This window comes from Euwallacea fornicatus, chromosome 3 (genome assembly GCF_040115645.1).
Source record: "Euwallacea fornicatus isolate EFF26 chromosome 3, ASM4011564v1, whole genome shotgun sequence".
Lineage (NCBI taxonomy): Eukaryota > Metazoa > Arthropoda > Insecta > Coleoptera > Curculionidae > Euwallacea > Euwallacea fornicatus.
Window position 1 is genome coordinate 4,240,907 of NC_089543.1, and position 247,049 is coordinate 4,487,955.

At 36.5% G+C, this 247,049-nt stretch overlaps 10 protein-coding genes and 1 long non-coding RNA gene across 32 annotated transcripts; 7 read left to right on the forward strand and 4 right to left on the reverse strand.

Annotated features, from left to right (window-relative positions):
• Window positions 1–6,676: 6,676 nt before the first annotated feature.
• On the reverse strand, window positions 6,677–105,259 carry LOC136350332 (uncharacterized). 2 transcript variants are annotated; one of them, XR_010734134.1, is made up of 3 exons: window positions 105,199–105,259; window positions 7,157–7,316; window positions 6,677–7,098 (listed from the first exon to the last, which is right to left on the reverse strand). It is a non-coding gene; the product is annotated as an uncharacterized lncRNA (long non-coding RNA). The 2 variants fall into 2 exon arrangements; XR_010734135.1 differs by lacking the exon at window positions 105,199–105,259 and adding an exon at window positions 76,933–76,975.
• LOC136350322 (neurotrimin-like) lies at window positions 41,775–127,657 on the forward strand. Of its 4 annotated transcripts, none has more exons than XM_066301879.1 (11): window positions 41,775–41,910; window positions 86,294–86,359; window positions 95,038–95,138; window positions 99,298–99,505; window positions 101,128–101,283; window positions 106,487–106,615; window positions 108,151–108,300; window positions 119,330–119,479; window positions 119,537–119,602; window positions 119,874–119,936; window positions 123,677–127,657. In XM_066301879.1, exons 1-11 carry the CDS (start codon window positions 41,817–41,819, stop codon window positions 123,847–123,849), a joined length of 1,356 nt encoding a protein of 451 aa, XP_066157976.1. In that variant the 5' UTR covers window positions 41,775–41,816; the 3' UTR covers window positions 123,850–127,657. The 4 variants fall into 4 exon arrangements, with proteins under 4 accessions (XP_066157976.1, XP_066157977.1, XP_066157980.1 ...); XM_066301880.1 differs by having other exon boundaries at window positions 108,151–108,288; XM_066301881.1 differs by lacking the exon at window positions 41,775–41,910 and adding an exon at window positions 59,618–59,675.
• A 17,144-nt stretch (window positions 127,658–144,801) lies between these two features.
• LOC136350330 (CD63 antigen-like) lies at window positions 144,802–150,659 on the forward strand. The gene is made up of 5 exons (XM_066301896.1): window positions 144,802–145,077; window positions 147,239–147,427; window positions 147,490–147,663; window positions 148,573–148,764; window positions 149,187–150,659. Exons 1-5 carry the CDS (start codon window positions 145,018–145,020, stop codon window positions 149,259–149,261), a joined length of 690 nt encoding a protein of 229 aa, XP_066157993.1. The 5' UTR covers window positions 144,802–145,017; the 3' UTR covers window positions 149,262–150,659.
• Window positions 150,660–152,784: 2,125 nt separating this feature from the next.
• Window positions 152,785–157,328, forward strand: LOC136350329 (retinol-binding protein pinta-like). 4 transcript variants are annotated; one of them, XM_066301895.1, is made up of 9 exons: window positions 152,785–155,322; window positions 155,402–155,527; window positions 155,585–155,679; window positions 155,737–155,924; window positions 155,975–156,131; window positions 156,423–156,675; window positions 156,730–156,840; window positions 156,899–157,001; window positions 157,058–157,328. In XM_066301895.1, the coding sequence occupies exons 4-9, from the start codon at window positions 155,777–155,779 to the stop codon at window positions 157,204–157,206; spliced, it is 921 nt and encodes a 306-aa protein (XP_066157992.1). In that variant the 5' UTR covers window positions 152,785–155,322; window positions 155,402–155,527; window positions 155,585–155,679; window positions 155,737–155,776; the 3' UTR covers window positions 157,207–157,328. The 4 variants fall into 4 exon arrangements, with proteins under 4 accessions (XP_066157992.1, XP_066157991.1, XP_066157990.1 ...); XM_066301894.1 differs by having other exon boundaries at window positions 155,402–155,679; XM_066301893.1 differs by lacking the exons at window positions 155,402–155,527; window positions 155,585–155,679 and having other exon boundaries at window positions 155,064–155,322; window positions 155,727–155,924.
• Window positions 157,329–157,365: 37 nt separating this feature from the next.
• On the forward strand, window positions 157,366–163,337 carry LOC136350323 (beta-1,3-glucan-binding protein-like). The gene is made up of 9 exons (XM_066301884.1): window positions 157,366–157,502; window positions 157,561–159,471; window positions 160,789–161,016; window positions 161,074–161,249; window positions 161,306–161,427; window positions 161,490–161,641; window positions 161,870–162,100; window positions 162,155–162,243; window positions 162,298–163,337. The coding sequence occupies exons 2-9, from the start codon at window positions 159,351–159,353 to the stop codon at window positions 162,496–162,498; spliced, it is 1,320 nt and encodes a 439-aa protein (XP_066157981.1). The 5' UTR covers window positions 157,366–157,502; window positions 157,561–159,350; the 3' UTR covers window positions 162,499–163,337.
• A 128-nt stretch (window positions 163,338–163,465) lies between these two features.
• Window positions 163,466–168,791, forward strand: Gat (GABA transporter). Its single transcript, XM_066301856.1, has 10 exons — window positions 163,466–164,324; window positions 165,931–166,383; window positions 166,442–166,543; window positions 166,597–166,783; window positions 166,888–167,259; window positions 167,314–167,438; window positions 167,491–167,735; window positions 167,807–168,010; window positions 168,066–168,233; window positions 168,308–168,791. Exons 2-10 carry the CDS (start codon window positions 165,993–165,995, stop codon window positions 168,392–168,394), a joined length of 1,881 nt encoding a protein of 626 aa, XP_066157953.1. The 5' UTR covers window positions 163,466–164,324; window positions 165,931–165,992; the 3' UTR covers window positions 168,395–168,791.
• Window positions 168,792–169,045: 254 nt separating this feature from the next.
• nAChRalpha6 (nicotinic acetylcholine receptor alpha6) lies at window positions 169,046–194,809 on the reverse strand. 10 transcript variants are annotated; one of them, XM_066301866.1, is made up of 12 exons: window positions 190,787–190,914; window positions 190,289–190,714; window positions 182,419–182,558; window positions 182,059–182,103; window positions 181,122–181,231; window positions 180,313–180,493; window positions 178,481–178,556; window positions 177,959–178,153; window positions 177,643–177,729; window positions 177,240–177,326; window positions 172,409–172,518; window positions 169,046–171,444 (listed from the first exon to the last, which is right to left on the reverse strand). In XM_066301866.1, the coding sequence occupies exons 2-12, from the start codon at window positions 190,353–190,355 to the stop codon at window positions 170,956–170,958; spliced, it is 1,587 nt and encodes a 528-aa protein (XP_066157963.1). In that variant the 5' UTR covers window positions 190,356–190,714; window positions 190,787–190,914; the 3' UTR covers window positions 169,046–170,955. The 10 variants fall into 10 exon arrangements, with proteins under 10 accessions (XP_066157963.1, XP_066157962.1, XP_066157965.1 ...); XM_066301865.1 differs by having other exon boundaries at window positions 190,783–190,914; XM_066301868.1 differs by lacking the exons at window positions 190,289–190,714; window positions 190,787–190,914 and adding an exon at window positions 194,656–194,809.
• A 27-nt stretch (window positions 194,810–194,836) lies between these two features.
• Window positions 194,837–206,636, forward strand: CRMP (Collapsin Response Mediator Protein). 3 transcript variants are annotated; one of them, XM_066301859.1, is made up of 9 exons: window positions 194,837–194,971; window positions 202,368–202,647; window positions 202,700–202,864; window positions 202,914–203,164; window positions 203,506–203,738; window positions 205,540–205,876; window positions 205,936–206,151; window positions 206,198–206,324; window positions 206,387–206,636. In XM_066301859.1, the coding sequence occupies exons 2-9, from the start codon at window positions 202,575–202,577 to the stop codon at window positions 206,461–206,463; spliced, it is 1,479 nt and encodes a 492-aa protein (XP_066157956.1). In that variant the 5' UTR covers window positions 194,837–194,971; window positions 202,368–202,574; the 3' UTR covers window positions 206,464–206,636. The 3 variants fall into 3 exon arrangements, with proteins under 3 accessions (XP_066157956.1, XP_066157955.1, XP_066157954.1); XM_066301858.1 differs by lacking the exons at window positions 194,837–194,971; window positions 203,506–203,738 and adding exons at window positions 196,418–197,054; window positions 204,639–204,850; XM_066301857.1 differs by lacking the exon at window positions 194,837–194,971 and adding an exon at window positions 196,420–197,054.
• A 244-nt stretch (window positions 206,637–206,880) lies between these two features.
• On the reverse strand, window positions 206,881–212,741 carry LOC136350316 (fibulin-1-like). The gene is made up of 19 exons (XM_066301855.1): window positions 212,632–212,741; window positions 211,999–212,217; window positions 210,953–211,115; window positions 210,736–210,808; window positions 210,453–210,684; window positions 210,241–210,394; window positions 210,081–210,190; window positions 209,867–210,031; window positions 209,683–209,817; window positions 209,479–209,631; window positions 209,233–209,424; window positions 209,076–209,180; window positions 208,503–209,021; window positions 208,314–208,448; window positions 208,050–208,204; window positions 207,791–207,996; window positions 207,596–207,735; window positions 207,421–207,544; window positions 206,881–207,361 (listed from the first exon to the last, which is right to left on the reverse strand). The coding sequence occupies exons 2-19, from the start codon at window positions 212,045–212,047 to the stop codon at window positions 206,959–206,961; spliced, it is 3,213 nt and encodes a 1,070-aa protein (XP_066157952.1). The 5' UTR covers window positions 212,048–212,217; window positions 212,632–212,741; the 3' UTR covers window positions 206,881–206,958.
• A 1,310-nt stretch (window positions 212,742–214,051) lies between these two features.
• SK (small conductance calcium-activated potassium channel) lies at window positions 214,052–243,225 on the reverse strand. 3 transcript variants are annotated; one of them, XM_066301827.1, is made up of 15 exons: window positions 242,950–243,225; window positions 231,894–231,972; window positions 231,635–231,840; window positions 227,599–227,858; window positions 227,312–227,540; window positions 225,544–225,795; window positions 221,926–222,270; window positions 221,264–221,359; window positions 220,783–221,207; window positions 218,645–218,780; window positions 218,465–218,575; window positions 215,337–215,464; window positions 215,214–215,283; window positions 215,005–215,157; window positions 214,052–214,949 (listed from the first exon to the last, which is right to left on the reverse strand). In XM_066301827.1, the coding sequence occupies exons 4-15, from the start codon at window positions 227,829–227,831 to the stop codon at window positions 214,794–214,796; spliced, it is 2,334 nt and encodes a 777-aa protein (XP_066157924.1). In that variant the 5' UTR covers window positions 227,832–227,858; window positions 231,635–231,840; window positions 231,894–231,972; window positions 242,950–243,225; the 3' UTR covers window positions 214,052–214,793. The 3 variants fall into 3 exon arrangements, with proteins under 3 accessions (XP_066157924.1, XP_066157923.1, XP_066157925.1); XM_066301826.1 differs by lacking the exon at window positions 231,894–231,972 and having other exon boundaries at window positions 231,635–231,745; XM_066301828.1 differs by lacking the exons at window positions 225,544–225,795; window positions 231,894–231,972 and having other exon boundaries at window positions 231,635–231,745; window positions 242,950–243,223.
• On the forward strand, window positions 226,831–239,355 carry LOC136350305 (sodium- and chloride-dependent glycine transporter 1-like). Of its 2 annotated transcripts, none has more exons than XM_066301830.1 (10): window positions 226,831–227,142; window positions 232,006–232,156; window positions 232,705–232,983; window positions 233,983–234,181; window positions 234,231–234,547; window positions 234,918–235,254; window positions 235,548–235,699; window positions 238,047–238,192; window positions 238,252–238,407; window positions 239,227–239,355. In XM_066301830.1, exons 3-10 carry the CDS (start codon window positions 232,731–232,733, stop codon window positions 239,332–239,334), a joined length of 1,668 nt encoding a protein of 555 aa, XP_066157927.1. In that variant the 5' UTR covers window positions 226,831–227,142; window positions 232,006–232,156; window positions 232,705–232,730; the 3' UTR covers window positions 239,335–239,355. The 2 variants fall into 2 exon arrangements, with proteins under 2 accessions (XP_066157927.1, XP_066157926.1); XM_066301829.1 differs by lacking the exon at window positions 226,831–227,142 and adding an exon at window positions 231,246–231,343.
• Window positions 243,226–247,049: the final 3,824 nt, after the last annotated feature.

The window sequence follows — 247,049 nt, forward strand, 5'->3', positions numbered from 1 at the left end:
TTGTTTATTAATGAGAATTTGCAGAGTTCACTCATGAATATTCTATTAACACCTCAACTTCATATGTTAGAAAAGTAAATTCTAAACCACAAAATCACCTACTAACATGTATATTGTGGTTTTAAAGTGCTTGAAAATGTTAAAAATACATCAGTGAGCTTCGCACGATATTTCGGTATATAAACATTTTACGACACGCCAAACACTATCACATGCAAGGTAGCAAAGCGAGTGACACTAATGGCGGCCGCAATATAATGCAATTAAATGGTCTTAATGGATTTGCACTTACCATTTACTTTAGCTGGAAAGTTGTCTCTGTTAACTTACAGAAAGCCCCTGTAACACATTGCTGACGCTTCTTTTTGATTAGGTTTTTGTTTTTAGACAATGTGAAGTCGAACAGGGGCCCCGTGTTATACGGGGTGTCTCAAAAAAAACGGGCGAAGGTACACATTAGTTATTTATGAACGGATTTCGGTTAACTGAAAACTAAATAGAACTATATTTTTCGGATCACTAAGTAAGGTCAAAGTTGATTTTTTTCAACTCAATTTGTTCTGCCTCCGGTGTCAACTTCAAAATTTCAAATAGAATTCCACGGTTTTTTCCAGATTTTTTGATAGAATTTTTAAAAAATTTAATGATGTCTGACATGTTCATGGCAAAACAATTTTTTATTGAAAAAAAATTGAATTTAGACGTGAGCATGTTACATTAAACATGTTCAAGATTTTTCAAAGAACTCAATTACGTCATAATATACATATGTGGGGTTCTGGAAGGAACAAATTAAAAAGTACATTTTTCTATTATATCCTGTACACAGGGTGTCCCATTTAAAGCTGTGATTGAAGATTACTCAAAAACTGTACGTTGTGTGAAAAAAGTTTTAAATAAAAGCTTTCCAATAAACAGGGGTGCACATCATGAAGATAGCGAATTTAAGCCATAACATCGTTTTAAGGTCATTTCAAGGATTTTTTTTTTCAATTAGAAACCCAGAATTTTTCTACAGATCCTTGTAGACCTTAAAAAGAGGAATATTTTTTATTTCAACAATTTTTTTATTAGACGTTTTGCTACAAATTTTCTCCACACAATCTATCGTTTTTGAGCAATCTTTAATCACAGCTTTAAATGGGAAACCCTCTATGTGTCTTTTAAGTCACAAAGTACACAACTAAAAACAGTATTTGACGTGTTTCAACATTTTCATCAAAAATATTTCCTTCAATCTTCTATGTAAGTTAAACTATGCCTGGTTATCATAATTGTTAAACACTTAAATACTCCCGACAGGGTGTTCTTTTTTGTAATGGATGTATTGAGATCTTGGCAATTACAAGAAATCCAACAAAGGGTAAATTTAGGACATTTTAATCATCTTGTCGTGAGGCTTTTACCGCTCGCCGAATTAATTTTTCGCCTCGGAGTTTTGAAGTATTTTGGAAAAACTAATCTGATGCAGTTTCAGAAAACTGCTACATAACGTATTTATTTCCAACTGTTTAAAAAATCATTAGAAACAATTTTATCATGGTGAAAACGGGTATCGAATAAAAATTTATAACAGAGAATGGGAATTTTGGCAATATTACGCGGTGGATTCAGGACAGTTTAGGTTAAGCAATTTGAAGATATAACAGGGACTATTTTGCAGCATCTTTAAGTACATTAAATTAGGACAATTGAACGGTGAGACATTGACACCCACACAAGGAAGAGCACATAACGCAAAATAAATTATCTCTGACGATAACGTAAACAATTATCTATTAAAACGTAAAACAAACATCAACGTCGTGACGCTCGACGTCGCGACGTTGATGAAATATTTTATTTAGAGAAACATACTTTTTTCGGAGCTTCGAGGTTGGATAAATTTTTAATAAGTTTTATGCAAAGTTTTTTTTATATCTTCACTACCGACATTTTGATTTTTCCAAATAGCGCAAAAACCAGTTAAGGAAAAGTTAATTTGTCGAATGGCTGTGACTTTCAAACGAGATACGTAAAACTTTCTCATCTAATCTTTTTTAAAACTTCTTTAACTTACAAGATCCCAATTCCAACATATACAACAACAAAAATGTGTAAAAATGTGCTCGAAATCCACGCCATCTCAGTGCACAAATATCACAAGAATTAATTTCAAATTAAACTTCCGGTTGCAAAGCCCTAAACGATTAGAAGGGCAACCAGAAAAATCGGAAATTTAGATGTATTAGGGATGCCACAGCTATTTCTGAGGCTTCCAACTTTCCCAGGATTACGAATGTTTATATTTTTCTTGTGTACCGTTACGCCGAAACTTCTGCCGGTCAGTAATTTACCCTCGTAAATGCAGGATTTAAAGTATAACCCGTCTGCCTTCAGTCACACAAGCGTGATGCGGTTTTCCATCGCGCTATTATTTACCTCAAGGGATGTGATTTCAGTATTTATGACTTCAAACCCTCCCTAATATCATTTGGATAATTGAAATGTTTGTTCAGAATGGAACCACGTTCACTCAGTGAAGTCACGTCTTCTCTTGTGCAGATAGTTGTTGTATCAGTACATACCGTAAGTTCCTTTATCCTAATTAATATTTGGCAATATTGGGACATGTATTGGCACACAATCCCGCCACACGTTTGAGACTCACGGTATGGTTAAGCTTGGCAATGTGGCTCGTTTTTCCATACCTTAGCCCTGCGGACACTAACATTATCTATTAACATATAGGCATTGCGAAAGCTTTTGATCTCACCCAATTTCGTGTATGACCTTCTTTAATCCGAATTTTCTGTCAACTCATTCATTCGAACCTTTTCACTCTTACCAACCAGGCCTTTGATTTTGGAGCTATTATGGAATTATCTTTTTCCATGAAAACAAAATCCTGTGATATTTTAAAACACGAAATACATATTAGGCTTGTCAATGTATAAAGCAACTCACGTGGAGAGAAGGAATATAGTACAGTGAAAGTAGCGAATAACGACGCCGGTAAAGCTGCTACAACACCGCTTTTTTACGTTTCGGTTTCTTTTTGCGGAATTTCCAACTGAATGTTGATAGTGTCGACTTTATATTCCAATTGCTATAAATACACAAAAAATCAATTTCTTTGGGCCATTTACCAACACTAAGGAACTAAATCTGTGACAAAGAGGTTTGTTGGTTTAAGCTGCAGAATCTGAGTTTTTTATGCGCCGACATTTTTATTTATGTTTTTTGCCGTAAATGGCTCAAACAAGAGAGAGCAGAAATTATCGGATAAAGTATTTTGAACTGAATTATGACCGAGGACTATATAAATTAGAGGCTCTGTTCATAGTAAGTATTCAGTGTGTGTCATGGTAATTAGGCTGAGTTTTAAAAAATTATTGAAGAGCAAGAGAGGTTTCGTCCATTGAGAAGAGGGACACAATAATATCCAAATGTGAAACAGGTGAAAGCAACCATACCATTGCAAATTGGATGCACTTGCCCCATTCGACTGCTTCTGCAATTTGAAAAACCGAGAAAATACCAAGAATGCAGTTAATGACAGTTTGTTGCCATAGAAAAAACTTAAGTTATCCGATCGTACGGATATTGGTCAGGCATTATTTAAGTGGTTTAATAAGGAAAGGAGTAAAGGATCAATTATCATTGCCGAATATTGCAGGCAAAAGCGGAACAGTTTGCTAAAATAATGAATAAAGGCCCGAAATATAAATGCCCAGAAAGTTAGATTAAACGCTTCGGGCAGAGACATAATATTGCGTGCGAGAAAATGAGTAATGAAGCTACCAGTTTCCGTGGCCGAAAATTGCCTCAAAACTGTGTGGTCAGAAATTCGAAAAAATTACCACGATGACGAGATTTTTGACGGATATGAAACAGGTCTTTCCCACAAAATGATTACGAACAAAACATTGAAATTTAAAGGAGAGAAGTGCACAGGAAGGAAAATGTCCTACGAAAGAGTTGCTTTTTTATTTTGCTACCAAATGGCAGAATCAGAACAACGTAAATTGATTGTTATTGGAAAATTAAAAAAAGTCTGGATGACAACAAAGAGCGTGTTATTAATTTTTCTAATGCAATATCGATGATTTCTAAAGCCTGGAACGATATCACCCCAAACAATCAAGAATTGTTTCAGACATGCAGGTTTACAACTAGCCCCAGTAGCTGACGATTTTCAAGAAAAGGGCGATGTTTCCTTTGCTGAGGTGGCAAGTAGGATAAATAATGATTCTGAGAAAGTAGATGATGTGCCCGTTCCTATGATAAGAGAAAACTTCGAATTGTCACATGAATTATGGACTGATTTTTTAAACGTTGACTTTCACTGGGAAACAAATGGTGCTTTATCTAACAAACAAATTTGCAACGAAGTGCTCACTACTCAAGAAATTCAAGATGAAAGCGATGACGTGTCTGAGGGCGGTGAAGATTTTAAGCCGTTATCAATTCCAGATACCCTACAACTCTATAGTCCTACAAGCCCTACAACCCTGAACAGTTTCGCGCTGCACGGTTATTCCAGTGACACAGTTTCTGAACGAAATCAATTCCATAGAGACAAAAATTGAATTGATTCATTTTAACTTACGTTACAAAAAGCAAACAAAATTTACTGAATATTTGAATCAATAATGTGTTTTTACCATATATATACGTAAAAATAAGTAAGTTCAAAGTGAAATTACATAGGTTTCAATACTTGTGAGTTACGGCGTTTATTTTTTTAAATAAAATTTTTGTGTTTTTTCATGTTCCTTTGATGTAACGACAACCGGATGTAATGACCCTTTTACTCGTTCCTCTCGTCGTTGTTACACTCGACTCTCACTGTAATTAAATTTATTTAGAGTACTTGAACCCATCAGTTTAGGGCTCCTCTATGTATAAATGTAATGTACGCAGAAGTTGGCGTTATAATGATCAATAGGTAAATGAAATTGACGAATTGAGTGTTTTTAAGAGTGAACTCAGCAGGGCATCGTAATGCGAATTATTGGAATTTCTAATTAGATGGTAACAAAAAGCTTGATCGGTGGAGGTCAGGAGTAAATTGGCAGTGTTCAAGAAAAAACGAGTACCCTCAAAGGTCGGCCGTAGGAATCCCATCTAAGTTAAATCTTTCCTCGGCTTTCTTTATCATGAAGAAAACATCAATCAGGAACGGATTACAGTCCGACGGTTATTAAGAACGTTTGTATGGGACTTATAGGGTCAACTTCTTAGGTCCTATGTCAATGGCCAGGACCGGAATAAGCTTTCCCTACTTGATCTAGATTATCTGCCATTTAAATTTGGGCAGCTCGCATTATCTTTATGGTATCTTGAATTACCACAGGAAAAGAACATAAATTCTCACGTCCAAGACTTTTGTTCCGCGAAGAGATGAACTTCCTATTCCTCTTTTAGTCTATTTACTTTGCTAAACTGCCTTCTTCAATATTCTGTTTGTGCAGGCACACCCTTGTCTGCTTCAGCACGTCCAATTTAATGATTATTGTTCTTGGGAAATTCAGAAATAGAGAACACAAATCTAGAATAAAGCAAATTAATTCTGCTACGTAGGCCAGCACTCGTTGGTTCATCTCGTTTTCATAAGAAACGCCGCAATGGCTGAAAATATTTGATTAAGAAAAATATATTAATAAAGCCTCCGGTAAGCAAATATCGTGCTACGGTTATTATCTTTTATACAGAGGCGGGGAAGGAAAAGTGCGTTTATGACTGGCGAATTCGGTAAATTTCGAATGAGTAACTTTATTCAAAAATGCACACGCATTTGAAAAATCCCGTTTGTCACTGAATCATCATTGATATAATAGAGAGATTTTCGTTATCTCACGTCAGTTTTGACCCGTGAGGACCGCTCTAGTTTACCAATAATGATTTAAATGTCCAGTCATGTGACGCCACGAAATGTTAGATTTCTGATAATTAATACATAGCAATAACGGAAGAATTTTAAAGACTGCGTCACCACTGCGACCTGCTGTTTATTTTCCCTTATAAACCGTTATTAGATTTTCTATTGTACTCTTTCTCCTTTGACCCCAAATAAAGAAAATTCATTTACTTAAGGCATAAATTTTATTTGGGCAACCTCAATTTCAAACTGAATGATACCTGCAGTCTGTTGGAGTGGTAGAAAATCTAATTAAGTTAATTCCTTTAATTGGTAAAATTTAATACCTACATAAAACGTTGCCTTTAACTACCTAAATTATGTAGTTAAAAGTATATACCGAGTAACAACTGTTATTTTCAATAAACATTGAAACAATAAGGTAATATAGTGTTTCGCTATATTATTTTATTACTTACCTCAGCTGTATCGGAAGATATGACAATGGTAAAATAAATATAGACATATTTCTAGAGAAGAGTAAAATAAGATTGTGCTCGGATTTTCTTTCGCAATATGGGATTTGAGAGGAAGTGTTATTATACAGTGTCTCTAAGAAAGGTTTTATGTGGTGCTCCTGAAAGGAAATGCGTCGCTCTTGAAAGAGGATGATAATAAAAAGGGAACTATATTGTAGTTTAAAGGCTCGATTTAAAAAAAAAAACCTAATTTTAATGGAGGACAATTTTTAATGCCATAATTAAATATCGAATAGCTGTTATGTTTGCATCCACCACCTCAGAACCCCATGTACATAATAGAAAGTCAGGCACACCAGCTTAAGAAAAATATATATTACATTCTCGGTCAATATGATCCTTCTGCTATAGCTTAGGTATTATTGCCTCAAAGACCCGTTCAATGTCCACACAGTTAAGATAAGTCGAGTTATTATCGAACCCGAGCACACGGGCCCTTATCGCCACTTCCGAATTGAAAAGTACTCAAAATAGTTACACCTGAATGGCATGGTTTTTTTTTGTCTTGTGGAATCCCTCATGTTGATATATTTGCAGTGATAGTCCAAGGGCTCAGCACAAACATTATTGCCAGTTTAATAAGGCAGACAATTTTGGGAGAAAGCCCCTCAAATTACCCCAAAATTGGTCGGTTTTAGCCAGTAGCGGCTATAAATATGTAAAGTTTATGCCCAGCAACAAATTGCCCACAATTGTTCCAAGTTCCCTTCGTTGTGACTGCAATAAAGAGATTCGCTGTTTATATTTGTCAAACTTACCAAAAAATTTAACTTACACGGAATGCCAAGCAGGTTTCTTTGTCAATCGCCGTAGCTCTACATCAAACAACTAGTTTTTGCCACTTTGTGCACGCTCGAAATAGATATTTCCCAGATAATGGGAAAATTATGGAAGTCCTTGCAGTTTGGTATGAAATTAAGATGCAGTTTTTTCGCCTGAAATAGAAATATTATTTTTCTTAGTGTTTAATAATGTATAGGAATGAAAATGGAAGTCCTGAAGAAAACCAGCGTGGTTCAAAGCTGGCAGGGGTATCATCCTTCGGAGTAGTTGTTTTTGTTTTTTCCTTCTTATGTAGAAACACTTTCTACATACATACGTGAGTTGCTACAGACACGTTTGTTACCATCGTGGCGGAGGTTCCAAAAAAGATATTTTTTTTTGTAACGACTTCGAGAAATGCGTGAATAAGCAAAAATGTTTTTGGCAACATATAATCGAGTCGAATAATCGATCATAACCACTAATGAGGATTCGAGCACCAGCTGCAAGGAATATTTGTTCTACAATTGTTCGTTCCATTTAATTCTCTAATCATTGTCAAAAGCACATTGGCATATGCTACTGTGATATAAAAACTTGGTAAATTTTTCAGTTAAACTTCGGGGGCACTACAAAATCATTAAACTTTTCTTTGTAGGTTGTTAGGGCGGTCTGCGATATCTGTGCAAAGTTCCATGTCAATACGTTCAATTGTTGCAGAGTTACACGCGTTTTTGTCAATATAGAAAAGTTAGTTTTTCCATTTTTATTTTATCTCATTTTGTTGAGCAACAAATTTTCATTAAATTTTCTGTTCAGAATGAATATTCTCCCGTGGAAACTAGAAGAATATCACAGAAAGCCTTTGGTGATGTGGCTATATGGCAAAAGAATTTTTACAAGCGGTACAAAGACTTTCAAGAAGGAGGCTCAGACAGAAGAGCGCCCCGGACAAGCATCAAAACTACCGTAAGGGAATCAAAGATTTGGTACTTCACGATCGTCGGTTGACAATTAGAGAACTTGCCGATGCTGCGGGCATTTTATTTGGATCAACTCTTTTTACAAGATGTTTTGTGCCTCAAACGCGTCACATCTCGATTGGCGCCAAAAACGCTGAATTTTTTGGAAAAAAGCGTGTAGAGCTGATAAACAATGATTTTTGACTGTCAAAAATATCATTATGAGAAATGAGACTTGAATTTATTCATACGACCCGGAAGCAACCGACGAATCGAACGAATATCGTGCAAAATATAAAAACCATGACCGAAAAAACCGCCTCAAAGTCGCTCAAAAAAAGTTCAAACAACCTTCACAGTTTTCTTCGATTATCGCGGTGTTATGCATTACGAACTTCTCCCGCCAGGCGCAACTGTTAACAAGGAACATTATTTGAGCATTCTACATCGTTTGCGTGAGGATAATTGAAGGAGAAGCCAGATTTACGGACAAATCATCCTTGGTTTTTGAACCAAGATAATGCACCATCCAATACTGCTTTGATTCTTCGAGAATGTTTTGCCAAAAACTTCATCCATATCATTCCATGACCACCGCATTCGCCTGATTTAGCACTGTCGGACTTCTGGTTGTTCGACAAGCTCAAAAGACCTCTCCGGGGACACCGTGTCGACTCGATTGAGGAGATAAAAGCCAAATCGAAGAAAGTATTGAAGGCCATCCCGGGAAAAGACTTCTCTGACTGTTTCGAGGATTGGAAAAAACGATGACATAAGTGCATTCTGTCGGACGTGGAGTACGTTGCAGACGATGAAATTTATTTGAAAGAATAAATAGAGATTTTTCATTTAATAAATACATTCACTTTATATTTTTATCACAGTAGAGTGTGCTATATTCTAACGGCAAATTCTCTGCTTTTGATGTAGTTTTGGTGTCCTTTTACATAAAAAATAGATGTTTTCGTAGGTCGAATATATGTCAGCGTGCTGTCGATAATGGTGACAAAACTGAATGGAACGACGCTTTCATCGTTGCCGAGGAACCCTTATCAAAGAACCGTTTTATAATTTATGTGATGCAATGACGGAATAATTACACTGGTTTACACAGTATCTGTTGGTTGAAATGTTTGAACTCTTGCCAGTTACTGATATGTTCCATGCAAAAATACATGTAGAATTTTTTTTATCAGATCTTGTTTTCAATTTAAAAAGTAATTAAGGTTAAAGAAAGCAATAACAAGTTTTTAGTAAAAAAATATTTTATTAAAGTAGTATCAATTGTTAGCTTCTGAAAAGCTGCGTTTTAAAGTGTTTCTGTTATGTTTACAGCGTATCCCAAGAACCCTGGTAAAGTTCCTCATTGACACGTAAATCTTAATGCATACGTTCTCCTTGCTTTTCACTCAGATCACCTATGTAAGTTGTCAGGAAACTTGTCAAGGTGACTATGAAGAAAGAGAATTTTTATACTCATACTATATGCTATATATTTAATCGTAGCGGTAGATGTACTATTTGGTCGTAATTATCTGATTTCCTATTACTCAAAAAATTTTCCATCACTAAAACAAAAGCCTCCCAAGCATTTGATTCAATATCACTCATCGAATCTATGAATTTTCCATTATAATCTGAAGAAATTTTCGGCAAATGTATACGAAACAGCTCCCATTTCTATGAAGACTTTTGAGAAACTGTTTCATGATGCCCGGTTTGATATGAAATGGTGGCAGGATCAATTTGCTACGAGATACCAACGGATTGTGAATCACACTTTGTTTACCGGGTGTAATATATTCTCTCAAAGGCCAATTCCTTTTTACCCAATGATCATCTTTGGTTTTGCTATCCCAGAGACACATGAATCATCGGAACTGAGTGCATCCACTTTGCCGACCAAGAAGGATGTTAACAACTTTCATATCAACACAAGTAGGCCATTGATGTTCATGATACTTCAATTTTTCCGAAATTAATGGAACGTTCCAACGTTCTCCCTTCAATTTTGTGCTATGTGTAATAGGTGTCAAAGCGTATTTATTTCCGTTATGTAACAACGTGTATTTAAGGCTACGTTTTGGACTGTCAATAAACAAATGCCATTCGCTTGGTTCATATTGCATCAAACCCATTTTTATCAACAAACTTTTTATATGTAAACAGAATACAATTTTTTCATCTTGATCAAAACACAGCGTAAGTTTTTCTTTCGTTCTCGATAAAAAGTAATTTTTGTGTCTAGAGCAATTAAGTTTTTTTTCTTGTAACCATGATGCCAACGATTCCGATGATTGTTTAGAAAGATTTAGAGCACTTACAAGATCATCTAATTCATTTTGCGAAAGGGGTTGAGGTTTTACGTCTGAACTTTCAAAATCAATATCAGTTTCTGTTGATGCAGAATCTACGTTTTCTTGAATTGCGTGTTACATTTCTAGTAACTGGAACTGAAGGAATTGGCATTTCAACCGAATGTTGTATGGGACGCAGCACAGGTGTAGCATTTGGTTAGTGCCATTTAGTTCGATTTGTACTGTTCAAACCCTTTATATCCACACTACAAAAACGAAAATTGTCTCGATGATTTTTTGTTTTTTGCCAAATACTTGGGATTGCAAATTTACACACCCTCATTTATCCGCTTTTCCATAATCTCCAGCACTCAATACACGATTTACAAACACAATCAGGTGTCCCGAGTTTATCATTTTTATTCAGCGTCAAGCCAAAATATAGCAAATAGGTATTTTTCACGTACTCGGTGAAGGTTTTTCTAGAATTTTTAAACACATATTCACCACATATGTAACAGAAATGGCTTTTATTATTTAAACAACACCTTTTAGAACTACTCATAATTCAAAAACTTTGCTTATGGGGAGTGTAACACAGTGATTTTTTTTTGCTTAAAACCTGCTCGTTGTGAGTAAATAAATAAAAATAAGCAAAAAACAAATATTGAAGGAACTGGAGGTGTACAAAAAAAGGTAAAAAAATTTAAAGGGAGCATGTTATAAATAATTTTTATCAGCTACAAAATTTCCGGCAACAGAGAAAAAGTGAAATTTTGCAAATCGGTGTTACCCAATAATCGCCTGCGTACCATGCGGTACTACGGGGCTGGAAATATGTATTTATACGATGGGAACAACGCTCGTTTCTATACATCATTAGTTCCAAAATACGTAGTGTTCTGAGATTTTGACATTACTTAGTATTCTAAAGTAGAGCCTTCCCGAAAGAAAACGTGCTTCTATTTTGCCTGTCTAAACGTCCTCATTGCAGCGGGTTACATTTTCCTAAAGTGAATTTCGTCAGACACACTCTTTGCATTCTTCTGTTTGCGTATTTGTCGTAAATCTAAAGTAAATAAATCTAAGGGTCGCCGCTGATTTTGAGCGGGAGTCTTCAAGATTTATTTCTGTTGTTCGAGCTTGAAACAATCCAAAATAAATTTTACCGGATCATTGGGGGATTTCAATTTTTTAATACTTTACGTGCGGGCTTAAACCAGATAAACGACTCCTAGTTAGATTTATCTTTTCGACAGCTAGAGGCAAAAGGAAAACTTAGTTTCAGTTAGTTTCTTAACTCGCCAGTTGGAACTGAGCGAAGTTAATATTACCCTTTATGCCCCTTTTTTGAAACCCGATAAAAAGAAACCGAGGTATTGTTCCGGGAGATTTTAGCACTTTAATAGGAAACATCTTTTTTTTAGAACCTTCATATTAAGGAAATGAACTTTTGCACTCGCAGCGGGAGAACTAAGTCCGTATTTACAACCAAGCACTGTATTATCATTAGCACTGGAGTCGAGGGAGCAAGCCAAAAATTATTTAAGGGGTCTATAGTTGGTTCTTCTATTATTACCGTTTTGCTTAATACATTATGACCTTGGTGAAGGCAAAGTTTGAGTGCGAGTTTCTTAGCAACTCACATCCATTAAAAGACATAAAGTAATTAAATAGTTGCGACAATATAAATTCGGGGTAGATACAAAGCAAGCAAAACAAAGAAAGGCAATAATAAATATCTTCATGTACTCTGAACCATTTGTTTTCATTAGAATCCTATAACGTAAAGCAGGGCGACATTGGTGCATATTTAGTACGCTAACTGAGGCAATTGCAGTCGGAACTAAGGTTTTCCTTACTTTAATTACTTCTTGCACTGCGGGAACATTTTACGACGGCTGAACATAAATATTTTTTAATTTCAAGGATATAGTAAATGTGATAATTTGCAACTTAATTACCACTTAAATATAAATAGTTTAACTCGCATTTTAATCCCGTGGCGCCTTTTAGCGACTGAAAATCCCAGATTTATAGGGGACACTACGAGTATGGAGCTCCAGACTTGGATCCGTCTAAAAAGTGAAAAACCTAGTTTTATAGGCTTTCTGTCCAACAAGGCCTTTTTTGTTCACAACAGCTTTTCGTCAATTTTTCTTTGCGCCAGACTGAATGCCTGTAATAGCTCTATACGTTATTATATCGGATAAAGTCCTTTATAGTACAGATTGATGCGTTTCCTACGTTACGGAGGTTTTTTTAATAAAATAGGAAATTCCTCAACGCCACGTAAGCACCTCTAATAAAATGGCTGCACCAACCAGAACTGCTCGGAGCTATTGGGTAATAATTCTTCAACACTTTACCGAATGGAAAATAGGCATTTTTTGTGTGCATGTTCGGTCGTTGCATAAATTGATTTCTTAATCATTTACTTGGTTACTTTCAAACCGTAAAAAAAAAACAATATCGAAGGGCGATTTGTTGCCAAACTCGTACGATCCATTTCAGCCAGATATTAATTACATAAATCCTGTAAATCACAGAAAGTTATATACGAGTAGTTTACTCCCTGTTTCTGATCGAGGAAAAATGACGTCATCGGTCAGTGTCTGCGGTCAACCGCAATCTGGACCATGCTAAAGATGACTGAACGCTAAGATAATAGATGGATAGCGAACAACAAATAATCGACCATTATGAGCTAGGTGAAACATGACACGATGGAATTGTTACGAATTAGTGCAAGAGCGTGAAAGTTTAAAGACTGATCATTTTGTAATGCATTAAACTTCGTTAAGTTTCATTTTCTATCAACGATATTGAAGTCCTCGAAACTTGAACAACGCCAGTCAGAATCCTAAAATTCCTTCCTGGATCGGTATGAGGAGTGGGAAAATGGATGTTTAAAAAGTCCGTTATGAATTGTCTTAAAAGCAAAGATTCTGAACAATTTTATCGAGGAACGTAATCTTTAGAGCTAGAGATAGCTGTATACGATGTAGTCAAAATAGCCAAATAAAATAAATGCAGAAAGTGTACTCCAACTCCTAAATTTTTGACTTGAAAGCATGGGCTTGTAATAATTTATTTCGCGGTCTTTCCATTCTCTGAATGCCATGGTTATTACCCTTTACAACCAAACTTTGCAATGGCAAGGGCTCGTTTACAGCTCTGCTAGTTGGGTGAAAGTGCCGTAGTAATTTATCTTTAAGACACTAAATAGTTCTGTGTTTTGGGAGTGGTTTCACCTTCACTCTCAATTTCCGTCGAAAACGGCAGTTTTTCTTTAAGTCAATTTTTGAAATAACTATTTTTTAGTAACGCAGTACACCGCAACACTGACGAAGACTGGACGCCCTCTACGTTAATTCCCTGGCCGTTTGGTCGAGTCTGACTAAAGAAATTTTATATTAAAATTTTTTGAAACTTTCTCAGATAAGGGGGATGGCCAGTCTCAAATGGGCCATCCCGCATGAGCATGGTCAAATTGCAGCGAAGCTGTGAGAATTCACTCCTATGAAAATTCCATCTCGAAACTTTTGGCAAGGGTCGGAGTATTCCCAGCTAGAGTACCACGGAACTATCGCATACGCCTGGAATAATCCCTACGACGAACCCCACATTTCAATATTTGCTGCCGGAAAATAAATATACAGTAATCTTCCCTTTACATTTAAAAGTTCTAATACTGATCTAAAGAAGATCGAATCCATCTACAAAAAGATTTTGCTCCTTTGAACGAGACCCCATCCCATTAAACTAAGATTACATATCAGTTTTATGTTTTGCTCTGGAGCGGTTAAATTCCTCGAAATCCTTGAAAGCAATATTTGGGGCCATTTGCAATATTTCATATAGTAAAGTAAATAAGTAAAATTTAAAAAGACGTCTCAACCCAGCGCTGCGCTGCACCCTGATATGTTCATTAAATAGGTATTAAGGCTCCGCTTGTCAACGCCAGAGGGAAAAAGAAGTGGTTAAGCCGAGGATCCCTCTTGATGGTGATTCGTGGCCAAGTAAACGGTTGTTATTGTCTGAGCTCGGCGATATTTTCACAACCTTTTATTTTTTATTTCGTGGTATAAGGATTTATATAACATTCTCTTAGACAGTTCTGATTTTTGAAGACTTTATTTTAAGCACTTGAAACTAAAAACATACACAAATGCCGTTCAACGCGGCGAAGAACATTATCATCGAAAAGGAGCGTAAACCTTCTGATTCGATTTTTTCCGGCCTGCTATATTCGAGCACATTTTCAATAAAAGGGACGTATGTTATTTCAATGATTTACCGATTTGAAACATTGGCAGTCTCATATTCAATATAGAAGGGAAATTGTCACTTTATACGTGCTCCATTCGTGCAAAAATGGATATCGTAAAATTTTCACATTTATAATAGATGGCCAAAGTTTTTCTCAACTGTGATTTCCAGCATAATTCTTTGTCGTTAAAAGTGTATTAGAAAAATTCTCAGATGACGGTGAAGGGATTTAATATTTCACCTGGACGTGCCACTCCTTTTACTTAAACTCTTATTACCGGCTTTCTGTAGCGTTATATCACTACCGAGCTTAAATCAAATACCCGCGTGGTAAATGATAACGTCGCAACACATTTGTTAACGCTTAACAGGAAAATAAACAGAGAATCAAACAGAGCGTCCGGTAAACCACTTATGACATTGTTTAATGAGAGCATCAATGTTAGGTGGGGCTCCAACGTATGTGTAATACGGCATTGCCAATGTGGACGATCACCGCCATCGGTATTTACATGTGTTATATGGATCATTTACATTTGTGCACCCGCTTGTTACGGTCATTAACAAACTGAAACTTCACCCCAAAAATTTCCCAATGCTCGTTTTTTAATTCGATGTATTGTGTTTCAAGACTGAATAAATACTGCCCACATCATAGTGAGGATGATGCCAATAATTGTGATTTAATACCTAATGAACAGGTTTTCATTTAACCACTCTCCAACATTGGAGACTATAATGATAATGTAATTCTAAATAATTTATACCAACAACTTCTCATGGAATTTAAATGAAAAAGCTATTAAAGCGAATGGTTCTTTTTCATTAATTTGCCCTCGATATCAATCTGGAACGAATAATTAATAATAGCAAAGCACGAAAACAACTAGAGATTTAAACGTGACGCGGGGTAAATCGCTTATGACATTGTTTAATGATAACTTCGGTATCACACTGCTGCTTCACTAATGTGGATGGTAGCCCCCGTAGACTTTGACACATATCACAAAACGTTTACAGCTTATACTGATAAAGATAGGCACCTAAGGGTCATTAATACATTATATCCTGCACTCTATTGTTAAGCAAGGCGGGGATTATGATTATTATTGCTGAACTAGGTCAAGACTCAGTCAAACTGCAGATATTACAAGACTCATTTGTATAATATAACTAGTTGTCTCAAAATCATTTACTAGAAAAATCATGTCAATTATTTATTATGTTTTGACTGCTTTGTTTTATTCATTGTTTATCAATCATAAATTTACGACCTGCGGGATTTCCTATACCTATTGCGTTTACACAGGCCCTTAGAATTTATTGTTGCATTTATTTTAAAAAATAACACAGCAATTTTCTGGAATTTATGGAAATCAAAGGGCTGCGATATAAAATTTAGTTTTTTGTAATGGAACACTGTATATGATTAACTTATTGGATGAGCTTCGTGCTCATTTTAAAAATACCGGATCTTGTGACATTGCCTGCAATAATTCGCCTTAAGGATAATGTGAAGACGAACGAACTACCTCATATTAAACCTTTTGGGCCGCAAAAAACTTAATTGAATGAAAGTGATTAGAGATAAGGTCACGAAACTCCGTTCTCTTTTAATTCGCAGCAAGAACCCGATTTAATATTATAAAACAGCAACATGCAGAGTCCTTCAACATAAAACTCGATTTTTCTTGTTTTATATTGAATCATCTTCATCATAATCTTTTCCACAATATTTTCTGTTATTTCAATTATGGGTATTCAACAAGTGAGAGGCAAATCATTCCAATGCTTTACCGTTAAACCCATAATGCTTCAGCTTTCCAAGCAAGATATCGTGTTGCACACAGTTAAAAGACTTAGAGGGATCAAAGAATAAAGAAAGCGCTCTGCCTTCTTTATTCAGTTTGATTACAAGAATTTCATGAGAGGAAAAATTGCCTGATTGTACTTCTCTCCTTCCGAAAACCAAACTCTTCTGTGCTCGAGATACTGTACTTATCTATGAAATTCATATCTCTTTTTATTTCCATAATTTTTGACAAAAATCTGTAACTCATCGGCAAGTTTTAAGAAATGCAACTATTTGTCAAGGAAAAATTCCACCACCGTTGATAACGCCGCATTTGCCAGTTGCTTAAAATGTCTAATTTAACTAATGTCATATTTTTGTGGTTAGCTAGATCCCCAGGGTCGGGCTCCAGAAATAGACACCCTGTATACATTTTCTCGATCTCGATATCAAACGCCGGCGATATTCCTGAATGAAAGTCAAAAAAGCAGAATTTTTACTTAACGACTAGTTAAACATAAATTTTAAGTTGAAGCACGTAAACTCGCTTTTAATCGGCTTCGCTCCGCTTTTCGTTTTTTCTCATCTTTTTTTAAATATATTTTTTCTTCTTTTTATATCTAAAGAATTAACTTAAACGAAATGGGTGTTTAGTCGTAGCTAAAAAGCCCTGCAGGCTATTGTGATTCTTCCGGTTACGCATTAGTCAGACAACGGTAAGTTAATGGTAGGTTTGTATATTTTATAAGGTACTGCTTGCTTGTTAGGATGCCCTTTCCTTGATTATGGTAATATTTTTAATTTAATAAGATTAAACGAAAAAACCCATTATTATAGCTTCAAGTAAATGACCATAAAGTTTTTATTAATATTTAAAGTAACTCTGTTTTTCTTTAATTAACAGTTAACATACACCTAGTTTTCCGTCCACGTTTCGTAAATAGCTTAGAGCAATATATTTCAGCTCGTTACTATGCTAAGAGAGTGTTGCCATTTTATAGCACAATCAGCAGTGTAACTACAATGCAATAATCTCCTATTGTCCTCAGGGAAATATCGCATTTTCCCATTATAACGATTAATCCGATATATTTCTACGTCATTTGCGTTTCAACGCAAACTTTGAACCTTTTAACGGCTTTCTTAGTCAGACACTTTATAAATCAGAGTTGCTTAATCAAGTATGACAGAAGCCCTTTCTCGTACCGCATATTCTATCAAATCGTCAGGACTGACAGAAGCATTAATAAAACAGGTTCCCAAAGAGCTTTTTTCCTAATGTCTTAAGTAGACCTCTCGGTTAACATAACGCAAACCCTCGAATTTATGGGTGGTTCAATAGGACTTGTCAGGTCAGTTGGCTTTGTGAATCGTTTCCATTATAATCGTTGTCGCGTAACACCCTACCGAAGCTGAGTGTCCCGGTGAGCTGAGGGATTCTTGATTGATGATACTGTCTCCACCGTGTCGCTGGTTTCCTAATTCCGTGTTGCTTTATTCCAGATGATCCGGTTTTTTACTGATTTTTTTCCGATTCACGTTATGTTTTGCATCGTTTATAATTCGATGTAAATATGTCGTAAATATCTAGAATTGTTTAAATACAAATTATTAGAAAACTCCCCCCCTTCATCGATCTCTATTGTCAATAATGTGTATCGATAAAGTTTATATGAATTCTGGAAAAATTTTAAGATAAAATTAATATTAATATTAGTCTCTAAGGGATAAGATTCAAGATACATTCTCAAGATACAGAATACTAGAACAAAAATGATCTTTTTGAATAGTGCGCGCCTTTTAAGCGTAATTTTGTTTGCGGAAAACGTTAGACATAGAAATCTGAATTATTTACTTAGTTTTTTGTTTATCAGTAGAAAGCACCACCTAGTGTGAAATACCTGAATTTAAAAAGCTACTAGTTCTGGTAGCTCGCTGCATGTCAAACAGTATATATGTATATATCGATCATCAGATTTTCAAAATTTACTGTAAACGATTTTTCTGATTTTGTTCCTATGGAAACATCTGCATTGATTTTCAAGGCTTGTTTCGCATGCATTCTTTCCCTGTGCATTGCAGCTTTAGAGGTAAATTACGGAGTATATTTTGTTATTTTCACTTCAAACCCGTTTTTTTCCAGAACGGCTGCTTTTAGCGAGGAATACTAAGCGTACGTTTTATCAGTAAAAATGAACGGGGAATAAGTTTTTTAATTAAAAAATGACAGTAAGCTACAAAAAAGTTATCGCTATTTAAATTTAGGTATATTTCATAGTATGCGGCGCCCTATCCCAGCAAACAAAAAACTGGGTAAATATTTGAGTTTCCCATCAGTTACTGTCTCAGTATGCAAAAGTTTGTCAGAATGCCGCGATATTGCATGAAAATGCAATCAAAAAATGAAATTTATAAATATTTTAATTTGAACACCCTGTATCTCGAGAACTTTCCTTGATCACGTTATGAATTAGCGCCAATGTTCATATAACCTTTATTTTAAAATTCTTTGAAAAATCACTCCTTCAATCTTGCTTAAATACTTAATTAACACCCCGTACACACGAAACGCAATATTTGTACTCAAGTTATCATGCTTTAACAAATTAATAAATTCGAGCACAAACCGAAGTTTTTCACATGCAAATCAATGCAACGAAACACGAAATCCTAATAGCACTAATTGGCTCTCTATTCATTTTTTGAAATGAAAATCGCGAATTCTTTTTTTCAATTACCTTAGCTTTTGAGGGTTAATTAGGGAAAGTTTTAGGATAGAGTTTCCCTTCTAAAGAAATAAATAGGACGGTTGTGTTAACTAATTACTCTATTCCTCAACTGCACTATGCATCAAAGGGCTTTAATCTGAATAAACCAAGAAACGCCTGTCGTGTCCATGATAGTGAAAGATGCAACTTCAAACAAAAAGGGCACTTTGTGTTAATATGTGTTATTTATGCTCGGCGAAATTATATTTTTGTTTCATTTTTCTCAACAAAAGCTTTTATTGTTTTATTGCATCGCAAATTATTATATTTCTTTAAAGTTGATTAATATTGTACACAACTATTATTATTTATTGCAACATTTCATAATACAAAATAACAATACTAATCCAAACTTAACATAACGATAGTTCGAGTCAAAGTGCCAGTTGGGACAGGGTGCCCTCGGCGGTAAGGGCACGTAATATTGTGTACTATAATATCAAAAGTACAACCCATCTAATCGATCGTTAAATTTACCTTGAGAATACCAATTTTAATGACTTAATGCTACAAAAAATTAATTACCAACATCCTTGAAATCGAGAGTGTGTTTTCGAAGAAAAGAAGTAGGTTAAATGTTTAATTAATTACGTGCTTTGTTTGAAAGATTGACTAATCCCCACGAAATTTAGAAACATCGCAAAATATGCCCTCCTGTTTAAATTCAATTATCTGCATATTAATTCGAAATGGACTAAAAAACATCTCTTTTCTTTCGTTTATTGTTGATTTTATATATTATAAAAATGAAAAAAATTGGTATAGATTACCTAATTAAAGCAAAAATTGGCAACAAGTAACAGTAGAATGGTACAAGTTGGGATTGCCCGAACAAATCTACTCGAAGAGCAGGTCTCCATGACGAAGCTTCCGAGGTTCGTCCCTGAATTTGGGGAAATCTTTGGCTGCTTCCACAATAAGCTCAACCGACATATGTTCGTTGTTCTTTATTTTTTCCTTCTATCCTTTTCAGGCTCCACCCGCAGGTACATGGAATGTCTTTGAATATGTAAAGCTTCACCACTTTGTCCGTACACCTTTCTGATGAAGGCAATAAGTAGAAACATGTGGCGCAGACCTTCCCAAAAATCCTCTTTGCATTGCTATTTGAGCGTTCTATTCCTTTTGCTAACTTGCTGCTAACTTTCCTTGCATTATGCATTATGTTGTGTTGGCAAGTTGTTAACTAAACATACATACATTATACATCTATGGATTAACATGTACATACGCCTATTTGAATTAAATGAACCAGTATTGTAGGCTCTGTCTATAAATTATAGGAAGATTTTTAATACATTTCATTAAAAAGTTCTACAACCAACATACAAATTATTTCGAAAATAGTTTGTCGAGGAGTATATTATATTATAAGTTTCGAATGCCAAAGGGTATACTAACTAAATTTTCGATTTCAGAGGCAATTTTCTTACAGCATACATAACTTAAATCTAATTTTACTCATTCCAGTAACTTTATCTAAGGAAACTACGAACGATGGTATAAAACGGACCCCAGCAAAAGCAGATAATATTTTGTTAAGGCTCCAAATATACGAAATATATTATATGATACACGTCGCATATGTTTATATTGAGTCATACAGAAATATGATTACACGGTACTGCCAGTTACAATCAGAGAAAGCAACAATAGTAGTCTGATCATCCAAAGTCCACCTTGTTTCACTGAAGCCGTGGTGAGTAGTTGCATTTCTATCCCAGTACATTTCTAGTTCTCTAGTTCGCTAAAGGACAGTTGGATCATCTTATACTTTTAACTTTCTCGCAAGTATTGGCGGCAATAACTAGAGAATTTTATTTGGAGTGAAATTAAGTGACAATACGTTTCATTGGTGATAAACAGCAGAGACCGAAATGTATTTTACTCTTACCAAAAAAGCCTTAAAGCGCTCTTAAACAGGAATTAACAGTTTACACGAATCGTCGGATTCCTGGCGAAATGTTGACCTCAGCAGACCCGGAATCCCGAAGCTTTACTGCTTACAAATCTTTCTCTAAAGAACAGTCAGGCTGCCTTTCCGGCGCTGGTTAAAGCTTCAACGATTCAGATATTAAACAAAGAGATATCATGTTGCCCGTTTTATTGTAATGTGTGGCACGGACTTTAATATTTTAGATTTTCAAAATCAGAAACGCTTGGAGCCACTGGTTGTAAGGGAGCATGAAGTTAAGTTTCAACATTTCCCAAGTAAAGGGAAAGAGTATTTTATAATAAACGATTTGAGCGGAATATTTCGCCCAGCGAATGTCAAATTTTATGTTAAACCTGGTGCTTTAGCTAAAGCTGGTGTACCTACAATTTACATAGAATTATGTTCATGCAAGAATTAATTAGGGCTCTAGACAAATTTTAATAGATGAACTTTTCAAATTCATTTTGATACATGCAAATAAAAGTTTTAAAAAATGTGGTTCATCGACGTTGGTGCAATGTTACATTTTAGTTCAGTTTAGTACCTGCTGGATATAGAGCAGGACCACATTGGTTGGCCTCCCAGATCACCCGATGTAAACCCATTAGACTTTCTTTGGGGTCACTTGATCTCGGTAGGTAACAAAACGGTGGCCTATAATCAAGAACGACTAGAAACAGGATATTGGTCATGTGCGAGTCAGTTGTAAAAAAACCTAATAAATAACGGAGTTCCCCACTATCACCTTCTAAAATCTCGTCAGAATGTCGCGTTATTGTACAAAAATATAATTAAAAAACCAAATTAAAACTTCAATTTGATTATCGCGTATCTCGGGAATTTAGCCATTGTGGAATCATGTTAACCTGAACTTTTTATCTCAAGGTTCTTCACACATTCGTCGTTTAAGATTTGTCTTCATACTTTCTTAACAGGCTGCATGTTTATATGGTAACAGTATGCAAACTAACCTGGAATTAAGTACAACAGGTCTGATGAAATATTTATAAAATCCGAGAACTCCGTACACGGGGGTGAGTTGTTTTACTTTAATATAGTTCTCATTTTATATAAAACTTGCTCCAGTCGCTTCCGCTCGTACTAATGCGGACCATCCAACTGGTCTATAAAATTAAATTGAGTCTCTGATTAGGTTGTGAATCGACTAGTCACTATTCCATTAATTGAACCGCTGCAAATCCCTTCCCATCGACCTCACCCCCGATCATATGCCTGGAAATCGAATGTGTTAAATCCGCTCGAGCCATATATATTGGAAATATCAACCATTCACCTTGTGTAAAAGTAATAATTTTAAAAGCCGTAATAAAGACAAAATCCCTTGCCTTTAAAACTCCGAGGGACGTTAGCTCATACTTATTCGCAGTGAATTTTCTCCCAATATTTGATATCTTCCATGGGCCGTCAGCGGCAGCTGTGCAGTCACACTTCATAAGGCCGATCTGTTGCCTGAGCCGCGCCGTGCCGTGCATCTTGCTAATATCTTTAACGGAATACCGCTGTTGGGCCGCACACCTCCAGATGATCAACTTTCCCCATTCGCTTTCCAGTGGACGGAAAGCCAAATCTGCCCAGACCGAAACATTAGGACGAATTATGTAATTCTTCAATGCGGTAATGTTTCAATAGCGCGACGAATATTAGTATTATACAGGGCATGTCAAAAACAGTGACCCATATGAGCGTGCCGTGCTGGCGTATGAAAGAATACGGCGACTCAACTAGATTTCCTTGCACGAAAGTTGTTTGGTTTCACATTCTGCAGGGCGTCAATGTAATTTTTTAGTTCATCCTACGCACACCCAATAAAACGAAAACAAGCAACTGTTGAATTAGGTAAATGTAGCTAAATCGTCCTATTTTTTTGCCCTCCAGTACAAACACTCATTTGTACCGTTGTTCCTGGGACACCCTGTGTATTAAGTTGAAGCAGCGCGAGTAACCTGTGGTTCGATTCTGTGCTTTCTTTGGTGTACCAATTCCGTTATTCCCCATAATTTACATGTAAGGGTGTTTTGTTGGGCTATTTACAGGCACGGTAATGTGAGTTGAAGTCAACACAATTATTGTTAAATGAGTGAAAAACACTTTCTACCGACAGGTGAAGATTAATAATGGTGGAAAATGCGACACATTTACACGTGACAAATATCAATACACACAAAATAACTTCGGTGGATAATCTGATTTCAAACTCAGGACAAAACTTTTTGTACGAGAGTCGGTCCACTGCGAAACGGGCCATATTGGAATTATATATCACTTCCAGAAATAGTAAAGAAAGTCCTCTCGATCACTTCTGTTATAAGATAAAACATAAATCCGAGTGGACAGCTCATTTTTTAAAAGCCGAGGTATTGAAACGTATGTTACTAAGAACTGGCTTTCATTCCACAGGCATCTGTTAAATTTTTTGTAGGGTTCGCTTTTAAAACTGAGAGGTTGATGTATTGGGAAACAGCCCTTTTGGTTCATGTACTAAAATGCTTTCGATTGATATTAAGCTAATTAACCGAAATGTATTTTCATTATAGTCGCAAACGTAAACTAGTCCACAATTAGACTTTAAAGTACATATAAAGGGAGAAAATTACAGTTATAAATAAAACACTTTGACTTCCCAATAAAGTGTTTTAGTGCATTTAACTGACCCAATTATCCGGTTTCTTGGAATGATATGCTTTACAGTCTCAGCTTCTGCCATTTGTGTACTTTAATTTCCTTCATCAACATCGACCATGATTCACAATGAAATTAGTCATGAAATAAAGCGAATAAGGCGAATTAATAATGAAGTAACAGGATAATTATGATCTAAAATATTTAAATGGAGCGGTAAGAAATTTTGTTTTTTTTTTCGGAAGATAAATAAGTTATACGCTGTCAAGGCTATACTAAGTCCGCAAAATTTTAAAGAATATAAATGACGGGGAATTAATCTTCTCTTTAAGGAATTTAAGATTACAGAGACGCGACAAAATAGAAAAGCGTGTAATATATTTTCTTTTATGTATTTTAGCCAAGGGCGTATGAACCGTGTCTTAATTTTTCAACTTGGAGCAAGTTATAATTTTGCTTTAAAGGTGATATCTTCCATATTTTGTTTACAATCTCGACAACTTCAGAAAGAAGGCTAATATAAAGTGAGAGAGTTGTGTGATACTTAAAAATACATTATTTTTATTGAAGGGTAACTTTAAGGGGGTAGTCTAGTGCGACGGGCTAAAAAAATTACCTGCGCCTGCGGAACCGATATTTTTTGTCGATGTGAAAGAAGCTTAATAAATAGGTAAATACTTATTTGTAAACTACGAGCAAAAATTCTACTACCCTAAATCATATTTTCCAGGGAAAAAAAGTTTGCCTAATTATACATGTCGGATCATCATTAGGGAGATTTTCCATGATGATATAAAGTGTCTGTTTTCTTTTAATAGCAAAAAATAGAAAGGGCAAAACCAACGAATTCGCCACCACACGAGCGCTTCTCGTCTTTTCCAAATCTTATCTGCCTGTCCCTTCTTGATCTCGACTTTTTCCAGATCTCGCGAGTCCTTCAAATCCGAGGGATAAAGTACCTGCTAGTCCCTGTTTCCCAAGAAAAGCTCGTACACATGGCCTCTCGATTTCGCCCTTGGTGGTAGCAACCTCGTTCGGCAGCGCTTTGCCTTAAGATGGCCCTGTCAGCCTGCCCTTCGTCTTATTGTCAGCTCTTAATGTTACACGTTATAATTGAAGGAGTAATAAATCTCCGACATATGCAATATTTTTTGAAAAAGAAATTGTTGAAAACCAGCTTATTTTTAGACGGTCGCACTATACTTCCGCCTTAACCTTCTGCACAATTACGCGGTATGTTAGTAATACCAAAATCCCTGAGCGACCCTTTTCACTCCCCAATCCACCCTTTCTGCAGCCCGTCTTCTTTATTTTAGTAACACTCTATATATGAAATCATAAATCATTTGCGCCTTGCGTAATCTTTTGCGCCCTCGATGGAAATCTGAGAACAACGGTAATTTTCCATTATCGCTTTTCATTCTGTAGATTTCATAATTCTCGTTTAGCCGGAAATTATTTTTCAATTATATCAAAACAGTGAATTTTACAGTCAAATTAAGCCGGAGGGCTGTATACGCTAGATATGTGTATGGATACAAAATTGCTACATTATTGACGGAAGGCTTTATTCCACACAAGCAGCTTAAAATTTGCAATTTTGCTTTATTACTAATGTATACTAAACATCGTGTTAAAGATAACTAAGTTACTTTTCAAAAGCGACGTTTTTGTGTAAGTAGTGAACGTTTTAAGAGAGAAAACGTTTCCCGATGGTTTGCTTTACGCGCTGAGATAAATCAAGGTCCACTAATCACAGCATAAAATAAATAGCATGATTTTTCTTTCCCCGGGTCCAATACGCCTCAATTTACCCGACTTTATTTTATAGATCTAAGCTTAAATCGTGTGTCAATATAGCTTAGTTCAGTTTCTTGTTCTTATCGAAACAAGAAAGGATAAGACCGAACTATTCCGGCAGTCGAGAGAAATGGTCTGCAAATTCCGAAGGCATTTTCGGAATAATCTACGGTTCGATAGCAAATAACATCGTACTTTATAATCTGATTAACAAATTTCCTTGTTTTTGGGTTATCCCATTCGCATTGTTGCTTTTCCGCAATAAGCTAATTTCGTAGCAATATGCGAATCTAGCACACGCAACTCCAGATCAAATTGATCATTCAATCATTCTGTTAAATTCACTGAAAAATCATTTTTAAACGTATTAATGCCATAGGATTGATATTATTTTTGTGTCAAATGGAAATGCAATTTTTTTTTATACGAAAGCCGTGCCAGGCCATGTCACTGAACCATTTAACGCGGTATTTATGACAGGACACATTAATTAAGCTTTTATGACCGAGCCAAGCTGAACACATCATTAGATCTTGGTTTGCTCTATGTTTATTACCATTTTGGTGGGTAAGGGCCCTGAGGCAATAAAGAGGGTATGGAGGTTGAATTCAAACCGAAGCAGAAAATAATGCTATTGATCTGGTAACAAGCACTGGAGTTTATCGGCGTAATTTGGTCATCCTTCGCATTTATATGAATTATCGACGAAATATTTTTCTGTGCAATGAATAATTTTCATTGATAATTAACGACAGTCTCCCGGTTACCAATTAGAACGTCATGAAACAGAAAATACATTTTAACCCTGGCGGCTTTAAAAGATACAATTATTGCTAATCAGCCGCTATGTCGTCATCAGCCCCGTTGTTGTGGCAGTACCGCTTTTCTTTCCTTCAATCTCGGGCTACACTTGCGTGTGCGCAAGTCTGCGGTTATGCGCAGCATTATGTGAGTGTTTCGTACGCACTCATACCTGATGACGTCAATAAATAGAAAAAACGAGTCGCCGAGTTAGCGAATATCTCTTTTCCATTTCTACTTGAACATTTTCCACTAATGTTACTCAACATTAAACGATAAGAATTTGTAATTACTTTACTGCGTCTGATGTTAATACTACGTCACCTTATTAATATCGGAAATTATGAAATTAAACTTTGTAAAAATCAATGAAATTCTATCGTCTCATGCCGATAACGTAAATTTGTGTTATGCTAGCTTAACTAAAATTTAAAGTGCACGGGTAGAACTAAAATCATTTAATGTACCTCGAAAACATTTCTTTTAATTATATTTCATAACTTGGAAACAATAATCCGATATTCGTGCTTGAGGCGCTTATCTGTCCCAAAGAACACTTTTATTACGTATATTTGCTGAGAGCTTTTATGATGTCCCAGCTTGTTACTACAGTTGCTATCGAGCAGTTTAAGTTTCTCGAGTTAAGATAACCTTTTGTTAATGTTTACGAATGGCGAATGAAAAATTGAAAAAAAAAAAACTAATACTAAAATCTACTTTTTAGTTTAACGGAAAATGAGGAACGAAATGGGGATCTTTATGAAGAAGCGCCCCGTTTACGAAAGTTTGGGCTGAACAATACACTAGCAACGCAAGGCTCCGTTTTCTATCTCATGTACTTCGGAAAGTTGTCTATTTCACAGTTTCGCACATCTGCCAGCTTCCTACTCGAACCCCCTTTTCAGTATATCGATATATTTGTATGCTGAAGAGATGATCATATTACATTTCTTGTCGTCGTACATTCACATGTGACTAAAGAGGATTACTGCATTAAGAATATGTTCGTGGTCATAAAATATAATGGGGCCATTAAAGACATCTTATCAAGTTTTCGCAATGAGTTGCGAATTAAGTCGTGCAGATACTTTGATAGTTATTACCTAGCTCTTGCCTAATAGAAATTAATTGTTTGACCAACAAGCCAGTTATTAATTATTGCTAGGGTGAATTGTCATACCCACATTAAACTCGGATTATAGCCCTAGTGCATTAGGGACTCGTACTCCATTACCGAGAATAAGGGAATTTATGTGTGATATTCCTAGTGTATATTTAGCAATTAGGTAAATTAGGCACCTATAATTAGGTAATCATATTTCCCCCAATTTGATACGCACCAAATTTCTTAAAAAAGACTGTTCGGAATATTGTAAGTGGTTCATTTGAAATCCACAGTGGCACACAGAACGTTTAGAAAATTTCTGGATGCCGCCAGAGTAGAAAATTAAAAAAGGAACGTCTGAAATCGGGCGAGGAATGAAGCCATGGAAATAGCAATTTTGAGACCATGGTGCCATGAAGTTACCATTCCAGAAGTAGAGATGTAATTTATGGCGTTTGATCTGAAACATGGAGTAATAAAACACTTTCAATTTTCTTAATTATTTTTACTGATCGTTGAGAGAACTTTTGCGACTACTAGAAATCCTAAAGTAAGTCTATCATGCAGGTATTGATATTATTGCAAGTTGTAAGTATACGAAACGAAAGAATTTAGAGGAAAAATCAAGATTACTGGAAGGAGTCTGTGATTAAGAATGGTGGTTCACATAATCTTGTGAGGTATGATTCACAACTTACTGCAGTTGCTCCAAATGTCCACATTAATGAAATACTTGCACAATAATGGGAATAGGAACTGGAAAGGTGCCGAAAACAATATATACTTATTTCCCCTGATATAAGTTAACGGAGGAAAAATCCTTAAAAGAATCGTTTGTTCGAGATCCTATATACGGAAAAGATATGAATTTCCTGCGTTTTCACAATTGATAAATTGGAGAATAAATCTATCGAATTATTGGTCGTGTGTTTTCCACAAAATGAAAGTACCAGAGATTTATATCTTTGACCTGGATATAGAAGGGGCAGTGCCAAATATTGCTTTTTTGCTTTTAAAGGAGTTTAAACGGCCAATTCTTTCGATATCCCTTACAAAAGGAAGAAGATTTTGTAGTTATATAAGGATTCCAAAGGACCGGGATGACATATTTATGACCCTGTTATATAACGGATATTTGTAAAAGCGATTTTATATTATTGTATTCCGCAAATAGTGGATTTGAGTTTTACTTTTTATATAAAGCTTTGGTATTATTTTTATATAATCGTGAAACTGCTGAAACGTACCATATTATTAATTCTCGCAGGTAATTCACGAATGAAAATAAATTATTCTACATATCAAATTAATTTTCAGAATTAAATGCTATAACAATGGGTTATGTTGTGTATTTGCGCAGTTTTTAAAATTGCTGCTCATTGTTTTATTCGATAAAAAAATCAGTGGTGTTGCGGTTCGGAAAGAGACATTAGCCGTCAATATCCAGATCAAAGAAATAAATTTCTAGCGATTTTATCCAGGCAAACACATGGCCAATAATTTGAGGGATTTATTTTGCAATTTATCAATTGTAAAGGCTTTAGGGAACAAATATATTTTAGGATTTTTCAGGCGATTATTCCAATCCTTTCAGGCATTTTTGATTCTTCCAATTAGTTTCACTATTGCCGATGCGATTAGCAATAGCTATTAAGAAGGTATTGAACATGAACTCCAACTTAATCCAAGAAAAATATGTCTGAGGCTAATTTAAGGGACCCTAACGATCGTTTAATAAGTGCGAAGGTACTTAGGAGTTGTAAATTTCAGCTAATCTACTATTCCGAGACAATTTTCCTTTAGTGTCTTTCGTAAATTATTCCTATTCTGGAGGGAACGAAGCTGTTAAGTTTATTAGACTTCCGGCATTGTCGATTTCCTTTTATTGCGTGGTAGATAGTCTATTTCGGATAACGTTATTTGTTTATTGGCTTTTTAGCAAAATATTCGAAAAAGAAGTTTTGATATTAGCGGATGGAATTGGATAAATTTTCATTAACTGAATGTAAATGGGTATTGATGATTCAAAATTGAAAATAATATTCTAGACAACCTCTTCAAACTGAATACCTAACTGATATTTATATGAATAATAATTGTAAATTATTTCTATCAATTTAGAGTGGGATTTAACAAGTTTTTGCAGTCTTGCCAATTCAGTTAGTAGATAATGACTCTGGACTGGCAAATTGCAGTTGCGGTTAAATTAATAACAAATCGCTCTATTAATTTTAAGAGCACGCAATATTAACTTCCATTATAGTAAATCAGATTCGATACATGTTTTGATTCCGTTATGTTGTATATATCATTGACGGCACATTTATCAATTTTGAAAGTTATTTAGGTGGAAAATAACGTCCCGATAATTTAATTTTGCATTGATGATTAATAATGCGGCAGCAACACTAAAGCTACATCCATAACCTCTTAGCTCCGATGTAGCCCATCAACATTACTCCAGTTTATATGCATAAATCAGTATTTACAATTGAAAGGCACTTCTGAAATTGCTTCCGGTGTACTTAACTTTTTCGATGGCTCGTCAAGCAGGGTCATCAATAACCATCAATAACTCTAAGACAATCGGAATGCATCTCTATCACTTCTTTAAAGACAATTGAGTGAAAGAAGCTAATTAGCTTTGCTGGCGCAAAAAAGCATCTGCGGCAACGGAGACCAAAGCGGAAGAAAACGAAACGGTGCAGTCGTAATCGGAAAAAGGATTCACTCTATTGTGAAAATTGTATAATGGATTACAAAGCGCCATTTTGACCTCTCTGAAAACAAATAATAGAAAAGGGAGAAGGGTAGTTTATTTAAAAAAGTAGAAAATGACTAATGATTTACCGATAACTGTATGCGGGCCTAGTGACATCAATAGTTACTCACGGATACCGATGTAGGGTAAGTAAGTAAAAAAGTGTAACAAAAACATTTTTTTTTATTGAGCTTAAATAGCTCAAAAATCGATTTAATTCGTAGAGGAAATTTATTTCTATCCAAAAAGCTTAACTTACAACTTGGTTTTACTAGATTTTTTTCGGGCGACGGTTAAACCAACTGAATATTTGATGGCCAGTAATAATCAGGCCCCTTACGATAGCGTAACTTTCTAACAACTTGATCGGTTAGTTTTTTGTAATAATTGTTTTAATTGTTGTCGTAACTTAGAGAGCGACTATAATGGAAGATCCAGGTTCAGCTTAAAAGGCAAAGAAACAGATTCTCTTCCTCCGCATCAGAGAAGCGAAGAGCAGTGTGGGTTAGAATTTATGTGAGATATTTTAATAAACTTGCCTGAACTGAAGATGAACCATATATTAAGCGATTTAACAGCGCTTGGGTGAAAATTAGATGTATTCGAAGCTTCCGGTTCTGATAGTTAGGAACGGATTATGAAAAAATGTTAATTTACTGAAATACCGATTAAACCGATGACGTGGAGGTTACTTACAGCTTTGTTTATTTGGGCTCAAACGTCGAAGACAAGGAGTTACATGATGAAATGTACACAGTAGTGTTCATAGTAAGTTCACATGTTTAGTGAAAAACAAAATTTCGTGCTTTATTTAAGCACCTCGGCGAGGTGCGGATGGTGGTCTCTATGAGCTAGCTTGGAAAAAATATTTTTGACCGATTTGTGTTGCCCCAAAACCCTCTAGGAGCAGTTTAAAACCTGTAAATTAGAAACCGTAAAAAATTACAAAACTATAAAATTTGCTGAATGCCCTGTAGAACGAAAAAACGAAACTTTTGTATGGCTAAATTGCTCTATTTTCCCTACTCTCTGGCATCCTAAATTCATTTGTGCCATTGTTTCTAGGACGTCTTATAAGTTTGGTTTTTAATTTAAAGATCACATTCAATCTGCAAATACGTTCCAAAAATTTTGAAGATGAAATTTGGACAACCACATTTGTCTTCTGTCTGGATTGTGGGATATTGTTTATATTGATATTGATTAAAATTTAGAGCTAAACGGTGCCCGTGAGGACTGTTGAGGTGCTGGGGATATAGTTTCGGAACAACTGATATTAATTCTACCTATCGCGGTAAGGAATAGAGCGGAACATAACATGAGGTATTCCGAGGAATTTGTGGACATCGGGCGATTGCACCGTGGTTGAATCAATGTTTTGTTGTCGTGGTTATTGGCCAGTTCGTGAGTAATTTGTGAAGGATGCTCTAAATTGAGTTTTCATATTACACTATCAAATATTTTTGAAACTTCGACGTATTTGCCGACGGCAACGTGTGATTTGTACACTAAAAACCTTAACGAAAATTGTTTTGGAGTAATGTATAACGGGGCAAGGTGTTCAAATTATCCGGGCCTATTATGAAAATGGTCAATCAAGGAGAAGTGCACTCCATGCTTCGCTTAAATCGTTTGATGCGTAAATGGGTTCTTTTGAGAGGACAATTTGCAAGGTGGTCCAAAAATTGGAGCAAATCGCATAGATTGGCCAGAGCGATCATGTGATTTTTTTCTTTCTGGGCAGCTGAAGAGCGGAGTATACAAGAATAAACTGACCACCGTTGCAGAGCTGAAACGGGAGACCCGATGAAAAATAGCCGGCACAGAACCTGATTTGTGTCGCAGAGTAGTGGAAAAATTTCTCAAACGGATTGGGTCATGCCACATGAGCTGTGGCGGTTATTTGCACGATATCAACTTTCATACGTAATTGTAGTGAACCAACCTCGCAGAGCGACATTTTTTATACTGTTCGATATCTCCGCGTTCTCTTTAATACCGTTTTGTGGAAAACCAAATTGAATCCCCCTTAGCTCTAGGCAGGCATAGTGCACTCTGTTACCCCGCTTCCTTAATTCAGGCGCTTTTCAAGTAAAACTCGATCCTTCTTATCATCATAATAATCAGATGGAGCTAAACCGAGGAACAAACCTAAACTGTGACATTTGCTCTTACGATCCGGTTCACACATGTTCAAATTATTACATATGCCAGAAAGGATTTTTTTTTTCCCAGCGAAGTTAAAAGTTGACGTGTTTATCACCATGATGAGCAGAAGCGGCAACGTCAATACCGGACCCGCCCCCCTTTGCATTGCCGCTGCTCATGTTGCTTTGAATACGGAGTTTGAACTGAATCGAAATTAAGCTGTGGCGCAAAATCCGTATAAGATCTGCTGAGTTACACGTTCCTAGGTTCGTATACCTTTTTCACAAAAATCATCGAAGGAAACAATTCGAAAAGTAGATTTGCCGTAAAACAAATAAAACAGGTTGTATAAAAATCCAACGGAATCGATGAGACAAGGGCTGGAAGATTAAAGTCAACAGATTGAGTCTTTTGGGGAATTGGAGAGCGAAACGGAAATAACGATGCGTCGCAATGAATGCCTCACTATTTCACCGCTCGACCAAGATTTATTTTTCCCCGGCAGAGATTTTACACTAAGCGGGAAAAAATTACGTCAGGGAATTAAGCTCTTCTGAATATTTCCGATAACGGTGCCTTCCAGAGCCATTGTCGAGTCGTATTTATTTAAAATACGGCTGCTTTTGTCGGAAATACTATCAATTAACCATACGCTGATTTTAAAATTGCTACTGCCTCATTCAATTTAGCTCGATGGACAATAACACTCTCTCATTCAAATCGTGGTTTCGAGTATCAGAAAGTAAAAATACTGCAATCGCTTCGTTTTTGCCGTCCCGAATCGCATAAATAATGCACGCACCGTTGTAAAAACACGCTATGAAAAATTATTTTCGATATTGGGAAAACCTGTGAAAATGAGGTTTCGTAGATTAGAAACGAGCGCCATGCGTAATTGAAGTAAAATAAAGATTTAAAGGTAGTAAGGCAAAACAATGGCAAAATGAACATTTTTGGCACTGGACCCAGACTAGCAGAACGAAGCAACGACTCTGTGGGGGACGATTACGTCCACTTTCGAACAGGAAACCGTCAAGAATCGGCTCCTATGGGGACGACTGAGTTATTTTGACGCTGAAAACGGCAGGGAGAAAGAAAATTAAGAAAGAACTGCCGTCAAGATAATTTACTAATAGGTATTGAGCTAACTTGTTTAAGTTCGAAGCTCGTTAGGCCTAAAAAATCGGGGAAGTTCAGGTGTAAGGAATTGCCTAATTTCCTCTGAAATGTTTCTTAACGATTCTCTTCGACAAGTTATAAATTCCTAAGCTCGAGTAAGGAAATGTGGCATTATCATTGTTAACGTTTGGTTGGTATAATACGAGATGCCCACGCTGCACATACTTATGTATAATACTTTTTAAATCAAATATACAGGGTATCCCATTTGAAGCTATGATTGAAGATTTGTAAAAAACGGTACGTTATATGAAAAAAAGTTTCAAATAAAAGTTGTCCGGTAAAAAGGGGGACATGTTGTGAAGATAGTGATTTTAGCCAAAACGTCATTTTAAGGTCATTTCAAGGGCAACATTTTTTTTAATGGCAACCGCTTAATTTTTTACAGATCCTTATAGACCTTCAAAAAATCAATATCTTTTATTTGAACAATTTTTTATTAGACGTTTTGTTGCAGAGTTATTCTCGATTTTTGTTCGATTTTTGAGATGGCAGAAATAATTGCATTTTTTTTTCTAAAAAAATTTTACAATGCGTATCTTGTTTAAAACTCATAACAATTCTCCTTTGCTTGCCGAATTGCAGAAATTGGCTCGGTTTCCAAAATCAGTTCCACGGAGTCGTTGATGTAAAGAAATGTGGCCACGACGATATTTATTCAAAATTCTTTGGACACTTGTCTTTGATATTCGTTTATCAACAGCAATTTGACGACAACTTACGTGAGGATTGAAGGTAACTGCTGCAAGAACTGCCATTTGATTGCCTTCATGTGTTGCACTTCGGGAGTGATTACTTTTTTTTGTTTCCAACATTTTAGTTTCTTTAAAAATTTTAATGACACCGTTGAAAGTCGTCCAACAGAGAATTCTTTCGTCCTGAAATCTTCCAGCATAAAGTTCTACTGCCCGACTAAGATTTCTTCCAGTTTCTCCATAAATAAAAACTATTTTAAATTTTCCATCTAAAGTGTAGCGATCCATTAGAATTATTGGATTTTAAAATGAAAAGAATAATTTTTGAATAATTTAACACAAAACAATTAGATTGATTGTCGAAACAAGAATATCGATTTCCTGTAGATCTTATTGTAAGGCAGACTCTAACAAGAGGAAATTTAAGATTTTTTTTTTTTAATAGAAATATTTGTTTTTTTAATTAGATAGAAGGAGTGTTGTGAGTTCTACACAGAATATGCATTGCAAAACCTTTTTATAAAAACGAATGCAATAATTTCAACTATCTCAAAAACTGAACACAAATCAAGGATAACTCTGCAACAAAACGTCTAATACAAAAATCGTTTAAATAAAAGATATTCATCTTTTGAAGGTCTACTACAAGGATTTGTAAAAGAAATAAAGGGTTTCCATTTGAAAAAAGAAGTTGCCCTTGCAATTACTCTAAAACGACGTTTTGGCTAAAAGTCACTATCTTCATGACATGTTCTCTTTACCAGACATCTTTTATTTGAAATATTTTTCCAGACAACGTACCTTTTTCGAGTAATCTTCAATCATAGCTTTAAATGGGATATGGTGTATAAGGAAATTAATAATTCATTAATTTACCAGCGAAAATTTAGATGGCTCAATTTTAATTAGCGGAAGCAGCATTGGTGAAATCCGAAATCTCATTTGCAACCATCAATACATTTCATCACAATTTATTTATTAGAGTGTCATTTAGATGGGTAGGAAGAGGCAAAACTAATTAGTGCCTGCCGATACCAAAGATAATTCACTCTTATGCATGAAAATCGACGGGAAAAAATTCGAAATACGAATCCTCGAAAAGTGTCGGAAATACCTGCTTTTCTGACTGCTTTTTTGAGCATAGGTGCACTCTCAAAATCACGAATATGGGCCCTAAAGTATCGTCGAATGTAAAAAACTAAAGGGGTTAACCCTGACTGCGCCAGTTCAGACCGATTTTTTACGAAATATATTCTTCAAAGCACCTTAGTTATGACTTGCAGACGTTTACAAACGATATTAATAGCCTATTGTTATGAGAAATTGATCCAATTATCTATAAAAAAGAGTCGACCTAAATATCGATTTGATGTAAGTAGTTTGTAGGTTGATAAATGTTCTGTGTTAAATGTACATTCTTTCGAATGTATAGCAATTTCATAATTGATTTTTTGTTGACTATTGTTTGCAGAGTTTCCCCTTCAAATAAGCAGTGAAAGAAATGAATTTTTGTCACAGAGGAGCTACACAATATATGTACAGTCTAAAGAATAAAAAGTGCGAAAATATGTAAATGAATGAAAATGAAATTAGGGGAACATTTCACACTCCAACATTTTCCATTCGCAGTCATCTCTAAATTTAGGTGTAAAATATTTAGAGCATTTTTTAACGCGTGAGGGCTAAAATAATGTTTTTTCCAAGCGGTCTTAAAGTAGTCCAAAACATGCAAAGTGCTATTTTTATGCCTAGGAGCAAAAGAAGCATTATGAATTCTTCGCAGATGTTGTGCTGACGTGGGACTTCTACGAGCAGAATTTCAATTTTCTATTAAGTATCAGAAGCGAGTGATCTCCCAACACAGTTTTGATCACAAACAATATCTGTGCAACCAAAAATTCCATTACAAAACTCATGCAATGGCGATGGTATTAATAATTCTAATTCTCATTGATATACAGTGTGGCAAGTTTAACACGAACAAATTCGGTATCTACATGGCATTTGATTTTTAGTAAAATTGCTTTAATAACGTCAATTTTTATTTCACTCGATACACTTTTAGTAGTTTTCCGATGCTACAAATATCAAACTCTTAGCTAACGTGACAGTTACCATTAAAAGTTTAAATGGAAAGGGGGTCCAAGTGATACATCCTGTTAAAGATCTTTTCAACCTGATTTTATGTGACATAATACTTTTCGTCACAGAGCAAAGTAATAATAAAAACAAATTACTTTTATACTTATAAATGTTGTTTATTTACTTGTACTTTTTATACGAAATATTTCTGAAATACAAGAATAATCTGAGTATTTCTTCAGTAAAAAATTTCGCTCATTTCGTTTAATAGAGAAAGTACTCCACGTAAGTTATGAAATTACGAATAATGTCTTACTTGACTGAATTTGGAATAAAACGAGGTTGTTCAATTATTTAGACAAAAGGATCCTGATTTGCCACCTATTAATCAAGGGACGGAAACTAAAATAGAAAAAAAGTTGAAAGATTATGTTCATGTGAGAAATACCCCAAGGAACAGACCGCAAAAAATTGATGACGATACAGAAATTAACGCACTTTTGCCATTAAAAGAAAACACAATTACACCAGCCCGGTAGATAGCTCGTGAAAATTTAATTAATAAAATATCCATTTTTCAAAATATTGAAATATTCGAATATTGATCCTTACAAAAAGGCAAATATATTAAAAATTGCTCGAAAATGATAGAGATCAACGAACTGAATTTTGCGGAAGGATTGTGAATGCTGTTCTGCAATTAGAAATATCTATGAAATGAATTTTGTTTACTGGCGAGGCAAGTTTTACGTTAAATTGACATGTCAATAAATAAAATTGTCGATATTGGTTTGCAGTGAATTTTCATTGGACGAGAGAAGGTTGCACGCAGTACCTTGCAAAATCAAATTTTGGGGCGTGTATCATAGGAAATCGAATATTAGCATCGACATTTTTCGATGAAAATTAAAACGTCAACGATATTTACAATTTCTTGAAGACAGGACCTAAATTATCTCATTTGTTTCCTAATGAAGTAAATCCAGACATGCCGGACGAACGGATTTGGTTATAATAAGATGGACCACCACCACATTTTGCTTGGAACGTTCGCTAATACTTAGATGGAACTTTTCCAAATCGATAGATAGTAAAGAAGGCTCAATAGGATGGCCACGAAGACTGCCCGATCTCACCTCTCTCGATTTCTCGTCATGGAGATACGTGATAAATGATAGGTGTACAATACGAAATCACATGCTATCGAGAAACTCAAAAAATGTATAAGACAAGAAATTCGTCAAACCATTCCCAACACTTTAGAACATGTGAGAGATGAGTTTTATCACCGTTCAGGGCTTTGCCAAGAAGTCATCGGTGAGCATTTCCAACAGTTGTTAAGTTGAAGGGACTAATAATTCGACTGGTTAAAATTTTGTTTATTTTTAGTATTATTTTGCTCTATGATGAAAACTAATATGTCGGATAAAGTGGGGTTGAAAAGATCTTTAAAATGACGCACCCCTTCAACCCCCTTGTCATTTAAACTTTTAAGGGTAGCCATCACCCTAGGTAAGGGGCTGACAGTTCTCGCATCAGAATGCTACCACGAAGTGTATCGGGTAAAATGAAAGTGGACGTGTTTAAGCAATTTTGCTGAAAACCGAATGCCATGTAGATACCGAATTTATTCCAGTTAAAGTTACCACACTGTATGTAACATGTTAAAGAAAAAAAGTGTATGTTACTCGGGGTGAAAGGTCTTTGTTGTACTTTGCCCAGTCGCTCGGCTTCGCTTCGGCCTTCAATCTCTCGGATAAACACAAAAAGGCCCATTTTTATTTCTAGTAACATGATTTACTATCTCTTTGAACCTGCCTGCGGATGGCGTTAAAAAAAAGCATTTATCCTGACATGCTGTTTACAAGCAATTATATAATGCTAAAGAGTTATTTATTCAAATGTTGACTACCATGATACATAACTATAAATCTTAATACCCTGTTTAGCACCTTCCCCATAATCTGTCTCACCCTTGTTATATGAAATTTACGCATGTAAATCTGTCCTTTTGAATGTCGCACAAAACCGTAAGACCCGATAAATTAACATTATCATGCATTTGATTTATTATCCGTAGTCGATGTTTGATATTGAAATTTAGAGCGTTGTTTTCATTTTTTTCTTGATAGTTTGCAGGCATTCGGGGATACTTCAACAACTAGAAACAAAAGCCACTATGCCAAATTTATATCAGACATGCAATGCATATCGAAAAAATAAATTGCCTCGCCAGCCAACCAATTCCTCCGGTTAGAGATGTTTTATCTTTTGGGCTGGTGCGTGAATCCCATTTCCGACGATGCTTTACGTAAAAAAGCCATCCCATTTTCATATATTTGCCTTTTATTCGATGCATTCTTGGTGTATAGAAATTTGTCATGAGCTTAAAGCCCCCAGATGCCTAAATCAGATCTCGGAGGATCGCTTAATAAATTATTTATGAGCTGAAACAGATAGTTTAAAACTTAAATCGAAGATTGCGCCCTAATAGGCTAAACCAAGAGGGGTACGTTTAATTTGTTTGCTTTCTCGTTGTATTCGCGCAGGGAACAGATCCTTCTAAATTTATCTATAACGATTAATTCCCCTAAAATGATTTTGAGAACAACAACTGCAGAGGCAATTTAAAGTTAGTTGTTTTAAAGAAAGGTGTATCATACATCATCAGGTTTAGGGTGGCGTCAGTAATCTGATTGAGAATTATTATTTCCAAAAATAAATCCAAGCCATGTTTTTATTATAGAGAAATGATAAGAATATACAACGATATAGAAACATTCATTAACGCCCGAAAAACCGTAGGGATGAAAATTATAAAGCCTTTGAGTTAAGTAGGATTTGCGGCTTAGAGTTTCTTCTTCGTAATTTTAGAAGTTTTATACCTCAGACAGCGGGGATGCGGAAGTTTTTACTAAGTAGCTTCAAGGTTTCGAAAATATTATGAAGTTTAGTGCATGGTGGTAAAGAATATACACTTAATCATAGTATCATGGTACTATTTCTTTATAATGAAATGACTTTTTAAGTCTTAAATTCGTCCTAAATATTTATGACGGATGCTTTTAAAACATATTTACATACTTAATATACAGGGTGATTCAATTCTGGTCCAATGATGGGTTACTTTTGTTACATGCCAAACTCTTCGGGTTGGGGGGGTCGGATAAATTAACTTAAGTCGTGAAGATTGAGGGCAAACTAACATTTGAAAATGGCGTTTCCAAATTTCATTTTGTCGGAATTGGCTGATCCGAAATCACATGTTCGATAGGCATTCTTTCATTGCCTACACGCTGAAGTTCCTAATAAAGCTTTCCCCTTTAGTGTCTGAGGCTTTGACCTCAACATAAATTTCGTAAATACCCACCTGGATTTTATTATAATATAAAAAATTATTGTTCGTTGTTTATTGCATTATTCGTTGCCCTAACGATTCGAGGGTTTAGGAAATTAGGTAGTTATTGCTGTAAATAATGAAATGATTGAATACGTCTTAGCTTTAGGAATTGCTACATAGCTCAGGCGACTTGCCATGGCTTATTTACAACATAACAAGGGAAAGTAAACGCAGCGTTACTTCATATATATTTAGAGTACAGAACGTAATCTCCATGTTTTATTCGGGATATTCATTTCTCGCTCTTTTTCGCGGGTTATCTTATAAAAGTCGAAATTCCGGTAGGAAGTTGTACTTTTTACCAAGGGTCCTTAACTTTTTCCAGATCTTTTATAACACACTGGAAATTTCATTTCTTGGAACTCTTTTCTGGTATCAAATATATTACCACTGTTGAAAATGAGGCTTTAACTTAATATTTCACGTTTAATGAAAATCGAAATTTTAATGAGAATCAGTAAAGAGGATTCGACAATTTCAAAAGGTTTTTCAGACGGTTTGTAGCTTCACGGATTGGGGTTGTTAGACCAAAATAATCAATGAACACATTTTCTTGTCGCATGGATTTAAAGAAATAAGCTGACTGACTATTTTTCCAATCGCAATGGGTCTTTGTAAACTTGTATTCAATGTTCACAATAGACCGAATGCTTTTACTGATTACTACTGCACTGCTTCCGTTCATTGGCTCTGGTTTTAGTTGCCAATAGTTTTTCAAGAAGTCCGGCTAATTGAGGCTTTTCATTTGTGACAATGATTTAGATTTAGATGCAGCACAGAAAAGAGTTATCTAATGTTACTTGACTTTAATTTAAGACTTAACACCCACATGTTGGAGCACTAAGTTGCGAACGTCTTTCGTTGAATGTTTTTACTTATCTCCATGCATTTCATTGATTAATCCAAAAATATGGACATCTGTTAAATAGGCCAGCTACTTGTTATCAAGGCGGAGATTATTCGAAATCGGCCTGAGGATTTCTGGCTTTCACCGAATGCCAACGTGTTAGACGATCTCATCCTTTCTTATTCGAGTGAAGCGAACAAGAAACCGAGTGAAGTTGAATTACGACGGTTTGAAGATCGATGTATAAAATATCTCCTCTAAAGAATTATTGTTTTATGGTAAAGCAAAGTTAATTACACTATGGGGGTTTGATTGTCACTATCAGCAATGGCAGCAGGCGAAAATGGCAATACGGAGTTAATCACGCTTTTGCTTCGTTCCAGGTTATAAAAAGTTACTTCACAGCTAGGTCTTTTGAGGCTCAACTTCTAGAAATCTGCATTTAATCTCCGAGTGTCCATACTGGACATACCGCAGCAATATCGTACTTACCCAGTCTACAATCTCCCCGAAAGGTTGTAATCACCACTAGTCTAGCCTTTATGGTTGAGGAAAGATCATGACGTAAATATAAACGATCTGAAGTCATATCTCTATACTTTACTCCACCCTTTATCACTTTCCTCCTACTCATGTTGGAATGTGTATAGATAAATGTTTTGAGACGTGCGCGTTCGTACGTTGAAGTACACGGGCGACATTTTGAAAAATAACTGCGTCATTTTTTCTATAATTTTTCCCATATTCCTTGAGGATCGCCCTGCAAGGTGCTGCAGAGTCGATCTGCCATTTGAGGCTCATCCTATATATGTTGCTCTACAGTGTGGTCCCCTTAAAAGTCGGACACCACCTCATAGGGCTGTTCTTCGTCTAAGTGAGCCACACAGTATACGGTTAGAGTCCACAACTAAAAATATTAAAATTCAGAGCAAAACCCTTAAAATCCTAGTCTCACGGTTGGTCGGTTCCATAACTCACCACCAGCTAACAAGAACGATATTTTTTCATTGTTAAAACAAGAATCTATGGTTCTACCCAACAATATAACGTTTAGATCGGAAAAGCACGTGGTTTCAGTGATTCTGCGCTGCTTTGGTTGTATTGCGGAGTCCCGGATTTTCGTCAGAATATTCGTGCATGCCGGAAGGTTCGGCACGTGCAACTCCGGGGGTCCGGTTCGCTCTCGCGATGTTCCCCGATAAGTTCGTGATGTTGGGCAGCAAGTTTTTTCTGATTTTTGGACTTATGACTCTTAGTTGTGGTAGTTATATTGGTGTTCATGGTAAGTTTGAGCCGTACGAGTGCGATCTATTTTCGATTCCTTTAAAAAATGTTGTTGAAATATAAATATTTATTTATTATAGAACAAAGGCACAATGCTCTTAAAATGGAGGGGGAAAATTGAATTTCAAACACGTAGCTGCATTACATAATGCATTTGGTTAAAATCTCTCTGGGAAGAAAAATAACCAATGTGATACTGGTTACACACATGCATGAAAATATGTTATTGACCGATAAGAATTATATGTATATTAATAGCTCGTTTTAATGAACGTGCATAAAACAACGTAAAAACGTCTGATCGAATTTTATTTAACGTTTTCAGCACTAAACATTGTTCGGCGTGTATGAATTATTACGATGTTGAAAATGATAATCACGAGTCGAATAAGGGTTTCCCGTAATATCAAGGATGCAATATTTTCCCAACTTTAATTGCCTTTTCCAAGAAAGATATAAAAATATTTACCAAGATTGGGATTAAATGTTGGTGGCCCCGAAGAGTTTTGGTAAATACTCCTTGTAGCTTACAGCCATCACGGCTTATGAGGTCATTTTGCTATGTAGAAAAATGCATTTCACTTAGCATAGCTGTTGTAAAAATACGTATTTAAAATATGAACATAGCAAAGATATCGTCTGCGAGAAATAATACTAAATTAACAGTATATTTTTAATTCTTAAGTGTATGAGAATGTCGGCATGTAAATGTGTAATGTAGAAGATTGCATGTCGTAGGTAGATGCATATATTGCCAAACTGCTTTACGAGTCACCGTTCTCATATATATGTATTTCTTTCCAGGACTGAGCCAGGAAGTAGTATTTCTAGATGTATGTTTTATTTGAGTTTTCACACGTTTGAAGGATATTTTTAATTAGTTATGGAAAGAAATACATAAAAACCTTTATTTGTTGTTAACGCTGTCATGTGCAGGAAGTTGTACAAAAGACTGATAAGGAACATGAGAGCAGAAAAAGGCATCGTGCAGAAAAGGGTAGTTTAGATATACACTTTCATTCAACCTGTAGATTAGTTGTGCATGTATGGACAGTCTTTTCTTAATGGGGCAAACTTCACTCACAATTGAGTACTTAACACGTACGAACTTAATTTTTTACTTTTTTTTTTTTGAACAGTACTTTTTTGTGGCATCTGCAAGTCTGGTCTTAGTGTTCCAAAACATTGTCGAGTATCATTTGATATAGTTTCTAATGGCGTAATTGAGCTGTTTGTTGAAATAGTTTATGTGTTGCTCGTCTTAGAAGATGGTCTTAAACCTAAAATATCTAGCGCTGCATAGATGTTTGATTATTGGAATTATGAACTAATTAATTCCTGACGTGTTAATAATCTCACAAAATATGACCAGTGGTCATAGATGTGCCGCTCTTACATTGTGTTTGGGCAATTATATGCCTCAGACATTCAGTCTTACTCGTTGACACTTCACTTTGCAAGATTGTAATCTACAATTATGTTCAGCTTTCCACTTTCTGTGTCCAATTTGTTGTCGTGTTGCATAATTGCCAATACAATGACTCATTTGTTCTTATGTGGAACAAAGGACGCTTAAGTGGATGTTTCGCTGTAGGCAAACATTGAACTCTTCTCTGGACTTCTTGCTACAATAGGCTTTCATGGAATTTGGAGTTCATTCTTGTGTATTGTGACTACTGTTGTAAAATGAAATCATGTGAAAGCGAGTCAGTAACCAGCACACTTGTAAAAAAATTGTCCTTAGCCATTTGCTATTTGGGCCACAGAAAAGTTCACATAAGTGCGAAACTAATACAAAATTCGTATTGTCAGCAGTAAAAGGTCCTCGGTGTTGTTTGCCTGGGATACACTTCAACTTTCACTGTAGAAAATAATTTCGCATCTACTGACACATACGTTTTGATACAATATCTGTGTCACTTGCTGGGAATATACGGGGTGTTCGAATTTGAATTGTTTTAACAGAAAAATTCCTCGTAATATTTTTGTTTAGAATAATATTGGAGCGAAACAGAAACATTGTTTAGGCACTTTTTCGATGTGATTCCAGTGGCGCGCTTAGTTTTTTGCTAAAGCATACCGTTTTGTTAAAAACCGACATAATTTTCTTATTTTAAATGAAAATCACAGTCTAAAACTTGAAAAAAATTTCCACTTTAAACTATTTAATGCTAGTTTGAGCCACGTATGCTAATTCTTTCCGATCTAGTCGGGAAATGGGATTTTCCTGTCAAAACACTTGAAATCCGAACACCCTGTACAGTTCCTTTTTCGCTGCCACGCACATAATTTTAGTGAGTATGAGCGAAAAGTTATTAGGGGATTGAGAGATGCGAGAGAGACAGGCAATCGTCGTTGAGTCGCAAGCTGTACGCCTTTGTTTTTCAATTTATGCATTCTAAAAATACCATTTTTTTGTAGAGGTAAGACTGCATTAATTTTTATCATGGAATTTGTTCTCGAAGAATGCATTATTTTTTCAATTTGGATGTATGCGCATGATTTGTTTCTACTAAAATCACACGTAGAACTACACCCCTCACCGAATTAAAGCGTACTGCTTGCGAGTTAAACGACGCTAGCCGATTATTGACAATAGAAGGGGAACCGTAGTCTGTCTCCATCGCACTCATCAATCGCTTAATAGCCTCTTGCTTACACTCACTAAATCTACATAAGCATAGCAGCCAAAAAGCTACTGTATACCCAAAATGAGCACAGACTTCTAAAAGAGGCCAATACTTCGCCAGTCATGAAGTAGGTTGAAGAGTTGAAGTTCCGGAACAAATTCGATAAAAACTCCTTAAAATTTCTTTAAATGCGACGAACTTGTCCAAGCTTTGCCTTTCAACTTTCGTATCCTTTTAATCGAAACGGATATAGGTCGCTAGAGATATTGAAATCGTCGTTGAAACAGTGTTAACTCGAATATTTTCATTGTCATTCCATGATCTTTAAATAAATCTTCCATGGTTTGACTGCCATGTGTGTTATCGTCCGCTATGTATAGGGGCCTGGAAAGACCTTGAGTTTGACCATGTCAGTATTTTTATGAATCCTCAGCTTGCCTGTATAGTAGGGTTTTTATTGTATCTATTCGTTCCTATATTTTAGAGGTATTTTTCTTACATCTAGTTTCGCCCATACAGCGTCACAAATGAAACACTGCATTCATAGAACGAGTTTCTGTGTTTTTCTTAAATTTTTATCATCTTGAACTAACTTTTATAATAAAATAAGGACTCCTGCGCGGTACCTAATTCATTCGGCTACCTTCTCCTGCGTCAACATATTCAATGTCTTTAAGCTGGTTTGCTATAATTCCTGATAAAGCTCCATAGTCATGGTCTAACGGGGACATTCCCTTTTCCTCATTGTACAAAGTTTCACCAGAAGTCTTTTTGCTCGAATTTGTAAAACATGCTGAAAAGATCTATAAAAATGCATTACTAATTGCAAACTGCATTAAAACTGCGACATCGAGCTCTCATACCCCGGAGACCCTGCATCTCAGAGGAAGAACTCAAGTGCCATCCTGCGTATTGTAATAGACAATTACTTTTAATGCAATAAACCTAAATGAATATGGTATGTGTATATGAAAATTTGAAGGATATAACTCATAAGCAACTGGAGCTATAAGCAAAATTTTAAAGTATAAGTTAAGGTTTTACATACTGTGTTTCGTAAACTGTCTGTTCCGCTATATGAGGAAGTTAGCGAAATTGAAATATTTCTGCAGAAATATATCGGTGAAGTTGTGTCTAGTAACTAGGAGCTACCCGGTATACTGAAAAAAAAATCAACCTGAGCAAATTATTAAAATCGATTTTTGTTTGGATGTTATTCGCAGTTTGTGCAATAACAGTTTTTCCATAGATTACACTGTAGTAATATACGCCGTGTATTCTTATATATGTAAGCTACATCACTCTCACTACTCTGACAGTGAACAAGCTTACTACATTTTCCTTCAATGAAGTATATAACGATCCAATTATCCTTTCCGCTGCTAGACAAGGTGTCGAGGATGCTCTTTACATACCTTAATGCACTTGAATGGGGTGTGTGTCTATTGTGATTTTATTCGAAATATTTTAACAAAGGCTTATCACTCTATCCAGCAGAGTGCCGCATCCGGGGAACCTGTTGACAGGCATGAAAAGAACTTAGTCCACGCCTGGGCATTCTTTTCTAGTGAGCTGAAAGAAGGTGCTTTAAGAAAATTACCGTAGCAGTTGAAGCGTTTTGGAATGAAAAACCACACTGATTTTGTCTGTCCAAAGAGGGATATTTATGTCAGATACATCCGTTGTCCCGTTGGATACTAGAAAATCTACATAGATCGAACGAATCGAATCGTTTCAAATCAAGTTAAATTATTGACTTCGAATTTAAGAGATTAATCGTTTTACATCTTAAGTCACTTCAACTGAAATACAATTTTAATCCAATGCGGACATTTTCCTGAAAATTTACCGACGAATCGAAGAGAAACTGGTAATGTATGCAATAATCTGAATGTGAACTGCTCCACGTTAAAATAATGCTTCTTTTCATGCTGTCAGAATTTCGCTGTTAAACCTGGTGTATGAAACTCCTATAAAAAATATGAAGTTTTTATGATTTACACTCCTCAGATTTTGCAATAGCGCTTACATCAACTTTGCATTGCACTACTTGCCGTTTATGACCAGATGTACCTAGTGTCTCCTGGATATGAATGTCCATGATCGGGAGTATCGGAAATCTCATAAACGGTAATTGATCCAGATCATATAGATAAATGATCCAAAAAATTAATTAGGAAACCTATTTGGACCGTAAAATTTCTCCCTGGAACGCTCAACTGTTTTCCTATTTAACCAACTTTGTATATATAAGCGTTTGTGAGTCGCCATGCCTGACATCTTTATGTCCAACAATAAAGCGATAAAATAATGCAAATACAGTGTGTATTTGCATTATTTTGTCGGTTTAATGAAACATATTTTGAATTCAATTTAAAGTTTAATTAATAAATGTTGGTGATCAGTTAATTTCATCATCATCTGGACCCATTCTGAACAGTAAACACAATTTGGCATATAATGTGCAATGAATCAATATTTAGTTTGTATTTAATCAATTACCATTGATTTTTAATGTTGCATATACAGATGCGGTTCGTTATGTGGGCAAAAAATATTCCGGCAGCTTGTAAATTGTATATCTTGTAAACGCACCACCTAAACTTGAGTCTACCATGGTGTCTGTTTGGTATATTTGACCATAATCCATTGGAAATAGTTTCATGCTTCGTGTTTTAAAACATTAATTGAATTCTCCGACTAATATTTACAACTAACTCGGAACTATTAAACTATTTCGAGAGCGTTTTAAGGGATAAATTAGGCCGGAACTCAATAACCCCTTTCGAGCATTCGTATTTGGCGAGACTCAGGTAAATAATAACAGATATATTATAAATGACGTCCAAGGGATAATCTCCCACCTTTAATATCGATTTTGCATGTAAATGCAAATATATTTAATTCAATAGTCTAGTAATTTGCCTCGGGTGGTTTTAATAATGCAAAACAACAGATCGTTGAAACAGCGAAATCCTTTAGAAACCTGTTCGATCTGTCCTGGTTACTTAATCAGTTGGATAGGTTGCCGCTTAATGCACATGACCCTGTCATCTTAGCAGGCGTACCACAAACATCCTGAGAAGCTTTTAGCTGGATGCTGAACTGGGGCCCAATTACTGCAATTACGGTTCGTGAATCACGTCACCCTCTAATAAATCGGTCGTAGAAGGAGCCACCAACGACTTGGCTTTAGTTGTTTAAGTGCAGCCCAATTGCTGTTGTTGGAAACTTACGGCGGACCACCGAAATCGCTTGTTTTAGCAACTTAGGCTACACCACGTAACTAAAACATCACGTTCCCGGACCGGCATCATATGCTGTCATATCATATCCTATAGAAAATGGACTATATACGTACATGTCATATACAAATATAGTCCATTTTCTGGCATAGCCATTATTGGTTTTTCCATTTCTCCGGAATTGTGTTGTGGCGGTGGTGCAATGGCTGAGATGTGATGTGGTTGGTCTGTCTTCCGACGGTTTAGATTAGTTTTCAACATTGGGCATCCCAGGAAATTCTGCATTTGCATGTCGAAGGTCAAATGACCTGATCCAAGGTTGGCGGTAAAGCTCATGGCAGCGGACTTTCCACAATTCATCGCGAAGCATTATGCATTAGGGAATGCCTAACGATTTCATGCCTGCCTTGGCCCCTGTGTAAAGGATAGATCTTTTTCCAGATGGCTTACATATCTGGGCTACTTATCCCAACATCAATTTCTGATTTGTGCTTCGTAGCATACATAACTGCTGGTCGATCTTCCGCAGATATAAGGATAAAATATATATAGAAAGCGATCCGGTTGAAATATTATTCGTAAAAACTTCGACTATAAATATATTTCAGGAGCAAAAATGAAAGTGGAGAATTTTAAAAATATTGAATCTATTTTCGCTTGTAAGAAACGTTCATTTTTTGCTTGGAAATCTCCTGTTCCTCGATGTAGGTCTGTATATTAAAATGAATTCATTAAAAATGCCACCGCCATTACGGCTATTTATCGAATGAGCGTTCGCGAAGAACTTGTGTTTTCGCAATTCGAAAGTTTTTAGGGGTTTCCGTAGAAATGCAGCTTGTTACTACTAATCCAGCTATTTCTCTCTCTATTAATTAGTAATACTAATGGGTAATTAATCGCTTCTTTCGATCGCACCGCAATCACGACACTAAACTCACGAAAAGAGAAAATTTAAATAACCCAAACTCGTCCTGTGCCAAATTTTCCCTCGTATGCTTAAGCTTTAATTATATACGATGTTGGAGGAGTCGGCTAGAACCCGAATATTTAGTACCTTAAATAATACGTTCTGGTCAAAACCGAGAAACTCGTGAAAATATGCTCCTTTGCTGACTTCACTCTTTCTACAGATGTTTAAATCTGGCCCCATGATCAGTATCAAACGACCAATTCTAAAACGTTTCTGGACGTAGACAAGAACTTATTTTCCAAGGTAACATTCAGGTGTTATGAGACCTCGACGCTGTGGGCATCAGCAAATATTCTAAATGAGCATAATTAATTTAAACCCTCTGCACGTGACCGTTTAGCATGCATAAACCTGAAAGTCGACAATCCACATTACCCCTTACCAATTTGCGATCAAATTATGTTCCCTTGACAAATATAGATCGATTACCATCAAACTTAGTGGACTCGGTAATTTATGAGATGTTTGCCCCGAAGGCAGCGATGCTATTAAAATGACAGACGAACTGAGTATGATGCTTCATAAGTTCTGTTTGGGGAGAAATTAAGTGATCGTTAACTTGTTTAGTTAAGTTGAGGATGCATTAGGACTCGCAACTAACAACTTGATAATACGGCATAATAAATATTGAAAAAAAAAATGTTTTAAACTGTATTCCTGGGGACTTAAAATAAATGTGCAAAGTTTTAACATAACACAAAATTAAAAACAGTGATTTCTTCGAAAGTTTCTTGAGGTCTTTCGAATTACCGTATCTTTCTTGCAGAGGATGGATTAAACAACGTAGGTTATGTTCATAACTAAATAAATTGTAAAAGTTTAAAAGTGTTTATAAGCTCTTTTATGTTTGAGAAGTGGAAAAGTTGCGGTTACATGGTAAAAGCTTTTATAGTGAGATATTTCTGGTGTTTCTTGGATACGTTGAAGGCGTTGGATCCTGTGAAATTTACCCATTTAAAATAGTATGACTTCAAAAAATGGTATGAATATATTCACAATTAAGTTGCACTAGAATGAATAAAATCTGACAGATTGTCCAGCCACGACACGTTATTTCATATTTCCAATTATTATAATAACAAATTGTGCGCTCTAATATTTTGTTATTCGCCCGGTTAGCAAATTTACCCCATAAAATTATGTGAACACGTGTTTTATGCACTAAAATATGCACTTTAGTCGAACAGGCGATTGAATTTGCCAATTTATGTAAATTAAAGTAGTTGTGTAAACGTCAAATATTAATGGAATATTATGTGTATTTTTCTGTTTCATTTCATTATGAACGTTTTTATTATGCTGATGAAGCTGACTGCGGGCGAACCGCTTTGCATTAAGTTTTTTGTCCGTGAAATGGTTTAGGACCATTATCCTTTTTACTACTTTGTGATAAAGGCAATGGCATGTTGCAATCGTGAGGCTTAAATACATTAACGTATGGTACATTAGTATAAAAGGCAAATATAATTGTAGCTTCGGATTCCAGTTGGAGAGGCATGGGATAACTTTTGGGACTCGTTCACTGATTCAGCAAATATTCATCAAACATTTGACATGGGATCGATATTCGAATTGTAGAGAAATTATTCATTTATTTGGCGACCAGCAGTTGTGTCTTGCATTTCGCTTCTGTGGCCGTTAGCGATCATCGTAATTTTACTCACACAAAGTAAATTACCGTCGCGAAACTACTCTCTTGAATTTGGAACTTTTTAAAATAAATATATTTAAGTTCTATGATTTATACAGAATAAATTTAACGCGCTTTCGAGCTTTTTGGAATGAACCAACTAATTCAAATCTTTCTTGTTCCTGAAGCGCTAAATCAAAAATTGGCGAGGCGCCTCACCACCACCCCATGCATGCATAATTTTGATCCTCGCAATATTTCCAATCGTGCCGAATACCTGAATATAATATTTCAGTATTCGATAGTGTCTCTATGCAATTTACCGCAGAATGTAAGGTCATTTCCAGGTTTCTAGGAAGAACTGACCTGTAGTTCAATCGGCGAACTAGTTCGACCGCTGATATATTAGTTGCTGGGAAAGCGACGAACAGCTTGCTTTGAATCTCTCTACGTGCACTTTGCTTGAGAGCTAATGCAAACAGAAATGCAGGTGTATTTAGTATGTTTAGCATGTTATTTGACTATTACGCTGATCTTCTACACATCGACCGAATGAAGCTATGCGTAAATACATCTTTGGGTTTCACAGAAGATTTTTTCTTTCGAAAGTGTATTAGACCAGACGTATTGGTCATGTGAAAATGGGACGAAATGTTTCCTGCCTCGAAAATAAAACAATTTATAATTGGTGGTACGTATTATCATTTTATCTTTCTACATAATCTCACTGAAATTCCATGTACTTACCCCAACGATGCTTCAAGGCCTTTATGCCGTTTTTATAAGAAGGTTTGTTCAACTTTTCAAAATACGCATTTGGCATGGATATCATTTCAGCATCAGACCCGAATTTCTTACCAGCAAGATAAAAAAAAAATTGGAAGGAAACTGAAATCACAGGGAGCCAAATCTGGTAAATGTGGTGCATATGGCAGTAATTCAAAATCTAACTGTTCAATTTTATCCATCGTGGCGTGAGACTTGTGACATGGTGCGTTGATTTGATGAAACAGGATTTTCTTTTTGGCCAAACTGGGGTGTCTCTCCGGAATTCTTCTATGCAGTTCTGCTACGAGGTTTGAATAATATGCTCCGGTGATGGTTTCCTTCTTTGAAAGATAGTCGAAGAGAAGGATCCCTTTGGAATCTCCAACACATTTTTCATAGTGTTTCCAGTGGATAGAACAGTTTTAACCCTTTTTGGAACCAGTTCATACTTCGCTGTTCACTGTTGGGACTGCTCTTTGGCTTCCAGTGAACGATGATGAGTTCGTGTTTCATCCGTCGTAATGAAATGATGCATAACATCAGTCTGGTTCTTTCGAAACGTATTTGAACATCGGCGCAAAGCGTCTGCGCGACTCAATTTTTGGTCGGGAATCAACATTTTACAGGCAGCTTTCTCGTGCATAAAAATGCAGGCAGGATGTCGTGCGTCCACTCTTTAGATATTCCCACAGTGTCAGCAATTTCAAACGATTTTAATCTCAAGCCGTTTAAGAGATTTTGGTGCACTTGTCGGATGATTTCTTCAGTAGTAGCTGATTTTGGTCTTCCTGAACGTGCGGTTTCTTTCTTTGGTTCTGCCACACTTGAAGTTCCCACCCGACGAAATAATAACGGAAAATGATGGAGATAAATTGCTTAGTGTAGAATCAAACTGAGCTTTCATTTCTGTTGGCTTAAAACCTTGAATAAAGAAGAATTTTGTGCCGCACACACTTCCTTTTCTCCATTTTTTGGCAAGTACCAAATCTATGCGTGCGTATGAGGTGAAAACGTCAAAATCGATTCATATTTTATCATGAAATGACAAAGTTGAGCAAAAAAGTATGTCACTCGACGTACGGTTTGAATTATTAATGAAATCATGCTTCAGTCATTGTGAGGCCGGCAACTTTTCATCTTATCCTTGTATGTGTGGAGCAAATATAATCAATTAAGATAACAGAAACGAAAAGCATCCTGCCGTCAACACATCAACGTGTAATAAGTGCAAACCATCCTGCTTTCAACACATTAACGAATAATTTGGTGGGACTAAAACAGTACAAAGCGCCCTGCGTTCAACATATCAACATGCGAACTATCCCGTTTCCAACGCACTACTATGCCGTAATCAATGGATGTTTGGTTACAAATTTTAATTGCTTACACAGCTACTCGAAAATGAACATAATCAGGATTATTGGCATTTAATTTTCCTGGGGTTAAGAATCGTTTGACGGTTTTCCAGGCCACACCTTAAACGTATATTCAGCTACAATCCATCTCCTTCGGCCTTCCTTTGGGCTTCACATGTGAGATAGGACATTTGGAATTCGAATAGTTGATCCAGTTGAACGTTTTTCGTAATTTTTACATATCGAAGTACGACTTTTCTGTCCCATCCTCATCTTGATTCTGGTGGAGAATTGAGACTTTAAAATAAGTTAATGCCGAATGCTGCACGTTTGTGTCTTTGCTTGACTCTGCGAAAATTCTTGCAAGCTTCAGAAGAAAAGACACTTTAGACAAGATTAAAAAAAAAAAAAAAATTACGTTCGAAAACTGCAGGCTGTTAACCGGCCATTGGTGGAAAAGTCACTTTATGGTAAAAATCACGAGTACAATCCCTCCTTCGATGTATTTTACTTTTGAACGTCCACTCCTATGGTTGACGAATGAACTTCTAGAATGTTTCCGTGCTTTCCATGATCGGTTTGATTCATCTATAGGGTGTTCGCTCACATATACATTTACATCTGATACCATGAATTTCTGGCCGTCTAATGCATACGACACCATCAGCTAACCAGTTACACCGCAAATGACCTTAAGAGCTGTCAGAGCGTGCAACGCGACGGCAACTAAACTCGAGGCCAATTACTCCAATTTTAGCTCGTAAATCACTTTAGCCGTTCATAAATTAGACGCTGGAGAAGCCACCAACGACTTGACCTGAGTTTGTGCTTCTCCTACTTTATGTGCAGTTGAGCTCGTTGAAAACTTGAGGTAGACCGAAATGCTGATCTATTGGCGGATTTGCCAGGCCTAGTTTGCAGTTGCACGTAACTGCAATTAAATATGTACCTAATGCGAACGAAATGCGGTTATTAAACTGAAAACACTATACGAGGAGGACCGAGAATCCCGTATAAATTCGTTAAAAATTTAAGGAAATATTTTCATGAAAATGGCGGAATATGGCAAACATTGTTTTTAGTTGTGTATTTTTTGAGGTAACAGACATGCATACAGAGTAGGAGATGGATGTACTTTTTAATTTTTTTCTTATAGAATGTCATGTATAGGGTGTCCAAGCGAGAAGTCCCACCCCCCCTCCTCTAACTTTTTAATATACTGAAATAGGAAAAAAAATTCTAACAAAAAGTACTTAAAAATTAATGTACTTTTTCAAGATAGTCAGCATTTTTATACAGGACGTATTAGCAAATTCTTCGTGAAGAAGATCTTTAGCATATTAAAAGATACATTTCCAATACCTTAACGTTGCATTAAATAAATACGTTCTTCTTTGCTCAACATTTTTGAAAATACTGTCACAAAATGAACACTGGTCAATATCAAATAAAATGTTATGGATGTTAACGTAAATGCCACGTTTTTTTTTAATGTAAATAATGGTACTTCCATCTTGAAGCATTTTTATGTTTTTCCAATTTATTACCACCCTGTACATCTAATCGAAAATGTTTATATTGCAAGCTCATTTTCCCAACAAGCAGAACTTTTTCTAAAAAATGACTTTTTGTCGAAAAATGAATAATAATTTTTTCCTCCTGTGCACTCCATCCACGGACACACTGTATATGCCACACCTCAAATCTTATTATTTTTGAAATATTGACTAAAATTTACTTCCGTGCAGCATATTTCGACGGCGGTGTTCCACTAATATATCTAAATTAGCTTTGAAAACAATATGGCTGATGTGATCAGTAGTAGTCATGAGTTTTGTAATTGTTATGGATGGTCTCATAATTAAATTCAATAGTTTACTGCGTTGATAATCAATATTTTCTATGAAAAACAATATGTACTGAAGAAGACAGATGCCAAATTTTGTCAATTTACTTAAAATATGAGAAATATACTTCAAAAGGTATTTTTTATTTTTCTTGTTTTCTAATCCCAATATTTACTTTTCAGTCCAAAAGGAGTATAAGTAATATTAATAATTAAAACTGAAAATAAATTAAATTGAATAGAATGACAATAATGCAGAATGAACTTATTATTTTGTTTTTATAATTGTTGTATTATTTATTATATTTATTATTTTTTTCAGGTATTGTTCAAAGATCCTTTCACCGTGTTCAGCACATAATCGATATCTGTTTTCCAAATTTTGTGGGCATTTTGTTATTTATGTCACTTCGATTGATGTGATTTATTGTATTTGACACTCTTCTTTTCAGTGTAATTATAAGATTTGAGCCATCGCCTATATATATCGTTGAATTCGTAATAAAATCCTGAATTTAAATATGTAAAAAAAGTTATGCTTAATTGTTCAGAAAATGCAATATTGGGTTGGCACGCGCTTATAAAACATCCCGTAAAAAGCTGCTGATAATCTTCGAAACCTACATGAACTTTTAAGCACTTTTGTTAAAAACATTTTTTCTACTTCAATGAATTAAAAAATTAAAGGAGGGTGGGACTTTTCGCGTGGATACCCTGTATTTGTATTATGGCGTTTTGAGAAGTTCTGAACTTATCTCATGTAATATATCTATATACGATATAATACGTAATAATAGTAATAATACAATCGATGGATTGTATCAAGGAGGCAATTAGTGTGGTCTGGCACATCGCCTGACCTCGTCCATATGGATTTTTTATGGGCTTATCTAAAACTTAGGGTGTACTTAAACAATCCCAACAATATAAAAGAGTTAAAAAAATAAAATTACTCAAGAAACTCAACAAATACCTCCTCGAATTTTTATGTCCAGAGAAACAAACTATTGGCCATTTGGTCTTTAGCTTCTTGCAATAAGAACGCTTACATCTATACCTTAATAATCTCTCGTAAAGCGCAAAGCAATGTAACCAAACAGTGTGATCATTGATGTGGTAGCGGTTGTCAGTCTCATCGTGAGTATTGGTATTCTGCTTTGGCTTTAAATAATTTTTTTGCAGAATCTGATAGGAAGACTCAGTTTTTGCAGGTGGTTTAGAAGCAAATCATCAGTTATGTCTAGAGCAACGTCTGCGACTACAACCGAATGCGGCCCTAATTATCGACGATCTGTGACCCTCTATTCATATTGCTGTAATGGTGCAAAGGTGGGAAATACCACCATATGTAATATAAATATTTCATTTCAAAAGTAATGCAAAATTCGTGGCTTGAGTTACTCATGTTAACATGAAGCCGAACGAACAAATGCGAACAATTACCTTCGACACTTCATTGAAATTAGAGACTTCAAGTTTAACGGAACTTGATGCAAATGTAATTAAATATTACGTTACGATATAATTAATTCTGCCTCGTGGCGATAATTACCCTTATACTAAACAAGCTGGAGAATTTGTTTTAAATGCAAAACAATTTAACTGCCACAACACATTTATGCACATATACCTTAACAGGGCCATGTACAAGGCAGCAGATATTCGGGGATGATAAACGAGCGCTTTATGGAAATGACAAAATTGGCTTCTGCAATAAATTTCTCACATGTGCTTGCCAGAATTACTTTTTTATAGAGACCTATGATGAAAAATTCAGAGTAAAATGTTTTGTTGCAATGAAATATTTATCAAGGATGCATTGGGATTCATTTACGGTCACTTTCGCATTTTGCTGCTGTTTAGTAATTTTTCACCGCTGCCGTTCGTTCTCCACTCTTCGTTAAAATATTTCCATGAACAAAGCTCTGTCAACAAATGAGCAAATCAATAAGCGAGCGGCCAAAACAAACTTAAAAGACTAATTTTCATCTGCACCTCAATTAAAAATAATATGGGAATTTTTCTCGTAGCGTACGTACCTTAAGTGTAATTAGGTATATTTAAAAATTGGTCAGTGGAAACGGCTACCATTAAAATATTTAAAATTCCATTTTAAATTATGCCTCTTAACCTAGTTTGCCTAAATAAACAAAAATAATGCAGTTTTCAAATTGTGAAATGTAAAACAAGCGAGGTAAACACCATTCCTGGACATTAAATTAATTAGAAAGCCCCTAGTAGTATATGTGTTGGCAAGTTGAGGAAAATATGAATTTAATTATCAACTTTTTAAATAAATTTTTCAGCATTGGGGCAAAACGCAAAATTCAAAACATTGAATTCTCACCTTTAAGAGTTTCCAAAGTATTACAAATTACCGGCGAGGTGCAGCTCTTCACGCTAAAAGAATTAAACTGTAGTGGTTATTTCTGTTATAAGTTAGTAGTTAAAGTTTCCAGTATGTGCTTGGATATAAGTGCCTAAAAGGTGATGTTACACCCTGAGCGATTTAGAAGTTATAGTAAAAATATGAAATAAAGGACACGAATTTCGTTGTAGCACCTGAAGTACATACGCGATGCTCCATTAAAAATGTAGTCAGGATATTGGTTTACCTAGAAGACTAATGTTCGAACACTAAAGTCTATTACGACTTTATGCTTAATTCCAGTTCTGCGCTAGATTAATGTAGTCATATTTTCTGCGATTCTGTATTCTCCCATTTATCGTGCGCTAGCTCTTGACTCTACCCACAATCCTAGATTACGAAATTGTGCATACTAATAAGGCGATTTTTAACTTAATTTCATGAAAATAAAGACCGAAGTGAAAATACGTCTGAATGGGTACAATAAAGTTATTAACTGGAGGATAATTGGTATAATTGTTGCCCCAGATTGGGCTTTCCTTCCGGGCTTCCAGTTATTTGCGGCAGAGAATAATTACGCATAAAGGCCTCCAGTTAGAATTCGAACCGAAAATAGATATTACTTCTGTCACTTGAACTTGATCGAATGCAGGAAACACTGAAATGCAATCTAAGTTTTATTATTAAATACTTATTTAGTTTTTTAACTCAGACCCGACCAACTTCACCGAACCTCTGGAAAGTTACAAGATCCTCTAAGGACCTAAAAACCGATTTCATACTTCGTAAAGGATAGATTAGTTTCCCGTATTAATGAAGCAGAACCAGCGAATTCCGCTCTAAAAATAATAGAGCAATTTTCAAAGATCAGCCCCCATATCAGCATAATAAACCGTTTCGGAAACATTTCGAGGTCGGGCCATGGCTTTCTTGCGTTGCCCTCTGAAGCGAAAATTATTAACCCATTCGAAGTTAATCTTGGGTCGAAAATGGCCCATGCCAGAAAAGGATATTCCTATTATGAGTCTGTTACGGGTTATTCCTCCAAAAATTCACTCACAATAAAAAATTATTCCTTCGAGATATAACACTTCGATTTGCTATGAATAGTTTAGATTAGTTCAGCTCAATTCGTCATAATTTATGCATAGTACATTGTTTGTTGCTAATTAAATTAAAGATAAAGTGAATGATGTTAAATGCCTAGCTATAGAATAATTCAATAATTATAAGCTATTTATGTTGTGGCTTCTAAAATCTCCTCTTCCTGGTATTTTTCAATAGTTGATAAATATAAGGCGAATTAAGCATTCTCAGTCCAAATTGCCCGGACACACAAATTCACAAAAAAAGAAAATTTTCGGGTTCGGGAGCGAGGAAGTCCAGGACTAGGTCCAGGTTCCAGGGAATCAGAACTGAATTAATAATTCGATTAATATTTAATTTAAAACACTGATGTAGGCTGGTTTAAATTCATTATCTAGATCCCGATGAACTTAACTATATTAATTTAAAAGTTATTTTAAGTTAGCTAGTTTAGTGTTAGGATGTTTGCCTAAAGACTTTAACGAGTTGATGACAACAGGGAAGCATCCTATTAGGTAATCTGCGTAACAGAGATCGTTTATGCTTATGTGGAACGATGGGGTTTAAACGATTAAATTGCTAAGAAGAAAGGTAAAAGGGAAATAGTTGGTTTTGCCTTCGAAAATTTTCATCGTGAATGATAGCTTTATCGTGATAATCAGAAACAATAAGTCATCACACCCAGTAAAAGTATGAAACATGAAACCAGTCCAATTTTCCTTTAACGGTAATATGCATTGGTTTTTATTGGAAACCTTTTGTACCTTTTAGTATCATTAAAAAGCAGAAAGTCCACTAAAATAAAGCAGAATTCCCGGAATCCCTGTATACAGCGTGTTAATTAGAGATACAGACAATTGTAAGGGGCGAATCTTTCATTTCAATAAATTCAATAGCCACGTTTGCGAGATACCGGATTATCAAATTAAAATTTTAATTTCTTTTCTAGATTATATTTTGGAACAATAACGCGAAATTTTGATAAAATAGCCACATTTTAGTTGCAGCAAGTAAAATCGAAGGAGACCCCCCCCTCCCCCAATTATTACATGAAAGATTGCTGGTTAATTGAACATCACACATCTAACCGTGTGGCTAATTTTACAAGCTCAGCAAGTTTGTCCTTATTATATGCAATATGTGCAGGCTCTATTACCTAGGGATTTGTTGCTCAGAGCAAATTTTCACACTTAGTTACGTACTCAATTAGCACTAAACCCGGATTTTCTAAGTAATGTGCTTTTTACCGATGAAGCATCGTTTTCTCGTAACGCTATCAGTACATTTCTCTATAAAAGATATCTGAGCCGCAGAAAATTCACATCCTTTCATAGAAAATAATCATTAAGTACAATTTTCTATTGAAATGTCAGGTGGAATTTTCGGTGACCAACTTATTGGTGGCGTTTTGCATTTTTCCACAAAAACTCAATGACGCACGCCATCCAAGGTTTTTGGAGAGCGATATTCTCGAACATTTAGAAGATACTGAATGGAACACCAAACATGCAAATGTGGTTCATGCACGATCGTGCATCGGCGCTCTTTAAATTCTATCGACGACAACTACCCTAACCGTGGGATACGAGCAAGGGCGCACGCATGGCCTCTCAGAATACCTGATATGAATCCTTTGGATTATTTTCGCGAGTTCACTTGAAGCAAGGAGTTTGCGAAACGGTATTCCAAAATGAGTAGGCCCGAGAAACGAGATATTTGTCCTGTAATTTGCGTCGTTTGCCATTGTGGACGAACATGCAATCACGAGAAATGAGCGTTATGGTAAACCGAAAAATAAATTCTGTCCTTGACACATTAAACCGAATTTATGAGTGATATATTGGATTATTGTGATAACACAGCAGGTATGTATATATTATTTACTGGGCCACACAATGGGTGTAGTGTACTGCCTGAATGAAAGACGAGCGAGATACACACCAACACATTTGTCTCTGTAACAACTGGAACGAAACTATTCAAAGACAAATGATACACTTAAAAAAGTAACCACAATAAATAAATCCAGTCAGTAATCTGACAACTTTTGGTTACATTACAACCTCGATAATTTACTTTTCCAGTAAAACTCTCTACTGACAGGCACGCTTTGTCCTTGCCTCACTATTCCAAATCGAAAAAGTTGCTCGTGGGCTATTCTTCGAAAATCTGATACTTCAATGAAAAACATCTCCACATTAGAGATTAAGAATAAATCGTGCTGTGTTGTGTCAAGCACCAACAACGATTTTCCATCAAACCCACGGTGATAAGGGACTTGGAAATTTGCCCGCGTGATGGCCCAAATTAGCCAACGGTTAATAATTATCTCACAGTTCAAATATCACATAATCCCGGATTAAGAACAGACCAAATTTACAAACCACAAATGTTTTCGGTAATCACAAAAGGTCCGTAAATGTTTTAAACTTTCAGCCTTCGTTACACGCTTCACGTGAAATTAATCCAGCATTTAAGTAGAAACAAAGCATTAAAGTTTGCGTGAGAAGCGTTTTACAAAGGAAAACAGTTAAATTATCATTTCGGCGATAATGTCCCAGAAAAGTAAGGGCTGACCAACCAAATGGTCTAAAACTGACGGTGCGGCAATATCGGCAACTCTAATCTGTTTCGATGATTTACAGCCGTGAAATTAGGCAGGCTTCGTAAAATTATTGCCTCAAGTTTAGTGCAAGGGATGCATTTTTCGGGTTTTGAACTTCGCGCCCAACAATTTGTCCGCAAATTGAAAAACAGCGCAAAGTGCTTACGATAGGTATTTGGTTAAATGGACTTTGTTGGGACCTTTTGAGTGATTAATGTATTCGGAAAACATTTTGTAGATGGCCGGATCAGTAATTGAATCACTCCTAAAATAGAATGTTTAGTTTAATGCCACATCAATAATAGGGTTTTGTCAGCTGCGAGACTTGATTGATGCGGCTTGATAAGATTTTGGAGAAGTTTGATGAGAGAGGACTGGACGGAATGCACAGTACACTCTGTACAAGGTTACTGGTAATTCGACGCGTTTCTTTCGGGAGGGGGGGCATGAGGTAAGGAGTAAATTGAACCCGTGTATGCATATTTCAAAACTCACTAGATTTGAAAATTTTCATTTTTTTTTTTTTTTTTTTTTTTTTTTTCTTTTAAATTCGGGGTCTTAATGATTTCAGAGCGATCGTTCGACAAATCCTTTTAAGATTTTTTTTAGTTTCGCCACTCGATCACCCGCCTAACGCTACGATCTCTCGTATGGGGTGTAACGTGTCCGGAAACATTTGCATTGTGTGAAGATTCTCAGCAAAAACTTTCGCAAAATAATTTGCGAACATCAGCTACTTCAACTTCTTCTGCCCAGTTTTCAAAAAACTGTTCAAGGTCACACGACTTCAAACTGTTCCAAAAACTTCCTCATTTCGATAGTAATTTAGCGAGGTGTTAAATGTTCGAGAAACCTTTCGGGGTTCCAAAAAAATTGTCGAAATGCTCGAAGTGAACAATTTAACTTAAATTATTTTACTCGAGAATAATTTCCAAATTATTTAGCAGTAGGCTGTTGTTGACGTGGCTAAGGGATACATGCCTTGTATTTTAGTTTATTAGTTTCGGTTAAAATTTTGAATTAACTTTAGCAACATTAGATGAGATTTACTCGTTGTCTCATGCTCTACCACTTCCCCAAAGAAACACGTCGGATTATCAGCAGTCCTGTACACAGGGTCTGCCAGAAGCAACGGTCCAATTTGGTGTTGGAGGGTAAAAAGATGGATCGACTCGCTTAAACTTGTCTTATGCGAAAGTTGCTTGTTTTCGTTTTGCAGGATGTCCAATAATTTTTTAATTTCGTAAATTGGGAATAAGTGTCGTATTTTTCGATTTACTGGCTTGAAATTGCTCCTCAGGGGTTTTTCGGTGCGATAAATTCATGTAAAATACCTATTTGGGGTTAGCTGATAGGTGCTGCCACCTGGTCCTTACTCACGCATAAAGGATCCACCTAACTTTTTTATTAGTGCCGATAACTACAACATTTTACGATTTCTTGCACTCTCAAATATTTTTCATCCAAAGGGATTCTGTAAAAACTCGTAGCTTTAACGGCTTTCGAGATATTTGCAGTGGGCGCATTTTCATTCACTCGCCAGGCAAAATGTGAAAAGAATAAAATTTGTGTTTATTTAAGCGAAACCTTATAACCTGGTTGAGTTTAGAGTTTTACCTGCATCCTCGAAATTACAAAAAATTGAGTTTGGATTTGTATACCAGTAACTTCGAAAACATCCAATGGATTTAAATCGGGGCTCCGTGACGGCCACACTCACCATCCCTAACAATCCATTAAGCTGGAGGAACACTCTCCAAAACCACATTTAAGTCGTTTCACAAGAAACTCAAGTATCATTCCCCAATCAGTTTTGCTTGGAGTTTAGCTAGTCCTAAACTCGCACTTTCCAAAATCCCCCCGCCACGTATTAATTGAAAATTCATTTTGAAGGTGACGTTCGCTCATTAAACGGGGATTTTCTGTGTTGTTAGAATGGGTGCTCCTCCAATTAGACGTGCTACTCCTTGTAAAGGTTGCCTAATCGATGAACAATATTTTATTAAAGAGCGGTAGATCGCAGTGTCGCGCTTGAAGCAACGAATTTCAGAAATAAATTCAATACCCGCGCTTTCAGGACACTCTGTGTAAGTATTTAAATTTTCCCAGTTTAGAGGCCGCAAAGTATCCGTTTCTGTTGTTCTTACAATGCAAAAACGCAATTGCAGCGTTTTAAATAACAGGAAAATTCAGATACAAAAAAAGATTTTTTCCCATGTGAGTATTAGTATCCTGCAGTGTGCACTGCTACACATAATTTCATATTTTGAGATAAAACATGTTTTTTCACGTAGTGCCGCGACAAGTTTAACGATTGAAAAACATTTAGGAGACTAATTTGCTAAATTAAAAATTCCCTTAGTAGTAAACAGAACAGTTTTCCATGCTCTTATTGATCAAAACGGATATTGCAAAATAAAATTTTACCGACGAAACGATGTTTTGTTGACTTGTGGCTTCATAAACTTTCCGACAAATGGGGTGAAATATTAGCTGCTGTGTTTTCACGCCACAGAGCCGAAGAACTACACATAATACCTTATTTATATTAAAATGGCTTTTCTACTCGAGTACAACGCTCCATTTTCTTCATATTTAATACGGGCTTTAGTTCGGAGAAGTTAGTAATCTCACCCTCATTATTACCCTTATCTTTGTCTTTTGAGTTGCCTATGTTAAGGAAGGCTATAATAATTTGCAATTTCGGTGGGTAGCTGTAAAAGTGGAAATGTAACTGACAAAAATAAAAAAAAAAAGGGTGGATATACATAAAGCGGACTACCTACGTAAAAATTCTGAATAAATATCCTACAGTCCGAAATGTGATATAATAACGTGTTCACTTACTTAAAAAGGGACAGATGGTTGGACCTTTTTTGCAATCCTCTGAAGCGACAAAGTTTTGCACCTCTGGGGTCGTGCTATTGTGAAACATTTATTGCTCATATTTTTATTTTCTCTCCTTTCATTTTAACGCGAGCTATAAAACCTAATATAGGATACAGATTTTTATCGACGTGATTTAATAAATCCATAAATCGCGACGAAATGTTTTTATTAATATTTTTACTAAAGCTTCCCGAGCACGTGCAGAAAATTAGAAAAAGTACTCTAAATTTTGTTTGAAGATGCCCTCGATACGCATTAAGTCTTTGATTCAATTTTTCGAAGAGGCACTAAAATTAATGGCTGATTTCTGAAAGCAATAACAGAAGGGTAAGTCGGTCGGTTCCAGAAAGTGGATGCAATTTTACGATTCTCGTTTAGCATCGAATTTCAACTTATTGATTTGAGCTTCCAACGAATGAAAATTTAAATGTTAAATTTCGAATCGAGAAATTATGGTTTTTGTTGTGCCTGAGCCGACAATTAGAAAAAACCACATTCCAGCAATATATGTAAGTGCCACGAATATGGACGTACAGCATTTTATTTGCATTTTATGCAGTTTTGCATATTCCATGCAGCCATGTTATTAACTTTGGCGCTACTCTTTTTTCTGCGTTTAACAACCGATGTTGTATTGTTAATTTCCGTACGTATGATTTTTTACCCATATTAATTTGCTACTCCTTTGGAGTAATACTAATTGCATGATATAATAATTATAAAAATAAAACCAATCAAGATGAGTGCTTTAATAAATGCAGTGAAGGACCGCCAATGCGCATGCGCAGAACCACCTCTTTCATGTAGTAGTAAAGGTAATAATTACTAATTATAGAGCACACTGCCACAACCTCCTAGTCCGTTGCTTCAAGTTCGAAGTAAATTACTACCAACATCACTATAGGTTTGTTATTGAAGTCATTTCCCATTCCTGGTTGTCATATGTACTTGTTTGTCTTTAACATCTACTTCGTAATTGTGCTATTAATCAATTGCTTACCTTTGGCCGCTTCTAGCTAATAGACGCGTTATTATTAAATTTATTTTCATTAAATACTAGAGTTGCTGAGGTGTCGCAACAACTTTGTACTAATTCGAAATCAATTATTAGTCGATTTTGATTCTTTTCCCATTTTGATTTAATCAAACAGGAAAGTGTTTACGGGAACAATTGGAGATGTTAGGAAAGTGTTGACGGTATTTCTGCAAAATTTCGTCACCTTTTAAGTAAGAAGGAAGAGGGAAGCTGGGTAATCTGGAGGCATGTGCGTATACAAAAGAGGTATACACAAATCATGGAGCGTATTTACGCAGTATATCTACATGCAGATGTTGCCAGGAAAGCCAAACTTTTGCCATTCCTCCCATCAGATAGTTTCTTATCCACTCCCTTATTTGAAACTTTCTATGGTTGGTTCACCACTGCGGATATATGTACATGGCAATGCTACCGTGAAGATCCTGCATAAACTTCTAGTAAATGGAAACATTTTGGAAAATGGCTCAAAATGATAGAACTGCTGCCTGTCTGTGGCTTCCATTTCTCTTTCGTTTGCCATCCTTTTCAAGCGATACCCGCATGTACGCGTATTTTCGGATGTATAGTGCATGATGCGTGTTTATCAACTTTGTGCACACATACGCCTGGAAAAAAGCAGAAACACGTGTTGTAGGGTTGCCTAACATCCTCTTTGTCTTCCTGTGATGTTATTTTTTGCTCATAGTATTATACAGGGCGCCCGCTTAACGCCCCCTCGGGCTCCTACTCTGATCCACCCAGCCAGGAATGGCTTCGGACAGACGCAGAATAATGCGTGCGTACATACTTTCTATGCACACATGAAAAGACTCTTAGGTTCTACTGGAGTGTCACCACTTTAATGAGAAACATTTTTTTTTTGCTGAATTGTTTTCATTCCATGTCTAGGTGCCTTCAATAGAGTCACGATTTAACCCCTACTTTACCACGTGGCAACATCATGGTAGAATCGTGGCGAGCAGTAAACCACCACATTGTGTTGCTATATGCATGTGTTTTTCGACAATAGTGCGATCTTTATCTCTCTCTCTCTCTTTCGCAAATGAAAATCACACTCTTCATTCATCCCGACTCACAATAGCTCATTGTTGTAATCAATATTTACAACACGGCCTCGTTGTAAATAACCACCCTTTAGTGCCTCAATTTTATGTAGTATTTACTACAAATTAATTGTTTTGTGGCTATTCATTTATTCCTTTGCATAACGGGGGCACCACATAGCTGCGTTAAAATGGTCAATAGTCGGATCATGAAACCTTAATGTGATTCAAAAGCGAAATCCATTGTACAACGCAAAACTCGGTCGAGCTATCCATTAAATTAAGTGATTTTAAAATTTAGCCGGCCTACAGCTTATCAAGCAGAACTATGGTTACAGTGGATGAAAGGAATTACAGGCCATCAAAAATTTACAACGAGCTTGTGAATTATCTGGCTGGTTCGAACAATGCTATAAAAAACTCAGATGTTATGTATAATGGATATAAAAAATACATTGAAAACCTGAGTTCAGCGCATATCTCTCATGTCAGTTCTAAATCAATGCTCTGGTATGCTCGAGTTTGCATCATCAATTGATTGATTAAGACCAAACTGAAGAATTAAGTCTTTCTTGGTCTATTCCTGTTGCTGTTAAATTGAAAAATTACACTATATTTACCCGAGGTATCCCTGGAACCGTGGTGGTGCCCGAAGAAACCGGCAAGCTTCAGGTGATGTGTAGTGTTTCTGCGTGAGTCAATGAATCGAAGATGTGAAGTATGCGTGATGAGGTCCTCATATCTATTTAGCCGCAGCACGAGTACAGTCGAAAACTATAGACCAAAAAAAATTAAAAGACAAACAGGGAGAATGGAGATTCCCAATAGAAGATTAGGGAAAATCGAGGGTGAAATGAAATGAAATCACGCGAGCTACTGGCCTCTTGTTCCAAAGTATGGTTTCGTTAAATTCTCAGCCATTTACACATGTAGAAGCGTTGGATGGCCGGGTGGACGCCAACAGTGTATGTGGAAATATTCTGCCTATTTCAGAACATGGACATTCGTCCCGTCATAGCGTGTCTCTAATTTCGTGTCTTTATCCTGAATCGTTTTCGAAATATTTAAAAAATAAAAACGAGAAAAAAATTAATCACTCTTTATCTTAGAAGCGATACGATTTCGGACCTAACTTAATTCGATCTGAATATTTGTTTTAAGGAGGTCTATATCCCTTGAAAGTTTTTCCGTATGTTTATGAAACACCCTGTGTACAGGATGTACACAGGATGTTTCGTTAAAATTATTTTGATTTTTTTACTTGGGGTTGAAATGGTGGGTCGCTAATGGTGGGTCAAAAGAAAAAATCTTAAGAGCAATTATTTGTCTAGAATTGAACAAGGAATTCATTTTTCTTTTTAATTTTCAGAAAAGCCAGTAGCTTACCACTTTCTGAAAAAATATTCCCTGGGATGGGGGTAGGTACGCTACTGCAAAAATTAAACAAAAATTTTCCAAGTAAAACATATGCGTCGTTTATAATTGTTAACCTGCCTGAAATTTTGTTGAAGAATCTCTGGTCCTTTTTAAAGAAATTTAATATTTTCCATTTTTTAAATTAAATTTGAACTCCCTGCATCTGCCAAAGGAAACCTTATTGGACGTTGGTTTATACAACAAACTGGCATTATTTTCGGACCTTCAAGGCGCTATTAATGTTATGCGGGTTAAAACTGAAACACCCCGTATATCCTCAGATTGAATAGTTTTATTACATCTCTAATGCAATTCTGATAGTTCGAGGTAGTGCTACATGGATACTCTTTATTATAGTTAAAATTATTCTCCTGTTTATTGAAATGCCCACATGCTCCTGGGATGAGCATCCTGTTCCAAATGCTTTGCATACATTTACTACATGATATGTTTTTGCGAGTCAATACGTCAGCTCAATCATTTTTCTGGCTTATTTTGTTTTTAAATCAATGCGCAAACAAGCTGAATTGAATGCAGTGGATATTTTTTAAATATTTCGTAATACAACGGTTGATACCAGTTTCAAAGGTAAAAGACAAATATGCACAATTGATTGGATATTAGCTTAGCAATGGTTCGGACATTTGATCAAAAAAAAAAAAAAATGACGTGTACGTGTTGTTTGTATGCGTAATGGAGGAAACGTTTCTAGAAGTTGTAATTCACGTTATTAACCGTGTACAAAGTCCTATTTATAAGGTATGCACAAAGCACCGAAATATCGAGCGGGCCTCACAAAATTTATGGTAGGTAAAATACGGAACATAACTCAAGATTAAGGAAACATAATCTTTACGTGTGTTAGGGCAGGCTGTAGCATCTCAATTTAAATAAGATCTTTTGCACCCCTTTAGGTATTTTCTTAGTTGGGGGGAAATTTACAGGACAGCTTATTTGTTGTTTTACCTCGATCTAACAAGACGTACACGGATTCTAATAGACTTCGTTCCGTTAACGCTTGACGGTTCTGATAGGTCGGAAGAGATTTGTCTAAACAAAGATAAGGCAGGTAATAATCTTGCTATTCGGGATAATGCAGGCTTTTAGGATTAAATATATGATTAAGGTAATGCCTCTTATAAAATTCCATTCATACTAAAATTTCACGTATTAACTATTATACAATTACTTACTGACAAATTTCTCTTATATTTCGAGTATTTCTTTGTCCCCCAATCTAATCACAAATTAAGCGCAGAAAATTAGCATTTAAACATACGCTAAACTGTCAGACTGCTTGAAAATTATGATGGAGGTTTCTAATTAATACCGTATAAATAGCATTGGTATGTTCGGTTACGCGTTCGAGTTGTTGATGAGTACTTTTGTGTTATTCCCTTTGGGTTTAGGGTTTATTCTGCAGTTTCAACTTCGAGTAGATCTGGGAAAGCCTTGATTAAGTAACATTAGGAGACAGAATAAGGTAACTTTTTTGTAAAAAATTTTAAATCAGGACGATTGATTGATCGGCTCTAAGGGCGCGTGTACACGGGTAGCGAATCACGATCGTGAGCCACGCTTTTGTGGGGTACGCCTCGTGTGAACAGTACATTCCTGGAAGGAGAATCGAAACGAATCGATCGTGGATTCAGGTATCAAACGTGTTAGATATTTTTTGCCTGAGTCAGTCGTAGAGCGGTGATCAACACGAGCTTATTACGCATGAGTGACTCCGAAACTTAAAAATTTTTAGTGTTATAGAAATCAACCTTTGTTTTGGGGCCCTACAAATTTGGGATGTGAAGAAAGAGAAGCTCGTATTGCAGGAGCCAGTAGAAGGGCAGAAGCATTAAATTAACCAAATTTCAAAGCCGCTTATGTAAATAATATATTTAATAATTTACGGAGCTTTTACACACAATAGCTAAAAAAAAAAAAGTGGAAATGCGAAAAGTGGTGCTTTTAACGAAGATATATATAGTGTGGCTCATTTGAGGTGGAAAGACCTCTGTAACATTTGCATTTATAACTCGATTTCAAAAGACCAACGCTCGAATAATAGAAAGCTCTATTTATGCTGTAAAAATTGGTTTCTATTTCACCCCGTAACTTGTGTTCTATGTGAAAAATTGGAAAAAACTATGGGGGTGTTTCTTTTTGAAAAAATAAAGAGGCCAATAAATTCAGCATTCTTTAAAATGAGGTTATACTAAAATTCATAAAAAATTGCAGTTATTAACCATTCTGGAGAAACTAATTTTACCATTTCAAACAATATTATTTTATCAACATAGTCAAAACACAAATAAAATATAAAATAATAAACTAATTCTTCAAATTTTCCACTAGCCGGCTTTTTAGTTTAATTAAATTATTTTATTTTTTTTAAACGTTGCTGTTGAGACTTTTCTATTATTGTAGAGTTATTTCCTGACAATCTTTGCGTATACAAATTCGAAGGTTTTCAATGCCTTTACGACACGAATCAAAAAGTTTATATTCGGTAGTGCGTCACGGAAAACAGTCTAAGGATGTAAAATCGGGAGATCTAGGAGGCCATTCGATTATTAGCTTATTGTGGCCTATCTATGTTTTTTTTAATGCAAGTTTAAATACTGTTTCACACAAGCAAAATTATAAACAGGACCATTATCTAATTGAAAAAAGAGGTTTTTCAAATTAACGAGAGGCAAATTGCCCAAAGCGTTCATCATTTTTTGCTGAAGAAATTCTGGAAAATTTGGATCATTTAGATTTCTACCCAAAAGGAAATAAATATGACGATTATTATTCAATTTAATTCATTTGAATTTGATTTTATGGCTATCTTGATACAATAATATTGTATGTAACTTTAAAATAAACTTCTCTGACATGGTTAGTAATTGTTTCGTGTTTATGAAATTTGGACGTATCTATTTTAAACACCGCTTAATTCAGTGGCTTGCTTACTTTTCACAAAGAAAACAAATTATTATAAACTTTGGTCAGACAGTTTGAAAACAATTTTTGCAGCATAAGTAGAACTTTTCATTCTCTATTTTTGGATTTTTGGAGCTTTGATTCTTTGAAATCAGGTTATAAATGCCAAAGTTGTAGGGGCATTTCCATTCTAAATGGATCTCACTGCATATACCAGTTCATCGAACACCAGTATTACATACCGGTGTTCGTTTGTGGGTGTCAACCATCAGGATCTCTTCAAATTGGACCAGAGTTGCGCAGCATGTCGTTTCAGAATTTGGAAAATTCTTCACGGAAAGTTTAATTTTTGTCTTTTAAATCTCTCCGAAAGACATAAGAGTTGCGGAAATTCGAAAACGGAATTATTCTTAAACTCCTTTCAAGTCGTCCAACTTTGTCTCACTTTAACTGACCTCAAATCTATTATCGTTACTGGCATCCCCATGTTCAAGTTCCAGAAATGAATACGAACATTGAGAACGTTATAGAGCTTTCATAAAATGAGCATACGAACTATTGATACTGCCTATTAAAACAAACTGCATAATACACTTCAGAGTGGTTGGTAATATATACCATAATCTGGATAGGGTCCTGAAACTATTCAACATCCAAAGTTTTCTCTGAATTTAAAGATCTAAATTAGGCAGGAAACCTCCCGAGGGACATCATTTAGCTTAACACCTATCCAGATTAATCCAAACAAATCAGAAGCGCCTAAGTAAATCAAAGGAGCTCTACCCGACTTAAACACAGAATTTAAAATGAGGGTCTTGGACGAATGAAAACATCATCCGAGCAAGCTATATTATCGCTCATGCCGGCTCGTAAATTACACTGAACCAACATGGACGCCGTACTGGCCGAAAACATTGTTAAGTTCGGGTCTGTTTGCTTAAAACGTTGAGTAAATTTTGCGCAAGTTTATTGTGTGAGTATTAAATCTCTTCCTTAGGCCGTTTTGCACCTGAGAATAACTGCTTCAAAGTTTTGGCTTGCAAGAAAGGAGTAATACTTTTACTTAATAAGCTCGTATATTTATATCTTTGAATCCGGGAGGGTTTTCTTTCAAAGTGGAAGCTGGCCTCAGACTCTATTTGTTGGCGAAAAGTTTGTTTTCGCAGAAAAGTAAATTGTGGATACCCGTCTGGGAACTCGAGGGTTCAGATTGATTTTCTAATAAATTTAAGTCTGAAACGTCGCTTTCGTGACAAACCTCGCATCAAATGAAGAATCCTGCACTTATATTGAATTTTACTTCTTGGCTTGTTATTTCAGGAATGCAGCGTGATAATTACGTACATAGAACAACACCGAAGAATTATTTTTCAGACAAAAATGCCGCATAACATCACTGCGCAAGAAAAGTTTGGGATGCAAAAAGGCAGTGCCGAAATTTTCTTTTTTAAATCGGGCTTGCATACTTAACGAGCACCGTGTGTAGCATGGTACAAACGGTTCGTTCACAGTCGATTCGCAAGATATACTTACCCCTCACTATACTCTATATATATTGCAAAGATATTTTAATTAATTGAAACCTGGAGAAAGGATGGAACTTAATTAGTATAGAAATGGTTTCTGTGCAATTAGCAGCATCCAAAATTCGAGGAATTTCACCCACGTAAGTGAGAAACACTTCGTGGCTTAAGAGATCCGCCTAATCGACATTCGGAGCTGTTGATCGATTCTTTCTCCTCCGACGGTTAATTCCAGATTCTTTCAGTTTGAGACAACGAGGAAGCTGCTTACTCTAGCATTATCAAAATCAATCTGACTTGATAATGTCCAGAACTTAATTTCTTCATTATTAGGGTCAAAACCTCAGAGGTGATTTTTTTGGGTTTTTTCAGGTCAAAAAACACCACGACAATTCAGGTTAAGACGGTTGTTGCGAGAACCTTAAAAAATGCGTGTTTACGGGAATAGTGTCAGAAGTACCCGACCTGACATATGGATGGCGATATTTTGTTGCAAATTTGCTTATATTACAAAGATTTACGCTAAAAAAATTTATGTCTAAGGTTTAAGGGTCATAGGTTAATTTGTGTTTGTTTCGGAGTCGTTTTTAATCGACACTTTTAGAGATTTTGTTAACATGGAAAAAATTAGTCATTGCTACGTAATTCAATATTTTTATTCGGAAGGTCTTAGTCCATCCAACATTAAAGTGGAATTAGATTCTACTCTGGGGGAATCTGGCCCATCATGAACAATCGTAAAATAATGGGTGTTTTAAACGTGGTTGCACCAGCTGTCAAGACGAATTGCGCAATGGTCGATCCAATAAGGTGACGGCATCAGTTTTTGAGATGCACGTCGGGTAATTTTTTTGACCATTTCCCTGAAGAAGAAACAATAACCGGAGATATTATACAAATTTATTGCAGCGTTTAGGTGAATAAATCAGGAAAGAGCGACCGCATTTGGCGAAAAGGAAAGTCTTGTTTCATCAAGACAACCCACCAGTGTGCAGTTCCGTCATTGCAATAGACAAAATCAATCAACTTGGTTTCGAACTTTTTCCTCACCCACCCCATTCGCCAGATTTAGCACCCTCAGATTATCTTCTATTTTCAAAGTTGAAAAAAATGGGTCGGCGGAAAGAGTTTTGTCAATAGTGACGAGGTGGAGTCCGAGGCTGATGTCTTTTTTGCGATATTCGAAGGTTCTTGCTATTGTATAAACTGGGTATAAAAGCCATAGAACTTCGCGGGGAGAGTGTGTCAATCCCTAAGGAGACTATGTTGAGAAATAATGTAATATTTTCCAATTTTTTTTTTCTTTAAGTGTTAGGTCGGGTACTTTTGGGACTGTCCTCGTAGTCGTATATTTCACGCACATCTATCATAAATATTAGCGGTTCTTCATTCATGGCTTCTTCGTTAAAATATCATTAATCATTCGGCCCGTATAATAATTGTAACACACGTTTACCATTCCGGACGAGAATAATTTAGAACATGAACTGCCACAGAATAACCTAAATCAAAACAGTGAACCTTAATGAACTTAGGTGAACTCGAGTACTGTCATACATAATTTAACAACTTTTTAAGTAGATTTATTTAGCCAAGAAAGGAAAATATTTTCTTTCAAGTTTCATTATAACGTTACCGCTCTAGCAATATTTTCTTTGCATCTGAGACAAAACTGCTTATTAGAATCGATATAACTTTCGTTTCATTATAAGTTCTGAAGCGTAGAATAACTATTTCGAAGATAAAGAGAGAAGAATTAAGCCCCGTGCAATTTACCACTTTGTTTTCGAGCACTAAATAAGGCAATTCTGTTTGCGGAGCATGTTATAGTTATAGAAACTTTATTACGATGCCACCTGAGAAAGTTCAAACGTACATACATTGTGCAGCAGCTGGAAGCTTTATGAAATCAACCATTAATATTGCTTTATTATATTACTCGTCTTAAGCACCAAACTTTTGTTTCAATTCATTCAAGCTCATTTAGCACGTACTGTATTGTCGATTTAAATTGACATCTCTATCTTGCACTACATTGTGCATCGGTTCCCATTCTATTGTGCACCTATAGTGTTTATTTTATTGGTATCTAAGTCTAGCAGATCCATATGCATTTATGCGATGAAGCGAGGCAGTACACTCCAACATTACGATACGATATATTTCATAAGCGTTCACGAATGAATGCTACAATAGCAAGGTTATCTGTATTCTGTCTAACATTTATAATTTACCAGTAGTCTTCTTGGGATGTTAGGGAGTTCCCATATTTATCAGAAAGAGTCCGAGACGACAGATAAATGTCCCACCCGCGTAATTTTTTTTATCCTAGTTATGTTATGGGTTATCTTAATCCGTGCACAATGATGGGGAAGTAATTTCAAGCCGTACATTCTATTGCCTAAAATGTGATAAACTGCATTTACCCTTTAACTTAAATACCTAACAACCATAATCGTCACATGTTTCATAGAATTTGCATGCACCATGTGTGGGATTTGCAGACGGATACGAGGCGTGGAAGGAAAGGTGAAAACTGTGCACAAAAACTGTGAATGAGTTTATTTAACAAACGGCGAACAACTATTAGAACAAAAACAAAGTAATATATTGACTGATTGCTAGCTAATCCACGAGAGAAAATAATGGAAAAGACACTTTACTCTTTGATTCCTTTAGAGAATAGTTCATAACGCAAAACTTTGTACTACTCGCCGTCGCATTGCACCTTGCGTAGTGATGCTAATTCCTCTTCTTTATCCGTTTTTTCGTTTTTGTCTTTCTCTTTCGTTTTGCCGTGCGTCGCTTTTAACCACCCTCGCTTAACCAACCACATTTCACTTTAACCTCGCAGCGTCGCCTTTGTACGTGTCGTAACGGCTGGACTGTAATTATTCACCCCCGGTATATTGTTACCAAGTGACGTTCCCACACATATAAGTGAAAATCTCTTATTTGTACTCAATTATATTTCATGTATTGTCCAGAGTTGCAACACAATAAAGTTTCCTCCTGAAAATTACATATTTTGATCCCTCATACATATCAACTTCTTTATGCTCACGTGTGGTTGGTTGATAATTTACATATGAAATGCCTTTCTGGGTTACGCCGAAGCAAAATCGGAAATGCTTTTCTCTCTAATAGTTGGCATACTGCTAATGGCATTTTTAGCTTATTTTATTTCTCATTGGTTAATATGTCACTCATTATTCGTTATATCTGGTTTGAACATTTCTACTGGAATAAAGCAAGCAAAAAGGAAACCATTACATAACAAAAGTTTACATTACATTGTAATGAATTTTCAATTATTATGTTACTAAAATGTCATTAAAACGTCCCGATCCTGAGAAACCTGGAGAGTGTCGTCTTCATTTGCACGTCAATCAAAACTACAGGGTATTGCAAATTAGTGGGCCAATCCGCTAACCACAGATTCCTTGAGCGAAGAAAATTGAGACTTTGTTTATGCGACTCTTTTCTCTGGCGCTTTGTTCTCACTATACAGAGTGTGGAAGTTCTTTGAAAAAATTATTTTTGTTGAACAACTTCGGCGTTTCGTAACATGTTTAATGCAGTTTTGTAGGGACGCATAATTCGATGAGGCGCACTTTTCCTAAGATTTGGGAAAAAGTTTGAAACTAGAGTGGGGAATATGAGAGGCCATGAACGCATTTTTTTTGCGCACGCCAATGGTTAACTTTTTAAACTAAGGTTCCTTTACCTTAATTTTTTTGTTCTAGTAAAATTTTAATTTACTGCCCGCTTTGGAAGATATTCCAGCATGTTGCCTTTAATTACACGGTACCCATTTTCTGTTTATATCGGAAAGGTGTCTATCATGTATTTTTATAAAAGACTAATTCTTGTTTCAAATTTTTTACCCAAAATTACAGGAAAAGTGCATCTCATGGAACTGTTTATCACCGATAAACTTTATTAAAATGTGTCAAGAAACACTCAAGTTATTAACAACATATTTTTTTAAAAGAAGTGCAACACTCTGCAGAGTGAGTATAAAGCGCAAAAAAGCCACCTAAGGAAAATCAAATTATTTTCGTTCAAGGGAAGTGTTAGAGGATAGGCTCACTAATTTGCAACACTCTCTATCTCCTATGAGGCATTCGACTGGTCTAAAACCACCAAGAGGGCGCTTTTCATACTGTATGACTTTGACCCATCGTCCTAACATGCCAATTCAATCACAACTGTTCGGGGCGCAACTTCTCAATAAATGAATATTTAAAGAGTTACTATTTTTCGAATCCCAAAATATTAGCTTCAGCGTAAAATACCTTCTATTTGGTAACGGAAGTAATTGGCATGTTTCGGTAGTATCCTCTTCGAGGAAAATTCAATCAGAGTCACATTAACGTCCCATTCCAATAAAAGGATGTTAGTATTGACGAGATCACAACAAAAGTCAATAAATTTCGCTTTCTCCAAAATACCACGAAACGAATGAGATAAATAAATAATCTAATCGTCTAAACGTATTTGGCACATTCATCTTGACCGAAACAAGGATGAGACTGGGAAAAAACACTGGAAAAACAGAAACTGAAATCCCTTTCCCAAGAAAATGCAATTTATATCTGTCGATTGAGCGCCGCTACTCTAAACGCGGTTTTTCCAGCCGATACCCGCTGGGACATTAATAATCTAGAAAGTTACCACGATTGGCATGTACGAGTTCCAATAAATGGTTCACTAAATAAGGCATTAATTAAGCATCATTCTAGGGAATTGTTAGTTCAACGTCAATTGTGTACGCATTTTTCACCCCTCCTAGTACATTTATTTAACCATACACTGCATGTTACTGTATCCATCAAAACCGCCACCGTTGCTATCAGGTGCATTATGTTCTAACAGACGAGAAGAGAAATGCAATTTCTTGGAAGTGAAAAACATTTGGTACTAAAGGAAAATTTGAATGAGGTCTAACATATAAAAAATTTAAATCGCCATCGATATATCAGCAAAAATAATAATATGCGGTTCAGTTAGCTGATTGATGGCACCAATTTACATGGAAAATGTAAACGATCCCGGAAACGCTCCAAGAGTTAAAATCGCTTACTATTTATTTCTTGCCTGAGAAAGGAACATATTTTATGTTCGGTTGGAAAATATTTCTTTGCGCAATTGAATTTTCGTTTTGGGTTTTATGTGAGCATTTCGACGATCCAGTTTTATTACAGCACACACATGTACGTCGAACGTTCAAAGTTAAAAAAAAAATCATATACTAATTACAGTCAATTTGTAGCCCCAGCGCGACTATTCAGGCTGAAAGGTATTGATTGAATAACTTTTAGGAATTTAGAGTTGTGGAAGTGCTCCTGCTCCCATGCTGGAGGATTGAACAGGAAATGTATTTATTTATTCCCTTTGATAAGTTAAGAGGGATATTTAAGGTAAACTGATTAGGCTAAACACCATCACTTAGCTTCCATGTAGCTCGAAATTACATTTCCTCTATACGGTTCGCTGTGGGCCAATTTTTTCATAAGCTTTTTAACTTAATTGCCAAATCCCCTAACGCTTATACCCTTGATATTAAATCATCAAAAAGGCCCCAAATTCCTTGCCTTCGAGGAAAATAACTTTATGCGGGCTTTGTTTACACTGCGCCCTGTTCCATTAATATATTTGCGAAAATCATAATATTCAGCTCACCTCCGTTAGCTGATTGATGGGCCAAACCAGGCTGAAAATGTAAATGATCCGCAAGCCGTTCGCTCAAACCAATCGCCTTTTACTCATTGCCTTCCCTGAAACAAAAACGAACATTATAATAACTCGTGAAAATTTATTCTTCCGGAAAATAAATTTAAATTTTCTAATATATTAAGTATAATGGAGGGCGTTTAGTGCTACTAATTAGATCTTTCAACTTTATTAATATTCCGAGATATTCATTAGCGATCCATTATGTTTATGTGTTTATTAAAGAAAATAATTTTAATAATATTTTAAATGTTTCAAAGTTATCGCATTGATCCAACAACATCTGCATCCGCTAATCAGTTAACAGTTCCTCATACTTTTTTTCTTTGAAATAATCCTTTAAATTGGCTGTTTTATTTTGTGTCCCTCTTCGTTCCATCTCTCTGTAACAATTAATTGCCATCCACGGAACAACCGCAAAGCGAATATTTGTATGAAAATGCTAAAAATTTCATACTTAAATGACCCTGTAGATCCTGTCTAAACTGGGCGCGTTGAAACAAGTCCGCGTCGGTATGCCGGTACCGCCCCAAACGGAAAGATGCTTTACTCTGGGATGCTTACATTAGGCGGAAGCGCTTGCGTTTTCCCCAGGCGGGTTCGAACCAGTGCCTGACTAGGGCTCGCACAGTAGAGATGCCCCATTGACCGTTGATGTTAACGTGATACACTCCAGTCTAATCCTGGAGCATAAAGACATCCTTACAACTCTTTAGAGAAAGCAGGGAGATTCATCTTCTTTGGGTTCGGCGACACGTGGTGGATCCCAAGTAACGACGAAGCAGGTCGTTTATCCGAATTGAGCTTGGGAGCCGTGCTCCACGGACCTAAATTGATCGTCGGGAGTATTAGATGCGTGTCGTTTCTATCGCTGGGATCGATGATTGAGCAGATGGTGAAGTGCGCTCTTCTTCAACATAATACGAATATATGAGTGCCTGAAGGAAGATCGGGCGTTTTGCTGAACGAGAAAGGGTACATGGCATTTGTCACCATTTTTCCAGAAGGAAATGTAAAAAAAATCTCACGAAGTCGACCTTGCGCGTGCCCCGGTAGATGACTAACAGTGTGAAGAACCCACATACGGAGATATTATCGTCAAGGTACCTTTATCTGATTTCCCTTATCTTCACGATCTCCAGTATTTCCCTTCAACTGAAATGATCTTCACCTCAATTTTCGTCTTTATTTTAAAACCGCTAAGGGGTTTCGTGTGTTTTTGCAGACATGATAGAACTGATAACAATGTTAAAAATCGTTCTTGCTGACGTTTTTCGAATAGGGGGTTTAGAGCAAGTGTATTACTTACGTCCTTTACTGCGAGGGCGTAATTTTCCTGCCGAAATGTCGTCTTGCCTTACTGATGATTGTATTCGAGGCACTATAGGGGTCTTAAAAACAAAAACGGAGAATTTTAGCAAAGCTGCGATAAAGCACTGCTGCTGGGTCGTAATATCTAATTTGCGTTATGAAATGCCCAGGGGTGATCAACCATTCTGACACCTATTAGTTAATTAAACCCTCATTAATTTAGCACTCGACGAGCTCCTATATGTCTAGTTGATGCGATGTGAGCTGCTTGATTCTAGCGTAAATTGGTAGGGAAGTTAATTTGCAAAAATTCCTTTTTACGCCCTTTCGCGAATGGCGGTTTTTAGGAAGAAAAATTTCTCGGGATCGAACGTCTGAATACGGGGTGGCGATAGGTCGACGATAAGGGAGGGTAGCATGCAGCAATTTTTGTGTTTGCTGACAAAATCAACGGCCGGTCCGATAAATGTGATGAGGAACGCCGGTTTTGAATATAAAACGGTTACCCTGCCGAATCCAAAGGTTCGCGTTGATTAAATCACCCAAGCAAATCGTATTGAAAATGAGAATCATGGGATGTTTGTTTATACAGCGTTTTACTTCAAATAACACCGTAGGAATTCTCGGGAAAGCTGAATTTGGAAACTAATTATTTCCGAATTTCTTTCGTTGGAATTTACGTCGAGCCCTTGGGGAATTGTATATTGAAAGGGAAATACTTAAATCCTTTCAATGTTCGCGGTGTATTAAATCCTTAATTGTACTGAAACTTTCTTTGTGAATTTAATTAACCAATGTCCATTAAATTTCCCTATCAAACCTTGCTTGTGCCTGGCCGCCTAATTTAATCAGGGTTTAAAATGGGACGCAATTAGTAATAATCGAATAAAATCTCATCAGAATTCAGCTACTAAAGCCTCCGAATTGACACCTAGTTTAGTTTATTAGAGTCCCCAGTTTCCGATTACAATTGTCTGTTAATTTCTTGTGCAAGAGGGTAGAGAATCAAAGGTCTCAAAGTTCAGCCAACATTTGGCTAGGATTCAAATTACTGCTTGGATGAAAACCGGAGATTTGAACGGATACAGCTAATGGAGACTGAGTGCGAATTAAACTTTAAATATCAAAACTTGGGTTTGAGGATTGCAGAATTGACCGGAATAAAACTCGTCAGTATGCTAATTTCAAGATTAAGTTATAAATTGTTAAATAGCGGTTATATTGGTAAATTAATTCGCCAGTTATTATTTCTCATACGGGATCTAGACGGTGCCACCATCGGGGTCTGGGTCGAAGACAAAAAAATTTTAATTATCGTGGTTCAATTAAAAATGACGTTTTTGCAAGACTTTTTTCTTTGTCTCTAGGAAAATTATCAAACGACACCCGACCCGGTTTTTATCGCGGTCGGGTACTGTGGGATTGACAGAAGCGCTTACCCACTAAAAACTTCGGGATGAAAGAACCTTTGCCGAATCCAGAACTGTCCCGAAGGGATATATTGTCAGGGTGGGATAGGACGGCGAATAGCTACTATCTATTCCACTCGTCTTCTGCTTAGTTGATTATACGCGTTCTCCTCATCTGTTGTGTTTTTAGAACATCTGCTGTCTCTTTGGATCATTTCGGTCCTGTCGTACTTCTTTTCGCCCTTCGTGTAATCGAGAGTGACTCCGTGATGGCTTCGCGCCTCCTCACGCTCGATTTATGCCCTTTCAAGTTGCAGGACAACGCTACTCTTCTTACTGCCAATCCCCTTGCTATGCCCATCTGGTGTTGTTACCAATCCTGATGTGCACATCCGACGGATATATTTACTTTTTCCTTCGGCAAAGGAAATTGTTTCTAGGTGCTTGAGTTTTTCCTGAGGTGCTTTTCTTTGTATTGTGACACCCATTTATATGTGGCCATCTTCGGGTATTTGATCCCTTCGCCTTGACGTTCAATTCCTTTCCTGTCGCGTTTGCACCAAGGACTGGTCTCTGATGGTGCACCAGCTCGTTCTTTCTGCCTTCCGCGTCTGTTACTTCTCTCTCCCTTCTCCTGGGTTGATCACGGGGAGTTAAGGGAGGAGGCATCCAGGGGTCACCACCTGGAGGTGCGGATAGATCTTTGACGCTCCGCATTATTGTAGGCTGGTCGGCCTGGTGCGGCATTGTTGTTGGTGCCATGTAATTTCATATACAGCAGCGCGTTAGGGGTATTGTAAGATAACGCTATAAATGAATATCCCAAAATTATATCCTGCTCCATTCGTGCGATTCATGGGGTTGCTAAAATGTTGCAGGGAACTGTTGCATATTCATTTTGAATTTAATTCTGACAGCTCGTTCCGCAGATAACTAACTTCTAAATTTATTCCTCAGTTTTATTTAGTTAATTGGACCAATCGATTTTGCACACAGATGTTGTAAATGAAAATTTATCAGTTTGATTTATAGACCGCCCATGAAAAAACAGGCTTTTTATTGAACATGATTTAGTATAACAGTTTTGATCGGGAAAATATTCTACTTAATTGTGGGTAATACTGACACATACATACATATGCTGAATTAAAAACCCTCCTAAAATATGGTCGCAATAGTTGAGTCAAACATTTAGAACACTGTGTAGTCGTGTAACTCAGAGCAACAGCAATGGTGATTTTAAAATTGTATGAATTACGTGTTTTAAATTCAAATCAACAAGAAATACATGATATGAAGCATCCGATAGTAGTAACTCACAATATCGTTTTGTTTTGCTATCGTTGTCGATGTTGCAACCAAATTTTATTTATACATAAACCGCAAAAAATGTATACGCACAGACCCAGAGTACAATATGTTCAGTTATACAACGGATTATTATATTTCACGTCGAATTTAATTACCTAATTAACATACTATCATAATGAGCTAATACAATAGATTCAAATAATCTAGAGCTTTGTGTTAATTTTATAGACTATCAATTTATTTTCATCATTAATGCTCTAGTATTATCTCGGAATTACTTTACAAGTTGACACGATAACCTTCTCAGTTCTTGTGCTGCGATACGAGCATCGTCTGTTATTATGAAGAAAATAATAATTCATAATGTAGCAGGATAATGAAACGCTAAATTATTCAAGCGATAAAATATTTATAGTAGTATGGCGTTTCGACAGAAATTTCGGAAGTTAATTACAACTGTGCAGTGTATCATACAAAGTATGAGTACCTGTGATGATTAGTGATACCTGGACGATTTATTTGACATGAGCTATGTAAACAAAATTTTTAGTGAGGAGCATGATATCACTACCCAATTGTTGTAATCGTGACGTGACTGCCTAAAAAATGCGAATATCCAAACAATTTAAATTACACTTGTCATTGCAGTTGTAAATTACACTTGTCACTGCAGTCGATTTGGTACGGTGTCAGGTTTATTTATTACTCAATTAAGGTCTGACACATAAAAATGAAAGCAATCTTCGTGAATATTTTTGTAATAGTTTGTTTTCGGTAGTGAAATACGATGATTTCATTAAAACGTGCATTAACAATGTTCCCCAGGTAATGATGATTAATGGTTTTAACGTGTTTCAAGAAGGTATTTTGTTAATATTTTAATTTTATCTGGATGAGCAAATAACAACTGTAAATTCATAAAATTAGAACATGCATTTTTTGTAGGTGTCTGGAAATTGCATCTCTTTAACCTGGCGGAGGTGTAGGGGGGTGTAACGCACCCCGGAGCACGTCTTACGCAAAACAACTAAAGTTTTCTCTAATAATATCCTGTAGCGCCTTAATTAAAATGTTGCTCTACACAATTTGCTGAAGCACTCGATCAAATATTGAGCCAGTTTTGAATCAGGCTCTGCCAAAATCAGTTGGGGCTTGCCATAGGCCATAAATTTAAACACAAGTATTTCTTTTCCTGACTTTTATGGTCTAAACGGGTATTTATTCGACAAGTTTTCACTTATTTAATACGTTTGGTTGTTACAGTCGAATATTATGGAATATTGCCTGCGTTGTGAGTAATTCAGGACTCTATTGTTGTAACGTTGTTATTTGCCTGGCGAGACATCATTATGGCACTTAATGCGTTTTAGAAGCTATGTAGGGTCAATATGTGTTCTATTTGTAGTTTTATTGTAAGAGAATAGACACTTGCCACTGGGAAAAACTACTTGAATTTTTATTAATATTCCGGACCTAGCGCGCCGCACTCACAATATCACATTTTGTCCGCACCTCCGCCAGGTTAAATCATGATCCAGATAGAGCATTTATTATTGTTTGACTTATATCCCAGAGAAATGGGGTTAATTAAAATAAATTTGCCGTGCTATGACGCTAAATCTTCAGCAAAATTTTAATGAATGGAGACGCTGGTAAAAAGCTAAATCATCGTAGTATACGATACGAACCGTTCAACTAAGTAGCTTTGGCCATTTTCCAATGTTCCTTGAAAGCTTTAGCTAAAGATTACAAAAGAAAAATGGAGCACTTTTTTACAACTTTGGCCACATATTTTTATATAATCGATGGCTGTTCTGATAAAGTTGCCTTAAGAGTGTAGACGAAAAATTACCTATCTCTTTGAAAATTTTATTATCAGGTAATATAAACGAGCAAGATATTTTATAATCTTCGCCGACATTAAAATCGACTGCGATAGAGCGCCTATATTTATTGCAACACTTTTCAAAATCACCTTTCGAGAAGTAGTGCAAAAGTGTTCCCATTAACAGCCCTTTAAAATAACCAACCGAAACTGCCCGCACCAAAGCTTCCATGATACGATGAGCTTATAATTTCGGAACATCCCCGACATTTTCCTGTGCTTTATTCACAATAATTCATGTACTCGGTATAAATGCTGCAGCGAAAGGTGTTGCATAGTTGGTTCAAATCACACTGGCCAATGTGGTTTAGTGGGTAACTAATATTGGGAAATTATTTCTCACTTTTATTTGGTTAATTGGCTCAATCGATTTCCTAACCAGATGCCCCGAATAGATGTTTATCTATGTGATTTATAGGGTAACTATGGAAGAGGTAAATGTACTACGTCCATTAAAGGACGGAAAATTGAGTTTGGAAGGTTCGATTCTCGTTACGTTATTCCATTTATTCTAATTCGAGGAAATTACTTTCCTAGTATGTGAACGGAATGCCAGTAAAGCGCTTATTCGGATTATGCGCCAGTTGCCCTAAAATCCCGCTTAGCATACTACTACTATGAGAACAACAAGATTGTTAAGGGCAACAACGCTCAAACGTAGTGTGGTGGTAGAGCTCAAAGTTTTGAGCTGATGGACGTATTTGACGTCCTGCAGGCGCTATAGAGTGAGATCTCTATTGTCTAACTGTCTAACTCCATTAACTGAGTATAAACAACACTGAATTTTACTAACTTTATTGATAGTGATGATTGACTGTAATCGGATTATTTTTGCTGCAATGAACATAAATGGAATAGAGATAAATGATCTCTCCTGAATTTATGGTGGGGAAGCATAAAATTTGGTCATCGCCTCATCTTGACCTTCTACTGTCTCATTACTGAGGTCAAAATGAGGACAACGATGCTTCCAAATCCGCTCCGCTTGATGACTTGCCCAGTTGTAACAGTGGCCAACATGCCCAAATATCTCCTCTTAAATTTTCACGTATTTCCAGGGATGCCTGGATATTTCCCGCCGGTCTAATAGGATGGTAAGAGAATTTCTTCTAGATCTCTTGCTGAGTCTCGTTGTTGTGCACCCAAATAACGGGATTCTGCGATCTCAACTTGCGATATCTTAACCCTATTTATTCGCTTCTCCGTTAATGCAGTAGAGTTTGGACTTTTCGTTGCCAGAGTTGGCCCTACATGTTGCCTCAAATTTGGCGATTGTACGAGATCTATTAATTTGCCAGATTCGTCGGATAATAGTTTGTCAGGTGAAGCGAGGGATATCTCCGATGTTTGCTGGTTATGTGAAGTAGCTCTAACATTCCTTGTTGCGGAACGATGAGCGTGTGCTAGATTTGTGGTTGAGTGAAGCACGGAAAATCTCCTAGTAGTGGGCTGTCAAGTCTGCGGATAGTGGAGCACGATTTATAAATCAGTCTAACTATATGAAGCTGTGGAGCAATAAACCTCTTGGTAATGGAACACCGGCTATAAGTCCGTCTCGCTGCTTTTATGGACTGCTGAAGATGCTCTGCAGGCGGAGAAATAGACTGAAGCCGTGAAGTGGTTCTGGCACTTCTGATGCGACCCAAAGATGAAAATTGGGTGATGTTTTCGATATTTGACTAATTTTTTTTTTATGGGACACTTATGTGCGCGTACGAAATTCTCCATATTAAATATTGCGCGCATTCGACTTGGGAAAGTTTTAAATACTGAATAAAATGAAACTCCCTTTAAGTCTATTGCTTTGGTTTATGGCTTTCAGCCAATGTGTTCTCTTTCGAAATGCGGTTATTGTCGAGAACGAACGCTCCGAAATTACACATTTTCACACAGAGATAAGACTAAGCTGCTATTTTTATTTCCTTTTAACCCGAAGAAATAAAACGTCGCCAAATAAAATCTCATTGTTGAAATCTTAGAGAAGACCGTCAAATATACGGCACAAGGGCTCCTGGCTTTTTCGTTTCTAAACTGATTTATTTCCGCCTGCAGCAGCGCTGTACTAGCCATCGGTGTTTACCTAATAAATTAGAGAAAAATAAAAAAGTGCGCCAAGAAGTTCATGTCCGTTTACATTTAGTCTGCGCTCAAATAAGGGCTCTTAGCTCTACTAGCGATAATCCGAGTTTTACCAGAAAGGTCGCACTTTATAATTCTATTCGTAAAGCGTATGTGCAATATGTGCTTTAGGGCACTGCTTAAATAATCCATTTTTCATTGTAAAACAGTGAAAGGCCTTAGGTTAAAGCTATATCTAAACTATAAAATTAAATAGCTGCTTGACTCTATAATAGCCAAAGGGATCAAAATATTTGGTTAACAAGGTAACGTTTATATTGGATGGTCCTTTATTTAAATTCAAATTTACGTGAGACAGCAAAAATGGCCATTAATAGACCCTACAGTATTCTAAATTTGCCGCTTATGGCGTATCTGCTTAATAAAGCTACATCATCAACCTTTGAATACAAATTTCCGCCCTTTGTTCCTTAAAGTATAAAACCTAGCGGAGGGATCTTATAATTTATTCATAATATTAGCGACACCGTCTTGTTTCCAAATCGGAGCACTGTAAAGGTTTACTTCAAGTTTCTAAAATAACATTAAGCGCTATTTAGTCTGTGTTAATGTATAATTGTTCGTTTTTTCAGTTTATTTTGAAAAAGGGCGACTTTCTGTCCGAACGACGACTCATAACACTTTGTGCAACATTTCCGTTTCGTACACGATATTTTGAGCTCGTATTTGTGTTTAGCAGTCCAGATGAATGATATTTAAAGATGAGGTAAAAGAAATAAATTTTAACAAGTTAATCTAAATTTTAAATACACCTAATATAGAAAGCCGTTATTCCCAGAGAAAAATGTTATCGATCATTTGGTCTTACTGTTCTTGTGACAAAAACACTTACATCTGTACATAAATAACCATTCATAAAACGCAAAGAAAAGAAAAGAAAAAATTTCATTTGGAAATGCTCCAATAGAGTGGTTGAAGGGAAAAGGAAGCGGGATTGCCTTGTTTGTCTTGCAAGGCAAAGAGGGTCCAGAATGGTCCAGTTGCGACGATTGTCTTCCCATTCTGTCTGAATTTGTTCCAGGCTTTCAGTTATTCTTGTCATGTGTGAGGGTGTTCATATAGTAATTGGTTGGATGGATTGTGTAGGGGAAAATTCAAAGTTATAATGAAAATGTGATTATATCGTAAATACTAAAAACACCAAACATGTTTCGCATACTATTATCAAAGATGGTACTTATAGGTATTTATTCGACTTAATGCTGCGTGCCATACCAATATGTTCCCGATTATAATCGAAAATTTTCTATTCCAGGGCGTCGTGTTAGGAACATTGAATCCAACGGAATATCTGTTCTCAACGGTGCCGATTTTAATCAGGGTAAGTCCTAAGTGTAGCTGAGGCAATAATAACAATAACCGATATTGGATTGTTCTACCCTATAACGGCCGAGTTAATTTAACCTCTCTCGGATACGGCACTGTTTATGTATTTTATCTTAAAAGGACAATGAACCCTTTAGATTCTCTTTACGAGATAGGACCTTCGGATAATAGTACGGTAAAAGGAGCCGTTTCTATAAAGTGACAAATGGGAATGTGCATGATCTTGGAAAACAAAAGTTTTTATTTCATTAGAATTTTTCTTTTTTCCATGAAATGGGTAGTAAAAGTTTTATTGCTTGCAGAAAACTTGAATTGAATTCTCGATAATCCTAATAATTTTTATTTTATCAAACTAGGTTCATATACGGGGTGATTCATAATAGTATCTCACAAATTGAGGGGGTTAAACTGCGGATGACGTCAAGAAAAAAACTTCGCATGAACGTGGCTTTTTCCTAATAAGCCCGTTCCGGCATTAAGTATTTTGATGAAAATCGGAGAATGTAAAATTAGTGTAGACACCTCTTTTAAGAGGAGAACTATGTTTTTAATTTCACTAGTGATGTCCCGAAAATATTACTTTGCACATTTTCAATGAAATACATGATAAGCCACTGTTTTTTTTAATTAAAACTATTTTTTTGTATGATAATGATTAATAGAGTAAATGATAAATATCATTGTTTGTCAATCGCAATGCTTGCTAAAGATCCGACAGGATCATAAAACCTCTATATACGGACACCTGTCAACTTCTGGCATCTCTAAATACCGAGCCCTCCATAAAACGAACACGGACACCTCCCTTTTTCCCAAAATATTGAAATATGTGTCAAATTACCTCTTAATAGTGCACAAACTATTCCACATCTGTTATTTGGTACCGCTGCTGCACGTGCTGTTTTTGAAATTCAGGCAAACTTTGTGGTTTACGGTTGTGTTCTGTGTTTATAATCTCACCTGATTGCAGCCTTTATGCTTAAACTGGATATTAAGTGAGCAAATAGAAGTTGAGACGTAAGAAGGGTAATGAGTTACTACAGTTTCCGGTATTTCAGAAGCGCATAAGAAATTACTAGATCCTGAGCATGTTAGGAAAGTATCGACGGCATTTCCGAACTTGACAGGTACTTTTACGGTTTGTAAAAAAGCTCTTTCACGTGCTTTAATTGAGTGCGAAGCAAATATATTTGAAAATAAAATGAAAAAATGCAAACAAATATGATTACTGATTATTTCAAATAGGCTAACGGAATTTTAATTAAAGGCTTTTGAATCACTGCAATAAATATTACTCTGTTTTGTATTATTAGTGTTGTGTTATGTGATTATGTTTTATTAAATTTTAGTTTACCAGTTCAGGTATGTTCAATCCTCATAATGAACATATCTGGTCCGCTAAAAATCCTCACGAATGCCAAGACCGTCGACCACAAAGATATTTCGAGTTAAATGTATGGGTCGGTTTATTTGGCCATAAGATCATTAGCCCATACATTTGCAAGGCCGATTTGATCGCAGATGGACATTTACACTTTTTAAGGCCCATACTCTAAAGACCTGCCACAACCGCTTGAATCACCTTTGGTTCCAACAAAAAGGTATTCGGCCACATATCGTTAGGAGAGAGAGTGGCTGATTATGTGTCTGGAATATTTCCCGGTAGAGACATTTCAAGCAATGGAGGCATTCGTTGGCCGGCACGTCCACCAGATTTTTCCCTATTGGATTATCATTCGTAGAGAACTATGAACTACTTCATTTATAAATCTGTGCCCGCCGATATTGATGAGCTACGAAGAATGATCGTCACAGTTCCCCGGATCAAAACATTAATATCCACAAAAATTATTGCATGTAATTTTGCGATATGTTCAAACGTTTCAAATCAAACAACGCCCACAGTGTTATTTTTTTATTTCTCTGGATTTCAAGATACTAATGAAAGGAGAGTCGATCTTAAGAAAAATATCCCCGAAACAAACTTTGCTATCATCACACACAAAAATATAATGATATTTCCCCCGAAGCCATTAAGTTCTGTTTTGATTAGCTGACTAAACTAATAAAGTAATTCTACATCAAAATAAAGTTTTCTCAACCTCAAGTTTTGTCTCAGCGCCTTATAAAGGAGAAAGTTATAAGCTAGGTGAATCGAGAGCATTAAAGATTGCGGAAACTTGTGGAGCGAGTGCGAAATTATGATGTGGATCGAATTTCCTGTATTTAGAGTTAAGAGGTTGGTGAAAACTTTTATATTAAGTTGCTTTTGTTGTTTTCCCTTTTTTGTTCGGGTGAATCTCTAAGGATTTTTCATTTGAAAACCTTCTGTAACCTCCAAAATAGCTGAAATCTCATTAGGGTGAATAATATAACCCCTTGAAAATTAACTCTAATTTACCACGAGAAAGGAAACTTATTAAACAGCTTCTTAGCAGTAGTTTACGAGCCGCATTGCACACTTCACAACTTAACATAAAGCGACCAGTGTTCAAGTAATTCGGGATTTTAGTCAAGTGACAATATCGCTACGAATCAGAGTTGAACCTTAAGCAGGGAGTTTAAGATCATCATTTACTGAAATATCAACTATTAATCATGGCTAAATTTGGACAAGACTGGCAAATTTTGACAAATGGCTAAAGTTGAGGCAATCGGATTGCTGCGTTGACATACGGCATATTCCAATAGTCCTTATTAAAGCTAAACCTCGCATGCATGTGCATGCTGAATATGTTAAGGTTATCAAAAACCTGTCCAGGTTTTCGGACATCAAATTGTGATTTAGAGGATATTACCTAATAAAAGCTCTTACAGCGTTCGTACAGAGGTCTTTCTATAAAACGGATAATAAAAAGGGGCCAATCAGATTAAGGGAAAAGTACCGGACTGTGAACTGAAAACGGTATAACGTACAATACCGGCTGAATACACAATGCTGACCCATACGGAAAGCATTTTTATAGAAAACATTCTGACAACGACTTCGGATATGGGAAATTTTTCTCTCTATTGAACCCGTTTAGTTTTATTTTATGGCTCTTTTCAACGAAATTTATTTGAATGAGAAGGAATATTTACAGATTTAAATTGAATTTGTTAACCAATGTTATTAACCTACTTTTCACCGCCGGCTACTAAACCAGCGAATACAGTTGAATCGCACATTATTATTTATGAATGATTGTTATTTTCCTATTTTCAATTCATTTGGGGCACGAAAATACATTTGTGACTAATCTGCCTGTAGAAAAGTATAAATCTATAATAAATAAAAATTTGTAAACGCTCGCGTTGCTTAGGCACTTATTTCACATTTCATAAAGCCCGATATTAAAAACGCCCTTTTCCAAGCTCAATGCATTTAAGAACGTCTAAATCATAACAAATCTCATAAATGACAAACGACTGCAAAAATATTTCCGTTGTCAAACTTTACGAGATAATGGGATGACAAGGGTCCTTTCGTAGGGCAGCAATACGTAAAATGATCGACTTGTTTAACCATTCAGACGAACTTCGGAACGGATTCACGTTACTGCCGTTATTTATCTCGGATACGACAGTTTTCCGTATTTTTAAGTAATATGTAGGGCATTCAATAATCATATTTTCTTTCGTCTGAATATTTTCGGAGATTAATAAACAATGCTTGTCTATTGCCGCTCTCTGAGCAGATTTTGGCCGACAGCAGGCTGACATAAATTACTTCAGAAAAATGTTACTTGGCAGATCTTGAAACACAATATACAGTAATGGCCAAAAGCAGATAAACGGAATTTTTCAATTGAATCATGCATATGTTTATTGATCTCTTTTCCTGAGCATGAATGTCATTTAGTCACAAAACACGTTTTAAGCAAAATAAACAAATGTTGATAAAGTTACTTTATTGCCAATAAGAAAATAAATCTTTGGAATTCACCTGGTCCAAAATGGTGTGAAAATTTAAAAATCAAAATAAAAACACAACAATTTTCTTCGAATTCTTTCAAAAATCAATTGGGACCTTTCCCAAAGTACTAACATTTGGTAAAATACCCATTATGATCAATAACTGTCTGACATCCACGCAGCGTTGATTCAATCGATTTGTTTAATATTACTGGATCAATATTTTGCCACTTTTCTTGTATTTCAGTAAACAGTCCATCACACTTCGAATAATTTTTATCTCTCAATCCCCAATCAACAATTTCCCACAGGTTTTCTATGAGACTCAGATCGGGCGACTGGGAAGGCCACTTCAAAATCGGCACTTTTCCTTCTTCGAGAAATCGTTTAACTAACTTTGAGGAATATTCGGGGTCGTTATCGTGTTGAAAATGGAATCTTCAGGGTAAATTGTCTTCAACATGAGGTAACATAACATTCTGAAGTACATCCCTGTGCAGAAATCTGTTCATGATTCCATTTATTTTATGTAGTGGACCAATACCAAGGCCGCTGAAACATCCCTATATCATTACCGATCCTCCTTCATGCTTAACCGTGGATCTGGTGTATTTAGGGTTTAGTCGTTGTCCATTGGGACGTCTAACGTATTGAATGTCATCGGAATTAAACAATTTGAACTTGGAGCCGTCACTGCAGTAAACTCGTTCCTAATCCTGTTTGACACAATGAGTATGTTGTCTAGCAAATTTCATTCGAGTCTTCCGATTTTTCTTACTGCGAAGTGTTTTTTTTTATGCTGGCTTACGTGCAAATAATTTCTCTTCGACTAATCTTCGTCTTAAAGTCCTTGAAGACACAGAAACTCCGAAAACTTCCAGACAAAATCGAATTTTCTCAAAAGGCCTGAATGGATTTTTCGAACTAATAGGCTTTATCTTCCGCACATCTCTTTTGTTTAGCTTCCTCGGTCGTTCAGTTTTTAGTTTCGGTTTAATTGATCCAGTTCTTTGATATCTTTTTATTACAGCCCAAATAATGCCCTTTTTAACGTCGAACCTGCGAGAAATTTACATTTGCCGCTCACCCTCATTAAAAGCTTTAACAATTCGTTCTTTTAAATCAGTGGACAATTTTACACCACGAGGCATGTTGCAGACTATAAACGAAATGCAAGTTGTACTAATATTTTCCCGATAGGTTAAAAATTTAAAGCAAATTCAATTGTTTTTGCCACATTTATCTGCTTTTCATCAGATGAATTCTAAAGATTTATTTTTTACTGATAATAAAGTGACTTTATGAACTTTTGTTTATTATTTATTATAACATGTTTTGCGACAAATAACATATTTACATGCATTGAAAACAGATCAATTAACCCATCCGTGATTTAATTGAAAAATTCCTGGTGTCTATCTACTGTTGACCGCTAGTATATACTCTAACAGGTATAGATAATAAAAAGCATGCGCGTTGGATCGGCCCAAAGCGGTCGACTAGCCATAATAAGCTCGGACCACTACATCGTTGCACCTTGTACAATTCGCCGTTTCGGTTTTCGGGAATCATCAGCAACTTGGAACGTCACATTTTTGAGGTCATCTCTTTCTTCTTATTATGTATCACATGTCAAGCTTCAGTTTGGCAGTTCAATGGAAATATCAGAACTCCTGTTTTTCCAATGAACGCCTTTGGAAAAACAAAATAAGAAACGAGCAAAGAACATCATCAGAGGTGCTCGAAGGACACCTCAGCGCGTCTTCTTAAGTTCTGAATCGATCTTATAACGTCTCTTCTTGATACTTGGGCCTTAAAAGTTGTGATGGGACGTTGCATTTTAAACATGACATTGCCACGTAGTGGAGGCTTCACATCTTGCAGGTGCAGAAGGAAGAGTCACAACGAAAATTTCAAATGTGTTTCGGCGCATGTCTTCAAATAGAGACAGGAAACATTCATAATAAACCTTATTTAAATTCAAAATTCACAAAAGGGTCTTCTGGAATGAATTTTATTATCTGGAGCAGCGTGTACATAGGCAACTCTTCCGAGCCGTCTCCATGCGTGTGCTCCTTAATAGAAAAATGGATTTTTGTAAAACACAAATAAAAGTTGAAAGATATATTTAAATCGCTCAAGGGACCAGGCAAATATTTCTACTGGGCAACCTTGTCGATATATTGTTAACAATTTATTTGGGTACGGTGTGTAGGCTTCAGCCGAGGATAACTTGGTATTGAATTTATTTCAGTAGTTTAGGAGCTTTAAATCTGGCCATAGTGCTGGCCATTACATTTAACAACAGTAATACCGTCATAAATATCGATTAAGTGGGCGGAAATTAACGCCAAATGAAATTCATTCATCAGTATTATTACAATCAATATTTTAACGTACATATTTATCTGGTAGGGATAACATTACATATTGACTGCGAAAATACCAAGTGTCGGTTAGCATTATGTGTTTATTATTTGCAAAATAATATTTTGGACGCAAAATATATTTAAAAAATGTAAATAGTATTGGTATTCGTTGGTTCCACGGTTATTGGAACTATAGATTCGCTGTTACCATTGCTAATATTCACAAAAATTTATATTATACAGGGGCTTAATTTAAAAAATACCTCCTGCGTTATTTTCGTTCTGACAAACAACATTAGATCAAAAAAATATAGAAATATGATAGGAAATAGAATAAAGAATATAAAATATAGAAATCGAAAAAATAGCTCAATCGGGTTATCGTGGAGGGAGTTTAAAATTGATAATCGCGGGGCTGGGATTTTTGGAAAACTAAATAAGAGGACCATTTTTGATTTTTCAAAGGATGTTTAACAGTTCGAAATATAGAATAATGTGTTTATTTCCAACACCATAGCGAAAAATTACTAAGGTTAGAGAAAAAGTTAACCACTTTCGGATAGGTTTGAACCAAGACTGGGATTCGTATCAGAATTATTCGATGATTTGAATGAACTACACCCTGAAATTTCAATGTATTGGAATTCCATTAATTCGAATAGCCAAACTATTGCCTATTCGCAACTGCTCAAATAACTCTAACAGTTTGACCATTCAGAACTACTATTCGAATTTTCAAAGGACTATGCAAATTTTTCGTTTACGGCACTTAATTGTTTGTGTGAAGTTAATACCTGGAAGGAAAGAACGTTCTACTTCTAATGTGAATTGACCAATGTTTATCCATTGCTAATGATTTTTGTACGTTTTCAATTGCGATTTATTAGAAACACTTGAATCCTTCGAGTTGACAGTCAATCAAGACATTGCTGGTAGTATCTAAATTTCCCAGAAAAAAATACAAAAAAAATTAAACAAACAAAAACAATTTACTATTACTGCAAGTGGGTTTGTTGGGGGTCTATTAAGTAAAAGCTAGTAATGTGCCCAGCGACTACAAAACAAATAATTATAAAAATATGAATCCTCTGTATTTCGAAAAGCACTTGCTATTGAATTAAGACATGATGGGCATTGCCTTTTGACTTCAGCCATCTGCGGTAAAATTTCTTTGTCTTGACAACACCACTTAAGCCAACCCTGTATATTCAATGTGAAAATCAAAGTTAAAAAATGCTTTTTATGTTCGATACATAACTGCATTAACGAATGTACCAGCACTTTTTTATGATATTTGATGATTTGTGATTGTGGACAACCCCCAGCCCTCAAAGTACAACATGTTCGAATTACTGCTTTTAGTGGTAGCAGTTATTTAGAAATTGGCAAATCATGCGATTATTTTTCGCTAACATAAATAGTAACATTATTAATGCGATAATGTATCAAATATATAGAATAACATTTTCAACTACAGGTACATGCAGTTGTTACTCTTATTGGCACTTGAGTTGCTGCTTTGGCTAAGGATGCTCATGATATATATTGCGCTAACGAAAGTAAATTGAATTTGAAACTAAATGTTATTATTTAAAATATATTTTAAAACATAAAAGAAATTAATTTGCGTGGATTGTTGGAATTTGTATACAGGACAGAACTATGATGTTGAATTAAACGCTCAGTAAATTAGAGCTTCAGAGATGGGTATGAAAAGCAGACTGCACGCATTTTTAACTAAATTAATACAGCCGTTATAGTCAGAGCTATAGGATTTACAAAAAATGTGATATAACGTAATGTTTATTAAAATGGTCATTCTAGATGGTGACTGTGCCATACAATTTATTTGACGTATTAATAGGGTTTTTTCTGTTTGCTCGTAATTAGCACGCCATATGACAATTAAAAACCATTCTATGGGGACCGCTTTTGTACCCACTGCAGCAGTAATCCTTTGTCTAAAAGCCCCTTTATTGCGTCGAAAATTCTAAAATTTCTACAACCTAGTTAGCCAGAGACCATCTTTCTTTAGACTAAAATATATCCCTGTCCAGAATGTTCTCCCAATTTGCGACTTACCTATTTATTTCGTGGTCTGTAACGAGAAAATGTCTACGAAGCTTGAACTCAGCCATATTTGTTTACTTAATTAAACGCACGCTGGAAGCACAAGTCAGGTGAATAATAAATTAAATGGAAATTACCCAAGGAAAAGTATTCCCTTCTGCTAGGCAAGTTTTAGGAGAATTAGTTACGGTCTCTTTGCTTTCTTGAGTTTAATATTTTATATTCTTCCAGTGATTTTCTTTCCAACTGTTCTTTTCCTCAATCATCGTTTGTAATAAATAATTTAATATCTGATTACCTGCTGGGGCATTGTAGAACAATATATTCCCTATTGTTTCAGATACTTTACCACGATTCACAGAGCCAATTCCCAATGTAACAGTGACCGTAGGCAGAGACGCTTTACTAGCTTGCGTCGTGGATAACCTTAGGGGGTTTAAGGTGAGATTTTAAGCTTAGAGGGGGGTAACAACGATTAATTAGGTCGGTATATTGGTTACGACGATTTATTATTGTATAGGGAGCAGAATGTGCTCATAGTATATTGAATTACTGAGTAAACTCAACAGCCAATTCTAGTTGGTTTATTTGATTACGTTGCCATTGTTGGAGCTTAGTGTGTGAATACCAGCGGAACGCTCTCTGATATGGAATTTTGTGGAGGTATCAACTTTGTATTAATTGGTGGGGAGATCTGATTTCCTTTCAGTTTTAGATTAAATTGGTGTAAATACTCTATGATTGTTTGCATCAGAAAGAGGTACACAAACTTGCTCAGATACAATGAGATTGTGCCCGTGATGGGTTTAATCGAAAAGCAGGCTTGATCTTTAGATTTCTAGGAGAAGATTAGGAAGGTTGAACTGAATTATTCCATTCAAGAATGAGTATCTATTTCATCAAAGATTTCTATTAACTTTTGTCGTCGAAAAGTGAAGGGCTTGCGTGTCAGCGAAACCAGGCTTTTAGTGCTCGTTCACGGACTATAAAATTAATGCTACGGTGCATTGTAATTATACAGGTTAAACGTGTACATGAAGTGGTTTCAATGCCTTTGGTCGACGAGGGAAGAAGTGTTTAAGTTCTTCCAGGAATGGAATAAGTATTTTATTTCCATAACATGTTGCCCTTAGTGTCCCTAAAGATAAATAATACTTTAGTCTAACCAGATACCCTTAAAAAAAATTACATTAATAATTCTTCGTTTGCTTAGTGCTGTCCAAATACCTACTTTCTCTGGATGTAGGGGCTTTTCCATTATTGCACAAAGATTTTCCGCGCGCCTAATTCTAATATTCTAAAAATTTATGAGAATTTACCTCACCAAAAGTATCGAAGCAGCCTTTTTTGCAACAATACAGTTCCAGCAAATTTTTTCCGCGACAGCGTCTTTCTTAGTAATATGACCGAGCTACTACTATCAGAACAGTATTGTCATGTCTATCATACGTTCCCATTAAAAAAAGCTCCCATTCTCTTCGAAAAGCATTAAAATGATCTGTCAGCTTCTTGAGAAATCTGATAACTTGAAGCGTCACTCGATATTCATTCCCTGGTTCTTACAATTCCTTCCATTCTGCGAAACTTCTCCCTTCAACAGCGTTAAACCCCCGAACTAATCTTGATAATCTCGATGCTAAGCTCAATGCTTCAGATACTGTTGCCCCTGTTTATGGTGTTGCATGCTATATGAACTGTAACGAACGTTTCCTCCTCCTAAAAAATGGTTTGTCTCCTTTGGAACACAAGCGCGACGTTTAAAATAGACCTCCAACCGACCATAATTTATCCACAAATGGATGCTCACAAATCTAGGCTGAGACATCTCTATTTCCCGACATCCCTACTAATTCTCACAAAATATTAAGTATCTCATTAGCACTTAAGCCCTCATGGCTCTAGCAACCCTTTTTCTCAATTACGGTATATACGAAATCATGCCCTGGAACGGTATTCCAGGAATCGGAAAACCCCTCACGTCCTGCAACTCTAGAGACCAGCCAAGCTAAAGTGGGGTAAAATGAAATATTTTAGGGTCAAAATAGTACGCAGACAAGTTTAAATGACTGAAAGGTTGGTTCAAAGTCTATTTGATGAGTTGGGGCCAGCAATGTTTCTACACGTATCCGAGACGAAGCTTTTGGGCATTAAGTGTTTATGGTTTATGATTCTTGCACTCTCCATGATTCAGTTCTTTTAATGAACGTTGATATTTTACATGTTTATATGGAATATATAGAATAATGAGTCGGCGGCTCCTGTCGCTGCTACAGCTGCCATTAGTGGTTTCAGCTAATGTACTAATATGAAGTTAGTAGTTAAAGTAGCGTTTGTTTTAATAATCATCTGGTTAGCGAGGCTTAAATGCATTAATATGTGCTGGTTAGAAATTTTGCTTGTTTGACGTTTTCAGTAGATAGGTCCCACTTCTGTTATTCTAATCTTTATTGAAAATGTTTTACTGGTGTATCATTTGGGCATAAAACGAACGAGTTCACCCCATAGTTTAGTCGTTTGGAAAGAAAATTCAAGTCACGACCGGTTCCTCACTATGTTTTCGGATAGTCTCGCACCTTCATTCTCGAGTTTGTTTTGTTTCCACATTTATTGTTTGTGTATGTGTGCCGAGTGTACGCTAATTTTATTATTTTAAACCGGGTTCCGAGCAAATCTCATTGGCACGCGATACCATATACAGGGAGGGGGTTGCTGCCGAGGCGCAAATAGGGAAGAACAAATTAAATTCCCCAGTTGACCCAGACAAATTGCTTTGCACGAGAAGGTTAGAAAAAGTTCTATCTAATTTTGCGCCTTCAAAAACAAATTATTTGCAGTAGGAACGCTAAATTATAACTTAAACTTTCCAATGTGCAAAATCTGAGTGCGGAATTCCTCTTGTTTCCTCTTCTCTTGTCTATCAGAGGCAAATTATTAACGGTCTAGCGAGTGGGTATGTAGTTGATTCCATAATAAACAGAAGTTAAGCAAAGCTGTATCTCCACTCGTAAAAAGGGATAACGGATAAACGATGATTTATTGGATTTACGGGGATTTGTTGACGTAGGAATATTCGAATCTGAAATGGTATTGTTCTTTTACCGTTTACTTTGGCATTTCCTATTTTCCTTCTTTTAGGCAACAATGTTCAACACTGTAATATCCACTGTAATTGCATATATGCATTTTTCTCAAACTGAAATTCTCAACGTTTCGAACCGTGTTCGATTGAATCTTTTAATATTTAATCGAATACGGATGCGGATGAAATATTTATACATGTTAAATCATATCGACCAAATGAAACAATTTTGCGTAATTTTTTTTTATTGAGAGGACATTCAACATAAATGAGTTCCTGCTACAAATCCCTCGCTAGATTAAATTATTTAAGCCATCTCTCGAATAAACCGACAGATAATTCGGTAAAACCCGAACTGAAGATATTTCGGGTAACAAAAAGGAAGTGGCATAGAATAGTTTAATTTCGACAGGGTGAAAATCCAAGAACCTCAATTTATCAACTTACCAAAGCTCCGCAAGCTTCCGTTTCACATTAAAACTAGATTAAACATCTCTACTGGCAGAGTAAAACTATTTCCTATATACAATCAAGCTGAGCAGGTCAAAGTCCATTATGCTGCAACGATATTTAAATATCAAAATCAGAGGTTTATGCTATGGGCATGTCAAGCCTAAATTAGGGTAGGTATTCCTGCTACGAAAAATATGAGCATCAATTTATTGAATAAAATATGCATTCCGTGCCATCGTATTACATCTAGAGACGTTCCTTGCTGTAAACTGGTGCCCATCAATTTTGGAATAGAGCCACGAGGATGATAACAAAATGCGACGTTACAATAATAAATGGGTTTTACTTTTACGCCACAGAAAACCTGCCTCGAACGGTGAGAACTCTTCCTCTATCGTCGATAGATAGTTCTTGCGTTTAACCCTAAAGACGCAATTTTTCCTCGAAAGATATCTACACCACACAGAAATAACTTAGATTGCTTTGGAGCGATATTTCCAATTCGGAGTACCCGAACCACAAAATCTATGTCTTGTAGGAAACGCGTCTTTCCAAGACTGAGCGTTTTTATTGCATGGAAAGATTAACAACTACCTGACCGTCCTAAAAACTGTTTTTCTTTATACGATACACCTTTTGCTTTTACTTCCATTGCGAGCACGAACAAAAGGCACAGGCCTAATAATAATCATTTTCGACGCAATAAATAAGCATTACCGAATTTTTGATAAAGGGAAATTGGGAAATTTTATGTAGATCGCATATTTTACACTTCGGAGATAAAAAAATTATATCGGGGGGGAAATTTTTGCCAGGGTTGATGTCTTCGGAAACGTCGGTATTTGCTCAATTTTATCAATAAAACAACCCTTTTCGGGTTATTTGCTGAAGTGTTTGCATACTTCCTTAATTTGATATTTATCATCAATGCACGGAACAAACTATTATTAAATTCACTTGATGTTGTCACGTACAGCCAATCCTTCGCGTTGCTAACAATCGGTGATGTTCTGTTTTTGGATTTGTCGTTGCAACTTTTATGTTTAACTTCATAAATCATTCTTTCAGGTTGCATGGGTTCGCGTGGACACCCAAACCATCCTCTCCATCCACCATAATGTTATAACACAGAACCCAAGGATATCGCTTTCCTTCAATGATCACCGATCATGGTATCTTCACATAAAGAATGTGCAGGAAGTAGATCGAGGATGGTACATGTGTCAAGTTAACACTGACCCTATGAGGTCGCGAAAGGGCTATTTACAAGTTGTAGGTAAATCACTTTTTACTTATTCTTGGCACTAGGCATAGCTGTCGCACGGTAATGGTATTTTTGTCATCAGAATTCCAGAGTTTTTATCATATGTAGCTGCGCGGGTTTAATATCCGGGAACATTTATTTTGCCGCATTGAAAACCCCCAGTGAAAAATTATTTTCCATATTTTTATAACGTGGAAAGGTAAAAATGATTATTTTGGCTGAATTGCTTTGTTTTTGCTTGAGAGCGACAAAAGCAGAAGCGCAATCTTGGCATTTAGGGATTAGACAGTGTAGCTTTAATATCACTTTTCTTTGAGGATTTAGCTTGAGTTTCGCTGCAGCAATATGATTAAATTTTATAAAGGGACATTAAGAAAATTGTATCAACTCTAATTGAACATATTTTTTTACTTTAAAAAAGTACTAAATTTATATTCAACATTACTTTAACTTCCCATACAAACAGCACCTTTATGGGCGTGTAAGGGCTATAGAGCCGTTAAAGGGATTTTAAGACCGCTTCGCTCACTGGCTTTTATGTATGCGGGATAATCGTGAATCGGAAAAATTTAATTCTGGGCGAAAGCAAGAAAGCATCTTTTACAGGTTCAACACAATTTCTTTTTGTATTCTCCCATAAAGGTTTAATGGTGTCATAGATTTGTTTTTAGCTTCAATATAAACATCCTTTTGAAATAGGAACGTGGAACATAATTGTGGATTAAACGAGCATTTCATTGTTCAATTAGGAAGATTTTTAGGTAGCGTTTCCATGTGCGTTTTTCACTTAAAGGCTCTGAGAGAATTAGATGATTTTTTCAAAAATTTTAACAAACAAATGTTGAATTTTTTTAACACGAAATAGAACCTTTTTAATTAATGAAAAGCATCTGTAAATGCCATTAATAAAGATATCTGATCCAATTTATTAGTAATTATGTATAAACTTGCTTGCGTCGTAGAGAATGCACTTCTTCTCCGGCTCCGGATGGTTGGCATCATTCACATTACATACGTGAGTACCATTTACGAGTAAGAGAAACATGTGTCATTTAACATTAAGTTGTTACTGTTGGTGATGCCGCTGCTGTTGATAACTATCTTTTTTCCGCCACATAAAACTTACAAAATAAGCATTTCGTGCAGTTTTTCTGCAGCTAACTGGTGGAATTGCGCTTATTAATAATTAATTAGTAGTTATTCCACCTTATGCGCAACATATATGTTGGCTTATCCATTAATATCCAAACCAGTCCGGTTAATTAAATTATAAATTGCAAGCGCAAACGCGGTGAAAAGCCATCAACGGTACACATTATTTATTTTAAAAATTTAATGGCGTGGGTAAACGTATTTAACAGTAAATGATGTTATATTTCAAGCCTGAGATCGCGTGCCCAATTTGCCACCTTGGCGTAACTAAAACTCATTGGATGCAGTTAAAATAAGGAATCGTTCTTTAAGAGTTACAAGCAAATAAAAATGAAAACAATAAATTCGTACTCGTAGGTGCCCGACACCAAAACAACCAACTTCCGTGCGTGAAAACGTTCTTCTAGTTGGAACTTAGACGACTTTACCCTTGCCCTCGTTTCGTCTTCAAAACATTAATCTGGAGGTGTTTTTGGTTTTAGTTCCACCAAGTATCATAGATCGAGAAACCAGCTCTGACATGGTTGTTTTAGAGTCGACAAATGTCAGCCTGACTTGTAAAGCTACAGGATATCCTGAACCGTATGTGATGTGGAGAAGAGAAGACGGCGAGGACATACGCTACAATGGAGAACATGGTAATGATGCAATATTTAGGAAATTTCATTGCTCCGCATAAAATAAATCTGCCCCTTTAGGGGAAATCCACCGATTTTATCTCCTTGAATATATTACCGTTACATTTCGCTAGATGGAGGTTGCTTGTTAAAGACTGGTTTTATGCAACGCCTGAACTAAGGTGTAGGTTATCTTCTAATTAGGCTCAAGCAAAAGTGCATGTGGGCGTTAGTATTTAAATTCTCCCTGCGGAGGAAACCATTAAGGAAGGAAGATACATTAAGCTTTTGGCTTCTTTTCATGTACACAAAAAACCTGATTACTTTTTGCGTTCTATTGAAAGACAACAATGACTAAATAGCATAATAGCTGAAGCAAAAACACTTTCTTTATTGGGATGGCGACTTTATCAGAAACACATATTAATTTATCATATCTTACTGGAGTTTCTGAATTTTAAATCGCTCGGCTCAACTTTCCTGAGCAACAGTGAGAGCAAAATTTATGCCCTTGTTTTCACCCGTAATGTATAAAAAGGGACGTTATATAACGCGGAAGACGTGGAGCATTCGCTACAATAGAGATAATGGTAATTGCATATGTATTAAATTTTATGACCCTGTAGCTTTACGTATGTAAAAAGGCCGTTTTGATTCTGTAATGAATTTTATATGTCTCGTTGGCATCCTGAGTAATGTGTTATTTATTTTCTGCGAGTTTCATATTGGCACATGACTGGTTTATTATCTGGAAAATCGACGTAATTATGTTTGTGAGAAATGGAGGATTAGATCATCGGCAATTGCTGAGGTTGACCCAACTATGACTTTGCTAACAACTGCAATATTATGGTGGTGTGGTGACAAGTATGTGTAGTTTATATGCTAATTGCCGGAATACGCGGTAACTAGAATATTAACAAGTTTTTCATTTCACAACCTGTAGCTATCTCGCAACCACTTTTATGAGCTCATAAACGTTTTAGTAAAACGGATACGGATAAAATTTAACGTTTAATTGTAGCTCATTGCAAACAATGTTCTTAATTTCAAAATCAATTGCTTTTGCCGATTTGTCACATATGGTATAATGGAATAAATTGAAGTTATCTCTGGTGAACCACTCTAGTGATAGACTCCTGCATTTAAAAGCTTTTCAATGCCTATATGCATAATTAAAAAGTTATAGCGAAGTTTTACTTAAATTACCCTCGAAGTCTCCGTGGTCGCCTCAGCTGCACTATCGCCACCTAAAATAATAGAACTAGTTTTCCAGAACAAAACCGTATCTCACAGTTCTCGGCTTTTCGAAATAGAAAAACGCCAAGTTTTATGGAGTACAAACGGCATTTTAAACTGTGAATAGTGACCTGTTCCAGTAAAAATGGGGTCCATTGTATGCCCATTTTGTGTTCTTATTTTATGGAGCTAAATGTCACAAACAAGCGGCGTCATTCAATTACACTGCTCAGCTCCGGGTGCCAGGCTGAAGGCATTTAAAAACCCGCCAGCAAACATTATTGTATTTAAAATGCTGACTCTCAATGAGTTACTGTTAGTGCATATTTTACGTCTTTTTGGTGTCTTATTTGAAATTATATGTTTAACGTTATGGTGGTCGTTCGTTAAAAAGTGACATTGGACCTTGCGCTCGGCACCCCGTGCCTCAACTGCAAAAAGGCACCTGACGTGATTATAATTAAATTGTTTTCGATCAATCTGGAAATAACGAAAGATGAACTCATTTTATGAACATCTAGTCATTGAACTTTTTTTTCACTGCTATGCTTATGGAGTTGTAGCGAGTGCAAGCAAAAGGCAGTTAAGAGATCGATGAGTGCGAGAGAGACAGACTACCATCGTTGACTCGCAAGCAGTATGACTTAATCTGAGAACGGATCACGCCAGCAAAGGGCTAATTTTCAAATTGACGCGTTTTAAAATACCATTTCTACCGTGATATTTGTAGAGGTAGGACTACATTAAAATTGGTTCTGGAACGATGCGTTCAATTTTGCACGTACGCGCGTAATTTAAATCCTTCAAAATCTTCTAAATAAGACTACATCCCTCCTCGGATCAAAGCGTACTGCTTGCGAGTCAACGACGGTAGCCGATCGTTGACAATGGAAGGGGAAAACGGTTGTCTATCTCTCTCGCACTCATCAATCACGTAACTGCATTTTGCTTGCACTCACTACACCTTCGTAAGTAGAGCAGCGAAGGAGGTATTGAATAGCAGGAATGAATGAAACTGGATTTTTTTTATATAAACAGCATTTCAACATGTATTTTACCATAATTATTATCATCCGCATTATTTATACTTACGACATGAAAAAGTGTTAATTATTCATAATTAGGGCTAAATATAATTCAAAAACAGAAGGTTTCTTATACGAAAGAAAAATGCCCACAACAGTTTTAGTTACATGACCGGTCACGCTACGGCACGGAACGCCGCCTTTGTGTAGTGGTAACAATGAAGGCTCAATCAAAATGTCCAATAAAGCTGTCGGCATATATTGCCAGATTTACCTAATAAGGCTTATTAGGTTAGTTCGGGTTAGTTCACTTTAGATATTGGGTAGACGTGCACTAACATGCTCTAATTTGACCAAACACACTATATCCTGAATAACTTGTGTTAGGAAGCAAAAAGAAAATAGCTCTTTCCATTGTCGGTCACCTCATTTTGAGACACTACTAGTCGACTTATAAACTGACATATTTTAACGCAGAACTCTAAAATAAATTTCCGATTTATTCCATATTGCGCTATGAAGAGACAGTATTATGGCATTAAGTCTGAACAGGGGATCGGAAAGTTTAAATGCAAAAGGACTGTAAGCTTTTATTTTAAAGCCGCTTAAGCTAAATTAACTTTCAAAGCCAACCACCATTCCAACTTCTGGAATAGTGTTTACTAGGGAACACTACATCTGTTCCGTTTAACTGTCTGAAACAGCATCGTAAATTATTAGGTCGTTAACATTTTTATGTTTTGATTATTTTGCTATTTTATTCACTAAAGTTAGTTGCGTGCCTAGATTTGAAGAAGTCATCGAGACATGAAGAAATTCGAATAAGTAACCCGAAGGATCGTTATCATAGGCAACATCTAATGACACGTCCAACAATGTGTAATTATGTGAAATCAGTGGAAAAATTGTCAGTCGATTGTATGTCATCTATCATGCGACAACTTAAGCTAACAAGATATTGTATAAACTAAAAGCGACGTATTCTAGATCAGAAGGTACTTACCGTGTAAAATCGGATACAATCGTCAATTTGCCGACGATTCTTTTCACAAAACGCCACCCGATATTGCTGCTGAGTCGGCTGGAAATCGGCCGATCCAATGTAGACAAAAAAAGATAAAATCGGCCACCAATGTTTCCACCGAATGTATCCAGGTCTGTATGTGGCTTTACAGTTTGTCTACATACATAATTAACCATCCGTATAAATATAAATCAATGGAATAACCGCAAAGCGGGCTTGCTTGCAAATTTCCATTTTGTAATTTTTACTTCCTTCATATCCATTGTATTCTCGCGTGCGAAAAGTTTGAAATGAAAAGTATTTCTTGCAGAAAATAAATCTTTTATTCAATTAAGCTCTAGGTGTAGCGCTTGAGAGGTAATTCTTGTAAGCACTCTTCTCATCGAAATAATCAGTCTGGTTCAATGTCGGTAGGGGTCTAGAAAAAGTTGTTTCTATTTGTTTCTTTCTTAAATTCTTTCCTGCCCTATCTCTTACTAAAATCAATAAAAAAGCTGCAAAGCAGATTTGCTTGTAGTTTTTTTTCTTTCGTATTCACAGTACTTCTACGTAAAACGTTACAAATTACAATCAATAAAAATTAAAGCAATAACGTCTTACTCGGGCCCTAAGTGACTTTCGTGTTACTTTTCAACGAGTGATACTTACTGTACCTGGTGATCAAATAAGAGAACATATCGGCGACGCCTCCAAAATACTTAGTTATACAAAGGTAGTCTCGGAAGCACCCGACTTAACGCTTAAAGAAAAAAAAATGAAAAATATTACATCATTTCTTAACATAGTTTTCTTTGAGACTGACCCACTTTTTCCAGCGATGTGCAATGACTTCTATACCTTATTCATAATAAGAAACTTGGAATTTTTTGAAATAGACATCAACTTTACACTCCAACTTTTTATTACTGGCAAATCTCTTTCCATCGCGCTATTTTTTCAAGTTTGGAAATAGAAAATAATCTGAGGGGGCTAAATCTGGCGAGCAAGATGGGTGAGGAAAAATTCAAAACCAAATTGATGAATTGTGGCCATTGCGATAACGGAAGTGTCGACTACTGCGTTGTCTTGACGAAACGCGACTTTCTTTTTTTTGTAACATAGGTAAATTTTTTACAAAACAAATCGCTCTTTATATGTCCGGTCGGACACTTCTGAAACTATTCTCGTAGCTATTGAAAATGTTGAAACATAATTTCATATTTGATACCTATCCGGTACAATAGCCACATTCCGTCAAACATTCAGGAAAGCATGGTCACTTCTAGTCAAAAAGGCTATGTGCGGGCAAATTTCAAAACTGATACGATTCTAACGTTTTACGGTAATCAATAGCATATTTTGAAACATCACAGATATCTACCAAAAGTTTCTATTTTCATCAGTTTACATTAACTTTCACCGGAGAATATTTCAGAGTAATATACTGCACTGTTTACTTTGCCAGGATCATGGTTGTCTGCTGGCATAAACGTAGACTATAATGCAAGTCTCTGGCTGAGAATTTAGTTCAGGTTTTGTTTTTGCATACGGAATTACGAGTAATTGCAACTTCTCCCATATGTTGTTCTAAGTTTTAAAACAATTTTATAATCGCAAATAAACCCGAATAATTTAAATTTTATAAAATCTGAATCAATACTCACGGGGTATATAGGAGCATATATTTTTAGAGTTAATGAGTTTACCATATGACCAACCATAAATAGAATCGAACTTGCGCTGACTCTCCGCCACCTACGAGGACTCGATCATTATGTGTCATGCTTACCTATTCATTGATGCAGTGACGCCATAATTGTATCTATATTTTCCTTATACATGTTTAGCTTCTAGATAACAAAGATATCAATTTTCCCCAGTCCAATACTATTCGGCCTCGTAATTCAGCATCCCCTAAAAAGGATCAGGATAATAACATTATTTATTTCTGTTTCAGTGAACGTTGTAGATGGAGAAATTTTGTTCATAACGAAAGTGAGCCGGTTGCACATGGGGGTGTATCTCTGTATCGCCTCGAACGGAGTTCCCCCATCAATAAGCAAGAGGGTCCAATTGAAAGTACAATGTAAGTTAATGTTTACTTAATGTCTTCCTTGTTTAAGGGGAAAATCCGCAATACCCCTAACTTCTCTTTTACACACACACACACACACACACAAATATATATATAGATACATATATATATATGTGTGTGTGTGTGTGTGTATATATATAAATGTGTCATCAAAAAATTCCTGAATGACAACGGCAAGAAGATATTTATTTTCTCCCCATCCTAACCATTTTGAATAGGATGAGTCATCACGTCACATTGCATTCATCTCCCTATGAACTGTAAACCGCTTAATTGACTGTGCAATAAGTCGGAAAATTGTTTGCGCAACAAAAACGCAAAAGCCGGGTATCTGAAAGTGAAAATCGCGAATGTAATTTCAGATAAAGCAAATCTAACCCCGAACATCCCTCTCACTACCGGGGTTTCTAATATTAAATTGGCTTTTACTGGGATCCCAAACAACTCATACATTTAACACGATGTATATCTGTCGAGATATCTGGCTAAGATTTTCCACCCTTCGTCTCGAATTGATGGATTAGTGTAGGGTGGGTTTAGGGACTATCGGGTATTTCTGATCTGTTTTCGGACCACATTCCATTTTTATCACTTGAAATAATAACATTTTTTACTGCTTTCGTTTGGCGAAATTAATTTCATATTTTATATTCCGTTCAATTAACTTGTTTCTCATTATTCGGCCAATTAGTTGATAACCATCAAGTAATATTTAACAATATTTAATATGCAATTAATATAAATTGTGGTAATGCGATATGTTACACATGCCAATGCGGAGTTCCGAGCTTTTAGAGGCCAGACATTGGGGAAACTGTACTGGATTTGTTAATATACACAGTGTTCAAAATAAGGATAAAATAAATAATTTAGTAAATCCGTTTTCACCATAAAACTGCTCTCTTAAAAGCACAACTTCTCTCCCACGTAACCGAATATGTATCTTTCGCGAGATTCCCATGCTCACTTATTTTGAACATCTGGTATATAAGTAATATTTGTTCCTCACTAACATCTAATCGAATTTTATTGTTAATATGAAACTGCAATTCATTTGATCGCAGTAGAAACATGTATGTTTTCTTTAATTAATAAGTGTGTATCATAGACCTCGCCATTATGAATATTCATTATTCCTTGACAAGAAGTAGAATAGTGCAAAGTAACGAGAAATTACTACCTTCCTACTATAAATTAGCTTCGTATTACATTTATGGTTATCGCCTAGAGCTTTTTTTTTAATAATGTGGTAATCTACATTTAGGCTCTAAAGTTTTGCGTAATTAAATTAATAATTAACCAAGGCCGCGATAGTTGTTACTAACTTTAATTCAGTTTCGCTTTTACGTCTCGTGATAGATAATAGTTAGGAAATAAATTATTCATTATATAGTTCACCGGTGAAGAGGAAATAATGATTCCAATAATGAAAGCATGCCTTGACTAAATAAAGTTTGGTTATTCTAAACGCATTCAGTTTGCATTTCTATTCCCTGAAAAGCTACACATGTTGTGTCCTTTTACAGTTCCTCCGATGTTGTCCATTGAAAACCAACTGGAGGGTGCTTATGTGGGCCAGGACGTCACTTTAAAGTGCAAAACTGAAGCATTTCCTACTTCGATCAATTACTGGACGACCGAACGAGGAGACATGATTATCTCAGGTAGTATCTCAGGTATTGTGCTTCTGTTGCTCGTTAAATAAGAGTATTGACCCAGGTAGCTCGAGTGTACTTATTTGTCCTTTGAGGTTACAAAGCTGTTATAACAACTCTGGTTTTATCAGTATTTTTTGGGGGTTCACTCAATTCCGTCAATTTGTCATTGTATGAGAAGGCAGCTGAAGTAACTTGCGTTGCTGTAATGAAGTGGTTTTAGTTAATAAAAGTTTAATTAAAAAGAGTACTTGCTCGCCAACAAAAATAACAAGAAAACTTAAGTATTTTCGATAGAGCCAGTGAACACGTTCTCGCGATATACCCGAAAGCTATTAATCAACGTGTGAAATACATAAATCAGCAATGCTATTAATCATGCCACTGGAGAGTGTATTATGCTGTAGTTAATTAATTAAATACAAAAAAAAACTTCCCGCATAGATTGTTCACTTTGGACATGTTATTTGCCTGCTTGCTGCGAAATTTATACCCTTACTCACGACCGCTTTAAATAAAAAGCCCTTCAACAGTAAAATTGCATTATAATATTGCGCGCGAGTTGTCACCTTTTTTACTACTCTAATAACCCTTGGAAACGTTATGAGGGAGTAGCTGCGATGTGCAACATTACTCGAAGAGTAAATAGTATTTTAATAGGGTTTCCATCTTGACATTGTCTGTTTATTCTTCTTGTTTATCCACATCTAAGGAAGCTTCCCCAAGATTCAATAATTTCCAGTTTTAAGGGAGCCGCTACCTTCACGAGCACCGAGGTGTACAATTACGTAATTAAAAACGGTAAATGCCGTTTTATGGCAGGGCGATGTTTATTTTATAGAGCAAGCATGAAAAAGTTGAAACAAATTCGATAACAATTTAAACTTTATTTTTCGGGGATTTTGTGATGTTTAGGGATTTCCATTTTAGTGTCAGCTTTTGATATGACGGTTAAATACACAGCAAGTCATGCGATAAATATGACGTAATTTGTTTTGTTTTATTGTATAATATTTGTTCCGTCTTTGTTGATGTTGTTAGCGAAATTAATAAAAGTCCTCCTTACAAACAAGTTTTTTGCTGCACCCGCCCACATTCCACTATTTTCGGAAATTGCGCTCGAAAAGAGGATATCGGGTGCCCGATCGGCAAAGCTGCATTAACTTCATAGCAAAAAAAATTATGAAAAATCCTTTCATGCCCACTATCGAAGTCTTGTAAGCTATTAATTCGAACCATGAAACGCCAACAAAGTACTTACCTGCAGAATGCACACAAAGTAAATCAACATTCATTGTATAAAGAATTCGTGTATTACCTACCCCTTGGGGTTGAGAAGTTTGTTCAATATGATTAACGAGGTTTTGGGTCAACTATTTGATTTCCCTTATCTAAGTAGGTGCACATATAAGCGCCATAAAACAACATTATAAATTGTTGGGAGAATTTATGGATTCCAGAGTTAAGTAAATGTCCTCACTTTAAATCAACACACGTTGGTAATGTGATACAGATCTCACTCAGGCGGCAGTGGACGTCTTTTTTGTCGTACAAATCCAGTTCTAAAATCACCTTACAAACGCCCAAATTTGAAGTAAAGCTACCTTCAAGCACTTATATCATCTCTGTGTATGCCAAAACAGTACTAAAATGTATTGTTGTGTAAATGTAAAATATGAAGTACAGGCTTCATATAATATGCAAGAGAAAGATGTCATGTGCAAGACCCTAAATTAATATTTACGCGCGTGAACTAGCTTTAGTTAAAAAGGAGGTTGAAAAATCTTAACTATAAGTTATACCTCGCTTAGGAGTATATATATGAGGAAAGTGGGAGCCGTTGCTTGATAAACGTGAACTTAATTAAATTGCTAACAAAACCTGTATTAAGCAGTTTGTTCCTAGAATGAACTCTTAACTTTTATTAAAACATTACACTGGTCTGTGCATATGCATATTGATTAGCTGCTGCATCTGTGTAGTCCAACTTCTTTCCCTGAATCTGTTCAAAAGGACAAAGCAAAGTTAATACAAAACGCCAGTCACGAACCAGCATTTAATGTCTATCCATCAGACTAGATCCACCATTAGAAGTTAGAAGAATAAATTCCATCTAAGTTCCCGAGCTAATTTTGTTTTGTAACGAGTATTTAGAAGTTGTACAAGCCGCAGGGAACTTAATTGCAAGTTAGGTGACACCGTCAGTGCAAATATGCGGCGAAATGCAAGGCATCGCATGACAAATGGGAATTTAATTAAATTGAGAGTAAATCCCGGAAAAAGACTTGCTGCAGCCCGTGGTATTTTATTTTGATTTTTTCTAAGCAAAGATATAGAGATTTTGTATTTCAGCAAATGAGGTAATGGGCATTTCATCAGAAGAAGAATTTGATCAAAAAATCAGTTTGTACATGTCAGTTGTCTCGTCTGGATAAAAACTTTTGAAGCATTCGAAAGATTGAACTTCAATAGTCTGCACCTTTCAAAATGGATCTAGCATCGATAATATTTCCCCTTGGAATGGTTTTATACAGGGTGTTACTTGGGTGTGCAGAGAAACTTTGCTTGATGAACCTTAGAGGAATTTTAAGATAAAACGTTTATATTAATACTGGTTCGCAAGGGTTGTTTTGATATACGGGGCATCCTAATTAAAATTGTAACTGAGTTTTTGATTATATTTTTGGACGATAAAGCGGCATTCTGATGAATTTTTCATCGGCATTTTCATTCGGCATACCGCATTTTAATTTTACATAACTTAAACATTTATTCAGTTTTCTGGTTGGTGGTAGAGGGCACAGCATGCTGCGATACACCTGAATTTAAATAGCTATTTTTGAACGAAAAAACTTATTCTCCTTTCATTTTTACCGATAAATTGCGCTTTTGGCCTTCCTCACTAAAAGTTGTTTGAGCTTGAACTTTCGACTTCCATTATTAAAATAACAAAATGGACTCTTTCATTTACCTCTAAAGCGGGAATGCAAGAGAAAACCATGGAAGCAGAGCAGGCCCTTGGAAAACGATACGCATGTTTCCATGGTTCCACGACAGCAAAATCATAAAATTTATTGATGGTGGATTTTAAAAACCTAACAGTGTCTGTTGAAACCTGAATTTTATGTGTACGAAAAAAATTGTATGGGTTTTCGAGCAATAAACTGTGGGTTGCGTTTAAATCAGTCCAATATTCCAATGTAGGAGTGGCAGACATGCATTTTGTCGCGCTAATGCTCAAACTGCAAAACGACTGAAGCAAGTGCCGATTTCTCGACCGAGTGTCTCCAAATGTCCAAACTTCGATTAATATTCTTTCGAGACTTTGTGAATATGGCAGTTTCAAAAGGGCGACACATGTCCCAAGAAACCCTGCAGCAGTTGAAAAAGTTAAGATTGAAGAAGCGGTCATAAATAAAACCGGATAAAAACCTTAAATTAATACAAGAAAATTGCTGATGAATTTTGAAAGCTCAGCAACTTCATCTTTGTCATGTACACCATTTGTAGGCTATATTACCTAGGAATTTCCTCCTCAGAGTGGATTTTTGCATTTGGTTACGTCCTCAGCATCAGCCTCGGATTTCCTAAGTAATGCGCTTTTCACAGATAAACTTGGAGTACCTTTTTCGGTTATAGAGAACCCGCATGCTCTCATACGAAACCATCATCGAGAACAATTTTCTCTCAAAACTGAATTAGAATTATCGGTGATTACCTTATTGGAGAACGCATTCTTCGGTTCTTCGTTGTTGAAAGTTGTTGGAAAGCGATCTTTCTGAACATTCAAAAAATTTAAACACAAAACGTGGTTCGTGCACGATAGTGCACCACCACAGTTCCATTTAGTTGTGCGTCAATTTCTGGTCAACCGGCCGTAACCGTTAGGGAGGAAAAGCAAGATCTCACGCGTGGCCTCCCAGATTCCCCGATACGAATCCTGCAGATTATATGTTGTCATTTATATTTGTAGAATCGAACGTTAGACTATTTATGTTTGGCTTCTGTGTAGAACGTTTAGAGAGTAAGTAATCTACTTCTTTATTGCACGTTTCACGTTGGTTGCAAAACATTATCTATTAGCTTTATTGCTTTTCCCTAATGTTGGAAATTGAATCGACAATTTATTCTCCTCAAGTGACAGTATCGGCGACACCTAATGATTAGGTTCTCACTTGCAAAATGATCCTGATACATCATCCCGATTGAATTTTAATAGAGTGCATCTCTACTAAATCGATGTGGAATAATGCCGCATCCATAATCTTTTCCCGGCATTACTCTCAGTTTAATTAAGTTCTCGTTTATCATGCGACGACTTAAGTTTAGCCGCATTTTCGCACTGACGGTGTCACCTAGCTTGTGGCTTGCATAACTCTTCTTAATGCTCATTCCAAGACGCTCTTGGATTTCCACCAGAGGAAAGGATATTTTCGTTTTGGAGCAGAATTCGTCCATAAATGTAATAAAGTTGGGAGGATTGATGAATGCTTTTTCGCTCTACCATAAATCAAGTTTTTTCTTTGACTTCGTTCCTGGATCGTATATTAAGAATACTTATTTAGTTTTGCAATTAACATCAGCAGATTAGTATCAAAGACACCAATTAAATTGAGAGGAAAGCCGGCATTGAGTGATGATGCACGCTAGGGGGCAGTAAATCATTCTATTCTATTCCATTCTAGTCTCGTGCGCACAACACTTTCCCAGTCAGCTCTTAACGCAATTAAGTTCACATGTGTCCTGCGACGCTTTTGTATTTCGCTGCATTTTCGCACCGAGTGTCACCTAACTTTCAATTAAGTTCCCTGTTGCTTGCAGAACTTCCGAGCGTTCGCTTCAAGACGAACTTGCTTCCAAACTTACTTTTTTTCGATCTGGAACTTTTTTAATGTATTACGATAAGACAATGGACTGATGTTCCTTCTTAGTTGCTGAAATTTGTGAGATTACTTTTAATGGAATCTAGAAACGAATATGTTTTCCCTATTAAGGTCATGAATCTGAAGCTACCAGAGCGATACTGTGAAATGCAGTTGCAGCCATTTCGTTTATTGAAAATTCGGACGGTGAAATTATGTACGAACTTCTATAAAATTCGAAAAAGTTTGAACCAGAAATCTAAGTTTCCCGTTTACGTTGGGTAACAAAACTTCGACCCAAAGCTGTATTTATTTATATAAGATATTTCAGTACACGATAAGGAAATAAAATCCTGGCTGAATAAATAATAATACCAAACAGTTTCGATTGGACGGTTATTGCTTCTCCCCTAACAATTATTTGTTTTTTGAACCTTAAGCGAGTAGTTTCTGCTCGATTTGCAGAAAAAAATATTCTCAGAGCGGTTCTGTTTGCCTTAAATAAAAATAAATTCGCTGGCATTTTATAAACCACTTCAGATTCTCAACATTTTTGTCGGGACAATAAGCTGAATTTAACTTCATGAAGTGCAGTAAAACTTTTCACTTTGTTCCTACTGTAATAGATTATACAAGAGCACTTCAAGTTAATTGAAGGATTAAAAATAGATTTGTTAATTCGAGTCACAAAATACTGTATCAAGTAAACAGGGCTAGGGTCAGCGTTTTTAGTAAAGTTCTTGCCAGGGATAAGATAATTGCATAGTTTCAAACAGCAAATGGAGTGTCTAGGCTTAGCGCTACATAGCAACCTCAAACGGGCGAGAAAAATTGAAAGAGTGACGAATTATCCACGACGTAGTATTGCAATGGGGTTTTAGGACGCCATGGGGCGCAGGCCCTGGGGCACTATTGGGCGTGTACAGTGAAACAGTACAATCTCATTTGCATTACGAGTCATTATTCTTTAAAGAAGGGAATGAAATGCTCTTTTAAAACTGGAGTCGTTACATCTCTGGATTTACCGCCAAAACGTGCACTAGCAACCCTGCAGTCGGACGGGACCAACCATATTTTTTAGAAGCAAATGAGTGTTTCCCATTGTATTGTCAACAGCAAAATTTTCTATGGTCTATTCGAACTTTTGAGGGAAAGGAGCTTGTGATTGTTTTGCCTTTTCGCCTATCAATCATGTGTATTTTAAAGTACAAAATCGAACCCAGGGGCAGGGTCAAGTACAATTTACAAAAGGTTCGTTCTTGCATTAATAATAAGCGGCATCAAAAGAGGGTGTTTCAAGAGTAATAATACCGCCGGCATTTCCACCCCTTTTTCTTTATATTGATTAACCTGTGCTTAGGTTTAATTACCTTATTTTTGTTGATTTTACGTTCAAGTAAACATAAATAATTAATGGAAAATATGTTAATGTTTCCTTCGACGTAAGCTTTATTAAGGGGTAAATAAATACGTTGCCCAGTTTTAAGGTCCCGATAAATTAATGAGCCGACATTTCACGTTGGATTTATTCGGAAAAATCGAAGTATCCGGTAGGTACAAAAACTAGATAATGGCCAACCCAATATAAAACATATCGATTTATATTTTATGCGATTTGTAGCAAAGTGCTTCAGGTAATATGAGTAAAACTAATAATTTCATTATTTCCTTACCCTATAAAACCTTATTAAAGCGGTCATATTGATTTATCAAAAGGGCATAACCCTCCTTCAAAGCTAAAAACCTAATAATCTAACTCTAGAAATCTTTTTACCTACAAACCAGATTTTGTTATGTAAGTTTTAAAGTCAAGTTTATCTTTCAGCGAACATTTAGAAGTTGTGCAGAGCTTTGGGAAAGTTAATTGGAACTTAGATGACACCGTCATTTAAGCTGAATGTTTAAGTTTTTGCCAAGCAACGCGTTTTGTAGCACTGCAAACTTTTAGACATATTGTAATTATTTTTAAAATTTGTTGGTTTCAGCAAGTTTCAGTTCTGGTAATTTGTATTAGAGAAAAGCGTATTTTGCGCCCCGATTTTGACATAAAGAGACGAGCAGGAAAACTGCCATGTTGTAACACCCTCGGTTACTCCGGATTGGGTTGAATGAGAAAAGTCAATATTGGGCGTCTGTAAATGTTAAAATAACTATTAAAATCACTAGGAGTATTTTGAAATTAAATCTGTAAACTCAACAGAAGTGCGGCCCATCATTCCGACGTCGGGGTTAAATAGCTCCGTTTTTTCTCTCGAAATAATAAACTTTTATTATGGTGTAACAGGGCGTGGGCGATTCCCCGTGGGTGGTCTTGTACACAAGTAAGCTTTGCATACAAGTTACGCAAGCTTTCTCATGTGTGTAAATACATTTTATCTATCCACTTTAGCGCTATTTAAACGAATTACCGACTCCACCAGAAAAGGTAATTAAAAAAGTGCTCGCTCAGAACGTATTATTAATGGGTGTTGCAGTTTTTACGAAGTGTTCAGGATTTTTCTTTCGAGTGTAAAAAGTTTTAAGCAGCTTAAAGAACAACTTAAATACATTAAAAAGTTTGAAGGTTCTGAACCGTAATAATTAATTTCCAAAATTGCTCCTATATGCGACCTACATATATTTTTAGGAACAACATGGGAAATTTGTTAGCTCGCATTAAGTTCGGGAACATACGTGTAAATAAAGCGAAGCGCTTTTGAAAATGTTTTATTTAAGCGTCAAGTACAGTTTTATTATAAAATATACCAAATATTGGTATTTATCATGCGCGGATATTACACTATTCGAATGATATTAGTGTTTGAAATAACGAATTTGCGTAAATTTGCCAGCTTTAAATGTGGTAACAGGAAAACTGTGTGTGCCCTAACACTATGAGGGTATATCAGATAAGCGAATTGAATAATCCTATATTCAATCAAATTTTCACTGGACACTGACCATCAAAAACCTCCAACAGCATTAACGCGCACACGTTGTGATGTGTATATTCAATTAAATTACAAAACCCAACTGCTGCACATAATTTATTGTCGAATAGTCACACAATGAACATAAAACCAGGATTAAAACCAAAAGTTACTTCCCCTTTTCGAAAAAGGCAACTTGGACCATGGTCCCACCTGACGTGTGTTTATCAGCCATAAACACATCGGTTCGGATAACATATCAATTAAACCAGACGCTCTATAATGTAAACTAATTCAAACCAAGTGCGGCGCACATAATCGAAATGTTTACATTAGTAAACGTGGTTTAAATGATAAGCTATTTATTAAAGAAACATTTAATACATATGTATGTATAACAAAATAAACGAATATTCTAAGAGTGATAAGTATTTTTTAACCAGAGCAATTCTGGTTTGTGCAAATTTATGCTCAGAATTGTCTTCCAACACCTGCGTCCGTAATTTACGAAAAACAAAAAAAACCATGTGTGATACCTCTTTTCTTTCAAGTCCAATCGAAAGCTCGGTTAAAAACATGTATAGCTTTCGCGTCTATCATTACACATCTTGCTTCAATGAAAACGTCCTCGTCCTCCTCACTATCCATATCTTCCTCCTTATTAACATCATTCGCCTGCTTCTCTTCATTCCATAAATTAACATCAACTGAATTGCAAACAATGTTGGGATTCACTATTTTCAATAAATCAAGAACGTCCAATGGAGCACTGACAAGAACATCAGCGTTGGATCGCAATTGTTCCCTGATTGCGGTTAAGAGAACATGATCGTCACCATGATAATCGCTACAAGAGAGGTTGTTTCAATATTTTTTAAAAGTTTGCTGATTACCTGCATTCCAGGCCATATGCAAAATTAAAACAGCTTCTCGTAATGTTATCTGTTTCAAAGCCTCAGATGTGCCTTCAGTATACTTTGATAAGAAAGACGAGAGCAGAAATTTTCGTATAGTTTGACGAGTCTTATTACGTTCTGGTCTATGGTTTGAATTAATGGAGTTACTTTGGGCGGTATGTACATGGAAAAAGTTGACTCATCCTAGCTTCTCAGTTGTTGCCCTTGAGGATGACTTGGTGCATTATCTAATAGTAACAACGCTTTCATTGAAAGCTTCTGATTTTTTTAGGATTTTTTTTAACCTACAAATTAAGTAGTCTTTGAATTTCGAATATGTGAAACATTTGTGATTACAAATTCATTGTCATACCGGGAAAACAAAGCACTTGGGGAACCATTACAGAAATATGGGGCTAGTCATTCAAGCGGTTTTTGACCAGTCATAATCAACTGAGATATTAAAATTTTTATACGAACGCGAATTTTTTGCTTTTCACATTATCATCGACTCTATTTTGTGTGTTGCGAAGAACTGTTTACGTCATCAAAAAGATACATTGTTTATGTTACCGGACGTCCCGCACGATCCTATAGTAGAAATGTTGTGTTTCATTAACGCAATATTTTGATAATCGCACGTTTATAATATCGAGCATTTGCTGTATATTAAAAACAATGACATACAAGGTGAGAAATAAATCCCGCGATGCGAAATTTTTAGCATGGCCCGTTACACAATCTTTAATTTGGAGAAGTTTGCACATAAAAGGGCGTTTTTCCATCCAGGACTTTTACATCGCGTGGCATGAAAATTACTAATTCATTGCTACCATTTGTTTAAACAAAATATAATGCTAATGCTAAAACAGATAGAAACCATTTGGGCCTATTTTATGACTGAAACTTAAATGGATTTGTTAATGTATATTAGTAGGTTTTAAAAACTCGACCCCATGGAGCGAGGTTTTAATTGAAGCAAGCTGAAAATTGGCATAATCATTATAGTTACTATTGTGTTTGTCGGGTTTCACCGTTCATTGAATATTCAGTGCCATTCGACACTGGAATCTGGGATTCGAATTATCAATCAATAATTCAAAAGTGAAGTTTGAAATTATGTGAGTCCATTGCGCAAAAAAACTCTTAGAATGATGGATTTTTAATTATTTATTCAACAAATTTAGGAAAAAAGCAAAATCCCGTAATGGAGAAAGGCTATGATCCACTTAACTGGGTTGCTAATACCATGAGACTATTTATCAAATTGGCTACCCGTCGTGAAAATACCCCGAGAAGAGCAGCTTTTATTGGTCAGATCAATATGGAACTAATTTCGAGATTAAGGACAGCTTGGTGTTAAAACTATGACTTCTTTGTTGAATTTATCATAGCCTCACTGTACGGGTAGGGCGTAACGCTGGTTTGTAATTTAAAAGATTAAAAAGAAATCTGATTCCAGCGTGTCATGAATTTCAGTTTACACGCTATTACAGATACCATTGCAGCACCCCTTAGAGGGTTTAAAGCCACAATGTAGAGTTGGATCTACCACGTGTGTCCATTTTTAAAAAATTCAGTGGTGTAGTAGATTGTTCCGAAGGTGACAAGGCAATTTCAGAATACTGACTGTCTACGCTCCAGCTGTGATCCGAGCAGTCTTCAGATAACTTGCAGCACTAAAGTACTGTACTGATGCTATAGTGATGCAGTAGGTTCCTGTCGCTACTGCTTCAAACTGCGGCGAACTGAGAGCACTAAAACTACTAATCCAGGAATACCTGCTGTGGACTCATTTGGAGGATGGTCAAATATTGATTGAATAAAATAATAAAGATCAATGCCATTTGCCAGCACACGCAAATGCGATTCTCCTAAAGGATTTTAAAAAGAAAATTAAAAGCAAATTACGTCATTCATGATAACAGTCGATAGATTATTAATTGTTTTATATGGACTGTCCGCGGTGGTCCATTAACAAATGTCATCGGCCGTATGAAAGAATCTTCATAACCCTTTGATGTCGCTTTTGTGGTTTCGAGTATCGCCGCAATATCGAAAATATTTTTAAAGTGCTTTTCTTGATAATGTTCCTTAACAAAATTTTTGTACGGGTGTCCTATCATTTCTGGTTTCTGAGAGGGCCTCTGTTAATGGGACAGTCTCTATGGACATTTGGGCAACTTCCGCAACTTTTAATTCGATGTCGAGAATGCTTCCAAAGATAAAAGCACTTCCTGTCAATATTTTATACATGATAATGAGCTTATGTATATATTTTATTTAACGAACGCAAGGGAAAAACAACATTCACATTACCTCTACTTTTCACATGTGACTCGAAGACTTTGCAATTTGTTTACCTGGCAATCCTTTGTTTCAGGTGAAAAATATGAAGCCGTCTCCACTGATAACGGTTACAAGAAATATATGCAACTCAAAATCCGGAAAGTCAACAAAAGTGACTTTGGATCCTACAAATGTGTAGCCAAAAACTCTCTAGGAGAAACCGATGGCGTCATCAAATTGGAAGGTGAGGTGCTTAGTCTAAACACTTAAGTAAGTAACTTATGGTTCGTTTTGATTTCAGAAATCCCAGCTCCTACCACGGTTAGGATAATCACGCATCAGGCCACTTCTTCGCAAATTAAAAAAGGTATTATGTTCGGTCGATCTGCAACTAAACAAGGTGGAAAATTTTGTCATTTACATTAGAAACAATAATTTTCCAACATGCAACAATGCACCTCGTAAGCAAAAGACTTGAAGAATTCTCTGCAAAATAATATTTAAAGTAGCAACCGAATTACAGTAACGAAGATTTTTATTCACCTCGCACTACGGGAAGGAAGTTGAAAGTTGGGACAAAATTTTCACAATAAAATTTCGTTTTCTTCGACAATTGAAAAAGAATTATGTCTCTGCAGGTACGTCAGTGCAAAGAGAGGAAACTAACTCCGAGAACAAGTTTGACGAATCCAGGACATCAGGTCAGAGAGTTTTCCTTTTGTTAAAAATTCTCCCCTTCGTAAAAGTTTTTTTATTAGTTCCAAATCTCGAACTAAGTTATTGGCTTATTAGAGTTATACCTAATAAACTGCGAGGAGGGTTATTTGCGTTCACAAGCAGAGTCTGAGGAGGGAGTGTACCTATGTATTTATAGAAAAATTCTTATGCACGAGGCATCTTGCACAATTATTTTTCCTATTCCTATATAAATCGGTAAAGTATCGGCGGGATAATATAGATTATTCCGCCGATACTGGCGAGTTGCATTAAATCCGCTAAACTCCATTTTGTATTGGATCAGACAAAACTAAATCGATTTTTGAGGTAAAAAACACAATTTAATGAAATACCATCCAAAGCTAAGCTGCCACCCCAGGATATAAATGATTAAAAAATTCTAATGAAAGGCCTAATTATAGACGTTTGCTGCGACAAGGGAAAACGAAAACAGCGATTGCGGATGCAGTAAGTGTCCTATATATGAAAATTATCTTGTCTAGTTCTCTATTTGAATTGCAGCCTGGAATAGCAAGTAAAGAAGGAACAGATATAAAGGCAGCCAATTGATTCGAACGTAACGTAGAAATCATAATATTTGAATATACGTCTTTGAAGATTTAGATAGTTAGGCTGCGAGGAAATTCCCTTTCGGTTGGAAGTAAATCGAACAAATAATTTTATTTTGTCTCCTGTTTTAAAGTTATATAAATATTTCGTAAATAAAATTCGGTGATTTATCCAGCTGCGCTCAAAAAAAAAAAAAAAAAAAAAAAAAAATTAAATTTAATTAGATTTTACTATCTCAATATGCCCTCGCTACGTGGAAACGCTGCGACTGACTGAAGCCTTTAAGATAATAGGGGAAGTCTCCCGGATGTGGTCTTTTGCGTAACGCGGAACCAAATTCTTCTGAATTTTTCAAATACGTTAAGACGTTTCGACGCTGATTGACGTCTTCATTAGTGCAACAAGAAGCTCCGACCAATAATAACAAGCACAGAAAGGCAGAAGTAAAGTAACGAAAGTTAAACTACTTATAGCTACGATGCAATGTACAATTCTCTTGTCAGCTTGTTTTTAATTAGTTTTTATGCTTGTTATCGTTAATTTGCGCTCCTTGTTGCGATATACTGATGAAGACACATATCAGTGCCGAAACGTCTAAATGCATCTAAAAAGTTATGAGGAATTTTGATCTTCGCTAAACAAAGGACTACAACCCGAGAACCAGTTCCCATATTATCTTAGAACTTACATAAACGTACATTTGAACCGCAGGGTATTATGTGCTGAGAAGACGTTCCCTTTCCTCGGGGAGTAAATTGTACAAATAATTGTATTCTCCTTTCGGTTCTCTTCTTATCATTATACAAATATATCATCGTTATTTCTCATTGAAAGATAATTTTACGCGACTTCCTTGCCCCGAACTAAAGCTAACCTTTTAATTGTTTTCTGGATCATTTAGCCGTTGTCGAAGTTAAAATGACGCAATTTTTTATACAAAATGTTCTGAACAGAAAGTTACATATCGCCACCTCCACTTAAATGTTTTCAGTCGAAGGATTTTTCAGCCCGTCATGTTCTAACAAACACGTTCTCTCTCAAAATAGCAAAACGTAGCAAAGCGGTATTGATGTTTTCCGCAACTAAGAGAAATAAGAACAGGAATGCCGTAAATGTGTTTTATATGAAAATGTCCCTACTTCTGGATTCGAGTTCCACTGAAAATATTTAAACAAGGAACAGGCGATTGGCTTCAAATCGTGATATTCGAAATCGCTCTAAGAAGCAATAGAAATGTTTTACAGGATTAGCTTCGAACATGGGATACTTTATAGTATATACGGTCTATAGGTGTAAAATGATCAAAATTTGAAATAAAATTCCATCATAAGGAGTAGAGCAAGACAGATGAATTCTCAAATCTAATAAAGTGGCTATCAGCGAACATGCAGAAGTTTCAGTGACGTCACATGCTGAAAATCCTTACCCTTTACACTTGATTCCGGATGTGCCCGGTTTTAACCTCTAATACTTAAAAGATTTTCGCTGCATGCACAGAGACTTTAAAATTTGAATGAGGCTATTCATTATCTCGATACTTCCAAAACCATACTTTCATATCTTTGCTGCAACCAGCAAAGCTCCTCATTCAATCTTTTGTTAATACAAGTCGGCTTTAATATGCAACAAGAAGCATTTAGACACATAATTGATTCCATGTCAGATGGAACCTACAATGGCTTAAATAAGCCTTTGAAATATTAAATAGCTGAACTGTGCGGGTTTTTATATTTCCATTTGCTGAAAATTGAATAAATGCAGTTCACAGGAAAATTTAACTAGTCTCTTTCTTTTTAAAGGGGAAATTTAATTATATGCTGAAAATAAACTGAAAGGGTATTGGAAATGTCAGTGAAGACAAGCAATAAAGATGCGTTGGTTGCCGAGAGACTAATGATCTCTGTGATTTTCGCTGTACGGTTTTAAGGATAGAAATAAGTATTGAAATTTCGGGAAAAACAGAAAATGTGGGGTATATCATATACACACACATTTATATATATGTATGTATATATATGTATATATATGTGTATTTTTTTATGGATGTGTTTATTAGTCAGAGAAACTGAATTAACTGGAGAGAGCATAACGGAAAAGCTAATGTTGAGGCAATTGATATCAAGTACACTTTAGTAACATCGAATTCTCTGAGGAATTTCGGCTTCTACATACAGGGTGCTTCATTAACTACGGGGCAACCAAAAGCTGGAGATACTACATGTCAAATGGTGACGATTGGAAAAGATATGCATTATCCGAAAATTGATAGTTTCGGGTATGTGTATATGCAGCGTTGAAAGTTTGAATTATAATTAATTTCTTTAAAATTATGTTAAAAATATTTAGATTACATCCCTGAAAATTTATATAAAATTTTATTTTTACAGCGAGGTACGTTTTTTTCAATTTCCTCGTTGGTAATATGGGACGCCACTTTCGATCGCTTCTACAGAATTTACATTTAATAACTTTTTACCCTGTATATGTAACATGAAATGAAATACAAAGCGTGAAAAAGCAATAATTTTTCCATCAATTATGGAGTTTCGTTTCGATATTTCGATCCGTTTTCGAGAAAAAATTATTTAACGTGCACAATGTTTAAATTTCATAATGTATAATAATCTATTATAAACGCAGAAGTTGCACAACGCCTCTTATTCGTCATCATAAAAAACCTAGCTTTACAAATTTTCACGTATCTAACCTAGATATTTTCAGAATAGTGGCCAAAAAAATAAATAAAAATTTTAAACTTCAACGTCCTGTATATGTAAAACTATCAACTTTTGAATAAGATATATTTTCTCCCATTGTCATCATTCGACGCGCAACGATTCTATCTCTTGGTTGACCCATTGTTCATGAATCACCCTGTATATCACCAAATCTCATGTCGACTAATGAAACTTTCGCTTCACTCGTTATTGTATATCTTTGTCACTGGTGCTGTAAGTGTAGTCATTAAACTGTCGCATTTTAATTGGTAATTCTCTGCTCCTCGGAAAATAGTAAATTACTTTGATATCCCTCCTTTGAGTCCTACTCCAAAAATCATAGATTTTCGCTTAATCTCCCCCGGTGCACTAAATTGCTTTTAAATAATTATAATCAAAATTTATGGTTCAAAGTATTGTGTTTTCTGTTGTTTCAGAATATGGTTATGACAATGAATACACTCTTCCTTCGAATGGTCCTCCCCCAATCAAAGAGCCTCCAGTCACAGGATCAGCGAGTTCGAAGTGTTGCGCCATACTAATCTTTATGTCGTATGTACAATTAATAGTGATTCTAAGTTCCTATAGTCTTAATTTTGTTGCAAGCTGAATCTAACTTTTGGCGATGGTTAATAGATTAGGTTGAGACGATTTCTACAATTATCTGATTAAGAATTTGAATAGCGTGAGTGAGCCAAAACGTAGTTTCTGGCAGAGCAGCAATATGGTAAATGGACGTTGAGTGCGACCTTTGCTTGAAAATTTAAGTTCCTTTTTCATTTTTTAGTTGGGTTTTAGTGCTTTTTCACACAACTTCAGTTAGCTAAATAAACGTTTGCAATATATTTTATTCCCTTGACTCTAGGGATATAAACGTTACCTCAAATCACTGAGGGTGCTCTAAAGATCTACGCTGGTAATAATGGTAGGTACAGTACGCGTGCAATTGTGTAAAGATATACTTATGTATGTGAATATACAAGTGTATTCTGAATAACAAAAAATATAATTATGATCATATCACAGGAAATACTATGGTTTTCGACACAAACCGCCCTTGGATATACATCTGCTCACCACGTGAGTACTATTTTTATCTATAGATTGTGTGAAAGAGTTCTAGATTTTTTGGACAATATAACTGTAAATTGTGTAAGTAAACCGTTGTAAAATCCACAATGAGGTTGTAAATAGTGTACTGGTGCAAGTAACTTTTTCATCTCAAAATCACGAGAATCGTTGCGCTTTTTCCAAGGTAAAACAGTATCAACATAAATTTTAATTTTAAATATGGACGCTGGCATAAAAGAAAATAATAAACACAAAATTGCAATCTGCGAATTTAAATCGTGATTTAAACTCGAAATTAACAGGTACTTCTCTTCGAAATTCCTTAGGAATAACACCATTTCAACTTGGAATTTCATAGATAATTAGAAATTTAATAAGCGTTGAAGATGGGCTTGCCGGTTTATTATTATCACTGCGAATTATTTGGGAATGGAAAGGCATGTAGTCTGAATCCATTCTATTTCAAGGGCATCAGACCATTATTTAGTTCGGTCGTTTGGACAAATAACTACGAAGCTGCTTTGTTAAATTATAATACCACTCACGTTTTGTATTGCACTGATTGTCGGAACAGTTGTATAATTTTTTTTTTCGAGCATATAAGCCAAGGTCCAATGGAATTGCTTCCTGACGTTTCGTCCACACTATTAAAAGCCTCAGATAATGTCCAGTGCAACAGGACACGTGTCATCAGGAATGTCGGAATGTAGGAATTATGCAAGGGGGAGAAGGACCGCATGAGGTTTAATATGCCTCTAACAAAGATCAACGAAGTGGGTAGAGAGACAAGTGGGTGGAGCTAGTTCTCATCTAGTTGCCAGATCTCCCACTGTTTCAAAATTTTTAGGGACATGAGTTGAAGGGATGAATTAAATTAGTTCCGAATTTTTACTTATTTATAAACTATTTTACGTTTTCCCATTACAACATGAATTAGTTAAGTTATTAATGAATACGATGACCTGAATTCGCTGATATTTGTTCATGATGTATTCATGAGTCAAAGACTGAGACATCTACACTGATTGTAGTCTAGAGACGAACAAAGTGATAGTAGAAATTAAATAAATTAACGAGTGCAAGTAAAGTATCTAAGCAATTTCGATTTTAACACGCATTTGTTTAGATTGTTGCTTTTTGCTCTGATATTTTTTTAAAATTCAATTGCCGCGAAAGTAGCGAAATCGATGCCAATTTAAATATCGAAGAAGAGGCGACGGCTGAACTAACTCCACCCACTTTGTTGTTGGACTGACTCCTACCACCCCGTTGTTGGATTAACTCCACCCACTTCGTTGTTGGACTGATTCCAATCACTCTGTCGTTGGATAGACCCCACCCACACGTTGTTGAATTGACCCCACCCACTTCGTTGTTGGATTGACCCCACCCACTTCGTTGTTGGATTGACCCCACCCACTTCGTTGTTGGATTGACCCCACCCATTTCGTTGTTGGACTGATCCCATCCACTCCGTTGTTGAAGTTTCCTGGGGAAATATTGAACCTTGTGCGTTCCTTCTCCCTCTTACACAAATCCTATGCTCCAATTTGAATTGATGATAGCTAGAGATGATATACCTGAGAAAAAAAATTGGCAAAATGGGAAAAGTTGAAAGAAATTTAATAGTCAGTTCGAAAAGTATTTTAGGTTTTTCCAGTAGTTTGTAAACATACATTTTTGAAAGAACGTCTTTTGTCAGATTTAAAAATGTCTTTTATATTTGAAAAAGCACTATCTGTTCAATTTTTTACAAGCTCTCCAACGGTGCATTTCGTTTTCGGTGACGGCGTTTCGGTTCTGAGATATCAACGTTGACTCCTATTTTAATGGTATCGATTTTATTTTAGAAATTAAATCTCTAGCCACGCCGAATTATCTACTGGAGCTCTATCCTGAAAGGCCACAATCAAGCGAGGAGATATTCAGGAAGCTCGTAATGAACGTAAAACATTTTAAAGGCCCACTGTGAACCATTGTCAAATCAGCGATTTAAAAAAACCAGTACATGTTGGTGTCACTGAGCCCAAACAGTCGCAGCAATGTCGACTCTGGTTAATAGCTTGCACAAAGTCAATTAAATACATATTTTGCCCTTCACCTTATTGCCTTGATTAATACCTGCGACGGTCCTGGCCGAAACGTCAGGAAGTAATTCCATTGGGATACCGCTCAAATGCCTCGAAAATATTTTCAATTGTATTTTGATCGGTCGTCAAAGTGTTCGCCATTTGATTAAATTAGAACATTCAGTGGCTTCCAGGATTTCCATATTTTTGATATTTTAATTTCACAACGTTTCAACCGAGTTCTCTTCGTGGTCTAATCGAATGCGAAAATCAACCCGATTTCATTTCCAATCACAATAGCTATTAAAAAATTCTGCCTCGATGCACCAGTAAATAAAATTGCCAATAAAACTAAAACAGCCCGACTCGGATACGCTCCTGACTCAAGCAAATGCCTATTAGTGCGGAGAACATACTTCTTTTTATACAAACTACGTTTGTGCGTGTAATATGACACAAACGAGAGATTTCTTCCTTGAATCAAAAAGTTCACGTAGTAAATCAATAAGAGCACACATTTCAACGAAATTCTTCTTTTACCCTGAAATTTTCTATCGACTTTGATTCACATGACGCTCCTGGATGTTAAAGATAATTGTTGATTGCAGAAGTGTTGAGTGCGTTCTCGAATTCAGCGAGTGCGTGTATCAGTTTTCACACGATAAGCTGAAAAATTTACACCAGTACGCATAGTACATTTTTGTTGATATGCAACATATCGACGAGCTGAGACTGAACTTATACATAATTTTGTAAATATTGTAAATAACCTTAAGTTTATAGCAACATGTCGACTATTACAAGCTACTGAAGCGTTGTCCGTTCGGCAAGAATCATTAACGACGGCAACGCTTAGGGTTTTAAGGTGTAAATTAAAAGTACAAAGTGTATACCTACTGTAAATGTTAAGCTTAAGGATGTCTGTACATATAATTAAATGCTGAAACAATAATTTAAACCTATCGTGCATGGTTCGATTTGAATGATTTTCAAATCGTGTAGAATATTCCGTTAGATCTTAGGACTGAAAGTTTAAATTGTGCTTCTGCCTCCTAAATGTAAAAGAAATTGTATCGCCATATCAACTAGAAATACCTCAGAGAAAATTATTTTCACCTAATTAGGTAAATGTAACGATAACGGTTTGTGAATAAGAATTATTAAGTTTATTATTGTGATTATATGCGCCGACTTTCAACGATAAACTTTTAGCCCTAAAACATATACATATATACATATTAAGATCAATGCCAAAAATAGATATATTCGTAAATTCAATTGTTTTTTATTTTTCGTCCCAACATTTTCGATGTTAAAAGTTTTTGTTCTAAATCAAATCGGTGTAAACTCCTCTAATTGGAAAGAGGTGAGATATTTAAACTGCAATTTAAAGTTAGTGTAATCCAAATTTGTTTGAAAACATTTATAAATGCAAAATGTTTAATTGTTTTAATTTTTTAACGATGAACAAAACGCTGAAATGCTAAACTAAAATTCGACTGAATGAGAATCTAAAGCGTTCTTCTCGGGTACAATACACCTCAATTATCATTTTTATAAGCTTTCCATTCCAGAATGCGGTACCTTTTCAAATCCGCCTACCACACGGTAGCATATCTCATTATTTGAATTTTCACAGACCATTATTTCTCCCTACGGGGCCAAAACTTACGGACTACGTCTGCATATATCAATATCTAAAAGAGTTTTGTGCAGGGAAGTTTCCGGGTCAGAATGCACGTTAGCGTCAAATATAATTCGATAGAACTCTCGATAGAAATACAGATTTCCGATTTTTTTTCTTGAATAATTAGTCCGACATTTGGACAGCGCGGTCTTGTAAGTATCAGATTTCTGTCACCGATGTGACCGATGGAATTAGCGCGGCTGAGCCATTGTGTCACACTTTAATGTAAACTCGATGGCCGAATAAAATGTTGACGCCCAATACGTGTTTCCAATTTTTGAAGCACAACCGAACAATATTCCGTAATTTGGCTTAAAAGCACATTTAGTTCGCATTTGCTTATAAAACTATTTTTGAAATAGACAATCGGAAATCAATAGGAAATAAATACAAAAACTACCCTTCTTTTAATTTTATACATATTTACCATGCGACAATGATTTCAGAGCTGAATAGATATTTAAAAGTTCATTAATTTAGATAGAAAATACACCGACATTTATCGCACATCCCATGTTCAATAACGCATGTCCAATCGTACCTGCTCATTTTTTAATTCAACATTTTTGTTAATATTCCCCTGCTCAATGGCACAATGAAGGTTGATGTTATCCCACCGTGCCAATTCCAAAGTTGTACCGAATGCTGATTAACCTTCAAAATATTATAATTCATACATCCGTGGATTAACCATGGCCTTTGATGTTGGATTTACTGAGCCAACGCTAAGCGTTTAGGTACGGATAAACATTAATTTAACGTAAATCCCTTATTCCAATACTCTGCAATTTCCGTAGTGCCATCTTTGAAGCAATAGTCAATATGGCCTGTCTAAATTCCTAATCACGGTTATTCGTGCGAGTCGAATTTAAATGAAATAGGACTGTAGCTTCGCATCCTGCTCAGAATTTTAGAGTTCCGATTCAAAGTAACTCTTAGTTTTTGTGTTTTTTGGAGCCAGCTTAGATTTCACGCTGCCAGGTGAACTTACGTAAATGTTTAGCCATATTTGATGTCGGCCAATGAGGCGGGGGTGAACAGAATGTTTGTTAACGTACGGTAAACATCTCCACAACCTCGTTTTCCTACGGCTGACCAGTGGGTCCTTCATCTTCAAAATTGCCGTAAGGAACGTACGGTGCGGTAAGCGAAGCCCCCCGCCCCCCGTTTTGTGACCGTTTCGCCACGTTTCGACTTAAACCATCAAAAATGCCTTTAAAGGGATTTGCTCAACCGATCGTGATATATGAACCGTAACAAACAGATCGTTTTACCCGCGAACTAACGCTCTCCGTTCAATGGACTTAGGTGCCGAGGCCTTAAGGACATCATTTCGAGGTTCAATGTCGTACCCAAAAAATAAGTGCGATCTGTTTTAAGATGACCAATTGCAACGATAATAATGTAATTCATCGCCGAGGAACAATTCGTTTCGGCCACAAGGAACTTAATCGGGGCCCACAGGCCGACAAGCAAACATCGAAATACGTGTTAATGATACGATTTGAGCAGGATTTATTAAACCGTAAAATCGTAATATATAAACCATAAAAGATAGATAATTTTATCCGCGAACTGACACTTTTTGTTAAATGGAGGATAAGAAATTTGAAATTTATGATCCTATTATTTTTCAGCGCCTAGCAGCTGTAACTCACAACTGGTGGAACCAGAAATATGATAACCATTAAAGTAAAGCCTTGTTCTATGTGTTCAAGTAACATTTTTATTCAATTTTTAAATTTATATACCTATGCCTCTTATGTTTTATAACTATGCAAGTGCCACTAGGAATACGGAGCTGGAGAAAAATAGCCACTTCCTGCAGGTCCAGATATATCATGGTAACCCATATATTTTTTCCCGCATTAAACTTGGCCAGCATACCATTAAGGAAGTTGGAATGTGTCTAATACTCCAACTCGACGATGATGGTTATATTTGTGCATGCCGTTGTTAATGTTAACGTTCCGCTAGAGAATGCGGTTTGCGCCATGTTTCCATGCAGATAGACAATTATGACACCTATAAGAGATCTCTATGTAACCATCTGACTAATGAAAGCTTCTTATCACTGTCGGAAAAACTTTATTCAACATAACGAGAAACACGTAAGTGGAATTACTCCTGAGATGTACGCCTCTGATCTAGTCACTTAAAAGTAGGTCATTTGGGTCGCATATATGTGTCAGTATCCCACTTTGGAGTATTCCTCTCATCGCAAATGTCTTAACAACTTCAGAAGGGAATTAGAACTTCGTAATGTGTATCTCGGCACAGATTCGCCAAGAAATATTCTAACTTTTGGGAATCGAGAGGCAATTTTAAAGGTGAAACTTCAGAAACTGGAAATAAAGTTCTTGTCACGAAAGTCTCAGCTATCTAGTTACAGCGGACATTACATAATTATTCGTCGTAATAGAGATTGCTGAGAAGCGCTTTTGCGTTTCTTTCGATGGCCTCTTTTGATATTTGAGGTGCGCTTTTCCTAGCAACTGATTACATTGCAGAAAATTATCGAAGCAATTATATCAGCGAGACACTTCAGTTTTTTGAGTTCCATTTGAGGATTGAGCGATCTAAATATATGAAGCAAATATACAGTAGCGGACAGAGTTATAGCAACTTTTAAAAATACCAAATATTTTTCTTAGCTTTACAAACGGTGAGCAGTTTATAATATGCTTTGTGTATGTTTGAATAATGCATTTATAGTGTTGGTGAAATAACATTTTAAATCTAGACAAAACAACGTTATCGGCACAAATAATTTTTTTGCTGGACGAAAATATAGCAACTTTTGGTATTTGAAGGTAAAATTCCATTGTGGCACGGATATTTTCCATAGTTGTTTTGCTTAAAATTCAGTTAGACTTAGCGGACGATCACATTAAAAATTGGTCGAGGTAAAACAGTTTCTTTAGAAGTTAGAAGTATCATACTCAGACGTTATCAAAATGGAGAGAAACGGAGCGGAATAGCTTGAACTTTGTTATTAAATAAGTCTATTGTATCGCGAATAATTAAAAGATTTGGAGAAACGGGATCATTAAAACCTAAAGAAAATACTGGAAGGGCGAAAAAAACAACAAAAAGGGAGGAAGCGATCATTGTGTGATTGAGTAAAATAAATCCGTTTAGACGTTAACGCAAATTTTCAACAAAATATCCAGTTCTGGCCAACTAAATTTTAGGTGAAGAAGAGTAAGAAGGAGGGTAGTGGATAATGGACTATTTGGACACCGACCAGCAAAAAAGCCACTGCTTTCAAAGAAAAATATCCAGGCCCGATTAGAATGTACTAAACAGTATCGTAATTGGAAACTTGAACAATAGAAAAATATAGTCTTCAAAGACAAATCGAAATTTAATATGTTTACGAGTGCCGACATATCCTATGTGACCCGCCCTGTGGATGAAAGACCGAATAAAAAATATGTTTTGCATGCTGTGAAGCATGGTGGTGGTGGTTCCATACAAGTTTGGAGCTCTTTTTCCGATCATCGCATGGGTCCACTTTATGGAATTAATCGGATTCTGGGCAGATTTGTATATAAAGATATTGTGCAGTTCCCATTGATTCCTTACATGGATGAAAAGTTGGTTTTGCACTGTCCATATCAGCAGGAAAATGACCCAAAATACGCTTATAAACTTATAAAAAAACTTTTTAAGAGAAAAACAAGTTCATGTATTACCTTGACTCTAGCAGTCACCCGACTTAAACTTCATAGAAAACATGTGCAATTATGTAGATTTTAAAAATTTTCTAAAAATTACTCGAGTCTGGATCAGCTTTCTAATGCCCTTCAAGAAGCCTAGAACTCGATCGTTTAACAGTATATTACCAATTTGTTACTTTCGATGCCAAAAAGACGTGACGGGGTTATCAGGGAAAAGGGATATTACACTAAATATTAATGTTGCGATGCAATTTGTTAAATATTTTGCTCAAAAAAGATTTAAAAAAAATTATTTTGTGGAGTTGCTACAGTTTTGTCCAAAGGAAAACAGGTTCCTATTTTTTATATTTTCTTATGCTGCTTAACTGGAGCTTTATTTTTATTGTTATACAGGTGTCACCCTGAAAACGCTTTACCAACATCAATTAAGATCAATTAATACCTTTGAAAAAATATATTTGAAAATTTTAAAAATTGCTATAATTTTGGCCACTGCTGTACTTTTGAGGCGAACTATCCGTTTCTTCTTTTATTTTTTAGGAGTGACACCTCATAAGTCACTAGAGGTTATTGGGGCGGTACAATTGCACACTAACCTGGGTTAAAACTAACTGATAACAATATTTTGCCCCTTATCGCAGGTTTGAACGAACACCCTTGTTAACGACCGCTTAACTAAAAAAAACCCTATATACAGGGCGTTCTCGCGAAACATTCACACTAGTGAGTATAGCGTGCTAGCGGAACGAACCCAAAGACGGTATAGGTTTCTTACCAAATCGATAACAAAAGCATTCGTCCGAGCCCTTAGCAAAGGGAAAATGTTATTCTCAGTTAATTTTAACTCTGCATTTCCTCCATCGCAATCATCCCTCTGGTGTGTGAGGCGTCATTGCGAAAAAATAAACAGATGAAGGGCAAGAGTTCCTAAACATTCTTGTTGTTGGAGGACTAAAGAAAACAAGGGTTTTTAATTAGCAGAGAGGTTTTGTGTCATGTTCGAAGCCAATTGGGCTTTATCGTAGTCACATAGCAAATCTCCTGACGGCAACGTCCTCTGAAAAGCTTTTCAGACCTGTGGCCCTTTCGACGTGTCCCTATGTCCCTCAGGAGTCAGGCCGCTTGCTTTCCGTCCACGTCGCTTTTCTATTGTTGTGTAACGTTTGTCGTCCTGGATTTTCGCGTTTCCAGCGTGACAGGTGAACTGGTGCGGACCTGGGGGAGACTCGTATGTACAGCTGTGTCGGAATGATTTGTGGGACCCGTCACGGATCTAGCCGAAGGAAGAATTATGAATGAAATTACTCGATACTCCTATTGGTTTTGGGGAATTTTTATTTGGATACCTTGAATGAAAGCCATATATTTCACTTGGACCGATTATCTCCGAGGGAAGATTTTATTTACGTTGCTTGGTGCCGCTATATTGCCACCAGTCTGTGAACAAAATATTGCCCATATTTTCAACGCTCTGGGCCCTCATCGATCTAGTAGTAACAACGCGTTCATCCATCATTGTGAATCTAGCAAAGTGTTAAAAAAATATTGTTTGCTTTTATAATTAATTTAGACCGCTGTTTACTGTGGAGCATTAAAAGGATCTAACATCCAACTCAAATATTATATCACTCTCAACGGGTAATAAATAAATCACTCTGTTTGTCAAAAGTGCTTTTACGCCGGCAGCAATATATTCTTCCCAGTAATCAAAGCCAAAAGTATCATTGGCATCGCCTCTTCAAAAGATTAACTGCTACTACGCGCATTCTCCCCAAAACATTATAGAAATATAGAGAGTTGGGAGAATAAATAACGTAAAAGCGAGCAAACCAACCATGGTGCGGTTTCCAGATTTATTGCGACTTTGTTCACAATTTAGTCCTATTACAACCGAAAAACATTGCTCCTGTCTATTAAAATATTTCGACCATAAAACATGCCCTTTTATTCTAAAATGTTTAATGTGGTCGTAGGGCATTGAAGGTTGAACGCTTCGCGGTCATTCAGTTTCAGGTTTGGTTCATTTGTTAGGAAAACGGGTTTTTCCTGCCTAACAATTAATTAATTTCCACCTCTGTATGTTTGAACATTTGTCATTTGTGGTGTAAATGGCGTAAATGATATGTGTTTTTAGGGAGGTAAATGAAGGATCGCTGCAATAAAAAGATTAAAGTTGAAAATAATAGGAGGTTAGAGATCATTGAAAAAGATCAGATTAGGTGGAATGGCAGTTGCTGATCATGGGAGTGCTCCAAAAATTTGAAAACTGTTACACGAAGATCTCCTCCGTCGGTGCTTTTAGAACTTAATTAGGAAATAGTTTTGCGGTGCGATGTAAAAAAAATATACTCGGTTGTTACGTGTTCCAAGAACATAATGAAATCTTTAATTTAGTAACATGTGCTTCACGCGACATGAATGATTATGAAACAAATTATACTCGGAGTGAGAAAGAATTTTTGGTAATTTACACAGAAATTTCTTGATTTTATTTACAATTATCAAGGCGAGGTTCAGATTAATTATAAACCAACAGTATCAATTATGCAGAGAGCGATTTGTAAAATCGGTTCGGTTGGATTACAAAGCATTAGACTAATACTTTTAAAATATCCTCGAAGTGAGTATAATGTGTTAGGAATTAACATATAATTTTTCTCAAGGCACCTGTCTCTGTTGTTTTTGCTCGAGTTGGAACACTTTCCCGCTTGCCTACACTCCGTCATGCTTAGCAACTAGCAAACGAATCGAGTCAAAAACACTTGCGAAAAAGCCCTAATAAATATTTAGACACGAAGAATTTAAAAATATTAAAGTTTGAGGAAAATAGATGCATTTTTTAAGACCTCTTGGTCCTTTCCGTGCCTACCCCTTGAGCCCCACACCGTGAAAAACAATACGCTCTACTGTGTTTTAACGTGATGTTCTCCTTTGACAAAAGGTGAGATGTAGATTTTATTCCCAATAAAACCGACATATATTCCACATCAATAAATAAATAAATATTTGAAGAAGGAAAGTGTCTCTCTAAATGCATTACATATCCTGGTAGGGTATAAAGGCAATTCCATGCACAGCCCCCTTCAAATGTCGCTTTCGTTCAGACACTTTGGTAAATACGTCATAATAATATCGTGTGAGGCTAAAGCTCGAATCTCAGAAAATGTGAGTAAATGTTTCTTCTGCTCAATGCGAGCTGGCGTTGAGCAAGTTTTATACGTTAAAGTAGGTTTTTATGCGAAAAGTACTATCATCGTCATCAAATTACGTCATTTATATAAGACAGGAATTGGATGTTGGCTTATTTTTTCCCCCTTATTCGTGGCATCAATGCTCCAGGGTGTTAGCTCAGGTATCCATTACATGGGTCAGACCATTAGCTATGGAAAGAGCTTTCTGGAAAGTTCCTAAACATTAACTCCCAGCATCTAGAATGTAATGATACGCACTCGCTTTAATAATCTCTGGTCATATTTCGGGTCCCTTTCATTAATGCTCCCCCGTTGTCTATTTGATGAAGACTTACCAGTAAGTGTATACATTACGAAAGCAAGGTATTGAAAAATATAATAAAGTGCCTTCTGAAAAGAAGCTACCGCTGAATTCTATAGGCTAAAGCTATATTGGAGATCGACGATTCAGCTAACTTATAAAATCTCTCCATATCAGGACCGGAAAAGAAAATTCGAGGAAGCATAATTTTCATTTATTCTCTGAACAGAGGGGCATTGTTGATTAAATCCTTTAACTTGCTAACTTAATCTGTCTTTACCGGTGTAACAAATTCCACGCGTCGAGTGAAATCTAAATGACATTAATCTTATTAAATTAATTCCGATAATAAGTTCTCAAAATAAAGCCCCTTTGTTGCTTTAATTATGTAGTATGGAGTATTAGCCTTTATTTAGAAAGCCGTGGTTTTTGGACTCGGTCTTTTTAGCTCGGTAACAAAAAGGGGAGACAGTTTTTGCTTACGCCCCGAATAGAAATCTGAGCTAAACCGTGCGGAGATTTAACCAGAATAGGGGTTTATTGCTTGAAACATGGATACCGAAATGATTAAATCTTCATTGTGTACGTTATATATTGCTTTACAAATTTTGCAGAACATAAAGTTCCACGTGAATTAATTTTTCCTCGCGTAAAACTCACACTTCCATTTATTTCCAAATATGAAAAGTAGTTTTAAAAAGAAAAAAAAATTAAGTAAATAGGCGCAAATTCGATGGGAGAAGGAGAAACCGCGGCGAAATCTTAATGGTAAAGAGAAAATTTCTTTATTTTAGGCCTCAGCAAATCATCCTCGTTTATGCGGATTTGCATAGTAATTATCACACACTACGGTGTGGGGCGACCTCCTTCACCAAGCTTGCGCACTAAATCGACCAGCAAGAATTTCGGCTGGACCAGCAAAGAATAAATTAGATAGGCAACGTAAATCTTTATGTTGAGTGCGTTGCACGTACTTTTGCTCATGCCAAGGACCCACCAATTAAGGAAGATGCCTCACGAAATGTTGATTTCGGAATAACAAAGGGGAACTACTATTGTGCGATGCGCAGTTTATGCCAGGCCTGATAGTGGATTCTGCGCAATTAGTAGGAAAGCAATTATAAGTAAATGTGTTGAGTGAAAGGAATTTTTGTTGGTCGTGGCACTGAATGCGGCCCTGTGCAAACCAATCAAGATTCCTTTCTTGGGCTTTTCTTTTGAGTCTACTTACTCGCCACCTTTCGTTCGATCCCCGACAGCAGGCTGACTGATTTTAATGTAGACTCTATTTTGATGGATTATTCCGAGATCACGAAAATAATAAGACCGGTCGTTCAGGATTTATTTTGACTCTCATTCGTTATTACGCTGCTCCGAATTGTTTATACAGAAGGATGATTTATTGGAGGCATAGATTGTGTGCGGCAATGATAACGATTATACTTATTTATATGCGAAAATTGTATTTCAAATTGTGGGGGTTTAAAAATAAAATCGTGGTGATTGATTTTCGGGTGCAACGGAAATGTCTGAAATGTTCGATTATGGGCAGATACAGAAAGCCATTTGTCTTTTTAAATGGTAACTGGTTCGAACCAAAAACTGTTTGAGCTGTTCAACGTATTTGTATTCCAGATCTGGGCTTAAGGTACGGAATTTGATAAATAAGCAAAATGTTCGATTGGCTTCATAACTTTATTCTCAACTTTTAAATAAGATATCTTCAAGCACGCTGGATACACGCGGATTTGAAAATAAATTATCCGTTGATTTATTTTTCGTTATATCAGTCAAATCAGTTTTATTCAGCGTTACGGATTTCCAGTAATAGATTCCGTTCCAATGAAACTTTTAATTCCCTAATGGTTGAAACTTAGGAAATCCCATATCACGTTTTGCGTACGCATTTCACATCAGCGAATATTTTGTTTTGGATCTTGTTACAACAGCCCTTTACCATCACCCTACATCAAAAACCTGTTTCCCTAATTAAAGCGCTGGATCAGTGCGCTTGCGTTAGCTAAGAGTCTTAACGTTTATTACCTCTGCGCAATAAACGGTGATGGGAGGTTTGAGACGGGCCTATGATAATCGAAATCAAATTAATGCATGAAATGGTGATTGTAGGCTGAAAACAAACCATTTAATTAACATTTTAAAAGAAGTTTGTACATTATTTAAGAAAGCAATTTCAAAGAGCAAACAGATCCGACAAAGGCTGTTGCAATCCCTTTTCGTCAGCCGAAGCCTTAAGGCTGAACATCGGCAAAGATTTCTTCAAAAAGATTCGTTTGTGCTAATCGTGTATATTTGCTATGGAGGCACAGACTGTTTCCTTTGTATCGCTCCATGCCTGAGGCAATAATTAAAAGATCCGTTATAATTACAACCGCCTTAACTTCCTTAAGCCTGTGTACGTGCTAAGGAAGAGGTAGTTTTGAAACGATGACTTTGTTGATGGGATTTTCACCACGTTTAACTAAGTCCTGGCTAAACGGAGCAAATTAATGCAAGTTGCTTATTTGGAGATCCGCTCGCAAACTGACGTAAGCTCCTCTAATTGTCTTCTTTACTGCTGTTTTGTTCTCTTAAATAGAAAAGCTTTAACCAATTACTCTCTTGGAAAATACTAAAGATTAGTTTAAACTTAAATTCAAGTTCCCATTACAGCAAATTCCGCTTTTCGACAATTGCACAAACATATCAATCAAACGACTGAACAATTAATAACGCAATGCCAATTTCGCGGAACTTCTAAGAGAAGTTTTAATCAACTCTTGATCCAAATTTTTAAATAAACATTTTTAAAATTTCTAAAAAAAATCTTAAAGAACTTATTGGCAGTTTGTATTCATACAGAGTCATGCATGGCTAAGAGTTAAAAGGGGCAAAAAGAATAAAATTCTTACTCAACAGAAACTTACGGCTAAATTTGCCTGAGGTTATATGCATTTAGTTCTGGCTTGTAAGAAAGTTGAATTTCCCTAAACCTGTTCGGAATTTGAAGGTACTGGAGACGATTATAAACTGTAGGAACACATTGGCTATCAGCTGAAAATGTTAAAAGAGTAAAATTCTTACGGAGCAGAAAGTTAGCACTAAATTTAACTGAGGTTATATAATTTCTTACGCGTTCGATACACGAGGAACATCTCACACCATTCCAGAACATTCTCGACTAGTTTACCGAACTTGATCAAAATTGATTTTACCCTCTTTGAACTTCCCTCTAATGCGGGAAAGAAGACTTCTCATGTGACCAAGTTCAGTTAGATCGGTACTTTTTCACCCGGGGATAATGTGATGTGCTCCTGTCTTGGTTTTTCTGGCCGCCCTATATATGTAAAACTGATCCAAGTTAAACTGACAAATATTAACCAAGTGTTACCGTAATTTTTATCGTGCCTGCAATTTGAAATTTATGCATTGAACATGGATAGACCATCAATTTCCATGCTTGCTGAAAGGTAAGTCGTCCGTCACAGGTAATAAATCATATGTTAGATGTAAAGAATAAATATGTCGCCTTCAATATTTTAATACGTCGTGCCACATTGATTATGTATTCCCATGCTGTCCTACCCCCGGTTTATCCCCATGCATTTATACACGATTCTGTTGCGAAATCATAGCTTACGAGCACTATTTGTGAATCCCTAAGCTCAATTTTTTTATCTCGGCGTCTTATTGAGGGCCGAATTTGTCAAAAAATATATTCGAATTGTTCCTCGTTTATTTTTATGCTCTTGTTACTTCAGGCAATCTGACTGGGGCTGCAGCAGTCCAGAAATTCAACCAAACCGTAAATCCGTGATTTATACGCTTGCCAGTTCAAGAGTTAGATAATGGCAGTATAAAGTTCTAGGAGTTGCTGGCAAAATTGAGGAAAAGAACCATCATTTCAAAACCCATCACGTACTAAGTCCCAGTGTAACATTCCAGACATCGAATCCTTGAATTAATAAACAGCACATTACCTATAGTGCATTGTCACATCCAGGTTTCGCCCGGAGTTTATCCCACAGGACGCACGCCACAGCGAAAATATCTTGCTTTTATAGATATCGATGCAGGGAAAAATATTTTACAGGACCAATCTGTCACAAAGGATTGGTCTTTTAACGAGTGACAGCTAAGATTATATTCCTTCGGGACTCTATGAGTAATGGTTTTCCCTACCGCCCGGAATCGCTCCACACGAACACATTTGAGATCCGGAATGTTATCCGGAAGGATATATAATCCCCGAGGAATGCTTGTAACGGAACTGCCGTACTATTCTAACACAATGAAGCCTTACTTCGGTAATAGCTGCCTAAAAAATCAATTTTAATTGGAAAGCAACTTGATTGACTAACCATGTCCCTTCCGAATCCATCGAATCCAGAAGCAGAATCGAGAGTGAAATAAAATTATTATTTATGCCTTCGGCAAACGGTTCATTTGAAATTTAAATTATTTTAAAAAGCGAAATAGCATCGTGAGAGGGTGGAATTTAATTCGAGAATTGTGTAGATTACACTGTTTGGTGTGGCTACATCAGAGGAGAAACAGAAACGTATTCCAGGGGGACCGAGACGGGTTGCGGCCCAGAAACTAACCTGGCAAATTCATGTTTCTGGCGACCTTTGGGAATAGCGTTCAGTTACATTTTCTGACTGCACTGTTCTCAATTATTTTGGCAACTGCCAATTAATACCAGCTACGATGATCAATCACACCTTGTTCTGATTCATTTGAAATACATTTTTGCTTTAGCATTTGGAAAATCAATTATGGATGGAGCTGACTAAACGAAAGATACCAAGCGAATCCGGGGACAAATTTGAAAAACGGATAATTCGATCTTGTTCAGTGAGATCATACCGAATGGGCTCACTCCTTGACTACCTTACGCAGGTGTTTGAAGTCTCGTGCCTTGCATAGGAAAACCACTATCAGGTTGGCAAAAAGGGCGCTCGTTTTTGACGAAAATGCCTCGATGCACAATATAAATTACGTTTTATCGATGAAATCCAACATCTTACTTTCCCGTTGATGATGAGTGCAGGGTGTCCTATTTTCGATGTAATTGGGGGGTTTCAGGTATTTCTCGGGTGGACGGAGAAAAACGATGATCGGCACCTTTGGCTCCATTTTTGAGCCAATTTAAATGATTTAAACAACATTTTGACATCTCGACTTGTTTGCGAAATGCAGGCAGTTTTCCTTTTCTCTGTCGTTTCCGTTAACGATCCGTAACATTTTTGTTTTTGAATATTTAAATTTTTTTTAAATAACGTTTCAGTCCAGTGGCGCACTAAATTTTTTTCTAGCTTAATTTACTTTCGAGTTGCAGACCAAAGTTGCCTTTAAATGAAAACCATTGTTGGCGATGATTCTATTAACTAGAGATTTTTTAGCTTTCTGAAAATGTATAGTTCCGTATATTCGCGGCTGTAAATAAGATAATTATAAACGATTATTTGAAAAACACAAAATTAAAGGCATACATATATTCGTTTGGTAAGGGACATTGAGCGCATATCGCTCCGATATGAAGTGTGTTACATCATAGCAGACATCAGTTTGAGCAGTACTCGAAATAAGAAAAGACTGTTATGCAATAAAAATGTTGTTTTTTTCCTTAAATAAATGAGTTTTTAATATGGCATAAAGTACTATTAGGGCATTTTTTCTGGTTTTAAAACAGGTTTTGCCCATAGTGTTACATTTCCCTTTGAAATTAAAAAGATGACAAAAAATCAATTATAATTTTTCTATTTACCGCGATAAATATGTGAAACTACATATTTTCACAAAGCAAAAAAAAACTTTAGTTGAAGGAGTCATCGCCAATTAGGTTTTGCATTAAAAAAGAAGCTGCTGTTGGTCTGCAACTCGAAAACAAATTAAGCTAGAAAAAATGCGATTACGTCACTGGACTGCACATAAGAAAATGCACAAAACTGTTATTGCCAAAAATTAGAATTATTATAACTAAAGAAAATGACACAAAACGACACAAACTCTGTATCTCCCAATCGAGTCCAGATGTCAAAATGCTGTTTAGATCAAAATTGGCTCAAAAATCGAGCCAAGGGTTCTGATTACTGTGTTCCTCCATCTGCTCGGGGAACACCTGAAACTCCCTAATTACACGGAAAATAGGACACCCTGTATAGACAGCAAATCTGTTTGCAAGTAAAAAACCAAGCCAGATACCCTGATGAAAGGAAAAACTATACATTGGCCAAGCCTTGCTCTATGTGTTAAATCGGTGCCGAATAAGTTGTATCGGTGAGGAGATGAAATGTTTCGAAATTGGACATCAAAATATAGCAGACAGTGATCTTGTCTCCGGCCATTTTTCTGTTCCTTCGGATATCTGCGTTGGTTGAAAAATAGACAAAGAATTTTCACAGTCTGAAATTTGGAAATTCGTACTCTCTTGCACGATTCGGGACACCAGGAAAAATAATTTTAATTGACAAAGATACGAAATTGGAGTGAGTTATCAGGATCAGAGATAATCACCATAAATTGAAAACTAAGTCCAATTTGGACTGCGTAAGAACTCAGTATTCAAAACAAGTGTACTTTATATCAGCTCTTAATATAAATTGTCGAACTTCGAGCAGAAACATCTATTTAAACTTGGACCCTACCTCCTGTTTTGCATCCAGACGTTAGCGGTCCTGTTAGCGTTCCTTCTATAGTCCCAGGTGCAATTTATATGCCTCCAAGATCGAATCCCTGAGATTTACGAGGACTATCTGCGAAACTATTGCCTATACTTCTTATCGTAACATCTCTGAGGACCTGGGATTTATCAAAAATCGTCTGGGAATTGATTCTCATTTATTTTTACACTCTCGTTGTACGTTGGGTCTTATGTCCATTTTGCCTGTGTCACGTGCTAAATTGTATCTATTCAGCTTGTGTGCAAAGAATGAGTGCTTGTAATTTAACTTTGCAATACTGCTTCATCTTAGACCGAATGCCTTTCGCTATTACCAAACACACTCGCAAGTCTTTTCAATCTTCATAGATTTTGGCGAATTGAGACCCTAATTTACAAAATATAAATTACCCCTCCAGACAAGCGGCCCTAAAACTATAATAATTAATCCAATCGGAAACTGCTTGAATTATGCTGCGGTGCTAAACTTTCACATCAACCGCTGTTTACTGTGCCTCCTGTAGTCCCAGGTGCAATTTATGTGCCTCCAAGATCGAATTCTCCAGATTTATGAGAACTATCTATAAAACTATTGGCCATACTTTTTATCACGACACGAGGGATTTGTCAAAATTCGAGTGTGAAGCGAGGCATATTTGTTTTTTCAATATTTTTGTATATCGCTTTGGACCTCCTGTCCTCTCGGATGAATTTATAGGAATCATTCCTGGGCAAAGGAAATTTAACTGTCTTTTTAAAAATTGAGCATTTTCACGTAGTCAAAAGACGCTTTTAGGAGGTGAGTAGGAATTTGATTGCCGAGAAGCATCCAAGAAAGCGGCGCTGTTACCAAGCTTGACGAAGTTGATTCGTAGAACATCAAAATAATAAAATCAGGACATCAAAGGATTATTGTCTTGTGAAGCTGGAAAGCAGGAATAACTGCGAAGTTATATGGACCTCGTTGCTCCCAACACCGCGGTTAAAAGAAGACGCCATTTCAGGAAATTGGTACAGGAGGAAATAATTTGTGTCCTTAAAATGTTGAGTTGGTTGAAGCAATCTACATAAGAAAAATCATTGCACTAAATGGCAAGTTTTAAGAATAAAGGCAGAGATCTTTAATTTTAATTTGCCCTGGAGACCTAATTCATTATTATGCATGAGCTCTCGGTGCCCCCAACGGGGAAAAGATTTGCTTGCATACTAAACAGAAGTTTGGCTAACACACGTAACAGAGAAAAATGTTCGACTAAGAGGAGAGGGTCTCAAAATTAGAGGGGAATTGAAGGTTGGTTTAGAGCTGCTATGGACAAAAATGCGTCATTGTTTTTAAGTTGCTAAACGGTTTTCGAATAAAACGAAAGTTGCAAACAAAATATAAAAACGAAATGTATATGTTTTTGTATTGTTCAGCAAAGTGTCGGTTGTGGAGCCAAAACGTTTTTATTCTACAGCTAACAAAAGTTTACGCTAGAGTTTTAAAGCAATTTTCTCTGATTTAGATTTTTCCATTCCACGCCGAACTGTCATCTAGTTAACTTTAAACATTTAAGCTTTTGATACGCAATTCCCGTTTAAAATGATTTTCAATTTCGAGTCAATTTTGTTCGAATGGACTCATTTGTAAGGGCAAACAGTATTAATTAACATTATTAGGCAATTTAGCAATGTAATGGATTAAGCTAGGTAAACAGTTACAAATTGTTTTGGAGCTTCATTTTGGATTTATTGAACGCCGGGCCCAGACCAGATAACTCCCTCGTTAGTCCTACATGCAAACGCCTCCACAATACATCCCTAAAACTACACTATTCCATTTTTTCATGCCTCCAGGAATTTCAAAACCCCAATCAAACGGAAAAGTAAATATTCCAGTCAATGTGCTCAGTGTTAAATGGGCTGTCATCACTGCATATAACAATAAACTGGCATCCAACGCTAACACTATTACTTGTAAATGGGAACCAAATTCGTATTTTTAAATTAATTCTTCGAAATTTTCACCCGGCTGAAGGTGAGACCATGCCAGTGGACTCAGAGGACACGGTTTAATCCGCCATCCGACCCAATTTTCCCGAATCAACCCGAATATGAGTGCCTGAGTTTATGAGATATACAGGGTGCGTTTCTTCCTTTGTTTTTCTCTTTAGAACACAAAACAACAAATAAAAATTAATCATTATTTATTAAAAAAAAAATCAAAGGCGTACCGTTTTCTCTTCAAATATATCGAATAACCTTTCGGTTTCCGAGGCGCACCATTGGGACTGGAAATATATTTTAGTGAAAAATATGAGTTACAGGAATCGCTATAATAGAGCGAACACTATTGACACGAACAAAATTTCATTTTTATCAATTTCAAACATCTCGGAAGATACGCAGAAATTTACAAATTCCCAGTTTTAACACAAAAATGCAACACTTCGCAAATCTGTTAGTTTTCACATTTCGGAAAAATGTTACAGGAAAAGTATTAGCCTTTTCCGAGACCCCGTTCAAATATGAAAAAATATACCGGTCGCTGTTAGAAAAATTCTTTAATAACTTCAGAACACATTATCTACCCTGTATGAAATGCCACTATGCATTTGTCATACATATATTAGAATTAGAGTCTCTCGTGATTTAAAATGACTTAATTCAGCCTTGGGAATGTCATTACTTCCACGCAATTAAATTGCTTATAATTATGTACCTATTAATACACCTCCTGATCTTTATTAATCGCTGTATGAAATAAGTCAGTATTAAACGCATTATTTATTTCCGAGCAGTTCCCAGTAATTTCCAAACCTGACTTAACTGGTCTACAGCTATCGTCAGTAGACCAAACAAAAGCGATTTAACTAATTTGTTGTTTTCCTGCCAAACACTGTATTGGGTGGACTAGACACCTAAGTACGAAGTGGGTTAAGTTCAGAACCACGCACCGAGCTGCAGTTGCGCGGTACTGCGGTACGCTTATTTGTCAACTCTTAGGATCGACTGAAGGCACCACATTTAGTGCTCGATTTGTTTGTCCTTCGCTTCTTTCAACTAGTGGGTTTTAAGTAGTACCTACTAGGTTACTCCTAAGTTATTTGGATATATGTGTTTGTGATAGTGGAAAATGGGTTGTGCCACAGATATTGTGAAGTACTTCGTTTTCATAGCGAACCTTTTATTTGCGGTGAGTTTATTACACCAGTAAATTTTCTAGTACGCTGGTACGCTGTGACGCAGTACCGATGGTTTCTAATCTAAGAAGTTTATCCCATCTGTTGCAACATTAGCTTTTAGTAGTGTCACGGTTATTTTTAGATTGAAAAGGAACTGGCCTAGAAAACCTTCAGGTCAGTTTCACGTTGCATTAATAATTACAACGACGATGTAATTGTGTTGACCACTTCACTTTCTATTGTTCTTAGAAGCACTGCTATGTCAACAAGTTGATATTCGAAGCTGCATGGGCCAAATCGTGTAGGGACTTTACGCGCACGCGCGCTCAACCGCAGTCTTATAAAATGCAGAAAATTCATAATAAAACCACTTTATAACAAAAACTGTATGAATAAATTTCATATAACTACCTTTACACAATATATCCATGAACCCAAATATGGTATCTGCAATATGGTACCTGCTGACGTACTGTATCAGCGTGTCGATATTCATTATTCATCTTTGTAGAGGAGTCTGATCGTAATGTTTATTTCGGTTTGCTGACAACATATTAGGGTGGAATATTTACTACAGTTGTTAAATTAGTTACTAATAAAGGCTCTTAAGATCGTCCATTAATCAGACAACGCGTCACAATGAGAAAGGCAGAAGAGATTTCTAGTATAACTCGAAATATTATTACTTGCTCGAACAAAAACATAATTATAAAGATTTATACTGTGTACATAATCGACATGAGACTCTTATAGATAAGGAAGGAAGGAATGAAGGAAGGGATATTATAAACTGTCGGAGGTAAAGGGTGGGTGAAGCTTGGAAAGCGACTCGTTTAGTGTAGTCTTAATAAGAGTATAGATCGCATTATATTAAATCTCTTTCATTATGCAGTTTCTGAATAAGAAATAATTGTGAATTTTCAAAAACCCGTTTAGAAACTCTAGAAACTTTCTGTTGCTTTTTTTGCAATGGCCTACACACAAATTCTGAAAATTTGGCGAGCATGCGGTCAATAATAAATAAGATATACAGGTTTTAACTGGACATTTTTCATTTGCACGCTGTGCCTGCGGATTTGAAAGAAAAATTAAAAAACGCGAATCTCGATTATTATTGAGCGTACCAAATCGCAACTTTGTCCTAAGTAAACCCACCTCATATCTCCAGTAGTCTAGAACTCCCCCATAAGAGCCCCGTGTACGGGGCGGAGAAATGTACTCGAACGGTTTAATCACAACGAAGGTTTTCCGAAAATCACAATTCTAAGTTTTCGTCTGTTCTTTACTCATATTTTATTGTTTTTTATTTAAGTCTAGATTTTCACCAAATAAAGAGATATTTTAATTAATTATGAATCAAACCGAGTCTTGGCACGAATCACTGTTAATAGGGATCAATTTCTAAATTTTGCCATTAGCTATTATAGGTTTCGATTCGATTCGATGAAGAAATAGAAATTTAATAGACCTGCTGATAGCTGGCCAATTTCCCCAAGTTTATAGCTCGGATAATGTATACATTGTTCTGGGTACGCATGCATTTTACCGGATACCATATGTTAAAACCCATAGCAAACATACAAGACAAATTTTATTCAGAGAAACGGTTTGTGCAGCACTTTGAGCATTTTTAATTACAACACGTATTCTACAGAAATTCTTCTCCATCAAAGCACGTTCAGTTATACAATTGGGAATGAATTAGGTAACAAAGAATATGTAACATCTACACAAAAATAAATTTCTTATATAAGTTAACGTCTCTTATATAGGATTCATAAAAAGCGTCTTGCCTCACTAGACCTATAAGGTCAAGTATTCAATTAAAGATTTAAATTGAATAATAGGTTGGTGGGGTTAAATATAAGATCTGAGTTCTTGGCACCATCGTAAACCAATAAAACGAAATCCATACTTCATGGCAGTGACCTCAATGGAACCAGCAAACATATTTATTTTCTCTATTCTGGCTCTTAAAATATCAAAAGTAAACACCTGACTTAGTAGTCTTTGATATCCTTTAGACCTTGTATGACCCATGTAGTTACATCCATTAGTGCGAAGGTCAGAGAAGAATGGTCAGGTAGATTTTCATATAAATAATACTTTATTGTTCATGTTACCTTGACTTTGTCATACTTGCTTAAACTTACGCTTCAACTGCGGTTTCAGTTAATAGGATTGGCTTTGATAATCATTGGAATCCTGTTCAAACTGAACATCACTGAAGTCACAAGGGTCATTCCAGATAATTTTGAAATCGCCCCCATTCTGTCCATAATCATCGGAGCTATTATTTTCGTGACAGCCTTCTTAGGATGTTGTGGAGCAGTCAAAGAGAGTCCTTGCATGTTGACTACTGTAAGTTCCTTAATTCCTCCTGTAGTTACTTTTGCTCACTGAAATATTAATAATAATTTTAGTATGCAATCGTCCTCTTGACTATCTTCATAATTCAAGTGGCTATTGGTGTGTACGCCTTCTTGCAAATTAAGAATGAGGCACAATTGAGGCAGAGCATCCATCAAAATGTAGACAGGGTATTCAAAGATAATACTCTCAGTGCTATTGAGACTCGAGATGCCACTCAGAGATGGGTAAGATTTGAAATTCCTGATTTCTTTAATGTAATTGTTGAAATATAATTTGAAGCAATCGTGATGTGATGCAAGGTCAGTGTGTGGTGGCAATGGCAATTCGTCAGCCTTAACCCAAAATTATTTTGTACCAATTTACAGGTCATACGTGTCATGTTACAGCGTTTCCTAATTAGGATAATTGAAATATTTTGCATAAGTGCTTAGGGTGGTCCGATTCGAGGCTCACCATTGGAGTCGTAGAAAAACAAACAGGATAAGTCGAAGGGCACATAAAACCTGCAGCATAAGCTACTTGAATGTAGGCTTTTTAGTTTAAAAAATCGAAGATATACACATATAATATGTAATGAATGTAAAGTTAAAGTATCAAGTGCAAAATAATCAATATGCATGTATGTAAAGTTTCATTAACTGCTTGAATAAACCCTGTATTTTTTGCCTACTTCAATCTCAAATTCCTCGTTTGTATCTGTTATTGGTCAATAGGCACTACCAATTTTATGCAATCATCTTTTGCGTTGGATTTGAAACCTTTTTTAATAATAAAAAGAGTTAAAAAAATTAAGTTCATGACAGTGGCGTGATGTCGAAACGTTGAATGCAAAATCATATGGCTCCATTTCATAATAAATGAAAAGTGCTGGTGTCAAAATATTTGCCCAACAAGGTCAGGACACAATAAAAGGAATTTTGCAAATTCCCGTTTTTTCCAAAATTCGGTGTCTTTTTAATCCAAGTGACGATTTGTTCCTTTATATATTTTCTGACAGTACGCGAAGTTCCAATGGTGGGCCTTGAATACGGACGCCCTTGTACGCTTCATTTCCTCGAAGTTATTTTCTTTTGCCTTATTAGTTAATTTATATAAATTGATTTTTGCTTGAATGAAGATCATCGTTTTCGTAGCTCCAATGCTGTGGCGTCAATGGTCCAGATGAATATGGAAGCACCAAACCACCCAGCTGTTGCCTGCATGAGGTTTGCCCTTCCATCAACAACAACTTCTTTTACGAAGGATGTGCCGATAAGCTTTATTTCTTTTTGGTCAGCAAATCGCAACTGATTGCTGGAGTTGCAATCGGCGTTGCTGCCGCCGAGGTAAGCCTTCGTAATCGATAAATTACGTAACTTGGATTTTCATTAAATAGAGCACAATAACAAAGGTATGAAAAAGTATAACTAATTAGTACATTAGATATACTTTTTTTATGTATTTATTGGATCGAATGAAGAACCACTAGAATTCTTATCCTCGTTCATCTTCTTAGTGATTGAAATGAAGCATGAAGTAAATATTAGATGTGTGTAATATTTCCTTGTTCATAAACTTTTTAGATTTTTGGCGTTTTATCATGATTTTTTTTTGTACGCAACAGTAAAATTATCAAGTTAACTACTAATTATTTGATCGATATAGAATTAAGGGTTCAAGGGAGGTTTTACGTAGGGTTTTACATTTGCTCCATTAGTCGTGCAACCAAATTAAACCGAATTAAGTGAAATGAGTTCTCTAATTTCAGATAATTGGGGCAATATTCGGCCTTTGTTTGTCCAGTTCTATTCGGAACCACTACAGAAGGCACATGTATGCTTAACCGATTACGAGAAAAGCACTGTCAAAATGGTTTGTTTTAACTGAGTGTTATCGAGCGTAAAAATAATACGAATCTCTACAATTAATTATGCTTTTTTATGTTGTAATGTATTTATACGGTGTGTCCCAGGCTTTGAGATTCAGCTTCGATAAAAAAAAATATATGTACGGCTTGTGTTTATAAGAGCAACCCACGTTAAAATACACTTTTACAGCCTTTCCTGAAGTGCTGATCATAAAACCTGGGACATGTATCATGAAGAATGTCTGAAAGATTGACTCAAATTTGGAGTTTCCTTATGAAACGTATTCAACATAAACACGTATTACCTCATATGTGAAATAACTGACTCTAATAGACTAGTACCAAATAGTTTGTCATGCTTACCATTCAGGACATTTTATACTTTTCGTCGTCTCGTACTAACCTCACGAACTAATGTTTCAAGTCCGTCCCTGTGTTGTGTTAAAATATTATCTGAAGGTGGCAGAATCTCTATGCATCACTGAGCAAACGAAAATTTGTCTGGATAGATTTTTATTTCGTAAGATACATATACAGAGTGTCTGGTTACATCTACAGTGGCACCTATACTTAGTATTTGGAATGGAAAAAGGGCTAAAAACACAAATTTAAGCATCGGGACCATCCAACTCTTCTAGGCATGTTATAGGCCGAACAATGCCTACGTTTCGATATTTAATTCACGTCTCCTTCAGGGCTACTGCCTTTGTTGCTAAGAATTAACTAGCCCCTAAATCGCCCTTTGTTGCTACAACCTTAAAGAAAAGGCGAATTAAATGTCGAAATGTAGGAATGTTTCCAACCATAAGGTAGCTTTATTTGTCCTCCACCTGCTAATCATTAAATCTAGAAAAAATCTTAAAATTCCACGCGTCATGTATGTCAAGAACTAAATAGGATAATCCTTAGTTTTTGAGATACACAGAGGGGTGTGACAAACGTTATCCACCAAATTGTCAGTCCTACCAGTATCAACTGAGTTATCCTGTATATAGAGTGTTTGGTGGAACGCCTTTAAAATGAGAAAGGAGGTGCCGTTTCTGTCATTTTGACAGCATGATTTTCACTTCAGAAATTAAGGTGTTTGGATAATTTGCCGGTAATGGTAAAGTTTGTGTATTAGACTTTTTTGTAAATCTTGTACAACAGCTTGCGGGCGCCTTTTTAAATGTTACCAGACACCCGGCACCCTTGTAACTCATACCAAAATAGATATATTACTTTGGGATCATTATACGACCTACAGCACAAAGGAGTTCTAGAATCTCGCTAATATATCACTATATAATTATATTTGTTAGTATTTTAATTGTGTTGTTTTATTAAATATAAGTTTTGCTATTTTGAAATAAACAAACGTAATTTTATAGTAAATATTGATTACAGTTTTGGATGTTCATTACTAATATAATTCGTACACAATTAATGCTTTCCCCTTGTATGGTCATGTTATCTAGGTGACAACTCCTCAAGGAACTAAATCCTTAATCGCAATGCAAACTGTTCCTTTGCGCAAATTTAATATTTAATGGAGCCCCGAACAACGCAGTCCAATGTAATTTACAATAGAACTGAAATTCATTATTGTGCACGAAATTAAACGATGTTCTAAACACATTTTACAATAGTTGGCAAACCCCGCACCAATAAATTACCATCTCTTCGGTCATTGTCCTCCAAGGATGAAAAATCCGCAATGCTGGAATCAAGACAAATCACAAGCGATTTTGGCAAGTTCCAAACCAACGCATCTCTAAAAGCGCTGTCATTCGGCCAAGTTTGATAATTTACGCAGTATTCTAAATGAATGTCGTCTTTTTGGGATGTTGCAGAGACCAAAACCAAATTTAACTTGAATATTTGCCAGAAATATTATTCGAACAGTGGATTTTCCTACTGAGGGCTATGCAATCCTTTTGGTAGAAGGAAAGCTATTAATTAGAGCTGGAATTCCTTGAATAGTAATTAGACGTAATTGCAACAACGCACCTTCGAATCGGGTGGATATCTGGGAAGCTGCGAGTGGTAGGAGTTGGAAATAGAAATTTGATCGAGAAAAAAATGTTCTTTGCAGGAAAATTTAATAACACAAAAATTGCCTCAGGTACAGAGGTTGTGCTTCAAATATCCTGCGACCCTCCTGATTTCGAGTAGAGCCGACAACGCGGCAACAACCAAAATGTGTTGGGCGCATTTCTCTCGCTCATATTCCTCTACAAGATTTTGTTTCCAACTCCCACCATTCGCAGTTTATAGGACGAAACTGTTGCTACATAGTTGTAGGCTGAATTGATGGATAATAAATTTCCCATTTATTTAAAACTGCGTTGGTAAACTAACTCAAAGATTTTACCCCAAGGCTTTTTATTCGTATAACATCCGGGAGCCGAGGAAACAGTATTTTTATCAGCACCGTTGTGTAAAATTACTTCTATTTGTGTCTTTTTGCTATTGTCTTTGGAAAGCGGAAGATGAAAATTTTCAAGTTTTGTTCATGGTTCTTTGTTTGCTGTTTTGCTGCAAAATAACAAATATGCTTATTCTTATTGTATACAGAGAAAGGGTAATAAAGGACGGGCAGACAGTATAAAAGGTAATTTTACATTGTCTATTTCGTTCTGCTTTGTGATAGAGAGATTGCAGCTGTTCTGTGGCCAATATTCTGCCAAAGGGCCTTCACTCATCGATTTGTTTCAAATGAGAAGCTAGGAAAGCTGATCCATATCAATTCAGCTTATGCCGAATCAGCAGTTTTATTAACCAAATGAATTCGAAATATTTCGTCACTAAGTTAGAAGCAATTTTCCCCGGCATCGCATTTAGCGATTAACACCTTTAATCCGCGAACTCAAATGCTATTGCAGCTAATTGAATTAATGCTGGAAATAAACCCTTTCCCACTAAATAATATTCCAAGGTGTTTCACATCCAATTCATATTTAATGTTCAAAAGCAAATAACTCGTTCACCTTAAAAACGAGCTTCTTCCAATTACTCATCTCAAGCCACAAGATGCTTTTTCCGCGGCGGCGAAAATAAACTACCAGAATAAATTTAAAGTTTGGGGTTAATTAAACATTTAATTTGGACAGGAAGGGGCGTGGGAACAGACTGAAAAGCGCCCCGTGTTGGCTATAAGTCTGCCGCGATAAATGACTACCCTCAAATGTCAACAGGTGTCCGGAGAAATATTTTTAGATACAAATTTTAATGTATTTTAATGAGCACTAATGTCTGTCGCATTGTCACCAATGCCAAATGAGTATGCATTGCGTTTTCAGAAAGATTTTTCATGGCGACGTTAATTGTGTGCAGTGACCCCGATCGAACAAAAACACCCCCAGTTTATCAGCTCCGCTTATCTATAGCGTTCCACAATAGGCGAAACCTTGCAAGAAAGCTTTTTTGACAACTTGGCAAGTTTGACAACATCAATCGGCAAGTACGAGTAAACACTCTGACTGCAGTAGCTATCTTTTTTTTCTAGAGGAGGAAAACCTTCTTAGGTAACCAGTTTGGTGGTCCGGCGACTGAGATATGTGGAATTCGCCCCCGAGGAGGACGCCTACTCTCTAACAACCTCCCTCCTTCATCCTGGATCTCCCGCGGAAACCACTGCTAAGTATTACTTTGGGAGGGGGGTGGCATTTGCCACTTCCATGTTTGGCTATTGTCCGTCACTCCTCAGCCTCTCCCATTCAAATTAACGCGCTCTCATCCCTCATCCATTCTCTCATACACTATGCATCCATGCTTGTGCTGAAATCGCCACCAGAGAAAGAAAAAATCTCTACCTCCTCTTCTGACCCCTCACTCCATTCTCCTTGCTCTTTATAATTAGGACAATCACATTGCACACGCCGTTCCAGGCCTTCTCAAATCTCGGCAATAGGAATTGATGTGTTTCCATCTGTGATCTCCTGTCGACATTCCTCTGCTCTTTTCCTTCGCTCCCTCGCTCCCTCGGAGTTGACACCTTGGAAAATCGTGTGTCGAGCGTCATTTCTATCACCGCAGCGCCGTTGACCATTCGTCACGTGCCAGATCAAATTGTAATTAATAATTAATCTAATTGTAATTAATTAGGAGTAGTAATGCTTGCAAATTTAAGATTGAATATAATGTGTGATGTTTCCCCACAGAAGGGAGAAAAATTTTAAAATATAAACGCGTAGTCAACATTACGATTTATAGCAAAACCGCCACAGAAACAATCGTATTAGTGGCGTTGTGATTCAAGTATAATTCATAAACGCCTGAAGAATACAAAATCCCCCACGAAAGCGGGATTTTTAACGGCTGTTTCAGTTATATCTGCAAAAGTTACGTGAGCTAGACACCTCTCCTTGGCTTTCATAAATATCTATCCAGCAGGTCGCCTAATGGATTCCGTATTTCGATCACGTTCGAAAACTTGCTCTGTTTCGATTTGGGGCCGTTGCAAATCCCCCACAATCTTGAAGATCTCTCGCCAATCCTATATTGGGATAGTGTTGCGCCCCTCAACGTTGATTCCATAGATAGACGAAATGAAATACCTTTTCTTTTTCCTAATTGCCATACACTTAGCTTCACCTTTACACTTGATCTCTTAATTAGCAAAGTTTCTTCCGGGAGTGACAGAATTGAGCTCAATTTTGTTGCGCTATGCCTTAAGTGTAAGTAATTACCCTATTTCCGCTTTAAAAAGTTTTCGTAACATTTCCAAGAAAACTATCGGTCGCTAGAAAACTCCCCACGCTCTCTGGAAAAGTCGGGTCGTAGCTCGTTTCCATTCCCCCTGGCTTTTAGTCCTTTTCCATAAAAAATCCTAATTTGAATCCCCCGAAGACAATTGAGGACACTTTATTTTAAACTTTGCATTTATTTCGATGGTTTTCGGAACTGTGGAAAATAAAGGCGAATATCGGCGGAATAGGAGAGGAACCTCAGTTTTTCGATTCAACTTCCATTAAACCTTAAAATTCCAGTAAAGTAAACCATATGAAAATAATTATCCCCTTTAAGTAATAATTTACAATTAACGAGACCCGCTAATTACATAATTACTTAATTACAATTAGGATTAAGGCCTGGTAAAATTTTGTGGGATCTGGCAGGTTGTTTTTAATGTAACACTAAGCTTATTGATTTTCGGAACGCTGTTGTCCAAATTGAAAGTCATTAATCCAGTCGTCAAACAAACGCTATTCAAAAAAGAGACTTTGAAGAGGGAATTTCGCAAATCAGATCAATTAATTTAATGGGTCTTAGTCCACTAACAGCCTTTTGACGGAAAATCGGAGATTAATGTGGCCCTCAATTTCCTGGCCGATAAGGGGTTGGTAAGCCCTTACATGCAAAAATACAAACGTGTCAAAACAAGTTATATCCGGCCGGTTGTGGCTCTTTCTTTTCCTTCGCATTATTCATTGGGTGCGATAAAGGGATTTGCGTTGGAGAACTTTTATCTGAGCGGTAATTTGTTTAGAAAACGGCCACGGACAAAAACTTCCCGGTGGTTATTCGCACCTTGGCCGCAGCTGTTTGAATAAACAGCACAGGAGGGAAAAACCGATATTGATGGAATAGGCGAACAGGAACAGCCATAGGGTCTGACGAGCTAATTTACATGGAAAAACCCATTTCTGTCTTCATCAACCTTCCCTTTGAAAAATCCCTTATTTTTTCTGCTACAGAGGCTAAGTGGGATTAATTACAATAATTAATTATAATCAAGCAAAATAATTGACCAAGACGCTACGGATATGACTAATTAGGAAACTACGTTATAATTATTAAGAAAAATTATTATTTTAATTGGACGGATGGTGGGAATTGGACGTTGTATCTATTACACCGTCCATGAGCTATCAGCATGAACTTACCTTAAATATAAAACTATGCAATTCTACCACTCGAAACAAAATTTGATTATCAGAGATAATTCGTTATCTAAATTTTATGGTATCACCATTCCGAACATGTGAAACTGAATTTCAGATTGTGGCACTAAGTGACAATAATTAATAGCCGTTTGATACTACTTGGCCAAAAGGTAAGTTTGAAACTTTAGTTATTATTAGCAATTAATTAAAATCGCCAGTGTTAATACAAATTTTATTTTATGTTGGTAGATAAATTACCTATGGGGGTTACTGAAATGTAGACACTGGGTGGGTATCCCCACATAGTCTATAGTGCCAGCTCACTTACTTGATAACGCTATAGAAAGTTCAACTTTTCTATGTAGTTTAGGATGAGTAATAATAAATGATTGCTATTTTACCTACATGATTTCTTTTATTTGACCTTTGTAGCTAAGCAGAGCTACCTATACGCCTTTAAAGAAGATATTCGTCAAACTTATTTATTATTACTCTGCTGAAATAAAACATTGAAACGTGATAAAAATGTATCATTCTCAGAAATTTATTAATCGGGTTTACTATTGAATTAAAGCCAATTTTAGATTGAAGGGTTAAATTAATTGCCCCATACATACTTTCAATATGTCGAAACAAATTCTGCAAACAAACCGACCCCAAGTATACAAACAGATTGAAAAGGAGCTAGGCAAAACCCAAGCCGACATAGACAATGATATTAAGATCATTAAGGAGTGGTTAAAGACGCAGCCACATTTGCCTGAAATCCCTGGTAAATTTAATGAAATTATCAATTATGGAAATTAATAAATTGAGTTTCAGAGGACAGAATAATTGAATCCTTCATTTTATTCAATAAGTTTAGTATCGAAAGGACGAAGCAGAAGCTGGATATGTATTACACCATTAGGTCGGCCATTCCTGAGCTGTTTGACAAGCATCCCTGCAGTCCCGAAATGATTCAGCAAGCGAAAGTTTGGTAAGTTAATCGATGAATCTGTAATCAGCATTAGATGAGGAGCTTTTAAATTAAATAATATTTAATGCGAAGTACTTAACTTATTAATAAGTTCGATATCTGTGAGTTGCAGATTAGATACATTTAATATTCTTTAAAATAATTAATCCGCTTAAACCATATATAAAATTTATTTCACTGCTCTTTCCAAAGAAAAACTGATACGCTACTGAGTTACCGAAAAAAAAACTGCTGATTTCCCTGGTTATTTCCGAGGGCAGTTCAAAAATTAACAGTACCAATTAACTACAGCTTAATTGTGCCTCTACCAAAACTAGCAAATGACCAAAGGAGAGTAATCTACTCAAAATTCTCACAAGATTTTGGTCCAGAGGCGTTCAATCAGGACAACTACTTAGCTCAAAACTACAATATTATGGAGCTAATACTGCGCGGAGAGCTCTATCTAGGGGTACACTATATATTCGATTGCGCGGGTTTTAAGTTCGGTCACGTGACTAAAATAAGCCCAATGGCATTGAAGAAAAATTCGGTAGGCATGGAGGTAAAAATCTAGTTACCTATGTAATTACCGACTCAATCACAAAGTTGTTTTCAGAAAGTGTTCTCCAACAGGGTCACATCGATTCATTTCATTAATTTCCATCCTTATATGGAAACTCCACTAAACTTTCTAAAAGCTGTTTTGCCTGAAAAGATTCGTAACAGAGTGAGTTTGGCATACAATCGCTTCTAATCAGTGATAAATTATAATTTTTTATTTTTAGATACAAATGTATGGCGATTCTGCAGGACTCTTCAATGTATTTCCGAAGAACATTTTGCCCAAAGATGTGGGAGGTGAAGAAGAGTCAGTAGAAACTTTGGCAGGTATAAAGTTTGTTTCATTCCACAAATCATTAGTTAAGTAAAATTTGTCTTTCCAGAATTATGGCAAAAAGAATTCCAAAATAACAAAGCGCTGTTTGACAAGTTAACGACAATGCGTGTTGATGAGTCCAAACGACCTACTAAATTAACAAACGATGACATTTTAGGATTCTACGGGAATTTCAAGAAACTCGACGTTGATTAACGAGTTTTTGCAAGTTGTTTTCCTTTTTTACACATATTCATTTTTAACATTACATTTTTGCTTTCGCAATTTATGCGAAAAAAAAATAAATTTCTGCAATAAAATCCACCCGGCGACATCTATTTATCACATTTATTATCACTAAACTGAAATTTACAAACATTTTTTGAGATAAAAAAGGCTCGTCTTGATTAGATTGATTAGATATAATCTAGAAGCCTAGAATCTATACGTATTTTTAGGCGCCGCAAGATGGCAGCATATGCAAAAGAGACGCTTCACTAGCAATAGCAGAGGTGGCACTGCTCAGAACAACAGTTATGTCGATTTTCTATACTGTTTTCTTTTATTTAGATCTCAACAGATGGAGCCTGCCTTAAAAAATTCCAATCACTTATCACTTTAGTGCGACAATAATTTATTAATGGTACTTGTATAGTGGTACCTAAAGTCAACATTCAATCCATTTTGTGGAAAATAAATACTGTTAAATGATTTGACTGATTCATCGAAAACGTACTTTTTAATACCATATTACTTATATAAGATTTTTGACCAAAAGTGGGAGGTAGTTGTGTAAGACATGAGGCTACGTCTACGTTTCCTACATTTTAATAACCATTGATATACCAGCTTTATGGCTTTTAACCATGGGATAACGGAACTTACAATTGTTTCAGGCATTCAAACGGTAGTGCAATTATAAATTAGTCGCCTCATTGCAACTTCCTTAACCCATCGATGGCTCACGCAAGTTAAATACACAGTTCAAATACAATATATCAATAATAATTTCTGTCTACTATTCTCATAATGACAATATATTATAAAATTTAGATTCAAAAATGCTAAAAACACTTCTCCAAGTAAAAGCCAACTCCTGAAAATGTAATACAAAAAAATTGAGTCTAAAGAGCTAGCTAGAATTTTTTAGAAACGAACACCAAACATGCTCATAGTTAAGAGTTTCAATGATTTCAGTTACGTAAAATCTGTGCCGAAAAGCGGTAGTGGAAAAATTGTCAGAAGAATATTGCCCTGAGTGATTCAACCACAAAACCCGTATGAATCTACATTAAAAAATATGTCCAAACAAATGTGGCAATTACTTCATCTTTGATTGTCAAATAATCATGCTGGGACATACCGCGAAACTGAGTCGAATTGTTTTCAAGATTCTCTTAGCGTTTTAGATAATAAATTTTACTGCGCATTTCTCTATATGGAGCCAAGCGTAAAGCTCGCGTCTCACATAATGCATATAATTTGTTAATAGTACTTTAAGTTAAAAAATATGTATATTTCTATTGCCTAACAAGATTTCGCACAAAGATTTTGGTGGCGAAACGATAGTGCGATAAGGGAAATATAAGTCAAATAAATTAATTTTCATCAATACAACAAATCTAATCCGATCGAAGTTTTCAGTTGCTTCAACGATATCTCTAATTTGGAAGAAGTCTTGATTGAAAACTTCAAGCAAAACAAGGATTTGTTCCATAAGTCGGTTCACGATAAACTATTCGGTTATTTGGAAAACTTTAAGAAACTTGATGTAGACTAAAAGCTTCTATAATTTAAAATATATGTTCATGGTAGTCATGCTCTCATTTTAGACAGATGTATGAAGTAAGGTATTAACGAGTATTAATTACGTTAGTATTATCTGTTAAGACAAGCTGTTTTAAACTGAGTATATTAATGTTCTTCTTATAACATCATTTACTGCTTTACCGGGCATCAAGGACAACCAGTAGAGAGGTAGACTTGTGGACAGGGCTTAAGCAGCCCCAAAAAATTATATTTTGCTGTTTAAAAGCAAAGTTAAAGCTGTATCAATCTCGTTCTTTGTCACGTAAGAAACTCATCCTCAAGATAATATCAATTAATAACCCTCTCAACAGCCACCGCCACATACTTGTAAAATATATTGTAGAGAAATTTACATTATCATAACATAACTTATTAAATTATAATGTTTATTAATATCATAGGTCAAAAAATATCGACAATGAGGTTAATAACATATTAATCGTGCTACAATATGTTCGACTCGCAAAATACGTCCCTGGCTTAAATGTTTAAACAAAAACAGGAATAAAGTTGGTTATTTGAACAGTTTTTCTAAACGTGGACAAATTACCATGAAGATTACTTTGGTTTTGTTTTGCGTTGCTGTTCTGGTTTGTTCTAATGCACAATATCAGATCCCTGAGGTGAAGTTTGAGGCATTTGCACCTAAAGGACTACGTGTTTCTGTTCCAGGTAAGTTATACGTCACCTAAATCAAAGAATGCTCAAGGAAAGTTTTCACAAGTGCAGTACAACGGTTTTAAAGTGGTACCCAAAAAGAAACCCAGCCTTTTTACAACGCTCCTTCAAACAACTGTTTAACATAAATTTCTTTTAATGCAGGCACTTCTTTTTTATGTTTTTTTTTTAGAAAAATATGCAGGAATGTTCATATACCGTGACCAGCAAAAAGGACATAAAATATGAGATTTTTTTTGTTTGAATTCATCAGAAAATTCTGTTTTTTGTACAAGTTTATGAATTCCTACAATCTCAAAACATAGTTTACAAAATTTGCAGATTTCACTTAATATTTCATTAAACAATAAATTTTTAAATTAAATATTTATTAGAATTCGAATGAAGAAATTCGAAAAAAATGAAAATGACTCATGAGTAAAGTATCTTTATTTTTAATTTTAGAGGAAACATGTATTATTATTAATATTATTTGTATTTTTTATTCCTTACTGAAATGAAACTGGCATAAAAACTGTTCCATTTTCTACACGAGGTAAATCAAAAACATTCCAAAATAGTGTTTTTCGGAATAGAAACTTGAAACTTCATGGTTAAGCTTATCTTTTAGTTCTAAACAACTCTTCACAATACTTGTTTACTCTAAAATGAAAGAAAAAGATGCTTCACGTATGAGTAATTTTCATAATATTCGAATCTTCCTTATATGACATGAAACATAAATTTTGTAAACTGCGTTGTAAGATTGCAGGAATGCACAAACTTTTAACAAAAACAAAATTTTCTTATAAATTGAAATTTAAAAAAATCCCATATGGTGCCTACTTTCTGCCTTTCACTGTATACTTGTTGCATATTACACTGAGTGTCTAATATTAGTAGGCCAATCCACTAACAGGAGATCAACATTATTTTACATAAATCATAGAAAATATGCGCCTTATCAAAACATACATCACGTAAAATTTCATTAAAATATATAAAGGAATACCCAAGTTATTAAATGCATTAATAAAGGTAATTGTTTTTTCACTAACTTCAACACCCTGAATAATAACTATAAAGCCTCAAAGAAAAAAAATTAGATAAGGAAAGTTCAATTATTTTCGCATAAGTAATCTCTTGTTAGTGTATTCCCCCACTAATACGAGACACCCTGTATCATTATTTAAACGGCTGCATAAGCAAGGAGCTTAATTTTCCGGCGCCATTTTGAAGTATTGAGGTACTTTAATTTTTTTCTTATTCTATACTTAAACCTGATCAATTTCTAAAAAGGTCTGATTTCGTGACCGAATCTATGGTTTTTAGCTCAGGATAAGTTGGAACGATTCGCGATCCATTTGAATATTGGCAATTCGATGGAAGAAGCGGAACCAGGTGACATTAATGCATACGTCACTAATCCTTCTAAAGGGAGATTCACCTATTTTGATCCGGAAATACAACTGAACAAAGACGTTGTTATTTACTACTGGGTGTTTGTTCAACACGACAAGATGGGATTTAAAAAACCTGTAAATTCCTGGAAAGTAGATAGTAAAGACCTAATTTTTTAAATTTTGTTTGTTACTGACCATTTACTTTTTCATCAAGAATTGATTGATATAAGGGAATTCGAGAGCAGCACGGGCGCAATATGTTACGCTCAAACCAAAGTATTAGGGCAAGGGAAAGTTTGCCCAGAAACGAAAATCATTGATGACACGTTCTCCGGAAACAAAATCAAACCAGAAATTTGGACAATAGAAGAATATATTCCTACAGCGCCAGTAATTTGTATTTCTTGTTGTTAAAATATTTATATGATCCTTAATATGTTTTTAAGGATTGGCCGTTCAACATATACCAGAAGGACCCAAGCGTGATTCAAATCATAGACGAGAAATTACAGATTAGGCCTAAAGTTAAAGAAGAGAATATTTATAAAGTGATAGACTTCGGCGACAGGTAGGAGTATGTATATCGAACATGTATAAAATTTTCTAATATAATTTCTTTGCACGTCTAAGATGCACTCGAAAAGGAAACCAATGCAAGACGCAAAATATAGGCATCTTGAACCCACCAATAGTCTCTGCACAGCTGCGCTCAACTGCGGCATTTTGTTTCGGAAATATTACCATTAGAGCAAAATTACCTATAGGAGACTATGTTTATTCAGGTATCGGAATATTCACTCAATTTGTACTTTACTATAAATCATCCGAATACGCGGTGGTACTTAGTCGCGCCTTCTCACGCCTCTAATCTGACTCTGGATAGCGCCATGCGCGCATCAATAATCATTGGACATAGATTTAAGATATGATCTCGATTTTTTAATTGTACTTTTCTGCATGCTCATTTACAAATTTCTCGATTTTGGTGCCATTACCATTTTGTTTTTCAGAAATTTACCTCGAAGATATTTATGTCCCCGAACGAAGACTTATTATTGCCTTTGTAAGAGGAAATGCGAATTATGAAAAAAATAACATTGATATTGGTGGAAAAGTCTTATTTGGCGGTCCTCAAACGAATGCTTCAAACGTTATAGACATTGGTTCAGGGATTTCGAAATATTGTAATGAAGAACATATTGGGCAGCAATGGCATACATTTAAGGTGTATTGGACTTCAAGTAAATTTCCATTCTCCTATTTAATCTAATTTTCATCCACATATCGATTTGCAGAAGAGATTCAATTGGTTATGGACCAGCAATATTATGGCTATTATTCTTCAGCAGATATGCAAAACACAGGATTTGATAAGGACAACATGGTAAATAAGGTTCCGGTATGACTTCTTGTAATGGAACGACGTTTTCTTATTCAGGTTCGTTTGGTATTGGGGGTGGGAGTGGCTGGCCCATTTGCCTTTCCTGACGGGTACACCTCATCAGGACGTCCTAAACCTTACAGAAGTATGAATAATCGAGCAATAAAAAATTTTATAAATGATAAGATTGCATGGGAGAGCACTTGGGGTCAGAAAACGAAGCTGCTTGTCGATTATGTTACTGTCACCTCTATTTAGCATTAGAGAAGGACATTTTTCCCATGACTTAATAAGTATAACTTCGAAGGTATATGACACCAATCCACTGTAATGATACCTAGAAATCAAACTCTTAACTGGCTATCATGTGCAATAATTCTCACTTCAAAATGCTCCTGTATTAGCCCTACTATAAGTCATTTCCTTTTCCGCACCAATTAAGAGGATGTGTTTAACCAGGAAATATGATTTCTGGGACGTATTACTGTACACACAAACATTTAAATACAATTTGGCCCCTCTGAACTAATGTCGGTAATGTTCATCTCAGGACCTTTGACACCTCAATGTCATAAGTCTTGCATTGGATGTGCGCCCACTCGTGCGTGGTAAACTCAGCCACATAAATTACTTTGGTAAATATTTGGGATTGTTACAACGAAGGATTTTTTAATGTCATTGGTAAATGGGATATTATATCACTTGATCTTGGCTAAAATTACATGTATACAATTTGGCGTTAGTAATGCTAACAGGATTTATAAAGCTAATAATGTTCAATTTCCCACAAGAAACACCGACCTGTCAGAAAATCGGTTACAGAAAATTTGTGGCTTTTTAAGATCTACTTTAGCTTTACTGTAACCACTTTGACAACCTACAGGGTGGGGCAATGACAATGGAATGTTCAAAATGAGAAGATACTCTACGTCAGAAGAAGACACGTGTTGCTATTTCCACGTGGCTCACAGAAGTCGCAACATGTAATTTTCGATCAATTTCCAAAAACTTTTACTGTTGATAAGCCTTAATCATTTTTGTGACCAATAATTATTTTTTGTACTTTTAGTTGTAATAAAACTGTATTGTAGAAACTAGCACATTTTATAGTTCTGACGCTGATGCTCGCATAAACCACACCTTTCGCAACTACTTTTGCAGGTGGGTGATGTGCTGGAGTTGGACTTTTGTGGTGTTCGTTCTACTTCTGAATAAGGCAGATGCTAGCATGAAACTACTTTTGCAAATTTGGAAATCGATATGATTCACTTTGTTTACTATTAGAATACATTGTCGTTGGAGGGATAATGTGAGTTTTCCAGTGTAACACCAATGCTTTTTTGGGATGGCCTCAAGTCTTGGCTGCTGAAAATTACTCATCGCATATTCGCTTTTTGAGGAAATAAGCTTTAAGGCAACTCGGACATTACAAAATTTAAATCTTTAAAGCTGCTTATCACAGGCACGGTATACTGAAAAATGACAAGCATTTTCCCAATATTCTTCGTTAGCATATTTCGTAGAGTTATGTGGTTCTTGTCTTATCTGCTCTAAGATATTTGCAGTATCAGCGAAATAAAAAAAAAATTGTACCACAACCTGCAGGCTTAAGTGGCACCTTCAGAGCGCATACGTACTGGTGTTACAGAACTTAAAGTGACCATTAGAAAAAATAAGTCACTGTTTAACAGCGTCCCACATAAGCATGCCGAACTGCGAAAATACACTCTTAACTTGAGCTATCAAGCCGCTAAAACAAATAACAATCAAAAGTTGAAATAACAATAAAATACAATCAAACGAGTCCACAATTCCTCAATTATCCCCTTCCCGACTCTATTTCCGTTAGAGGTACTTAGATCCAAGTACTATTTTCATAGAGGCTTTTGTAATCGAGAGCAGTTATGCGGTAGCCGTGCACTAGCGGGAACGATTCAGATTATGATTACTTTTTAAGTTCCAATCATTCGATTAGAAGTCATAGGACTACTTTTTGTTCATGATTTTGTGAGGTATGGTGTGCTGAATTTGTTGTGGATAATCGTTTTTTCAATAAGGAGAAGTAGATTTATTGTGTTTGATTGGTAAGTACCCAATAAGGAAATAATGTTCCTTTATCACACAGTGAAATGTTGTGGAAGACATAAATTAAAATATTTGTAATGTGCAAATAGTAATTGGAAAATGCATCGAGTTTTTATTGTTTTATTGGGGAGAATGTGGAACTCCGTCCCCGTAGTTTTATATTCTCAAAATTAAAAAAACAAAAATTACATTGAATGAGCACCGCTGACTGAATGATTGAGTTAAAATGACGATAATTATTCTATGTTCGTTGGAAAATTGGTAGTTCGATAAACTGAAGTGCATTTCTCGTCTCGACTATCGAAAAATTCTCCATGAATATTTCTTGCTAATTTTAATATCATTTTAACGTGCTTAAGGAGCAAAAATTGATTCAGGGACACTGAAACGCTCAATAACATGAGTTTTTGAAAAGATTGAGCGGATAATTGATCAATTGCGTTCGTCTAACAATTGCTAATTAAATTAACATATCGGTTTAGTACCTATAATACAGGGGAATAGACGAAAATCTATATTACTCATCGTGAAAATTTTTTCAAACGTAAATGCATTCGAACGTTTTTAGTTCTGGATGCATAAGAAATAATTACTGCTACGTTTAGACAATGCTTTAAGTACCACAAAGAGAAGTACGTGATGATTTCATTAAAATGATCTGTTGTTAGAGTGGAAACAAGGCGCTTTCAGTTATCGATATCAAGATCTACTTCGCAATAAATCAGTTATTACTACTACTCATACTGAGCTGTTGCTATTTTAAATCCAGACACGGATTATTATCACTAACAGTAATTTGTAGTAACTACATATTAAGATTCCCTATTGTTAGTGTTAACCATCTGGAACTATTTTGAACAATTCATATCTTTTGCTAGTAATTCATCAATAATTAATAAGTTTTTGTCATTCACATTATGTCCGAGCATTGCGTTGTATTATCCCAAGAATAATTTAGAGATATTAGCAATTTGATTAATACCTGTTGTCCTTACAGTGAAAGCGGGCCAGATCACTTTCAAATACCCCCAAAATATTCTAGTCAGAAATGCTAGTAATTAAGCAGCAGATATTACTAAGTTTGAGTAATATTAACTTCGAGCATTCCAATTACCAGCAGTAACGTGTAATTATAGAGAATTTAGTAAAATCTTTATGTTTTTTGAGTCCGCATGTACTTTTATTAATATTGCATTATCGATAAGTGTCAATAACTTGTTATAAAATTCAGTAGGTTACATTGCTCGAGCAATTGCTCGGAAATTCCTGCATTAACATAAAATGCATCTTCTAATCTGAATCATCAAATTAGGTGAAAATTCATTTTCAAAGATAAGAATTCCGGTGAAATTTTACAACTGGCCATCGGAAATTCATGGTTATTAAAATAGATAATTAGGAAGTCAAATTAATAATTTTGTGCCCAATCACAAAGGATTGATCGAACTCCGTTGCACTGGTCATAATTAATAAATGCAACTTGTGTAAGTAGGCCGTAATTAGGTAATCATTATTATGTTGAACTTCAACAATTTGATGCCGTCGAATAATTGTTAATTGTAATTAGGAGGTTTACGGATTAATTGCTAATGAGTTTCTTTTCAGATCAGGAATGAGTTGACACCCACTTCCCTTCTCGCCGGCTACCTACCATATTAGCCCAAAAAATGACAAACCGAAAGGATTCAGATTCACGCAACTCGCTCAAGAAGACCTTTCACTTAAATCGCCATGAAGAAATCGAACTGCCCCCTTTGACCAGTGTCATGAACTCTATAAACCAAATTCAATACATAAAAAACAGAGACTTACCAGAAAGGGAAACATGGAGTAGCAAATTAGACTTTATATTATCTGTAATCGGTTTAGCCATAGGTTTAGGGAATGTATGGCGGTTTCCTTACTTATGTTACAAGAATGGTGGTGGTGCCTTTTTAGTTCCGTATTTTATTACCCTAATTTTAGCCGGCATACCCATGTTTTTCATGGAACTGGCACTGGGACAAATGATGACTATTGGAGGGCTAGGGGTTTTCAAAATCGCTCCTATTTTTAAAGGTAAAAAATCGAATTTAATACGTAATTAAATCCGAATGCAATTAATAAACAATTACAGGTGTTGGATATGCGGCAGCAGTAATGTCATGTTGGATGAACATCTATTACATCGTAATCCTGGCTTGGGCAATTTTTTACTTTTTCATGTCGCTCCGCTCAGGTGCTGCTCATTTCTTACCTCAATTTATCGAATTAATTCATATCGTGTTGCAGATGTCCCCTGGAGATCCTGCAACAACTACTGGAACACGAAATACTGCGTAAATCCATACGATCGAGGCTCTCTCACCTGTTGGGAACAGTATAACACCTTCAACAACACTGTAGCCAAGTTTTGCTCTATTAACAAAACCAACATAACCGCCAGCCAATTGACTGATCCTGTGAAGGAATTCTGGGAGTAAGACATTGATTTACAAATAATCATCTTTCACGCAGAACTGCTACCCATGTAGTGGCTTCCGCTTCTGCGCACAAGATCAGAAACCACTTTTTAACTTTCAGGCGCAGAGCGCTTCAGATCAGTGATGGTATAGAGACTGTGGGAACAATAAGATGGGAATTGGCAGGAACTTTGCTACTGGTCTGGATAATCTGTTACTTCTGTATTTGGAAAGGCGTCAAATGGACTGGCAAAGTCGTTTACTTCACAGCTCTTTTTCCATATGTTCTACTTACAATCCTCCTTATCCGAGGAGTGACCCTACCGGGAGCAATGGAGGGGATTAAGTTCTATGTGAGGCCCAATATTTCGAAACTCTCAGAATCCCAGGTGTGGATTGACGCTGTGACGCAAATATTTTTCTCTTATGGACTTGGTTTAGGGACGCTAGTAGCCTTGGGAAGCTACAATAAGTTCAATAATAACGTCTACAAGTGAGAGAGTTTTCCTTGTTGGGAGTTAGCATAATTAACACTAAAAATTTTCAGAGACGCGCTGATAGTCTGCGCAGTCAACTCAAGTACCAGCATGTTTGCGGGCTTTGTAATATTTTCCGTGGTGGGTTTTATGGCCCATGAACAACAGAAACCTGTGGCAGAAGTCGCCGCGTCTGGTAAATAATTTAAATCTTGGAGGATCGATATTTAACTTTCTTCCAAACTCAGGACCAGGCCTGGCATTCTTGGCCTACCCGTCAGCAGTGCTGCAGCTTCCAGGGTCTCCCCTGTGGGCGTGTCTCTTCTTCTTGATGATTCTCCTCATTGGGCTGGATTCGCAGTTCTGCACCATGGAAGGCTTCGTTACTGCTGTTGTTGATGAGTGGCCCAGGGTCTTGAGAAAGAGGAAAGAAATATTCATCGCAATTGTTTGCCTAATTTCCTATTTAGTGGGCTTAAGTTGTGTGTCCCAGGTTAGTGAGCGAGCACCTTAATTGAGACACGATAAGGATTTTTAATGGGTCAAAATTCATAAATTTACTAGGGCGGAATGTACGTTTTTCAAATTCTCGACTCATACGCAGTGAGCGGCTTCAGCTTGCTCTTCCTAATATTCTTCGAGTGCATCGCTCTATCGTGGGCTTTTAAAGTGAATAGATTCTATGATGGTATTAAGGAAATGATTGGCTATTACCCAACCGCCTGGTGGAAATTTTGCTGGACTGTTGCAACGCCTATGATTTGCGTTGTAAGTAGCCTAAAAACTCTATTAAGTACATACACCTCTAAAGGATTCGTTTCAGGGAGTATTTATCTTCAATTTAATACAATGGACGCCAGTTAAGTATCTAAACTACGAATTTCCTCTTTGGGCTCATTTCTTCGGATGGTTTACTGCTCTCACGTCGATGCTCTGCATTCCTGGCTACATGATCTATCTATGGGTAACAACTCCAGGGGATAAGGAAACAGTAAGTAGTTAATTTACCACTGGCATTTCCATTGCTCGATTAACCCGAAAAGCTCATTGGTGTTAATTTTTCAGAAATTCAGACTTCTGGTAAGAATCGAGGACGACGTAAAGACCCTTCGCACAAAAATGACGGCCCCGACAGCCGTTCCTCCAATCTGATTTGTTTCCTGTGCATGTCCAAGGCTAAATGTGATCTTCGGATGTAAAATACTTTGGTTATCAGTTAACAATCATTATTTTATTTAGATTTAAGTTCCTATACTTTACTGATCTATGTGGGGAGAGGCGAAATTTGAGGTTTATTTGCCCGGTACTACTTGTCAATTATTTGAAAATCTCGGAATATAACTAATCATGTTGGGAAGTAGTACGGCAGCACTGAGGCTCGAATTTGTCGCTTTTGCAGTTAACAATCTTTAAGAACATTGAAACACCGAATATACTTAAATAGCAGTATGACATTGATTTTGTACCAAGCAATTTAGATGTTAAGAGTTACTTTAAGTAATACTTGTTGCCACTTATCCCTTAGTATAACATTTGTAATTTAGAATAACCGGTTTTTTATGCTCCCTTTAGAAACCTCCCCATTTACAGAGCGGTCAAACCACGGACTTGGGAATTAGGAAGTAGAGGAAAGTCGTTAGGGGGCCAAAGTGGTGGTTACGTATCTGGAAAATAATTTGCAGTTAGGGCGTAATTAGCAATATGTAGCAGTACTCTGCTGGGATGAATTACTTATCCAAATGTGCCCGTGGTATCAAAAAGTAACTTTTGCGATGTCTGCATGAAAATCGCCATTCTCTTGGGTCGATTATAAAAACCATTTTTATTCGAAATTTTTTATACAATTACAAATTTATCTAACACAACCTTAAAAGAAATATGTACTAGGATTTGGGGTTATATTTTGAAGTAATTAAGCACAATTTTCAAACTTAAAAATCTGTGCTACTACGAGAAGCCGAAAAAAAAAACTAATTTTGCTAATGATTACGCTTTGAAACCATTACGTCAAGCTCCACGGATCTTTAACAATACTCACTAATTAAGAAAAATACCAATATAAAAAATTTGAGATTGTATTTTAAGCTATTGACTTGTTTTCTTTGATATGCATGCTTCATTTTTGAGCTCCCAGGGCCGATAACCATTTGACTGCTCGCGAGAACTGAAGGAAGGATTGAGATGCCTTGCCCGCCTTCAGTTCATCGTTTTAAACCCGATTAGCGAATAAACTTTTTAAATAAACGATTAATTATTCTTAGATGATAACAATTGAGAGCCAAATCCAGATATTCTAGATCTACAAAGTTCGTGCTAGAGGAACAGCTTGCAATTAATTATAAAACTTGTGGTCATTTACTGGATCCGCATTGCCTAATAATTAATGCAGTTATTTAAAGTTAGGAGAACGATAGTGGATCTAGACTTACCATTATGTTAATAATATTGATTGCAGTTAATTGGTTCTCAATCAAGTATTTTAGTTCCTTATATTTTCACACTTAATGCACATTGTAGTGATTTTAACTAAGTGACTCTGCAAGTAATGTTAGGCTAAGTAAGATGTTGCTAGGGAAGTATTTGTAAGTAGTAGTTGTAGTTTGGTCCCATGTGCGAATGTATTTATAGGTACCTAATTATAATTAAATTACAACAATCGAAAAGGAATTTGGGTGTCAAACGTACTTCCCGTTAGTTTTCGTATAGAGGGGTGAGCGAAGAGGTCTCTGATTTTTGAGAAACCTCTTCAAATCATCCGGTGGAAACGTAACGCATTGCACATTATTATTATTATTATTAAGGCCCAGTTAACTCAAAAGCTCATTCAAGAACGTCATGGAAATAACACGCCATTTAATCGGACAAAGTAAGACTTTGCAAAAAATCGGCTGATATTACTTCAAAATTCACATCACGAATAATTTACATCTAATTTGTCTATGAAATTATTTTTATATTTAATACTTATTTTTCCGAAATTCATCACGATAGGTTTTATACATAGTGGACACATCTAATATTAAGGGGGGCGTAGTGAAAATGTCTTGTATTATAAAGGTAAAGTAGTTTTATCAGTCACTGAGGCTTTTGTACACGTTTGGGAATTTCATTTCGGACTCCACCGATTCCGACAACTAAAATCTATTTGAACAATTATATTACAGAGTTAAGTAGTTGAACTTTCTGCCACGTTATAATTTCAGCGTTCGTTGGAGTTCGAATTTTAATAAAAATTAGTCTTAAGTGGGGCTTAAGAGACTGATAAATCATGCGCCGACTACATTTTCGCTAAGCCATTGTTTCAGTGAGCGAGGAGGAGGCAGTCACGCATGACAGGTTTAACTGTAGCGTGATTTATGGTCGTTAGAACAATTTCAAACAAACATAATGGAGTCTTATTGTCTATACTAGAATGCAATCTAACCGAAAGTACTTTTGTTTTATATCCTAGAGGTATCAGGGCCACAAATTTCCAGCCTACAATACATTACAAAGGTACATATACTAATTGTTAATTAGTACTTTGGTTAAATTGGGTCTTCTGTGAGATGATTTCGCGGATATTTCGCAACATTCGTGCCTGCCTCGAATTATAATAATTATTTTAACTCGTGAATGTTCCACGCAGTCATTGTCAAAACCGACATGTCTTGCGCTATTTATCACAGAAAATTTTACCGTTTATTTGCGACTGAAAACAGTTCCTTCATTTACTACTGCACTATTATGTGAGGTGCCGATAGTAAAACAGCCACCGTGGCTACAATAGTAAACATGGTGAAAATTATCAAACAAAACCGGTCGACCACCATAGCCGCAAATTTCCAATCACTTATGACTTCAGCTTCTTCATCGGCTTTCTTCATTCTATTTGTTATGAATTGCAGCTCCTTAAGTATCAGCTGCAAGTCACGCTGACCGGATGATCCAGACATAGTCGTGTCCTCGATAGTCGTGGCGTTTCTTCCAAATCCGGGACCCAGATTTGTCGACATCGTTGAACTATTTCCGGATACTCCAGATACGTTTCGAATGTCGTCATCAATGTCTAATACATTTGCTAGTAAGCTTTTTGATGAGCGTTCTTTCAGCTCCAATTCCTTCATTCTGCTATTCATCATTATAGTTTTTCTCGTAATTTTCTTCCCGGGACGGCTCATCCTTAATATCCATGGTAACCATTGCAGGAAGACTGTTTTTATCTGAAAACACCATTATTACTTTATTTCGTATTAAGCCTTTGATGAAACACAGAGATCTTGGATTATTTATTTACATATTTACTTTTTTCCTAATTTCATTGCAATAAACAGCAGTTTTTTCTACGCCAACAGCTGTGCGTGCACCAGTTACGAGCATGCGTAATTGATTTTCTTCAGATACAAATACCTTACATCGTAATGCATCGTTAACTTTAGTTCGAAAAAATTGAAGATGATTTAAATACTTGGAGCACACAAAACATGGAAGGTAAACTACTCGTAGGCTTCCGAGGAGGACTGGCACGCCGAAGTGCCTTGGGGCGAAATCCGGAAGGACCTTCAACCGATCAACCAAAGGAAAAGTTAAATGACTATGCTGAAGCGCATGGAGACTTCAAGAGGGAACCAAAGCACACGTGAATGGCTAGTTAGGGGACGTTTTGCGGGAAGATGAATTCTGTTCCGGAACAGCTGGCCCGGGAAGAGATGATCAATAGACCCCTTAAATGAGCGGTAAGTGAGTTCGATCCATATAGGGTTTTGGGCCCTGATGACATAACCCTGGAGGAAATCATGAACACAATGCTCCGGTCATTGAGCAGGGAGCTCATGGTTCCCTGCTGAATCTCGAAGTGATGGCCAGGCGGGGATTCCAATCACTCTTCAACCGATCAGGGACCTATGTTATTTCAAATAAAATGTTTGCTCGTGAAGATATTTTCTCAATATTACGAACAGAGATATTGCGCATGATTTCAGGATAATCGGAGCTACGTCAGGCGCATGCGAAATAATATTACCTTGCTTTACTAAATTTAATCGAAGTAATTGATCTTGCAAAAAATAACTCCGAAGTCGTATATTTTATTCCGAAATGATTTCCACTTAAACACGTTGCTAACATAAAAAAAAACTGGGCAATTTTTGTAAACATCTTCTCAGTTCCTATCTAAATGATACTCACCCATTGAGGCATTTCATGTATGTCAGCGGTTCGGTGATGGTAATTTAATACCACGACTGTTAAGACCACTGACGAAGCAACCATGAACATAATGCAATTGAAGTAAGTACCTGCAAAATCAATACCATTACCCCTTGAGCTCTCTTATGTTAAATGTTTAATGAGAAACTGTTTAACGACACGTTTGCCTGAAATTATCGACATTAACGTATGTACACACTTTTAAAGGCAAAAGTATCCTTAACAAGTTTTGTACATCGCCAAACCCACCACAGTCATTCAGAGTCTTTCTAAAACTGAAAGAGCTACGCTACGTTGGTAACTGCCAACCTAATTATTCTAAACCATAATTTATGATGAATTACCACGGTATCTTTAAAAAATATATATATTTCTTATGCTAGCACCGTCATGGCCCAACTCCAACGCGTGTTATTCAGATACTATGATAATCTCTGATATGAATATATAACAGTGCCTCTGCAACGTAAAATGCAAGGATCTGGTATACATACTTATTATATACGCACATACAGCCAAGCACTACACACATTCATTAATAATTTTACATTACTCACACATCTAAGTTAAAACATCGAAGTTAAACACATTAAACTACTTTTACGGTTTGTTTTGGGTATATACATGGAATACTATTTGAACCTCAGAATTCCTCAGTTTCTCTTGGAACTTAGAGGTCCCTAGGTTATCCAAAATGTGCAAATAAACAAAATTTACTTATGGCACGAGTCGTAGTACCGCCTCTATGGATGCCATCTCTGACTTTATATTATAGATTTAGAGACATCTTAACCAGTTGTAGTTAAGGCTAAGTGCAAGGGACAGTAGAAACAATGCTCAGATTGTCATCAGTTTACAGAGCCTGTAGGGGTTACTCTAGCTGTGCTTGAAGGATGATTTTTTTCTATGGATTAAACGGATATTTTTCATTCATCGTGCAAGCTCAACATACACGATGTTGCCACCTTTGAACCAATCAAGTTGTTTAAGGGAAAGGCCGAGACTTTCTTTATAAACTAAAGGTTTACTTACCGGATAAACCGGACCGGAAATTAACAGCGGAGATATTCTTGCATATTTATTTTTAAATATTTACACTGCAATCATTATAGGATGTTTCTTACAATGTATCACTATGTTATTTCCACTCCTAACAATAATCTTTGCAGGCAGTTGCAATACTTCTTCAAAAAGCAACATACGTCAGTGAGCAATAGTGTAGAGTTGAAAAGTAGCACTTACAAGAAGGTCTACAATGGAGTATGTACAGTTGGAGGACTGTATAGCTTGTTACTACATTGCCAGGAAAGGAGTAGTTTATGTAACCATTTAACAACAACATAAACAAGACAAAAGCAGTAAGACATATAGTACAAACAGGAAAATATGACACATCAGTTCATCAATTAAACATACAAATTAATAAATACTCTATATAGGGAGAGAGCCTTTTGATACTTGGAGGTTTAGAAGGTTTGCAGCAGAAGATAGAGCACCTCGCAGGATGTTTGGCCTGCTCTATAAGCAAGCAGTAGCTAGATAAGAAATTCTGTTTTGTAAAAGCTTCGGCTAAAGACTTCAGCAATTATCGGCAATCGCAAAATGTACACTAGCTCTTCTTCATCAATATATCTAGAAATCATTTGATTACATTAATCGAATTTTCTCGTTTAATTACCTAGCTGTTGGCAATGATTTTCTTTCCTAGATTTACACGATTCATTCAGAAAAAGCTCATTTTAATTGGCAAATTAAAAACACCTGTTAGAAAAGAAGTTAGTAGTTTGTAGTTAATTACTGGCTATTAATTATAGTGCACAAAAACGTTTCGTAATAAAGGCTAAGGTAAAATGATTAAATAGCGAATAAACGACCATATCCAACCATTAATTTACTACACATCTGGGATCAACGAGACCCGTTTCGTGTTGGAGACACTAAAGCTGCTGTTTGTTGGAACTCACTGGAAATCCATTAACTCACGAAACGCGTTCAGGAATATTTATGACATTTAGTGCTTGTTAAAACTTAAAAATGAAAGTTTTAATCTAGAAATGCCATTATGAGTAAATTCTACTCTTTGCCATTAATTTGTAGCTCATTTGAACGGTGCCTCGCAATCCAATTAAACGACCCCGAGATTTATTTATATCAGAAAAAAAAAACGATGAAAGAAAATATTGCAATGAAATGATGGTATAACTATATATGATGGGGAAATGAATGAGACCTAATTTCATTCAACTTCCAAGTTTCGATGTGATTTAATTACATATAGACATTCAAAGGGTGTACCGATACATTTGGAAAAACAAGTTATTTTAGATAGATAATCACAGTGAAACAGTGGCGGGATGGACAGAGGGTGGGAAGTTCTACCTCGTGCATGAAGCTAACGACAGAGGTTCCTTCCACTATACAAGTTAGGGCAGAGATTATAATTTCGACTTGTGTCATGTCGAGAGACCAGAACGATAGTTTGTTCATACCAGCAAATTTTTTGGAACATTTCCGCCGTGGTCAGCATCATTCTGTCCAGCATGACTGTCAGTTTATCAGACACTAGTCACTACTCATCTAGACACTGTCTAACGACAACTACGACTTAAGTGTGGCTGATGAATTTCTTAAAAGCATGGCTGAAGCCGAACACTGACAAGACCCAAGCGTCCCACTTCCATTTCCAAGTTCACTAATTATGCTTCTTTAATTACTTTTGCTGACCGGCCGCTAAAATTCCAACCTTCCCCTAAATAATGAGAAATTACCTCGAACTGAATCCCCATTTAAAAAAGCACTTCACCAAGATGGAAGTACAATTAACACCCAGAAACACATAAGTTGCTAGCAAGCATCTGAGAAGGGAGCATTGATGTTCTGAAAGCAACTGCAAGGACCCTTACCTATGCTGATGGCAAATGCTGTTTCCCGATTTGGTTGAATAAGACACATATATACCTGGCGTATGTTCCCCATATGACGGGGAGGAATATAACTGGAAACATCAACACAACCTATGGCCCCTTTGTGCACCAGCCGTCTGTGAAGAAACTCGGCCTTGACCAGAGAGCGTCAAAAGTGTAGTGGAAATCACTACCTGCTTGTACATCAAAAGTCGGCAACCATCTGGACAGTGCCCCCTCGGACAATTTTCCCTGCGTAAAAAAAACTTAGTTTGTCCCCATACGGTTTCGCTAGAACCACGGTAAAAGCATAACTAAGATCTGGCTGTCCGAGGGTGTTTTTTTCGCATGTGAATCCGAGTATGATTGATAGTGAATTCAGGCATTTGCTTCTCATCGCATAGAAGCGGAGTGTACCCTGGTAAGGGCTGAGTTTCTTATCCATTTAAGCCAAATTCTTCAATCTCGCCTCAATGAAGGTGCTACGCACGAAGGATATACAGAGATGAAAGATGTGCAGTAGATAAAAGATTTCTGGGGAAGAACGTCAAAATGATGTGTAGTTATTCATATTCTATGTGGCTCCATAGTGTTGATTGAACAATTTTGACGGCATTTCCCAATCTGGACTGGGAGTAGAGACATGCTACTAGCCAGAGTTAAGAGTCGGGCCCCTGGCTAAGCGAGTGAGAGGCTGTAGAGTGACAGAGCTTTATCTATTTTCGTTGCCTTCGCCTGTGTTGATGTTACTCTTATGCGTTGCCTTCGCTCTTGCCAGAGGAAAAATATTTCACACAAAATGCAAGAAGACAAGCAAAGTCAATAGCAGAATTACAAATATATACATATACAATTTTGTTTATTTACGACTTATTTTGTTTCAGGCAAATAGTAATATATCTTAGAAGGAATTATATACTGAATTTTCCGTATTTCCAACTTTGCAGAAATTCAATATTTAATAAGTGAAGTGCTCCTCAGGTTTCTTGCGTATTTATTAATAATTTGTTCTCGCTAATGCTTTTTCCTGATATGAAACAGGTTCATTTTTAACAGTCTTAAAAGCTGTGTTGATAATTAAATAATGTTAATTATAAAATCGCAAATTAGCCACAAGCGAACAGAAAATTCATTAAATAATTAAATTCATTACGAAGTATTGTTTAATGAATAATTATACATTTAAAGGGAATTATATTTGCATTGACTGGTTGGCAATTAATTCAACTAAACGTTTTTTGCCACATGCAGGATTAACTTTTCATTTGGAACTCCTTTCGTGATAGATGCATATAATACCATACCTTAGCTCTTGTCTGTATGCGGTTGATATGACCTATTGCAATTGAAGAAACATACATTTCGACAAGATTTCGTGGTAATAGGTAAATTGGGTCCTACTTAAATAATAAAGAAAACGATTGTTGTTAAGCTCCTGCCGATAAATTAGTGACGAGGGCTACATTTATGATTCTGCTAACAACGGCGAAAAATTGTTTAGGGCTTCGTCGAAGATAACTATTATAACTTGGAAGTCCGAGAGGATAAATAAAAATTGAAATTAAAAAACCGCATGAGAATCAGTTTTATTTATCCCCAGGGTCTCATACTAAAAGCATTCTTCATGAAAGTTAAATCTTTTTCACACACACAGACTCTTGTCCGTCCTTCTTTCCAAGTATCCGGCTCCGGCCCGTGGCTATTTTTATCGAATTAAGAAGGCTATATTCTATATTTCTATAGAAGATTCCTTCTTTGAGAATACAAAGCCGAATAGACAGAAATGCGACTTCCAACACAGACAGACAGCAGTCTCACACATCAACGACACAACACCATATCATATATCAGGCATTACTGAGGAAATAGCGAAAACAGAAAGGTAGGTGAGACAAAAGGGTTGGTACCTAACAAGGGAATGGCATCAGATACTTGGGGCAAAGTTTCAGCCACCAGGTTCAGGAACACAGTCAATGATAGAAGGATGGTCACTCCTGCAACAACACAAACATCGTAATTACATGTGGAGTTGAAATGTGATGTTTTTCTTCCCCCAGTGGTGTTGGGAATGAGTATTTTAGAAGAAGAGTGGGTGAGTGCCTGGTCATACTTACCACCACCACTGCAGACACTTAGGTATCAGTCATTACTAGTGTGTACAATAAATGGACAAGTACGTTTGTATTATTAGTGTGCTCATTATTGATTAGTAATGTAAAATATCGACGCCCTCCAAGTATCAACTGGCAATCCAGCAAAGAGAACAACGGGGCGACAAATCACACGATGCTCCCAGGAGTTCTATCATACCTATCAATGGTACTGCGTCTGATGTAGTCGGTATCTTTTCCGCTACTAGGTTCAGAAATACTGTCAATGAAAGAAGAATGGTGACACCTGAAATTAAGATTTTGAATTTTCATCTGTAGTCTGTAGCTCGGATTCAAGCTGAGGTTTTCGCGACTTCGTGGAAGGAAACTTCAAGCGATTTCACCGCAGTCGACGCTTATCAAGCTGCATATATGTGAATAATATATCTGAGGTCAGAGGTGTAAGCGGTTTAAATATTTCCACCCGCTGACCAGTGACGACGATTCATAATTAAGTGTGATCTGCATTATATTACCTAACGTTAATTTTTCACCAGAATCTGGTGGCAACGTGAATCCCAGTAGAGCCATTGAAGATATCAGTACACAAGGAACTATAAGGTTGAAAAAATAATATAATGTTCTCCTTCTAATCTGAATTGTGAACGTAACATCGACGTATGGTTCCGGGCAGCAGGCGTAGGTGATCGTGTTCTTTATTCCAGGCATCCCTGAAGCACAAAAAAATCACTGTCCTCATACGATACGTAACCCATTTGGAAATTAAAACTTCTCAAATTAAAAACGCTATTAATGAATTATCCTCGCTCAGAAAGAAAGTTGAATTATCTTTACTTAACGCCATTTATCACGTTTATAAGATGCTGTAAAGAAGCGACAATGACAAATAACCGTTAACCTTTTACGTTATTAGAAAATATGATGTATGTATTTTCGTACACAATGGATAAAAGCATTTGATAGTTTCCACTTTTTATTCTTGTACGGGTTGTTTTGCGGGAATGGCGGTTGTTGATGGAGATAAAGCTTTTGCTTACCTATGAGATACCATTCCCCATTTGTAATGAAGTCTGAGAGATCGCCACCAGTTTCCGAATTCAGAACCAGGTCAAGCTATAAAACAAGAGCTACATAAATAGTGTCTCCACTTGATCATATTTTAGGAGATGCATCTAGAAGTGTTCAAACCACTAGTATCTGTCGCAGACCTATAATATGCACAACACAGCTCTAAAGGGGTTCTAATATATAAATTTCTGTATAAATATTTTTTAAACATGTGCCAGCCAAATATCGTTATTAAAAATGTTCCCAGAACACCTCATAGAATAGTTGTGACAAAGGAAATTTAATAATACCTGGACCCTCGTTATTTTGTTATTTGTTTGCAAATTAATATAACTCTATTAAATTCGCTACGTGCGCGATAAATGATACCAGGTAATTTTGTAAAAACATTCACATAATTTAACAGCAGTATCAAACATGAATATGAAATGTTGGTAGTACAAAGTTATGTAAAATTGAACGGTTCAAAAGACCGTGAACCATTAACAATAATTCGTCATCATTTTAAGTTTACAATCTATAATACAAACATATCTGTTCTGATTTAAATCGGGGAAAACTGTAATCCTGGTTAATTTCGAATGAGATTGTTACAACAAAAAAAAAACAACAGGAACGTTTTCGAAGGAACAATGCCCCTACGCAAATTGACAGATCTACTAATGAGCTTAATTTTTGCAACTGGGGGCAGAGACACTTATCATGGATGTAAATTTGCTGCCGATGTTCAATCCTCAAAAGAAAAACCACTGGCAAAAATTCCAGATAAGATTACCAGTTTTCAACCAGATCCTGAGTTCGATTATCCGTGGTGCGTTTCCGGGGCCAATTATGGGGTTCTGCCACAACACAATGCAAAGGTCATGGGCTGTTTCATCCATAGAGTTTCTTGGTCGCGGCAAACGTACACGCACATGTTTTTTGAAAGCAGATAGAATTTCTTCGTTTATATCTCACCGTGGATACTACATACAGTACTCCCTCTGAAAAGACCGCGCTATGTTGGACATCGACGAATATCGATCTTTCGTATCTGAATGAAAAGCATTTTCAGCCATGCCCTTTTCTGCATTTAAAGGTTTTCTCATTTGACTCCTGAGCATTTACGATCAGTTTGGCATTATGTGAACTTCCTTAATTACGGGTTTACTTACCCCAGGGCACCGAAGCTGAACGAAAATCGTTTAAACCTGTTCACACAAAGTCTCTTTCTAACATCAATATGAAACTAAATATCGTGTCATTCATGCCTAAAACGACTAAGTGATACCATACGCTATACCCCGTTTAAACGAGTTAATGGATTTAGGGTGTAAACTTAAAGTGGATGTGAAGAAAAAACTTGGAGAAGAAATGAGCCATTTCTAACCATTAAAAGTGATCAGGAGCAATAAGTCGTTCGCGGCAATAAATTACTTCAAAACTTTGATTCCTTCGCTTATATTTTCCCTCGCTTAAGATTTATGACCCATTAACTGTTTCGCACTACCATCCCCTATGTTTGCCGAAACGTGACAGGCAATTATGATGTGGAATTAGTTGATTGGACTTCCATTTGTCTTCATTTCTTTAAATGCTAACACTAGCGTTTAAAGAAACAAGAAAAGCGGAGTCCGAACATTGTTTAGCAGCCACGTGGAGATAAAACATTATTTCCAAACCAAAATTACAGAAGAATCTCATAAACACAACATTGAACCAATTCACAGGTCAAAACTATGGTGGATTGTTATGCAATTCTGATTTGAAAGGGAACGAATTCGCTGACATTTAGATACTACAACACCAATTTTGGCAGTACCTGGTTACCATCATGGGTCCAGCTGCCAAACTTCATATCACAGTGTTGGTCATCGAAGGGGAACCACGTAATGTCTATCTTGCACGTGCTCTTGAAGATACCCGGAGGGATGTACAAGCAGCTGCCGTTATGTCTGACCACAACGTTTGTTTGAAATGTCCCGTCGAAACCTTCATCAGCACTTTACAACAACAGAAAAGTTATAAATCTCTAACTCAGCTCAGAGTTTTGACTGCAGAAGTGTTTTGTAATATGTACAGATCTGATTGTTTTGACACATATTTATTACAACTATGTATTCTAAATAGCATCTTTAGCAAATAACACACAACAAGCACACGAGGCTAAAAGCCAAACAAAGTAGCAGACTCCATCTATAGCCGTTTAGAGTTTGAGTGCTATGGTAGAAGGTATTCTGGGACACCCCAATCCAGCGACAGTCGTGTAACGAGGTTGCTACCAGTAGTCTCACATAGTATCAATCTCTTTGTACACGGCTCTAGAGGATTGGGGCACTCTGTGGCCCACACCAACGGCTGGCTGTGTCATACTCCCTTCCCTTTAAGTGTTTATATGTGGAAAAGTAATTAGTCTGACACTATACAGCTTTTGGTAGTGGAGGCGCGTGTCAACATCTTCTAAGACGTATTTACAAAAATGTATCGATGAGTCTGCATGTTTAACAGTGTCATTTTTACATCATTTTGGTATGGTATGGTGAAGAATGGCATGGCAACCTCGACATTGAGACAGGCGCAACATTAATTTATCGCAGTACATCCTTGACAACTTAGAGCTCTACATGTTACCTGTTATACATGAGCACATCAGGCTTCCATAGTTTGTTCGGTGTTATTCTTAAGTCCTTGACTCCCCCATATTCCGTCTCGTTCCATCGTAGATTATAGTCTGTCCATTCCTGAAAACATATTTATTATTATTAAACAAACAGCAACAACACAATGCACCTGAACACTAGTTGGGTAGACTAGGAACTCGTGTAGGTATTGAAACTTGCCTTGCATTAACAAGTCCTATTTTGGAGTCGAAACGCGAAAATTCTAGTTATGTTACCACTGTAATTAGACTTCGAGAAATACACGTATGAGAGCACAGCTTTAACTCTCCCCGAGTGGATTTTGTTGGAGGTGACTTGTGGGTTTAAGTCTTGTTTCCGAAATTTTCTTGATGGCTATTTCGGGAAATTTCGAGAGACCAACGTTTAAAAAAATCTTATACTTCTCTCAAACGATGCTTCTAAGCATTTGATTTCGAAAATGTTATGCAAAGCTCTTTTTGTGTTAGGGCGCTTCTCGGGTTTATCCCATAAAATTCGTTCAAATCCCGATATATTGGGGAACACGAGAGCAGAAACCCCTTTCGGATCAGAATATCGCTTGCTAAGAATGATAATATTTCTCCCGTAGGAGTGAGATGTTAAAAAAAAAGGTATATGTGCATTATCTGAAATAAGAGTTAACCCATTGCCCTTCCAGGTATATTTGTAAGTAGTTATTAGGGAAAAAGGAGGTTATTTGCTGGTTTAAACTACCAGAAACATTTCTATCATCCTGACATGCATATAAATGGTAATTAACTTCGGAATAGCTGCTATGCGCCAAACTTTAATCCACTTTTTAGTGCGCTTCAAGTTCTAATGGGTTTAGCGCATAAGCTGAATTTTCAAATGTAACGTAATCCAATTTGACGTAAAAGTGTAATAGCGAATTAAAAATGTTGACTTACCAAATTTAACCAAGCATTAGTAGTAAGAATTTGGTTTTTTTCATCCTGAAATAAATACATGCTCATAATCGAAATGCTAATATGGTTCGCGAAGTTCAAGAAAATAAATAACAAACTTTTATGCATTAACTTTAACAAATTACATATCGAATATGGAAAAAGCTATAATAACTTTCTTCAACTTCATATAAAACTCCTCAGTGTCCGACAAACTTTAGATTGATTTCAGAAACTCTATATCGATACCCGGAATGTGATACGCAGTAAAATGATCAACAGTTAAATTTTAGTTTTGAAAGACAAGAGGAGATCAAAATATTTCTTGTTATAATGCCAAATCAAATCAGAAGCAGACCTTACCACATCAATAATTTGCTGTAAAGTTAGGCCGAACTTGACTTCTAGAGGTTCTGACTCGTTGGCTACTGGTCTCTCCAAAACATTGTAAGTTTCTAACAACATATTGAGCAATTTTTTTTCGTGTTGTCCTTGTTGCGAACCTGAAAAAAATAAATTGTTATTGCAGCGATTGTATATTTTTTGGGTCAGAAGTTGGTCTTCCAATAATTCGATGGAGGTTCCGATGGGTGGCGCATGCATGGAAAATTGGGCTGGTACTAAGTAACCCAAGGGTCATCAACTGGGACCGCTTCATAAAAGAACTTTTTGAGAGAACGTAAAACTGTGTTTTTTTGCCAAGCTCCTTTCCCAAAAAGCTGGCCGGCATGCAGATATAAGCTTTTACATATTTATCTCATTTAGTTCAGGTACCATTCGACAACATCAACACAAGAGGCAAACATTTACTATTAATCAATCTAGTATTATTATTAAATACGTTAATATTAATACTCGCGTCCCTTGAATAAAAAAAAAAACGCTACCGAAAACCGATTATTTTCACCTTCCACTGCGAAGGTCATTTAAAGGTGATTAAAGACGATCAGGTAAAGGGCAAAAAACATGGCGCTTCCAAATATAGGTCACGTCAACATTCCAGAAATTCCACTGCGAAGTGTTTAGCGCCGGTTAAAGGGGATGTTCTCTTTAATGAAGAGATAGCTCTGAAGAAAAATAGGTCAATCGGTTACAGTAAGTAAGACAGAGTACCCAAACGTCGAGACGAATGGCAGATAAGGATGCTTTATATGTTAACTTAGAACCGACGATTGATTTGAGAAATATATCTATTCGTGTCGCGGCTTTCCAGGTCATACGGCTCAGAGAGAGATGAGATAATGTGAGCACCTTCTCCCAGATGCCCAGATATCTCTTGCATTCGCGTCATCATAACCTCATTTTTTTTTTTCATTTTGGATAGAAGATTTTTGATATTATGTTGTTTACGATTACGTTTAATTCAAGCGTTTACTTTTTACTATGTACTAACGAATATTGGAATCAGTACTGCTTTGCCTCGTATAAAGCTGAGCAATTCAATGTTAAGAAACAAACTCAATAGCAACTGGAGTAGTGAAACACTTTCTTAGTTTAACTGTTTGCCGCCTTTTCAACTTTACCGATTACAGCGTAATTAATATGATATTAGTGAAAGTTTTCTTTTTACTTTCAAATACTTGTACTAAACACAATAAATAGCGGTTACTGAGCATTGTAACTCCATTTTCCATTAGTGTTACCAAGTGTGGTATGAAAAATGGAAGGCGAAGAAGGAAATTCATGCTTGCGTCTAATTGCCCTTTTATTAAATATTTAGTGGTGTATTTGTTGGGCACGAAACGTCACTAAATCTTTATAGATATGTACTTTTTGCCCTTGACAAGTATTCCTTGATAAAAATGTTATTTTATGTGTAAAAATAATAAAAAGATTGATGTATAGCATTTGATACATACTTTAATCAGTTATTTGGTCCTGTACAGCAAATTTTAACTTATTTATTATACAAATAGGGTCTTATTGGCTTATCCCAAAAATTTTGTATGATAAATACACAGAATGTCCAATGTCTTGAACCCCGATGTTATTGGTATATCATTTAAGTTTTAAATGAAATACAAATTGTATCATCAACTATATTTATTTATATAGGTCTTTTAAGAGCAAAAATATTTTTATAAAATTTACAAAAGTAAACACCAATAATTAATAGTCTATATGACTTGTTTTATTAATCAACGAATTGGCAAAACAGTTCATGGACGCAATCAAGCGATTGATCATCTCTTGAGGAATATTGTTCCATCCTCTAACACGGCTACAATGAGGTCATCTTTGGTGTCTTGGGCACAGAGTAGGTGCCCTTAACACTTTCTTGCACAGAGATTTGTTTGGTTAAATCTTGTTCTTATCGCAAAGAGTGGTATAATACAGTGAACTGTACATTGAATTTAATTTCTAAGAACTGGAGCTGAATCATGCCGATGTCTTCAGGCGTATTGGTCTAAGTATCGATCCTGTTTCATTTAGAAGTCGTGGCCTCCTTTCGACTGTCCCAGTTTCTTCAGACCTTTGAAGAATTCGAAGAATGGATGATCTTGGAGTATATAACGGTCCGTGTACCTCGCTATTTGAATTACTCGCTTCGTGCAGAGCAATAATTCTAGCCCTATTAAACGTGGAAATTTCACGTCCTGGCATGTTGCACGCAACAATACAATATATTTACAAATTTAAAAATTTAGAAGAAACTGAATAAAACTGACGATTTTCTGATGAATACCGGCAAAAATTAAAAATTATTTTTATTTTCTGATGTTAAGACAATAATTATTTACATCTTTATATACCGGTGGTTCGAACCTTTTGACCTTGCATTTAGTTAGATCCTGGACCGTGAGGATAGTAATTTTTACTTTTCGACCGGTTATTTATGTTAGTTCTGTATAGAATTATTTAAGAAACTCTATATTGGAAATTATAGGTGCCGTCGATTTATCACCCTCAAATGTAAAGGAGTTTTATAACTAAAGAAGCATTACAATGAAATTAAACACAGGCAAATCGAGGAACAATTGCATTAAATTAAAATAAATAATCACCAGTGATAATGAAATAAATTCGACTATTTTTCGTTGCTGCTGGTACAAGGTAAGTGAATTGAAATAAAAACCCGACAGGCCAAATTAAGTTAAAACCTTGAATGACCGTGGTGATTTCATGCCTTTAATAAACGTAATAATTAAATTTTATAGTTACTTTAGTTTTACGAATATCTACGTTTAAAGATAAAAATACTTTAAATGCCTTTAAACCGGGAGACAGACGATGATATGGCTCGATATTTTTTAGCCCATTCAGCAATTTTGAAGAAATCCGAATAAGGCTTCAATTTCACTTTTGAACAATGCTTCAACTTTTTCATGGAAGTGTTTATGTTATGAATGTTTTTAACTATGGTAGAGATAAATTGAATATGAGGATTAATGGTATCAACGGAGATCTCGATGGAAGTCACATGCATAAAAAATGAGCCTCTAGCAAGTCTCTTAAGGGCCACTCATTAGGGCCTCTTCAGAAAATAACTAAAGGAGGCTCTTGGCTTATTCCCAAAAGGTTTGCAAAGATCTCTTAAACTATATATAAGATTCTTTTTCGGGGAGGGCACAGATCGTCTGGCTATACTGGGCTCTGGAACAGTATTCTAGGGGCCTAAATTGATTTTGAAAATTTCCAGAAGCCTGTTGAACTAAGATTGTGTATTGAGCAATTGTTCCTGCAACGGTGGATCAGCGCCTATAGCATAGAGAAGGTTAAAACACCTAAAGGCCCAAATGTCGAGCGAATGAAGTTCCTCCTTCGACTCGAAAGGCAGAAGATGAGGACTGAACTGGACGCTAAAGATTTACGCATTGACTATTTTGTTCGACAACCGAAAGTTTACTAAAATTGGAGCCTCGCAACAACCCATAAGTCAGAAACTTTAATGCCACTCAGTCTCCTTATCGTTGGAAAAACGAATTTATTGTATTTCAAACTTAAAGCTATCTAAAAGTATTTCAAAAATTCAAGAACTGCGAGACTCGTGCAAGCAAGTTTTGCATATCTTGCATTCTTGCAAGATCTTCCTTTCGCTTATTGCTTGTTGCATTGATAGGCCTTTAACATGCATTTCAGTCAAGACCAATATTTTTTACTGTTTCTTCGATGGGGACCATGAGTAGCGGGGATGGCTTGAAGATGATGAGTCATCTATGAGATAGAGCGATTCACGGCAAATGGCCCCAAAGCATAGCTTGTAGTTTGGATCTTTGCATGTTTATCGAATTCAATAGCACGTGTCTAGGGCGCGGGTGGGGGGCGTAATGTTCAAATATCAAAGACAGAGGTCTAATATACATGTCCTCTAGAGATTACACTAACGGGTCGAAACTGATAATGGGAATGTGTACGGGTTAAATAAAGAAGGTGGTATGAACGTATGTCTTTGACTTGGTTATTTGTTACAATTCTAACATGATCAATGGCGTGACAATATGTGTTAATGATTTCACTATGTTCCGTATAACTGTAAACAGTTTGCGTGATTTTGACTTCATTGTTCTGGTGTTCAGTTCATAAATTAATAACTCTTCATCGTTTCATTCTTCATCTGCCTTTCTTACATCAGATTTGTCATTTCAATCCAAAAACATAAAATTTTTGAGATGGCACTGGTCATATTTCATGTTAACCTTGAATCGATTTGATGTATACGATTCGTATGTATGACTGGCATGCAAAGATCCTCACTACAAACTATAGCTTAAGAGATCACGTTATTTTGACATAATTGCTTGGAGAATACCCTACGGATCACACCACAGAATCGAATCTCGGGACACGAGATAGTGAAATATCAAAGTTTCCAATCATACTACCCAATGAGAATGAAGTTCCACCCAAGTAGACTCATAAAGTTTATTAAGTTGGCGGGACTCTGGTAACTCCCCTTAGGCGGGACGAAATAAGCTCGTTCTTCAGGCTTATAAATGACAAAGGCATATTTTTGCCTCCCATCTTTATCAGCAATCAATCGATTCATCAACCGAATACTGTACTTGTGTGTTAAAAAATAGTTAGCGGTTGAGGAAGGCCGATTTTTCGTCACATATCGTGTCATTTGCACGGTTATATTTTTCTTCAAAATAAAAAAAAATCTTCCTTCATCGAATGTTTAGGCCACGGAAACCCTGACAATAAACACTGAAGCAAGGATTGGTTCAAGTCTATCAGATGGAACGATCTGATTGAACGAAAGCCCTATAAATCCTATGAAACGCCACGCTAAATTCAAGCGAATTCTCGAAACACGCTCCGCTAAATCTCTCTAACACCGTTTATTTATTCTCTGAATCGATTTATAGGTGCCTTTAGCATTTGCTGAGATATATATTTTGACAATTCAATTACCGGTGCCTAGTTTAGATGCAAAAGTTTTGGGTTAAAGGATAGTTTCGATTATTAGCTTTGGGTTGGAATCCCATGTCAAAAAGTGTATTGTTCTGTAAAATTTCTGAAACTTAAATGTAATAAAGAGTGTTCATAGAGCTGGAAGCGGACATTCCAAGAAATACTAAATTCCTCATATTTTTGCCCACAGATATGTAGTCCCTTCATGGAAAAAAAAAACGTAATTTCCGGATTCTCGAAGAGATTTCACTTTTCTTTTTTCTTTATTTCTGACATCATTTTAGGGATGTTGAGATGCGGGGGCAATATAATATACAACATTGTATGACGAGACAATATTTTCAAAAGAAAATTGTTAGGCTAGGGGGCTAAGGGAAACTCTTAGGGAAGCAGTGAGCCACATTTTTATAGTTTTTGTGCCATTCAGTGTTTTTTAAACTTAGCGAATGCCTCTAATTCCAGAAGTCTTACTAGAACTAATTGTTTTATAATAATTTATAAATTTGTTGCCATTATGTTTAAATTATCTTTTAATTCAAATGCGGAAATAAATCCCAATTTTTCCACCGTTTTTCTGCAACGTGAAATTCTTTTATTCAAATGAATATAAGAATGAAATTAAATTCTTTATAGGACTAAGAATTTAGTGCATTCCTATATTCGAGTATAAGATTTTATATTGAAGGAGAAATGCAGATAAAATGCAATTTCTTTCTGAACTCGGATTAATAAGAGATACATTAGCAGATAAAGCATTTCAGATATTTGTCATTTACCTCAAATTGTTCATATCTTAACACACACTATATAGAAGACAAAGAATATTTTAAGGAGTCTTTAACTCGGTGAGTTCTAGGAGGTATTCCCTTTCGTGGAATGGCATGGGCAAAAGTAATGTTTAGGGCAATTAGGATTCTATAAAAAACGGAAGAAAATTATAATATTAATGATGGACTACATTACTTGCGCTTAGTCGTTAAAAGCTATTTAGGGAATGGAAAAATGGATCTCAGTTTTCATAGTTTCCTATCCAAAGTGCTTCCCACCTATTAAGCTCAACTTCATCTACATACATACGTAGTCAAGCCACCGATGAGCAACATTGGTGTTCCAAAGTTACTTTCCAAGTTACTTTGACCTTATGTTATTAGAGAACATCCATTTACCCACGTTATATATTTATATCCCGTTTTAACAAACTTTTTCCTCCCCTTTTTCCTTTATGGTGCCTTCCGACATTGAGTGGATATTGAAGTAAAGTAGTATCTTAATGGAACGAGTTTATATCTACATAAATTATCCACTTGGAAAAAGAAAATATGTTTTTTTAAAATTACGTATGGAACGCCTGCATGACCACAACACTTTGACAAAAACATTTCATAATCTTTTATGTGCGTTGATTTTATTTTTGCATCGTCACATATGTTTACATGTTCCTTAAGAGCTTCGTGAGTGTTTCCACCATTTTAACCATTCCAGCTCTTACTGGAGAGAAATGTCGCTTATGGAAAGCTTTAAACGTACTTTATCTTCCAGCTTTAAAGTCAGACGTGATTTTTTTCATATGGGCATTTATCATTAAACACATTATTAGGTGCGAGGTACTGGATATGAGCAGATATTAAGAAAATACACTCAGAAACTAAAAAAAAACGAATAAAATGGAAATTTAAACAAGAATTTAACAAAATTGGTAATCGAGAATAGTTCAGAATTCAAAAAAGCACTTTCTCCTACCTGGTAAAATAAGGAGCACAGTGAGAGCAACTAGCATGTCCCTTCAAAAAATTTCTCAGTCCGGTTCTTAAAACGAAAGTATTGGTCGAATGTTCGAAAACCTCCCCAACTGCTATTGGAGGAATATGTACCCCACGGTGTGTTGTATGCCACTGTCTTGGACAATTATACTTTTTTGTCGAATCGGGCCTAAGTATGATATACTCGCTCGTGCGCAGTAACAAATTGACCCAAAATCCAATTGCTATACAACTCTCATAGATGCCTTTAAAATATGAATTTTTGCAGATTTAATTCATTAATTAAAGGGAGCTCGCTCAATTGTGACCTCGCCATGATGATGGAAATAGGTCATTTGTAGACAACGGAGGTCACCGAATTTAAATTTGATAGCTTTAGGTGAGCACCTAATGAATATTAAATGTGATTAAACTGAAGTGACCAGAAATCAGAATTGCCCTGCTACCTTAAAACTAGGTTTTATGAGATGTCTGTATTAAAGAGAGTTTCTGGACTAATTGCAGCTTGTGCTCGTAATTGAGGAAATTTGATTTACGTGAAGAAATGGGAAAATCAGAAATCAATTGTGAATTAGAGTGTTGTTAATAAGACGTCAGGCAGGGTTCTAGGTCCCATCTGTTTGCATCTGGGAAATATGGTTTCATTCTTATATTTCTGCACTAACGTAGGTTGTTTACTAAGAAAAATTAATTTATTTCGATAAACAACGTAGATACAACAACTGTGGCATATTTCCAATTCAGCATAGTAGGTCATTCATGGAAACTGATTCAAGGGAGCCAAACATACACAATACAACTTGTTACGTTAAAATAAATGCTCTCATCAGCTAAAAAACACATATCAGGGGCCAAAATCATATTTGGTTAGGGTGGTCTTATGGCTTGAAGGCATTAAGGGAATATGCAATTTTTTCGCTCCTCCTGGGAACAAAAATGGGCCTTAGAGAGTTAAAAAAAATTGATTTTGTTGCCTTAAAATATCTTTGGGATGATTGAGGGCACAAACGTCAACTTTGAACGGGTTTCATTAAGCTGCACCAAATCTGGGGCAAAGCTATTCTAGCAAATGCCAGGGATGAGCGGGACTTAGGGGCGAAGCAGAGGTGTTGCCGTACCTGGTAACATAAAAAGCAAGAAGGCAGCAGCTAGCAGCTGCTGAAAGTATATTTTCCGTCGAACCATTTGATGCTATGGCTTCCTCACAGTCATGTCCCTGTCATGACACCTTCCGAGAATGCCGTCATTTCCTAAATGGCAGGCTGCACGGCACCACATTCACTTAAACAAGAACTTAAGACCAGCACGAACTGCTGAATTGCGTTATGGAGACCACTGGAAGGGTCTCCATAATCGTTAAGCAGGAGCAGCAGGCACGCTCCAGGCTTCTGCAACTGGCTGCTCCAGCGTTTGACACGCACGTTGCCTCAAACGTGTAAATTCCAGACGAGCCACTCTTGTTGCGATGCAAAAGGGATCAATAAGGGCTCTGCGCGCGCTATTGGCCACGATTTGTTCGTTCGCTGCTATCTACGTACCCCCGTCTAACTCAACAGTCATTTTGAATAAAAAAAAATAAAAAAAAAAACAAAGAAAAAAACAAATATGTCACTTACACTTATATATAATATATTTCACGCACAATATCGTTTGGAAGTTAATAATAAAGCCCGATTCTCTGCAAGTGTTCACTGCGTCGATAGGTTCAATATTGTTTCCATTTTACGGAATCTCCACCGTTGAATTTCGCTACACGTTTTCTAATAAATTATGGGTTTAGGTTTCGCTTAAATTATGTAATTGCATTTGCCATCGGGCGCCCCACTAATTGCCATTCCGATAAAGTCCTGCGAATAAAGATACGAATATGACGTCGAGAGTAGCTAAAGGAAACAATTAAAAAACCTTTTAAGGCATGACAGCCAGATCTCCCAAGCGAAGAATGAATATATACGTTATTTTTTTTATGAACACATCAAAGCCCTTTTAAGCTCTGCTATCGGAAAAGTTATTAGCTAACGCTGTTTTCCTTCCTGGGATAACGAACGAACTCCTACCTACTGCTCTATCGTACCATGCTGTGTAACATAACTTATTATAAGGGATGGCAATTATTAACTCTTTTATCATACCACCGAGATTACAGCAGGATGTGAGGCTTCGTACTCACTCGCGTCTCTTATCGCATTTAGCTACGACTTCAAAGAGGCCCATTTTAAATGCATCACCCTTTGAACATTGCCAAGTCATTAAGTCTACCAATAATTACTTAGTTACTCGTTTATTTAACTGCTTCATGAATTTTCTTGCGATAAACTGTGTTACACAAAAACTGACGCGGAACGCTTTCAAGTCATCGAACTAGTCAAATTCCACGAGACCAGGTAGTTTCTCCATCGTCGATATGTTCATCGTTTTGTACCACCAGTAAATCCACATTATTTTCTCGTAACTGATCTGCGCCAAGATGGGGTGGATCAATCACTTTTTCCTTCTCAGAACCAACTGCTCAGAGCATGAATTTCCTGCCAAGGTCTTCAGTGTCTTGACGTGTCTTTAGCTTTCGTTTGATTCCGTCCTTCCTTTCTTCACTCTCATCAATGTCTCTGCAGTAACAAAGCTGCCCACGATTAATCAGAAAAGGAACAAACAAATAGCTTTCAATGTACCAGTTTTGTTTATCGACGGCAACGAATAAGAAAAACATTATTTCACAACTAATGTGAAAGCATAGTCCATTGATTAACATGAAATAGTCCCTCCATAAGAAATTTAAAGTCAAAAGGGATTAAGACCTATCACGACGTTATGCTTCGTTCAAGCTCTGCGTTTAATTAACTCCGGGACCCGAGGGCCGGTTTCGATCCTATTGGCTCTCGTCAGTTCGGATCATCTGCAGTCAATTACAGGCGAAAGAAATCCATGATATCAACCACAAATATATTGGCGCTGAAGGAAAAATTCCCAGCAGCGCTATGTGCCGTGATCTTTTTGTTGTGTGTCGACTAAATCTTCGAATGTTAGCAAGAGGAATTAGGGTATACGGCCGACTTAGAACCAAGAACAATGAAGATAAACCCTATGGTTGTATTATGACTTTTTGCCCTGTGCAGTGAGTCAGTCTAGCTGCTTACGCTTACCCGAAGACTTGAAGAGACAAAAGGACATAGTAGATCGCGTTCGTATGACTTTTTCTTGCAGGCCTAACAAAGCTGATGTTGGCGTTTTCTCCTTGCGTTTAATTACCTCGAAATGAAACGCACTGACGAGACCTAATATATTCGAAACCGGTCTTCGAGACACTCCAGTTAGTTGAACGCTGAGAGAAAGTGACGCACAGAGTCGTGATAAATCTTAACCTTTTCAGATTTTCCTACGAAATTTGAACTTATCATCAAATCACAAGTAGATTTAAACACTAGTTACGATTTTCTGAACGGCCAATGTCCCCCTTTCGGATTTGGACGCCATTAGTCACCAATCAAGACCGTTCGACGTCAGTAGTGGCGCTTGACCAGTACTGAAATCGAGCGATCGCGAAATGACTCAGGCTTGAGGGGCAACTAAGGGATGCTTCCCCGACAATCAGGAACCGTGACGAGACATAGCTGGCAACGAAACAAATTAATTCTGCTTTTCCAACAGCCTGTGACGAAAATTGTCCACTCAAAAGGAAGCGTGCCAATGTGAAACCTCGTTGTGTAACAACTCCCTGGACAACAAAAGAAAAACTGTTCGGAAACTTTTTTTAATCGAGAAAAGATAAGAGGCGAATGGGAACAATACGGCTTGGCTCTAACAGCAATCAGGGAAGCTAAGGGGGAGTCCAGGAAACGATTTTGCGATGACATCACAGATATGCCAAGCGCGGGTCGAATCCATAGGATCCTATCCAAAGGGTTGGAAGGGGGTGGGAGGGGAGCGGGGGGGATGACGACAAAATAAACCGATGGCGAGTTGCTTCTAAAGTTCGAAATTCATTTAGCTACATCGGAAAAGCAACAAATTGATTCCCTTTACATTTTTCAATTTTTAGCGTTTGATTAAAAATAGATATTATACAATATATATAAATCTGATTTAACATTATTTTTCGCTGAAAATAAATTTTTTATTAAAACACTTCCTTGCTAAAAGGATGGCGGTAGTCCAATATCCAGAAAAATGGCAAGAGAGGTTATCATCCAGAGTGGAAGGCTCAACCAACCGCTTGCTAGTGAAATGATTTCCCGGGTCTTGTTCACTCAAGAGAATGCATTCTAGGACCCCTTTGAGAATATCATGTGTATGAAGAAATGTAAAAGAAAAACAATGCAGAGGAGAAGAATTACTATAGGTAAAATTTTAAAAAACGAGCTATATTATACTTAAAGGAGCCATTCAAGATGGTGCCAACAGTCGTTTTAAAATTTTTAAGCTCAATTTTGGCAAGGAACTGAGCAAAAAAACTGGATGAGAAATAAATTAAAAATAATATTAGTATTTAATTGATCAATTACTTAGCCAACTATTTATTCGGGACATTGATTCGAGACATACATATGTATTTCAGGATAAAAAAATTAATAATCACTTTTCCGACATCAAAGATTTAGTCTTTGTCCCCGAATTTGTAGGTTATTAAGATATAAACAATACACAATGTGACGGTCATGCTCCGAAGAAAAGAATGTTTGAGGAGATGCTATTTTTTTTCTCAAAGGTACTACCATCGTACCACAGTCATGCCTCCGCAGGTATGTGTGCTAATTAACCTAAGGAAATAATCATTTTGCTGGGCATAAACTTAATTTATTCCATTAAGAAGATCAATTAAAATGAGAATAATCTATTAAACATTACTTATTACAATGAAGTACGTAACATGAACATTATATTAGGTTGTCTTTAAGTAAATTTGTTCCATTGAGCAGATATGTACTTGCACCTCTTGTAAGTCTATTATTGGAGGTTTAAATTCGTTTTCCATGAACTTTTGTTAATATATCTGCCAAAGTAATAAGTTGATTTTGCTAGTGCAGTTTTTTGAAAGAAATAAATAGAGGAATAGAAAATTTGGTTTGTTCGCTACCGAATTTATTATTTTTACCTATTGAAGACATTGTGTATTCCAGACTGGATCTTTTCCAGCTTCCGTTTATTTGAAACAACTTAAAACTTCTGTAGTATATGACATCCGATAAAGAAAATGGGAAACTGATTGTGAAAGAGGATGAAGAATGCGAACACATAAGGACTTATACTGAGTCGAAATTTATTATAAAGAACTATCGATTTCTTCAAATCATACAGCGAAGGCAACTTCTTTTGACCTTTCTTGGGACTTTTATAATTTTCGTCAGTTCAACATTAAGTTTAAACTTCTAAATATCTTTTTAATCGAGTACAGAAATGTTCTTTTAAACGAACCCGCTAGTACTGCTAGTCCGAAGTACCAATCAAAGTGCCATTAAACCATATGTTAGATTTTGCTCAAATTACTAACCTGTTACCAGCGACATTTTGGATGCAACGAACCTTAACGTATTGTATGATGACAAAAGTTTTCAGATGACGAACTTAAATCGGTATTTCACAGAGTATGGCAGGGATTTCCCGAAATCGTTGTAGGTGCACAGCGGTTAGTCAAGCTGGTTAGTATGGACTGTGCAAGTGTTGAGTAGGTACGTACATCACGGGTGATGCTGTACTAAAGAAAACTCGCCTTTCGATGTCGAAACCCTCGTTGAGTAGTAATATGGTATTAGTGTGTGTTCAGATATGAGATTCATGAGGAATCATCAGAACGGAATCAAGCAACGGTGAGCACCATTTAAAATCTCTAGACGTGTTCCAAATAAGACGCATACGATGCCGGCAAATATCGATGACAAATGAATTTAAAAAAAAATACAAATCCACATTTGAATTCCGGATTTGAATAATTTGGAAAAATAAAGAAAAAATGTTAAAATTGTTTGAACGGGATCAAAACATAAATGGAAAAAACAACGAGTTCTGCACTTGATCAGAGACAATTAAAAAACCATCAGTGGTTTTATATTAAAATCGAAAGCTGAAGAGGTCGGACAGAATTTGCTGAAAGATGAGTAATATAAATTTCATAGAATTTGGCTAGAGAGGTCTAAAAGACGGCATAATATAACCAATGGAGAAAGCGTGGGAGGATCTTCTGCGGTTTATGTGCATATGGATATGAACGTTGCAAGAGACTGACAGCAAAATAAGTAAATAATACTTACAAGAGATGTCAAGGATGATGATATATTTAATGGCTTCGAAATCGAGTTATTCTACCAGTCAACACCTGAACAAATATCGATATTTGAAAAGGGGAATGCTGAAGGTCGAAGAAAAGAATCAGTGGGTTTGTGACGACAAATTTAATCTAAAAATCCTTGTTTTTTAAGAACGTTGTACAGTGACCAGTCAACTACAAATTTAATTAAAAGGAGCATGGACGATATCGGAGATTCCAATAAATGGCTTGGGGAGATGCTTGCCGGTGACCAATCAAATGTAACAAATTTGAATTTCAATAACTTAATGTTTATACTACTAAATACAATTTCGAAGCTATGCAACCTATGGATCAGGTTGTTATCCAGTTTCAAAAGCGATTATCCACGACTTCCGCTTTCGAAAAATGTAATTTCTCCTGAAACCTTTGGAGGAAATTTTATACTAATCTTCTGGGTTCTTTACGCTTCGTTCACATGTTCCGGCAAAGGGTACCAAAGGAAACAATTTTAAAACGTTCGAAACACGCAGGATTTCTAGATGTCAGCGGTCAATTTGATCCAGGCGATGACCTGTCCATAATGGAATGGTTCTGATGAAAATATTGTCACTGTTGACCACCTACGTGATAACGCCATTGTCGCTTCTGTTTCTGTTTCTGGGCGAATTAATTACCTGGATGGAGATAGATATCAAGATAAATCAATGAGTGAAGAATTAAAATTAGATCCAGCTACATGAAAGGAAGTTGAAACATATTGGAAGTGTTCGTAATTTCCTCCAGTTTTGGAATACTCGGGAAACTGTAGTAGATGGATTAACAAAATTGGAAAACGAACCTCTGAATATTTATAAACACGTGTATGTAAAAAGTCCGATATTTATTACCACTAATGCTAATAGCGAAGCGTTTTCGGTGATTCCTTATTTGTTGTTATAAGCGGTTGTTATAAGCGAAAATAGCTGTGCATAAATTTGCTAGCCCCCGTAATTCTCCATAGATATTCAAGTCAAGTTTAATTCTAAGCGTGGCCTATATCGACAATTCCGTTTGCAAAACTGTCAATTTAAGCCACGCTTAGAATTAAGCTCAGTTTGCGGACCTGCAGAGAATGTGAGGGTTAACCGTATTCCGCACACAGTACAATGCGTCCTCTAACGACATTACTGCAAACTATGCCTCAACTGGTAACTTTCTGTCTCTCTTTTTTCAACTCACTGTTTGTGGAAGGGAAGAGGAAAGAGAAGATCGATACAGGGCAACAAAATTTCGTATTCGGGTTGGTCGAGTCCGTCTCTGCAGCGTGCTACGTCTGTCTCTTGGTATAGAGGGACCTGGCTTCCATGTCGATTCAATAAAAGTTTTTAGGCAGGGTCCACATTAGACGACCTGAAAATACCACAGCGCAGACGTAACGGAAATGTGGTATAGCAAACGTAAATGGCTCGGTGTTCGGACCCGAGTTTCGTCTCTGTTCGTTGATTCATCATACAACGCGGAAGCGGAACATCGCGTGTGTATGTGCTTGTGAGCCGGGTGTACTATTTTTCACTATTTTTAGACGCTAAAAGCACCTTCTACCTAAAATAACAAAAGAGGCCATTATGAGCACTCCCGTGAAGAAAGTTCCCATTCATTTACAGGTGGGTAATTGGGTTATTATAGTAAACAAGGTAACTGTGTCTAAATCGAAAGCTTTGGATAATTTTAGCTATTGCGTGCTAAAAATAGGCTCTCATCGAGCAATGCATTTCATGAATCATCTACATAAAACACTAATTAACGCGACAAATAGGTTTATTACAAAATTTAATAAGAGTTTATTTTAAAAAAGTTCGCACAAACGATACCGTGTATAACAGCGTTATCCCCATCAGATAATCCATTAGTGCCGGTCATTGTATCTTTATCCCTTTCGTGTTGACGTCAATAGAAAAAGATGCGGTTAGCACAGAGGGCGCATTCCGAACCTGTCAATCGTTTAGGGTTGATAGAGGCCCTACAGGTGTTAATGATATCATCTTCCTCCCTGTACGTTTTATATGCACAACTTACGGTGATAACTGGAAAATTATGTCGCTGTATCAGCCTGATATCATAAAAATCGATGATGGTAAATGCTATGTAATTGCAAGATAAAAGTATTATTTTGATCATGTTTATTTCCTTAAGGTCGTACTATTTGATATGATTCGCTGTATGTTTGTTCATGTGGCGGATTTGTGAAATGTTTGCCAATGTGTTAGGGTGCGTCCAACATCCTGCTGCGCAGGATCTTTGCGAAATGGCCTAGTTTTGAGACTTAAGTTTTTTTGCAATACAGAAAGGAAAAGATAAAGACCAGAGCAAGGAGAGACTGCAGGAAAGGAAAGATCTAAAAAGAAGAAAATTACTCATATTTTACTTATAAGTAATGCAATTGAGTAAATTTGCCGCATCAAGATCAGATACGCTTCATTTTATTAAAACAAGTTCGGTCAAATAGGATATCCGTATCATTAGTTTTGTCAATTTATTGTAGACTGCAACATTCACTTTTGGTAATGGTACACTTACATTTCCTGAATCTGAATAAATAAGGGTAAACAGTTTAAAACATGCAAATCGCAGATGAGCGCTACTACAGCGTGTAAATATTTTTAAAAAAATTAAATTTGTGGTCTATTATTTATATATAATAAACACATAATAGCTTCAAAAATTAGCAAGCACTAGAGTTTTTAAGTCAGTCTTAAAGTACGTTTGAAGGCACACTCACTACTACTCTGTTCACTAAGGCTTTAAAATAGCTCTCACTGACTTGTAATCCGCGAATATATCAAGAGCATAGTCGAATAATCGTAAAAAACCCATCTCCTACACCCCTGAGATGCCTTTACATTTGAGCAAGGTTTATAGCCTCAAACATGAACACCGATAATTTAGTCAACGTTTTATGGTTTTTGAAAGAAGTCTATGGGGAAAATCTGTGTAAAACCGACAGAATTGAAAAGTACTATTATGAAGAGAAAGTGAGTGGTGTATACACCAGAAAATCTCTCCTAAAAGGAGTCCCTTAACGAAAATAGGATTCTTCCAGTGTTTCCTAGTAGCAGCAATCTTAAATGCACAAACCTAGTGATGCGCAGAACCATATGCAACGGGGCACCAGCTCATATTAGCTCACTCGTCCGAAGGCGGTTAAATCAAAATTATAACGATAAGTGGATAGACAGAGATGGGCCAATAAACTGGCCAGCTCGATCACCAGATTTAAATCCTCTAGATTGTTACCTATGAGGCAAAATGTCAAGTGTTATTTATGCCACTGAAATACATACCGAGGAAGAAGTTCTAAGACGAACAAATGAAACTTCTAATAGTATTAAGGGCAGTCACTTTGAAATTCTTCGTGTGTCTTGGAACGTTAGGAAACGCGCCAGATCTTGCCTTCGAGAGAATGGGAATTTGTTTGAACATTTACTTACGTAAGTGGTTTAGTTGGTATTCTGTTTAGCTCTATTTTATGTTCAGTAAATATAGTTTAATAAAAATATTGGATAGAAATAACCGATTATTACATAAAAATCTCAAACAGGCAAGTATTAGGCAACTAGCTTTTGTTTCAAAGCTCATTTCAGCACTCGATTGAAATTAATATGAAATGTATGCAGAATATTAAATTGTATTTTTCTCGAAAACGGTAACAGTTAAAGTAAGAATTCAAGAGCACTTTTTTTGAGTAAAAAACTCTAGATTTTTTTATTTCTAACAACGAAATGTAAAACTCGCATTCACCAAAAGAATATAGCTATTTTGTAACACATATCCTTTCAATGACAGGATTATGATTCACAGTTAACTGCCTTGATCAGCTATTCGAATTGGATACGTCAAAGTTGTGAGAATACCAATATTTCATATATTTATATATATTAAAATAGTTCAGAAGTTATTTAGCAAAAATAATCTCATTGGAGCTGTTCAATCAGTCGTATCTCCGTTAGGGGGCGCTATAGGATATATATTTTTTACCAATTTGATATTATTTTTGCACATAGATTACACTGTTTAAAGGTCGGCACCTAACTACGGAATATCCTGTATAGAAGTAATATAGCTGGGAATCCGGAAATTTAAACGAATCACGTGTCATAAGATGTTTATGTCCTTATTATTAAGGTTTAAAAAATTGCGAGGTCCTCACCTCGCAATCGACCAATAACCTGGAGATCTTCATTTAAAAATTATAGCTACATCCTGTGCGTTCACAAACACGTAGTGTCATCCTCGAAGAGGGCGAGACTGCTCCTAGTATTCAAGGATTTTTCATTCTCAAAAACAAAGTGTGAAGAATTCAACAATCCCCTAGTTTATTCTCCCATTCTCGTAATCTCCCTCCGCTACGTTGGGTAGAATGGAAGCAACGTGGTAGGTGGATAACTTGCGGTATTCTTCTATGAATAGGATTGGAAAATGATAGCCCAAAAAATCGGGAATTAATGCCGTCAAGTAGAACATGAACGTTCTTAATTATTGTACGTCTCAAGAGATCCAATGAAATATTTATATCTATTAAAATGCAAAAGGAGGAGGCGTCTCACTAAATCTTACTTATTGATGGGACTATCCGAATCCCGCGTTGGCTTTTCCGCTTATTCCCAGGGCACTCCGATTCAAACCTATAAATATTGCCCCTGGCGGTGAGATGGATTAGAGCTCTCTAACTCTTTCTTGTTGATGATTTACATGTGTCCCCAGTTCAAATTGCTTTCTGATGTGTTCTCCGTAATTTCGTAATGTTGAAATGGCGACTGACGAGAATTAAATATAGCGATAAAATATTCTTAGCAGCAGCCATAAAACTGACTGAGAAAATAATGGAATTTAGGATCATTTACGTCATACTATAGGAAGGTAACGATTCGGACTGACTACAAAGTTCCGCACTCGTGCAAATATCCTGCATGAATTCTTCTGATTATACGTTGCAGTTAATTTCCAGGCCGATCGTTTCCTGTCACATAAATCAGAGAGTTAAACCCTTTGCAGTCCTAAATCCTGATGGAGCCTCGAATGGAGTTTAAGCTACATTTCAGGAAAATATATAATACTTTCGCATGAAAGGCAGCGAAAAGCTTTTGAAAACTAACCGGCTATTTAAAGTGAAAACCGGTTTTTCTTTAGTTGCAAGCAACCATCAATCAAATGTATCACATCCTCTAAGGACGGGGCCATTGCAAAGGAAAAATTTGAAATTCTATTCGCGCTATAGAATATTTCCTGCGCATTGTTAAATCAATATCGCAGGAACTGTACTTTGACGCATGCAGCACATTTCATTAATACACGACTTTTAATATTGCTTTTAAAATTGCAATATATATTTAAATTAAAGTGGTAACCGCGTCATATTGACCAAACCTGTAAAGAATTTCCGGGACATTCTCATAGCAGTTCGAAGTTTGGGATTATAGACTGCTTTATCCTGAAATATTAAATCACGTAATATACATATTTTAGAGAAGTCACGCAATGCCTAATGAAAATGAAGGTAACATGTTCTTGCATAATTGATATGTAACCAATCCTGACACATAAATTATGCAGGAACCATGTAGCTATCTGTCAATTGAAGTGCACCTGGCATACAAACATCCGGCTTGATACGACTGCAGCCAGATAACAGAACAGTACCCTGTATAGAAAGCATGTGTCGACACGAAATGCTTTTAATAAAAACATGAAGAGTTATATTTGTATTAGTCGCTTAATTCAACTGCATGACTTGATATTTTATACCAGGTGTCCAGGCCAACCCTGGACGTAGGAGATTAACATGGGAAATGAGTTTTTATTTTTTTTTGCACCTGCACGAATTAGCCAAGTGAAAGACTTTTACATGGAGGTTATAGTACTCAAGACCGTCCATCATTTAGCAATTTTTTCAATTTTCGAATTGGAATTGTTTTGGCTCAAAGCGCCTCCGAATTTCGAAAATTTGAAAGTCCCGCGTTACCGTTCGACGCCACGATTCAAAGTCGGAATTAAAGAAGCACAAAGTCTTGACTCTGACCAATCATGGCTTCGAACGGTTACGCGGGACATTCAAATTTTTAAAGTTTGGTAACATTTTGAGCTAAAACGGATTTAAATAAAGGAATAGAAATATTGCAGCATGACGGCCGGTCTTGTGCACTATGACCTGCATATAAAAGTTTTTCAATTGGATAATCCGTGCAGATGTAAAAAAATAACAAACTATTTCCCAATTTAATCGTCTATGTCCAGAATTCGCCTGGACATCCGGAATGTATTTTCAGCTGTGGCAAGAAAGAATTTCAAATTATCTAGGAATTTTACTCAAACTTATCAGAAGTTTTCTAAAATGTAGACTTCACACAATCACTGCAAAAATCAGTAATTATTACCAAATCGCCTGCGCACCAATGGTACTGAGCACCGTAATGTGGCAACGCCTTGAAGATGCAGGAGTGATGTATATATATGTGTATATTGGGAGGTGGACACAAGGCATTCCTACAATAATTACAAATTTTCGCATTCATAAGGAAGCACCCTGTATATTTTCCAACTTTGAGGCAGTTGCTTAGTTTGTGAACTTATGGTATTATCGTGTTTACGAGAAAAATGGTGGGATTATATGGATTATTTGGATAAACTCCATCGCACCTGCCCTAGGTTCTATACAATTAAATACTGGGTTCTCGTTTTTATGTAGTTTTCTGAATGAAACAGTAAAGAGGCTCATAAATCGGTGTGACAAATAATTTAACGTTTAATTTAATCGTGGGAACTCAAGCTTTCAAAACTAGTTTACACAATTAATATCGCAATAAACCCAACAAAATAAACACATTACTTTAACTAGGCTATATAAACATTTGTAAGATGCATACACCCAATCGTTGGTTTATAACCAAAAACACCGAATAAGTGTATCCCATTGGTTGCAGAGTTCCCAAAACAGATTAGTTATCAGACACGGTCAAATAGTAAACGAAGATGGAATTATCGATGAAGATGTGTATATTGAAGATGGGATTATTAAACAAATCGGAAAGAATCTCATCATTCCCGGGGGTACTAGAACCATAGACGCTCGGGGAAAGTATATTTTGCCCGGAGGAATTGACCCGCATACTCATTTCGAATTCGATTTTATGGGTGCCAAATCTGTAGATGATTTTTATCAAGGAACCAAGGCAGCCGTCGCTGGCGGAACCACAATGATTAGTATGTGAAATTATTAAATTAACAAATTTCGGTTTCGCATTCCGGATTCTAGTTGACTTCGCCTTCCCCAAGCCCGGGGAGTCCATTTTAGACTGCTTTTACAATTACCGAGAAAAGGCTGACGATGCAGTCTGTTGTGACTACGCATTGCACATTTGTCTACCTCAATGGTCCGAAGAAGTCAAAAGAGACATGGAGAAACTCTGCAAGGAACATGGTAAGTCCAATCCAACCTCAAAGCTTTGACGTTTTGAGTGACCTTCTAGGGATCAACTCATTCAAAATGTTCATGGCATACGGCTTTATGCTGAATGACGCAGAACTATACAGTGCATTCGATCACTGCCAAAAATTAGGCGCAGTTGCGCAAGTCCATGCAGAAAACGGCTCAATCATAGTCAAAAATGTAGAAAAATTAATAGCTAAGGGCATAGTAGGTCCTGAGGGACACGAACTCTCCAGACCCGAAGAAGTGGAGGCTGAGGCCGTCAACCGGGCATGTGTGATTGCCAAACAGGTAGGCTTTAATCCGACCTCAATTGAATGCATGTCTGTTTTAGCGCACTTAGAAGTAACTTGCCACGTTAGAGTCTCCGAAGGCTATTTTATGTGATAATCCTCCCATTAAGTTTCGCGTTACAATCTTGCTTAGTTATCTTCCCTTAATGAAGTTGTTAGAGTGTTTAAATTTGGCCTTTTCGTTTTGCTTAAGGTAATGCCAATCAAAGAAATCGTGACTAAGCAGAACTTCATCGTTTATAGTACGGGTTTGAGTGCACTGAGCTGATCATCCATCGCGTTCACCCACAATCTCGCGCATGCTCTCTATTTTTATTGCTACTTGTGACTCTTTTATAGGTAGATTGCCCGCTATATGTGGTTCACGTGATGAGTAAGCAAGCTTCAGAGACATTATCGTTGGCACGTTCAAATGGCACGCAGGTGTACGGTGAAGCCTTGGCAGCCGGCCTTTCTAAGGACGGCAGTCATTGTAAGCACCACAGTTTCGAGTACTCTGCCGGTCACGTTCTTAGTCCACCCCTTAGGTCTGATCCTACCACACCGCTTGCCTTAATGAATTATTTAGCACAGTAAGTCTTTTTGTTTTTTCCCAACCTGCCGTTTAAAGGTTGATCCTCACTATACCTTTCATTTCCATCCTATATTCACGCCATGCACATTATGTGCCATTTGAGGGTACATAATTGACACCATATTCATAAATACATACAGGTCGATTTGTGTATACAATAAAAAACGGTAAACTTGCGATACGGATATGGTATGGAAACGAAATATATAGTAAGAACTAACCCTAAATTAGCCCAAGAATGGGCTGATTTTAATGGTAAGGTCTTATTACATTTTTGATTTTCACGCTTGTTTGGCCTAAATCGCATAATACCCAGCTGTTTTGTGAACTTCTTCTTGACTTCATTTATTTCCATTTTCTGATATGAATGCTAATTTTAAGGTTGTTCGTGGTCGGATTCTGCTTTATCAGTGAAAATTCTCATATAACTGAAAAACTATGAAAGTATATTTCTATCCCAGCGACCTTGCCTTATTAAAGGTTGTTGCCCCACTGAGTGATCCGAAAAATCGATACTTAAGTTTCCTGACGCAACATCCAAACCTGAAAGAGCTGCGTAAAGCGCGTGTAAAAGGACAGAAGATCACTTGTACTTGTTATGTAAATGTGCACATGAAAATTCTAGATTTGGGCTTAAACAGTATGAAATTGAAGAGCCGTACAGTGCTTTCATTTCAAAAATAGCAAAGAAATAATAGAGACTATTTTTTAAATAAAAGCAATTCCGGAATTAAAAGTGCGCCGCACATCTCCTGGGCACGAAGCCCGCGCACGCGCACTTGCAAAATCCCACCATGAAAGCCTTTGTTCTAACCTAAGTACTTGTAAATTAAGCATCTTGTTCATAAAATATCTTCACACACCCAACACAGTGCTCAAAGAAATATTAAATACACAGGTGAATGTCCCCATCTATGTGGTGAGAGTATCATCGGAATCATCTGCCAATCAAATCGCCAATTGGCAATCGGCGGGTCAAAGGATATTCGGTGAGGTTGAGGCCTCTTCGATCGGAATCGTGGGCAATTCGCGAGATGCCAAGTTGGTCGTATCTCCGCCTTTAAGCTCTAAATCCGATACTTCTAGTCAACTTTTGCAGTGTTTGTCATCGTAAGTGGCATTCTGATTAGTATGAAATGATCTGTAGAGGTGTTTGAGTAGGTAGTTATTACTTCGATTCGTAGTTTAGGGTCTTGTGGTCGCGGGCATGAAGAACCGTTGCATATGGAGGGCGATAATGGGCCATCTTACAAACTCTAAAGCAGACTTTTCACACAAGTGATTTCAATAATACAGGGCGATAAAATTTAATTGGTTATCTAAAGTTAAACCTAAAAACGAGATGTAACAAACGCTTTGCTTTTAGATGTTTTTCGTAATTTGTCGAAAGAAGTTTTCCTTCAGAATTTGCAACATGCTCACATTGTCACACCCTGTATATACTAGATCTCGTTCCATTAGCATGATTAACTTGGGACTTCAGATTTTTATAATTTCCCTTTTCACGCTTTTAAAGTTACTTATTTAAATAAAAAAGAAAATTCCATTTCACCTATTCGTTTATTTAGGCCGGCCTAATGGAATAATTAATTTTTGCAATTACTTTTTCGTCCCCCTCGATGTAAAACCAGGCGTATGCGAAAGCCAATTTTTGCTCCATACATCCGGTAAATAACTCAAGAGATATTTTATGACATACGTTATCATCCTCACTTCTCAACCTTGTGTATTAATGTCTAACGAGCTTTTTTTCAATTACGTTTATGCATCTGGTTTAAGGGCAATGAATTTTAATATAGGGACGTCCTCCAGACGGTAGGGAGCGACAACTGCACGTTCAACAAGGCCCAAAAAGAGCTAGGGAAAAACGATTTTACCAAAATCCCGAACGGCGTCAATGGGGTCGAAGACAGAATGTCTGTTGTATGGGAAAAGGGAGTGCACGCAGGCATTATCGATCCCTGCCGTTTTGTAGCCATCACGAGTTCAAACGCAGCGAAAATTTTCAATTTGTATCCCAGGAAGGGCTACATCGGAATTGGATCAGATGCAGATATCGTTATCTGGAACGGAAACGCTACGAGGACGATTTCGGCTAAAACGCATCATCAGGCTGTGGATTTCAATATTTTTGAGGTCCGTTTGCCAGAAACAAAAAAAAAATTTCACACTGATTCATCCTCAATTTCTTTCAGGGAATGGTCGTTCACGGCGTTCCGGAATTCGTGATCGTCAATGGAAGAGTGATCGTGGACGACGGACAGTTGAAAGCCATCCAGGGTTTTGGAAAATTCATTGACACCCCGGTGTTCCCACCGTTTGTGTATGATCCTTCCAAGGTGGATGAACTGAAACCGCAAAAAAATCACCATGAGGAGAGGGAGTTGGAAAATATTAGGGAAATTGAAAAGGTGAGTGGTGCGTATCATTGTTGACGCGTACAACGCCTTGTTCCAGCTTCATTTGGAGGAGAAGGTTTGCCCAACTCCCACTCTACCCGATGGAAATATAGGAACACCTTCATGCAAAGGAGGCCGACCAGAGGGTCAAAGGAATATACAGGACTCCACATTTTCAATCAGCGGTATGAACTTCTAGGACGTCGTTTCTTGGGAGGAGACGAATTTCTTTATTTGCTTTTTTTAGAGGATCTGGATGTGGAACGGAAATCTTGCATTCGAGTGCGAAATCCCCCCGGCGGCAAATCCACCGGCTTTTGGTAAAGCTTTTCCCTGTTCGACACGTATAGGCTTATCATGTATACATTTTTTATTTATGTTCATGTAATTATATCATAATGCTAATAATGCGAATGTGTTAGGGAACAAATCCGTGCTAAGAATTAGTGTAATGTTTGTATGGTTGTAAAAGTTTAAATATATATTGTTAAAAATTCTATTAGGCCTTTGTCTCAAACTATAGCCGATTCCCCAATTAATTTCGTAGCTATTAAGAACACCGCTCCTCATTAATTTTTGGAGTATCAGCCACCGAAATCAATATTCAAATTTACTTCATGCAATCGTTGGCCAGAATCTTTTAAGAAAGTACTCACTGAACGCCTTGCATGTGGAACTCTGCATTTTAACCAGTCGCAACGACTCATGAGAAATTAATAGCTTTTAACGACTCTCACTAAATTAATTTTAGTACGTTACTTATTTGCCTTTGATCTCTTGCACAAAACTTCATTTCCTAATCTTGATTCTATTAGTGCATCAAAACGTATATTCAGAAACTACAATAATAATATAGACGATAACATTCCCAATGTAATTATTAACCCCTTGAAACAGTTGCATCTGCACCTCCAACTTCACCTCCTGAGGTCCGATTATGCTCTTAACTAAAATCAATTCCATGAAGTTGCTGTCGGAATGCACCATCTTCTTAACGAAAGTATCGTCCACACAGTTCTCTCTGTGAGGACAAATTATGTCCAAGAATTTCATGGAGAACTCTGCGCGTGCAGCCGTCCTATCAGGGCCCTTGATTTTGAACAGAGGGATGCCCTCCATAGGGAGAGGGAGTTTGGACACCAGGGCCATAAATTGGTAGGAGTATTGATCAGGTTTAGATAGGCATTGGGCGTCTCTGGAGCAAGCCAGTCTCCGGCAGCGACTAAAAATTTCCAAATGAATGTACATATGTGGTAAAGAATGCAGTTTGGAAGCACATACGCCTTGTGGTTGGAATCTTTGGCGTAACCAGCGGAGCACGAGATGGGGTAGCATTTGTATCCTCCTCTAGTGTTAACGCAAGCATCCTCCGGAGGACACACGTTATGCTGGCATTCATCGATGTCTGAAATGTTCTTATTAATTTTGTAAAATTTATGGACATTAACGTACCGACCTATGCAACCTCTTTTATCCGTTCCCAATTTGTACCCTCTGGGACATTCACAGGTGTAACTACCAGGTATGTTAACACAGTTTCCTATGCAAAGCCTGCGATCCGCGAACATCTCACACTCGTTTATGTCTGTGCAAGTCCTGAGGCCAAAACAATTACAAAACCAATCGATAACTCAAATATATCATAATTTACCTATTGTCAGCTCTCAAGACAAATCCAGGTTGACACCCACACCTATGAGAGCCCCAAACATTAATGCAATTGTGCTCACATAGTCCCTGAATCTCTTCACATTCATTTATCTCCTCACAGTAGTTCTGATTCATTTTAAAACCTGATTGGCAGGAACAGTGAAAAGACCCCACAGTGTTCGTGCATTCAGCATAATTTCCACAGGGCTACAATCGACTCTTTCAAACAGAGATATTTGGTAAAAACGATTATAGCTCACCCTGTAGAACTTGCACTCATCCAAATCCTCACACACCTGGGTATGCCTATTTAGGTGGTGACCTACAGGGCATTCACAAGTGTAGTAACCTTGACCATTTTTACAGATTTGACTCTTATTGCAATTGTGATTGCCTTTGGTACATTCATCTACATCTAAAAATCAACCATAGAATCTTAATTTTTGTGCCGCCCTGTATATTTCCTAGTAATTTAAAAACAAACTTCCCTTCACCGCAAACGTGAAACTCTCAGCGAAACTTACCAATGCATTGATCACCAGTTTCATTCATTTCATAGCCAATTTTGCAATGCAAAGGGGTGCTGCATTGAAATCTACCATTGAAATTTAGGCACTTGGACCCCCTGGGACAAGGATTATTTTCGCATTCATCGATATCTAGAAAGTAACTTACATAAATTTAATAAGTTGGTCTTCGACTAGAAAAGTCACCTTCACAATGCCCATTGGCATCCATCCGGTACCCAGGAAGGCACTTCTTTAGCATTCCATTAATAATCGGAAGGGTTGTAGTGATGCTACTCGCAGGTTTGTGAAGAGCAGAATATGGAACGTAAGGACTTATCGGACTAAAAACTGGAACAACTTCAGGAGCCCTGCTGATAGGTTTTGGAGTGGTGTACGTCCACCAGGGCCGCCTGTTGCTAGGATAAAATGGATCCCCCCAAATATTGGTGATTGGGATGGGTTTCAATGTTGATGTATGTGGAGGCATGGATGTACTAGTTGTGCTTGATGTGGTAGAAGGTACAGGTGTTGTAGTTGTGGTACTTTTCGTAGTAGTGGAAATGCCAGATGAAGGGAAGAGCAATGGTCTGATTGGCTCACACTTGTAGGTACCCATTTGGTTCTTGCAAGCAAAGTTTGATCCCAAACCTCCGCAATTGTGAGTGCCCAATGCACATTCATCGTCATCTTCACAGAGGTCTTTAGCAGAATTCAGGGTGTAACCTATCATAAGACAAACAATTATAGAATTTCAACTACCTCTTTTGAACTGCTTACCAGTTCCACATGAAACTACTCTAGTGCAGTAGAATGACCCCACAGTGTTATCACAGCGATGCATTGGAGAGCAGTTGTCTATTCTCAGTTGACATTCATTCACATCTACCAAACTCTACATTGAACCTGAAATATTCGTTGTAACATCCAAGCTTACCATCACAAGTGTTTGTCTCGGCATTATACTGCAAGCCTTCAGGACATTTTGAAAGAGTGACTGGTCCTACGTTGGTATTAAAAATAAGTCTTTCATCTTGTTTAGATTCAACACACCGATAACCTCCTTCCTCATTAATGCACTTCTCATTACTTTTGCATACTTCCAAGCTCTCTTCACATTCGTTGATATCTGCACAAGACCAGTACTTACGAATGCTTAGAACAACTTACAGGCCATCAATACCTTCACAATGAAAAGTTTCGTTGTTAGTTTTAAACCCTGCAGGACAAATCTTTCTTGAAGACTTCTCTACACATGTGTAGTTGCCTTTAGTGTTGACACACAGTTGGGAATCTTTGTTGCATCTGTTTTCTGGAGAGAGGCACTCGTCTATGTCTGTAATAGTTAATAAATTAGGTGATGATTTCTGAAAAATTGAGATCTTACCTGTGCAAGCCTCAATGGATGTTTTGTATTGGAAGCCTGGAGGGCAGTTGGGTCCCTCACACATGAAAGAGCCAATACTGTTCTTGCATATCATCGGTGAGGGGCATATCAGGGGTAACTCGCACTCGTCTATGTCTAAGGTTTGCGGAGAATAAGAAAGTTTCCACTAAATCGTGTAACGTACCATCACAAACTGAAGTTTCAGCATTGAATCTGTGCCCGATAGGACATCGATTAGCGTCCTCTTCTCCATCCAGATTTGTACTGAAGCAGAAGTATGTGCCATCGTCGTTCTCACAGATTTCATTAGTGGTGCATTCGTGGATTCCCAAAGCACATTCATCAATATCTGGAAAAGAAGATTAATAAAAATTACTTGTACCAATATGAACCCTTACCTTTGCAAGATTTTTTGTCGGTATGTAACTCATATCCTTTCCTGCATGAACACTCGATGGCAGTACCAGTATCGATGCAATCTTGATCACAGGGATTGTTTTTCTCACACCTGAAAATATTAAATCTTTATATTGCGTGGCTTAGATGAGAAGTTCTTGCCTCCTTCCTTTGGCCCTTTTAATAGGTCTGCAAGACACACCATCTTTCATAAGCTCATAACCAGAGAAGCATTTGCACCTGAACGATTTTCCTGAAGGCTCACACAGTTGGGCGCAGTATTCACCAGTTTCGCATACATTTTCTTCGGAAAGACCTAACACATTGATCTCTCCTAGTTATTAATGTTAGCGAGCTTAAGCAATTGCTAGCACCTGGATATATATCGTCGTTATTTTTTGGAAGGATGCTGCTTATTAAGGTATTTGGAGTACTAATGAAAACAGGTTTAACTGTGGTACTAGTGGTAGTCACTTGAGGCAAAATGATTTCCTCGCAGCATGTTGTGAAGACGTCTGAATAGGCCGGACCTAAGCCTACAGCATCTATGCAAAGATCCCCTGACTTCTTGGCCTCAATTCCAAACAAGCAGGCTTCACAACAATCCTGTAATATTTTACTAAAAAGAGAAATCATCTAATACAAAATCAGCCGTACCCTTCTTTCTCCTTCTTGTTTTATACAAGAGCTGGTCTTTGCATCCTCCTTGCCAGAATCACATTGCATTGACCTGGAAATGTGAGCCAACGAGAGTCATTGAATTAGGTCACATAAATAAAATTTCAAGGTTTCATTGACTTGATAATTATCAACATTTTGCATATTAAGCTAATGAGTTATCTAATAAATTTTTAATAGATTAGCAGTGGCTCACCGTAATTGTTTTTTGCAACAAAAACTGATTACATTAAAACACAGTTCTTTGTCTTCTATGCTAAAATTAGCAATAGGAGGCTGGAACTCTTTGCATTCCTTATTATTTCTAGCATAATTAGTGCCCAAGTTACAGCAGAGTTGGCGAGTCTTCAGGCTGAAACCTACAGTGAAGGGAATCAGGGAATAGAACAATAAACTTGAGGCAGGCAAATAGATGCGCTTGTTCCTATTCTAATTTGAAGCATTGTCTGTTTAGGTATTACGAATCGCCGCTGAAACCTAAGAGTGTCATAAACTTGCGAACTCAACCAGTATCTTGGAGTGCCAGTGTAGCACCAACAGAATACCTTTATAGTAAAACCACTATAGTTAAAAAAGTCTTTTTAACAAAGCAGACGCCGAACCCCTAAGATACGAAAACTGGCACCCATTCACACATTCATCCAAAAATGATCGTCTGCGCAGCTCTACTGCCCGCTGACCTCCCCCCACCCCTTAAAATATTTTTGGGTGGGAGAGCGCTATTTAAGCTGGAAATTTACTGGGTAGGTTCTCATTTAAAGACACACATAAGTAGAGTTCTATCCGATGCAAGTACAAACTGAAGAGCTTTCTTTGAATTCAAATATTGCTAAGGGGTGGTTTTATTATGTTTATTTGGAGTAGAATTGTTAAAATGGAAACTACATAAAATGCGATACATGACCACGTAGAATGATCTATCCACTGAGAATGTTAAGTAAGGAGTACTTGTCATATTTTTTTGGAAATAAAACTTGCACGGCTTGATCTGAGAACTTTTCAAGTCGATTCCGTAACTTTTCAAATATTTCCATAATATACTTTTGACTTAAATTCTGCCCAAAATTTCTCCAATTATAAGTTTAAGTGCTACACGAATGTCCAACTAACCACCCTGTACTGATAATTCTAAAGGAAACACTCTGAAATTCACTGTGACTAACCATTTATATTTTTTAAATTATTTTAACTAGGAAAGTGCAAGAAACTTATGAGAGATAAAATATGCAAACTTTTTCTTACCTTCGCATAACACAACCCATGTGCACAAAGTCAAAACTAACTTATTCATTACTGGCCCACGAGACTCCACTCAGACGTTCTTCCTCAATCCAAATGTATCAAAATCAATAGTTACGGCTTATCAACTATTTACTCTGCTTCCCTTTCGAGATTATAAGTGTAAACGATTCTTGCTACCCCAAAATCCGTCTTACTCCGGTCTGTTTCGATGTCTAATCACTATAAATTAAGGATGGTGTGGGATTTAATGATTACTAAACGGGGTTATTAATTCGATATTAGCGTCACTAATAGTGCAAATTGAATGCGTTGATAATTTTAGTTCTGGTACTTCTCAAGCTTTGGGTAGAGGAATTGCTCTTTGAAAGCTCATTTTCAAGTCAATATAATGATTCCGGTAACGTGGTTAATTTACGAATCATATTTAACGCACATAATAATGGAAATCGATGCAAATATGGAGTTTCTGGCCAAAAACAATAAGTAGTTTGTGGTTTTTATAAGAAGTCTCTTTTCTTTGGTAATTCTCGTGGGTGAGAAAACGTACGATAAATTTAGCGCCTCATTTTTAGCGGTTTAAGATATCTTAAGTAAAATTTCACAATGTAAATAAAATCGTATGGCTATTCTTACATGAAGAAAAATAAGTACATGCGAAACTGAACACTAAAGTCTAACTTGACTAAAATAAAGCTCTTTGTGTGCGGATTTGCACCGATTTTGAAAAAACAACTGAACTGCGCGATAATAATTTATTTAAATTTCCAGAATACTATAGGTCTTCAATAATTCATGGCCCTCGAAATACCTTGAAAAGCATTACACCTTTATAATCGACCTATTTTTTACTTTTATTCATTAATTTTTCCTCTATACAGGGGCTACATTGTTGAACCAGTTAAAGCTGGTAAACCCGGAGAATGGAAAGCAGAAGTTCTGATGTTTAAGAGCGAGGCTTTCAGAATTTTCAACGGAATAAATACGAGTATGCTAGTCGATATATTGAAAACTGAGACTTCGAAGAAAATTGTCGTTTTTTCCTAACTGTGACTCCGTCGGAGCTTTAAGATTGAGGGTGAAAATGACTGTCATTTGAGAAAAAAGTCTTTAAACGAGGAAAATATAAAAAAGTTACGAAGCCGAGCAAAAAGCCCAATCCAAAAAAATCAAATTGTGGTTTTTTCCATAGCTGCAGCTCTTAACCGCGTAACTGTATGTGACCTGCGGTTATCCATTCAACGTGTGTAATATACGTGAACTAAGACAATTTCACTCAAAGTGTAGATGAAAGCTGAGAATAAACTAAGGGGTAAGTTAAAAGCCCAGAAAAAGACCTGAAATAAGAGGAGCAAAAACATAATACGTATGTGCTTAGTGGACCGATCAGGACCGCTAAAAACATAATCACGCGATGAGAAAACTTGAAAAAAGTAGGAAACTACGGCCGGACACATGGGACAAAAATTATTAAATAGTTAGCTAACGACAGGCATCTATTGGGAAAATTACGGACACGTAGTTACAAATAGGGCATATGAATTTTAAAGTAAGGGTACCTAAAACTCGAAATAGTACTAAACAAAGAAAATAGTATCTTTGAAGAGAGTATTGCGAAAACAAGGTAATTTAGCGTAATGTGTAAATCAAAGTTAAGAGCGAACTAGGTAATAAGTTTGCACAAATCGGAGGAATTCATCTAAATGCCAGAGATACGACCGGGCTTAAATAAGATCCAAAGCTCGGAAGACTTTTTCGACGTTTAAAATTTAGTGATAAAACTGCTGAGATTTGCCACGAGATTCTACGAAAGATGGATGCGGAAAAATAGGGAATTTTTTCCCAAGTCTTAGGTCCTTAATTGTTTGTAATGTAGAGACTCACTTCACCTTCAAAATTTCCTAAGAGGTGAATAAGGACCCTTAAGACGAAAAAAGGAGTTGGGAGATGACTCAGAGAGCCAACACTAAAAAGTTTTTTGAGAGCGAAAAGAAAAGGTAAAAAAGAAACGGACAAAAAGTCTGAAAATAATTTAAAACATCAGCTAGTTTTGTCAAACAGGTGTTTTATTCATAAATTTTCTTACAAATATTTTAAAGATATATATTTTTTCGAATAATGAGTAAGTCGTCATTAGGTACGTTCTCTACGGGAGCAGTCAAAACTAATTTTTCGCTGTAAACGGAGTATTTAAATAACGTTCTAGTGCCTACAATTAAAAATTTTACAGCCACTTCTAAATCGTTAGGTAGTTTGAGATACATATATACTGGCATGAAAATAGTAATATTTTGTATTTAGACGGTCATTTTTTAAATCTATAGTACGTATAATGGAAAACTGTAAACTGAAATCATCCATAACTCTAAATTTTAAGCACCTTTTGAAAACATGAAACAACAAGAACATCAATATAATAACGAGCTGTTATGCAGATAAAGTCATTTTTTCTTGCTATAAAATCTTTATCCGGTTGATTTTCAGTGCATAAAAACTCGTCTTCCTAGCAGCAACAACGTAAAATTCCAAGTTTTCTTTAATTATGTCATGATCTAATTGCAATAACTACATCCATACATACTGCATGTACGTGAACATTATCAAGGCAATGTAAAGTCAATTAAGGAAATGTAAAATCCAGTAGAGCAGCAGAGTCAGGGTCTAATTTTGTCGAATTACTAATTCCAGAAAATGAACTAAATCATGCAATTAATTGAGACTCAACTGAAACCCAACGCTGCCGCAATAATTTCTAAGTTGGAAAAAGAAATCAATAGCGGATTTTAGAGGGCCTATTCCTAGCTTAGGGCTATAGTCGTCGATGGGGCTCGACCAGCATTTGACATTGAGATAGAACCTGGCCAAGGACACGTAGAAGGAACACTTCTAGTTTGCTGCAAACCTGCTGCAGATTCCGGATGCAAGAAGTTGCGCTTTTGCTCACTTTTTTCTTGCTAAAATCAATTCGCGGTAGATCAAACTTACTAGAATCCGGAAAGGTAGTATTACCAAGATCTGTATTCTAGACGCGATCATATCTGGAAGAATATCCAACGCTTCTTGCATAGAGGTGAGCTTCTCCTCTACATTCGTAAGTCTGTCCTCGAGGGTGTCCTGCCTTGTACTCATGTCAGACACTATCTCATATACAGTATTTTGGGTCTGAAATTGTTGTATAAACAAAACTGAAAGCTTATCAGTAGATGGCCTTTGGTTACCTTAGCCATATCAGTAATAGTATTTGCATTGTCCATAAGTTTCCTTTGGTCCATTTTAACCTTTCTTAACCTAAACAAATATGACAATCAAGGGAGTAATAAAAGAGGCTGAGGAATACTCACGCATAAATTGCAAGTAAAAATTTCCTCTGATGTGTTCTTACTCTACCGGGATTCACCCTTTTCACTAGCCTTGTGTGTTTGTAAATAAGCCATGTCTCTCTCAAGACGTTTGCTGCTGCATTTTTAAGCTGGAAAATTAAACAAAAAGCTAAGGTGTTGTGTGACCATTTAGTTATGATTAAAAGGCCATTTGTTGGTGATAATAGAAGTGGGTGGACACGCAGAGAATGATATTTTGAAATGAACTATGAAGCTGAAGAGCTGATTTAATAGCATCTCATGTAGAGCAATATTAATTACCGAAGAACAATCAGAGAAGGCAACCTCAAATCTATGGTAAGAAAGATAAGCTACCTCTACGTAGATCTGCGTCCAGAACCCTTTCAAGTATAGAGACTTCAAAGAGAACTTCCGACTTTCATAATCGTTCAGCAAGACCCTTAAAAGACAATATATGTAGATTTGCTTAGTTGGATTCATAGAGAAAGCTTGGTTGCGATGTCTTTGTTGCCCAAGGCACCACAGCCCAGATGGCTCGAAGGATCAAATGGATCCCGGGGGTACAAGTCTTGAAGAATCTCCATGTTGCGACATCTGTGGGTCGCCACCAGAATTAAATCAGAGTAAAAAGTGGTTGACTGCAGGGCAACTGTTGATCACCGCTATTATGGTGTCTCCTGGTCGCTCCGCCAAAAAATTGGTAAGTTTTTTTTATCTATTTCATCCACAGGTTTACTTTGACTCACATTGTACATAGAGGACCAACAATCCCGCATAAATTTGTTAAAAATTGAAGGAAATATTTTTCCTGAAAATGCCGGCAACCTGTCAAATATTATCTTTAGTTGAGCATTTTTTTATGTAACAGATATAGATAAAAAATAGAAATAATGGGAGAACTATCAATACTTAAAAAACAGCAACATAATCTACTATAATCTAATGTATTAAATGTTTAAAATGCTTCCTGACAGTGGTAAACTCACAATTCACATACCTGAAGAACCCTTCTTATCATTTGAGGAGGTATTTGTTGAACTTCTTGAGTAATTTCATATTTTAACGCTTCTGTATTTTGCGGTCTCATTTAAATTCACCCTCTGTTACAGATTAAAAAAAAGTCCGTAGGGGTGAGGTCAGGAGATCTAGGAGACCGCTCTAACTGCAAATATTTCAATAAGTACTAAATTTACACATGAGTATGTTACATGAAATATACTCAGATCTTCTCTATGAAACCAAAAACTTTATAATATACATGGGATTCCATAAGAAAGAAAAAAAAGTACACTTATCCACAACATGGGAATCCCTGTATAAATCTTTGTTACGTCACAAAATGCACTGCTAAAAACAATGTTTGACGTGTTCCGGCATTTTCATGAAAAATATTTCTTTTAATTTTTAATGAATTTGCGCGGGATATTTAGTACTCTATGTGTAAACAAATTTCACTTCGTATTCAATTGATAAATTTCAAATTAAATTATTCTGGCTTTATTTTGTGGCTATTTATGCGTAACTTTAAACTCTATCCATTAGTACTACTCGATTAAAACGAATCGAATGACTGCAACGCAATTTCCATTTTGTACTTCTATTACTAACTCCATATTTATTGCATTTACATCTGCGTAAACCCTAAAAATTGCAAACCTCGTTATTGTATAATTTTTATTTTTCATTTTTCACAGAAATTGAATATTCAATTCAATATTTTTAGTGCCGATATTGACGGTTAGGTAATATAATTGCTCAAGATCTTAAATTTTGAATAAGGTTGACTCCGTACTTAAAGTCGTTAACAAGGAATTTCCCGAGCAAAGTAAGTTTATGATATTGGTGTATCAAGTTTGTGCCTAAGATCTGGAATAACAAATGGTCAAAACAAGAAATTTTGTTACTCAATATTGTTGATTTTGTCTACCAGTTTTGAAGTCCCCACTTCTAAATAAAATGAGAGATACATTAATTAATTTTCCAATGTGGTAACTTTGTAATTTGGGCGTGCCGTACGATGTCCACACGAAATGGGGACACATTTCTCATGCTTAATCTGTAAATTACTATCAAGTTTTACTGTAACAAATATTTCATTTTGCGGTAGCATTGATCGGTTTGCATCTGCTACTATGTACAAGTACATATGTGATTTTGCCACATGGAGGATCAAATACATGGTCCAAACGGTGATTTTTTTTTAGCCAATAACGAATTTACCTGATTATCCCGTATCCGGTAATTGACATGGTTAGCTTGAAGGGCTTTAGTCAATATTTCTGGTTTCAAACTCAGGACGTATTTGGCAGTTTTTTTGTTTATTCGTCCTATCTACCAAATGAAACGAGTTTGTTTGAATATCCACCGATAAATCCCAATGTTGTTTTACCAAGCGCTGGACATTCCTACCTAAACGAAGCAGCCTTCAACGTTAACATGTCATGGATGATAAATAATACCCGCTCAAGATACTAACTGACACATTGGCCACTAAGGAATAAAATACCGGGATCTCGATGTCGATCATCCTGGTATCCGGGACATTATGTTCATCCCGGAAAAGCCCGGTATTATAGAATGTAAGTCCCCAGGTCATACGAATAAAATAATTTAAAGTCTTTCTATGAATTTGTTCGATATTATTCAAAATGTGACCGAGTTCTGAGCTACGCAAGCTGTCGTACAACGTCATAACAGAATGGGATTATTGAAGGTATTTCAAAAATCGCTATGCATGTATTTTTGAAAATTTACATGTCGCCCTAGATAATAAGAACATATCGGGTGAAGGCAAAATGATTTTCGGAAAGGTACAGGAGATCTTAAAAATGATCTAAAGTAATTGTTTGAGCTGTCGATCGTCTGTATCGATACATTTGTCAGTCTTGCAGTTCTCCTTTTGCATAGGCTAGAAAATTACTTATATTCCTGGAATTAGAAAATTTTTATTCAAAAATCTGTATGGGATTCACTGCTGCCAATGTTCAAAAGTTAATTGTATCGATGGAGACCAGAAGAAAACCAAGCGAAACTGTCCTTTCCTGGAGAACATGCTGAAGCTTTGAACAAAAACGAAAGCTGCAAGCTCATTTCTTTTGAACTTTAACGAGATATTAATTGAGACTTACCCTCTTTGTTAGTTGGGTGTCCATCATAAAATTATGTACATGTTTTTCGGCTCTAGTCAGCTCTAATTTTCTTGAAACTACGGCTACTAATAACGCTGTACAACCGGCCCCCTGTAAGTAAGTGTAAATGAAAAAGTAAAAAAGAAGTATAAATGGGGATAATTAGTGAGATATACCTACCATAATTCCAGTGCTTACTGCTATACCTCTTCCGCAATATGTGTTTGGAACAATGTCACCAAATCCGACGCTGAGGAAAGTTATAGCTATCAACCACATTGCATTTAGAAGGTTTGCGTGCTCCTCATCGTGAAATCTGCAATAAATTAAAGCCTTCATGCATTTTCATGGAACGAATTAATTCCCACACCGAAAAAATTAATTATTGCTAGGATAATTAGGTTTCAAATTAATTAACTACATATATCCTTTATGCCACGAAACGCATGAACTTTTGTATAACCCCACGACTTCATATTCTTTGTAAAACCTTAACAAGGATTTTTATAAAAATGATTAATATATCGGCCACAATTGAGCCATCCCCGGCTTTTAAACCCCGATACGCCATCAGTTCATGATATTGACGAGAAATTGAATTCTTGTCAGACTTTAAAAGGCCTATCTCATACTGAAACTTTTGTGCGGCTTCCATAATTTGAAGCTTTCACTTCAATTCCAATTTGTGCAATAAATGTAATAATACGTTTGGATAGTGGAAAATTATTTGAGGCATTAGTTAATTAATCAGCCCTGCAGCGCTGCTAAGCTTTAGGTAATTACGCGGACAGTCCCAGAAGTACCCGGCCTAACACTTAAATAAAAAACATATTTGAAAAACATTACATTTCTTCTCAACAGATACTCCATTTCTTCATTATAGGCAAACCACTTTCCGCCGAGTCATTTTTTTAAGTTTCCAAAGAGAAAATAATCTGAGAGTGCTAAATCTGTTGAATAGGGTGGATGAGAAAAATGTTCGAAACTAAGTTGATTGATTTTGGCCATCACGACGACGGAAGTGTGGACTAGTGCCTTGTTTTGGTAAAAAAACGTCTCTTTTTCGCCAAATGCGGTTGCTTTGTCCTAATTTCGTCGCTTAAATGCTGCAATAAATTTATATAATATTCTCCGTTTATTCTTTTTTCCTTTAGGGAGATAGTCGATAAAAATTATCCCACGTGCATCTCGAAAAAACTAACGCCGTCACCGTTCTTGTAGCTAGAACGGTTTTCGTCTTCGTTGGATCCGATTCTCCCCTTTGAGTCCATTGTTTTGATTGCTCTTTCGTCTCAGGTATGAAATGATGGACCAATGTTTCATCCATGGTTATAAATCGACACAAAAACTCGGCTCTATTGCTGCGAAACTGCGAAATACTCCTTTGAAACATCCTCACGTCGCTGTGTTTGTTCGAAATGCGAAATACATTATCTTTTGAAATGCCTATCTTCCATTACAGTTTTGTGGGTTTTAACCACAATATCTGAAGAGGTCAAATCCGGAATGTCATTGGGTCGACCTCTGCGGAGTTTCTGGTGGTAGCTCGTACGGCCTCGTTTAAATTCTGCCACCCAACATTTCATAGTTGTAAACTACGGCCCAGATTTTCCAAAATTAGAAACCAACTCTGCTTTGGCGTTGGAAGGCCTAAGACCATTAAAATGAAATTACAAAGTACAAGTAAGCACGACCCAACGTAGCATCCTGGAATCTTAGACAAAAACATTTTTAAGGTTAAGTGTCTGTAATATACGCAAATTTCTAGCAAAAAATTGCCATTTACATGTCAGGTCGGATACTTCTGGAACTATCCTCGTATATACAACAAATAAATCAAAACGTTCATGCAATCGATCGAAACGTGACTTGATAGATAGATTGTTACTGCCTTCGCCGTGACATTACGCTATCAAATTCACCCCCTGAAACCCTCTTGCAACCACACTTATAACTAGATTCCCAAATCATTAAGGTTTGAGGAGAGATTAGAGCATAAAAACTTGCAAAAATAATTGATTATATAATTTGCACGATCCCTGCAGTTCAAGCGCGACCAGAGAGCTTGCCATATGGAACCGGCAAGCGCATTAAGTTCAGCTAGTGGGGAAGTGAGAAGAATCAGCAAATTAGGCAACATTTTTTAAGGCTATATATGGATCGCAACTTGTCTTGGGAGTTAATCGTTACTGCTTTGAGCTTTCGTCTGAAACTAATACTACAAAATTAACGACCCTTATAAAACCTCCGCAGCCGCATTTATAGCAAGATTGCGCTTTAATGAAAGCTCAAATAGAGATTAGGGCATTAGCGCTTACCTCTCACATTGTCTTAACGTCCAACTAGCAATAATCCACAGAGACACCATAAACACTAACAGCACCGTCCCGGGACAAATAGTCATAAGAGTCTTGAGAACGAAACGTGTGTTGAAATTAATTCGATTTAAAGCACCGATGCTCCGCGATGAAGCGTCCGTAAACAGTTTACTATGCAACAGCATAACTCTGCAGATTAGGTATAGTCTTAAGAACATTGGCAAAGAAAGCGGCACGTCATACGGCACACACTTGGAACCCATGCCACCGTTTTGCCTGTTGGCCAGTCTTGTTGTCCATACGAATCTGTAATGTCCAGGAATCGGGTGCACGGCGCATATTATTAATTCCATGCTTATTTGGCAAATTCGTTGCCATGTCATTGCTATCCTCCAGTCGTCCGCACAGTTGTCTATCATAAATAGCTGAGGAATGGTAACTTTTCAACTAAACACCTGATGAATTTTGTTATCATGATTACCTGCACTTCCAGAGCATGATAGGCTACAATGAGGCCTAATAGTATCACAGTCGAGACAGATATCAATGTTTTTAACGCAATTGAGTAAAATTCGTCCTGGAAACCAATGAAAATTGCATTAATATTAATTATTTAAAGTTATGTAATTTGACATTTGCAATACCTACGAGGTGGCCCAGCATCGACTCTCAACATGAGATTTCGAAAATCAGTTCGAGATATAGATACAGATAAATGGGCCGAAGATATTCCAAAAAAAAAGCAAAAACTGCGGGTTTCTTTTTGTCTTGGTTCGGGGTTGAATTATAAAGAAGCATACAAATAGGGATGAAAAATTGATACGGAAAAGCATAAAGTTGAAGATGAAACACTTCCCATCTCCATTTTTATCTTTTTCTCTTAGATTATTCAATTTGTCAGAGGAGATATTCACATTTGATTGAATCTTTAGAAAAATTGGTGTATATAACTGGAAACTCCTATTGGAAACGTGTTCTACACGTTTCACGAAGATTATTCATTATTTTTTCTTTTTTAAATTTTTAATTTAAACGAACTACCCTGTAGCCTGAAGCGCTTGGATCGCACTCCAGGATGATTACAAGCTTAATGCACAGGCTCCACCATTGTGCCAGACTGCTCGCACTGCAGCTATAACTTACCTTACGATAAACACCGGCACTTGATAGTTCATTTTCAATAACCATAACAATAATCCCGAACATCCCCATAACTAAAGCATAGTCGCTTATCCTCTTCCGTTTCTCGAAAAGGGCTTTACGTCTTCCTAGGCGGTAGCCCACGTTGGGTTTGTGTTTGAGGCTGCCTGATGATGGTCCTTTGTAACTGCTTCCTATGTTGCGGTCTTCAAGAAACCGCGGGTATTCGATGTGGCCAATTAAGCCCGCAGTGTTTTCTTCTTGAATTTTGCCGCCCCCTCCTGTAGTGTCTTTATTGGAACTTTTCACCGCTCCCGGAATTGAGAGGGTGGACACGGGCTTTCTGAGCTGAAAATTGAAATTATCCTTCTAACACTAGATTAACAACTATACTGTCAACTCTAGGATTTTAAATAGCTTCAGAGCTAAGTACGGTAAAAACAGATATGTAATACACAATAACACATTTTTCCATATGCCAGTTGAATGTAGTGTTATAATACATGTAAGAGTGCTAATGTATGATAAAGGTAATCAAGCATGAAAAGCGGGATAGAAAGAGAGCCAAGATATAAATGGTTTATTAATATTATGTACATATGTGTTGAAGGGAAGAAGATACGTATGAAAGAAATCTAAGAACATGATGTACTCCAAATCTGTTAACTCGTTTCCTGTCGTAGGGTCTGTAGAGTGCAGGCGCCAGTCCGGTGTTTTCCTGACGCTGGGACATGCGCAACTAATTTTTGCTATAAATTAACAACACCTATGTAGAGTTTGTTCGATAGGATCTCGAATAACAGTGTATGAAACTCACAAGAAGAAGCTGTGGGCTGAAGTCGGGAAACGTTTCAATGACCATAGTAATGTGCGGAAAAATCATTAATGTGTCATAAATACGTATCTAGCAATAAACGAGTTCAAACTCGTGTTTTAAAAACTTACCTTAATCGATTTTGGCCTTTAGGAAAGAAATATATGCATGGACATGGAAATAATAAAAAGTTTTTTGCTTCGGGAATGTTTACACGTTTTGACGTTTTAATAATGAAAAAAAAATTAACTTTAGAATTTTTAGTGTTCACGCAAAAGAACATACAATGAATATAAAGTAAATAATAACATTTCTTAAACCAAAGCTGTTTTGTGGCCGCTTTATTGGCTGCGGCTGTTTATTTCAGATGGATAGAGAATGAAATTGAGCGTGAACGGCCATCAAATAGAACAGATAATTGAAGAAATTAAGCAACAAATAAGACGTTGTTTTGAAATGTGATTTAAAGTCAACATATAAAATAAACGAATAAAAACAACTCTTCCATTTTTGGAGAAAGTGATCGGACAATCTTATCTACAGATGCGCCTGGTTCGCGAGTGTCCGTTCTCCAACTAAATTTGAATAATAAAATTTCAAATTATCTTTGACTTTGATTCATCTTTCATATTCAATTTTCTTGTAAATTTTCAGGTGTATTTATGCCCCTGCCGCAATTAATTTTACAATCGCTATAAAAAAATAGGATTTAAAAAAAAATTCATTTATTCCAAATGTTAATTTTCAAAACTCAATCGCAAATTCTGGTTAATTTCCTCAATGATATGCTATATTTTGACACCACGTATGTTCGTTCAGTTTCACTCTCTATTTATCTATAACAATAATTTGCAACCAATGGAACGACTGTAAAACAGATTTGGTTGCGAATGCCTATTTTGCAATTTTGTTACTTAATCATATTCACCGTCCCTGTTTCTGCATAAGCATTAAAATTTTTTAACTTAAATTATTAATTCAAAAAATAAAACTTTTTGGATGGCAAAGATGTTATGAGCATACAGGCGGAAGTTCCACGAAGCAATAAACTTAAATGAGACAAGAGAGATTGTGGTGAATGAAATTTAATCTCGTGTGGTGCTCGACGTGATTACTTCTTTTACGATCATGGAAGCAAATAAACAACATTTTAATGAGGTAATAACTTGAACAAACAGCTTGAACTTTTACATTATCAGGGCTATATATAATTAACGAGAAAACCTACCCCACATCTGCCGGTAAAAGGGCCGAAGCGAGAACTTTTTCACTCGATTTTTGTATCTCTGAAAACCGGTTTTTACGTATGACCGGGGTTTTTACTAAGCTGCGAACAAAAATTAATATAGTTTTTCACAAATTTCGAAGTAGTATTAAGTTTGCTTTTGTTCAATTTTACTCACTACAAACCCTAATTTATACAAAATGTTTTTGGCTTAGTAGGTAAAAGTAAAAGCTCAGCTTTACGCTAAGTATTGGAAACATTGTAAATCCTTTAGAACACCTTATTATCGAGTAAGTAGCAATAAATAACATTGAATTACACAAATAATTATAAATTACTTTAACTACGTACCTAATTAATCCTCTTATTATATTTGGTTATGCAATTTCGTTGACTCTGGATTAAACCCGTGGAGGTGCGGGAATTAGCTCTAATAATTGTTCTACTAATACAATGCTAATTATAAGACGGGTGAGTTAATTAATTGACGAAATTCAAAAAAACACATCAAAGAGATTAGAGAAAGTGGAAGGAGGAGAATGAAAACAGAGAAAGAAGAAAAGTAGCCATATAGCCTGGGTCGAATAATTGAATATTAATTAGTACATACGAATTACTGAATTTGTTTATTTTAATTTGACTTGAAAGGTGAGTGTAATTATTAAAAAATATATATATAGTAAAAGAAATACCGTGTGTCCCAATGTTCGAATTAGTCAGCAACTGTTTTAGAGTTAGAGTCCGCGCAAAAAGTAGTTGAATAACCGGAGTGTATTCCACTCAATATACGTCTTCAACGGTTCCAAATAATGTAGCGTAATATTTTTCGTAGAATAGGTTTGTCAATAGTCGATAGTTTCATCCCGAACTGAGCCAGAAATTGTGGAAAACGGAAAAGTGTTTACCAGATTATTTAGTTATTTGTAAGTTTTTAGAGAAGATCATAATGATCTTAAAGGTACCACATTTGCGAATGCCCTACTTTTTTTAAATTCCCCGCATATTTTCTTGCAATTTTCAAATACACGCCGCGTTTCTTCTCCCAAACTTCGAGGCGATTTAACGTTTTGCTCTAACTCTAACGCTAAAAGATATATCGACCTACTACACGTTGCAATCGATTAGGTTTCGAGCGACAAACAACGGGGGGATCGACAAATATCGTTAATTGACCCAATTCCATAATTAACACCCGATTAGGAAAACTTAAAGGGCTCGATTGAAAACTCCATTGCATTCAAAAATGTACTCGTGATGAACTAATTACATATTTAATTATTCGTAATTAACGAACTTGAGTGTATATTACGCCAATTACCCAACCACAAAACAGACAGACACATAGTAGAGACGTAAAGAAGCAGACAGTAGCGAGTGACAATAAACAAGCTGTGTAAAATTGAAAGTACAGGTGTATAAAGTATAAATTGCAGAGTTAAGCCTGGTTTGGTAACAGATTTGCCAGATTTGCGCAGTACTCGGAGCTCAACGTACTCATACCTCCCGGAATATACGACAAGTTAATTAATGACTTGAGGAAATAAGTTAATTAAGGACTACGAAACTGGCCCATCATTCATACCTGGCGGAAATGTCGCATAGCGCCATTGATTCTAAGAGAATCAGCGGCTATGCCCGCAATGCCTCCAGAGTCATGGTCTCGTAGCTGTCTCAGAGAAGTGGATGGATGGGCCGCCCCCACGTTGTGGACACAGGTAGACCCACAACAGGGGGCGGCCGAAGCCTCAGGTTGTGAACTTTGCCGGATTATCCTCGAGCCTGGCAATGTTGTCACTATTGCCGCAGGAGCGACTGGACATGAACTGCAAGACACCTGGAACGTTACCGACATTTGCTGTCAACTCTCTGTTTTATCCATCCCGTCTTTAATTATCTTTATTTCATTCACTTTTATTTTAATTAACAATAATTAAGCTTCGGTTAAGTGTAGAATGCAGTACAACTGGGATTTAAATATTGTTACGAGTGTACACAAGCAAATTGCGTCAAGCGCAATGGGATGGATCGGGCGTGGCAGCCAAAAAGCGAAATTTTTGCCAGAGTCGGGTGAGAGACATGTTATTTCTCAATTAACACTCGCAATATATTTCTCACTTCAATTAATTTGCCCAATACGTAATAAAATACTTAACGTCAAAAAATCAATTTCTTACCCAACCCTGGTGGTAGTGTAAGGCAGCAAATGGTAAGCTAGAAGCAGTTCGTCTCTGCGCGGAATTGAAAATTTAATTACCAATTAGAATTTCATCTGAATTATTCGGGCGAAGCAGCCGCTTGATCCAAGATTTATTGAATTTTATAAATTCTTAATGCCACAGAAAGTAAGGGAATAGTTCCTAAGGAAGATTAACTGCAGTGCCCGAGGTCTAAGGGATATAAATGGATTTTAAATTGTTTTTAGCTATGATGATAGAGATATTATGTATGGTAAGGACAAAGAAAAAAAGAAACATCGATCTTTGATCGAGACCTAATTGGTTTATCACACGATAAGACAGGGCCAAGAAAGAAACTCGAGTTTCCTTAGCGAATAGTTGATCAATGCAGCATGGAATGGCAGCGCAGCTAGATAAGCCAGTAACGATTGCTTAATTGCGTTAATTGCGGTTGAACTGATCCAAACTAATGGAATTTTCCAGTAATTTAAAACCTAAGTTTAGCAATTCGTAACAATATTAACACAACACAAATAACGCGATTACACACTAATTTCACTTAAGAGTAATTAGGGATAGTTACTTAGAATTTTTGCGGGTGACGTCCTAGGTGTTTTTGCATCGTTTCGGCTGCACAATTTTACACTTCCATTGCGCGTTTTCACTCATTTCCTTTCTAACAAGTTCACAAATCGTCCACTTCGTAAATTAACCTACAATTCCCAATTAAACACCGATGTCAACAAATCAGCTCTATCTAGCTGTTTATCGCGAGTTTTCTGACTGGCGCACAAGACGCATGCGTTTGAGGTGTAGGAGACACTGCGCGGGGTCGCACACAAACCCATACAAAGCTATCACGAGCACATTAAACAGTCTTGCATTGGTGTTATTTAAGTATTTAAGTGCGTCAAGGGTGCTGAAGCCTTTTGTGCGTTCCAGGTTCGACGGTATATGGATCAGTACCTTGAGCTGAGCCCAAGAAAGCAGGTGGAAGAAAAGAGGTTGGTTCAAGTTAGTACCTTCTCAAAAGCTTAAAATTATGAATCGAAAACAAATAAAGCTGTGAGATGTCCTTAGTAGTTAAATCGTTATTTTCCGACCTCCAAATGACAACACGACTCCGGATTTTAGTAACGGCCTATTCTGACCAATGTGAAGTTGATTACTTACCGGTGTATTAAGGCAAGGACAGGTGCAATGATGTATAGAGCGAACGCTTTCGCGAGAAATAGACCGGCCGATTTTAAGAGTGTAGGCTGGAGTAGTCGATGTTCGTCGTTCTATTAAGGCCCTTGAGTTAGTAGAATACGAATTGGTCGCTAGCTGGAATGCATTTGATGAGCTTCTATTTCGAATGGGATGAGATGGCAGGTTTTGCTTGCAGCCTTTTACATCTAATCTGCAACCAAAATAATCCAGGTGCCATCTACAGTGTGCACCGGCCTCATAGTACTAACCTGCAGTGTAATTCGATATCAGGCACTGATCTGGTACTGTTCTCTTCCAAGCACAATGAGCCATCTTCCTCGCTGTCGGAAAACACGGAGAGTTGTGGATGCTGAGAGGACACCAAAAATGTGGTACATTCTTGGCGCATGAGGACCGGTTTTGAAAAGGTAGCGGGTGAGGAGGTGTTGATTAATGATTGCTGGCCCAGTAGAAGGCTTGCTGTTTCATCTAAACTATTCATTCTTCGAGCTCTAACCTATTTTATAACCTACAAGGAAATTTATCCTGTAAAAATATGTCCAAAGGCAGTTTCACTGAACATTAGCACAGCGTCTCTTGTTATGTAAACAGATCCCACACACCCTAGCCCCCTTTATTTTAAATTTGATGGCACACCTCAGTTTGAGCCATGTATATAGTCTTAAAGGTCGTATAAACCTTGATTCGATCATATTGAAAAAATCGAAATCGATTGATCAATTTTCAAATTAGAAGCAAAAATTGAAAGTAAAATGAATCTGCTATTCCTGTATTTTTGGGCATTTTACTGGAAGATTATCTGATAGATGAGGTGGCAGATTCTATACTACAGGGGCACCCACAAGACCATCGACACCGGCGTATTTTCTTTATGGATAACGCAGTGCGTTCTTTAACAAAGTAGCTATATTCCTATTCTTGTTTCATTATTTTCCTTCATTTCTTCTAAATTAAATTAGACCAAGACCAAAGGCACGTTAGCTACTTTGTCAGTAGCTAAACAGGACTTATTTCCAAGCAAGAATGTACATCTAGAGATCGTTATAGGAATGATGAGTAACAGAACAATCCCTCTGGACAGTAGATTTTAGATGATTCCAATATCCAAATTACGTAATTTTTCGAACATATCTTCATATAGATGTAACGGAACAACTAATGTAAAGTTTATTAACGTAAATGATCAAGCATGTCGGCGGATCGACAAAGATACAATCAATATCAAAATAATTCCATTAAATGTAGTTCTAGAAGAGCAAAAAATTAAACAATATACATAAAATTTCCGCAAAAATTTGTTAAAAATTAAACTAAATAGTTTTCATGAAAATGCTGAAACGCGTCGAATATTGTTTTTAGTTAGGCATATTTTGGTGTAACAGACATGTATAGAGGGTTATTCATGTAGTAGCTAAATGTACATTTTAATTTTTTTTCTTATGAAACCCCGTGTATATTATGACGTTTTTGAATTCTTTGAGAAATTCTGAACATATTTCATGGAACATACCCATGTCTAAGTTCAAAAATGTTCGAAAAAATTACAACGAATAGAAACAACGATAGAACAATGTATACTTAAAAAATAACACTACACACGACTACAATCTAATGTCTGCAAATTTAGAATTGTACCATTTTGATCTTCCTGACAGTGGACAAACCGCAAATCAAATTCCTCAACAACTTTTATTATGATTTGAGGAATTATTTGTTAAGGTTCTTAAGTAATTTTATTTTTTAACTCTTCTATATTCTTGGGTTTATTTAAATGGCACCTTATCTTTCAGACCAAAAAAAACTCCATATGAGTGAGGTCAGGCGATCTAGCAGGCCACTTTAATTACCTCCTTCATGCAATCCGTAGATTGTATTATTATTATCGGATGGATATGTTACATGAAATATTCTTAGAATTTTTCAAAGAATTGAAATACGTCATAATATACATGGGGTTTCAAAAAAAATATATATTTATCTATTACGCGGGCAGCCGTATGTTATGCCAAAAAACACACAACTAAAAAAAACATTTGACCTGCTTCAGCATTTTCATGTCAAATATTTCTTTATTTTGAACGAATCTTTGCGAAACTTTTGGTCATATTTGTATATCAAACATATATAAAATATGAAAACGAGGCAGAATTCTGGCCATGCAAACAAGCATTTTTAGAGATCCGCGTATGGACAATCAATAGCGAATCATTTGCTCTAGGCATCAGTTTGTGAATGTCAAATAAGTACAGAGTTTCACTACTCTACGTGAAATTCGCAAGGGTCAGGAGCTTAAGGGAAAAAAATATAACCCTCAGCAATAAAAAATTTTTTGTTATGGGAGCACGAACATATAGAATGCGATCTAGGGATAATCGATACCAGAACAATATCATAGAGTGTAATGTGGCAGACTTCAGCTAGGCACTTTCCACGATCAAGTTTTCAGAATTTGACAGAATACAATGAGGTAAACTTGCTAGATGAAAGATTTGTGGCCACATAAGTACGTATGTACCATCTAAAGATCTAGCGGGAGATTTAGGAGCAATCAATAATAAAGATAATAATCACTCTAGACAGCAAGTTTAAGAATATTAAAAATATATCGATTGTTCCATAAGAAATGCAGCGAATTTGTAAAGTCCTCGAAGCAGAAAATTTTACGCCACAGAGCCAGAGATCACCCACCAAATAATAAATATCGAATTGATCGAACTGTATGGAGAGTTTTGGAATTCTAAAAATATAGCGTTCGTCCATATAAGAAATTTAGATCTTTTTCTTATCGACCTAGGGAACTCAAGTCTTCAAGGAAGGAACAATCTATAGAAAATAGCTGGAGTCTCTTGGAATTGGTTTTCAACTTAGACGCCTTTAAATTGGCAATGCAATGGACGAAGTAAGACGATCGTTTCGGGAAATAGAATTGGACATTAAGAATATCGAGGAATCATTTAGGTTTTTAGTCCATTCTCTCTGGGAAGGATATTGATTAACTTCTAGATTACCCCGTATGGATGGAACAATACGCGGGTCAAACAATCGAATTGTACCTATGAACCTCCCAACATTGCCTAAAGTAGGAACTTCAAAAGATCAATGAATAGAAATTGCCCCTGCAACACCAGATAATATGCAGAGACTGTTCCATAGAAGCCTTCAAGCTGTGGATAAAATTTGCAATTTCGCTCTTTAGTAGTTCAAGAAAGTAGAAATTTTCACATTTCTCTACTTTATCATGTGATATATGAATGTGATGTTCCAGCCATATTATCCCTGCACTCACATTCGGTTGAAGAAGAACACCTGTCTTTAACTGTGACCAAGCCCAGGAGCAATCTTTTTACACAGGTCGGAGATCTTTCGTACGATAATGGTCCTTAACTTCCTTTCTCTCTGACATATCCACTCTAATCCACTTTAGCATTAATGTATATTCATTATACCTATGTGAATAGCCGTATGGTACAAAATTTTTGTCGTATCAGTGATTGAATAAAACATAAATATAATGCTCAAGGTGGGTGTTTTTGGTGCGTATCTAGTTTTATAACAAATGTTATTGTGTGTCAAAAGTAATTCTCTTCATTTCGCAAAATGAGATAACAATAATTCGAATATGATATATTTACAACGGTTTATTGTAGACGTAGCATCATGGAACCATAGCTGCCGTTAAGGAGCAGTTATGGAACATAGTATTACAGGCATGCGTCCGTTGAAATGACGGGCTGTTAGAATCCTAAACTATCTTTCTAGCGTGCAGCACCCTATATACAAACTACTGAGTTTGAAGAGAAATTTTAAAGACATAATTCAATTTTTTACGCCCACAAGTCTATCCTGCTTAATAATCCTAATCTTTTATCTTTTAGGAAGCTTGAAACCAAATACCCCTTTAATCCCCTTTAATTAACCGATAATGTTGGCATTAGCATCAAATAAAACCAATACTTATTATATTGTGATTAATTGTGCTTTGCAATGGTTAAGGTGAGTTATCCACGTTAAATTAAATATAGTTGGATTTATCCTGGCCAAATGAAATACCATGGAAATCTATAATTGGTTTCCAGTTATTAAGTTCACAGTCATTTGGGCGCCAATTCGAATGCTGCATAATCGTATTTATATGCATATGCTCAATTAGTAAAATTAAAAATTTTGTTACCATTGGAACTGAAAATAATCAAAATGTAGCTTACAAATAGACCAAATTTCTACTGATCTTAGCTTAATGATTAGTTTATTTACCTAGGAAAATACTTGATTTCTCCCACATACCTGACTATGCAGGAGCCCATTACCCCTGACGGTGCAAGCACTGTTCGACCATCTATCGAACAGTGTGGGTAAATAGAAAATCCCGCCATTCAATATGGTCCGCACAAAGTTCTGGAAAGAGAAATCCGTTTAAAACATAAGTCCTCTGGATACGGCCCCACAAAGACGTAAAATTCCCACTACGCTTGCGCGCATGTTAAATCTTCCTAGAATCGTTAAATATTAAGCCGATTTTCTATGCAGACCTCACATATATCACCATTTCATCTATGTTTCCTTATTTTTTACGTGGCTCGTTTCCAGACGACTCGACCCTTACCGAAGTTCGAGGCTGGACCCTAAAAACACAATAAAATACGGTTTCTTTGCAGGAAAATGAATCTCCTGCTGAGCCCGTTAACGAGCACGCTTCCCGGTCCACCTGGGGCAGCCCTTTAGAATTCGTCTTTTCATGCCTGAACTATGCCATAGGATTGGGAAACATCTGGAGATTTCCTTATTTATGCTACAGTAATGGAGGAGGTAAGGTATTAAATTAAGCGCAGAGCCATGGCGGACGCTCGCGTATGCGCTGTAATTGACTATTTAAATATTTATTTCGCGAGATGAAGTTCGAGAACGACGTGCAAAAGGAGGGCTCATTTTTACTTGAATAACTGAATATTTCGTTCGGCTTTAGATGAAATCATTATCATATTTAGAGACGGAAAATGTTCCAAATGCATTTATTCCTGTCTACGGTTTGATAGAATAAACAAGCCAAAGGTGCAAATACCGCCAAGATTGACCCTGACCATTTTAATCCATAATGCCATTATGAAATCGATGAGCTGTACAGCACTTACAAGGATCTCTGAGGTTAATTATAGAACTTGTTCAACAAACACACAAGTGCTGCATTAATACAAATGTTGTATGAATAAGATAGAAGATTATGTATCGATTTACTTGATATCTTGTTTAAGCCATCGTTAATAAGACCTCATATTTGATACGCAACCAGTATGAGCCTTCTGAAGTAGCGCATGCCGTTCATATATTCTGCTATGAAAATTATGATTTAATTTCAGGTGCTTTCCTGCTGGCTTATTTTATAATGCTGATACTAATGGGAACTCCCATTTTCCTCTTGGAACTATTAATAGGGCAATACTCAGGATTGGGGCCGGAGAAAGTGTTCAAGCACATCGCTCCTATTTTCTCGGGATTGGGGTACTGTTGCCTAATGGTCATCTTCCTAATTACAATATATTACATGGTAATCGTGGCTTGGACTAGTTTCTACTTCTTCGCCTCTTTCACCCTGGATTTGGGATATGGCCGATGTGATAACGACTTCAACAGTATCGGCGAGTATTAACCTGTCTAATGCAGCATTACAGCATGCAATCAGTTGGAAACTTTGTACTTAAGTTTTGCAAAGTTTGCCTCAATGTTGGGAATTAATTAATTAAAATTCAAATGCAAAATACGTGGAAAGCGTCTTCAGTGTGCGTGACTCTTGTGCCTGACACGGTCTCAAGACTGCCATAGTTTTAACTGGAACCGTGAGGTGGATTTAATTTGGCACAGTCCCACGTAAAATCGCGTCTCGCTGAAACTTCTTCGTATATACTCGTTTATCTTCACCCTCCGATGGTTTTCAATGTAGTTTCAATAGGTTTCAGCCGTTGCCTGAATTTGAAAGAGTTTTTCTAATTTCCGCACACGCCTATACATACAGAATTTATCGTGTATTTCCCTGGTAGATTGCTGCCTCGTTCGAAAACAAAATCACTCAAAGCATTTGTCTCGATTTGAATGTCTCACTTTAAGACACATTTTGAAAAGCGTCTGATTAATGATAGTTAGAGTTAGATGCTATATTAATCAATAAAAGCTTTTAGAGCTGTTTCTTTTTATTGTAGTAGAGTTCTAATCGTTCTCAAGATGCATACGTTTGTGTTAATTATGACAGAAAGAATTTTTTTTAAACATTTTTCTATGTAGATTTCAGTTATGACAGGGCTGAGCACTAGAGCGCATGTCCTGTTTTGGTGTCAAGTCAGCAACGTCTTGGTGCGCAGTTTTACCTTTTAAACAATAACAGTAAACTTTCTATGAAACAAACAATTTGCTGTCAGACACTTCAATTGTAACCAAAAATTCAATAATATGTTTGTTATGCTATATTTTTATTTATTATCATATAATAGTAATAAATAAAAAATAACGAGGATTTATTTAAAGTGTTTAATCTGAATGCGCCGTAACCGAATATGACACTTGCGGCTGACTTGCGTATTAAAAAAATATTATTATTCTGCTTGAGACCTGTTTTCAAGCTTATATACATATTCTATGTCCAGGTTGCTACAGCGCATCATCAGAAGCAAACTGTCATGAGAACGAAACTTGGTATAAAAGAAACTGCACTTTAACCGCTAAACTTTGCAAAGACTTAGGAATGGACAGTGCAGTAAACCGTACTTTCTGCAGAAAAGGCTCTGAAGACATCTCTATTAACACCGTGATCAACCGAACGTTAGCCTCCTCAGAATACTTCAGGTGTCGTATATTTGTTTCTTATGCTTCAAGGTGTGAAGTTAAATTTTAGGGACTACGTGTTGGGAATTGGGGATTCAACTTGGGAAAATTTTGGAACCATCAAGTGGGAAATTTTGGGTTGTTTGTTCTTTTCCTGGACAGTTTGCTATTTAGCAGTACTAAAAGGTGTTAAGACATCAGGAAAAGCTGTTTATTTTACAGTGTCCTTCCCCTACGTCATTTTGACGGCCCTAGTGATTCAAGGAGTAATATTACCAGGAGCTTCCGATGGAATATTATTATATCTGAAACCAGATTGGGAGAAACTGCTAAAAATAGATGTGTGGGCAGCCGCAGCTTCCCAAACCTTCTATTCCTTTGGAATTGGTAGGTCCGAGCAGCTAAAACTTTTAATGCATACTTGCAGACAAATATGATAGGTCAAATTCAAGGGGAGTCCTTCGCAAATTTACCTTCACCAGAGATTATAATGCAAATTGCATATCCTAATAAAAGTGTGTTTCCCCTTAGAGAGAGAAACTGTAAGTAGGTCAACAGCCTCATTATAGCAAGAGCCAAACTGAAGCACCTTATTAGGAAAATTGAATGTTAGGTATATTAGAATAACGAGCTTCCTGAGTTCTGTCATGTGTGTAATACGAACTTGTGGCTGTAAATATCTAGAGGGGATCTTATTAAGATATCATTAATCGAGTAGTACTTAAATGTAATTTCATTATTTTCCAAATATTTTTAGCTTGTGGTTCCTTAATCACTTTGGCATCCTACAACCGCTTCACGAATAACTGCCTTCGTGACGCAGTAGTGGTAAGCGCAACCAACGCCTTCACCAGCGTGTACGCAGGTTTTGCTATTTTTTCAATGTTGGGCTTCTTGGCCAATGAAATGGGACTCCCAGTAGATGAAGTTGCGGACGACGGTCCAGGGCTGGCATTTATAGCCTATCCCGAGGCCATTCTTCGCCTTCCAGGATCCACTGCCTGGTCCCTAGTATTCTTCTTTATGTTGTTCATTTTGGGACTAGGCACGCAGTTCGCGGGAGTTGAGGCCATCAGTTGCTGCATTTTGGACAAGTAAGAGCCCTAAATCTATGACATGAAAACACAAATATTTATCGATTTCCCTCCTTGGGGCTGAGAATATTAAAGTGAAAGTTACACATAATTTTCAGGAAAAACGCGATACGTTATAATTTATGTCAACAGGACACGGAAAGCTACTTAAAATTTAAGAAACAGTTTGGACACGAACGGTTCTATCTGAGCTGTTTCACATGTTAAGCTATATAATATGAGAGATACTTGACTGTCTAGATACATATGCAAATTATTAGCCCCTCTAACAGGAATACCTGCTTGATTTTCAGATGGCATCACCTCAGAAAATATAGATCTTATGTAAATTTGGCCATTTGCTTTACCTGCTTCATTTTGGCTATTCCAATGTGCTTTTCTGGCGGCATATATTTATTTACTCTAATGGAATGGAACACTGCCTCGTGGGCCATTATGCTAATAGGTAAGTCATTGTTAACCTCGGGTGTCTCGCCAGCAATCGCCCTTCGATGTTTTGGGAATAGTATCGAATTACGGAAATTTAGTGTATGCGCAAATCAATTTCGCTAATTTGCATCGTTAAACTGAAATTGAAATCCTGAATTTTATCGTATCATAAGTTGCCAAACAAATGCATTTTCAAAGGGAAAATCGCAGCAAAACCGTCGCACTCTTGCAATTTATTGCTGATATTAGTCGCACCGAGCCATACTCTCACCATGCAGCTACAATTTGATTCAAATCCATCGCTGCTTTCCCTTTATTATATTTCGAGAGCCACAAATCTAAATAAATAATGCACACTTAAGATTTACATCGAAACCAAAGGCAGTTTGTTACAAACTGGCCATAAATTCAATTCTCAAAAGACTAGAAATCCCGGTTGTTTTTGCTACTTTTTTCATACGAGTTATAGCCAACAAACTCAGCTGTAAATATCGTATTCAACAATGCTTCTTAGAAAATCGAGTCCATATAAAATAATAGCATCTCCTAGGATTTTACACAATGGATCATAAAATTGCTCTAATGAGCCTCTCCTAGGATTCCAGGCTTTACAGCACCATTTAAATGGATTTTTCTCTTCACCTCCTTTAAGCTTCGTATGTTGCATGCTAGCACGAGTGGATGTAAAAGTCACGCGTGAAACACGAGCAAACTTATGCGTCTGACATGTATAAAGTTTTGGTGTTTTATGTGAATTCCTTTACGGAATTAGTTCATAAACACTTCATCCCAACAAGCGATAAATAAAACTAAAAATTAATTTCAAAAATTAAATAAAAACGTGTTAAAATTTTAATCCCGCGTCATCTCGTCTTAGATCAAGATTTTAAGATTACCGCTACGAAGCTTGGCGTAATAACACGTAAAATCGTAAAATTCTTATTATTATTTTTTTTTTTTAATTGAAACCAAATTTGTTAAATAAATTCCTAACAAAAAAAGCTATGTCGCACAATGTTTCGTCAATTTTAGTCATTTCTTCTCAAATTAGGTACATAGGCCTATCATTAAATAAACCGATTTTTTAATGATATACAGAGCAAAGAGAAATGCACGGCAAATATGTAAAATTATGAACTCACTCTATTTGATATCTACGGCAAATCTGAGATTCTCATTGTGCCGTTGTTTAACCGCCTTGGTCGATATCTCCGAGCATGTTAAAAAAATTACGGCCCCTTTCAAGATGTTTGCGTTCCTTTAGTCCTTTCCTTATATAACGAGTATTCGTTATCCGATTTTACGAGACAAACTAAGTCTAAAAGCCCATTGAATACAAAATCAGCAGCTACGGCTTGATAAAAACTTTGTTTCGGCTTGTTTTACGAGGAAGAAACCAAATTACCAGAACTTTCGTTACATCCTCTGTTAATTAACTCTTCAATTAAGAATTTTGGATGGAGTATCATTTGCAACAGTAATAACAACGCAACAGGAAAACGGGAAAACTATTTGAAGAGCATCCGTAGCTTCTATCCTAAAGAGAAGTCGGCAATGCATAGGACACCTCATGGGAGTCCTAACAGGTCATTGTAAACTAAATAGACATATACACCTCTTGGGAATGAAGGACAGGGCACTCTGTAAACACTGCGGTGACGGAGAGCAATCCTCATACCACTCCCCAACAGTAACCCAGAGGTGGGTACATCATACTTGCAAGATTTTCGGAGCCCTCTTTCTCCTTCGGGACAAATTACGGACTCTTGAGTGGGAAAACACAGAAATTGCCCATGAAGAAAAATCTAATTGAACTAGCAGAAATTTCTATCTAGATAGTGGATACGTAGAAATTTTAACTGATGTATTTTATACCAACGCAACTACGATTCTAATCGCACATTGTGCATGCTACTCTTGCAGAAAATATGTTAATAGTTGTTAAAAAAAAACTATCCCGAACCCATCCGAATCTCAGAACTAACTTGACGTGTTTCATCTCTCAGATCGGGCCTGCCTCAGGGTTTTCGGGTTGGGCCAACCCTGTAAAGCTTTAAAATTCAATGAATGCTCGGCGCATGTGTTTACCACAAACACATGCAAGTTCAAACCATCTATCTTCATTTACCTCAAACAGCGTTTCCGCGTTTCTTGTTTACTTACTCCATTGAAAATGAATAAACTTGCAAATCTAATGCTAACTTCAAAGAGTTACGGTTCGACTTAAACGCTGCTGTATCTATTATCTCGCTATCCCAAAATTCTATCCTTCCGAATACCTTTATGCTACAGTACAAAGCATTATTTAACATTAATATGACCATAAGATTTTATTTAGAAACTCAAGCCTAATTCTTTTGCAGGATTTGGAGAAGTCATCGCAATCTCCTGGTTGTACGGATGTCTACAATTTCTCCACCACATGCACGACATGGAAATGAGCATGAGAAGATTTTTCAGGGGTTACTGGTGGTTAAGCTGGGTGGTGATAACGCCCGCGACCCTTCTCGTAAGAAGCTTTTAGTGTCAAACCATTACTCTTCATTGCCTTACAAATGAAATTCATAGGGAATATTTGTATTTCAAATGGTGTACTACAGTCCTGCCTCGTACGAAGACTACGTCTTCCCTCTGTGGGCTGATGCGATTGGCTGGATGATTGGGATCTCGACACTATTACCCTTTTTCATCCTAGGATTCCATGTAATTTTCAAGAGGAAATATGTAAGTGCATCAAAACCACTGATATAGCATGCGTTCATCCACATAGTTTTCACCCCTAGAGGGCCACTTCCATTAAAAATGGAAGCCATTAAATTACATGTGTGTTAACAGGTTTTTATGCCCTTGCCATTTGTTCGAAAATTATGGGGAGTGATTCAATTATTGTTGGGCATGAACCTTCAGGGATTTAACAATATTTGCTCATGCTTTGTAATTTTGTAAAAATGACCTTATCGCGCAAAATGAACTAATGTTGACAAAAAATGGAGAATATCAAGTAAAATCAAATTAAATATCTAAAGCTACCGAAGGTTACAGTATGACTGCACGTCTATTCGAAATTTACATTCCCGTGCAACAATATTTTTTCCACAATCAACCCTGGAAGCATCGAAAGTAATAGAGGCTTCTGTCAATATTGATTGATGAAGCAGACACGTGAAACGGAACAGGGAAAAGCTATTTTCCCAGGTAAGAATTAATTGTCTCTGCTGCCAGGAAGAGCTTCTAGGAAAGAAAGTAAAGAAAACCTTTCTGTGCTACTGCTGCTGTTGCTGCTTATTTTTATATTTTTCGTCCTTTGTTTTCTACCGGATGGGCAACGAAGCGAGGTACACGGCAATATTTCAGTATATACAGCGACCTATATAATTTCATTAGTCACCGAGGAATATTCACAAAACTGCAACCCCAAACATCCCATAAAAACTAGCAAATCACCTACATAATACCCGCCCTGTAGAATCGCCAACCACCAAATAATCCTCACTTACATGCAACGGATTACGACTAATAGAGCTAATTGAATTGTTATTCCAGATTGGTATAGACTTGTTCCGGCACACAAAACACTGGAAAGCACAATCGTCTGCAGCACTGGAAAAGATACGTCCATCCAAACTGTCAGAGAAAACTTTACCAGCATAGTATAATAAAGCATAACGAAACTTTTTGACTTTTATTAATTTACTGTTGGGGCATTATCTCGGGGCAATGTCAAATCAGTAATTATTCACGTGTGACAATTAAAGTTGTTTAAACGAGGGTCACATTTGATCAGAGATAGAGCCGAAAATAAGCCTTGGCCCAAAGCTGACAAATAATTAACGTATGAGAGTTTCACTTTATATGTGTGTCTTTTAACGGCTGTCCACGCATACTACATGTGTCATGCTTACCGCAGTTCAGGGATAATGATTTTTAAACGAAGACATAAGGGACGATATAAATTTTATGACTAGTGGTGCTCAACAACAAAATGAAACTTGCTCTTTATTTAATTTTTGGTTCTTTCTAAACATCACTTTTAGTTTATTTAAGAAGAAATTTAATAAATTTAGTTCTAATTAGAGCACGCAGTCCAAATCTATGCTCTCGTTGGCGGAATACATGACCGGCGCGCCACAATTGAGTGACCCGAGGACGGAGCACGCGTCTTGCTTCGCAAACTTATTTGTGTTGAAGCGATAATTTGTCGGTCGAATTTCTGACTTAAAACGTCAATTTCACATCCGATACGGCTATGTGGATTTATAAAAAAAAAAAGTCAGCAATGTGCGCGTAAATAACCTAATCATCTTTGAGTGCTGCTGGCAATGCAGGAAACAGCTTGATTTGAAATTTTATGGCATTGTTTTCTCTCCAAACTTTGGCTTGCTTCCGGCTTTATACAAATAGAATATTATGACATCTTGGCGCCTGGCATTGGTTTGATTTTGGCACTGAACAAAGGACGATATTACTTACGACTTAGGTGGGACACCGCTGCATCCGTTATAGAGACAAATATTTCTCTACGAAAAAAACCTAAATGATAAATTAATAAGTTTAGCGTTCAGTCAAGTATTCCGGTGAAAATTGGAAAGTTCTAATCTAGTCAACCAATTTGGAGACGTGAAAAGCTGATAATAGTATTCAATGCAGCTTATGCATACAATATTCGCATTAGCAAGGATAACACTATTTGATAATACTTTAACACTATAGAACATGGCAATGTTAGTTCAGGCTTGGACTTAATGTTTATGGAAATAAGTCGATTAGCGCGTTAGCCCGATTCATTTTCTATTATGGACGTAATCAATTCAATCACATAGACTTATCCTCAATTTATGTAATATTGTGATTGACTAGACATAGTAAATATTAGGCCTCTTCATTTTATGAATTCATCGAATACCTATCGAGTTACTTCTCCTACGCGCATCGAGTTTCTACAAATAGAACATGCATTCTCCGTTTACACATCGGTTTTTATGTTACGTAATTAATTCTTCGATAATGCTCCGCATTCGATTTAAAAGTGATCGAAATAATTCTGTAAATATGAGTAAAAACTTAACAATCGTATTTATTGTTGTCTAAAGTTGCGTTCTTTGGAGGAACAATTTCAAAATATGAGCGCTCTGCGATTGGTACTTTCTTTTACCTATAAATTGGAATCATTAACATTTATATTTAACCTGCTTAATGTCAAAACAAATAAAATATCTGGGACGGTTATAATGACTTGCTCTTCCAAATCAATCAATAATGTGTCATACTTGAAAATAATAAACTATAAGCAGCGGCTGGCCCCATAAAATAATGAGTTAGACTAGAACCACAAACTTAAAGTGGATGAAAGAGATAGAGAAAATCAATTGTTTACACTGATTTGTTTCTAGATATGTTAATTTTTCCGCTATGGGTAATAAAACATTACTGTTCCTATAAAACCAAAAAATTATTCAGTTGTCATGGTTCATATCAACAAAAAGAAAGATCGTGATGGTGACATAAGGCTGAAACGTCGGATATAAAATTTTCTGAATCTATGTTTTATAGGTGAATAATACTAATAGCGAACTTTCGAAGACGAACAACGTCAGGAAGGGAAACAAACGATTTTACAAATTTTCATTCTTTCGGATACTTCCAGAGAAGCGGTCAAACAAATTCTACCAACTCCAGTAAGTACCACAAGAAACACTCCACCCTGGTGCGGGCGCAGAGTCTCACCGCTGACCGTTACCGGTTTCGTCCTCGTTAGTTCTCATCAAAGAGCTACATCACATCAACCTCGTGTAAGGCATTAGCTAGAAGAAGATAACAGGAACAATTGCTTCTAGAGATATTATCCCTACCGACACTGAACTACAAAATTTACCTCCCTGAATGACGTTCTAGGGAAACTACTTGTAAAAAAAAGCCTTCATTAGGGAACCCATTGGTCTCAGTGCCTTTTGGTCGGTGTGATGTAAACCACCCATCTAACGAGAATTTGCAGCGATTGAAATGATGGGACAATGGGAAAGGCGATTTGAATGGAAGGGAGCTCATGACAGGCTAAAATCACCATCTCGTTAATTACAACTTTCCAAAAAGCGGTGCTTATCCATTGGAAGCGCTTCATGCACCAGTTCTTTAATCCCTTAGGGAATCCTGGCAATGCGGCTAAAGGAAAATACAGAAAATTTCCACTCCTATTATGATTATTTGTGGAACAAAATCTTGTACATGTGAAAAGTTGTGAAGAAAATCATTCTTAACGGGGAATAGCAATTTTGCCCGGGAAGATTTACTGTCCAAATTTTGTTGAAAATAATTAATCATAATTTGGCGCCCATTGAAAATCATTGATGAAGAGGTAATGAAAAAGCAATAATTTTATCGTTAAATTTAAGTATCGCGATGTTAGTGATTTCGCTGTTTAAGGGGTTTGAATAAATATTTAAAAAATAATACATTTTATCAGAAATTATTCATTTCGAATTCAAATCAAGCTATTCAAATAGACTATACTCCAAAGCTTCACGGTTACAGGAGTCGGTTTTATGAACCAGCCACAAAAACTTTCCACACAAATGACGATGACTTGAACATCAGAGTCAAAAAAACAATGAATATCAATGCCTTCACAGATTGTGAAGCAATTTGTTTCATTAAACGAGTAGCTCGATAAAAAAAAGTTTATTGAAAATTGGTTTTCTTTAGGTATAAAACAAACAGTAACGAGTTCAATTTTAATGAATATCTATTATCTGTGACGTAGAGGGATCTACAAGCCACAAGGTTACAGAAATATGACGAAAGTAGTGCCGTCATAGATGAGGGGTAAATTCCAAGGGTCAATGATGCATACTTTACTCATGTTTTAGGTTTTTATGGAACTTTTATTGAGCTCTGGTCTCGAGGGGAAGGTTTCAATATTTTAAGGTTGCATGTTTTTGGTGTCGCGGTGTCCAGTTTGTCCGAATAATTAACCTAAAACTAAGCAACTCCACACATATAGTGCTACTAAATATTCTATTCACCGCAAAATCGATTACATTCAATTCGTTCTGACGGTCTTCTATTACATAAAAGTTTTCCTCTACCCCAAGGAGGCAAAATAAGGCGGTATCATTAAAAATTTAGCCGTATGAATGTATGATGTTTTCGTCATGGCTGCAAAGGAAAAATTGACTTTTTTAAATTGTGCCTCGCGTGAATCAAACATGAGAAAAACTAGTCAATTTTTTAGTAGAACCAAGGAAATTACAACAATGGAACTAATATTACCTTAGCAGTAATATTAACTAGTAGAGTGTATAGCGCGTTCCTCCGCAAAGGTCAGTTGAAAGGCACTAGTAGCAAGTCGAATATTCTTAAAAGTTTCCATTTTTTAACACTGTGTATGTAGGGAAAACACGACGAATTTTCCGGCGAAATAAACAACGTTGTTTTACAAGTTTTCCGATTATACTACACGTTTTATATTTCCCGAAGCTGCGCCGGTTTCCAGCATGGCAACGCCGATGCGCGTCGCCTTTACTGCGATCCCTGTGCCGTACAATGCTATGGACGGAATAGGATATTGCACCGAAAAACCCCATCATTTCCATATATCCAAACACGACACGGCAATCCATATGGATGACCTACATTAAGGTCCAATATTTAGTTAAAAGGTCGGTCGCCTTTTATTCAATATGTCGCAAATTAGGTTTCTTGCCCCGTTTCTAGAAAGCGTTCACTCCATCAAATCTTACTCAAAGAAAAAACTTGACCCTGAAGAGAAGGATCCTTTTTAATGGAAGGAGGAACGGAAATTAGGCTAAAGGTGTAACTCGTTTTGCCGCAAGACTCAACTTGTTTCGTCCGATTTTCCGAAAAAAAAAAACAACGTTTAACTAGAGATTATATACGAGGATAGTCCTAGAAGTGCCCGAGCTAACACTTAACGAAAAAAGAAAATTGGAAATATTACATTATTCCCCAACATAGTTCCCTTTAAGATTGACACACTTTTCCCGATCAAATATTTCAACATAGGCGTAAACCTTGGACTCCACCTATTCGTTATTGGCAAATCTCCTTCCACCAAGCCATTTATTCAAGTTTAGAAATAGAAAATAATCTGAGGGGGCAAAATCTGTCGAATAGGGTCAGTGAGGAAAATATTATAAACCAAGTTAATTGATTTTGGCCATCGCGATGGCGAAAGTCTGGACTAGCGTGTTGTCTTGATGAAACAAGACTTTCTTTTTTATCAAATGCGATCATTTTTTCCTATATTTTTTTTTCAAAGGTTGCAATAAATTTGTATAATATCCTTTGTTTATTTTCTTTCCTTCAGGGAGGTATTCAATAAAAATTATTCCACATGCATTGCAAGAAATTGGAAATATTTGGAACCGATGTTTCCCTTCCAACCCCTTGTTTTGATTGCTCTTTCATCTCATATCTAAAATGATGAACCCATCTTTCATTCATGGTTATGAATCGACCCAAAAACTAGGCTTTACTGCTGTGAAATTTTGCAAAACCCTCCCTTGAAACATCCTCATGGTGCTGTTATTATTCATCTTGCGCGTAGCTTTCTGATATCCAATTGTTTGATCAAAACGCGATATCCAATACTTTATGAAATGCCCGTCATGTCTGCTAACTCGTGCAATTTGAACGTTGGTCTTCCAGAAGAGTTTTGTGGATTTTCACCACAAGGTTTGGAATAGTCAGATCTGGAATGTCATTGGCTCGACCACTATGGAATTCGGTTTGGCAGTTCGTGTGACCGCGCTTAAACTCTACCACCCAATATTTCACAGTTTTTAACGAAGGGCCAAAAGTAAAACCTAGCTCTGCTTGGATGTTGACTGCACTAACATCGTTGAAAATGAAAGTATTGAATTAAACATCGGTGACTAATTTTTTCCATGTTCACAAAATCTCAAAGCATTCACTGAAAACGGCTGCAAAATAAACACAAATTAAATTTGGACATAAGCTTTCTACGGTTAGATCTTTGTAACATAGGCATGTTTAAAAAAAATCACCATTTATATACCAAATCGGGAACTTTTTGGACTGCCCTCGTAATTTACCCCAATTTTTGGAGCAAAAGGTAATTTATCCTGATCATTTTTGCTCTCGAAATCTCGCAAACCCACATCATAAATCCAATACACGATCAGAATCACTAGAAAACTATGATTAAATTTCGCTTCCTGCAACATTGCTGTGGATGTACGGAATGCCGAGCCGGCCGAATTTAATTTGTACGTCGCAATACCAGAAATAACTTATTGTTTGAGGTGTGAGATTCCCATTTGGCTGATGTTCAGGTAAAACTTTTTACCCCCCCCCCCCCTTCCCACCCACCCCTCTTTTTAACAAAGAGATATTTAGTTCACAAGGAAACTTGTTCTACGTTGATTAAATTGTACAATTTATGCGCACACCCAACAAGCTTTTCTATGCATCTCTACAAAAGACCTTGATAAGCAAGTTTTAAGTTTTGCGGGCCTGGAATGAAATAACTAATCCTCTTGTAAATTGGTTTTCATAACTTTCATCGTCAGCTAAGATATAATCTAAAAGGAAGCTTTTACTGTTCTCTTGCTGAAACCCCCAAAATAATACAGTTAACTACCTCGATTAAGGAGCGCTCCACAGTTAACTGTGTTATTGCCAAGTCATTAATCATTCCTCTCATCATAGGCAGACACTTAACTTAATGAGTTCTTCGTGAAGAAATACCTATCATTTAGGATCTGTTTCCAATCGATTGTTCATGTAACAAATGGGTTGGTTCCGGAGAGATTGAAAAACTGGTCATAATTCCCCATTTTCGTCCTTTAAACAAGATCCTTTCGGGGTAGGTGATAATGAGACATTTGTCAGATGCGAAGTAAAGTGAAAATGTCGAAGATGAATATTAAATTATTATCATTTATTAGCATATTTGATCATAGATAGGATATCATATAAAGAATTTTGGAAAAAATGAGTGAGGCCCGTATCTCCGCAATCATTAGAAAAAACTGGCTGCTCAACTGGATTCTAGAGGAAAACTTTAGCATGTTGAATTTTTCTTTTATCAATATCTCTCGATCAATTTTGGCACTGACAAACTTGCGTAAAACTATTATAAATATTCGATAGAAATCAAACGCCATATTGAAATCGCCTCAATAACTCAGGCACCCCGTAGAGGAGCAGGTTCATTCCACTTTCGATACCCTCTAGCATTTTTCGTTTTAAAGGTAGATTAGGGGTAGAATCGATAAATTATAAGTATCACGATAGTTACGGAGATGTCTCTGATGTATACAGGTTTACTATTATCCATCTCGTAGGATTAATGTCTTTTATTGGACATAAATTCGGTTAATTCAGCAACGATGGATGGAATATCGTGCGATCCAAAGTAATTTATTGGCCCCTAAGAAAAGTTTTAAGATAACTGTTAATTATGCGTTAGTGTTTAAGTCCCTAAAGGGATAATCAACATGTTAGATAAATTACACAATAATGAATAACAACGTATAATGTATTAAATAGAAAGGCGAGGTGGGTAGATTTTTCCGATTAGCCATACACAATTTATTAAGTAAAACTAAAAACACATGAGGTAACCAGAGAAACCCCTCCTTTGGATTCTACGCGCGCATTTATCATCCCCTCGGGCGCAACTATTAATTCCGCGATAATGCTTTTTGTTCCACAAATAACGAAACTTTTTATTTACCCCCAAAGATTCGGTTCGTTAGTCATCACTTTGTCGATTCTTGATTAATCCAATTAATATTTTCCCTTCTTTGGAGGCTTCGCGCAACTGCCTACTGCGACTCCAATTGTCTCTGTTATTTAGTTTTCCTTCTGATGCCCGTCAATAATTTCCCCTTTTCACCCTAAATCCTGAAACTTCGCGGTCTGGTAGGTTTGGGATAATACATCGTTTGTCAATTTGCGAAATACTTGGAATACATCAGAGCATAAAATTAAAGTATTGCTAACAGGGACGTGGAGAACGGAGAGGTGGTTAGGACCCTATTAGTCACCAAAGCGAGTCCAAAAGGTTTAAAATTTGCGTGCTACATTCCGGCCTGATTAATAGGCGTAATCTAGAACTCCACCGAGTTGAATACCCTCATGTCCACTGGGTTAATCGATTTGGAGAACAAAGGAATATATTAAGTTTTATACGTTAGGTGAGCGAAGATTTACAGCTTAATAATATAGAAGAACTAACAAGTGCCGGAGGCATTAAACCTTCGAAATGGCCCATTTCGGTTAAGTTATCAATCCTAACTCCACAAAATTTATCAAAGCACCGATTAAGTTTTGAAAGTTTCAAACTTCGTGCTCAGGACTTAATGGGATCTAATCACGAATAT

Coding starts and splice junctions, on each gene's coding strand:
- LOC136350322 (XM_066301879.1), top strand. CDS start 41,817: ATGTTCCCCGATAAGTTCGTGATGTTGGGCAGCAAGTTTTTTCTGATT. Junction 101,284..106,486: donor ACGCTACAATGGAGAACATG/GTAATGATGCAA, acceptor TTTCTGTTTCAG/TGAACGTTGTAGATGGAGAA. Junction 119,603..119,873: donor TTCTTCGCAAATTAAAAAAG/GTATTATGTTCG, acceptor ATGTCTCTGCAG/GTACGTCAGTGCAAAGAGAG.
- LOC136350330 (XM_066301896.1), top strand. CDS start 145,018: ATGGGTTGTGCCACAGATATTGTGAAGTACTTCGTTTTCATAGCGAAC. Junction 147,664..148,572: donor GAGATGCCACTCAGAGATGG/GTAAGATTTGAA, acceptor TCGTTTTCGTAG/CTCCAATGCTGTGGCGTCAA. Junction 148,765..149,186: donor TCGGCGTTGCTGCCGCCGAG/GTAAGCCTTCGT, acceptor CTCTAATTTCAG/ATAATTGGGGCAATATTCGG.
- LOC136350329 (XM_066301894.1), top strand. CDS start 155,777: ATGTCGAAACAAATTCTGCAAACAAACCGACCCCAAGTATACAAACAG. Junction 155,925..155,974: donor ACATTTGCCTGAAATCCCTG/GTAAATTTAATG, acceptor ATTGAGTTTCAG/AGGACAGAATAATTGAATCC. Junction 156,676..156,729: donor AAAATTCGGTAGGCATGGAG/GTAAAAATCTAG, acceptor AGTTGTTTTCAG/AAAGTGTTCTCCAACAGGGT.
- LOC136350323 (XM_066301884.1), top strand. CDS start 159,351: ATGAAGATTACTTTGGTTTTGTTTTGCGTTGCTGTTCTGGTTTGTTCT. Junction 161,017..161,073: donor AAATTCCTGGAAAGTAGATA/GTAAAGACCTAA, acceptor TTTTTCATCAAG/AATTGATTGATATAAGGGAA. Junction 161,428..161,489: donor GTGATAGACTTCGGCGACAG/GTAGGAGTATGT, acceptor TGCACGTCTAAG/ATGCACTCGAAAAGGAAACC.
- Gat (XM_066301856.1), top strand. CDS start 165,993: ATGACAAACCGAAAGGATTCAGATTCACGCAACTCGCTCAAGAAGACC. Junction 166,544..166,596: donor TTTCATGTCGCTCCGCTCAG/GTGCTGCTCATT, acceptor ATCGTGTTGCAG/ATGTCCCCTGGAGATCCTGC. Junction 166,784..166,887: donor CCTGTGAAGGAATTCTGGGA/GTAAGACATTGA, acceptor TTTAACTTTCAG/GCGCAGAGCGCTTCAGATCA.
- nAChRalpha6 (XM_066301866.1), bottom strand. CDS start 190,355: ATGGTTCGACGGAAAATATACTTTCAGCAGCTGCTAGCTGCTGCCTTC. Junction 182,559..190,288: donor CTTGCTTTTTATGTTACCAG/GTACGGCAACAC, acceptor TATTTTTTTCAG/GTTCGCAACAAGGACAACAC. Junction 178,154..178,480: donor TGGGGAATGGTATCTCATAG/GTAAGCAAAAGC, acceptor TTTGTGCTTCAG/GGATGCCTGGAATAAAGAAC.
- CRMP (XM_066301857.1), top strand. CDS start 197,016: ATGAGCACTCCCGTGAAGAAAGTTCCCATTCATTTACAG. Junction 197,055..202,367: donor AAGTTCCCATTCATTTACAG/GTGGGTAATTGG, acceptor CATTGGTTGCAG/AGTTCCCAAAACAGATTAGT. Junction 206,152..206,197: donor ATATTAGGGAAATTGAAAAG/GTGAGTGGTGCG, acceptor GCCTTGTTCCAG/CTTCATTTGGAGGAGAAGGT.
- LOC136350316 (XM_066301855.1), bottom strand. CDS start 212,047: ATGAATAAGTTAGTTTTGACTTTGTGCACATGGGTTGTGTTATGCGAA. Junction 209,632..209,682: donor ATCCATTGAGGCTTGCACAG/GTAAGATCTCAA, acceptor TAACTATTACAG/ACATAGACGAGTGCCTCTCT. Junction 207,545..207,595: donor GGATAAAAGAGGTTGCATAG/GTCGGTACGTTA, acceptor AGAACATTTCAG/ACATCGATGAATGCCAGCAT.
- SK (XM_066301826.1), bottom strand. CDS start 227,831: ATGAATAGTTTAGATGAAACAGCAAGCCTTCTACTGGGCCAGCAATCA. Junction 215,284..215,336: donor TTTTTACTTGCAATTTATGC/GTGAGTATTCCT, acceptor ATATTTGTTTAG/GTTAAGAAAGGTTAAAATGG. Junction 215,158..215,213: donor CTATTACTGATATGGCTAAG/GTAACCAAAGGC, acceptor CAACAATTTCAG/ACCCAAAATACTGTATATGA.
- LOC136350305 (XM_066301829.1), top strand. Junction 232,157..232,704: donor ATGCTACAGTAATGGAGGAG/GTAAGGTATTAA, acceptor ATTTAATTTCAG/GTGCTTTCCTGCTGGCTTAT. Junction 235,255..235,547: donor AGTTGCTGCATTTTGGACAA/GTAAGAGCCCTA, acceptor CTTGATTTTCAG/ATGGCATCACCTCAGAAAAT.